Here is a 243,793-nt window from a genome sequence, read left to right as displayed (position 1 = left end):
TAAAATGGTTTCTCTTTAAAATAATTTTGTAAAAGCCCATAAATCACTTTCTGAATAAGTTTACAATCAAGATGGACTCTCGAGTAGCTTGATTTGGTCAGGAATGAAAATCAGAACATGACGAAGTGAGAACTTCTTGAGGAGGCCTCAATAATGAATTACTTTGAAAAATGCCCTACGTCCCAATTTATTTATAATGGAAATACCAAGCCTACTCAGAGCTGTTTGTATCTGCAAGACTATTTACATATCCATAAATAATTCAAACACAAAATCACTCACCTTGATATCTAAAGGCAATGAGGGGCAAAGGTCAGGCTTCTGTCTTATTCTTCACACGGCTATGGATTTTTGTCTTCCAGAAATGCATATTGCTGATGTCCTATGCCTCACCAGAAGGCCCTGTGTGAAGTGACTCAGGGTGTGATTCTCTCTTTATCATACTCTTCCCATTTTAAACACTTGATGTTTGATTTGAAGGGGAAAGAATTTCAAAGCCACTTCTTATTTACTTGTATTTTTCAGGTAAGTATGGCTCTTTTCGCTATTATTATCATATTATTTCTATGTGCATCCTAGACTTTTTAGTATTTCTTGATGGTTTGCATCATTGCAGACTTTAAGGAAGCCAGGAGCACTTTCCAGACAGTGGTGCACGAAATGGAGGAGGATGTACAAGCAGAGCATCCATGAGGCCCGCTTGGCTGGATGGGAAGACTGGTACAGCAACATTCACAGATGTAAGGTTTGTTCCTTCCCTTTAAGAGATTCCAAAGAACTTTCTGTTTCCTGTGGTTTGAATGTCTCCTCCAAAACACATGTTGAAACTTGGTTGCCATTGTGAGGTGTTAAGAGGTGGGGCCTTTGGGAGGTGATTGGGACATGAGAACTCTGTCCTCATGAATATATTATGTTTTTATCACGGGAGTGAGTTAGTTATTTTGGGAGTTTGGCCCCCTTTTCCTCTCTGTCTTGTGCCCTCTGACCCTCTCTTGCCCTTCTTCCTTCTGCCCTTCCACTGTGAGAAGACCCTCGCCAGATGTGGTACCATGCTCTTGAACTTCTCACCCTCCAGCACTGTAAGAAATAAAAATCTCTCCCTTATAAGTTACTGTCTTTGGTATTCTGTTATAGCAGCAGAAAACAGACTAAGATGCTGTCCTTTACTTAGAACCTTTCTGTAAGTGTTACATGCTGTGATAGTTAATTTTGTCAATTTGAGTGGGCCACGGTGTGCCTAGATATTTGGTCAAGTTTTTATTCTGGGTGTATCTGTGAGGGGTGTTTCTAGATGAGATTAACATACAAATGGGCGGACTGATGAAAGCAGATTGTCCTCCCTAATGTGGTATGCTTCATCAAATTAATTAAAGACCTGAATAGAACAAAAAAGCAGAGTAAGAGGAAACTTTGTCTGCCTGGCTTCTTGAGCTGAGACTTTGGTTTTCCCCTGCCTTCAGACTGGCACTTACACCATCAGCTCTCCTGGTTCTCAGGTGTTTGGACTTGTACTGGAATTGTACCACCTGCTCTCCTGAGTCTCCAGCTTGCCAACTGAAGGTCATGTAATTTTCAGTTTCCATAATTGCATGAGCCAATTTCTTATAATATGTGTGTATGTATCTATATCCCATCCTATTCATTCTGTTTCTCTGGATAACCCTGACTACGAATACACTTGCATTGTGGGAAGGATTTGCAGCTTCTTTTTTGGCCTTTATAGCAGCAAAGATTTGTTTATTATGGAATATAGTTCTCATAGTAGCAAAGATTAATATGAAACTAATCACGTCAGTGAGAGTCAGAAAATAAAGATTCTAACCACGATCTTTTACTAACCAGTTGAGTGAGACTGTAGGCATCTCACATCCTACGTACATCTAGACACTGTATGTATAAGTTAACTTTTACTGCATTTCAAACCATCTCAAATATTAGTGGCTTAAAATAGCCATTGATTTAGCTTATGATTCTTTGGGTTGACTGAGCAGTTCTTCTGGTCTGAGTCATCTTAACTGATTTTTACTGTGCTCCCTCATAAATCAGTTAGCAAGGCAGCTGGCACCGAATAATCTGAGCTGGCTTCATTCTCATGTCTGGCAATGGGATGTGGTTGGCCAGGCCCACAAGGGAAACTGGTCCCAGCATCTCTCGTTATCCAGCAGGCTAGCCTGAGTTTCTTCACTGGGCAGTCACAGCCTTCCCAAGAGCAGCCAGCGCCCAAGCATTTGTGCCACGGTTGCTGCTGTTCTGTTGGCCAAAGCAAGTTTCATGGTCAAGCTCAGATTCAAGGGGTAGAGAAATAGACTCCACCTCTTAATTGGAGGAGCTACAAAGTCACCTTGCAAGGGTTGTGTGTGCAAGGATGGGAAGAATTGGTAGCTGTGTTCGCAATCTAGCACACTGAATCTGCCAGTTTTGCACTCACGTCCTTTAACTTTTTCTGTAACCTTGGAAAGTAGGCATTAGGGCTGGTTTGGATTAGATCCCAGGACTGACTCTAAAGGAGTCTTGTTAGCCCCTCTGAATGCTGGTTTGTGTCTTTTTAATTCTTTGGAGGCTTCAGAGTCTAGGCACTCTCTGAGACAAGCATCCTGATCATTTAATTCCAAGCACTCATCTGCACAGATGTCCTTTCACTCAGGAGGAATGAAGTGGCAGGTTTATTTGGCATAATCACCATAAAGATAAGTTTGTGAGCAGTCATACGTGTTTGTAAAGCACACTGCTATGTGCAGGAGACTTTCTGCAAGAAAGAGAGGCACTCTTGTGGGAGAAAAGTAACTGAGGAAGTCTGGATACAGGGTATGAATAGAAGTTCTGTAAGGTGCCTAAAAGGTACAGTAGGGCAGAGACAACAGAGCCTCCTATTAGCCTCATGGGAGAGCATCATCTGTGTATAATAGACATCACGTAAGAGCGGGAGTTGCAAGGCTCCTGCCTTCCCTCACAGCTGTCGGGACCTCTAATTGTGTCCATCTCTTCTTCCTTTGTTTTAACTCTCATCTCTAGATTCTGCTTAGACATTTTGACACATGAGGCAATTTCTTCCTTTTCCTCACTCATGTCCCTTTTCTCACAGGAAGGCAGCACCTCCTCCTTCTTCCCGACTTGCTATGAGCAGAATTTATTTCTATATTATTACTAATTACTTCTCAGAGACTTCCTGCAGCACATCCCAGCCAGCCTCCTCCCCTTTATCTCTGCCACTTCCCATCCCAGAATGCCCTCTTCTTTCTCCTCTTTCAGGGTCTCATTCAATTCTTACCTCTTCCCTAAAGTTCCTGAGAGCAACTCTGTCTTGGGACATGTTTGACTCCAACTGAGATTTTTCTCTTAACTCCCCTGGACTGGCTCAGCCATTGCTTTATCTGAGTCCAGGAGTGAGCCCTGTCTGCCAGGAGTGGTGAGAGGGAAGTGATGGCCACTGCTGCCTCCAATTCAGTCCCTCCCTGAAGGCCTGTGATGTAACACCAGATCAATCAGGTGGAACTTATCTCCCCTTGTATACTTTTAACTTATATGTTTGATGTATGTGTCCTGCTGCTCCAACCATAATGCAAATCCCTTGAATAAAGAGACCAAGACTTTAACTTTTTCTGTATCCCCAGTGCCCGAAATAGCCCTCTCTGTGGAGCAGGGTCTTACAGGTTGTATAACCAGTCAGTGATAATGGTGACTTGGGTGTTACCTGTGCTTTATATCAGAGCCTACATGATTTGCTTTTTCGTAAAGCAGCACTGTTCCACATTTGTTCTTAACCAGATGAAGTGTATTGCTATTTTTGAAGTGTATATGCTCTAGTAGGATTTCTTGCACCTTTCATGTATCTTCCTTCTATTTGCTCTTCTTTCTTTTTTTATTATTCAGCGCCATTGGGACGCTTTAGTTATTAAAACTTCTGTCTCTCAGGCACATCTTCCTTTTACCACCTCCTGTGATAATTTCTTCCTGAATTACTCCTGGTCTTCTTTGATCTGACTGTCCTACTGTAACATTCTCAAGTCCTCATATCTTCACCCAAAAGATTTCAAACAGTCCCTTCGGGTCATCATTTTAATCATTTTGATCTTAAGTCTTTGTGACTTCTCTGATGATAGCCAGTTTTCTGTCCGCTAAGATAATCTGAGCTAGAAATTCTCAGTAATCCTTATCCAGTCCTGTGTTCAGATTTTATTCACAACATGATGCTTGCAATTCCTTTGCAACAATTCTTCATTGACTTGACTTTTTTGCTTTAGTCTCCGAGCTTTTAAGATGATCTTTTCCTGGACTGAAATTTTTATCTTTGATCTCAACATCAGTATCTGATCTGGGTAATCTATTAGTGCAGCAACCTCCAAAGCACCTTTGATATCTGCTAGGATGGATGTTATTTGGCTCAGTCAACTTCTGCCTAGACTTTATCGGCTCTTATTAGCTCAATTACTTATGACAATTATAATCTGACTGTAGCTGATTTCTGCAAAGGTAGCACATGAATTCCTCATGTGTTGTTGGCTTTTCCCAACTTTATAATCATGAGGCTCAAAGTGTTTGTCTAACATTTTAAAGGGCCCCTCTCTGCCATACTGGGTCAAGGCTCCAGGTAAAATTCTCATGGCTTTTATGTTTTCCTTCCTTAGTCCTTATGACAAATAAAACGACATGATTATTAGTGTAATTGTTCACTTACTGTCTATATACCCACTAGGCTTTTATTAGATAACAAGCATTCTTTCCTTCTTCCTAGACAGGGATAAGAAGCCATCAAAGGATAATAAGTTAATTCATCAAATTATCTCAAATGTAAGGTTCTCCTCTATAAAGTTTTACTGAAGCGGTTGAGCAGAAGCACAGTGTTTTAAGGATGTAGGCTGGGAGACCAGACTTTGTATCTGAGTCCTAGCTTTGTCACTGTTTGACACAGTGGAATGAAGGGTTACATGACCTCTCTATGACTATCCTTCCTCATCTATAATATGGGAGTAATAATATTAATCTCTAACTTGTAGGGTCCCTATTGGGATTAAATGAGTTTATATATGTAAAGCACTTAGTTGTCTGGCACTTAGCGATTACTCATAAATACTAATGTGGTTGTGTTTTAATTGTTATCATTACGTTAATACTAATGGTGCCTTCTATTGTCTGTCTTCTCTCTTCATTGCAAGGCGCTCTGTAAACACTACAGTGTTCCATAAAAAATCACCATGAGTTTGAAGTGCTGCCATCTCAACTTGTCTGAGAAGCACTGTTTGTCCTGGCACAAAAGGGGTGTAAGTATGTACGGGGAAGGGGCACACATTCTTTGCCTCGCCCAAGGTCTACACTCCTAGAAAGGCATTCTTGCCAAATATAGGTGGTAGAAGGCTCATCTGGCCTCTTCTTTCCATTCTGAATGAGGGGAACACCAGACTGAGGGAATACTTCAGTTGCACACAGAAGAGTTCGAGGTAAGTAGAGATTAATAATAACACTAACGCAAAGATACCATGAAGCTGAAGCTGGAGTCAGCCCCCTCTTTCTGACTTAAGCTCTTTACCCCTTTGGTTCTCCCTCCAGGAAGGCTATCCTGGACACCCTCTCAAAAAAGGCACTCTTGAGTATCATCATGTCACTCCTCTACTTTCTCCTTCCTCTCACCCAAGGTGGCAAGGATCCAAGCCTACCACAGAAGACCCTGCTCTCTGGAACGATCATATCCCACCGTTTTTGCCCAACTCACTCATTCACTGGTCCCAGAACTTGAGGTCTTCATTCCTGCTCCAACACGTACGTACACACACACACACACACACACACACACTCACTCACTCTATCTCTCCCATTTTTAGTATTTCACCAGGGCCAGGTTCTCTATGTCTTGTGATACGTTCCTGAGAAATCAATTCATATTTTTGGAGAAAGAAGAGTATTAATAGTTATTTCAGGGGCTTTAGATCTAGGAAGACCTGAGTTGGAATGCCACTTTAGACACAAATTCTGTAACTGGGCAATTGCTTACCGTCTTTGGGCCTCTTTCTTCTCCTTTGAAAATAGGGATGTCAATCCTATTTCAGAGGGCCATTGTAATAATTAAATGAGATATGTGTGTAGCACTTAGCACAGGCCTGGTTTACAGTAAGCAGTGAATAAATGGAAGCGATTATTGATGTTTTTGTACTAATGAGAAGAGTTTAGAATAAATATTTCCTCCCCTCACCTCCTCTCCTTCTGTCTTCTCTGATAAAATAACTTGTTTTATGGATACAACGCCTTGTATTTTGATGCCCAGAATCCCAGAGTAGGGATTCTATTAGTAAAATTCTAACCTAGTGAGCAGTTTGGTGAACTGGCGAGAGCAAAAACTGAGCAACAAGAGGTCTAGACTCTAATTCCTGATCTGCTGCTAACAAGTCAGGCAATTTGGGCCAAGCCATTATCCCCTGAAGGCTGTATTTCTTCTGTAAAAAGAACTGGGATAAGATGGACTTGTAGGTTCCTTCTGATTTTTATATTTTATGGTTCTATATGAAAAGGTTTTTCTCTGAATGAATTCTTTTATTGATACTAAAAAAACCTTGGCTGGTGTATTTTTTCTTCTGAGACCTCTTGTTGCATAGGTTTATCTTGCCTCACATTTTTTTCACACGCAAAAGTGGTAGTTGAAGGTAGACCGTGGAGTTGGTCCTTCTAGATTTGGATTTCAGCACCACCAACTGATTTGGCCAGTTATTTAACTTCTCTGAGGCTCAGTGGTCTTATCTGTCTAATAAGGATAGACAGAGGGTAGATGAGATGAAAGGAGACAAAATGCGTAGACTATATAACCTCGGAGGCTATAGTTTGATTGCCCTGTAGGACATTAACCAGTTTTGTCTATAACTTGGCAAACTTATTTCAGAATGTCTTTTCTCATGGACTCTGAATACCTGATTACTATCTTCCTGATTTCTTCATTAATTTGTGAGTCGAACAGAATCTTTCACATGTGCTTCATTCTGCTTTTTTTATATAAGAATCCTGTTTTTAAATTTTTGAAAATTATTATTTGACTGCCTTCAGACACTCTTCTTGATAGACTGACATTGGCGAAACTCACTAGAAATACTGATTAAATTATTGAAAAAAGAAAAACAATTGAGATTTGCATTTTTATACTTTCTGCCGGATTCTTCCTTGTGTCACTTAGCTGAAACCAGGCCCTACAAGGCTAAGGGTGGGGAAAATTCCCTTGCAGGAATCTCTACTTACTGGAAAAAGAAATAAGCAAGAAGCAAGATGAGCCTGGCAGAAAGAGATACTTTCGCTGTGGCCTTTACATTTATGACTAGCAAGATAATGAAGGAAGGTAATTCTGGAAGCTTGATGTCAGTTTTAACTGTCCCTCAAGCACTGAGAAAGATAATAGTCAATGGATGGTGTCCATAAGGATTTTTTCTCCTTCTCCCTTGACAGCAATTGACAGGATTATTTTATATTTGCAACTGCTGTCATTGAAGCGTGCAGGAAAGGCCCTGTAAGGCCAAGAGGATGAGGGCTACTTCCCTGCAAGGATCTCTATTGTCATCACTATGGCAATAATAGTTACTATAATTTTCATTTTGCTTTTCTATAGAGTGTCGACTTTGTGGAGCTTAAGGCTGTGGGATTTGGGTCACATAAAATCACACTAGCATAAAATCATGTTTTGTTATCTTGCAAGAGTATTTTTTTTTTTTTAACTGCAAAGAGAGCCTATGCAACAAGATTAAAATAATTGCCAATGCAGGTCACTTGACTAATATAATTATTTATGGGATGCTAATAGCTTTTCAGATGCTTTCAGATACAATGTCAATTTGACAGCAATTTTTTCTCTTTCTGTTTGGATGGTTAGACCACTGCCAGTTTTTCTCCCCAAGGACAAGGCTTATCATTGGGGGGTGGGGGTGGGGAATGTAAATTAATTGCAAATCAGCTCTCAGGCGTTGTCTGGTAGTTTCTCTTTATTATCTGCAATTAAATCATAAGGACAGAAACCATGCCTTCCATTTCACTTATATGCACCCTCGTCTACCAGCGTCGCGCTCTGCATAAATTTCAATGGTACTAGCTTTCCTACAGACAGCTTTAGAGACATTAGATACTTCCAAAGTGCGACTCTTCGGAAAGAGCCCTTTGCGAATGAAGCGGGAACGGAGGCGCACCTGCGATCCTAGCGTGGGATGATAAAGCTCTAAGAGGCGTCTCAGGGTAGGGAGGAAACAGCTGGAAACCAAGAAAGGGGGTGTAGCGAAAAGATGTGAAAACAAGAAAGACAAGCTAACAGAACGGACCAAAGAGAGAAGAACAACAGAAGAGGCTGAGAAAAAGGAAAGTCGAGCGGAGCACCCCCTGCCCCCGACTGCAGAAGGCGAGCAAGCGCGGAAGAACTACAGGCCCCAGAATCCCCTGCGGCTCCTCTTGCCGAGCTTAAGTCTCCTAGGCAACCCCACCAAACAAGATGGCGGCCTCCGAGAGCGCTCTCCTGAGGACCAGAGCTGCCTCTCTCCCGAGAGGCTTGGGCAGATCCCCAACTGGAGCCCAATCGTTACAGTTTCTCGTAGAAGAGGAGCGTCAGCCTTGCCGGTCTTCTTTTCCCATGGGGCACAAGACGAAAGGCACGTTCAACACAGCCTCCTCCTACCTGCTCCAGCAGCTCATGCACCGCTATCAGGAGCTGGACGCGGACGGAGACGAGGACCTGGGCGAGGGCGAAGGCGAGGCAGGATCCGAGGAGTCCTCAGAGTCCGAAATGCTCAATTTGGAGGTGTGCCTTCCCCCTCTACCCCTCACTCCCTGGCTCTCTTGTCCAGCCGTCAGGCCGTGCTACTTCAGCTGCAGCTCCCGATGCACCCCCACCAGCCCGAAGCTTCCCACACTTTCTCAGGCTCTCTCGCCTCCAGGAACGCCTATTCCCTCTCTTTTCTTCCCCTGTCTGTTACCCCGTTTTCTCACCCACTGCCTGAAATATCTCTAAATATCTCCTTTCTTTTTCATTAACACATTTGATTTCTTATGCGTCAAGTTAACACAGCGTCACTTTGAAAGAGTGTCTAGATAATTGTCTGGGAATTATGGCTTTAGCTTTTTCAAAATTATACTTTGACAGTATTGTGAATAGGCAGAGTTCATCTCTGGCATTCCAGCACCTGTTGCCCATGGCTATAAAATACTTCCACATTCTCCCCCAGATCTAGTCCCGTCAGCCTCCTTCCACAGGGGAAAAAAAAAATCCTCTTTTGAAAGTGCTTCCTCAAAGACTAAGTGACTCAAAAGTTGAATACATTACTTCTGTCAGGGGCATATGTCTTATACAAGCAACATGCGCATACACCAGAAAGGAGCCCTAAAATGTTCAAACAGCCAGCTCACTGTGGGAGTATTTTCGGATGTGGCTTCACCTTTCACAGGACTGCCGATTCCCTCTTTCCTGCAATACCTCTTCTGACCACCACACAATTCCACCTCTTTCTTACACGTATTATCGTCCTTTTCCTTTCTTAGTCCATTGCAGTCTTCCTGTCTTTTCTGCTTCTCATCACATCAGTTTTTTCTCTTGGCTTCTAATAAATTACTTTCTTTCAAAAGCGTAATTTAATTTGCTTTCTTTCGATACGCTTAGGTTTTTCTCTTTGTCTTCGCTGCCAGGAAACTCAGATTCAATATTTTTTCTTAATTTCAAAGTTTCCTTCAGGTTTTCTCTCCCCTTTCTTTTTCCTTGGCAGTATAAATTGCAACAAATTATTTTAAAAAGTAAATGTAATATAAAAGTGTAAAATTTCTTTTTTCTTTCTTCTTTCTTTCCTTTCCCTTCTGTTCCCTTCTCTTTCATTTCTTTCTTTTACTTCCTTTCTTTTTTCTTTTTTCCCTCCCTCCTTTTCCCTCCCCTTCCTTCCATCCTTCCCCTCCCCTCCCCTTCCCTCCCCTCCCCTCCCCTTTTTCCTTTCACAGGGTCTTACCCCCTCCCCTTCTTCCTTTCACAGGGTCTTACTCTGTTACCCAGACTGGAATACAGTGGTACAGTCACGGCTCACTGCAGTCTTGACCTCCCAGGCTCAAGCAATCTTTCTGCCTCAGCCTCCTGAGTAGCTGGGACTACAGGCGTACACCACAGCGCCTGGCTAATTCTTGTGTTTTTTGTAGAGACGGGGGGCTCGCCATGCTGCCTAGACTGGTCTTGATCTTCTGGGGTCAAGCCATCTGCCCATCTCAGCCTCCAAAAGTGCTGGTGTTACAGGTATGAGCCACTGTGCCCAGCCTAGGATATTTTTATTACCCTCATTCTGTAATATTCTTCTGGTTTCCCCTCTTTGCATCTTTGCATCTATTCATAGTCACCTTTTCTCCTTGAGGCCAGACATATTTCTCTGTTATGTCTGTTCCCTTTCACAAACTCCTTTCCTCATTTGTCTTGTTTCTTCTTATTCTCCCCTCTCCGACCTGCAGCATCTTCTGTTACTCTGATTCTTCTATTAACCACTTGGGTTCCCCTTCCTTTGTAATGTCCTGTTCACTTTCAACATTTGGCCTGTTTTTTTTTTCTGTCCATCCTCATCCTCCTTTTTGTCTTTCCTCTTTTTCTACTTGCTTATTTATACATAAGATAGTTACCGTTAGTTTTGCTAAAAGTTGACCATAGAAAGCAATTAGTTACTCTGTTATTACTTCTTTTGTCTTTTGTTGATTTACTTTGCTATCTTTAACAGTGACTGTAATAAAACCCTAGCAGTGTTTTTGCAACATTGAGATGTTTGTATGGTTTCCACCAGCTTCCTCCCAGAGGAATTCACAAATGAACCGCCAGTATACTTTGTTATTCTAATTAACACATAGCTCTTTGGCTATGGGGTTCATTAGCACCATTGTTAATCGGTCTTCAGTATGCCATTAACAAACCATAGAAGGGGTTGACAGGAACTAGTTATCCCTTTTTGGCTTGTAAGACATGTGTAGAACAGGTTCATTATTTCTTCCATTTACATTCTAAATATTAATTTCGTGTTTTTATTCTATTTTGGCTTTTCAGAGTATTGCACACATATTAATATGCTAAATAAACTGAAACCAAGTTTTAAAAATTTGGAAATTCATGTTCAGTGATTTATTATTCCCATCTTAGCCTGGTGAATATTTGCAGTGCTATCATGGTCACAATGATTATTGAGTGCCTTTAATGCAACTTGCCTTAAACCTCAGAAGCCCTTATGAATTAAGGGAGGCAGTATGGACCACCTGTTCAAACACAAGATTTGTGTTTGAGGCTTGATTTAGCCTTTTGTTGTTAATTGTGAGATCTTGAGCAAGTTACTTAACCTCTATCATTCTTCTTTTTTTTTTTTTAGACAGAGGTTTGCTCTTGTTGCCCAGGCTGGAGTGCAATGGCATGATCTCAGCTCACCACAACCTCCACCTTTCAGGTTTAAGCGATTCTCCTGCCTCAGCCTCCCACGTAGCTGGGATTTTAGGCATGCGCCACTACACCTGGCTAATTTTGTATTTTTAGTAGAGGTGAGGTTTCTCCTTGTTGGTCAGGCCAGTCTCAAACTCCTAACCTCAGGTGATCTGCCCACCTCAGCCTCCCAAAGTGCTGGGATTACAGGCATGAGCCACCGTGCCTGGCAACCTCTCTCATTCTTAAAGTGGGAATTATAACAAAATTATAACAATACCTATAGAATTGTGAGAATTAAATGAGATCCTGTATGATAAATGCTTATCATAATATAGTTTTGATACAATTAATACAAATAGTAACTTACATGTTTTTATCTGCTAACTGCAGCCCATTAAGTGAGTTGATTAATTTAACCTTCATTGAACAAGCATTTACTGCATGATTGCTATGACCGTACGGAGCTGCATGATTGTACAGACTGTACTGCATGATTGCTTTGACTGTACAGAACAGAAGTTTCTGGGCCCAAAAATTGATGCATGAAAAACACTTCTTTTCAGTCCCTTAATATGGGTAATAATACCTACTCCTGGGATAGTTATGAACATCAAATTTAATAAGAAACTCTATATTTAAAGTTCTTATTGTAGTGTCTGATACAGAGTAGACTCTCAAAAAATTATGGCTGCAATAAATAATAACAGTAATGGTAGAAAAAGATGAGAACATGATTGAAGACATACACAGTTCCTGCTTTCAAAGTGAGATAAGAATGTGAATAAATCATAGCAATTCAGCATACTTGTAGTATGCCATAAAGAGGTGACTACAGTTGACAGCTGGATTGCAGAGACATGGCAGGCTTCAGGGGAAGGAGACTCTTGCCTGAGTAGAGAGGTGCCGTGTGGACAGGCAGGTGGCAGCTTTTCGTACCGATGAGTTACAGGTGAGAACAGATGAAGCAGCCTAGCAGGCCAGGCGTGGTAACTCATGCCTGTAATCCCAGCACTTTGGGAGGCCGAGGCAGGCAGATCACGAGGTCAGGAGATGGAGCCCATCCTGGCTAACATGGTGAAAGCCTGTAAAATACAAAAAAAAAAAAAAATCAGCTGGGCGTGGTGGCGCACGCCTGTAGTCCCAGCTACACGGGAGGCTGAGCCAGGGGCATTGCTTGAACCTGGGAGGCAGAGGTTGCAGCGAGCCAAGATCTTGCCACTGCCCTCCAGCCTGGCAACAGAGCAAGACTCCATCTCAAAAAAAAAAAAGAAAAAAGAAGCAGCAGCAGCCTAGGGAGGAGTGAGATTGTCAAGGGCACTGGGATGTTGTGGGGACTTGGACTGGGGTCTCTACACAGTGGGGAACTGCTCTGTTGGCCAGGTGGGATTAGATTAGAGGATTGTTAAGACTGGAGGCAAGGAGATCAGTGAGAAAATTCTAGCAAAAGCCAGGGGAGTGAGAAGAGCTTGGATTAAGGCAGTGGCAGTGGGAATGGAAAGGAAGCTAAAGATAAAAACATATTTAAAGTATTTAAGATGGTTCATTTACAAATTAAATATTAGAAGTCTAGGATGGCTGTTAGGCCTATGGCATGGTCTGGGGTAATATTAAGGCCATTATCTGTCATAGGAATCAGGGACAGATGGAGCTATGTGTTAAGGAGTTGGATATAGGAACCACGTGACCAGAAATCGGGGAGGGATCTCAGAGTAGGAGACATGGGAATCATCACCACTAGATTCTGGAAAATCATCCAGGAAGGGATGGGAGGGAAAAAGCCACGAATAGAACCATAAAGGTACAGATACGAAGGGTGTTTAAGTGGTAGGCAGATGAAGAAGCAGGGAGGAAAATTGGGAAGGACTGGTAAGAGAAGCAGGAGGAGAAAGAAGACCTATATGATAGGGAAGCCAGGTGTCTCAAGAACATGATGACTGGGTTCAGTGGCTCATGCCTGAAATCCTGACACTTTGGGAGCCAAGGGCAGGAGGATGGCTTGAGGCCAGAGTTTGAGACCAGACTGGGTAACATAGTGAGACCCCATCTCTACAAAAGAATTAAAGAAAAATTAGCCGACTGGTTCTAGTGAGGTATGCACCTATAGTACCAGCTACTTGGGAGGCTGAGGCAGAAGGATCACTTGAGCCCAGGAGTTCGACGCTACAGTGAGCTATGATCATGCCACTGCATTCCAGCCTGGGTGACAGAGCAAGACCTTGTCTCAAAAGAAAAAAGAAAGAACATGGGAATGGGTTATGCTACACACAGGTTAAGTGGGAAGAGGCCTAAAAAGTGCTCATTCATTTTGCCTATGTGAGGGTCACTGGAGACAGTGGCCCACCTGATTTTTAGGAGGTGGCAAAGTCAGGAAGCTAAGTGAAGTTGAAGAATAGGTGATAGGCGAGGAAAGGAGAGCTAAGGCATAAAAAACAACTCTAGAGAAGATTGGTTATTAAAGGAAACTCCACTTTATAGCTCAAGGAACCTACCGGACTGAAGGAAGCCTTTGTAGGACAGTAGAGTCTACCATACTTTTATAGCTGGAGTGGGAACAGTAGAGAGTGGTGGGTTCAAAACACAGACAGAAGGGGGCAAAAGTCATCCCTGAGGAAAGAGAAGCGGGTGGGACCCTGAGTAGAGAGAACACAGTCTTCCTCTAGACCTAAGTGAGAAACATTAGGGCAGGTGCTCCTAGGAAGCCGAGAGGGTTAACATCTGAGAGCTTCCGTTTTGCCTTGGAAGCAGAAGAGAAGGGCATTAGTTGAGAAGAGGGCAATGGAGCTGAGGCTCTGCACAGCTTGCGAATGATGGAGAGCTGGGCTAGTCAAGAAGGGGAGTTGAAAAGGGGCCGATGAAGAACAGGAGACTGTTTAATAGCAAAGAGGTGCAGTTAAAATTCAGCTTTACAGGGACTCCAGGATGCATGGTTGTGGGATCTTCTTCAGCCCACTCAGCAGCTAGGGGGTAGAGAGGAGGTGCTTTCATTCATTCAACCCACGTTTGAGCACTCACCATGTGTGAGGCACTGTTTGCCTCCTTCCCCCTTAGGCTTCAGCCATCCTGAACCTTCATCATTCTCTCAATGGGCCATGCTTGCCTTTGCCTGTGGGATTTTGTACGTGCTGCCCCCTTTGCCTGTAATACTATTTCTTGGCTCACTTTTCAGTCTTATCTTCCCTTTTGCCAGAGTAACTCACAATTTGAGTCTCAACTGAATGGCTCTCTCTTTTTGGAAGACTTTGCTAACTGTTACTCCATCCTGGCACTGACATACAATGGGGGCCCTGCTCATAGTCAGCAGACACTGCTTATCTCTATTCTAATATTTATCAAAGCCTAAAATTGCTCGAGTACTTGTCTGTCTCCCAGACTGAACTGTAAATCCCTTATGGACAGGCACCATAGCTGTTCACTTATTCACCATGTCTTATCCACTGAGCCAAGCTGCATGTGCTAGGAACTCTATACAGACTTTTTTCCCCTGATGAATGATAAACATGACACAGTCCTGCCTCAATAAAGCAGTTGATTGTGAACTTGATTCAGATTTGTATGTGGATGGGTAGCTGCAACCAGCGGGGACCAGGATCAGAGACTTGAAGATAGAGAGAAATTGAAATTGCCCATGGGGCCAGGTGCGGTGGCTCATGCCTGTAGTCTCAGCACTTTGGGAGGCGGAAGTAGTCTGATTGCTTGAGTCCAGGAGTTTGAGACCAGCCTGGGCAACATGGTGAAACTCCGCCTCTATAAAAAAATATAAAAACCAGCCAGGCATGGTAGCACATGCCTATAGTCCCAGCTATTTTGGAGGCTGAGATGGGAGGATGGCTTAAGCCTGGGAGGTCAAGGCTACAGTGAGCTGAGATCAAACCACTACATCTTAGCCCAGGAGACAGAGCAAGACCATGTCTAAAAAAGAAAAAAAAAAAAGAAAAAAAGAATTGCCCATGGGCTGCCCAATAGGGAAGGGAATATAGTCAAAAGGGAACAGATAGACTCTGAGAAAGATGTCTATCTGTGAACAGACTGGAGATTTTGCTGTGGTCAGAGAACAAGTTCAACAGGTGCCAGACAGGTTGAAGGATAAGCCATTGTAGGATTAGAGCGGAATACTGGAGTCTGAGGTTTCCAGGATGGAGCAGTTTAGCATGATGGCTAGGTCCAGGGCATGGCCGTGAGAGTAAGCTGTCTGGAATTGATACAGTAAAGAAATGTGCATGTGTGCACGTGTTAGGAAGGGAGTGTTGGTTGGCCATCCACAGGGATTCTGAAGCCACTCAAGATAGCGACAGGAGTTTGAAAATGATCGAATAGTGGAAGGGGAAGACATAATACTGCCACATGTCAGGAACCTCAGGAGGTGTGAGGAGGTTATTGTGCAGAGAGCTGTGTTGGGGACATGGAAAAATGCTGACAGCATGGGCTCCTCTGCATGTCAATGGCTAAGTTGAAAACAAGCATCCACCTGCTATAAGTAAGGATGCACTGTCTTTATATTTCCAGGAAATGGAGGAGGCCAGATGAACGTCAGAGGGCTAGGTGGAAAGTTTGGAGGGAAGGTGACATTCCTTCCCAGGCCTTATATAATAAACTAGAACTTTGTTTAGAAAAGTAAATGTGTTTTGCCCATTTTGTGAACAGGCTGATTGGCGTGGGTGAGTGAAACATTAAGATGTGGAATTTCTGACTTCATCAATTAATAAAAACAAAATTGTCATCTATTGGGAACACTGTGTTGTGCATACTGTGCTGTGAGTTGTATATCCATTTTTTTTCTTTCTCCAAAAATATTAAAAGAAGGTGTAGGGAAGGAAAGACTTTCCCTCTACACTCTTAGCTTTTATAGCTGGGTCTATAAAATAAACTGAAAACAGATGGATTAACAGGAGGAAAGGTATATATATATATACTAATTTTAATAAATTTTTAATGTTTGTGGGGAACGTTGCAGGAAAAATAAAAGTGAATAATCAAAAAAGCAGTGAGATTTGAGAAGTTATGTACCATCTCAATAGAGGAAGGGGAGAAAAAATGCTTTTTAGGGAATGGATAGTCCCTTAGAAAAGCAGATGTGAGGTATGAGAGTTTGTGACAAAGTCTGTCTGAGTGTGACATTGACTTCTGGTCTCCTCTCCTGGGGTGGGTAAGAGTCAATCTTCTGTGTTTGATGAAACCGCCAAGGTGGGAATTTAGGACAACTGTTTCTTTTGGCGGATCTGCCTTTAGGCAGATAAAGGGAGTTCAGAAAGAGTCTTTCCCTGCATTTGCTGTTTTTCAAGTGCCTTCAGCTCAAAATAATCAATATACCAACGTGGCATATTTTAGGGCAACCTGTCCTGTACTTCTTCAAAGGTAATTAAGTTTCCTATTTATAGCTGAAAACTACAAGGCTCAGTGAAAACTTTACCTCCCCAAAGTCACACATCCAAAATGGCAAGGCTGGGGTTCAAACCATGCCTGCCCAATTCTGAAGCCATGTGCTGTCCATGTTGGTGATATTTACTTCCCTGGATCAGTGGAAACTTGTGGGGAAAGAAACTATAACAGCACAAGCCTACGCGAGTATGTCGTCAGTACGTACGGCTGGAGCAGCTTTGTTGGTTCCTGAATTCATAGAGAGGACGTAGAAAAGGGATATTTTGCCATCATAGTCTATATGCTAGTCATGGTTAGTTATGTCGGTGTGACTGATGTGATTACTGTGTTTCGTGTCCTCGTGTTGATGTCAGTGTTAATGTGTCGGTCATTATGGAGTTGAAGGCAGCACAAACCTAGTACTGACCCACCTGTTATCTCTTTTGTCTGTCACTGTTGGAGGAAGGGCATGTCAGGCTGACATTGGTCTGTGTGATGTCTATAGACCAAGGGGCAACCTCCTTATGGAAATGATCTTCACCATTTTTTTTTTTTGAGACAGAATGTCGCTCTGTTGCCCAGGCTAGAGGGCAGCAATGTGATCTTGGCTCACTGCAACCTCTTCCTCCCAGGTTCAAGCGATTCTCCTGCCTCAGCCTCCCGAGTAGCTGGGATTACAGGTGCCCTCTACCACATCCATCTAATTTTTGTATTTTTAGCAGAGACAGGGTTTCACCATCTTGACCAGGCTGGTCTTGAACTCCTCACCTAGTAATACACCCATCTCGTCCTCCCAAAGTGCTGGGATTACAGGTGTGAGCCACTGTGCCCGGCCATTCATCACCTTTTTAATAATCTTGTAAATTTTATAAATCTAGCAACATTGACTAACTGAACTGAAGGACCTGTTTTCTCCAGCAAGAATACCAGATTTAGAGAAATAATTGGCTTAATTTGATGTAACCATCCTGTGGGGTGTGGGCAAGCAGTTAAACACAGTGGCTAGGGCAGTTTTGGAGAGGGATTGGACAGACTGGGATTTTCATTCCAGCTGTCACATACGATCTGTTTGGTTTCAGGTGAGAACTTCCAAACTTAGTTTTTCAGTCTGTAAGGTGGAGATAAGAGTATCTATCTCAGTGTTGTCCAAAGGATTCAATGAGTTAATCTATTGAGAGCTCTTAGCACAGAATTTAGATTAGAGAAGCACTCAATCAATACCACCACTGACACTGCTGCTTCTACTGCTACAATATTCACTCAACTTTGAATGTCTAACACAAATGACCACCTGAAAAAAACAGTGGCAATGAAAACATTGATTTGACAGATAGTTCTTTTATTTTATTTTTTGAGATGGAATTTCACTCTTGTTACCCAGGCTGGAGTGCAGTGGCACAATCTCAGCTCACTGCAACCTCCGCCTCCCGGGTTCAAGCGATTCTACTGCCTCAGCCTCTGAGTAGATGGGACTACAGGCATATGCCACTAAACCCAGCTAATTTTTATATTTTTAGTAGAGATGGGGTTTCACCATATTGGCCACAATGCTCTTGACCTCTTGACCTTGTGATCTGCCCACCTTGGTCTCCCAAAGTGCTGGATTACAGGCGTGAGGCACTGTGCCCAACCAGCAGATAATTATTTAGTTATATGTAATACATATATGTTATCAACACTGAATTTTTGGGGGGATATTGGTAAATTTTGGAGGGCTCAGCTCCTGGGTATAAAATATACTAAGTAAGTGTTGCATATGACGAGGTAGATTGTTTCTTTTCTAATGAGAGTCTTTTCTTTGTCTACCTTTCTGGCTTTTTTTACAGGAGGAATTTGATGGGGTCCTGAGAGAGGAGGCCGTGGCTGAAGCACTCCATCAGTTGGGGCGCTCAGGGTCTGGGACTGAGCAAGTCTACCTCAATCTAACTTTATCAGTGAGTATGCCAAAATCTCCATTGGCTGCCTGCAGTTTGACATTGGCTGGACCATATTTATTTTCTTCAGTACTCGTAGCTTTTGTGGTGGAGCCTTGCATTTGATAGAGACCGGTGACAAGAGATATTTATGTAAATATTAGACTTCAAAGAGCCCTGACCAATCCAGTAATCAACCCCCCCAATTTCTTAGTTTTCATTCTGTTCACACTCTATTTCTTTCATTTTAAGTAGTCTATATTATAGTAATCAATGCTTTCTTTCCAGGACGTTGAATTTGATTCTGTAAAACCAATCAAAGACTCTTTAAGAATTTTCTCTCTGATCAGTGGAAGCAGCACTAAACTTTACATCTGAATCCAAGGGTACAAAGTATTTTGATATTGACTTTCCCCACTAAGTATGTCAAGAAATAAGAGGCTTTGAGCTATATCTTACTTTCCACAAGATACCTATCATTAAAGAAAAGAATCTATTATTATTCATCAGTTTTTAAGATTTCAGTACGCGTCATAGAGTAGCACGAAATCTTGGCTTCAATTTTATCAGAAGAGAGGCTGTAAGAGCAAACTACTGGGAATGCTTGCTTCTTTCCTCATTTTGTTTCTCTATGGTCTTAGGAAAACAATTTAAGTCGTTTTGCCGCCTTACATTATAAAGCATTAAATATTCATTGGAGATCCACAAAGTAAATTTAGGTACATATGAGAAAAAAAAGCGCATTGAAATTTTACCATGGCACCATGATTTGGCAAAAGGGTATATATAATTCACTGTAAGCCTGCTCTGTCTTGGATTTGAATGAGAAGTCTACACAAGAAATGTTAAGCTCTTTTCACCTTTGCTAGCTCCGTGGCATGTCCTTCAAGGCCAGCATATTAAAACTGTAATCTTTTTCTATTTTCACTTTATAACATTTTATGGATTACTCAGCCAGTCAAGCAATAACATACAGGGAGCACCGCGTATGCATTGCGCCATGTTCGACACTGGAATATGGGATATAATTTCAGCAGCCAATGCATCCACACACAAGTCCCTTTCAATCAATATTCTACTTATGTAGGTAGTGCTATGCCTTAAATTGATCTACCCCAAACAGCAATCCTTTAAGTCTTATTTCAGCTGGATGGACTGAAGCTTAATTTATTTTGCCACTGACCTCCTTACATTTGAGATATTACACGTTGAATTACTTTGCCTTAATAACCTGTCTTACTGAATACACTTTCTTAGGGTTGCCCAGTTTGGTGATTTTTTTTCCATTATGTCTTACTTATGTTACATGTTATTTTTTTTTCACTTTCTCTTATTACTTGTGTACATATCTTCTCTCCTGCCAAAGTCATAAGTTTCTTAAGGGCATAATATAGCTCTTTTCCATCATTGTATTTCTCATCATTCCAAGCACAATGCTTTGTACACAGTATTCAGTAAGTATTTATTTATTATTACTGTTCTAGCTTCATTAATCACCTTTATTCTATATGAGAATGTGCTTATAATGACTCATTGGTTCGCTTTATTCTGACTCTGACATCATGATATAAAACAGTCAAAGACATCTTTGTTCCACGAAAACCAAACTCCCCTCAATCTCACCTGAAGTTCACTAGAATCAAGATTTCCTGGAAAGAATTTTGGACAAGGATTCAAAAGACTTAGACACTGCTTCTCTATCACTAACTTGCTGTGTGATTTCAGGCTATTAACATACCTCTCTGTATCTCACATCCATCGTCTCTCAGTTGGGAATAAGCTGTCCTGCAGATTTCACAGGTGTGTTTGATCAGATGAGACTCTTGCAAAAGAGCTTTGAAAATGAACCCCGTGAAGGCGTAGGTAGTATTATTATTAATGATCTCCTGATGAGGTGTGAACGCTCTTTAAAACTTCATTTAAATTCTAGGCATTTTTTTCTTTTTTTCTACTAGATAAAGGACTTGTCTTTATTGCTATTGTGTGATTTAAAAAAAAAACAACAACTCTGTTCTAACGGTCTCCATGAACACTGCTTTAAATTGGCCTTTGATGTTTTATTCGTTTTTGCTAGCAACACTAATTTCCTAAGCTATTATTTTCTTCAAAGGAAGGCCTTTTATTTTTTTTTAATGGCATCTGTTTTGAGATCCTATTAGTAGCAGGCTTCAGATTTTGTTCTCTCACTTCTATATTTGTGAAAGAAATTCTGGATTTCTTTCCATCAACAGTTACTGCAAGAAGGCTGAGTACCTGTCAAAGCAACATTAAAGTCTTTTACCTTTTGTTTTCTCAGGGCTGTGATTTAATTGATGTTAGCATTCTCTGTGGATATGTTCACCTACAGAAGTTGGATCTTTCAGCAAATAAAATTGAAGGTATGTAATTGTCATTCTAGATTGATCACTGAATTATCTGAAAATTTAAATGTTGACGTATGTAATATGGTTTGATAATACCAAACTTGATATAAGTAATTTGTATATCAATTTACATAGTATTCCTTTGTTTTCCATGCAAAAAAGGCACCGATAACTGATGAGAGAGAAAAAGGCACAGATCTGCAGTATTATAATGTCGCTGAGATGCAGTCAATGATGTTTAAGAGCATGAGAGTGATGTTGCCTTTATTTTTTCCTTTTAAGAGATCGATTATTCCTTCTTCAATACTCCCTGAATATTTAATGATTTCTTTTCCTCTGTTAGTTACTCAGTGTAGATGAATTAGTCTGTTTTTTTCTTTAATGGATTTTCTTTATTTTGCTTTTGCATTTTATTACATTCTTTATTTTGCATTTTAAAAATCTTATTTAAACTTTTAATTTAAAAAAAAATTTTTTTTGAGACAGAGGCTCAGTCTGTCACCCAGGCTGGAGTGCAGTGGCACAATCACAGCTCACTGCAACCTCCACCTCCCAGGTTCAGGTGATTCTCTTGCCTCAGCCTCTGGAGTAGCTGGGATTTCAAGTGCACACCACCACACCTGGCTAATTTTTTATATTTTTAGTAGAGACAGGGTTTTGCCATGTTTGCCAGGCTGGTTTTGAACTCCTGACCTCAAGTGATCTGCCTGCTCCAGCCTCCCAAAGTACTGGGATTACAGGCATGAGCCACATCGCCCAGCCATGTTATTTTGTTTTTGAGACAGGGTCTTGCTCCGTCACTGAGGCTGGAGTGCAGTGGTCTTTCATGGCTCACCGCGGCCTTGACATCTTGGGCTCAATAGATTCTCCCACCTCAGCCTCCTGAGTAGCTAGGACTACAGACATGCCACCATGCCTAATTTTTTATATTTATTGTAGACATGGAGTTTCGCCATGTTGCCCAGGCTGGTCTCGAACTCCTGGGCTCAAGCAATCTGCCTGCCTTGGCCTCCCAAAGTGCTGAGATTACAGGTGTGAGCCACTGTGCCCGGGCCTACATTTTGTATTTTAAATCTTTTAGCTCTTTTATCCTTGTTATTGAGCACCAGGGATTCACAAATACACATTTTTCATTCTTTTTTTTGCTGTCTTCATTTAGTTGATCCTTTCACCTCTAACTCCACCATTTGTATTTCGATGTAATATATTTGTTATGACAGCTTGTTCACATTTAACGAAATTAGTCCTACCATTGTCAAATTTTCTTCAAAGCTTAATCCTTGTTCCTAATTTTCTGATCTTATTTGAAGTTGACAGTGTACAGTTTTTTCTTTAAATTTCTAAGGAAGTAAGCAAATCATTACTTCTGACCTGCTTTCTTCACCGATAATCTTTCTGCTTGCTTCTTTTGCCTGCCTTTTTAATGACATATAAATGTTGCTGATATGTCTTCTCTGTTTAATTTTGTTTTTTCCCCTCTTCTAAGACTCTAATAATTAAAGTCCACTTTCTAATGATTAAGAAATATTCTAGCCTGTTTTCATTCTTAAAATGCTACTGTTTTTGAAATTATTTTCTAGTTTTCTAAAGCTTTATTATGGAAATTACAAATATGTACACAAATAGAATATTGGAATGACTATTTGGGTTCAACAATGATCACCCCATCTATACCTCCCTGCCCCCCTTCCCCAGGGTTATTTTAAAGCAAATCTCAGATGATTATCATCGGAAGGCCTTTTCTAGCGTTTCTGGCAGGAGCACTTGGCCTACTCCACACCTCTGAGGTTGTTTTCATGGGTTGGGTGGGAAATTGCTGAGAGGTGGGAGGCCTTGCCAATGCTCAGTGCTGACAACAAACAGGAGCAGGGAGCCCACAGTTATGCTCCAATCGCTCCTTTTCAGCCGGATCAGTCCTCATTAACCTTGGACAGCGCATTTCATTAGTTCATCAACTATTGAAAGCCTCCTGTGTGTAAGGTACAGCATATTTTTCTTTTTGTGATGACAGCCTCACTGGTATCCTGCTATAGGCCAAACTTCAGACTGCATCCGAATCACCTGGGGTTCCTGATAACACAGATTTCTGGGCCCCACTCTTGGGGTTTCTGATTTGGTAGGTTTGGGGAGGGGCCTAGGAATTTGCATTTCAAATAAGCCCCTGGATGAGGCTGATGGCGCTGGTCCCGGACCACACGCCGAGAACCAGAGTTGGAGACACGAGGAGCTCCTGCCCTCTGGTGGGCAAGGTGGTCACTGCACTGATGGGGACAACAGGCCAGCTCAAGTTAAAGGTCCCAGGAACTTTTTCGTGTCTTGATATGAAAACACTGGTTATCTACAGTATATGAAATCACCGTCTCTTTGTCTCTAGCCAAGCACTAGCTGCTGCTTCTGCTTCAAGAAGGATCTCCATTTACCTGCCCACAGAAAGATCATCTTTCAGGAGGGTCTGGGATCCCATGGAAATTAGTAGAGTTAAGACCGCTACTGACAGACATGTAGCTGAGCTCAGCGTCGACATATAGATACCAGTTGGAAAGCAATTACAATTTCTCCTTAGGTTTCCTCGAAGAGTTCTTCCTGGATTTTCTGATTCATTTCCACCAAAGTGTTAATGTCTCAAAGTATTGTCTCTCCTAGAACTATTTACGTTTAGTAAGGAAGGGCATGGTTTTGTCCAGAGAATAACATAGAAATTGGAGGGAAATTTCTGGCTTCAGTGACTCTTGAGAAGGGAAGATACCAGGAGACCCCTTACACAGCGTGTCCCACCCACCTCAGGGCAGGGCTCCAGCTGCTGCAACCTGGCTTCCTTCTCCAGGTCTGCATATGTCTGTGCCACCTGGAGAACGGTAGATGCACTTTGCTTGGCTTTGGATGAGGAGGCTCCATTCTCCCTCTAGAGGCCATCCCCCAGGGGGCTGTAATAGCACATACTGTGATTAGAATGAAGAGAGAGAGGGAAATGCTAGTATTGTTGCCATTTTCAGGTGGAGAAAGGACTTACTGGTAGAGATTAGGGCTGTAACCCTTCCCGATTCCTTCCCTAATTCATTCTTATACCTCTATGTCTGCTATAAATTCACAAAGAAAGGTAAAACAATAGTTCATATTTTTTTTATCTTTTATATGTAATTTCATTAGCGGTATCCTTTATTAGCACAGTAGTCCCTTACTTAGTATTCAAGATTCAAAGTCTGTGCTTGGGATAAATGCAAAACTCAGACGTATGTTTGATCCAATCCGGAGTCAAAAGCAAATAACAGCAATGAGTTACATCACTTCAGATACTTAATGCGATCTAGTGCTAAGTCCAACTGAAACAAAATTTAATTTGCAACAAAGAGGCCGTGGACAGTGGTTACTTGGCTGCCCCCCAAATAGGGGAGATGGGTTGGCCACCCCCCTGGGGAAGAGGATTAAATCATTGACTCATCGAGAGTTTTCCACATTTTTTTGTATGTTTCACATACTCCTGATTTTATTTCCTTCACTCATATGATTAATTAAGATGTCCTTGCAACTACTATAATTTTAAAGTATTCTGAGGTCATGTATGCTGTTTTTAGTACCTTTGTCTTGTTATTTTCCTGGTTCATCTTATTCTTTATCTGTTTTCCCCCCAGATTTATCTTGTGTGAGTTGTATGCCTTATCTCCTAGAACTTAATGCTTCTCAAAATAATTTGACGACATTCTTCAATTTCAAGCCACCCAAAAACCTCAAGGTAGACTTTATGAATATATTAATTATACATGTTAAGGGATTTGCAAAAGTGCATTAAATGAGCAAAATAGTACTCAAATAGAGAATTCAGAGAGAATAAGATACAGAGGTAAGTAATGTAAGTGTCAGAAATGAAATAAAAAAGAAGGTTTGCGTATCATTTATTTTGGAAAAGGGAGATGGTCTGTCAATGGATTGGCTTTTAGGAAGCTTTGTTCAAACCTAGTGTTCAAACCAAAGAACTTTGCTCTGGTCTTCTCTTTCCTTCATTTGAACAGTAGTTATTATTGCATTTTTTTTTTTAGTTATAGCAGAATACTTTTTTTTTTTTTTTTTTTGGAGATGGAGTTTCATTCTTGTCGCCCAGGTTAGAGTGCAATAGCTTGATCCCCACTCACTGCAACCTCCACCTCCTGGGTTCAAGCAATTCTCTTGCCTTAGCCTCCCGAGTAGCTGGGATTACAGGCACCCACCACCATGCCCGGCAATTTTTTTTTTTTTTTTGAATTTTTAAAAGAGATGGGGTTTTGCCATGTTGGCCAGGCTGGTCTCGAGCTCCTAGCCTCAAGTGATCCTCCTGCCTTGGTCTCCCAAAGTGCTGAGATTACAAGCATGAGCCACTACGCCTGGCAACAGAACAATTTTTAAAAAATATTACTTGGTACATTTTATTTATTTAAAGAAATGCATTGTATTGTGTATATTTGAAATGTACAGCATGATGTTATGGGACATAGAGCAGAAACACTTTATCTGAAAAATTTTGTATCTGAATAATCTGTAAAAATGTCCTAGGCTCAAAGTTTGCCCTTTAATTTATCCAACTTTATTTTTTAAGAAAATAATGTTTTCAGATCTCCATTCCTTCTCTGCACTTGCTTTTGCATTTCTGAAGCAGAAATAAACTACCTGTGAACAGTGGTGGATGGCATAGTTCGCTATGTGCTAGAGCAGTCTCTTGCTTAAATACATGCCCAGATCACCTGTGGTTCTTGAGAAAAGGGAATTCTGACCTGTTGGGTCTGGGGTAGGGCTTGAGCCTGTGATTGCTAAACACCTTCCAGATGACGTCATGCCACCGATCCACGGGTCATACTTAAGTAGCAAGGTCATAGAGAAGTGATTCCCACACTTTTCTGCATGTTGGTATCACCTGGGAGAGTTTTCCTACTGATGCCCAAATCCTACTGCAAGAGATTCTGATTTAAATAGTCCAAGGTAAGGAGGTAAGGCTTGGGTGTTGGACCTTTTTTTTTCTTTTTTTGGAGACAGGCTGGAGGGCTGGAGTGCAGTGGCGCAATCTTGTCTCACCACAACCTCAGCTTCTTGGGCTCAAGTGATCCTCTCACCTCAGCCTGAGTAGCTGGGACTACAGGCACGTGCCAAAACACTTGGCTAATTTTTTGGTATTTTTTTTGTAGAGATGGGATTTCACCATGTAGCCCAGGCTGATCTTGAACTCCTGGACTCAAATGATCCCCCTGCCTCAGCCTCCCAAAGTGCTAGGACTACAGGTGTGAGCCTCCGCACCTGTCCCAGACTTTTTAACAGACCATCAGGTGGATCTAATATGCTGACAAATTTAGAAACGATCACCCTGGGTTTTGTGATTAGTGTTGTTGTATTGGACTCAAAAATTAAAAGTTATTTTAAGAAATGGACATCAGCTATTACTAAAGTCTTATTTTATTTAAAAACCAAATGAACTTAAATTCAAAATATTCTATGGAGATTTGCACAAATATGAAAATCTGTTTGAAGTCAAGAAACAGACATTTCCTTATACTGATGAGAGACCTTAATTTTCAGTTTTTCTTCTATTTTATATCATTCTGTTTTTATCAATAGTGCATTTTTTTTTCACTTTGAAATTATAGTTTTTGCCAGGGTGACATTCCTTTGTGCAAATAAGTGCAAATAAGTACCAGGTGCCTATTGTACTCAGTGTGGGGCTGCATGGCCTTGAGGTTATCAGGAATTGAATTTGCAGAGCTGTTTTCATTCTCCTTTTTCTGTTTCATTCGCCTTGCCTGAAGCCACAGGCCAGTCATTCACGGTAACAGCAAGACCCCTACCCCAGGAAAAACTTTTTTGGAGTTTCTCCCTTTCACTTCCCTTCCTTGCACTCTTGCAGAAAGACCCCACAAACGAACAAAAACAAATCATAGACCCCATCTGTAAAGTTCTGAGCTCCTGGAGAATTACAAACAAATATATTGGTCATTTTAGAGAAGTGTGAACCAAGTGCCAGACTGCACCCCTGGGTGCTGGAAGCCACTGTGAGCTCTGTGTAGACCAGGGAAGGAATGATGACGGCCTCCCGGTGTTTGTTTTCTTCTTCTTTTTTTTAATGCAGTCTCACTCTTGTTGCCCAGGCAGAAGTGAAATGGCGAGATCTCAGCTCACTGCAACCTCCGCCTCCCAGGTTCAAGCAATTCTGCCTCAGCCTCTCGAGTAGCTGGGATTATAGGCGTGAGCCCACTACACCTGGCTAATTTTGTATTTTTAGTAGAGACAGGGTTTCAGCATGCTGCCCAGGCTGGTCTCGAACTCCTGACCTCAAGTGATCCACCACCCTTGGCCTGCCAAAGTGGTGGGATTACAGGTGTGAGCCGCCGCACCTAGCCTCAGGTGTTTTCAATGTATTATTTAATCCTCCCAATAAAGCTGTGGGGTAGGCGGTACTGTCCTGATACTGAAGCATGAAAGGTTAAGTAACTAACTTCACCTTTGCTGGGAAGTAGCAGAAGTGCGATTGAACCCACTGTCTGAGACCCCATAGACCACATCTTTCCAGTAAGTCAAGCTCGTGTACTATGCCCCACCCTCTTGAGAAGCTCCATTTCCTTTTCATTTAATATCTGCGAGTCTTGTACCACCAACCAGAGAGAACATGCATTTCCTAAAGCAGGGACTTATACATATACTCTTCTTTGTATTTATTAGAAGGCTTTTGCTCTTACTAGGTCAAAAATGTTAATTTGATTTGATGGCTACTTTTTCAAGCTCTACGTTCCAATGGGAGTCTGAACAAGGGCACAAACCCCTTTAAGGTGTCTTATGAAACCTGGTTGGGTGCAGTGGCTCAGGCCCATAATCCCAGCACTTTGGGAGGCTGATGTGGGTGGATCACTTGAGGTCAGGGGTTTGAGACCAGCCATGGTCAACATGGTGAAACCCTGTCTCTACTAAAAATACAAACTTTAGCCTGGCGTGGTGATAGGAGCCTATAGTCCCAGCTACTTGGGAGGCTGAGGCGAGAGAATTGCTTGAACTGGAAGGTGGAGGTTGCAGTGGGCCAAGAGTGAGCCACTGTACTCCAACCTGGGCAACAGAGCGAGACTCCATCCAAAAAAAAAAAAAGAAACTTAATAATATAGCTACATAGAGAGCATAGTTATTGGCATTTGCCCTGACTGAGATATAATTATACAGATGTCATGCTATGACACCAGAATGAAAGGTGTTGATGAAAAGTGTCAATGATAAGTAAGCCCATATCATAAGTTTATTTGTAGTTCATTACTATTCTGTAGAAGAAAAAGATGAATGTTAAACTCCATTTACATCATGCCAAACTGACCTATTCCATAGTATGAATTTTACATAGCTGCCATTTATATATGTATACATTTGGTGTTATGATTTTTTAAATAACACTTTTATTTGCACATTTCTATTTCTTCATGTGGTTTACTAATATTTTACTAAGTAGTTCTGTTGCTTGCTATATTGTAATTGACTTCATCACTTTTCTACTCTTGCCACTTGATTTTCTAAATTAGTTTTTAGCATTTACTATATAAAGTTTTTAGTACTTAAAGGGTTTAGTATTTAATATGTTGCTAGAATAATCTCAATAAATTTGGGGGAATGAAATTACTATTTTAAAGGTCATAGAAAAATAAGAATAGTGCTTATTATATAATTGCTTGATGGTTTTCCAGAAAATGGTTATTATGTACTCAGCAAATTATGAATGCAGTGGTTCCAAAACATGAGTTTTTCTTTCCTTAAAAATTTTTTTTAAATCTTTTGCCAGTAGGTGAATAATTAAAGTTATTGTCTTTTAGTCTTATATATTTGGCTGGGAACAACAGATGTAGCTGAAAATGCTTTCCTACAGTAGTCAATTTTGAGAAAGAAGGTAAAGTTGAAGAGGCCTTGCCTGGAGATGAATAAGAGAGACTATTCTGGCATTTAGAGAGTAGCATGGAACGATATATCGAAATAGAAATAGAAAAGGTGAAGGAATGAGAAACAAGCTATGCACGGAAAAGTGAATAGTTTACTGGGCAGTAGAGAAAATGAAATGGTTGTAGGTGAGGGTGAAATTCAGGTAAATCCTGAAGGAAGACCAAGAACATTTAAAATAGATGCTAAAAGTGGAGAGCGTGGCTGCAGGAATTGAAAGTGTTTAGGTTATTGGGAGGTTTCTGTGCACCGTGAAGAAGAGGACTTCTAGTATCCCTCAAAGTGGACAGAGAAAGATCCCAGTCAGAAGATGATTAAAGACAGATGACTCTTTTAGCCTTAGCGTACTTTCAGTAATGAATTCTACCTCTGCATTCAGAAATACCTTCTTCTTATGCAGTTAATTATTGTAGTAAATATGAAAAATGAGCTATTAATACAACATCTTCTTCTCTTTTTCTTGCCAGAAGGTGGATTTTTCCCACAACCAAATTTCTGAAATTTGTGATTTGTCGGCGTATCATGCTCTCACTAAACTAATTTTGGATGGTATCCTTTGAAAAGTGAAGGGGAAAAATTTAAAAATAGTATAAGAATTAAAGGCTATATATTCAAGAATTGTATTAGATTACATGGACTAGTACCAGATAAGCAATTTAATAGAGATGTGACTCATTTAAATGACTACGAATTGATGTTCACAAAATGAGGATAGATATTTTATTTAACAAGAAATGAAACTGTGAGTCAAAGCTTGCCAAGAGTATCTTACCCCTGAAAAGCTAAGTAAGATAGTAATTCTTCTGATAAATGTAGGCTTATTCTTATTCTAGAACCAGAGAAGAAGTTCTGTTTTAATTAACTCCTTTCTCAGTCAGGTGCATTGGCTCACACCTAGCACTTGGGGATGCTAAGGCAGGTGGATCACCTGTGGTCAGGAGTCCAAGACCAGCCTGGCCAACATGGCAAAAACCCTGCCTCTACTAAAAATACAAACATTAGCCAGGTGTGGTGGGGCATGCCTGTAATCCCAGTTACTTGGGAGGCTGAGACACAAGAACCACTTGAACCTGGGAGGCAGAGGTTGTAGTGAACCAAGATTGTACCACTGCACGTCAGCCTGGGTAATAGAGTGAGACTCTGTCTCAAGAAAAATTAAAAAATTAACTTCTTTCTTCAAATTTACTGTAACTTGTGTCCTATCTTATATAAATTCAGTATTTGAAAATCTAGATATGGTCATAAGGAAAATTAGTGATTATTTCTTTTACAAAAGAGTTCATGCTAAATTCCCTTTAAATAGTAAACCTTTCTAGTGTATTTTAAATATGGTTTCATTTAAAAAAACAAACAACTTTTAATTTGATTTGCAACATACCTATTTCATGAGCCAGGCTCCCATGCAAGCAAAGCATCTACTTTAAGTCAGTGAGCTCCAGCTTCTAGAGCTTAAGGGGCTAATTGGAGATCTGTGAGTTTAATGAGCTTGAATCTTCTTCACATCAGAGACTGATGATTTCTGGGTGGCAGGGAGCCAGTACCTTCTCTTTCTCAGTAAGTATCTTTCTATTCACCTGAGGATTTAAGGGGACATAATGGAGAATGAACTGATTGTTTTGGGTGCCTCATTCAGGGATGTGATAGCAGCTAGTACACACTACATTTGTGATAAGGCTGAGACGAGGGACCGCAGAGGATACATTTTCTTGAAGATATATTTTGTAAAAGGAAAATCCTTTATTCGTATATGATGGAAAGCTTAGAACATAGCACCACTCCCTTTAGAACCTGTGTGTGAAAACAAGCAATTAGTGGACATTTAGATGGTGCTTAAATGAGCAAGTTTTCCTGATTATAGCCTAACAGAGAAATCAGAAAGTGACCAAAATAACATGTTTTGATGGCAAACTAAAAGCATACCCATTAGCAGCATCTCTCTGTAGAACCTTCACTTCATGCTTAACTATCATGTATTTTGAGTTTGCAAAGAGATAGCCTGACAGTCCAGAAGCTATCTGGCTCAGACATCCATTTATCTCAGGCTGTGTAGAGTGCTACACAGGAAGACCACAGCAGTAGCATTGTCTGGAACTTCATAGAAATGCAGATTCTCGGGTTTCATTGCAGACCTAAGAAATCAGAATCTGCATTTTAATAAGACCCCCCAAAGCAATTTGAGTGCACATTAAAGCTTAAGAAACGCTGGTTGGTCTAGAAGCAAGCAGCCCCTAAACTCCTGCAAGCCAGAAAGCAGCAGTTAGGGTACCTTGAATGAGGATGGTGACATGACAGTCTGGAGTTTGTTATGGAGATCTCTTGTCTCCCAGAAAAACGTTCTATGTTTTGACATGGAATTGCCAAAGAAAACAACCCCACAGTATTTTGGACTCAAGATAGAGTTGAAAACATTTCTATCATGGGAGTCTTAATTTCTATATACATTTAGCTTTCCATGTAAAAACTAAAGTATTACGATTTTGTAAATATCAGGTATCACGAAGAAAGGAATAGGATTGCTTTTCTTGACATTAGATGTAGCAATTGAGTCTTATCACTAAAATATAAAAAGCTGTAATTATTACATCAAAACCGATTGAAGTTCACAACATGGGCATATACTTAGAGTGTAACATGGCACCATTTCTCACCTGTGTTTTAAAAAAATGCAAAAACAAACTGTCCTTCATCAACTATTAATGAAATAAACTACTTAGATCTCTTACAGTTTTGAAAAGATAGTAGGCGAGTTTTGAAACAGCATGAGATATACTTCTTTCTCTTTTGTTTAAGTATATCATATTGTGCATGATACAGGTAGTGAAGTTTTACAAGTTTTTCTGGACAGAACGCAAAAATATATCTGAGATGATTATAAATCAATCCCTTGGGGAGAAGAAAAATCACTAGATTATACTGATTTTTGAAAATATTAAAACAGTTTGATTTAAAAGAGAATTTTAAAACAACTTTTATGCAGCACAGTTGAAAACTTGGATGAAATGCAAAAATTCCTAGAAAAATATGATGCATGAGTTTGGAAATAGAAACCCTGAGTAGTCCTATAACTATAAAAGTAATTTACTATACATTAAAATAAGCTAAATTAAAATATTAAAAATATTCCTACCCAAAAAAAGCCTAGACCCAAAATTTTCAAGAAGAGACCTTCCAATAGTGAACAAATTCTTTCAAACACTAAAAACAGAAGACATGTTCTCAATTCATTTTAATGAGATTTCTTTGATATCTAAACTAGCCAAGGAGCAATAAGAGAAAGGAAAATGACAGGCTTGTCTCACTCATGATGTAGCTGTAAAAGTCCTAAACAAAATATTAGTAACTGAATCTGATAGTGTATTAAAAAGACCATGTATTAGCACCAAATTGAGTTTTTCTCAGGAATGTAAGGATAGTTTAATATTAGAAAATCTATAAACATCATTAACTTCATTAATAGATTAAGGGAAATCTTATGATCTAGAGATATAGAAACTCAACAGATACAGACAATTTAATATAATTCAGCTCTCATTCACAATAAAAATTCTCAGTAGTAGAGAATTTTCACAACTTCATAGAGAATGTCTACAAAAATATTTGAAACACACTTTATCCTAATTGGGGCCATGTTCTAAGCTTTCTCCTTTAAAATGAAGAACAAGTTAGGATGTCTGCCATTGCCTCTTCAACGCATCATTATTTTGGAGGTCTTAGCCAACACCATAAAGCAAGATAAAGAAATTAAAGGTGTAAAAGTCGGTAAGGAGAACATAAAAGTCATTCTTTGCAGATGACATGTTTATCTATAGAGAATATTAAAAACTTGCAATCAACTACTAGAAATAATAGAATTTTGAGAGTTCAACAATATGACTGGATCTGACTTCAATAAACAGAAATCCGTTGCATTTCTCTACACCAGAAACAAGCAATTAGGAAAGAAGTTTAAAGGGAAACCCATTTATAAGAACAACAAAAGCAAATCTTAGTAAAGATGAGTAAGACCTGTGGTTGTGGTGCGGGGGAAGCAAAAAGCTTTATTTAAGGATGTTGAAGACCTAACTAAAGAGAAATATATCCCATGTCCCTGGAGAAGATGGACAAAAAAAGGTGTGAAAAAGAATTTTCTGGAAAATAAATCAGAGAAGGCAAATAAACATATGAAGAGATATCAACCTCATTTGTATTCAGAGAAATGCAACTTAAGACCACATGAGATACTGTATTATATCCATTCAACTGACAAAATTTAAGAAATCTAAACATACCAAGTATTGGAGAACTTGTAGATCCAGAAGATCTTTTTATCTTGTTTGTGGGTATGAAATTAGTTCAACCACCATGGAAAACAATTTTATAGTGTCTTGTAAAGTTGAACATCCAAGTTCATTATGACCTAGTACTTTTATTCCTACACATGGAAAGTCTATCATACGTGTACCTGGAGCCTTATATTGAATGTTCATAGCAGTATTGCTTGTAATAGTAAAAAATTAAAACAGCCCAAACACACATTAATAAGAGAAAGTGTAAGTTATGGTGTAGTCACACAATAGCATATCAGACAGTATAGAAAATGAATGAAATATATCTACATGTGTGTAAGAATGAATCTTAACAAGTATAATTTAGACATAAAACTAAAGGAAGAAGGGAAGAGGAAAGAGACAACTGAGTATAGTTACTATCTCTGGGAAGGAGACACAGGGATTTGACAGGAGAGCTATGCACAGGTAGATTTAAGTCATTAATTTTCTACTGATTGGGCTTGGGGATGGGACGCTAGTTTCAAGCATGCTCATTATATTCTTAAAAGTCAATAAAATTAGGCAAACATAGGTCAATGGTGAATCAAGTATTAAACTTAACCCGGTTCTATGTAAAAATTTAAAAACCTGAAAATTCTAAATTAATTTCTTTGAAAATAATTATTTAAAATAAAAACAAATCAGTTGAGCTAGTAATACTGACGGTGTAATTGTAGTAGATTATATTAGTATCTCAGAATGAATTGTTAACTATAAGGTATCAATTTTTTATCTTACGTTATTATATCTTTCCATATGTGGATAATTGATGATTAATTGACCATCATCCTAAATTGTAATACAATAAATTTTGCTGAAGTTAAGTAAATATATTTATTCTCAAGAAAGAGTACAGCTTATTCTTTACCTATAAATATTGACTAGTTGTTGATTAGAATTCATTTTATGATGATAGAATAAATAGAATTTAAAAATTCATAGAAATTTAATTCCAGACAGGATTTTAGGGGTCATCTCATGCTAATCACTATTTTATTTTATGGAAGAAGAACCTGCGACTCCAGAAGGGTCAATAACTTGCCCCAGATTATTTGGTAAATGGTTAAACTGAGACTTCTGAATTCCACTGTTTTTCACATGTTGCAATTCATTGAGTAATTACAACTTTTGTCACAGAGGCATTTAAACTGTATGCGTGTTTCATTTCTTGGAGAGATTCACTCCTATAGTGAAGAGCATTTTTCACTGGTAAGGTGATATAGATCTTTCAGGATTGGTTTTGATTAAAGCCATCATTGCAGCTCTCTCCACTAAGAGAACTGTGATGGATTTCCTACTATTTCTCAGTAACTGTTTTCTATACACCCGAACCATATTTTATGATTGTAGACAAATGAATAAGAGCGAATACTGAACTAGTGAATAATTCATGTCAAGCATTCTGAACTGCTGACGGCATTGTCAAAATGTAAAAATAGATTGTTGGGCTTTTCCCCAGTTGTAAAGTTATGCTTCAGTGCCACAGGGTCCCTTCATTCAGTTTCTCCAAGGATCTACGATTTCACTTTAAAAGATTTATTCACAGAATCATAAAAGTTTAGAGCTGGAATTCAGTATGATGATTTTGAGTTCTTTTGAGTTTCTGTCTACCGATAGCGGTCTTTTAAAATTAAAATATGCCTAAGAGGATTAACCCAGTAAGCGAATTCATTGTAATGATTAGTGATTTATCAGATTATGATTCTTCTTATCAGGAAGTCCTAAGACCTATGAAAGAACACGAATAACATTAGGAGGAAGGGCAAGTAACATTTTGTGAAGGTTCTTAAGAGAACGAGAGATTGGGGAGATAAAGATACTGAAGACCATCTATGAACTCAAAGCTCTCTATGGCCCAGGCCTGCATGTGGACTGTTGGCAGAGCCTCCTGGCACACATGAGGTGACTGTGGGAGGAAGTAGGGAAAAAAACTGTTGTGTTGCTGTAGTAAGTTCTCTTTACTCAGGAGCCTGATTAATTTAGAGTGCCTGAAATTCCTTGAAATTTAAAGGAGAGTGAAAAGCTAAGATATAGGAGGACACAATTTTTCTGGAATGAGCATATTTCTCAACAGAGATGTTCAGGCAACTCCTGCTCCTTAGCCCCAGTGCTGTTAGTGATGACAACAGTACCTGCAGAAACCATGGCTGTGATTGCAGTGAGGCATCTGAATTCCTCCTCTTTTCTGTCCTTGCAGTGCTAATTTCAGAAAACGTGAATAGCTGTGGGAGTCCAAGCTGGAGAGTAAGCAGGAGGTACCAAGGGAACTGTGGTTAGCCTCTAATGTCTTAGAAAATTACTGCAGACACAATAAACAAGCTTTCCTTGTTTATTTCTGACATCTCTTGATGATTTCAGGATTCCTGTTTTCTAGTTTTATGATCCTTGCCTGCTTCCCATGAGAATACTTCCTGAGCCAGATACCCACAAGCCCTGATTTTATTCTGCCATGATTCAGAGTATCTTCATCTTGGTTGAGGGACAGCTACCAGGATACTCTAGTACTCCTAAAATAGGACTTAAATGTGATTTCTGTCTCTGCTAAACTGAGACAGATGCCCATTCAAAGTTTTCCTTGTATAGTTTTTGTTGCCAAAGATTGCCTGCTCCAAGGGTATTTTATTTCATCCATAACTATGTGAGATAGTTTAATCTCCTGTTTCCTATATTTCACATTCATCTTTTGTTACAAACTTTATCTACAAAGATCTGGTCTTTGTTCTAGTTCTAGAATAATTATTTAAACAGCCCAAAGAAAATGGAACCAGAAAAGATAGTATTTGTAAATGCAAACATCTATTTGTAGGGCTATTCTGGCAGGAAGCTTTATGGAAACAGATTTGAAAATGCATATTGACCACAAACAGAGCTATACTTCAGTCCAAGGACTGAAACTGAAACCGTTGAGGAAAACCTGAGAATTTCTGGTACATTTTATATTTTTGTTTAGTTTCCTTATTTACCTCTTTCTCTGGCCTAGGTATTTTCAGGCTGAATCCCAGCCTTGAACTTTCCATTTCTATGCTATTGGGCAAGAGGTAGAAGTCTAGAGGTAGAGGACATGCTTCTTTGGCCTCATGTGATATAATTTGGTAATGCTATCAGTGCCTTATAATTGTGAGGTGATTTATGGTTTGTCGCTCATTCACACCCATTTTCTAATTTTTTTTCCCATGACCTAACTTTCGGCCTTAATGGCCACCTGATATTATCCCCACTTTAAATGAAAAATCTGCCGAGTAGTAGAGTTGGGATAATTGCAAATAATTATGGAGGCAAAATGTTTTTGTGATATTTGTGACTTCTTCCTTCTTTTTTTAAAAAATTATTTGTTTCTCTGATTAACGAAAGGAGATAGCTGGAGATTAGAAGTTGGCTAGGAGAGGCTTTGAGGAAGAAATGGTTTTATCTAGAATATATACTAAGAAGTGGAATGGCTGTAACATATTTACAGTTATGCTAGATATTACAATTTTGTAATTGCCTCTAAAGTGACTATATCATAATGAACTCTCTCAGTAGCATAAAAGTATCTGTTATTTAAAACCTTTTACTTTAAAATGTTTGCCAAGCTGATGGGTAAAGAATGGCATCTTATCTTAATTTGCATTCTCCTGACTACAGGTGAGACAGAATGTCTTTTCATATGTTTATTAGCCACTTAGATTCACTCTTTTGGAAATTGCCTGGGCATATTAGTTGTCCATTTTTTACTGGGTCATCTTTTTTCTATTGATTTATTGTCATTTTTAATGTATTCTAGGTAGTAATCTTTTATCTGTTAATATATATCGTTAACATGTTCTCCTAGCCTATCATTTTCACTTCTTTGTGTATTTAAAAAGTAAGAGTCAGAAAATAAATAGTAAGAAAATGAGTGTCAAATATGTCAAAAAAATACTTAAGATATCGATTTAATGTGAAGGTTAAAAAAAAATAAGAAAAAAAGTGGGATTTAGAGTTAAGTCCTGAAGAATGGGTATGGTTTAGAAAGGAGTAGGAGAAAGAACGTTCTTGGTGCATTCCAGAGCTATTGAGAGGACTGACCTGGTAGAAATAGGGAATTCTCATTGGATGATAATGTGGATGAAACTGGATAAATAAGTTTTGCTTATAGGGAAGGCTCTTAAATGGCAGAGTGAGGAATTTGGAATTCTTCCTATGAGGATTTTTTAATTGAAACATGATAATCAATATTTAAAAAAATTAATCTGCGTACAGTGTGTAGAGTGACTTTAGGGCAGGAAGTAATGGGTATTAGTGTAATTTCTGATGTTAAAGGTGAGTTAAGTTGGCAGAGGAGTGAATAAAAAGGAAAGAAATAATTGAAGAGATATTTTAAGGCAAAACAATGCCAGGTCTTGGTGATTGATTGGATGCCCTGCAGATCATGAGTGGCTGAGAAATGGAGATGTCATGGGTTACTCGAGAGAGAAAACTGAGCTTTGATGGGGAAATGACATTAAATCCCGGAAACTGGTCAAAGAGATTGAGAACAGAGAGAGCTGAACAGAATTGATGACTTTGAGATTGTAGTGTTAGGTGACTACAAGATGGAACACAGAAGATAAGCTAAAATTTTTACAATAAATGGAAACTTAACAGATGGAGAAAGTAAGGCAGAGTTCAAGCCTCTTTTATTTTAAAGGGAGAATAGAGGTCCGTGTAGACAGAAAGAAAGGGCTGCTGTTCCTTTTTATAACAGGGCATTGGTCTTTGGACCACCCATTTGTTACAGATGACATCTCCAAGGCTCTCACCCTAGTTATGAAGATGATGATGCCTGGTACATATTGCCTCTGCAGGGCGATCGGGTAGTCAGAAGTTCTGCCTGTGGAAACGCACATGAGTTTCTCATGGAGACTTAACTGATCAAGGGAAAACACTCCCAACAAGGCAGCTATGGGCCACTGTGATTTTTCTTTCCATACCTATTATATGCATCCAATGCAACCCAGCACACTCAAAAGCTATGCCTTTTTGGCCGGGCGCGGTGGCTCAAGCCTGTAATCCCAGCACTTTGGGAGGCCGAGGCGGGTGGATCACGAGGTCGAGAGATCGAGACCATCCTGGTCAACATTGTGAAACCCCGTCTCTATTAATACAAAAAAATTAGCTGGGCATGGTGGCGCGTGCCTGTAATCCCAGCTACTCAGGAGGCTGAGGCAGGAGAATTGCCTGAACCCAGGAGGCGGAGGTTGCGGTGAGCCGAGATCGCGCCATTGCACTCCAGCCTGGGTAACAAGAGCGAGACTCCGTCTCAAAAAAAAAAAAAAAAAAAAAAAAAAAAAGAAAAAAAAAAAGAAAAAAAAAAAAGAAAAGCTATGCCTTTTTAACATAAAAATTGTATAAAACATGGCATGTTCTGTATGAAAAACTGTATTTCAGGATTAATATTCATCCTATATTGGGCATATAATCGTTCTTTAAGCTGTGGTCTGCTTTGTCTAGTGATGTTTAAACACTGATTCTTTTTTTCTTTCAAATGCTTTTAATAACATTTTCCTTAAATGTAGTCATGGTGTGTAGGCAATAAGATAGAAGAAATCAGTGGACTAGAAATGTGCAACAATCTAACTCACCTTAGTTTGGCCAACAACAAGATCACGAAAATCAATGGCTTAAATACATTACCAATCAAGATACTTTGTCTGGTGAGTCTAACAAAATGCCTTTCTGTATAGAAGTAGTAGTTAATGCTTTTAGTAACTATATGAATTATGACTACTTAGGATTCAAATATCTAAAGAGCTAATTCCTTCATGAAATGTTATTGTCTTCAGTTTTGTTTGCTCCTTTCTTTACCATTTGCATGTGTGTGTGTGTGTGTGTGTGTGTGTGTGTGAGAGAGAGAGAGAGAGAGAGAGAGAGAATGAGAGAGAAGGCAGTATTTCATGCTCAGGTAAAATGATTTTCTAATTTGTTACCAAATTCAATATTTTAAATGATTGGCTTTTTTATACTGGGAAAGAAAGGTATACTTTTAGCATGTATTTAAAAATATTTTTTATAATATCTTATTGGTTAAAATAACATTTAAGCAGACTTAAGCATAATATTTATGGCTGTTAACACTTAAAACTACTTTCAAATGAACCACAAGATGTTTTCTGGGCACTGAATTTTGACAGTCCTTTCATTTTAACATGTTAGTTAGTTAGTCTTCCACTCTAGAAAATAAAAAATACGCTAAAAATAAATAAACAATTCCAATCAGAAAGTTTAAATTTGATTACTTTTTCCCACAGAGAGCACTCTTTTGAAGCTATGTGACCTGCTGTGTGGCTACAACTCAGCTTACAGAAATTCAGCAGGATTCTAACAGTCCCAAAGATATACACAATATTTTTGAAATAACTGTATGGCTTCGTAACTTGGGGGTCTACAGTACTGGCTGTGGAATATCCAGGATTCTTTCTTTTCCTTCCTCCTACTTCTTACCCTCTTGGATGGCTTTGCTGTTCTTCATTACATCTATCATGGGGGTTGGCGGGTAGGATTTCAAGCCATGAGGCTTGTAGCTTGTAAATATCTTACATGGACTATCCCACAGGGGGTTGTTGAAACTGTTGCCTGAAATGACATCTTGGGCCAGGCACTGCAACTCATGCCTGTAATCTCAGCACTTTGGGAGGCTGAGGTGGGAGGATCACTTGACTCCAGGAGTTTGAGACCAGCCTGGGCCACATAGCCAGACCCTGTCTCTACAAAAAATAAAAAATAAGCTGGGTATGGTAGTGCAAGCCTGTAGTCCCAGCTACTTAGGAGGCTGAGGTGGGAGAATCACTTGGGCCTAAGAGGTCAAGGCTGCAGTGAGTCATGATCACGTCACTGCACTGCAGCTTGGGCAACAGAGTGAGAGCCTGCCTCAAAAAAAAATGAAATGACATCTTGGATTGTCTGCTGATTTTTGACATATACAATATATTATTCCCGTCTTGTTTAACCATAGATCACCAAAGACTGGCTATGTGTTAATTTTTCTTTCCCTTAGGTTAGAGCTCGAAGTGCTTTCTTAAAAGTCTTCCATTACTGCAGTGAGTTAGGCCCAGGACTGAGGATGAACCTGAGGGTTTAATAATTTTCCTGACCTTTCATGTTTTCCGCCTATGAAGGCACATGAGCAAAACATAAATGAAAATGAATTTGATAAATTAGATTGAAAATGTTTAAGTTAGAAAAGAAGTCACATTTAAAAATTATGACAGTCTGAAGGCTTTTTAGCAGCATGTGTGATTATTTTGTGGTTTGTTAGAATCTTATTCTTTTCTTTACCTATCGTCTCTGTATTGGTGTTCCCATTCATTTAAAATGGAGCATGATAAACAGAAAAAGATATAGGGGTGTGCTTAAGGAAATGAGAATAAACTCATTCTTAAGAATAATAATACATAGCATTTTCATCCTAAGAGTGTATTTCAATTACAAAATAAGTAATCCATATTGACAGTTCTGTCTCAAGTAGCTTTTAGAAAAAGGATAGAATAGGCTGGGCGCGGTGGCTCATGCCTGTAATCCCAGCACTTTGGGAGGACAAGGAGGGTGGATCATGAGGTCAGGAGACAGAGACCATCCTGGCCAACATGGTAAAACCCCGTCTCTACTAAAATACAAAAAAATTAGCTGAGTATGGTGGCACGCACCTTTAGTCCCAGCTACTCAGGAGGTTGAGGCAGGGGAATCACTTGAACCCAGGTAGTGGAGGATGCCGTGAGCTGAGATCATGCCACTGCATTACAGCCTGGGTGACAGAATAGGACTGTCTCAAAAAAAAAAAAAAAAAAAAAGTAAAAGGATAGAATACTTTTATTTTCTTAGATTTGATGGATTGTTCCCAATCTCTGTCCTCATCACCCAAGATAAACTAGAATACACAGAATATACTATCATTCATTTTTCTTAATTTTTTGAGAATAGAAAGGTTTTCTCTTCCAAAATTTAATAAAATCTATAAAATTTGTTTCAACAGTTTTTAATGCTTTTATTTTTAATTCATAGAATCAGGAAACCAGTAGCTTTAGTTACAATTGAAAATAATTTACATTACAATTTAGAGAAAGAAGAACAAGTCACCATACAAATCAACTGTTAATTCTCGATCATCAACTTTTATGATAAATATAAGGGGAAAATGTGGTTCACTCATGGGCTGTACTGTCGCCCAGCTTCTTAGCAAGTAGTGACAATGCATTCCAAACTTTAAAATTTATTTTGTCACAGTATATGCCACTTGCTTTTATCTTTCAAAATTGGTAGGTTAAGAATGTCTCTAATTTCATTTTTTTAAGAAAATGGCTTTATTCTAAAAGTCTTTTCCCCATTCATCATAAACAAGCAGAAAGAACTGTTTGTGCGGAAGCTGGATGTCCACTTTTAGGAGTGATGCATTGGTTTTTCAGCATTGGAGAAAGGGTTTAACTAGATAGCTTTCAATTCAGAAATTCTGTGCTTCTGATTTTTTTTCAATTCTGGTTTCTTTTATGACCATAGGCTATCTAATTAAACTTTTCTATGCCTCCCTCTTCTCACGTCATCTACCACTTTGAAAACCATTAGAGACACTGTAAGAAGAATTACAACCTAACTACCGCACCTAAAGTACTTCCAAGTTCTTTGGGAAGAAGTGTATTAAGAAGAATTACAGTCTGTCTGCCACATCTGAAGCATTTCAGAGTTCTTTAGGAAGAGATGTATTATATATAAATTTGATATGTGGGGATATTTTGAATAGGCTATTGGGGTCTTGTTGCAATATGTTAAATTAATATGGATATGATATTTAGTGTAGTTTTTTCTCTCCCATTTCCATTGTACTTTATATAACTTTTTTGAACTCTGGACAGAAGGAAATTTGACTTTACTTTGGCAAATGGATTATGGGTATTTTTTTAGGATATTTTTCAAGTGTATGTAAAAATAAAAGGAATAGTATGATAAACCCTTTTGTGCTATCGCACAGCTTTGTAGATTATCAACCTTTATTAACATGTTTTTAAAAGCCATAGAATTATACTACTGAACATAAATCTTGCTCATTATTGAAATGAAATTTTATTTTAAAAATAGGATGAAAATCAGCTGTTGCTATCAAATGTACCAGGAAACATGCACCAGGGAAAATATAGAGGGAAGAGAATTATTTTCAGTCTTATTTGTTGTCATGGGTATATGGAGATTGAGGAAGAAGACAACATTTCAGTATTAAATCTTTGTTTTATTCTCATTGTCGAGGAAGATGCTTCTGTGTGAATTATTGAATAACTTGGTTTGGTTATCTACTGTTGCATAACAAGCCACCCTAGTTGTAGTGACTTGGAGAAATAACTATTGAATTAACTAAGAATTCTACAATCTGAGCCAGGCTTAGCTGGGACGTTCTTCCACTGGGCTTGCTGCATTTAGCTGGCATATTGGTTAGGGGGTTGGCTCAGTTGAGAGGCTGGGATGGCTGGGTTTTTCTCTCAATTTAGTGTCAGGGTGTCTCCCTTTGTGACATTTCCTTTCCCCTATAGCCTCTCCACAGGTTCTCTCCAACAGATTATCTACAGTTCTTATGTGGTAGCTCAGTACTTCTGAGACACAAAAGCAGAAGCTGCCAGGCCTTCTTAAGTCTTAGGCTTAGAACTGGCACACTTCTGCCATATTCTTTGGTGAAGCTAAGTCATAGGTCCAGCCTAGGTTTAAGAGGAGGGGACTGTGGCCAGGCGCGGTGGCTCACATCTGTAATCCCAGCACTTTGGGAGGTCAAGGTCGGTGGATCACTTGAGGTCAGGAGTTTAAGACCACCCTTGCCAACGTGGTGAGACCCCATCTCTACTAAAAATACAAAAATTAGCCAGACATGGTGGCACGCGCCTGTAGTCCAAGCTACTTGGGAGGCTGAGGCAGGAGAATCACTTGGACCTGGGAGACAGAGGTTGCAGTGAGCTGAGATTGTGCCACTGTACTCCAGCCTGGGCGACAGAGCCAGACTCCTTCTCAAAAAAAAAAAAAAAAAAATTGGAGGAAACTGCACAAGGGCAGGAATAACTGGAGGCACAGCTCAGTGGAGAAAACTAAGGTAACAGACTACTACCACCCTCACCACATGAGTGATTATATTTAGATGTTTCTGAAAACAAAATGTATGTGGGGATTATAATAGTCAAGTGGCTTCTTGTGATCATGATGAAAGAATTCTATTAAATTTATTAAATTTATATTTCTAATGATATGTCTGGCATTATGCTGTCATTACGCTTCAGGTGTGCAATGTTAAAATCTTATATTACCTGCCTTTTTCTTTCTTACTGATTTGAATAGTCATCTTGCTTTAACTTTAATGAAGATATTATATACTGAATTTTCCAGCTTCTTTCTGGGATATGTGTATGTGTTTAGAGAGGTGAATGATAGAAATGAGATGAGGGGAAGGACAAGAACGCCTTCGTGATTTTTTTAAAAAGAGAATTGGGTCAGCATCCAAAATGGAAACTTGTCATTACAACTTTTCCTGTGAGAGGTCTTTGAGACATTAAATATATTTTGTCTATTTTAGAGCAATAACCAGATTGAGATGATCACAGGTTTGGAGAATCTGAAAGTCCTACAGAACGTGGATCTGTCCCACAATCAGATAAGTAGCCTCCGAGGCTTAGAGAATCACAACCTCCTGGAAGTAATCAACCTCGAGGATAATAAGGTAGTGCTGAACTCACATGTCTTGGTTTCAGTGTCGACATAAGAGAACGTTATTTAGCACAGACACTCCATTTTTGGTTTCTCAAGGGCGGTCACATTCAATGCCAGCTTGTATTGTTCTAGCAAAATTCCTAGAGTAGTTGCAGGATTGTTTTTAAAAAAAATACTTAAAATCTCAATTTTTGAAAATATGATGCTTCCTAATTACATGTCTAAGGTTTAAACTGCAACCATGTGTGGACGATTTTCTAAAGTATATATGTTCATGCAAAATTTTGTATAGAAAGATGGTATTAGGAATGTCTGGCATATCAGAGCAACGAGGTTGGACATACAAGAATAGCCATAGGCTGGTGTTGCCCCATGTCTGCCATTTAAAGAAAAGTCGATAGAGGAAGTACTGGGGAGATGTTGGTCAAAGGGTACAACATTCCGGTTAGAGAAGGAATTTGTTCCAGAGATCTATTGTATAACATGGCAAGTATAGTTAATAAAAATATATTTTATTTTTGAAAAATGTTGAGAGAGTAGATTTTAAACATTTTCACCATAAAAATGATTATTTTGTCAGGTAACTCATGTGTTAAAGAGCTAGATTTAGCCATCCCACAATGTAACATGATGATTTGATGAGTTTCAAATCATTGTGTTGTATAAAACAAATAACATATAATTTTATCTGTCAATTTAAAAAAATTTTTTTAAAAATGCAAATACCCTAGGAAAGGCTGAAAGGCTTAAACCCTCACAAATAAAGAGAAAAGGCATGGGAAGGGGGTTGTTATATACCAATCTGCATGATGGATTGGGGACTGAGTTTATTCAAATTTTCATGTCTGGCTTAATAATTCACCTTATTTCAAAAATCACAGACACTGACTTTCACTCTTAATTATATTTTATTTTTAATAAAGCATTTGTGCTTCTAATCATGGGGTATTACTTTGGTAACTTTAGCTGACTTCTTACACCGTAAGGTCTACAAAGTTATTTTATTTATATCAAATACTGTGTCACATTTTTGGGAGAAAGCTTTTATAAGGAAGTTGAATGTTTATTTCTTCTTGAAAATGAAAAGTTGGGATGACCCTGAGAGGGACAGTTGGTGCCAGCTCAAGTGAGCTGGGTGCTGTGGGAACCTTGCAGGGTTCTACTGTGATGGTGCTTGTAGGTTTTGTGTGACGAACCTTTTTCCAACAAATTTCCCTCATCTGTTAGGTTGCTAAGAATCAAGAAAAGTCACCTCAAAACCTAAAATGCAATAAAAAAAGAAAGAAAAAAAAATAGATCTATCATATCTATTCATATGATATCATATGAATAGATTTATTAATACTAAATCATCATTGCACTTTAAAAAATAAATTATCTATGGGTAGTGTCATATAGTTTTGGGTTTAATTTTCTAATATTTTATTTAAAAGTTATTCCAAATTTGTTGATGGATTATCTGTAGTTTTATTTTTTTAGCTTTTATTTTATTTTTGTGGGTACATAGAAGGTGTATGTATTTATGGGGTACATGAGATGTTTTGATACAGGCATGCAATGTGAAGTAAGCACATAGTAAAGAATGGGGTATCCATTCCCTCAAGCATGTATCCATTGAGTTGAAAACAATTCAATTGCACTCTTTATTTTAAAATGCAGTTATTATTGACAATAGTCACCCTGTTGTGCTATCAAATAGTAGGCCTTATTCATGCTTTCTAAGTATTTTTTGTACCCATTAACCATTCCCACCTACCCCCCACCCACCTATCCTTCCCAGCCTCTGCTAACCATCCTTCTACTCTCTATACCCATAGTTCAATTGCTTTGATTTTTAGATCCCACAAATAAATGAGAACATGAGAAAAAAAGAAGAATCAAGAAAAGTCAGTCATTGATCCTGGGAACAGATGAGTTTTCAATCACAGGCAAAACTGTTCATCTTCATTCTCCTTGACTTGTATATTACATTGTTTTGGCAACTTCTCCAATTGATTTTAGTGGACAACCTTTGTTCTCTGTGCCGCATGTCTTAGGAAGTCTGCACAAGCTCCGTTTCATGTGGTTTTAGTGTCCTTTACATGCATTTGTCATTGAAGACTGATGTTTAGAAAATTTCTCACTTAAAATGGTTCTCACATATATACAGGGGCTGATGAAAAGGTGGAAAGCACTCATTAAATCTCAACTCAATGCGTCTCAGGATTTAGGAAAAAAATTAACAGTAATGATAATAATAACAATTCAGGTCATAAAATAATCTAGAGATATTTGTTGAGTACTTATGCACCAGGCAGTTTCGTAAGCCCTTTATCTCATTTAATCCTCATTATATTATTATTATTGTCATTTTACAGATGAAGAAACTGGGACAGAGAGAGGTTAAGTAACTTGCCCAAAGTCACGTATCCAGCAAATAGCAGAGCCAAGATGCAAATAGAAAATGGTTTATCTCTGATTTCAATGTTCTTAACCTCTGCGGGGTGATACAGTACATGCAATGCTAATGGGCCTCCCTTCTGAAAGGGCCTGTTATAATGCCCCAATACAGTGCTTTCTCAGCAAAGTATCACATGAGCCACATCTGTGAGCCACAGATGTAATGTAAAATTCTCCAGTAACCACAGTAAAAAGGTGCAAAGAAATAGACAAAATTGGCCCGGCACAGTGTCTCACGCCTGTAATCCCGGCACTTTGGGAGGCTGAGGCAGGTGGATCATGAGGTCAAGAGATGAGACCATCCTGGCCAATGTGTTGAATCCCTGTCTCTACTAAAAATACAAAAATTAGGCAGGCATGGTGGCACGCGCCTGTAATCCCAGTTATTTGAGAGGCTGAGGTGGAAGAATTGCTTGAACCTGGGAGGTGGAGGTTGCAGTGAGCCAAGATTGCACCACTGCACTCCCCGCTAGTGACAAAGCGAGACTCCATCTCAAAAAAAAAGAAACAGGTGAAATTAATTTTAATAATACATTTTACTTAACCCAGTAGATCCAAAATGTTGTCATTTCAACATGTAATCTATGTACAAATATATTGATGAGATATTTAACCTTGTATTGTTTCTTACTAAGTTTCTGACATCTGGTGTGTATTTTACACTTAAAGTATGTCTCAATTCACCCTGGCCATGTTTTAAGTGCTTGGCAGCTGCATGTGGCTGGTAATTACTATATGGGACAGCACAGGTCTAGAAACGCCTCACAAATAGTATGTCGTTCTCTTCCATTTCAAGAGACTTTTCAAATTATATTTGCCAAAGTTTAAAGAAAATAGAGGAATATCATCACATGAAGAAAGGAGTTTATAATTTTCAAAGGTTAAAGAGGCTCCATTAAAAAAAAGTGGCCACATATCCCAAAGGGGGATCCTTTAGCAACCATGAGGTGTGTAACAATCACCTAATTCCCCGGCTCCACACTGGGCAGGGTGAGGAGCAGCCGGCAGTACTTTGAAATATTCTTTAAGCCGTCAGAAGAGTCCCTCTGAGAACTCTTCAGGACTACTGAGAATGCTCTGTATCAGGGAATGAAAATTTATCATTTAGCAGAAACACAACGTAGCTTCTTCTCATATGATTAATTTGACATTAAGAATATTATTTTATTGGTAGGACTTCATCAGTATTATGTACTTGGTTTTAGCTGTTGAAACATTGTAGCACCTACATGTGATCATTCGAACATCTTTTTTTTTTTTTTTTTTTTTTTTGAGACAAGTCTTGCTCTTTCTCCCAGGCTGGAGTGCAGTGGCACGATCTCAGCTCACTGCAATCTCTGCCTCCCAAGTAGGTTCAAGCAATTCCCTGTTTCAGCCTTCCAAGTAGTTGGGCTTACAGGTGCCCACCACTACACCCAGCTAATTTTTGTAATTTTAGTAAAATGGGGTTTCAGCATCTTGACCAGGCTGGTCTTGAAATCCCTACCTCTTGATCCACCTGCCTCAGCCTCCCAAAGTGCTGGAATTACAGGCATGAGCCACTGTGCCTGGCCTGAACATCTTTTAAATGCCGCTTAAAAATGTTTACCATCAGCTGGTGATTTTGGGACCTTAGGCACACTCTACTCTGTAGTCTTGTTAGATTTTACATCATTTCCAGTGTTTAAAACATGTCCCAAACTGTTAGCTTTATTATAACCTCAGTCGTTTCTTCTAGAAGCAAGATACCGGTCTGGGAGTGTCTTAGTAAAACACTGTCTTGCTTCTCCAAGTCTTAGTGTCGTTATTTCACAGTGTTTGTTCCCAACTACTTTTCTGAATTTTTGTGAGGATTCACAAGGTAATACTCATAAAGCGATGGAAGCACGGAGAGAACTTACATCCTGAGTAATAGTTGTGTTCCTCCCAGCGCTCCCCATCTCTTCATTCTTTGCAGTGCTCTGGCTCTCCTTCTAAATCATTCTCCCTGAATGCTGACGGGCACAATGGCAGCTGAAGACCATTATTCTGCTCTATTTTTTTGATGCTTTGTATAGGTAGGACATTCTTTGCACAGGACTCCTTGCTTCTTCTTGTTCAAAGACAGATGCCATTTAATGCCTCCCACAAGCAATGTACGTTCCCCCCGTTTCCATTGAACCCTGGCTCACACTTCTCTTCACGTATATGAGCAAAAGGAACTTTGGGGACATTAAACCCAATCAGGCTTCTAAGTGAACTTTATTTCTCTCTGGATTTATCTTTGTTAGGTTAGGCCTGTAACAAGAAGAGTTGGACTGGGTGATCCTTGGAGCCTCCAGGGGCTGACAACATTGATGCAGAGGCATGCCATTGATGCTAGCGTGATCAGATCTCCTGCTAAAGTCAATCTCCATTCCACCTAGCCAACGTATCCCTGCAGGGATGCAGACAGGAAGGAGGCCCCCTGGGAGGTCTTTGGCCTCTTTACACCCAAAGGTGATGCCCAAGGCAGGATAGCCTGATCTGCTCAGCAGCTGCTCTCTGGATAGTCTTGGCTGTCTGCAGAGAGTTCTGATGCGTGCAGGCTTTGAGTCCAGGTTTTGCTGCTGCTTCATCACTTTTACAAGCAATTTTCGAACTCTCAGACCAAGGTGGACGTGACTTTCCCCTTTGCCTCGACCCCTTTGTTAATGCCTGCATTGCAGTGATGGACTTGGCCTGCTTCCTGGTGTCCTGGTGACATGATGACGGGGTCAGCAGGGATAGCTGCCCTTTGACTGCTTTAGCACTGGCTCACTGAGTAGAGTGCAGGGCGTTGACCAGGAGACCGCATGTGCCAGGCCATCTGACTTGGTGAGGCCAGCTGCGCAGGACTGGCTGTCACTGACCAGTTTATGTGACTGGGGATGGAGACCAGCACTCTGAGGGGCAGCCAGTGGGGTGCAGTGCTCCCTTGCAGAAGGGGTGGGAATGTTAAGGCAGCCATTTTCTTCCAATCCTCATGCAGATCCAGCGTATTTCCACCTCTGGAGCTTCATAACATCTGGTGTGTCTGCTAGAAGCTTTTCCTCACATCTTCAAAAAAATTCATTTCATTTCATTTCATTTCATTTAAGCTTCTGGAAAACTCTCACAAAAAAAGGCCTCTGACCCCCTCTGGCCTCCCCAGCATCCCTTCCCTGTTTTCTTTATCCCTTTACACTTTTTAATTTATCATTAGTACTTACTATTGCCTGAGGTTATGTCATATTGCATATTCTAGTTTCACATCTGTGAGAGTTCACTGGCTTTCCAACTAGAATGTTAGCTTCATGAGCACAGGGACTTTATCTTGTTCACTTGAGCAATATCTGGCTCAGAGCTGGAACTGAAGAATATTTGTTGTCTTGGCTAAGCATGGTGACTCACATCCGTCATCCCGGAGCTTTGAGAGGCCAAGGCAGGCTGATCGCTTGAGGCCAGGAGTTTGAGACCAGCTTGGGCAACATAGCAAAATCTATCTCTTCCAAAAATTAAAAAAAAATTAGCTGGGCATGGTGGCGTGTGCCTGTAGTCCCAGCTACTTGGGAGGTTGAAGCAGTAGGATGGCCTGAGTCTAGGAGTTTGAGGCTGCAGTAAGCTATTATCACACCACTGCACTACAGCCTGGGCAACAGAAGGAGACCCCATCGTTTAAAAAAAAAAAAACCAAAAAAATATTTGTTGACTGAATGCATGACCCTCAGGAGCTCTCAGGAATACCCAGATTTTCCTTCCTTCTATCAAGTGCTTGGCTGATGTTTGAGTTGCATGGGATGAGATTCTGGAATAATTGTGTATAAGAAGTGAGGCTCAAGTGTCTTCCTCCAGGACAGAGAAAGGAGATGGTGACTGAAGATCAGAGGCTGGTTTGAGCTGAGAGGATGAGGGCCTTCAATCAGGTAGCTGTAGTGAGGAAGGGGAAGGAAGGCTGGGGTCTAGAGGTGTGGCTGAGGTAGAATTACTAGGACAGATTGCAGGTGGTGGATTAGGAAGAAGATGCTGAGGAAAACATCCAGGTTTCCAGCTCAGGCAACTCAGGTGACTGGGCGACAGGGGTACCATCCAGCCTCCTTATTCTCATCCAGAACCCCGGGTGCTTGGCTTTTTATCTTGTCCTAAACCTTAGAGGCAGACATGGGGTTGGGGGCCAGCTCTCTGTGACAGAAGGCAAGCCCTGGCCATGGAGCCATTTCTCTTGGAGGCAAATCCTTACTAAGTATAGTGGGTGGAATTGTGTGCCCCTCTTTTCCAGAAAGCCTACCCCCAGGAAACTGTGAATGTGCCCCCTTGTGGAAAAGGGGTCTTTGCAGATGTCATCAAGTTCAGGATCTAAAGAGAAGAACATCCTGGATGTAGGGTGGCCCTAAACCCAATGTCCTCATAAGAGGCTGAAGGGACTAAGTCACAGACACAGAGAGAAGGCCATGAGAAGGCCCATGTGACGATGCGGCAGAGATGAGATTTATGTTGCTGCAAGCCAAGGAAGGTCTGGAGTTACCAGAAGCTGGAGAAGGCAGGGAAGGGTTCTCCTCTAGAACCTTCTATGAGAGCGTAGGGCTGCTGATACCTTGATTTCAGACTGCTGGTCTCCAGACTTGTGGAAGAAATTTCTGTTGTTTTCAGCCTCCAGGTTTGTGGTAGTTTGCTGTGGAAACCCTAGAAAACTTAGGCATCGAGTAAAACTCTATGTCTAGGGAATAGAGTATGAGCTCTGAAAGTTATACTTAACTATGGTCTTTTGTAATTTCTGCTTTTTATGTTTTATTGAAGAAATTTCTCTATGTCCTAAGCTTTTAAATATTCTTGTATATTTTCTTGTAATTTCAAGTTTTGTTGTTCCATATATAGTTTTAATTCAATTGGGATTTACTTTTGTGGCTAGTGTGAGGTGGGCATCTAATTCCCAGGTAGGAAACAGATTGTCCCAACATTTCAGAATTCTGATTAACACTTGTGAAATATTATATTGGATGGATATGTCAGGATTTATTGAGCCATTTAGTTATTGAAATTTGTGTTTAAAATTTGTTGTAGTATATATTCTTATATATAAATCTTTAAGTATATTTTAAATTATTTACTTAGGATAGATTTTTGGAAATACCATTACTGAATATGGGCATTTTTAAGACTCTTACTATATTTCATAAAGGTCCATATTAATTAATATCCCACCAGCAGTATATAAAGTTAGAATACTATAGACTGCGCCCGGTGGCTTATGCCTGTAATCCCAGCACTTTGGGAGGCCAAGGCAGGTGGATCACTAGGTCAGGAGATGTGGATCACTAGGTCAGGAGATCTAGACCATCCTGGACAACATGGTGAAACCCCGTCTCTACTAAAATATAAAAAATTAGCTGGGCATGGTGGCATGTGCCTGTAGTCCCAGTCACTCTGGAGGCTGAGACAGGGGAATCGCTTGAGCCCGGGAGGTGGAGATTGCAGTGAACCGAGATGGCGCCACTGCACTCCAGTCTGGTTACAGAGCAAGACTCCATCTCAAAAATAAAAAAAAGTTAGAATACTATATTATAAGCACATCTTATGACACCTTTGTGAGCAAATATCTTTTAAAAATCATGTCACTCAGGTAGAAAAAAGCAGTTTGTTGTATTATTTTATATAAAAATTTTTGGTTATCCACGACGTTAAACATTTTTTGACCTGTTTTTTAGCCACTTAGTTTTCTTTTTAGAAATTGTCTATTCATGCCCTTCGCTATCATTTATTTTATTATAATGATTCTGCCTTTCGTTGTCCTCACTGTACTTTTGATACACATTTTAAAGTCATTTATGAAGTCTATCAATATTTTTCTTTGTGTCTTCCTTTATTATTTTTTAAATTTGTATGAAGTCTTTCTCTGTTCTGAAATCTGTAAGGTGTTCGCCTAAACTTTTTTGCCCTGGTTTCTTTTATTCCCTTTCAACTCTTAATCCATAAATTATTTTATAGTATAATTAAAACAAAAATTTTAATTTATAGGAGTAAGACATAGTGTTCAATAGCACAGTGGGGTGACTATAGTTAATAATAATTTACTATATATTATGAAATAACTAAAAGATTAGAATTATAATGTTTCTAACAGAATGAAAAAATAAATGCTTGAGGTGATGGATACCCTAGTTACCCTGATTTGATCATTACACATTGTATGCTTGTATCAAAATATCACATTTACTCCATAATTATGTACAACTTTTATGTATCCACAATAACTAAATATGTAAAGAATTTATTTACTTTTTAAAATAATAACAGCTATCATTTATTGAGAACTCATTATATGTCCAGTCTTGTGCTAACCAATCACATTCATTAACTCATTTAACAAATAGTTTTATTGGATAATACTAATTTTCTCACTGACATAGAAATAAATACTTTATAAAGTATTTATTCTGTTCCGTTGATTCATCGGTTGATTCTTATTCCAGTAATCATCATCATCATCAATTACTTGATAGATCCCCACAGTTTGAAAAACATTTGTGGTTCATCTTTTAAATATACACCATTCTTATTTCTCTTAAGATTCTACTAAGATATGGAAAACTTAAATAAAACTGTTTGTCTTTAGTTTAGTGGAGAATTCAGGCCTGCTGCAACCCAAGCTGTAGTCCTGGCCAAATTCAGGAAGTTGCGGAATCTTTTTTTTTTTTTCCTTTTCTCCCTTCTTAAAATTGTGAAACATAACCAATACAGAAAAGATCTGTCTTCTGAAGTATTTATTCTGTTCCTTTGATCCGTCTGTTGATTCTTATTCCGGTAATGCACTTACCATCATCATCAACTGGTTGATGTGTCCCCATGGTTTGAAAAATATTTTTCTGCACAGATTTATGTTTAAATGTGCCAGTGAAAAAAATTTTAATGGTTGTACCCAATTGTTTTCTAAGAAGACAAATATATATGTGTATATATATATATGTATGTGTGTGTGTGTGTATATATATATATTTATTTATATATATTCACATGTAGAAATTAGATATTCTTTTTTTCTTTTTTTTTTCTTTTGAGACAGAGTCTCACTATGTCACCCAGGTTGGAGTGCAATGGCATGATCTCAGCTCACTGCAATCTCCGCCTCCTGGGTTCAAGTGATTCTCCTGCCTCAGCCTCCCAAGTAGCTGAGATTACAGGCACCTGCCACTGTCCTGGCTAATTTTTTTTTTTTTTTTTTTTGTATTTTTAGTAGAGACAGGGTTTCACCATCTTGGCCAGGCTGGTCTCAAACTCCTGACCTTGTGATCCACCCACCTCAGCCTCCCAAAGTGCTGGGATTACAAGCGTGAGCCACTGCGCCTGACTGAAATTATATATTCACATATAGGAATTATATATGTATATATACATTTTTTTTGAAGAAAAGAGTTTAGTAGTTCCTTTTAGATCTGGATGGTGATGCTTAGAGACTATGGCCTTGAGGAAAATGGTAAAAGGAAAAAAAGAAGAAGTCAACATGCTTTGGGGGTGGGAGGTGGTGTGGGCTATCGAGAGTAGAAGCAAAGGAGGTGAGAGAATGGGCTGGACTGGAGCCGGGGGATCAATCGTGCTGGGATGACATTCTTGGCAGCTGATGGCTGAAGTTCCCATAAGAACATAACCTTTCTGGCAGTATTTCACTGAAAGTGGTTTGAGGTGCTGTTACCTCTACTCCTGCTATAAAATCTGTTACGCACATAGCCTTGAGTCCGGCTTTTGCAGAGGAAAGATGTGAGGATGGGATCCACCTCCAGGTAGGTTGTGCAGGAAAGGGAGGGCACATGCAAGACAAGCAGTATCTGTGGCACTTTGCTAATTCAGTAGAAGTGGGGAAGTGAAGCCATATCTCCTCCCCGCTTATATCATTCTACCTTTGGAAGGCAAGGAAGGGAAGATGGGTTCCTTTCATTTGACTCTCAAAAAACCAACTGATCCCAGCTGACGTCTTTATGGTAATATAATTTTGCATATTCCATGATCACTGTGCTCATGATATTTGCAACATACCAAGGAGATCCTTCCATGTCAATCATTGTAAATATCACCATCTTCTAAGATAAGCATGTAGTATTCCTACTATAGGACTGTACTATTACCCATTGAATTACATAATCATGGTGTTCTTAGAAATTTATGATTTTTTTACTTTTACTGATGTTAGACTGAATGTTCTTGTATCTAATTTTTTTTTCTCCAAAAAATAGATACAAGATGTTCTCTTTAGTATAAGCTTCTTAAAGTGGGAGAGCTGGTTCATAGCTTATGAAACACATGAAACACATCACGTTGCCCTATAGAAAGAAAGCACCAGTTTCCACTCTCACCAGCAACGTGTGCAAGTGCATGTGGCCATGACTTGTTGGTGAGACATGATGAGTGCAGGAACACATCTCCTCTTAACATTAGTGTTAGGTCTAAAAGCAAGGGCAGGCCAAGTGTGGTGGCTCATGCCTGTAATCCTAGCACTTGGGAGTGGGAAGTCGAAGTGGGTGGACTGCTTGAGCCCAGGAGTTCAAGAACAGCCTGAGCAACATGGCAAAACCCTGTCTCCAAAAAGTGCAGAATTAGTTGGGCTTGGCAGTGCACACTTGTGGTCCCAGCTACCCGGGGGTAGGGGGCTGAAGTAGGAAGATTCCTTGAGCTAATGCGGTCGAGGCTTCAGTAAGCCGTGATTGTACCACCGCACTCCAGCATGGGTGACAGAGGGAGACCCCATCTCAAAAGAAAAAAAAAGAAAGAAAGAACAACATGAGCGAGTGGTATGCTAGAGGGAAATTAATACATTGGTCACAAGTTTACTTTTCCATTTTCCTGAATAATACAATAGAAAACAGTTGATCCCTTTTTAAAAAAAATAATCCAAATGGCAGGCTGATGGACAGTTTAGTCATCTTATAGAAAAAGATGTGTATAATAGTATAATGTTACTCTAACAAGATTAATGTGTGCAGGTTGTAGATTGCAACTCTGGCATTCACCTTTCGTGTTATATCTTTGAAAATGTCATCCTTTGAACAAGGTGCATATGTTTGTCTTCTGACTTGGCTTTGGTTCTAGTTTGCAGTTTAGCTGTGTATCATGGTTGAATAACTCAGGAGTGAATGGTGACCCTGCTGTTGGAGTGCTTTCCAGTGCATGCAGAAATGATTGGGAGAAAAATAGAAATGAAAAAGTGATTATTAACTTTTTGCTAAAGTTCAGTATCTACACTTGAGATAAAATTGTAATTATGCTAATTACAGAACATTTAGACAAACCTATCAGTCTTTAATTTAGTGGAGAATTCAGGCCTGCTGCAACCCAAGTTCTATTCCTGGTCAAATTAAGAAACTTTTAAGCCATCTTTTTTGTGTTTTTCCTTTTTGTTTCCCTACTTTTTAAAATTGTGAAACACAACCTATACAGAAAAGTATATAAAACATATGTGTACAAGTTAGCCAAGGAGTTCAAGGTGAATAGTACCCACCCATCAAGAAATATGTCATAGAATTTTCAGTTTTTTACCTTTCCTTGAAATAATTCTCACAGAAAACGTGATAAAGCCATATGTGTACATGCAGGAAGAAGCCTTTAACCAGTCACAAATGACTGTGGTGGCGGAAGAAGGATTGGGAAAGGAAGTTGGGGGGCTGGAGGGCTAGGAACGAGGGTGGGACAGATAACCAGGTCATCCTTGGGTGCATTTTTGTATTGTTTTTCTGACTTTGAATGCTATTTTATTTCTGCCTTAAAGTGTGCATGGATAAGAGGAGGAAACTTACTATTCCCTAGCTAGAGAAGAAAAAACGTGGTTGTGTTCACGCACATTTATTGAAGGGACATGCAACAATTCTCTTGTTCTGTGGAATTCTCATTAAAAGGCTAGACAGAGCAATTTTTAAAATAAGTTGAATTGATAGGACCCAAACCGGCTCCTATTGTATTATGTTTTCTATTGCCTTTGCGCATTCAGTCTGTTGAAAATTTTTTTCTTTGAACAGATTGCTGAGCTGAAAGAAATAGAATACATTGAAAATCTACCTATCCTTCGAGTTCTCAATCTTCTAAAAAATCCAATTCAGGTGAGACTTTATTTATATCAGAGGTGGGAGAGAGAGAAGAAAATGGGGAGAGTCGAAGGTAACTATCTAGGAATTCTTCAAGAAGTACTTTTGATAAAAGAATATCAGGAATGTGAATGAAGTTTGTCTATCATCCTTCTCTCTAAGGAAGGGTTTAGTAGTACCTAAAGTGACTTTTTTTTTTTGAGATGGAGTTTGGCTCTTTTGCCCCTGCTGGAGTGCAATGGCACCATCTTGGCTCACCTCAACCTCCACCTCCCAGGTTCAAGTGACTCTCCTGCCTCAGCCTCCCGAATAGCTGGGATTACAGGCAAGCGCCACCATGCCCTGCTAATTTTTTGTATTTTTAGTAGAGATGGGGTGTCTCCATGTTAGTCATGCTGGTCTCAAACTCCCAACCTCAGGTGGTCCACTCACCTCGGCTTCCCAAAGTGCTGGGATTGCAGCGTGAGCCACTGTGCCTGGCCATGACTTTTTTTTTTTTTTTTTTGTGAAGACATAAGATCTTCTTTCATGATTAATAACGTCTCACATGACTGTCGGTGAAGGAAAGCCTGCAACTGAATATCACTTACTTACTCTGCTGGTCATTTGTGACTCATTCCTGGTGGTACTGAAGGTTATGGGAAGGAGATAATGAAATTGCAGAACAATGTTCTTTCACATTAGGCAATGCAAGACACCAGAGGTGGAGACAGAATGTGGTTCCTGTTTTATAACAGGGGAAAGAAAATCTAAGATTACATACCGAATTTACCTGGATATAGCCATGAAATTGGTGTAATTGTAAAATAATTATAGAACAAATGACTACATTTCCTAGGAGTTCTTTACCTCTGGGATTTAAGGATCAGGGACTGTTTCAAGTCCCTCTCTTCATGGATAGATGCTTTCTCCTGGCCTCCTTCCCTCCCTCCTTGTCCATTTGTCCTTCATTCCATTCTCCTACCTGTATCGTTCACTTAGTTTCCACCGGCTCTTGACTTGGCATGTAGCTCTTAGTAACTTTCTTTTTGTGTGTATCTTGATGAACATGTCTAGATAGATGAAAAACAAAAAATAGAAGAAAGATTTATAGATTAAAAACTGCCTTTGGTACAGGAATAGTGGGGGGCAATTTAGAAGCATTTTATTTCTAGAAAAATAAGAGGCAGGGCTTAAAGTGGCCAGCACACCTCAGTTTCAGATCTGAAGAGTATTTGTGCATATGCATGAATAAGCATCACAAGCCTTTGACACGTTAGCTGATTTATATACGAAACCTCCCCCCCACACAAAATCAAACACCACATGTTCTCACTCATAGGCGGGTGTTGAACAAGGAGAACACATGGACAAGGGGAGCACTATACACGGGGGTCTGTTAGGGGGGAGGGGGGATAGCGGGGGGATGGGGAGTTGGGGAGGGATAGCATGGGGAGAAATGCCAGATATAGGTGAAGGGGAGGGAGGCAGCAAATCATACTGCCACGTATGCATCTATGCAACAACCTTGCATGTTTTTCACATGTACCCCAAAACCTAAAATGCAATTAAAAAAAAAAAGAAAAAAGAAACCTCCCCCCCAACATTTATGCGTAGAAGTAAATCACCTAAGCTTTGTACATTCACCTCATACACAGGCTTATCTATTGGGTTGGTGCAAAAGTAATTGTGGTTTTTGTTTACTTTTAGTGGCAAAAATTGCAATTACTTTTGCACCAACCTGATAGATAATGGATCATCCACTAGTATCTAGTGTGTTTCCTCTCAAAGAGACATAGTTTCTACTACAAAAACTCTAATTCTATTTCTAAAAGGCAGATAATCCTGATGGTAGGGAGTAATAAGCAGTTTGTTTTATAAATGAATATTATTTTATTACTACAAACAAATTCATAATAAATGATACAAATTAATACAAAATATTGCATATAAATAATAACAAAATAATATAAAATACTGAAGTTTTATTATTTGCAGAACTGAAACTTGTTGGAGTTAGAAGACAGGGTTTGAGTCACTGGCCACGATTCTTAGATGAGATGCTTTACCTCTCTGAGGCTTAGTAGCTTTCCCCTTTAGAAATGAGGATAATCTGGAAGCCACTATCCTCAGCAACCTAACACCAGAACAGAAAACCAAGAACCGCATGTTCTCACTTATAAGTGGGAGCTGAACAATGAGAACACGTGGACACAGGGAGGGGAACATCACTCACTGGGGCCTGTCCGGGGAGTGGAGGGAGGAGGTAGAGCATCAGGTAAAGTAGCTAATGCACCTGGGGCTTAATACCTAGGTGATGGGTTGATAGGTGCAGCAAACCACGGTGGCACACCTTTACCTATGTAAGAAGCCTGCACGTCCTGCACATGTATCCCAGAACTTAAAATTAAATTTTTAAAAAAGAAATGAGGATAATCCACCTGTCCTGCTAATCTCTAATCTCACAGGGAGATTAACAAGAGTGTACACTGGAAGACTTTATACTTTACAAGGCACAGTCGGCATTGAGTTAATGTAAGGGGGCTGGTAAGTGTGAAATGCATAGCTCTGTGAGGGTATACGTGGGAATGATAAGGTAGCAGGTGAGAGGCCCAAGCTCATGAAAAACCCAATGCTGGTGCTTGTTGATTTGGGAACAGGAAGGCAACTGAACAGTCCTCTTGATATTTTAAATAGGAAAAGTCTGAATATTGGTTCTTCGTAATTTTTGTGCTTCTGCGATTAACAGAATTAGATCAGAAGAAGATCAAAGTGGAAGAAAAGGTATGTAATCATGTCATTTCTCGTGTTTATGGGTTAATGTGCTCAAAAGCTCGTGCCATGGAAGCAATGTAATCAATAAATAAGACACATAACAATATGTACATTAATTCATTTAGGGACTGTTTCCTTGCCTTAGAATCTGTTTGTTTAACCCTTTGCAAAGGTGAGTATCAACACAAATGCAGTGAAAGGCCTGGTGGCTTGCTGTTAGTACAGTGAAAACGTTGGCTGTGGGAAACAGAAGCAACATATATATCCACTTATATAGGTCACAGCTTTATGGCAGGCTATCTCTTTGAAAAACTGTCGTATTTGGACGGTGTATGGTTCTATCTGTGTTACCTGAAAAATTCATTTAACAATAAAATGTATTATAATGTCACTCTACCATATAATTGAAAGGTACTCAAATAAATCATTGCTCTGATATTTTAAATCCTTAATTCTGCTCTTTAAAATAATGATTCATCTCGTCACAAAATTCCAGAATAACCAGACTTTGAATGCTAGCACCTGCCTCCCTGCTTTTCATACTCACGGTCACTGCTTTGTGTCACTTTAGTAGCTGGTGACAGCCAAAATCTCTACTAATGAGGGATTTCTTACACTGGATGCAAATTTGAGATGGGAATGAAAACAGGTATAAATATATAGAGAGCACGTATTCCATCTCATAAATGCCTTTCTGAAATCTTGGTTAAAAATAGTTACAGATGCCAGTCTGTCATTATTCTCACGCTCAAAGGTACTTATTAGATTTCTCTTTTCCTTTAACATTTTGCAAAAGGGATAAAATGTAAAACCATGTATTAAGTAAATATATGGCATATGGTAGTTGAGGATAATGTATATAGAAGGATGGAAAAGACAAGGGGATGGAAAACTGTACATTATGAAGAAAAGGCTCATATCCTTGAATGAAGAAAGTTACGCTAAATGAGGAGGAAGGTTTGGTAGAATTTGAGATTATGGGAATTGTTCTTGGTGAGATGGTATGAGGAAAACATTCCCCACACATAAAAACCTGTAATCTACAGCTAGATGTTTTATTCCTTTTTCACATACTAGAAGTTGGAATGTTTACTATATTAAAAGTAATCATGTGTTAAATTATTTTGTGTACCTGGTTGCATGTATAGAACATTTCAGCAAGGAAGAATCCAGGCTTTGTCTTCTTTTTAGAAACAAACTTTTTTTTTTTCCCTTTTACATCTCTAATTCTGGGAAAGGTTTCAGCAGTGAATAAATATGATCCTCCCCCTGAAGTGGTTGCAGCCCAAGACCACCTGACCCATGTTGTCAACAGCGTGATGCAGCCGCAGAGGATCTTTGACAGGTATTTATTAGGAATCCACAGGCCAGAATTCAGGGTGAGCAAGCAAAAGACAGCCTCATCATTTTCCCTAGCCCTCTATTTTGTGACTCCTTCATTTCCGATAAATGCCGCTTTTCCCCCTTTCTGAGGGAAGGGGCCAAGTCTTTATCTGATAGATGATATTGTCTCTGTTATGGCGTATTATTAATGTCATGTGCTTGAATGTGTTGCTTGCTTGTTGGTTTTTTCCCAAGCATGGTGATGAGTTGATTCATCCTCACTGGTTTGTCTGGCCCCTTGTGTGGTGGCCAGCCTGTGCCATACAACAGTGAAATCTTAAAAAAAAAAAAAGTCAATTTTTCAGTCTTAGAATAGAAACACAGACCTTAACTTTAACAGAAAATTGTGATAATTTATATTCATTGTAAATTTCCCCTCAGCTGTGAGTGAATGCTAAATACCCTTGCCAGAGACTGTTCCATGAATTCCCATTATTAGGGAGTCCCTTAGAAGAAGCCCAGCTAGCCTAAGGGAAATGTGAAACAGTCTTTGCACTAAGCTATGATAAACTCAGCAGGGAGGAGTTGCCCAGCTTGATCAAACGCATGAACAGAGTCTCTCACCTCTGAATTTGAAGACAGATTTACCATGCTTTCTCCATTTCTTTTTAAAACAATCTGTTGGAGCAGATGGCCATTTATGCTATAAGTATAATGCAGAAATTCTATCAATACCCAAAGGTATTTAAAAAATACTTGTAAAATCTCTTGGATATATAAATGGCTTCCCTTCCTCATGTGGTATTTATTCTTTCCTGTACTTCACATGACTGGTTTCCCACAGAGAGCAAAATGTTTTATTTTGCAAGCCAGGACATGATTTTTACATATAATTTAATAATGTAGACATTGACAGTTTTACATGTTTATGGTGGCCCTCTAGGTAAAATGAATTATCATTTATTTACATATATCTGGAAAAGCACATTTGCTTCAAAAGAGGGGCATTTATGTCCTCATCGTATTTCTTTTCTAGTTTATGGTATTGCTAGTTGTTTCATGCTTTAGGATACATTTAAATAAAAACATATATCAAAGAAATTTGCAGCAGTGTTTGATAAACACATATATCTTGATCATTTCTGGCTGTTGGCAAACAAGAACAAAGGCCAAGTAGGCCCAGATATTCCAGGGCGGAGTAGCATTCATTGTGGGAACTCATGGATACAGTACCAGTAGCCAGTGTGCAGGCCTGCAGTGCCCTTCCTACTCTGTCTAGGCCAGTACACGGCTCTCTGTCAGCACCAGAAGTCAGGATCTAGGAGAGGAACCTTGACTTTTGGCTTTGGGACTTGCATGCTGCATTACTGGGGAATCACTATCCCCTCTCCTGGTATAATTGGGGTGAGGATACAGTATTAAAATGACATGGCCAAACCTTGACTCTGGTAGTCATTGATCGCTTCCTTGCTTTCTGACACGACAGAGTTCTCCAGATGCATCTTGTACATGTCCTGTCCCAAGTCTGGAATCAGCCATTTCTGTAAGAAGCCCTAGTTCTAGTGAAAAATAGTATTTCCAAATCCCAAACTGGGGGTTAAGATACTCATTGCTACCAGGTTCGTCATTATTTCTAGGCCTTTTAGTGGAAAGAGCTAAGAATACCAGTCTTTCCATCAATTCATCTGTCCATCCATCCATCCATCCCATTTGTACCTACCTATATCTGTTCTATCTATATCTATCTCTATTTGGATAGACCTATCTGTGTCTATCTGTAGATAGATGGATTAAATACCTCCTGAATTCTTGATATTTACAATATGATTCCAAAACTACAGTTAAGCTTTTACTCAACCTCCTTGCTTCTGTATGTGTATTTCCTTTTTTCCCCACACCAAGAATCCTGGTTCTAAGGGACACAGAGGAAGATGAAATTACCAAATCCCATAGTTACTCATTTAAAAAAACCCTAAATTGTACCACAATGGTATCAGAATACTAATACTAATACTACCACCAAAATGATTCCTGAAAACATTAAAAATATTTTTTGCATACAGTTTACCCATTTTCTCCCATGTTTTTATTGTGCTAAAATATATGTTACAAAGTTTGCCACTTCAACAATTTTTAAGTGGGCAGGTCAGTGGCATTAAGTACATTCATAATGTTATCTAACCATCACCACCATCTATTTCCAAAACATTTCCATTACCTCAAACGGAAACTCTGTCCCTATTAAGCAATAACTCCTGGTTCTGCTCTGCTCCAGCCTCTGATAAGTTCTAATCTACTTTTGTCTCTATGAATTTGCCTATTCTATGTATTTCATATAAGTGTCAACCACCCCATTCAGAAAATAGTGTTGTACTAAATATAATTGACTATAGTTTTGACTATTGTCAAAACATGTAGCCATCACACAGTGTATTTCTCCTTCTGGCTCTGGCTCTCATTTAGTCTTAAGTCTAAGGATAACTACATAGTTATTGCTCACTACCAGTCATTATATTGATGTCTCTTGAGTCACTTTGGTTGTATGAAGTTTGTTTTCTAGTAGATTCCTTAGGAAGGAATATGGGATCAGTATCCTCAGAAATCTTGCATGTTATGATAATGTGTGCCCTTTATACTTGAAAGTCGTTTTTGCTAAATATAAAATTCATGACTCACACCTTTTCCCTTGAATATATTAAAAATGTTACTCCATTGTGTTTTGGAATAAAACGTCAAAATCTGATGATAATTTAATTTTCTTTTCCTTATAAGTAATATGCTTTTCTTTTCTAATTGGAATTTTTTTCTTTTTCTTTAAAGCCCAGTTAATTTTATTAGACTATGTCCTGGTATTAGTTCTGGGCTGATAGTTCAGGTATAATGTGGGCCCTTTCAATGTGTAGTTTTTTTTGTTTGTTTTTCTTTTTTTTTTTAATTTCAGGGAAGGTTTTTTTCCTGTTCCTTGGCTTTGGTTTTCTTCTTCAGGAAGAAACTCTCTTTTGCTTATTTTCAATATTTGTCACTTTCTTTTTCTTAGTTATTTAAATATATATATATATATATATGTAATTGTAGATTCACGTGAAGTTGTAAGAAATAATACAGAGAAATTCCATATACCAGTCACCCAGTTTTCCTCAATGGTGATATCTTACCTAACTATGGCAGAACATTAAAACCAGGAAATTGACCAGGAAATTCACCAATCTTACTGGATTTCACCAGTTTTACATGTACTCTTTTGTCTTTAGCTCTATTGACTTCTTTGCAATTTTATCACATGTGTAGATTCATCTTAGCACCTCTATAATCAAGACGTAGAGCAGTTTCATCAAAAGGATCCCTTGTAACACCCTTCAATAGCCACGGCACCTCCCTCCCTCTCATCTTCCCTAACCCCTGGAAACCACTAATCTGTCCCGGTCTCTATCTATAATGCTGTCATTTCAAGCATGTAATATAAATAGAATCATACAGTATATAGCCTTTTGGGATTGGCTTTCGGTTTTCCACTCACACGCATTCCCTGGAAATCCATTCAAGTTGTTGCATGAATCAATAGTTCATTCTTTCTTATTGCCCTGTAGTATCCCATGGCATGGATGCATCACAATTACTTGAACTATTCACCTGTTGAAAGACATCTGGATTGATTCCAGTTTTGGGTGATTACAAATAGAGCTGTCGTGAACATTCATGTTTAGGCTTTTGTGTATGCATGGCGTCAGCCTGCCTGCTCTCGGCAGGTACCCGGTGGCTGCTTTGGGGTTCACTTGCTCGCCGGTGTGTCAGATGCTGCCCCATTGCTTCCCTCTTCTTCCTCCTGCATTGACTCCAGTACCACATAGGTTTTGTCAGTTTGTGGCTCTTAGATTGAAAAACCATGCTGTTTCATTGTTGCCACAGACTCTTCTCAGAATGTATACCTTCGTCTTCACAGAATCCACACCTCAGCCATGTGTTTTTTTTTTAAATTTTCTATTTTATTTTAGATTACTACAATTTGTGCCATGAGTAGAGTCTAAACACATCTATTCAGTGTGTTGTGAGAGATTTTATTAATAATCAATTTATTCTTTAGTCCAGGCTTCAGGCTTGACAGCCAAGTCTACATTTGTATATCAGCTCTCCCTTATTAGCTATCACTTTGAGCAAGTTAATTAAACTCCTTATCTCCTTGTATGTCAGTTTCTTCATGTGTTAAAAGGGGAAATGACAGAAACATCTTCATTAGCTTCTTGTGCTAATTAAATGAGATAATACATGTATGACTCCTGGAATACTTCCTGGCACTTAGTAATTGCTCAGGTAAATTTTAGCTATTACTGTTAAGTTGGCTTTACATACCTGCATTCTAATTCAGTAATTATGAACATTTATCTTAACTTTACAGTCTTATTTAGCTTTTACAGTCTTATTTCTTTCATTGATCAGTTTTGGGGAGGAATATTTCACTCTAGCAATCAAGAACCAATATATATTATATTTTTCCTTTAAAAGTCAAGTTAAAGTAAATTACATAAGTTCATATTTTACCTTATGTGATATCTATGCTTTGAATATTATTTGTGGCATATAATCAATCTGTTTCTGGAAAGTACAACTATTCTTTTATGCAGTGTCTTATATAGCAAGTGCTCATTTAGCCGGGTTTATGATGGATGTACTCATGGATATAGTTAATGTGCTATCTCTTTGACTGCAGTAGGGCCATTGACCCTGGTCCTGTGTTGCAGCACTCTTCCCAGCCTGGATGCCCCTTATCCCATGCTCATATTAGCTGGTCCTGAAGCTTGTGGGAAACGAGAACTTGCCCATCGCCTCTGCAGACAGTTTAGCACTTACTTCCGATACGGGTAAGTTTGAAAATCATATGAATTATTGCAGATATCAATAGTTCATTTCTTTCTTTCTTTCTTTCTTTCTTTTTTTTTTTTTTTGAGATGGAGTCTTCCTCTGTTGCCCAGGCTTGTGTGCAGTGGCGCAATCTCGGCTCACTGCAACCCCCGCTTCCTGGGTTCAAGAGATTCTCCTGCCTCAGCCTCCCAAGTAGCTGGGACTACAGGCATGTACCACCATGCCCAGTAATTTTTGTATTTTTAGTAGAGATGGGGTTTCACTATGTTGGCCAGGCCGGTCTTGAACTCCTGACCTTGTGATCTTCCTGCCTTGGCCACCCAAAGTGCTGGGATTACAGGCATGAGCCACTGCACCCAGCCTTCAATAGTTCATTTCTAGTAAAATCTCAGATGTTGCTAATGTTGGCTATTAATTTTAAGCAAGTTCAGAAATATACAAAACAACTTAATATTTAAGTTACACTTAAATATTGTAGCAAATATTACACTTAAATATTTTAGCAAAGTCAAAAGTAGTAAGTAAATTGAAAATTCAACAGATATTAACTCTTGGTAAGGACAAAGCACCATGTGAGTGTTAATCCTTGAAGGTAAAATATGGATAAAATTGGATCAATGTGATTAACTGGTCCTGGAATGATGGAATCTCGATTCTTGTGCCATTCTACGATATGGTAAAGATGATCGCTAAAGTATAATTCTAGCAATAGAAGAACTTACCATATAGAGGAAGAAACAAAATAGTTTTTCTTTTGTGAAGCAGGCAGTAAACACACAGCAGTGACTCCCCTACTCCCCGATAAATAAGCAAGCGAAGCAGCATGGCTCATTCACGCTGTTACCCATCATTTCCATAAAAGGCTTATCAGCTTCTTTGCCTTTTATCATACTGTGATATACACTGTATTTTTTTTTAACTTTAATTTTCTAAATGCTTAACTTAATTCAGTCTCAGTCCAAATCACCCTCCAGGGTTTGAAAATAAACATCTTTTTAATTAAGCATGATGGCATTTAAAGGCAGGCTTCTCCCATTGCCTTGCAGTGTGACAGCATGAATCACCATGTTGTGATGTGTGATGGGCAGATCTGTGTTCAGTGACAGCCTCTCCTGTCTGAGCTAGGAACACATGCCAACAGCACTTGAGCTTCTTTGCCTCCAACAGGTCTTCCTATTTTGAGGCATAATTTAGGAGGAAGGAAGGAGAAGGAGCAGCATGTTTTTTCTTTATCTTTCCTTCAGGTTAGCATTCAATACAATTCAAGATTTCTGGAGTAAACAGTTTGCTTAGTGATGTCTTAGTGACACAGTTAAAATAGAGGAACATGTCTGAAAAACTAGAACCATCAAAAAACCCACAAAACTCCAACTGAGTTTAAAGATTTTTCAGAGGCCAAGTGCAGTGGCTCATGCCTCTAATCCCAGCACTTTGGGAGGCTGAGGCAGGTGGATCACTTAAAGCCAGGAGTTTGAGACTATTCTGGCCAACATGGCAAAACCCCATCTCTACTAAAAATATAAAAATTAGCTGGGTGTGTTGACACATACTTGTAATCCCAGCTGCTCAGGAGGCTGAGATGTGAGGATCCAAGGTTTTGCCACTGCACTTCAGCCTGGGCAACAGAGCAAGACTCTGTCTCAAAAAAAAAGGATATTTTTTAGAGGTTTTGGTGAATCAAATTTAGAATTGTCTGTCATCTCTTAAACTGGTTTCCTCTTGTATTTTTTATGTATGGTGAAGAAATTACTTTTAGATTAGTGGTGCCTGTCACTGAGCTGAGGATGTGACTACAAAGATATATAGGACAGCAAGAAAAATAAGTGCAAATTTTTCCCTAATGCTGTACAAAAAAAGTTCCTTCCCTGAAGCTATACATGTTTAAACAATGTAAACACTATTTCAAGCAGGCCCCATTTATTTAGATATTTAAAATTGCATCCTTTATTTGAACAACTCTAGGCCACAAATACTATGGAATAATTTATTGATTAATATATTTTAAACACCCTGAAGTAACAAAAGTAAATTAAAAGTTAATGTTAGAATGAAAATATAGAGTACATTATGTTTCTGTGGGTGTATTGAACCTGTTTTTAAAGATAAGCTGAACACAATGATAAGATATTTTATCACAATTTTAAAGATAAGCTGAACACAAGGTCAAACTAAGGCAAAAGGGTATGTGCTATTTTGCTAATGCGTAAATTTGGAACTTTTTAGCAAACCAAAATAACGTTTGAGGAGCCAAGGTTTTCTCCAGTTCCTTTCACATCTCTGATAACCAGTTATGTTGTAAATGGTTGGTAGCCCAATCTTGTTTATTTATCTGTGTTATGCTGTTGCCAAGGCATGCTTTGTTGGATATGTTTTTAGAGGTGGTGATTGACTCATCATCAAGATTCTGAGCCAATCTGCCCTTACATTCTTACCTGGTGCAGCCTCCTGATTACTCATTTTAATTAAATCTTTTGTAATTAAAATGCTTATGCATCATGCTTGTGATTAATTGATGTAATATCTACTTTCCCTGATTGTCTGTAGCCCATTGAGGGTAGGGCTCCTGTCAGCCTTGTTCACCATTGAGTTCTCAATGCCCAGTATATGTCCAGGCACTTAATATGTGTGTGATAAATGTTTGTTAAGTAACTGACTGACTAATTGAGTAAATGGTTGGCTGAATTAATGGTATGGTGTACAACGGATCATGACAATGATTGTAATAAGAAGCATGGGTGATTTTCCCCAACCTCCACTTATGGAGCTATGCAGAGATGAATGGATTCATCCGTTTGTTCATTCTTTTAATAAATATTTATTGAATTCCTCTCTTGTGCTAGTCCCTGAGGGTACAGCAGGAACAAGACTGGTGAGGTCTTTGCCTTAATGAAATTTGGAATCTAATGGGGGACTCAGACCTTAGATAATTAGTGCTATGTGAAATTTAGGTGGAGGTACAAGATGGCAAAACAGGAATCCTGAAATTAGCTTCATGCTCCTGTACTGTTACTGCCACCACTGCTATTTTTCTCTTCTGGCTGGAATTAGTGGTGAATAGAAAGACTCTCCTAACTGCCTCCCTCCCAACTACAAACTCATTCATCCACCTCCCTCACAGGTTCAGAAGCACCATCCAGCCGTTTACTGTCATCCTCATGAAGGCAGAGGTCAAGGTTTGTTCAATGGTAAATTATTCTAAGAATTCTATCAAGGCCTGGATAAAAGACTATGCATTGGATGAAAAAGGATATGAGATAGCTAGTTATTTTATCCATTGAGAAAGTAAGATAATGCTGCCATTATATGCAGCAACTTTCTGGTTAAAACTAAAAAGTCAAAGCACATTATCAAGGGCAAGTCATTGCTCTTGTTTAGATTTTCTTTTCTGTTATTCTTTATCCAACATACGTTTTATTGATTTTTAATTATGTGAAAAGAAAAAAGGCATGAACACAGTCTTGTTGTGAAACATAAAAGTATTTACAAGGCACTTTCTCCACCATTTCCTTGAATCATTTCTTTCCCTTCTCCTCATTTAATTTTCTCCTGGTATTTTACTTCCTTTCTAAAGTGCATTGATCCAAGATCAAGACATTTAATGAAATTTCCACATGCTAAGTTGCATATCCAGATATATAAATATTGAAAACATAACTCAGTCACATAAATATTGGTGTGGCTGACAGATTTTGCTGTAGTTAGGTTTTGATTTTACTATTTGTTCTTGGTTTTAGAAATATGTTGAATATTCTTTCTTTACCTGTATTAGTTATGGGTGACCTAGAGATACACATTTACTTTCTTCAAAGTCTCTCTATTGATTTCCAGCTGTAATACCCCACAAATCAGTGACTTCCTGGAAAAGTGCCGGATAATGAGGGCAACACAAAACAATGCCATCATGCCTATTTATCTTCTGGATTTAAGGCCATGAAAGTGATCTGAATGGTCCTGAAAGGAAAACTTTATTCTTTCTTAGATATTGATTTTGTAGCCATCTCGATTTTCAGAAGCTTCTCATGATGTTGACTACTAAATATATTTTATTTTTAGCATTATAATACAGTAAAACACAAGACCACAGCTATTTAGCTACATGAGATGGTATTAGCTACAGCCACCTAAATGCAGTCTCAGCTAATGGGTCTGTTTATACACTTGACAAATTTGTAGAATGGTTCATTTATTCATTAAGTATTTATTGAGCACTGTGCATATGCTATATGCTGGTGATGAAACTGTGAATGAACAGACATGGTTCTCCTCTTGACAGCTTACAAAGTAGTATGGGATTTAAACAGGTAAATGCTAATAAGATAGTTGGATGGATGCTATGATGAGGGAGGTAAACAGCCTCTGAGATAGAAATCAAAGAGAACTGGGATGTGAGGCTTGAGTTGGGGGTGTATTCTAGGCAGAGAGGACAGCATATGGCTGAGCTTGAAATATCAAGGGAGATGGCAGAAGATCAGACTGGGAGGATAGACAGGGGTCTGGTCATAAAGGATTTCTAAACAGGGGAGTGGCGTGATTGCATTTGCATTTTAGAAAGTGTACCCTGTTGGCAGTTTGGGAAGGAAGTCTGGAGACAAGGAGACCAGTTAGAATGTAGTGACGGGTGATGATCGCATGAGTCAGAAACTATTGTGTAGTTACTGAAAAACGGGCAGTGTAGTGGCTTCATGGAGTTTGATACTTAGATACAGTATGTGCTGGAATCTTTTGTGTTGAAGATCACTTAAATTGCATCCAGCAAGCTATTGACATATATCTGCATTGGGTGTTCAGACAAATTTCATTTACCTACCGAATTCCTCTAGGAATACCTGGGTTTTTGTGGCTATCCATTGATAGAGCTCACTTACTAACAGTGTGATGTGCTGTCATGTGCTTGAATCCGGATGTGCTGAGAGCCAAGCCTCTGCTTAAATATTTTCAGTAACAAGTTCATTATTTCCTGAGGCAATCTGGTTCAGAATTAAGATTCTAAGTCTGGATGCTTCTGAATGACACTGAAAAAAATTCTACTTCCTTATCCACCTGCTAGCTCTTCTTAGATACCTTTTCTTCCTGTTACATTTCCCTGGAAGTTTTGGGATTCCATTATTTGGCCTGGCCTTCCAATTCCTTTTACTCTTGATCATCTCCTTTCTGTGAACTTGGTTTGGTAGTAGCCTCAGTGACATCTGGCCATGAATTGGCACCCTTAGACTTTTAGGACCAGAGTTGGAGTCGGGGGTTCATCTCCAACTCAATCCTTTTCTCTGTTAAGTGAAACTCCCTGGGATTATGGCTCCCATTACAAACCGTAAATTAGCTAGCAAATTAATTAGTAAATAATAAACCTGTGGAAAGATTTAGACAAGGGAAAAGAAGGATTTTGAAAGTCCTGGCTCAAGCAAATTTCTTTGTCTAGACTTTAGTATCATTTTTCCTAAGTAAGTTTAATGAAATGTTGTCTTCACCATGAAGCGTTTTCTTTTTGAGATGTTCATATTTCGGCAGCATATAACATGGCAAACATTTGTATATGTGAAAATTGGATGACAAGTTCAAAAAACTGCAGGTCATCTCAAGTCCTTCTTACATAGAAAGTCTGCAGGTCCTGTCATCAGCATTCTGCACATCAGTGGAGCCATCTCTTTATTTACCTGCCTAGAAGCTTCAGATTGCTTCTTTGTTTTGTCTTTCTTTGAGAAATTCTGAAGAAATTCTTGCCACTCAATTCCTTTGTTGAGAAATGAAAGTTCAGCATAGTGTGTAAAGGCTGTGCTAAGGGTTTGCTGCAAGGGTGCCAAGCTATTGATTTATCTTCCCTGACTGTCAAGGACTCCAGTAGACAGAGGGTGTCAGGTCTCTGCTGAGGCACATGAAGAAATGCCAGTGTATTCAAACAACAAAACAAATGCCACGGTGTTTTGACAGTCTTCTCTTAGAATGTACTCTCTTTCCTGAGTATTTAATTTAAATATGATGTTAAGACCGTAAAATTTATTAGTACAGTTAATTCTTGAGTATAATGGAAAGGGAGCAGTGGTATGAATTGTACACACTTATTTGTCTTTGCAATGAAGAGCCTTTTGAGGTTGCAACTTTACTCCCTGAATTAGTATGATATTAACAAGAATTGACCTTTGAGTCATCTTGGCATTGCTACTTAGTAACATTCCTTAATCGCCGTGCCTCAGTTTCATTATCTGTAAAATAAAAAGTAGAAATACTACCTAGCGCATGGTTTTTGCAAGGAATAAATGAAATAGCATGTCAAGTGTCTAACTATCCTCATCTCTTATTTTATTATTTACTTATTGAAACAGCATCTTGTTCTGTTGCCTTGGCTGGAACGCAGTGGGGCAGTTATAGCTTGCTGCAGCCTCAAACTCCTGGGCTTAAGTGAGCCTCACACCTCAACCTCCTGAGTAGCCAAGACCACAGGCACACGCCACCACACCTGGCTAATTTTTAAATTTTTTTGTAGAGACAGGATCTCACTATGTTGCCCAGGCTGGTCTTGAACTCCAGGGCTCAAGCAATCCTCCTACCTTGGCCTCCCAAAGTGCAGGGATTGCAGGAATAAGCTATTGTGCCTGGCTCTCATCTTCTGTTTTAAAACTACAGGATAATCTAAAAATCAGTTTGCATTTCCTGAACTTAACATTGGAAGGCAGAATGATATGAATTCAAGAATCTTGGTGGTTGAGACCACCATATTCTTGTTGTAGGACCAGTACTGGCCTGTTGTGTGACCTTAAAGGAGTAACTTTTGTAATCATCTATGAAATGGAGTTCTTAGCACCTGTTATCCACTTCTCATGTTTCATTTTTTCATTCATTTTACAAAAATTTATCAAATGCCTGCTATGTGGCAGACATTGGGAAGGCAATGGTGAATAAAATGAGTAAGACATGGTCTTCCCCTTTATGATTCATATGTTCTTCTGGGGAAGATAGGAAAAAAACCCAGGTAAATATATAAAAGAAAACAGTTCTGGTGATACAGAGTAGTTGAGGGGTATGGTGGGATGGGGAGGCTATTTCAGACAGTGGTGAGAAAAGGCCTCTTTGGTTGAGTTGAGAATTCCATTCAGCATTGGCACCATGGATTACCACAGGAGGTTTATATACAATATTGATGTGGTACCAAGCACAGGGTATATGAGTTAGATCTGGCTTCAAGTGGTAGAGGGCATGGGCCTGAACATATAATTGGAATGCAATTGGCACGGACACTGAGGCTGCGGAAATATAAAAAGATGAATAATCCAGCCGTAAAAGATCAGGAAAGGATTTTTGGAGGTTTGACACTTAAACTGAGTCCTGAAAACCAAGTAGGCCAGCCAGATGGCAGGAGAGAAAGACAGCCTGTGGAAAATCTCACAGATAAAACATGAAAGCAGGTGGCTATAAAATAGTCGAATGGTAAGTATTGTTATACTTCCTGAAGTATTACTACATGATGGCAGAGGAAGTGGTTCAGAAGGTGATAAATAATAATGAGTAAAAATTTGGTACGGATAATCCAAATTTTCTATAATCCTTATAGATGATAGCAACTGAATATAGCCTAGAACTTCAACACCACCATGTTCTCACAATTATGTTACTTTATGATTTATTATTTGTGGATTAACATCATTTTTTAAAACATACATTATACTGAAAGCTTTTCCATTTTGAATTTCAAGTTAGAAAGAGACTAGGTGATCTGTTTTATGATTTCAGGGCCTGTCACACCACAAGACCACCATACTTTGGAGAAGGGGATCGAGTTGATTATCATTTTATCTCTCAAGAAGTTTTTGATGAAATGGTAAACATGGTAAGAATTTTTACCTTTGTTTTTATTGCACAAGAAATACATGTCCTCTGGCAAAAATATTAGGAAATAGTTATAAATAAAAAAAGGAAGAATTAAATTTTTTGCTTGTTACGAGAGGTGAGTTCTTATTGGGTTATTCTTTTCTTAAAATGCTTAATACATCATTCTTCACAAGCTTCTTTATTTTATGGTCTTGGAGAAAATATTGTAAATTTCCAATAAAAATGAATGAGTAGGCATTTGAAGGAACTAGAACTAAAGCAGTATGAAAAATTCTTGTGATCTGTGCTTATCAGCTGCTGCTACTGTTATTAATCAGATTTACTCAAGATAAACAGTTCTTACAGAACTGATGGTACACAAAGCTTGTAAATTAAGTATGTCTGGAGATGTGGGTATTCTGTCCAGAGAGTGCTCTTTCTGTGTGTTATCTGTGGTGCTTTCTAACTGTTACAACCTGAAGCACCATTTCAATATGCTGTGTCCCATGTAGTTGGTTTGTTCTGGACATGTTACCTTCCATGGTCATGTTCCTGTTCGAGAAGTTCTCAGTCCTGGAGGCCAAGCAGTTCACTAATGCAGATGGCAACTCTTGCTAGAAGACGGGAGAAGATCCCTAACTTCTCTGGGGACTATGTTTTTACAAGGTCAAAGTTATTAACCCTGCATTAGTCCATTTCACAGGCACTCAGAGCAATCTTGTTCAATTTAAATTTTGGGGTTTTTTGTTTGTTTTTTACTGAAACCCTCATAATCTAGTTATTGATAGTAACTCACAACATTCTTGTCTTTGAATTCATTTTTTTCAAAACAACTTATTTGTTCCTTCTTGGCCTTCACATACAAAAGGAACCCTCATAATCCTCCCATGTTTTATCCGTTGAAAGTATATGCTAATGTAAATACATATCTGCCCATGACTTCAGTTAAACTGAAAGAGTGTCTCATATTTTCATCATGACCAATGAAATCTGTAAACCTTTTGTTTTTACTTCACCATGGCCCTTATTCTTGTTTATATCTTCTTTGTTTCTATCACCAATAAATCCTACACGACTTTCTTTCTTTTCTGAAGCCCACAAACTATCAGATGAGGGACTAATCTATGTTTCTGTTTTTGAAAGATTGCCATCCAACTGGTGATGCCCTTATAGTTACATATCCCCTTCCCTCTTTCCCCTTCTTTTTCCTTCTTCCTTCCTCTGTTCCCACCCCAAAATAATGGACCTGGCTTATACCTCATTGTAGATAATCATGGAACTTTTCAGCATAGGCTTTGCAGTTTCTATGAGTTTAATTTGAATGGCCAACTCTATACACGGTGCATGTTTTGTGGACTTCTCTTGTGTTCATGGAGACATACAAGTGAGAAAATCCTATAATCCCTGGGCAATTTTTCCTCTAACCTTGTCAAAAGAACGTCTTGGAACTTCTTCCTAATTTTCTCTCTTAGAGCTGTATTTTGGCAGTTCAGTTTAATTGATTAGGAGTCCTCTGGGACTTTATGTTTCTAAAAGCCTCAATAGAGATTTGAGAAGTTATCTTGATATTAGTAAGAAGTATTCTCTTAGGACTCTGTAGGATGAAAGACAACTAGTTCCCAAAATTAATGTTAATTTCTCTTGTTAGAATATGAGGCATTTTTTTTTTCTCACTTCAGTTCATCTGTTCTCAGTACCCCATCTGCTCTCTGATGTTTCATAACTTATCAGATGTGTAATCAAGTTAGTCTGGTTCAATTCCTAGTCTAAAAAGTCACTACACTTCTATACTATATTTAGTCTTAGAGGTTTTACTACCACTCCAAAAATTCTCCTGTGTTTGAGAAGTACTTATTTTTACTGCTTCTGATAACACATGCATATACTTCAGGATAGTGTAATTTTCTTGAACTTGAATTTTGCCTCTGATCTCTTTTCCTTTAATGTAAGCTTGAGACTGTTTCATGAAGAGAGACAAAACCTAGAAATGACAAACTCATGACACATTTTCAGTTTTGCCAATCACCCACAGGCACTCAGCCTTCTGTACACAGAACCCTCCTCCACACAGCAGTCACCCAGATAGCCTGCCCACCACCCCGCATCACAGCAGCCCCATTGATGGACAACCTTGGCACATCTTTACTGTGGACAGTCACATCTTCCTACCCTCACAGGTACACCACATAGATCTGCATACCCTCCCACACACAGGTGTCCGTCTCCTCCTTACCATCAAACACTTCTCCTGCAATGCGCAATCACCGCCCTAACATGCCCACAGATATGAGAACCCTTTTTATGGACACATACACAGTCCCCACAGAAGCTCTCCCTCTCCTGTAGAAATAAAACCACAGACCATGAGGTTTTTGGAGTATGACTATTGCTATTTATTAGGAAAGCTACATGCAATAAGAAATGAAAGTAGCCTGAATGGGGTGGAGGGAAACCACTTAATCCCAAATCTTAACAAACCCATAATGAGGTCTCTTTTATACCTATGTGCTATGCAAGATTCCTCCCAACTCTGCGTCTCTACATCTTTCTAGAAAATGCACTTTTTTTTTTTGGATCCACAGTGGAAGGTCCTTGTACATATAAATAAACAAACTTACAGTTTATATCTGAAAAGGAATTCAAGTATACATTTTGAAAACAGAGTGAGTCAAAGAATGTTAGTCAGGGTTCTCCAGAAAAACAGGATCAATAGGATGTGTGTATATATATATATATATTATAGAAAGAGACTTAGGGTTGGGCTCACACCTGTAATCCCAGCACTTTGAGAGGCTGAGGTGGGGGGATCACTTGAACCTAGGAGTTTGAGACCAGCCTGGGTAACATAATGAGAACCTATCTCTTCAAAAAACAAAAAATTAGCCTGGTATAGGGGTGCATGCCTGTAGTCCCAGCAACTTATGAGGCCGAGGCAGGAGGATTGCTTGAGCCCAGGAGGTCAAGGCTGCGGTGAGTTATGATTGCCCAACTGCACTCCAGTCTGTGTAACACAGCAAGACCCATCTCTTAAAAGAAAGAGATTTAGTAGAAGGAATTGGCATACATGGGTTATGGGGACTGGCAAATCCAAATCTACAGTGTGAGCCAGGCAGCCAGGAGATCCCAGTGGGTTCACCTTGCCTGCTGCCTAGACAGAGCTGATTTATCAAGACAGAGAATTGCAATGGAGAAAGAATGATTCATACAGAGCCAGCTGGGCAGGATACTGGAGTTTTATTATTACTCAAATCAATCTCCCTCAGCATTTGGGGATCAGAGTTTTTAAGGACAACTTGGTAGGGGGAAGGAAATGAGCTGGGAGTGCTGATTGGTCATGTCAGAGGTGAAATCATAAGGGGTCACAGTTGTCTTCTTGTGCTGAGTCAATTCCTGAGTAGGGACCACAAGATCAGATGAGCCAGTTTATTGATCTGGGTGATGCCAGCTGATCCATCAAGTGCAGGGTCTGCAAAATATCTCAAGCACTGATCTTAGGAGCAGTTTAGGGAGAGTCAGAATCTTGGTAGCCTCCAGCTACACGACTCCTAAACCGTAATTTCTAATCTTCTGGCTAATTTTTTAGTCCTACAAAGGCAGTCTAGTCCCCCGGCAAGAAGGAAGTTTGTTTTGGGAAAGGGCTGTTACTGTCTTTGTTTTAAACTGTATAAACTCAGTTCCTCCTACAGTTAGTTCAACTTGTGCTCAAGAATGAACAAGGACAGTTTGGAGGTTAGAAGCAAGATGGAGTCCATTAGGTTAGATCTCTTTCATTGTCTCAGTCATAATTTTGCAATGAAGGTTTCAATGGTGCAGATGAAATCCAAAGACTGATCTTTTTGTTATATTGAGGCCTTCAACTGATTGGATAAAGCCCACCCACATTATGGGTGGCCATCTGCTTCCTCAAAGTTCACCAATTTAAATGTTAATCTCACCCCAAACATCTTCCATGTTACGTTGACACATAACACCAACCAGCACATGCAAAAAAACAAGATAAAGTGTCTATCCGAAAGGAGAACCAGATTTGTATCTATATAGGTTTTACACACACAAACACACACACACACACACACACACACACACAGAGACACACACACAGGCATATATATAAAGAAAAGGAGTCACAGTATTTGTTCCAAAAAACAAAGAAAGTATAACATTGAAGGAGTAAAATGGTAAGAATATTTATTTTTGAGTTTTTAACGTTTGGAATACATAACACAAACTTCTTTTGATTATGGGGGATGTGGATTTTTTCTCATCACCTGCAGCAGACACATTGCCCCCCAACCTCAAAAGACACCCTATGCCTCTGGCCTCTGACCTCTTTCCCTGACAGACAGCCCATCCCTCTACCCTCACATCTCCAGAACATCTGGGGCCAAGATGCCGGCTAGCAAGAGACCCAACTGCTGCTGTTCTTAATGCTGACACTGTCATTTGGTGGGATTCACTGCAGCCCTGGAAGTTTTCACTTCATTGTTCATTTCAAAATCACGTATATGAGAAGTCATACATGCCAAGATCATACACATTTTTATTCCTTCTACTGTCATCAGTTAACCAGTTTAGATTTGACATAGTGGTTTAATCAATATAGTATTGCCAAAGAAAAAGCCATAGACAATTTTGAGAGACGTGTTTTTACTTGCGTTTTTTTTTTTTGCGAGGGAATACAGTTTTTGAAAGAACTGAGCTTCCAGAATACAGACAGAGGCGTCATTTATAGTTCAAATGGCTATAGGGCAGACACTAGATCTGTTGAATAACATTTGGGGCAGTTTCAATAGCAAGCTATCTTTATGAGGAAAACAGGATGGGTCTGCTTTCTCAAAACTTTTAGGATGTCCCTGTAATTCATGGCCTCCAGGAATTATCCGTAATTCATGGCTTATCTTGGAATGCAAGGCTTTTAGAAATGGAAGGCTTTTCTGGGCTGCCTGGTGTGCTGGCATAGCTGAAATGGCAGTGGCAAAGGGCAGGTCATTAGTTTTGCTCTCTCAGTAATGAAGGTTTTGGTGCGGGTTTGGCAGGAAGTGGATAAGTAAACAAAATAGTCTATTGTACCATATGCTGCAGCGCCTTAATGCTTCTCAATATTTTGTCAGCAGGTTATTTCTAAAAAACCTATTTTTTTTTGTTAGCTGAGAATTCTGAATACATTTTTTTGTCACGGTTTGAAATTAAGTTTCATTTACCCCATTGTCATCCTTATATAGTTGCTAAAATTTGTAAGGTTTTTGAAATTATTTAAAATATGACATCAAATGATTTTAGTTGTAGTTAGATTCCATGATGGCTGCTGTTATATGAAAATCTTTGTTCTTCTCGAATTCCAGGGAAAATTCATTCTAACGTTTAGTTATGGTAATCACAAGTATGGATTAAATAGGGACACGGTGGAAGGCATTGCAAGAGATGGTTTAGCAAGCTGTATTCATATGGAAATAGAAGTAAGTGTTTTTCATTCAACCAATCAATGTGTGTATAGTTTGTGTGAGTGTGGTGTGTATATGTGTGTGTGTGTGTGTGTATATATATCAATTTTTTACTGATACATAATTGAGGTACATATTTGGGGTGCATGCGATAATTTATATACATATTTGAAGTTGGGGAAGGGCTATGATGCACAGGCGGCACATTGCCAGGCACACGATAAATGGAAGATATTCCATTTATAATTAGTATGGGGACGAGACACATGAACCACTAAGTAACAGGGATTAGGTTACAATACAAGAAATTGCACAGATATTGTGAGTGAAACTGCCACTCAAGCTTTACTTTCTGTTATTTCCTCACTAAATGCTCCTTTTTCTTTTTAAAGCATGGCCTCTGTTTATAGAAAAGGGTGTAGATAAAGCCGGATTCTTAGAGTGTCGAACTGGTTCCTGGTGCCCTTAGGACAATGGCAGCCCGATGCAGTCAATTTTGCTCTTTCCTTCTGCATGAGATGCGTGGGCTGTGCTGCCATTTAGCTGCAGGGGCTCGCTGGGTGTAACATTTTCATACATCTGGAAATTTAGACCTGTAGATGTCAGGAGATTTTTCTCTCTACTCTGATACTCTTTCTTCCCCTAACAATGAGCTATAATTAGAGTATATAGAAGCTTCTCCAAAATTAAGATCCAGAGTAAAACGATGAATTTCCCACTCATTCATTTAAAAAAATATATATATCTTTATTACATACTTGGAACCTTCAAAGATGATTGATTGTTTTTTCAAGATCCTTTAACTGAGCAGTACGACACTTTTGGAATTAAAAAAGCGATTATAAAACTGATTCAAAGCCTGGCGCGGTGGCTTACGCCTGTAATCCCAGCACTTTGGGAGGCTGAGGCGGGCGGATCACGAGGTCAAGAGATCAAGACCATCCTGACCAACATGGTGAAAACCCGTCTCTACTAAAATACAGAAATTAGCTGGGTGTGGTAGCACATGTCTGTAGTCCCAGCTACTCGGGAGGCTGAGGCAGGAGAATTGCTTGAACCCAGGAGGCGGAGGTTGCAGTGAGCCAAGATTGCACCACTGCACTCCAGCCTGGTGCCTGGCAACAGAGCAAGACTCTGTCTCAAAACAAACAAACAAACAAACAAAAACCAGATTCAATTAGACCAAATGTACTGAAAACAAAACCGAGGCAAATCGGGTACATAATCCTTCGCTGTCAACTCTGAATCTTTCTTACTTTTTCCCTTTGTGACTTCACACCATAGGAGACTGTAATTCCCTTTTAGCTCTTTGTGTTGGTATAAGTGTTCCCTAGCTTACACATTTCTTCCAGCTCTTTAACTGTCCTGACTTCAGAATATTGCCAGTCTTATTTCTCTGTGATTAATTGGTTTTGTATCTTTAAGGAAGAGTTTCTTTATTTCTATAATACGTAGCAAAAAGAAAAGGTCTTTTCTAAAAAATGTCTTCCTTTGACAAGACAGAGACAAAAATCAATGCATTTGTGAGTATAGAAACTCTCCATCTGTGTGTCTACCTTTCTCCAGTTCAACAGTTAACTGAGCAGTGGCTCCTGTTTCACTGTTTTTCCCCCTGGGAGCTCACTCCTACTCATTTCCAGGAGATTGAGTCTATAATCCATGCTTTATTCCTCTGATTCTCCCCAGCTGAAGTATTTTTCCAGACTGCCTTGGTCATTGACTTTTTCAGAAATTGTTTTGGAAACAGCCTGTATTTCTTCCAACTGAATTTTTAAAATGAAGATTTTGAACATTGAGTGAAACTGATTGAGATGGAAGGGACTTTAGAGTCCATTTGGGATGGCTTTCATTTCACCTGTGAGGAAACTGATAGCCACAGAACTTGAAGGATGTGTGGAATCTACAGGAGCCAGAGACCTGCAGTCATGACCAAGCCCTCCAAACTCACCGACCAGTCAGTACTTTACACAGTTTCACGCTGTGGTCTGGTCTGCAGGTTACGAGGAGCTTGGCCTTCCCAACCAGGGTGCTGATTTAGGTCCAGAAAGGGCCCCAAGATAATGACAAAGGGGTCACAGAAGAGCTTTTTCTCCTTGGTAAGATCGCTACCTCCTGGTGCTCCACAGAAGCCTTTTGAAATATAGAATTGAAATTACCTTTCTGTAATAAAGTTGCAATATTGCTATGAATGTACCTATTTTATATCTAGCAATTTTCTAACAGTCATATTCATTAGAATGATTAATTAAAGGAAAAACCAGGTGGAGTGAATTCTAATATTTCCAATGACAATTTAAAACTTGATGAAGAGAGAAAAGTAATCCAATATTGAGATATTTATAGAAAAATAGCAGCTAACTATACAGATGAAATAAATTCTTCAATATGTTAATAATACTACTTATACCTCTGTGGTCAGATGGCTCCAAAATGATTTCTAAATCATGTATCTGTTTCCAATTTATTATCTTCCTTTTAATGCACAGGGTGTAAGAAGTTTGAAATATTCCTATTTTGAGCCTCGTTATATCCTGGTGGTGCCCATGAACAAGGAAAAATACGAGGGATATTTACGGAGAAAGGGATTATTCAGTCGTGCAGAAATTGAATTTGCTGTCTCCAGAGTGGACCTTTATATTAAAATTAATCAGAAATTTCCAGGATATTTTGATGCAGTAATCAATGCAGGTTGGTAATTTTCAGCAAAATTTTATTTTTGAAATGTAAGGCTACTGAGTTAAAAGTTTGTTTTGTGGGAATAAAAGTCTTGGGTTAAAGATATTTTCCTTATAACAGTGCATCACAAAGAGCTGCAAAAAGCGGTAAGAATCAAAGAGGTCTAACCTTCCACTGTTTTAATGAGAGCATTGTCTCAATTATTCCTTAAGATTGTAGCTAATAAGGTTTGGTGTAAAATGAGCCTAAACTAAGTTCATTTTTTAGGGGACATTGTGAGAACAAAGTTAAATTATATATAATGTGAAATACACATTTAAATTTCTAGAAAGGCATATGAAACTCAGGTAATTTTATTATAATCTACATATAGTTTAAAAACCCAACTACTCAAAATATTATAACCATAAAAACGTACGTGTAAAGCAAACATTTTCAGAAATTAGCTTAGAAATGACCATTTAATTTGAAGCAGTAGTTAATGAGAGAATTTCGTATTTCAATAAATATTTATTTAAATATTCAGTTTACTGTCCTGCTACATGGACCTAATGCTCTTTATCTACTGCATGGATGGTGAACAGCACATGATTATGATTATGATTTTTTTTTTTTTTTTGAGAGAGAGGGTCTCACTCTATTGTCCAGGCTGGAGTGCAGCTATGTGATCTCAGCTTACTGCAACCTCCTCCTCCACCTCCAAGGTTCAAGCAATTCATCTGCCTCAGCCTCCCGAATAGCTGAGATTACAGGTGCCTGCCATCATGCCCAGCTAATTTTTGTATTTTTAATAGAGACAGTGTTTTGCCATGTTGGCCAGGCTGGTCTCAAACTCCTGATCTCAAGCAATCTGCCTGCCTCAGGCTCCCAAAGTGCTGAGATTACAGGCGTGAGCCACCGCACCTGGCAAATTTCTTTATATTTTTAGTGTACTATATTACACAGTCATAAAGAGAATGAGAAAACTCTCTGTGAACAGATAAGGAAATGTCTTCAAATCAAACAGTTACTAAAAAAGACAGGTTTACAATATAGTATGCCATCATTTATATAAAAAAATTATGTAATTGTATTTTCTTGTACTACATAAAAAAATCTTTGGCAGAATCCTCAAAAAACTAATAACACTGATTACCTCTTAGGGGAAAGGGAAACCAGATGAACTAGGTGGACATGGGACATTAGTTGAACCATATGAAATTGTCGATACTCAACTATTTTCATCTATGAAAACAGCAATTACATATGGCTCACCTTATTAATAATAGTTTTTTGTTTCTGAAACGTGTTAATGTATTACACAATTGAATTTGTTTTCTATTCCTGCATAGAAATTATCACACTTAGTGTCTTAAAACAACACCCATTTATTTAATTCACAGTTTTATAGATTAGAAGTCTGGTATATGATAGCTGGATTCTCTGCTGAGGGTATCAGGAGGCTGAGGGCTCATCTGAAGGCTCTGTGGATAAACCTCCAAAGCTCATTCTTGTTGGCAGGATGGCATTTCTTTTGGTTGTAGAACTGAGGTCCCAATTTCCCTGTTGACTGTCTGCTGAGAATTATCCTCAGTTTCTGGACGTTGCTTGTGGGTCTCATCCACGTGGCCCCACCATCCTCAAGTCAGCACCAGCACATTGAACCCTCCTTGTGCTCTGAGTCTCTGACTTCTTTTTCTGCCAGCAGCTGGAGAAAACTCTCCTTTCGTAGGGCTCATGTGATTAGGGTGGGCCTGCCTGGATAATCTCCCTTTTGATTATCCCAAAGTCAATCCATTAATAACCTTAACTACATCTGCAAAAAATGCCTTTTGCTGTATGTCACACAGTCGTGGGAGTGGTATCACATTCCCTCCACAGGTTCTGCCCGCACTTAAAGGGAGGAGATTGATTATACAAGGATGATGTGTCCTTTGGGTCATCTTAGAATTCTGCCTACCATAATATTTATAAAATTAAATGTAGTAAACAAATCGTTTCCACCAATAAACATCAACTGTATTGGATCCGGTCCTGTTGTTTTAAAGTGTACTCTCTTTGCTGCAGATGATCTGGATGTTGCTTACCAAAAACTGAGTCAGCTCATTAGAGAATACCTGGGGTTGACTGAGGAACCTGCCAAGGGTTTGGCTGCAACTGCAGGTACTGTCCTCTCCCTTTTATGCCAGGATTTTTTTTTTCATGGAAAAGAAAACAAATCTGAGTTGCTATTTGGGTACTCATCACTTGGGCTGAAGCTGCTTCTCTTTTATTCCTGTACTTCTTCTGGGGCAATTGTCCCCAAAACAAGCAGCGTGAGTCAGCCTTCTGGACCTGTAACTCTGCTTATCTCCATGACCATAATGGACCTCCGGGGACTGCCCTTCAGCAACAGGCTGGGCAGTGCCTTGGAGGAGGTAATAGATAAGGGTTAGCTTCATGGTTCAGAACTCAGGAATCTGGGAATTCTAAAGCCTTAAGTTAGAATTTTGGTACATGAATTTTGAGATGTATTTAAAAGGCTCCTTTGAATCCACCTCAAAACTGTTAGGGTAGCTACTATAAAAACAAGACAAAAACCAGAAAATAACAGGTGTTGGCAAGGATTTGGAGAAATTGGAACCCTTGTGCACTGTTCGTGGGAATGTAAAATGGCATTACTCCTATGGAAAAAAGTATGGAGATTCCTTGAAAAATTAACAATAGAACTGGCCTCTCATCTAGCAATCCCACTTCTGATAAACCTCCAAAAGAATTGAAGCCAGGGTAACAAAAGGAGCGCTTCACACCCATGTTTTTAGCAGCACTATTCACAGTAGCCAAAATGTGGAAGCAACCCATAACACAGAATTCCATTTGACCTTAAAAAAGGAAGGAAATTCTGGCACATGCTACACATAGATGAACCTTGAAGACACTGTGCTAAATGAGCCAGTCACAAAAGGACAGCTACTGTATAATTCCACTTACACGAGGTATCTAGAGTGGTCAGGTTCATAGAGACAGAAAGTAGAATGGTAGTTGCCAGAGGCTAGGGAGTGGGAGTGGTTTAATGGGTACAGAGTTGAGAACTGTACCCATTAAACTTTCAGTCTGAGAAGATGAAAAGAGTTCTGGAGGCCGGGCACGGTGGCTCACGCCTGTAATCCCAGCACTTTGGGAGACCAAGGCGGATGGATCATGAGGTCAAGAGATCGAGACCATCCTGGCCAACATGGTGAAACTCCGTCTCTACTAAAAAATAAAAAAATTAGCTGGGCATGGTGGCGCGTGCCTGTAGTCCCAGCTACTCTGGAGGCTGAGACAGGAGAATTGCTTGAACCCAGGAGGCTGAGACAGGAGAATTGCTTGAACCCAGGAGGCAGAGATTGCAGTGAGCCAAGATTGTGTCACTGCACTCCAGCCTGTTGCCTGGTGACAGAGCAAGAATAGGTCTCAAAAAAAAAAAAGAGAGAAAAGAGTTCTGGAGATGGATGTTAATGATGGTGCCACAGTGTGAATATACTTCATGCCACTGAACTGTGTACTTAACAATGGTTAAGGTAGTCAATTTTTTGTTATGTGTATTTTACCACTATAGTCCGTTTTAAAAGTTTCCCTTGATGGACTGAACCCTGATCACACACTGTGTATTGTGAAATGTTAACTCGAGACCCTGGCTGCTTTGCAGGTATGTTCAGCTTTGTGTTTTAGTGGTTGTGACTCTTTGCCCAAATAGGATTTTGTTTACTTGGCTGCATCCTGGCAGACTGAGACAGGGCAGGTCATGATTTTGCCAGAGTTCAAACCAGTGCTGTTTTTAAATTTTGCACACTTCTCCCAGGTTGAAGGCTCCTGGTATTTTGGAATGAGGTCAGTGTGAAACTGGTAAAAATCAACAGATAATGCCTGAGAATTTCCTTCTACATATTTGACCTGCTGACTGGAATGTTCCTGGAAAAAGTTGACCTGTCTGAAAATAGAAAGGAATGGAGGATTGGGGAGGACTGTGCTCAGTCTACAAAGTGTGATCTGGGGGACATTAGATTAGGAGCATGTCAGGTGTATTTATCCAGCCCTGCTTGGAATCTCTGCACTGGGCTCCAGTTCTTTAGAAAGCCATCTCTATGGAGAAGGGTTGTGTAGTATACCTAACAAGGCTTCTGCAGCTCAGTAGAAGTTTCTCTTGAGGGAACCTGGCTCTCTTTGCCTTAATTCTTTGCTAATCAAGCAACCTTCTGATCTTTAATTTGGTAGGCCTGCCCCTGTTGGGGCTGTACCCTACATTACCCCTTGGGTGGACCTGCCCCTGTTGGGGCTGTACCCTACATTACCACCACCCCCCGCCCTGATCCCCAAGTCAGGCTCGTCTCCATTGTAAATTAATTAATTGGTGTACTGGCTTTTAAATCAGCCTCTTGTGAGTTTGGATAAACAGGAATCAGTCCCCTGAGCCTGACCAGCTCTGAGTAACTGAGAAACGTGTGTTTCTCAATCTGAGGTTGTCTCTGAACAAGACTTTGCCTCAGCAGCCTGTGAGATTCCATCTCTGTATCTTTTCTTATTCTACAACTATCAGGACCACTGGCTATTGGGTGCAGTTGCCATCTGGCAAATTACTAGACCAGATAATGTGTGTGTAGAAAAATAGACTTTCATTTTAACTGGTATAATAAAATTTTATTTATTTGGACTAATGAGGTTAGGCCTGGCTGATTTAATGAAAAGTGTGAATTACTGAATTTGTAAGAATGTGATCACATTCCGATATATTTCATAACTGAAACTGAGCCATCTAGTTATTGACTAATGGAATTCCAACTTTAAAAAGTAGATAGGCAGATATGTAATTAATGAATCAAATCACTAGCCTCAATGGCCCTTTGTTTTTCTGACGTGTTTAATATTTTGGAAAACAATGTGTTTTCTGAAGCCAACCACTTTATCTTATCTAGACAATTAATTTGCTGAGGAAGTTACTTTTTTCATTTGTGGGTTTAAGAATAAACTTGCACATAAAGTAACATTGTAGAGGCCAGACATTATTCCAGTGAGTATCTAAAAAGTTCTAATGAACATGGTCCTCACTAATACACTTTTAATGGTGTCTCTAATGGGACAAGAAGTAGAGCGGACGTTCTTTCTGAGTCTCAGGGCTGTGAAGTAGGTGCCAAGGAATAAGGGCCAGATGTTTGCAGGTTCAGTACAAGAGAGTGGGGCCAACCATAATTACCTTAAAACGAGTGTCAGCACTCCCCAGGAAGGGTCCCAGAGCCCCAGCAGAGTCACTGTCATGGACCCAGCTGGTGCTTCACCTCGTTGCTCCTGCTCTGAGCTGAGTCACTCTGATTTTAAGTTCTATAATTTAGGTATATGTGTATAAACACATTACTTACACACATGGGACCTCTAGAAATAAAAAAAAACCAATAGTTTTAGTATAATGAATTTTTTAAAAAAGAATTGAGCTGTCAAAAGGAAGAAATTGAAATAAAAAATATTTATGATTCTATGAAAGACAACTTTGAGCAATTAGAAAACTGCACTGGAAATATGAAGCCTTGGTTTTCTATTCTAAATCTAACCAACAACCATTAACTTGAGAAATAATTTTGCACTCCCACTTCTTAAAATAAAAACCTATATATAATATCATGGTGCACTATTAGAATCCGGCTGTCCAGATTGAGGTTTTTCCCAATTGGATTAGGCGTCAGTACATTGCTTATGTCCAACAGCATTGTTTCTCTTAAAGTGGTAATCCTATATCAATGCAAACTGAAAATTATTCCCAGATAGCTGAAGTAGTAAGGCATAGCTTTATCTTTTGTAATTTTACATTGCTAATTTGTAACTAAGAATACAAACTGAATTTCTACTCTGAACAATGAGAGTGGAACAGAGTGATAAAAGTGAACCCAAGGTTTATCAGTTCTAAGTACAGCATCTATAATCCTAGGCCCAGAAATGTAAACCCTCACCAATAGATGGATTAATTGAATTTTTCACTTAATGCATGTATAAAATAGTAACTTAAGGTATACAGTGATTATAAACCCTTGAAATATTCAGATATACCCCTAATTTAAAATATGTATCAATTTAGGTATACAATTGTCTTATTTTCCCTATTGTAATGTGGATAACATTGATTTCTAATACATGAAGACTTAAAAAGCACCAGTCAACCAAATGGTTTCTGTAAAATAAGGAAAAAAAGCTATATTCACAACTCAGTATTAAGGGATGTACTTCCTTCCATTTATCTCTATACAACTACTTCTGGGATAGTCAATGCTTCCAGTAAAGCTTTTAGAAAGCTGGACCAACTATCACCCTGAATTCTTGCTATGTAGATCATAAAATGAAATTATATTTGCAAATCATTATTCTGACTAGTGATAGAAAGAAATGATGATGGTTATGAGGAGTCAAACAGAGGAGAACTGAGCAGTTTACTAGTCCATAAAGTTTCCCTTTATCTTTAATAAAAGGCTTGGTACTTGCCAAGTTATGTCAATTGCTAAATTGTGAAAGTGGGAAACAAATCCTTATATGTCTGGTTACAGAAAACCAGGAGGGATTAAAGAGCAGAAGAATCTTTAGCACAGGATTTCACTGTTCTTATAATTTTACATCTTTTAAAATTACTTTTATATTGTGGCAAAAATGCATACCATAACATAAAATTTGGCATTTTAACCATTTTAAGTGTATAATTCAATGGCACCAATGACATCCACAATGTTGTATAACCATTACCACTACTTATTTCCAAAATTTGTCATTACCCCAAACAGAAACTCTATACCTATTAAACAATAACTCCCCTCAACTCCTGGTAACCTCTAATCTACTTTATTTTCTCTATGAATTTGCCTGTTCTCAATATTTTTCATAGTTTTATTTTCCAATGTAACCTTGTTTCTTGTCCTAGCTAGTGTTTCAGTTTGTAACTCTTATAAACTAGGGAGATCTGAATGATGAACAGGACATCCCCTCAGAAACTGCACCAAGAGGGAAGGCTTTCTTTGCCTCAACCTGTCCCTCTGTCTCCCTAGAGAACACCTGGTTTGGTAGGATGCAAAGGGTGCATGTCCGCACTAGGGGCTCAGTGAGAATCCAGCAGTGCGAGCTCATCCTGCGTCAGTGGAGGGGAGCGGGGGCCGGGAGCCTGGTTTGCCTCTAGGGATGGATCACTCCAGGGTCACCTCAGAGGTCTGATTTGGGTTGGAGTCTTCCCCAAAATATCAGATCTTCCCCAAAGTGAGCTGAGACTAGCTTCTTCAAGGCTGTTCCAGACTCGTGTGCTGCCTCTGACCGCTCCACATTTCAGAGCTGTGTCCTTAGGACTGGGGTAAGATGGTATTTGGGCCCCCGGAATCCATCAAGTGAACAAGTGTTCACTGAACAAGTGCCTGCTGGATGATGGCATCTGCGAGACTGTCCCTGAGAACAGTCACTCTGAGAACTTGCTGTCATGGTGAATGGAGGAAGCAGCTCCTCTCTGCAATACCAGCATTGCTAGTGGCCTCTGAGAGCCATTTTGAAGGCAGGGTAGACGTGGAAGTCCAAGGGGAGTCCTAAGGATGTGAGTGGGGAGATAGAAGCCTGGATGAGGGTCCTCAGGAGCACCTGCTCTGAGCCATGGTGCCTTATGATTCTGTCAAGCCGATTCTTTCCTTCCTTCTTGCATTCATCACTCATTTCCTCAGTTCTTGCCCCTTGCCAGGTATTGGTGAACAGACATAACTCTTCAAAGACCTCACAGCTTATATAAGGGGCTGCCGTTAAACAGGGAAACAAATAAATGGGACTTCATCTGGCTTGTATGTCTGTCCTCTAGTTTCTACCATCAAAAGCAGCATTGATCTCTAAGGTGGTAACAATGTAAAATCTCATTCACTTGGAAAATATCTCACCACCCACAAACCTGGATGTAAATGTTGGCTCTATGAATAAGAACCAAACATAAACCTTTTATGTTTATTCATTGAAGGTTATGTTTTCAGTTGACTAAAATTGTTTGAAGTTCCACTAAATAAGAGAATTATAGACACTTAGTATCTCCAAGGAGAAGGGAAGGTTATGTTCTCCTATAAGTGTAATTTTATTTTTTTCAAGGGCCTATGTACATCTAACAGGGGAAAGATGTTTTTCTCCTTAATTTCTAAGCAGTTAGGAACTGCTTAGAAATTAAAAGAAGTTAAAACTTCTGTTTCTGGTTAACTTCTTTTTATATTAAAGCAGGAGCTCCCTCTAGCAAGAAGACTCTCTCTGGGATACCAGCACACCTGGTTCCATCTCCCAGGCGCTTGGCGAAACTGCAAGCAGATGGCCAGATGACAGAGCATCTCTCTGGAATGCAAATTCATGCCAAGGACCTAGAAAATCAGAGCCTGACTCCTGCCCAGAACCAACAGCTGGCTCAGGATGGAGAAACCCATCAAAAAGAGCTTTCTCCTGACAGCCATCTCAATCCTGAGCTTCCTCAACACCTGAGCTCATCTGCCCTGGGGCTTTCTCACCAGGCCCAGAACCTAGCCCTAAACCCAATGGAAGAGGATGTCCGACAATCAGATCTTCCTCCAAAACGAATAGCCACTGAGACCGATGTCCCTGATGTGAAAGTCAGTGAAGTGGGGCAGTCTCTGGTCACCCCTGCCCCGTCGCCTCCTGCACACCCTTCCCCTCCCGCCTCTCACGGCCCTCAGCCGGGCCAGGACGAGGAGTCAGGGGAGGCCCAGGTAACCCCCACTGGCCCTCCCCTGTCTGAACCTCCACAGCGACCTGGCCCTACTCCCCTCAGCCCTCAGAGAATTCAGGATGAAGAAACTGAATCAGCAAAACTTCCACCCAGCAATTCCCACTGTGATCCTCCAAAAGATTCTTCCTACCCTGACTCGGTGCAGAAACCTGCTGGAGATTCTCAGCAAGCTCTGAAGGAGGAAACCTCCAAACCAGAAGCCATCCGGGTCAGTACCCCTTACCCAGCATTGCCACATCCCCAAGACTTAGCAACAGATACCAAGCAGGCCCAGGCCAGGGAAGCCCCAGGGACCTTGCTTCCTAGAAGCCGGCTGGCTCCCACACGGCTGCCGCAGCCTCAGATGCTGGCTCCCCTCCAGAGCAGGAGGCCCACCCCCAAACTCCTATCACTCTGCAGGGAAGAGGCTTTAGGAGCAACCTCCAATCAAACCATAACTCCCTCTCCCAGGCCTCCACCAACCCGGGAAGCGGACATGAGTAAACTGCCTCCCATCAGCCCTCCCCACTCAAAACCACCAGCAAATCTGAGCCCCCAGGAAGCCCACAGTCCTCAGCAAGTCCGGGAAGAGAAGGTTAGTGAGGTGAAACTCCCTCTGATCAGTCCCCCCAGCCGTGAGCAAGCAGCATCCCCAGTCCCTCCCAGGAGGAGGCAGCTCAGAAAGTGAGGCTTCCTCGCGTTCCTGCTCCTCTCCCAGAGCCACAGCTGCCCCAGAACTTGGGGATTCAGCCTGATCCAAGCCTGCAAAGGAAAGGAAAGCTCCCCAAGCAGGTGACTCTCCAGGAGGAGGATTCCAGACATGCAGGCCTCACCCATAACCAGGGGCCCCTGCAGCAGACAGGGGCTAGGGAAAAAAACTCCCCATCCAGAAAGGGATGGCTAGAAGACTGGCACCCCTGGAAGAGGCACCGCCTAAAAGCCACCAATCAGCCTCACAGCGAGAACCCCACCGTCAGCCAGGGTCCACCATGGTGCCTGACCATCCCAACCCCAGCCCTCCTTTGAACTCTGAGAGCAACCAGAGAAGCAAAGTCCATACACCAGAAATTCCTGAGCCACCCCATGCTGAGCCATCACCTAAAGGCCCCCAATTACAAGAAGAGAAAAAAAACAACCAATTCCAGAAAAAGGGCCCATACCAACCTCCTCACAAATGACCTGGCGCAGAAGGTAGATGTGTCCAGACAAGGGCCATCTTGGAAGAGAGATTTTTGGAGGATTATCTAAAGAAAATAAGACTCCTGTTAGCAGCGATCAGCCAGCTCAGGAGGGCCAACCCCCAACGGGAGACCCCTCCAGGGAGAAAAGGCCCCTGCGGAGTCGCTGCAGGGCAATTCAGCTCCTAGGGAGCATTCAGGGAGAAAGGGACAGGTTCATTGAAAGGGCAGGTCTCAGAGGAGGGAGATTGCTTCACAACCCCCAGAGCAGTACAGCAAGCCCCGCACCCAGCAGCCTGTCAAGACACACCAGCTATCAGGGGAGAGGTCAGGCCAGAGACAGCTCTGTTCAAAGGGACAATGTACTTGCTTCCAAACAGCAAGCCAGAGAGAAGTGAACCTGAAAACATGGGGCAGTGCCACAGAACAAAAGCCCCCCTACTCCCCAGAACCAGGTGTCTGCTGAGGAGCAGGGCAGCCGGGAGGGAAGACTGCACACCAGGGGAAGTCAGAGCCCCAAGGTTTAAGCCACCCCCGGAACCACCAGCTCATTAAGGTCTGGGAACCCTGAGGCAGCACCATTACAGAACAACCAGCGATGGCTGGGTGCTATGAGTCTCCACACTGGCTTCACCCTGAACCCATGGTCAGCATAGGTGGAGGGGCCGTTCAGCGCTGTCCAAACCTTGGATTCCTAGAAGGCAAGCAATCTGCACTGCTGTGCCTCTTCTATGGTTGCCATTGCAGCCTGGAAGAGCAGCTGTCACAGAGGGATGCAGCTCTATCAACTGCTGCCACCAAATTAAGCCATTCTGGAAGGCTGGTGTCAGCAAGTAGCCTTTGTGTCTAGACACAAATCCAACCTGACTTCCAACTCTGGGTGCAGCCAGGCCATATTGCCATTACATTTTGTTCTCTTCATAAGGAAAATTTGCTTCTAGACTTCTAAAAAGTCCTCTCACCCCTCTTGCATTTTGGAGGAGTTCCAAAGCAAAAAGAACTCTTGAGAAAGAAAGACTTCGCTGTTCCTAGAGGTTCTAAACCTACAGTTAATTTGTGAGAATCTTCTGTAGGGAAGAGAACCTATTTTGCATGCATGATGCTGTGATCAAATGCCTCAGATTTGTCTTCGCAATATGTTGCCTGAAACTTACTTTTGTTTGAAATGTATTTCAAAATGAATACCTTTCTTCTTTTTCTGAATAGAAATCTCATGTAAATCAGCCCATGCCTTTATTATGTCAAACCATCTGGTTGAATCGATTAAAAGAATTAGTGGGGAGTGAATCAGTTGTTCATTTATCTATTCATACCATCAGGATTCTTTTGCTGGCAAATGATAGGAGTCCACTCTAAGCCAGATTGTGTGACTCTATGAGAAGGGAGTAGAATATTTCATATGACCAAACTATGGGAAGAGCAGGGCTACAGCAGGTCTCAGAGAGATTGGGGGCCAGTTGTGGAACATAACCAAGACTCTAGTCATCTCCTGGACTCTGGTCTAGGACTCTTACACCACTTCTCGTCCCTGTTTCTTTCTCCATGTTGGCCTCGTTCTTTGGACTGCTAATGACTCATCAGTTTCTGCACATGGCGGGGAACCTGGCCACCAGCAGTTCTCAAGCTCACATCTCATTTTACCTCTGGAAGCTCCCACTACTGTAAAGGGATTAATTTGAATGAATGTTCATTAATCCTAATCCAGGGAAAGTCTTATTGGCCTAGCTTGGTTTAGGCACTAGTTCTTAAACCAATCTACTCTGACAGGGACCAGGGTTACCTTTAGACATACCTATTGAATCTACTCCTATGTATGGAGACTATACTCCCCCCAAAAAGAGGATAATTGTGACTAAAACAGACAACCTAAGTTGTGACTCTTAAAAAACTACAAGATGTCTATTGAGCACTTACTGTGTTTGGTATCTCATATTTAAAAATGTAACTGATGACTAAATGCTTGTGTAAATGTATTTTATCTTACACAAAAGAGATGTGTCCCTGAGACTATGAATTTCAAATGTTATTTCAAGGGCAGTAGAGGAAATTGATATTTTAGAAATCCAGGATATAGAAATCCTCTTGCAAAATGAAGAGCTTATGTAATGCCAGTAATTACCTTCTGATTTATCTGAGTTGTCCATAATGAAAATAATACAGTAACTTTAGAAAACATATCTAATAATGTTTTACATACAGTAACTTTAGAAATATTTAGAAAATAATACAGCAGCTTTAGAAAACATATCATTTATTTATTTTATTTATTTATTTTTATTAAAAGTTCATTCATCCAACAAGCATTTATTGAGTACACCCTATGTGCCAGATAGTGATAGTTGCTAGATAAGGTGAGATGATGAGGACGCTTCAAGAAGCTTTGTCTTTTATCAAGGGAGACAGATTAGAGGGTTCATTATACTAATAACGCCATGTGATTAGGGCAACTGAAGGCCCCACAGCATGCTAGGCTGTATTTTGCATCCTACAGACAGGAAAATACATTTGTTAACTTTTCCAGGCTGTCATAAGAATACCAAGGAAAGACACTGAATTCAGCCTGGGACACAAAAATTGGATCACGAAACACTTCTAAGAGAAGGTCAGCCTTCAGCTTAGTCTTCACGGTTGCAGAATTAGTCAGCAGACTGATGGCAAGAGGAAGTTTTCTTAGAAGAAGGAACCACATTTGCCTATGCAGAGGCATAGCATTTTCTAAGGACCCGATTGCCAGGAGAGATGTAGGTCTATGTAGATCCAAAGTGCCTTTTGTGCTACTACAATGAGCTTGGAAACTTGATCTTCAACAATGGGGAGCCGCTGAATTTGTATCTAGAGGCATCTGTCTGGAGGAGGTATAGAGGATGAATCTGAGGAGAGCAATTCAGGAAACAAAAGGAGCGGCTGGAAAGTTATTGCTGTAGTCCAGGAAATAAGGTAAGGCCTGAAATGAGGCTCTGGGGGCAGGAATTGTCAAATTAGATAAATATTTAGATTGGATGTGGAGGAGGGCAGATTGTGCAAGAGAGGAAGAAAATTAAAATAATTACTCATTTTCTATGAGCTGGGTGTGGGGCACTTTAGCGTTAACCATGTCTCTCACTTAGGTGAAGAATTTTAGAAATTTAAGATTACATTTAGAAATGTATAATTTTCCTCTTTGAGCACCTGTTTCTGAGGTTCCTGAAGGCACTTGGAGTTCCATTTCCATTAGGGTACAAACGGGAAGTGATAAGCCAAGTTTTTGTATCACTTCTTTGTGTCTGCGTTACTGTTTTAGCAGTGTACGTCCCTAATGTCAGATTCAGTGGAACCGGACCACATTTTGTTTGTGGTCAGAGGAAAGGAGTGAAAAGAATATCAACGAAAGGTTTTTAGTGCTATTATTGATTTTCTTGGTACAAGGGAAACTTCTGATTTTTACATATAGAATAACAAGGTTTAAAAATTGCCATTTTCCGTCTGTATTTACAAAGTTTCTATCATTCCCATGTGATATGTTGCTTAGCAAGGCGAGCTTTATAGAAACAAAAAAACATGGTGGCTTATAGTTACTACATTAGTAATACCATCTTTATCTCCTTTAAGGAAGACTGGCACCTAATATTCAAATCAATGGAGATAATAGTGCCACTTGGCGTGAAAGACTTCCTCTAATATTTAAAGAGCTAAACCGGTTATTTCCAAAATGTCAAAAGAGAATTGAATGAAGGGCATGAGTGGGAAATTCACAGAAGAGGAAATAAAAATGGCCAATAGATATGTCAGAAACATTTAACCTCATTATTAGTTAAAACAGCATAGACTTTTTTTTTTGTACTGAATTGGCAGATGAAAAACAGCTTAATGCCTATTCTTGGCGAGGATGTGGGTAAATGCACTTTCTATGTCTCAGTAGAGAAAGTGAATTGACACAGTTTTTCTGGGGCAGTTTTACAATTTTCTGTCACATTTACAAGATGTACTTTTTTTGTATATCTTCAGTCTAGTAATTTGAATCTGAGGATTATCATAAGGTAATCACTTATGTGCAGTGATGCTCATATCAGTGTATTTATGATAAAATCTGGAAATAATCTAGCTATCTAATGGGGTTTTAGAAATAAGTTATGGCATAGCTGTATGCTGGAATGTTATGTTGTCATTATAATCATGTCGTAGAAGAATAATTAGAGGAAACTATTGATTTCATAGTAAGTAGAAAGCAGGTTAAGAAGGTAGAATCAGTGTGGCTCCAGTTCTTAGCTCTGGATTATGGATTATGCATAATTTCTATTTTCCTATTTATGCTTTTTAGTATTTTCTAAATTTTCTACAATGACCTATGGGTTTATTCAGAAAACATTATATAAAATTCAAACACATACACACACACACACACACACACACACACACACACACACACTTTGAAGAGCTGTCATGCAAAAGCAATAGCCTTACATTCTATTTTGATTTGACATCATGAACTTTCTAAGAGTTAGAGGTGACTGGCAGAGGGACAGACTAGCTTGCTCCAGAAGTTAGATGCTCTGTTATGGGAATCTTACAGAAGGTCTTCTTATGTTGAGGGATTAGTTGGACTGGCTAAAATGTAAGATTCATTTTATGATCTAGGATCCACTTAGTGCAACTGACTCCACTTGCTGGTTACGAGGAATCCTGTTTTATTAAATGTAGTGCTTAGTACTAAAATTGTATGTACTTAGTACTCCTTAGATATATGGCTTTCAAAGTTTTATTGACCAAGATCCATAATTAGAAGTATACATTTTACAATATCATGACCCAGTAAACACATACACAGCGAAAAAAAAAATCTCAAAAAACACCCTTACTATGGTGATAGATGACTTTGATATTTTCTGTGGTGCTGGATTTTAATTTTTAAATTCTGTTTGTGGCCTCCTAAATTGATTTCACAATTTTGTTTGCAACCTGCAGTTTGGAAAACCCTGCACTGAGCGCCCTAGAGCTTTGCTTTGATGCTGTCCTTACTTGGAGGCTGTTACCAGACTGCCCCCCAGTTCTGGTTGCCTTCAAGTGAGGTTGGATGGGTGACATCATTTATGCTGAATTCTTCTCTGGGACAAGGATCTGGTGTATTGGCAGTTACGTTCTTTGTCAATGTTGGGGCTTGGGATAAGATATTTCCAAAATTCATATGTTTTATGTAAAGCATTTTTTAAAAAGGCACTTCAGAACAATCTTGATCAGCTTACTTCCTTGCCTTTTGCTCCATGACAAGCCTGATAATCATCTTATTACCATAAAAGATCCACCAAGTTCCACTTAAGATAATTGCACTATTTATATAGTACGTAGCACAGTATGTCTGTAAATGAATTTAATTGCATAGTCCAATTTGAAAGACATAATTCTAGAAATCACTTTTCTGTATTGACCAGCCATTCAGAGAAGAAGATAAGAAGAGCCTAACCATTTCTTTGTGTTGATGACAGATAAATGGTGTTAGAAGATCAAACCTCTAATCTTAAAACTGATTATGAGAGTGCAATCATGATTTGCGAAAGCTGAAGACCTTTTATTACAGATTATAACCTTAGAAATTCATGATTGCAAATAACACTAAAATTCAAACTAATCCTTAAAAATTCCAGTCGCATCCTTGGGCAAGTTACAGAATTCTCATGTATAAAATGTAGGTAGTAATAGTACCTGCCTCAGTATTTTTATGGGGATTAAATGAGTTAATATACTGAAAACCACCCAGAACAATATCTAGTGGAATAAGTGCTTTTATGAGTGTTTGTTCATATTAATATGAAAGCAGCAAAAAATGTTTGCATTTTCCCATTCATTGAAAGAGGGTGACACTTCAAACTGGGTGGTAATAGTTGGTAAATGCGATAGTCTTTGTGAAAATCCTTTTTTAAAATTTGACAACCTTGATTTAATTAAGGAACTTAGAATAATATTGGAAAGAAATTGTAGTTTAGCAAAATGTTACAGAGATCAAGAGATTCTTCAATGGGCATTCACAGGGAGCAGGGCAATTTGGAGAAGTGAGTAGGGAAATGTCAATTCTGATATTATTATGAATTTCCATGTGATACACACATAAAAGACCTGTCGTAACACCTGGCACATAGTACATGCTCATTAAATGCTCTCTATTATTTTTACTGTTATTTCATTATTGATAAATCAAGATTCTTTATATCCTGGATTTCAGATTGGTTAGATATTAAATGCTGTCAAGTGACTTGTCCAGATAGTGGGTATTTTATTTTCTCTTTGTGGATCAGTTGAGACAAAGACCAGCTTCTACAATTACCAGATCTATATACCCTCCGTGTCCTAAGATAGAAAAGCAAAGTGAAGAAAGACAGAGAATGTTTTTGCTGGAGAAAATGACCAATGAGGCAACATCTTTGAAAAAGTTATTCTTGAAGGATAAGCCCTTAGCAAGCAAAGATCATGCTTAGGGTGTGGGATTGGGTGGAAATCCCAGTGGAAATACAGTTATTTGAACACGTTAGTCGAAGGAAAGGAAACTTTTAATGTGTATTGAAGCTTCCTGATGATGTATATCCTGTTTCTTGCCAATCATTGCCACCCTTTTCCTTTTTTCTTTCCCAAATTCTTCTATATAATACAGATCATATATAGCAAATTTCCACTCTCAAAATTTACCTGTTCTATGTATTTTTTCTTCTTTAAAGTGTCAACTAACTACTTCGTTATATACTCATCCACTTTTGGGGGGGATTCTGGGCATCATTGCTCTATGTTTTAATTGGAACATTCTTGATGTAAGGCCCAAAGTTCACACCTCCACTGAAGACATTACAACGTATGAAGTTTACTGGAAAGGGAAATTTTTGTACTTTATTTGTTCTTATGAATGTACATGTACATGTTTTCCTTTTCCCTGATGTAGAAATTGTTTTTGTTTAAATAACTAATTATTCCTTTGATTAGACACTCAAGAATATAGCACTTTATCATTAGTATATTTTAGTAAATGTATTCACTTTACCATATATATAACATGACTATTTATAACATCATTACTGTATCTCCTTGGACTGATGTGATAGCTTTCTACTCTAAAAGCATATTTTGCTATGGAAAACTATCACGGATACTATGTGAAATTATTATTTTTCTAGTTGATATTATTCTTTTCTTAGAAGCACAGATAGACAAGACTTTTAAGATGTAATTCTGTCCTGGAAAAATAGCTTCTTTTAACATCTTTAGTTTTGTGGTAGCACTTCCTAATGAACTAAACTTTTTTCTTAATTTTCCACTGTAAATTATCAATCATATTAAAAATATTTAAAATTTGATAGCAGATTGTTGTGTTTTCTTTTCAGCTCTTTTTGTGATTACATATTTCCATATAATGACTTTTATACAGATTTTACAGGTATTTACATTATACGTATATATGCATTTAATCATTGTAAGTATGAATTATTCTTGTTAGTTTTTCTTTTTTAAAAAAACCTTCACTATATCATTTTTTTTTTGTTTGTATGTGTGTGGTTTTTTTTTTTTTTTTTTTTTTTTTGAGACGGAGTTTCGCTCTTGTTACCCAGACTGGAGTGCAATGGCGCAATCTTGGCTCACCGCAACCTCCGCCTCCTGGGTTCAGGCAATTCTCCTGCCTCAGCCTCCTGAGTAGCTGGGATTACAGGCACGCGCCACCGTGCCCAGCTAATTTTTTGTATTTTTAGTAGAGGCGGGGTTTCACCATGTTGACCAGGATGGTCTCGATCTCTTGACCTCGCGATCCACCCGCCTCGGCCTCCCAAAGTGCTGGGATTACAGGCGTGAGCTACCGCGCCCGGCCTTGTGTGGTTTTTTTAGACTGAGTCTATACATTTAATCATTGTAGATATGTATGAATTATTCTTGTTACTTTTTCCTTTAAAAAAAACTCCTCACTATATGGTGTGTGTGTGTGTGTGTGTGCGTGTGTGTGTTTTAGATGGAGTCTTTTTTTTTTTTTTGAGACGAAGTCTCACTCTGTTGCCCAGGCTGGAGTGCGGTGGCACAATCTCGGCTCACTGCAACCTCCACCTCCCGGTCTAAGCAATTCTCCTGCTTCAGCCTCCCGAGTAACTGCGAATACAGGTGCCCACCACCATGCCTGGCTAGTTTTCTGTGTTTTTAGTAGAGACGGGGTTTCACCATGTTAGCCAGGATGGTCTCGATCTGCTGACCTCGTGATCCACCTGCTTTGGCCTCCTAAAGTGCTGGGATTACAGGCGTGAGCCACTGTACCTGGCCCTAGATGGAGTCTTACTCTGTTGCCCAGTGGAGTCTGGAGTGCAGTGGTGGGATCTCAGCTCACTGCAACCTCCACCTCTAGGATTCATGTGATTCTCCTGCCTCATCCTCCCCAGTAGCTAGGATTACAGGTGCATGCTACCACACTTGGCTAATTTTTTTATTTTTAGTAGAGATAGGGTTTCATCAATGTTGGCCACACTGGTCTTGAACTCTTGACCTCAGGTGATTTGCCTGCCTCGGCCTCCCAAAGTGCTGTGATTACAAAGCTCCATTTGAGTGGGGGGAAAAAAATAAGTAATTTTGAAGTCATTTGTGCATCTGAGGACTTTGATTTTAAAATTAAAGCCTGTTTCCAAGTCATCCATTTCTAAATGCTTTCAAAGAGAGATCAACTCTAGTGTTAATACATTTTTTTGCAAGGTTTTATTTAAATGTTAAAAGCTCATATTGAAAAGTAATCAGTCATATTTTTGGACAGGAGAATGACTAAATTGCTTTGCTATATAAGAAATCTTACAAATGTAGAAACACTTGTCATTAAAATAGAGACTGTTTTTCAAAATATTTACAATCTGACCCCCCAAATGGTAAGTTCATCACTAGTTATTGACCTGGCTACGTGCCTGTGATACCAGATCATCAACTTCTTTTATTTTTTCCTTTCCTTTATGCAGTAAATGGCCCTGTTTAGTCTGTGTGATGATATAATGTTAAATATACATATAAATCTTTTATTCTTAGGTACATGGCCTCTACTGCTTTTGTTATTTAGGTTGGATTTTATGCTTATTCTTTTAAAATGTTTTATACAAATATTATTTTAATTTGACTTCAAATGAGTATGTCTAATATAAAAGATCTAAGCCATTTAGAATTAATTTGAAATGTAGTTCCAGTTGTTCCAGATACTTCATTTATGTTTTCCTGCATTTGTAATGATACTAATCCATAAAAGAACTTTAAAAATCTGCCTTGGATCATTAAATTCATTTATGCTTCATTGCAGGTATTTAAATAAATTTAACTAGCCTATATACTGAAGAACTTTCTTCTTTTTGTGGACTGTAAAGTAGTTTATATATATTTAAAGTGCTGCCTCAAGGTTGGCTTTAATTTAGATAGTTTGAATAAAATCACATTAAGAAAATTTGTTACATGGCGTTATAACATTGGTAATTATGGCTTTTTTCTTAAATTGGGAAATAAGCCCATTGATGTATTAAGACATTAGACAATATATTAAGAACTGTATGAAACTCTTTATTATAGGAGTTCAAGTCATTAAGGTGGTAGTATTACAATGTAGTTTAATAGTAATCTAAACACATTATCTTTACCCAGAATGTTTTGTTGCTGAGAAATCATTAAGACATTACATTATTGGAATTATAGCTGCATTGTGTCATCAGATTGAAATTGACTTGTTTATACCATAGTACAGACAGCTTATATCTTAGAAAACTGGAAAAAGGAACCCATACACAAAAATTAAATTGTATTTTTGAATAAACTTTTATATACTATATAGGATCTTCTTTATAGAAATTATTTCAGTGAATATAGCTTTTATTTCTTTAAATTTTATCTTATTTATGTGGTTCCAGTTCATCCGTTCTTTTTCCTAATGCTCTGTGCTTAGAGTGACATCAACAGGACAAGGTTTTTTTTTTTTTTTTTCCAAAAGATAATTTAGCACAGGATGCACCTCCTCCTTCTCTCTCTCTCTCTCTCTCTCTCTCTCTCTCTCTCTGTTTCTGCCTCAGCCACGCTGAATTCTTTACTGTGATGCAGTTATATTAAGGATACATCTATGTTCTTAACACCAGCCAATTTTTCTGTCTGATATAGTTTTCCCCCAGATGTTTGAATACTGTTCTTCTTTATGCCTTTTCATATTTGTTTAGATGTCACCACCTTAGAGAGGACTTCCTCGGACCACGATGCCATCTCTCATGCTGTCCCCTCATCCGGCTTCCTCTTTCTTCATCACTCTTGTCCATTACCTGACATTATTTAATGTGTTATTTTTCTGCCTCCAATATTGGAATGTAATCCCCACAGGTCAAGAACTTTTTATTTACTGCTATATCCCCAACATCCAGAGCACCAGCTGGCACATAGCAGATACTCAATAAATATGGGTCAAGTGCCTTTTTTTTTTTAATCACAGAGATTTAACAGAGGATGTTTCTGCGTACAGTTGTCTTATTTTATCACTCTGTGGTTCAACATAGTTTCTTTAATGTTCCTTTCTAGATTGTTCTATTACCTGGAATTCTTTGGATATAGTCCTTGCACATTTGTTGCATCTGTTCAATCTCTCTCTCTTAAGATGGGGGCTGGATGGAACTTTAGACTTCCTTACCATGATTAAATACTTTCTCTTGTCTGCAACAACTTTTACCTTGTTTTATTGGTTTGGGATTGCCACACAATTTGGGGGAGTACAAGTTGAGATTCCAAACCAAAGTAGAGTCTGATTTCCCACAGGTGTTTCTATCGTCTGGTTAGGTGAGAATCTGTGCCCAGGCAAAGTCCCTAGGTCTGTGGACTGACATTTCCAGATACCCCTTTTCCAACTTGTCACCTTATCAAACAGTCCAGGTCTTTTTTTTTTTCTTTTGTAGTTATTTTGAGACAGGGTCTCACTCTGTCACCCAGGCTGGAGTGCAGTGGCAGAATCATGACTCACTGCAGCCTCTACCTCCTGGGCTCAAGTGATCCTCCCACCTTAGCCTCCCAAGTAGCTGGGATTACAGGCACACACCACCACACCAGGCTAATTTTTGTATTTTTTGTAGAGATGGGGTTTCACCATATTGGCCAGGCTGGTCTGAAACTCCTGGGCTCAAGCGTTCCACCAGCCTCGGCCTCCCAAAGTGCTGAGATTACAGGTGCGAGCCATTGCACCTGGCCAAGTCCAGGTTTTATAGCCAAGCATGCAAGGACTGTGGCTTCCCTTCTCAAACCACATGTTCAAACCTCTGCCCCGATGCCCTCTGACCTCTTAGCATCAATTCCCACTCCTCTGAATCTCAGTCTTCGCTACACTTGTACCACCTAGAACATTTTCTTTCTTGGTTTCTGCCTTATTATGTATTAAAAACAAAACAAATTTCTGTTATACATTAGTATTTTCTTTCATTTTTGGGTGGGGATAGCTTTCCACTTCTGCTCAGTCCATCATATTGACTGAAGATACATGTGAATATCATTTATTGTAGCATTTTAAAAGCAATACTGAAAGTGTTGATGCTCCCATATGGCCAAAGCTATTTACTCCTAGGCCCTCTGTGAATGAGCAGTAATAAAAATTTATATGTAAATTTTTACATAAATAAGAATAAGAATTTATTCTTATATTCTAGGTCTCTGAACATTCTAACATCTAAAATAAAAATATTAGATATTATTTATGAATAAATTCTGTTAAACAGTGGCCTCATCATCCATTCCATTCTCTTTCAAATCCTCTTAGCATTGTGTAGTTTATTATCCTTTTAGCCTTTTGGAATTTCATCAAATGAAAATTCATAATAAGAGTAACTTTTCAATTAAGTATCTAGAAGCCACTGTTTTTGAAATGTTTTACTTCTTTTGATTATATTTTAAATAAACCTGAATTGATTGAGTATTGGGTATATTCATAGGATATGTCTATTAGGTATTATAAGCTGACTTTATTAGTATTAGTTATTTTATTCTAAGATATATTTTTATTTTATTTTCAAGTTGAAATGCACAGATTTTAAGCATCCAATTGTTATGTTTGGGGAAATAAAAATATAAATCATTTCTATCACTTCAGAAATTTCCCTTATATTATGCCTTTTATTTTAAACTTGATTTTGTTTTTTCTACCAGATATTAAGACATCCCACCTGAAATCTGAAGTGCATCCTACAAAGTATATTTCTTCGAATATGGCTGATTTCCTGCATTCTACAGACAGAAACTACCTTGTTAAATTATGGGCGAAACTTTCAGCCAAAAAAACACCAGTGGTAAGGGAGGGATAGAAGGGGTGAAGCAGCAACTGAGCTTTATACCATGTCAGACAAAGAGGAGATTTCATATTTTGAGACTCATAAGTTTTCTCCACATAATTCTCTCACTAGTGTCAGCTGAAGACAGGACTTTGCCTCTGTATACATCCCTAAGAATAGACACTGGTTCTAAAAGTAGAATATTCAATATCAGATTTTGTGAGTACCTTTCTCCCGGACTTCCAGTGGAAATTCTGACATTCAAATCTTCTATTTAGTAAGAACAGAAAAGCACTACAAGAAAATTAATGCAGTGAAAGATGTATTTCAAAGGAAAACTTGCTTTGTTGCTGGGATATAATTTTGAGTATTCTTGGGCTTAGCCTGAAAAACGAGTCCACTCAGAGTCCATGTTTTACAACTTAGCACTACTTAAACCAGTCGCATCACTTAGTCCCAACTTAAGTCTCTGAAAGCTTTGAGAAAGCAGCGTGCACAGGAGTACCGAATGCAAAATTGGCACTGCATTCAGATTAGCTTGTACTTGTTTTCCATCTGTAATCATTTTTACTTGATGATCTGGGAATATAAAGAGACTTAGTTGCAATTGCAATTTGCTGCAGAAGCAACAGAACTTTTTGTTTCGGTTTTCAATTCCTTGTTTGTGTTTCCTTGAGGGCTAGCCTGTTCTTTTTTTTTCTTTTTTCTTTCTTTTTGCCATGGAGTTTTGCTCTTGTTGCCCAGGCTGGAGTGCAATGGTATGATCTCAGCTCACCTAACCTCCACCTCCCGGGTTCAAGTGATTCTCCTGCCTCAGCCTCCCAAGTAGCTGAGATTACAGGCATGCGCCACCACACCCAGTTAATTTTGTATTTTAGTAGAGAGAGGGTTTCTCCATTTTGGTCAGGCTAGTCTTGAACTCCCAAATTCAGGTGATCCACCTGCTTTGGCCTTCCAAAGTGCTGGGATTACAGGTGTGAGCCACCATGGCCGGCCAAGGCTAGCCTGTTTGAAACAAATAGTTACATCAAGTCAGAACCATAGGCAGTGGTTAAAAGAATCACACTGATTACTGATTACTGCAGGCAAAAAGTCTCAGGCTATGGTGTATACAGATATAGTAGGAAAAGATAGTTTCATGAACTTTTACATGCTGGATCACTCCTTGCCTGCGGTGCCCCTCCCTGAGAAACTGAGCAACCCCCATAATCCGCAGCATCTGGTACCCAGTGTGGAACATGTATTGTGTCCAGTGTCAGTACTGGCATTTACCGAGCCATGATGGTAGTAATTTGCAGAGCCCTGAGGTTCTGATGCCTTTGCCTCTCAGTGCTAGCAGTTTAGGTGGAAATACAAATGTAACAAGGTAGTTTCATAGAAAAGCAAACCAAACTGCCACAGAACTAACAGATTCACTCTTAAGAAACTACGGCAAATGTAATACTGAATTGCTCTTGTCACATGTATGGGTGAATTCACCTAAGATGATGCTTCATGCCTCATTTTTCTTTTAAAGATTATGAATTCAGTGCTCTTGGGATCTGCAAGTATTTATCACATTTTAGGAGATCTCACAGGTTGTTAACCTTTTGCACAGCTGGTATAATGCTGCAAAACAAGCAACATACCTTTTCAAGATCATCACAACAGAAGATTCAGTGAGATATGATGATGTATGTTAGAGAACACACATTGCCTTCATGCAGCATTTGTAATTTAGAAAGAACTTTTGCATAGGTTATCTCACGTACCCCTCACTGCAACCCTAAGGAGAAGGTGTTTTTCTCATCTTACCTGCCTAAGGTAAATTGCCATGTCTTTTGAGAACTGTTTAGTGTATGGAAGAAAGTAATTGCAGCTGTCTCTGTCAAAAACCTTTATCTTAAATTGTCTAAAAGAAAAAAGGCATTTTTTTTTTGGTGCTTTTTGGTGTTTTAACTGTATATTTAATGTGTTAGTATTTTCTTTTGGAAACTATTAAGAGGGCTTTGACAGTGATGGACAAAGTAGAAATTCCCATCTCTAGTGTGTGTGTGTGTGTGTGTGTGTGTGTGTGTGTGTATTTTTCTGGCTGTTTCTCTGAAGTACCATTCCCACCTATGTCAAAGATTGCATTCTTTCTTTCCTGCTCAAACCCACCTCAAAACTCACTGTGTACATGAGGCGTTTTCCATACCACCTCTGTAATCTAATATTCTCTTCTTCCCTTGGCCATAGCGCACAATGACATGTGTGTGAGCTGTGATTACAAAATAATGAGGCTGGTGTTATGTGTGTCTTAAGGAAACCAATCTTATTTCTTGGTAGTCACATAGGGCACACGTCTTAACTAGTTGGGTAAGTACATGTTTATGTGTATATTTGGTCTATGTTAGTTTCTATTTCCATTTAATTATTGGCTTCTTGACCCAAGAGGAAAAATGCACTCACTTTGAATCATGTGATAGCCTTGCCACCTACTGGTTGATCTTACAAAAGCCACTTATCTGCTATGAGATGTCATTTCCTTTTCTGTAAAGTATATACAGAAAAATAATAATACCTACCTTATAATGTCACTGTATCAAATGCATAGGAAACTTCTTTGTTAATGATTGGCTGTAGAACAAATGTTGTTGCTAAGGTGGTGGTGGTAGGCAGGGAGTGAGGAAGGGCTCAGGCCCTCAGCTGTACTTCTTTATGTTCAAGAACAGCAGCTCTCCTTTGGGGATCATCAGCATCCTTGTATCACCAAGAACCTTCAGATATCTGAAAAGTGGTTTATTGGACCTCTGCTTCCACTAAAGGCAGACCTGGTAATTTGGATTAACCTTCCTGCTGAAAACAACTAGAAAACCTGGATTTAAAATTGTCTACTTGAAGGCATCAGAGAATTAACAGAAAAGAGAAAGTTTATCTGGCCAGGAATTAGGGGAGGATGACCCTGAGAGGTGAACCTCAGAGATCTTAGCCACTACAATAAAGAATAAACAAGAAATAAATGGTGTAAAGTTTGAAAATAGTTAATAAATGCATTTGACAAGATTATTAGAAACATAAAACATATAAAAATAAATTAAATTTCTATCTAATAGCGACAATTTTAAATATATTTAATTTTTTAAAAATATATTTTCAGGCCAAGTGTGATGGCTCAGGTCTGTAATCCCAGCACTTTTGGAGCTGAGGTGAGAGGATCACTTGATGTCAGGAGTTTGAGACCAGCCTGGCTAACATGGTGAAATCCCGTCTCTACTAAAAATACAAAAATTAGTTGGACATGGTGGTGCACATGTGTAGTCCCAGCCACATGGGAAGCTGAGGCACAAGAATCACTTGAACCTGGGAGACTGGAGGTTGCAGTGAGCTGAGATGGCATCACTGCACTCCAGCCTGGGTGACAGAGGGAGATGAAAAATATATATATATTTTTTTCATATATTTTATATATAATTTTAATATACATAAATATATATGTTCAGTAGCATCCAAAAAGTCAAATATTTAAAAACAAATTAATAAAAGATATGTAATGCCTCTACTTAGAAAAATATAAAACACATTTTCTAGAAAAAGACCTAAAAAGTGGAGAGATAGACCATGTTTATGGATTACATGGCTCCATATTATACAAATGTCTGCTTTCTCCAAATAGGTCTATACATTCAATTCAATCCAGTCAAAAACATTCTCACATTTTTTATGGAAATTAATAATCTGATTTTAATATGTATATGAAAATGCTGGTATCACCACTAAAACAGACAAATAAACTAAATAACAGCCCAGAAATAGATCCATGCACATATGCAAAGTTGATTTATGAATAAAGTGGCACTACTGAGCAGCAGAAAAATGATGCCTTTTGTATAGCATTAATTAGGTATAAATAGGAAGAGAATTAGATTTAACCCTGATCTCACACCATATACAAAAATTAAATCAAGGTAGATTATATCTATATAAATGTGAAAAGCAAAATAATAATAGTTCTAAAAAATGTAAGATAATATTTTTATGATCTTGAGGTAAATTTCTTAAATGTAACACAAAAAGCATTTATTATGAAGGAAAAATCTGAAATATTGCAGTACATTAAAACTAAGATCTTCTGTTAATCAAAATACATCATTAAGAGGAAAAAAAGGCACACGATAGAATGAGGGGGTATTTTCCATAACTATAACCAACAAAGTATATCCAAAATATATAAAGAACTCCTGCAAATTATTAAGAAAAAAACAGGTAACCCATAGGAAAACCCCTTCACAAAATAATATCCAGATAGCCCATATTCTTATGAAGAGATACTTAGCCTTATTACTAATCAGGGAAATGCAAAATATAATCACAATGAGATACCACTATGCATAAACTAAAAGTACCCACATTATAAAGACTGACTATCAGTATGTGGGGCAATGTAAATTCCTATAAGACAACTAATGGAAGATTAAATTGGTGTACTTTGAAAAATAATTGGGCATTACTTACTAAAGTTGAACCTCGGCCAGGCACGGTGGCTGACGCCTGTAATCCTAGCACTTTGGGAGGCCGAGGTGGGCAGATCAGAAGGTCAGGAGATCGAGACCATGGTGGAACCCCATCTCCACTAAAAAATACAAAAATTAGCTGGGCGTGGTGGCGCATACCTGTGGTCCAAGCTACTTGGGAGGCTGAGGCAGGAGAATTGCTTGAACCCGGGAGGCGGAGGTTGCAGTGAGCCGAGATTGCGCCACTGACCTCCAGCGTGGCGTCTGGCAACAGAACAAGACTCTGTCTCAAAAAAAAAAAAAAAAAAAAAAAAAAAACCAAAAAAAAAAGAACCTCAATCATGGTATTCTGGTGTATATAACCAATAGAAATGAGTGGCTATGTGCACCAAAAGATATGTGCACAAATGTTTATAGTAGCATTGTTGATAATGGTCCTAAACTAGAAATACTCATGTTCATCAGCAGTAGAATGGCTATGTAAATTTTTGAATAGTCATATAATAAAATATGTACAGTAATGTAAACCAACAAACTTAACTTCTTGGTTGTATTTCACAAATATACTGTTGAACCAAAGAATTCTGACTCAAAAGAATGCATGCTATACATGCTCTCTGATTCCACTAATATACAATTAAAAACAGGCAATATTAAACCACAGTATTTAGGGATGCACATTTAGGTGATAAAACTATAAAGAAGTGGTTACCATAAAAGTCGGGAGAGTGCTTATCTCCAGAGGGGGAAGATGAAAAGGGTCTTGAGGGATGTGGAGACACTGGCAATTGTTTGTGAGGTTTAGGAGGCCACCTGGTGAACTGGAATGATATTTGTTCTGTTCATTAGCTGGACAAGCCTCAGTGAGTTACATATCCCATTCTGGGATTGGATAGGATTTCCTGAGGGCTGCAGTTTGAAAAATTAAGAGCAATCTGTAAGATGAGAATCCAAGGGTGATGCTGAAGCCCAAACCAGCCAGAGTCCACTTGATCCATCTGAAGGATTTGAAGAGAGTGAGGATCCATGGCAGTAGCCCAGATTAGGGGGAGACCCAGCTTACTACCTCACTGGACATAAATCTCAGAAAAGTGAAATATTGAGTAAAGGGAAGTGTGGCCCTGTAAGAAAGTAGTGTCTGTGGTCTGTGATAGTTTACTGGCAGATGAGTTCATTATGTCACGCTAGTTGATCAAGCTTGGAAAGAGCCTTTGCTCTCATAGCCATCATCTCCATTCCCATATTCAAAAGGATCTTCCTTCTTTTTTCCCTTCCTCCCTTCCTTTCTTCTTTCTTTTCTGCCTTTTTTCTTTCCTTCCTTTCTTTACTCCCTTTTCCTTCTTTTCTTCCTTCCTTCCTTCCTCTCTCCCTTCCTTCCTCCCTTCTTTTCTTATCTTCCTTTCCCTTCCTTCATTTCATTTTTTCTCCCTTCCTTTCTCTCTTCTTCCTGCTTCCTTCCTTTCCTCCTTTCCCATCCCTTCTTCCCATCTTTTGCCTTATTCCCATTTCCTCACTCATTTATTTATCTATCTACCTATTCTATATTTGTTGAATTCCTATCATGTATGTAGGATGTTGATTTGCTTTTTCAATTTGATCAGACATTTCCTGATCAGACCCTGCTGTAGACACTAGAACAATATGGGCCTGGTCCCTGTCCTTATAGAATTAATAATCTAGCAATGAGATCCTTTGGTCTACTTGTACTGGTAGGATAAGGTCAGTGTATCTCTAGCCCTCTTTCTACTACCTTCTTTCTTTGAGTAGAAATGGACTAATGGAATGTGGAAATCCTCAGTATTACTGACTTCCAATATACTGACAGCTATTTTTTATTTTTTATTCCTAAGGTCACTGGAATAAAGGTCCTCTAGAACCCAAATGATTTGTCTTTTTAGGAAGAAATGCCCAAGAACATTATTTTTTATGCTTCATGTCTGAACAAAACCTGCTAATAGCACATTTCTTGATTGCTACCCCAATCATTTATAAATATAAAGTTCTTTCTATAAATGTGATCATAATTTAATATGAATTTAGATAATGTAATAAAATATCTGATTTACTCGTTTTCTCATTCCTTGCTTATACAATTCTTTGTTGTTTTATTTCTTCTCTCTTCCTATCTTAAATGGTATTTACTTTTCTGAATGACTCCCAAATCACATTAATTTGAACATCTCTAAGAGAATCTCAGAGAACTGTAAATATAATTTTCATCAGCCTTACTTCTTAAACACTTAAACATTTTTCTTTGCAGGTTTGAGTAAAAAACAGTGCACAGCTCTTTTCTTACTATTGCAAAAAATGTATAACCCATCTTATCAGTGAGAGGTTTTTATTTATGCAACACTCACATGTAGGTTGCAGAAGTCTAAGTTCTTGTGTCTCAGTTGTCAGATGTTGTTATACTTCAGTCTCCCTCTCTGATAGTAACCCAATCCTCTTTTGCATAGTTGGCTCCCTGGAAACATACATGAAGGCTGTGCTGACTTAGTTAAGGTTTCTTGCTTTGGATTTGCTATTGTGACTAGGTTTTTGCCTTCTAGAAGAAGCTTGACTTTATTTCCATCAGATCTGTTTCTTCAACCAGCTCCTCCAACACCTTTACCCCTGAAGCAGGCCAAGTCACTGAGAGCCAGTCCTCCAGAAATAAAAATTGCTGATTGATCAATTCATTGACAGACAATTTAGCAAATATATGTATACAGCGGACAAGGCCCGTACAATCCTATAAGTACCAACTGTACGAAAGGCAATGAGCAAGTGGACCTGTGGTGACACTTACCAGGCACCATTTCCTTTCAGTACTCTTAGCACCCAGGTCAGCTCAGGGAGGAGAGGCTGCTTGTCCAAGTATCACACAGTTTAAGATGACTATTTTGATTTCAGAAGAAAAATGCTGTCTTCTACTCAGGTTCACCTTTCAGTATTGGTACATCAATGTGAATCTTGAGAGAATTTGATTTCCAGTATCTTTGGCCTCTGTTCTGTGTGTCTGATTTGAACTCAGGATCCTCATGGCGCTAAACAAAGCCTGTCCAACCTACAGCCTGCCGGCCACATGTGGCCAAGGACAGCTTTGAATGCAGCCCAACACGAATTCATAAACTTTCTTACAATATTATAAGTTTTTTTGCAGTGTATTTTGTTTTTTAGCTCATCAGGTTTCGTTAGTGTTAGTGTAGTTTGATGTGTGGCCCAAGACAATTCTTCTTCCAGTGTGGCCCAGGGAAGCCAAAAGATTGGCCCCCCATGCTCTAAACTGTTTCATTTTCAATATTTCTTTTGTCATAAAAAAACTTCAGTTAGGTTCACAGCGGCACAGATCAGCCTCTCAAAGCTGTTCTTCAGCTCTTCATTGGCCAACTCCCAATGTCCTTTTTTCTAAGCATTACATGACCCTCAAATACCACAATCTACTGCAGTTTCCCAATCTCTTGGCGATCTCACACACTGGTCTTCCAGAGATGAGGTACTCTGCTTTGTTCATAGATGGTTTCCCAACAGTGTGGTTGTCTGACCCCCTGCATGGCTTCAATACATTTTGTTGAACCTATGAATGAGGTAAGTGAATGGACAAAGGAATGATTTGTGATGTACTAAAACCCTTTCTCCAAAGTTTTCCTTTGATTTCTTTCTTCATTGCTGTTTCCAACTGGAAACTATTGGGGAGGTACTGTTTTCTTTCAGTGACTGGAAGATTTTAACACTAAGCGGATTTGTAGGCAGACATTTAAAATAAGCTAGCAGAAGAAATTTCTTACACCTATTGTTATATTAGCTGTTGTTCAATACCTAGTTTAATTAATATGTTGGGAATTGAAAACTGATGATTTTGTAATTCTATCATTTCGTTTTCTTTTATTAGCTGGAATAACACTATAAAGAGATGCTTCTTTCATCTCTCATCAGTTCATATAGGATCAGCAGGCTAAATGCTTTTTTCAAAATAACAAATTGGCTTCCTTTTATTCTCTGAAGGTGACCAATTATTTTTAAGTTATCACTTATGGTCATTATGATCTTCATTTAAGCATATTTGAAGGACACCACCTACTGCATTTTTTATCCTTATTGAAATTCGTATTATCTTACCTTTGGCTAGTGGGAGCCTTTTCAAGCTGGTACCTGTGTCCTTTAACGTGACCTGCAGAGTCTTTCATGGCTGTCTTTCTGTTATGACAAGATAATCCATGCTTTCTTGTACTTTCTGTATCCCAGACTTGGAATCAGTCTTTTCTTCAAGAAATCTTGGTTTAAGTGAGAGATCATAGTGGAAGAACACATTGCTGTTACCAGGGATGTTCATTACTATTGGGGTGGTTGTCATTTCTAGGTCTTTTCTGTGGATAGATAAAATATTTCATGAATTCAGTTAATATTTCCAATTCATATTCAGGACTTTCAGGATTTTTACTTTAGTTTTTTTTTTTTTTCTATTATGTATTTCTCTTTCTTCCACACTGAGAACCCTGCTTCTGAAAGAGACAGGAGATGATACACTCTCACATTAAATTACTCCTTTGATTTATCCCACCTTATACACAGAATAGTCTCAGGATAATGATACTATTATCACCAGCACCCATTACGACAGCTGAAAAATAGTTAAAAACATTTTTTACAAATGTTCTCCCCCCATTATTTATGGATTCGTAGCTACACTATCAAAGCACAGTCGTTGCATACTCTCCCTTTCTTTCAACCCCTCTAGTTTTTTGTTGTCTAAACTTATTCTTCACTAGATACGAAAAGGATTATGGGAACAATATTTCCTGAGTTCTTGTATGTGGGTAACAGTGTGTGATAATTAATAAGATATGAAATAGGTAAGACGAACAGTGATCTCCTATACTTTATACTGGGGTTGTAGTTTTTATCATTATCCTGTTTCCTTACTCTGTTTATTTTGTCAAAGATGCCAGTGTTTGTATGTTGAGTGTTCTTTCTCTATCTTAAATATTCATCATTTTCTCTTGAATCCTTTTTTACTACTCTTCATTTCTTTTTTATTTAAAATTTTTTACTCTGCTCACATTCTAGTTTTCTTAAACCATTGTTTGTTGTATTTATTCACTCTTGTATTTCTTCTAGTTTAGTTTTTGTTTCTGAGGTTTTTTTTTTCTTTATTTCTAATTCTTTCCTGAGTTCTACCACCTCGTTCATGAGTTTTTAAAATTGTAATTTATCTGTTCCTTAATGCTTTGTGTCATTCTCTTAATGTCTTTTAGTTTATTCTGAAGTAGTAGATTACAGATGAATTTTTCTGGTTTTATATGAGAGCTTTTATTGTCTTAACAGACAATAAAATGATGCTCATTTTTATGTGAAATTAGTTTTCTCAGACTTTTAGAAGGGAAGACAATTCCTTCAAAGAGCATCGAAATACATGGATTTCCTGGCTGTGTTCTCCTCTGTCCCCACTCCTTTGGTCTAGACCTTCTCTTTCTTTTGTTTCTGTTGACTCCGTTCTAATACATTTTTATTCTACCCCAATCACCTTCTCTGAGTGCGGGCCTGTCTTAGCAAGGAGCCCCAGGGGGTCAATTTCAAGAATTCACAGTTTACCCAGCTCCTTTAGGAGTTCCTATGACTTCTTATACACTACTGGAGTGGGAAGAACCCCTCTTCTCTTTCAGCTTGTGGTTCCCAAATTGCCCTGCTTTTCAGTGAATATGTTTCAGCTGTCTTGGCATTCCCTTTCCAGGTCTTTCAGTCCCTACGAGGCTTCCTTCAGCTTCCCCCTGCATAGAACTAACACCATGCAGGTGTGTGGCTATCTATTGACTTCCTCCTGCGTAGATACTGATACCACGCAGGTGTTGTGGTTATGAAAGCCTCACCTGTATTTTTGGGTTTGAGGAGATACGCTGCCACCTGGTTTTGTTGCAAATTTTTTGACATGTTTTTGATTTTGCTATTTAGTTGCTTTGTTTATTTTTATGTGGAGAGTCTAGAAGATCCAAAAAGTATGCTGCCACTACCACTGTCATCTTCTCAGTTATAATACAATGTAAATTAAGCATCAATGGGGGAAAAAGTAAGGGTGGTATGAAGTGAAATTGCAGCAGTAAATGGGGTACTAGTATAAAATATTTCCTAGCAAAATAATAAATTCACAGGAGAGTGAATAATAACAAACACAAAAAATAAAGTGAATTCACTGCAGACCTGGTTAATAAATAGTTATTTTATAGCAATGTCAAGCCATTTAGATATATTTATGGGATTTTTTAGACCTGGTTAATAAATAGTTATTTTATAGCAATGTCAAGCCATTTAGATATATTTATGGGATTTTTTAAACCTATAGTTTTGAAATGGTGAAGTTTAAATAGGGCTTGTTCCTTTCTTGTCTCATTACATCCTCCCCTGACTTCCCCAACACAATTTTCTCCTCATCCTGTTTACATGGAAACACGGAGCTCAGGGAAAGAGTAAAATGACTTTGGTAATCAAATACCCACCTGAGAGTCTGTGTTCAATGAGTCCACGTGAGCTCTTATACGTCATGGTTTCCAAGGCACAATTTCAAAAGCTTGACCTTTTTCAAGCTGGGAACAGTTGACAGCAAATTCTAATCCAGATTATAAAATATAGTAAACATTATTCACTCTTTATATTATCCCCTCAAATTTATACTGTTGTACATTAAAGCAGTTTATTGAGGTCCTGCGTTGTGCTAAGGTGTGTGTGCTGTGTGCAGGGATACAGCCGTGACAAAAGGGATTCTGATCTCTCTGGAATGTGACTGATTTCCAGAGATGTTCAGTGTGCCAGTCTTGGCATCACTATGGGTAAGTTATTGTGATGCAAAAATGTTTTTACAATCACATCAACTTAATTCTTAAAAATTGATTTTTAAAAACTCCCCCTAAAGACTTGGGAACACTTGAAACTATGCTAGCCCCCAAGGCTAAGACAGGTGATTCATCTGGAGTTGTGGCTTCACCATCTTTAACTATCCCCTATTCTTTCCTTTGCATGCTTGTTTGTTGTTATTTCCTATGAAATTTTAAGTGAATGCCAATTTATAGTGGAGCCTGGTAATGACATAATCAAAACAGCAAGGCGTATTTCAGATTAAGTTACTGGGAGCAAAGATTAATGGTATTTTAAGAGTACTTGCTGTTTAAATAAATGCCATTATAAAGCCCCTTTGTAAGTAAGTCTTGTATGTAAAACAAATAATCACTTGTTAATATATCTTGTCTTTTCTTTTTTTTTTATGAGAGAAAGAAAGAAAGAGAAAGAAAAAGGGGGAGAGAGAACAGGATTCTTGCTCTATTGCCCGGGCTGGAATGCAATCTAAAACTAGGTATTAAAAACCTCTTTTATGCCAGGCGTGGTGGCTCAGGCCTGTAATCCCAGCACTTTGGGAGGCCGAGGCGGATGGATCACGAGGTCAAGAGATCGAGACCATCCTGGTCAACATGGTGAAACCCCATCTCTACTAAAAATACAAAAAATTAGCTGGGCATGGTGGCACGTGCCTGTGATCCCAGCTACTCAGGAGGCTGAGGCAGGAGAATTGCCTGAACCCAGGAGGCGGAGGTTGCGGTGAGCTGAGATCGTGCCATTGCACTCCAGCCTGGGTAACAAGAGCGAAACTCCATCTCAAAAAAAAAAAAAAAAAAAAATCTTTTATGCCAGTAATTGTGCTTAACAACGGAGACAGGAAGGAATAAGGGAAGAAAATAACAAACAGCCAACCAATATTTCATTTAAGTCTGTGAAACACTATGCAAATGCTGAAGAATGATTTACTTCCAATTTTCCAATTATGTGGTCACTTTCAAAATAGGTGTAATGTGATACTGAGAAAAATGTATGTTCTGTGGACCTGGGGTGGAAAATTCTATAAATATTCACTAAGTTTACTTATTCCAGGTCTAAGTTCAAATCATAGATGTCCCTATTAATTTCTATGTCGTTGATCCGTCGAATATTAACAATGTGGTGTCAAAATCTCCTGCTATTATTGTGCGGGAGTCCAGGTCTCTTTATAAGTCATTAAGAACTTATGTATCTGGGTGCTCCTGTATTGGGTTCATATATATTTATAATCATTAACTCCCATTGTTGCATTGATCCCTTTACCATTATGTAATGTTCTTCTTTGTTTCTTTTAGTCTGTTACTATTAAAGTCTATTTTGTGAGAGACGAAAGTTACAACTCCTGTTTTTTTTTTCTTTTTTTCTCTCCATTTAATTGGTGAATCTTCCTCCATCCCTTCGTTTTGAGTCTTTGTATGTCATTGCTTGTGAAATAGATATGGATACAGCGTACCGATGGATTTTGACTTTTTATTCAATTTACCTGTCTGTGTCTTTAGTTGGGGCATTTAATCCATTTAAATTTAGAATTAATATTAATATTTGTGAGTTCAGTATTGTCATTTAATACTAGCTGGCTATTTTGCCCATTAGTTGATGTAGATTCTTCATTATAGAGATACTCTTTACGTTTTGGTAAGTTTTTGGGATGACTGATACTGGTTGTTCCTTTCTGTTTGTAGTGCTTCTTTCAGAAGCTCTTGTAAAGCAGGCCTGGTGGTGATGAAATTGCTGAGTGCTTGCTTGTTCGTGAAAAATTTTCTTTTTCCTTCGCTTATAAAGCTTAGTTTGGCGGGATATGAGATTCTAGGTTGAAAATTCTTTTCTTTGAGGATATTGAATATTGACCCCCACTCTCTTCTAGTTTGTAGGGTTTCTGCTGAGAGATCTGCTGTGAGTCTGATAGGCTTCCCTTTATGGGTAACCTGACCTTTCTCTCTAGCTGCCCTTAGAATTTTCTCCTTTATTTCAACCCTAGTGAATCTAGCGATTATGTGTCTTGGAGTTGCTCTACTTGAGAAATATCTTTGTGGTGTTCTCTGGATTAGCTGGAGTTGAGTATTGTCCTGCCTTACTAGATTAGGAAAGTTTTCCTGAATAATATCCTGAAGAATATTTTCCAACTTGGATTCATTCTCTTCATGACATTCAGGTACACCTATCAATCGTAAATTAAGTCTTTCACATAGTCCCATATTTCTTGGAGACTTTACTCATTCCTTTTTACTCTTTCTTCTCTAATCTTTTCTTCTCGTTTCATTTCATTAAGTTGGTCTTCGACCTATCATATACTTTCTTCTGCTTGATCAATTCAACTGTTAAAACCTGTGAATACTTCACAGAGTTCTCGTATTGTATTCTTCAGTTCCATTAATTCACTTATATTCCTCTCTAAATTGTCTATTCTCGTTAGAATTTCATCAAACCTTTTTTCAAGGTTCTTAGTTTCTTTACATTGGGCTAGAACATGTTCTTTTAGTTCACTAAAGTTCCTTATTATCCACTTTCTGAAGCCTAAATCTGTTAATGGAATGCACTCGTTCTTCATCAGGCCTTGTTCTCTTGTTGATGAGGAACTGTGATCACCTGTAGAAGGAGAGGCATTCTGATCTTGGGTATTCTCAGCCTTTTTACGCTGGTTTCTTCCCATTGTGAGTTCATCCACCTGTCGTCTTTGTAATTGCCTACTTTCAAATTAGGTCTCTAAGTGAACGTCCAACTTGTTGATTCCCAGCGCCGAAATCTGAGCAAACCACTGCGCCGGCCAAAACAGCGGCATCAAGATTCCTGGTGCTTTTCTGCCCGGGAATCTCCAGTCTGGCTTCCCTCTTGAGTCCCTTCTTCAATCAGGTAAATGGGCGACTCTGCCTTCCCGGAGCTCCAAACATCGATCAGTCCCGTTTACTCTGCACCGAGAACCACCGCGCTGGGGGCGGGGCGGCGTCTCTTGTGGCCGGCGTCGCAGTTTTGCCGGCTCCCCCGCCCCCCAGAGTCGCCCTGGCGACCCGTGGGGCTCCTCCACTGGGAATCTTCCGGTTCATGGGTAACAAAAATTCGTCTGAAAGTGTGGTGTCCTCTCGTTCTGTGCGTTTTCTCTGGGAGCTATAATCCCGAGCTTCTAGTGATCAGCCATCTTGGATCTCTCTCTATCTTTTCTGTAAATTAAGAACTTTGTATATTAGGTTTGTTTAAGGGAGGAAATCCAGTACCTGGACAGTTGCTAAACAGATCACATCCATCAGGCGGTGTGTGTATCCATGCATCTTCTGTTATTTATAAAACAGCCTGGGCTGTCTGGGTTTTCTTTCCTCTCTTTTTGTTGCCTTTTGCCACCAGACCATAAACCTTTTGAATGCAGAAACTGTCTTTTATGTATCTGTATCCCCATCAAATGCTTACTAAATAGTGATAGTGATATTAGTGAAATAATGAGGGAAAACCCCCTCCCCATCAATTTTTCCTATTTCAGGGTCATATTTAAACTTTGGTGGGTATGTTCATTCAATCAGTTAGCTACTGTATGTGCTGAGATCTGGGAAAACTAAAAAGACCATAATAGTCTGACCCTTTGAGAAGTTTATAATCTCATTAGAAAGATAAAAATGCACACATAAAATGTTAATAAAAATGGTCATATTATTATTTAGATGTCAAGTGGAGTTTATATATTACGGACTTTATAAAAATATTTTGGTTTTATTTATAAAGTTTGTACTTTTCTTTTTCTTGAATGAACACTGTTTTTTATGCCTTTCTTCCCCCTTTTTCTTTCCACGTATTTGTCAATCCTAGTAAAAAAGTGAATTATTTTAGCTGTTTTAATCATCTGATATTTTTAACATCATTATAATTTTCTGATGGTATTTCTTGCCTAGGAAAGAGCTTCTATACACAGACAGCATGAGGCAGCTCGGCAAGCTCTAAGAGGAAGGATACACCCTGGTCACACACTCCTATTTCAAAGGTAGCAATTATCACATGTATTTATACCTGAGAAACTTTAGATTGATTTCCTAGTGTCCAAATATACCAAATGAATCCTAAATCATGAACATAAACAGAGACCTCTGTCCTAAAATGGACCCAGTGATTCAGCAGTAAACCCTGTTCTAGAAGTTGTGTTTCCTTTTCATTTATATACATTTTTAAAAGGCACAGTATGCTCATAGCTACTAGAAACTGATGATTTTTTGAAGATTGCAAAGAATATTTCTGATGGCGTTTGAATAGCAGTACTAGGTTTCACCAAGGCTGTTCATGACTGAAGGTTAATTATATCCCATGGTACGTGACCCTGTACTTGTCTGTCATGACTCACAGAACAATAGTCATTAATTATTTGTGGGATCAAATGTTTAGTGTCTGTTTTCCATATTAGACTGTAAATTCCATGGGGATGGGAAGAATTGTGTCTTTATTATAAATCCATGAATTCTTAATCCTTAGTATGAAATGTTTCACTTAGTGCCTGCCATATAGTAAGGCTTCATAGATGTTAGTAGCTATAATAATTTTTGTGTGACCTTTTAGAATATTTGAGTAATGAAATGGAGAAGTCCTTGTTTTCAGAAAGTTACTAAGATCACTGACAAAATCTTAATTAGAGCATTCTATGAAAATTTTTAGTAAAGTGAAGAATGCAGTGACTCAAGAAAGCAAGAATTTAAAAAGCCACTTAAAATTTCCATTTTGGTTCTTTTATTGTTTTTAATTTTAAGTTATCTATTGAGAATCTTTAATCAATATGAATTAAATTACATTTTTCTTCACTTGTTTCCTGCCATATCAAAATAGAGTGATTAATTTTCTTCATGTTGGTAGGCTATCTTTGGATAATCTGATTCAAAAGACAGGCTGTGTGATATATGCAAATTTGCATGGCAGGGGGTTGGGAGGGTGGTGGCCAAGAGTGAGAAACTGTCCCCCAGAGCAGCTGAAGCTGGGGCCTAGGTGATCACTGCCTAGCAGAATGCCAGGCCTGTTCAACGCCCTGGGCAGAGAAACTATGCAATTTTAAATATGAGTTCCAAATGGGTCACCACAAAGGCAGAAAGATGCTTTGAATTTGCCTGCATTTATATGCAATTGGACTGCTTTGCACATAGCAACTCTAGCAGGTCTGAGGCGAAGAGCAGCAGGGTTTATTCACGAAAAATGGCTAATGATTCTTTTTCTTTCAAGTCACTCTGAGAGAACAGACTTGGATGTAGCACATATGAATAGATGAAAAAGGATACTTTATACCAGAGTTTAGTTGAAAGCATAATGGTAGAATTTTTAGAAATATTTTACTTGGACACCATTTCAAGGCATTGGATTATAAATAAATTCGGAAAACATCTATTTTTAACTTTTATAGCAGTTGCTATGTTGCTAGCCCTTGCGTAACAAATGGACTAGGATTTATAATAGAGTACATACGAATCTCAAGGAAGGTAATTTGCCTGTATTAGTACTTTAATGTCTAAGGAATATTCACAGCAATGCATATTTACTTAACCTTCAAATTAGAATGTAATGATGCCAATGACTTAGACAAGCTCTGATGTGAATGTTTCTGAGTGGATACATTACATTATTTCACATAGTTCTCATTGGCATTTGGGTTTATTTGGGATATTTAGTTATACCTGTGTGTGCACTTGGTATCATTATAAAATCCTTTGGTTTCTTTTTTAAATTTCCGATTCTAGGGGTCCAGTACCAGTACCTCTCACCAGAGGTCTACACTATTATACAACTTTAGAAGAACCACAGAAAAGTTTTGATGTTTGTGAAGACTACTTTAAACCTCCATTTGGACCACATCCTGAAAAGAGGTGAGTTGAGGAATTTTGTTGGATGGAATTGGCTATTTTCTGCTGGTTAGTTAAAGTCATGGTACTCATCTCTAGGCTTCAGAGAAATCCTAAAACTGGGAAGCAGGGCCCCAACTCCCACTGTAGAATTCGAAGGGAGTAGACCCTGCCCCTCTAAGGAGGGCCCAGGCATATAACCTAGGTTTATAATATTGGAAGCTTTTATGTGGGACTTTGAATCTTGAGGGAGTGATACAAAGACACAGGGGCAGTTAGAGTTATTCAAATCACCAGTAGCAGAAGAACCAAGATTCCAGAGGAAGAGCACAGACATCCATTGTGGTAAGGCAAGTAATGTTCTACCAGTCTCTTCCTGTACTGTGATTCGGCTGTGTTCTTGGCTCCTAGCTTACCTTTGTTTCTGCCTAGTTTTAAAGCGTAGTTCTCTAGTTTCCATTAATTTTATAAAGTACCCCATAGCCTTCCAAGAATTCCCTTTTAAATATTCACATTAACCAAAGAGTGTATTTGCAACCAACCATTCTGATTAGTATGAAACTATATTTCAAAATGTTTACCAACTGAAAATATAGAAAAGGTCATTTCAGGGTCTCAGTGTTTAACATGTCGTAGTGTCGTTCAAAAGCTGAAAATGTTTAGGCTGAAGACCCCATATAGACTACAACAGAGCCTCCATCACTGATTGTAGTGCTGTGCTTTTGCCAACATTCTACTATACGTTGTTTCTCTGTCAGTTGCTCCTGCCACTGCAAAACAAATTTACATGAAGATTTGGCTAGTTGGGTCAATTGCCATCTACTATGGGGTGCCCCTCTTGGGTAGAGATCTCTACCCTTGTCGGTTGCTGGCTGGTCTATAGATTGGCTGTCCCTATGTCAGGCACCTGTTCTTTAGCCAGTCTTCTGTGTGGTTAGACCAGTGACAGTGAACCAAGCGGAAAACCCTTCAGAAGGAGTCTGTGGGTATGGCAGTCTCTCTGGAGCATCCAAACGCGTGGCCATGTAATGGACATACAATGTGACTAGAAGAAAGCTCACCAAAATGTTAATAGTGGCTATTTCTCTAGAATTACCAGTTATTTTATTTTTCTTCTTTATCCTTTTTTTTCTGTAACACCTAAATTATTTGCACAGGATATATATTTTATTTCTATATCCTAAAAACTCTTAAAAATCCATAAGAATTTAATAAAATATTCAATAAGTGAGAAAGTAAAAAAATTTATACCAAAATATTATGTTATTATCTTCTAGTGATAAGATTATTGCCAATTTTTGTGGGGTTTTTTTTGTTCATTCCCCATATTTTCAATGACCATTTTTATAAATTTTGAAGTATTAGTATAATTTTACAAAGTTATTTTAGAAGCCTGTCACGGCAAAGGGATATTTTATGAGGGTGATATAATGAGAATGAAAACTTTTAAAATGAGCAATGCTTTTCTTTATTTCTGAGTTTTATTGTTCTGACACTTGGGGTTTCCTCCCATAAATTTATGATGAAAAATAACTGTCCCCTCTAAATGGTCTCCTCTCAGTCTGCACATTTCACTAGAGATTAGAGACCCTGGCATTATAATTACTTTAATTAGCTTTCTGTAACCATATTGAAACTGTGATCTCTGAGGATTTGTTTGAGCTCTGAATTATTAGTACAGTGAGGTAAGCAGATGGGAATACAGCAAAAAAGAGAAAACAGAAATTCCTGATGGGCTGCAGTAGGTTTACACATCATCTCTTCCCTTGGTAAAAGGGGTCAGGCCTGTGGCTCAAGTCTGACACTTCACCTGTGGTCATGCGCACGTCTTTGAAATCTGCCGCTTTCTTTCTGCTGACTTTCAATGTGTATTCATTTAATACTTTGACACAAAAGAAAAATAATTGTTGAGAGTAAGAACTCGCTTTGTGATGCCTTTTTTGGTGTGTGTCTTAAATGCAGACATATTCTTTCCCTAAACATATGCGTTATGGTTTGATCTGTCCACCACACCCCAAATTCATATGTTGGAGTCCTGACCCCCAGGACCTCAGAATGTGACTTTATTTGGAAATAGGTTCGCTGCAGATGGAATTTGTTAAGACGAGGTCATACCGGAATAGGTTGGGCCCTAATCCAATAAGGCTGTCTTTGTAAAAAGGAGAAATTTGGACAGAGGCATACACCTAGGGAGAATACCTTGTGATGAAGCCTCAGATTGGGGTGATGGGGCAGAAGCCAAGGAGACCAAAGCTTGCCAGCAAACCCCAGAAGTGAGGAGAGGCCTGGAGCAATTCTCCCTCACAGACCCTGGGAGGAATCTACCTGGCTGGCTCCTTCATTTCGGACTCTAGGCCTCCACAACTGTGAGACGACAAATTTCTGTTGTTTAAGCCACTCAGTTCGTGATACCTTGTTATTGCAGCCAGAGCAAACTAATACAACTTGTATGAAAAATCCAGTGAAATCTTTTTTTGTCACATTCTTTCTGTGTTCCCTTTAACATGGTACATATTTATATGCTATGTATATATATAATGTATATGTTTTAAATATAACTACCATTGTATGCACTATATATCACTTTGGGTTATTGCATTTTTCACTAAAAGATGGAAGAACATCTTTATACATGTATCATTTGATAAAAGTCTCCATCCCATAAAACATAAATGTACCTACTGCTGCTGTATTTAGGGGAAAAGACTCAGTCTAGGAATACATCTAAAGAGAAGATCCCATGCATAGCTTAATAATGACAATTTCCCAATACAGGAGGTAGGGGAGAGATTTGTTCAGTGACTGGAAGATCCAGATGTTGGCAATATTGATCTCAGTTTACTTTTCTCTAGAAAGTGCTTCTTGCGCAAGCTCAGTTATCCTAGGTGGGAGCAAGAGATTGGGAAACAAGGTCTCCTAGGAGACTTTGCTCTGTCTAAAGGGGACCTAGGCTTGGTGCGGTGGCTCAAACTTCTAATCCCAGTATTTTGGGAAGCCCAGGTGGAAGGATTGGATCATTTGAGCCCAGGAGTTCAAGACCAACCTCGGCAACATAGTGAAATCCTATTTCTACAAAAATAAATAAATAAATAAGTAAATAAATAAATAAATAGCTGAGCATGGTGATGTGTGCCTGTAGTCTCAGCTACTCAGGAGGCTGAGGCAGGAGGATGGCTTGAGCACAAGAGATCAAAGCAGGATTGTACCACTGCATTCCAGCCTGGGTGACAGACCCTGTCTCAAATAGATAAATTAATTAAATTAAATAAAAGGGGCCTAGCATTCTGGCATAGAATTCCAAAAGCTGTTGTCCAAAAAGAGGAAGACAGTCCCAAGAACTCAGCCCACAATGGTAAGATGGACCTCCTCCTGTGAGCAAGCAATTAGACTTCTCTGCCATCTGATAACAAGTAACTGACACTTCTAAGCAGAGCCCCTAGGATGCAGAGTGCCCTATCCCAGAATACCTCTGTCTGGGAATGTTGGTGCCGTGTAGCCCTAGCTGTAGTTAACAGACATCTGAGGTCCAAGTAGTAGGCAGATACCTATGCCCAGCGGCATGTGGGCTTTCCAGGAGCGCTGGTTTGGGATTTCCAAGTGCACCAGTGCAGCAGCCTCTGCTTGCTATTCAAACATAACACAGACAATGTGAGGGACGCGCATTGGCCACGTCACCTTCAGTATGCCTATACCACCCACTACCTTACCTCCTGGGTCGAGGACAGTCCCAGATGATAGCTAATTGCACTATGTTTTTCAATACTAGAGCCCTGAACTCCTGGTGACATCTCATGAAGACTGGCTTCCACTCTTTTAATGTCTGCTACAGTCATAATATCATCCTAGTAAACATAGATGCCTTCATTTAAATGGCAGGCTTTACCTTGTATAGACCCAATTGCATCAGACTTTCCTATTGCCAAATACAAATCTAAGTTAAATGTGGAGTGCGAACAGTGGAAGTCAACTTGAACTGGATCCTAGAAATGTACTTCTTTGCTGGGATAGGGATCATAATATTGGATCTACAGAAAAAAAAGTATAATCACAGCTACCTACTAGCTTCTGCAGTGAAAAATTACCTATTAATTTTCAGTATTTTAATCAACTTTTGGCCAAATAATGAAAAGACAGAATGATGAATACAAAGCTTAATGTAATCAACCTTGACAGTGAAAAGCAAACCTGTCATGACAAAGTTTAGGAGGTAGAGGTCGAGGGTCAATATTATTATCTGTTGTTAATGAAAGAAGATATGGAGGTTTAAAATATGAAATATGAAGATGGCACTCTGACAGATGGAAGAACTGAGAATAGTGATAGAACTGTGTTGAGGGAGTGTTATAAAGTGAGTTAAGTTCTTCTGTATTATAGCAGAAATCCTATCTATTAAAAGATATGTTTAAAATTGATGTCAGGGCTGGTGGGGAGGGCGGTGGTGGCCCATGCCTGTAATACCAGCAGTTTGGGAGGCCAAGGTGGGCAGTCACCTGAGGTCAGGAGTTCAAGACCAGCTTGGCCAACATGGTGAAAACCCATTTCTACTAAAAATATAAAAAAATAGCCAGGCTTGGTGGCATGCACTTGTAGTCCCAGTTACTCAGCAGGCTGAGGCAGGAGAATCAGTAGACCCTGGGAGGCAGTTTGCAGTGAGCCAAGATGGTGTCACTGCGCTCCAGCCTGGGCGACAGAGAGACTCCATCTCATAAAAAAAAATTGATATGAATAACATTATTTAGAAATAGTTTGACTAATAAGTCTCTCTGCATAATTTGACTTAATTTTAACTATAGTTAAAGTAATTTGATTAAAATGTTAATGAGAAGTTTTTGGAGACATGAGAAAAACTTTGTCTAGGTCCAAATCAAATTTAAAAGAAAAACAGCAAGCTTTATAAAAAACAACAAAAGCATTAATATTCAATATGTAAAGAGTTCAGACAAATTGGTAAGAAAAACACTATGGTCCTCAACAGATCAGTAAGCAAAAGACATACACAGTTCACAAGAGGAATGTGGGGAGAAGCTAATGAATAAATATAAAAAATAATGTTTAATCTTGCTTGTGATTAGAGAGCAATTTTAAATAATATACCACTTTTTGCTTGTTGAATTAGCAAAACTGGTATTTTAAAATTAATTTTTAAATGGGGCAAAGAGAAAGATACTGCTAGAGGACCCAGATTTTGTTGGGGGATAAAATTTCACAATCTTTGGGGGAGCAATTAGGAAGTTTATAGCAAAATCTTAAATAATATATTTACTATTGACCTAGTTATCCCGCTTCTGGGAATTGCTACTGTCTTAGACCATTCAGGCTGCTGTAATAAAACACCACAGATCGTGTAGCTGATAAACAGCAGATATTTATTTCTCCTAGTTCTGGAGCCTGGGAGTTGAAGATTAAGGTGCTGGCAGATTCAGTGTCTGGACAGGACCCACTTCCTGGTTTCTAGATGCTGTCTTGTGGCATTATGTAGACGTGTCCTCTACACAAGGGAAGGGGTGAGAGAGTTCCCTGGAGTACTTTTGTATTTCTTTTTGAGACAGGGTCTCACTCTGTCACCCAGGCTGGAGTGCAATGGCGCAATCTCAGCTCACTGCAAACTCTGCCTCCCGGGTTCAAGTAATTCTCATGCCTCAGCCTCCCAAGTAGCTGGGATTACAGGCACTTGCCACCAGGCCCAGCTAATTTTTGTATTTTTAGTAGAGACGAGTTTTCACCATGTTGGTCAGGCTGGTCTCGAGCTCCTAACCTTTTGATCATCCCACCTCAGCCTCCCAAAGTGCTGGGATTACAGGCGTGAGCCACCATGCCTGGCCTCTCTGGAGTCTTAAATAAGGGCACTAATCCCATGAGGGCTCCACCCTCATGACCTAAGCACCTCCCGAAGGCCCCACCTCCTAATGTCATCATCTTGGGGATGAGAATTTCAACATAGGAATTTGTGGGGACACAAACATTCAGACCCTAGCAGATACTAATAAATTAACATGTGGAAAATCATCATATGCAAAGATACTCATTAAAACAGAAAAACTTAGAAAGAATCTGAATGTCCAAAAATAACAGAATGGTCCAGTAAAGCATGAAGCGTATACTTGATGGACTGTTATGCAGCTATTAAAGATCAGGGTTCAGAAAACTGTTGATAACTTAAAATCGTTCACTGAAAATGTGCACAATTACATAAAACCAAAAGAGCCAAACTGTAAGAGTGGCTTTCTGTGTGTGATTTTCCTTTTTCCTTCTAGGTTCTGTATTTTCTAAATGGTCTAAAATGCATATGATTTACTTTTATAATGAGAAGCAATTAGTGAACTTTATTTTCAGGAAATTAATACAGTGTATAAAGATAAGTCAATCCAAAACAATTGAACTGAAGTATGAATGTGTATGGGATATGAGAAGCAGAGTTACAAAGCTAGTGGGTCTTGTGTGACACTCAACTGCATGCCAGTTTCTGTTCTGGGAATGTGGCATATGTTATCTCAAGACACACACACACGCATGCACACACACTAATTTATAACTACAACCTGGTGAGAAAAAAATGCTGTCTTTTCCTTATTTTTAAAATGTGGCAACTGAAGTAAGTTATTTAGTGAGTTAAAGGACTTAAAGCTATCAAGTCTCAAGCTAAGGTCTGAACCAAGGCCAAAAGGCTCGAATCTTTGTGCTAAGCCACTTGGCTACACTGTCTACAAGGCTTAGAATGTAACTGAAGGAAGAAGGCATGTGTGAGAGGAACACCAATGACACAGGAAGGTCTGTGATGAATGAAAGACAATTTAGTTCAGACATCTTTTTTGTCTGATTTTCATTACCTTCTACCAGAAGTTTCTTTCTTCTTCCCAAGCTACCTCTTATTTGCTAAAGCCTCCCAAGATATGCCAGCATCTCCGACAGAGAATTTACATTCTCTGTGGCTTTCTAAAGGAACATTATTAAACTTTTAATAATGGGAAGTGCCCATATTTGCATTTCAACTCTATGTCTGAGGGGTTTGCCTACATTTATACCTTTTCTTTTTGACACTTGCTGTTAACTAGAAATCTTTCTGTGTGTGCATGGGGGAACTATTTTGCTTGGTCTCAGCATGATTCCTTGCTGAGGTCCTACCAGTGACTGAGAGCACCTGGTGATGAGACAGCTGGGGAGGTCAAGAGCACAGTCTATAAATACTTCAATCAACCACCATCTGGTCCTGGAGTCATTGGCTGGTGAGATCCAGAAACATGAGCCGGAACAAGTCCCCTGTGGCCTGTCAGAAGAGACGCACATCACTTGGGTTATGGTACCCTCTTCCCAAGACCGAATGGTATAAAACTCCAGGCCTCATGCTTTCCCCTTCCTGTCTTTCAGTAGTTGAATTATCCTATTCCCACCCCGGAACCTTCTCTTTAAAAAGTCTATTCCTGGCCAGATACGGTGACTCAACCCTGTAATCCCAACACTTTGGGAGGCTGAGGAGGGTGGATCACTTGAGGTTGGGAGTTCAAGACCAGCCTGACCAACATGGAGAAGCCCCGTCTCTACTAAACATACAAAATTAGCCAGGCGTGGTGGCGCGTGCCTGTAATCCCAGCTACTTGGGAGGCTGAAGCAGGAAAATCACTTGAACCCAGAAGATGGAGGTTGCAGTGAGCCAAGATCGAGCCATTGCACTCCAGCCTGAGCAACAAGAGCGAAACTCCATCTCAAAAAAAAAAAAGTCTACTCCTTGATTTTGTCTTTTTCCAGTTAGTTTTCCAAGCCAGCATCTTTCTATCATTCCTGAAGTTTACTTTGACTAAGAAGCATTCCAGAACCATTAAGTTGGAGAAGGGAAGCCTGCCTCCCAGTGAGGCCCTTCAGATGCCATGATGCTCCCTCTGCTGAGAGCATTCTCCTTCCTTCCCTCCAGTTTCAACCTCTACCCTTTTCTAGCTAATTCATCCCTCAGGTCTTAACTAAAATGGCACTTCCTCAAGGAGAGCTGTCCTGCTGTGCCTAATGTATCATCTTATAGCATCTGCGTTTCCTTTCATGTCTCAGTTTTTGTAAAGTATGTGTGTGATTAGATGTACCGCGCCCCCCCAACCCCGCCGTCTGTAAGCTGGATGGGGCAGGTCCATACCTCACGTTCACTGCTATATCCTTTGAACATATTCAGTCTTAGAATTGTGAATGCCTTGATAAATGAGTGACAGAAAAGGGTTAAAAGCATAAACAATCTTTGGGGTCCCAAGGTGGGAGATGGGGCCTGCATGGGTCAGGGAGAGGGGAGAGGTTCGTGTCCACCCTGTCAGATGGAATCAGAGCTGTCCCCCTTGCTGAGTCAGGGACTACTTGGGGCATGGCATAAACATTTAGTGAGGAAATTTCACTTAGTAAATCTCTCCTGCCCTCATCTGTAGGCCTCCAATCTGCCATGAGAGCTGTATTCTTTTAGGACATTGGCCCTCGTTTAAAGGCAGGATTTATCCAAAAAGTAATGGCTTAAGTATCAGCCATTTTCGTGTGATCAATTTCAGACTCTCCAATGAGAGCAGATTTGGTGGGGATGGGGCACAGTCCTAGAAGTGCCTGTAAACAAGGTTCAGCTGCTTGCCAGGGCTTTGCAGGACGAGCTCCCCTGGTAGAGCTGCCTCCCTGGAAGGGAGCCAAGAAACAAGTGAATCCCAAAGGAGAGGAACCTGGCAGTAGGAAGTGTTTTGGCTCAGAAGCAGGGATCTCATGCGCCCAATCATACCTGAACATTATCCTAAAAATGGAGTGAGTGTGGGGTGTGGTGGCTCACACTTGTTATCCCAGTCCTGTGGGAGACTGAGGCGGACAGGATCATCTAAGGTCAGGAGTTCGAGACCAGCCTGGCCAGCATGGTGAAGCCCCATCTCTACTGAAAATTAAAAAATTAGCCAGGCAATATGGCACATGCCTGTAATCCCAGCTACTCGGGAGGCTGAGGTGGGAGAATCACTTGAACCCAGGAGGTGGAGGTTGCAGTGAGCCCAGATTGCGCCACTACCCTCTAGCCTGGGCTTATGGAGCGAGACTCTGTCTCAAAAAAAAAAAGGCAATGAAATCACAGTCCCCAAAACCTATGCCCCAGATGAGGCCACCTAACATGATTTTGTTTCTCTATCCTTGAAATAGCACTGATTCTAAAATCCTGGAGACTAGGATCTGCACCTTTCTCTTATTTTATACTCCAGCACCTATCATGATTCCTTGCTTGGTAGATACTCAGCTATGTCTTGTGTAATGGATGAGACATTTATGCTAATGTGTACAGTAGCTAATATAATTTAAGATATGTCAGCTGCTAGGTAGCACCTGCTATAGACACTGTCGAAAACTAGCTTAACACAAGACATGCCCACCCACTACTGTGGACCTGATAAAGGTAACCCAGGGAAGTCATAGGCCTAGATCATGTGGCCATTAGTAATGCATACTTTGCATCTCAAAAAGATCTTTGATTTTTCATTTTTTCAGTGGCAAGGATTCCTTGGTTTCCATGAAATGTTCATTGTTTCGGTTCTGTCCGTGGTCAAAAGAATTGCCTTTCCAGGCTCCAGAGGGGAACATTTCTTCACACCTAGGATCAGGAGCCAGTGACAGTGAGACAGAAGAGACCCTGAAAGGTATGAGTTAGGTCAGGCATGGTTGCTCATGCCTGTAATCCCAGCACTTTGGGAGGCCAGGGCAGGTGGATTGTCTGACATCAGGAGTTCCAGCCCAGCCTGGCCAAAATGACGGAACCCTTATCTCTACTAAAAATACAAAAAATTAGCCAGGCATGGTGGCAGGCAGCTATAATCCCAGCTACTTGGGAGGCTGAGGCAGGAGAATTGCTTGAACCTGGGAGGCAGAGGCTGCAGTGAGCTGAGATCGTACCACTGGACTCCAGCCTGGACAACAAGAGCAAAATTCTGTCTCAAAAAAAAAAAAAAAAGATATGAGTTGTTTTACATCTGGTTCCATAACTGTAAGTCTGTATTATATTTATATGTTTCCCACTGTCGTTCTTATGGATCCTGATTTTTGAAAATTAAATGAGAGTATTGAGTCAGAATCTCCCTCTAAGGTAGAGTGTTAGTTATTTTGTTGCCCATTGTTATAGGTGAAAAACAAAGTTAAGAAAGGTGGAGAATTCACCCACGGTCACTTAGCTATTTTGAGAGGAAGCTGTTGCCCTGTCTACCTGACTACATTATCTGCAGGGGTCTGGGGCGAGGACCACGTGCTCTTCAGAGGAGGCTTTGGTGAGGTAGACTTCATTCAATGAAAGTGAAGAGAAGCATGGAGGCTTTGAATTGCAGTCCAGCCTTCACTGTGGCAGTGTGGCAGAATGCTGATGGCTTTAGGCTTGAAGGATCTGGCCCAGCCCCCCTTCTTTTTGCCCCTAGATCCCCAACACATGTGTGAACGTGCAAGTCCAGAGACAGAATGCCCATTGCATTTTTCTCTTTGGGCTCAGTGGCGGTGTTCACAAGTAAGACTGAATAAAGACCTTGAACATGGTGGGGAAAACAGAGGACTGGAGGTGAAAATGGGAATGGGAGAGAATAATCAGGGTGTCAGGAGGAAAGGTGGGGGGCTCTGTGAGTAGCCGACAGAGGAATGAGCGAATAGGGGGAGAACTCTGTAACACATGGAGGCTAGGAGGGATCCACCATTTGTAGTCTTGTGGGGATGTTTTGCCTGAACCCTGCTTGCTCAGGTGACTGGAGGAACTAGAAAGAGAATGAATATAGACCTCTTAATTTGCCTGGCATGAGAAGACACAATAGATGGTGTCTCCAAAAGGACGGGATTAGTGAAGCAGGCATCTTCTAAGCAATGTGAGGGTGGACTCCCTTTCACTGCAGTGGTATTCGGGATAGCTGGCTGGAATAAGGTATTTTCAAGGATTTGACTCATGCGGGACACAAGCAATAAGGGTGAGAGTTCTAACACCAAAGCTCTGGAAATAATTCCAAATTCTAATGGCCTTCATGTCAGCCCGCAGGAAGTGGGAAATGTTCTCGGAATTCTGGAAAGGCTGGGACCTGCCAGTCCAGGGCCCAAGGGGACCAGGAGTTCTGGACCAAGCGTAGCACCAAGGTTCATCACAGTTCTTGCTTCCCATAGGACAGTGTTCCTAGACCATCCCCATCTCATTTTCTCTCCTCTGCCTGTATCCTTCCTTAAATGGGATGCTTAGGGTCAAACACCGCATTCCAAACAGTCTGACCAGAGCAAAGTGGAGCTGTTATCAGTGGTGTGGTACAGTAGAAAGACATTAGATTAGGAATCAGAAGACCGGGGTTCTATTTCCATTTCTCTAATGTCTGGCTGCGTAATGTTGGGCAAGTCAGTTAACATTTGAGCCTTGGGAATAATATCTGTCCTATAATAATAAAGTATTATCATATATTACTATATATGGGTGTAGCATATATATGTGTATTATAATATATAATATCGAACCAGATAAGATGAGGTTATAGTACAAGTAAGAAGTAACTTGCTAGATACCTGCTAGATATTGTGCTTGTGAATTTTTATCCACATGGCAGAAGGTTGTGTTGGTTTTCTTTAGGGATGCTTTCTGCAGATTTATTTTGTTCCTTTGAATGGGCCACACTTTTCTGTTTCTTTGTATGCCTTTGATCTTTCGTTGAAAATTGGGCATTCGAAAAAACAGCTACCTCTCCAAGGCTGCAGACTGGCTCAGTGCTGGAGAAGACTAATTAGCAGCGTCTGTTCTAAGCCTAGGATCAGACTTGCATGCAGGCGTCACATCTTCTCAGGCCTTTTCTTGGTGTGCATTTTCCCTGGGCTCGCGTGTGTGTGCCTTTTTTCCAATTCCGCAGTAGACGCAGTCGCTTTTCAATGTTTTAATTTTCCTAGGAGTCTCACCCCTGCTGCTTGTTGGGACTTCAGCTGTTCTATCGTATCCCTCAATTAGCAGTCCCCGTGTGGTTTTCGTGAGCCATGCCCACTGCTCCTGAGGCTTCCCCGCGTTCTAGATCCCAGCTGTGCCTCTTTTGGCCATTTGAACTCTGAGTTAGATGACACAGAGACCAATCAGGCAGCCGCCAAACCGGTGCAGAACATTGCAAATTAGATCTGCTCTACTCTCTCTGGCTTACAGAAGGGGTCTGGGGATCTAATGCATTTCCCCCAAATCACACCGCAATGTGCTGGGGTGAGGTGGGGCAAGGGCGCGTGAAAACACCATATTTCCTACCATTTGAATGTGGCTTTTCCTTGACTGGGTTATTTGTTCGGTTGCTGTAGATATTTGACTGGTTCTAGAGTTTCTGTAAAGTTATTTTAGCTGGTCTCTAGTTGTTTACTGAATGTTCCTGTGGGAGAATAAGGGCCTGGAAGTTCTGAGTCTGCCATTTTGCTGATAGACTGTGGTGGTTTTCTTAGCAACTGTATCATACTGCTGGCTCTGAGTCAAACTTTCACGTCTTTTTTATGTGAACTGTCAAACCAGGTCTCTATCATCTCATGTATGTGAAGTTGATTTTATTTTTACATAAATGCAACTTTCGTTTTCATCTTTCTTTTTTTTTTGAGACTGAGTTTCACTCTTGTTGCCTAGGCTGGAGTACAATGGCAGGATCTTGGCTTATTGTAACCTCTGCCCCTTCAGGTTCAAACGATTCTCCTGCCTCAGCCTCCTGAGTAGCTGGGATTACAGGCATGTGCCACCACGTCTGGCTAATTTTGTATTTTTAGTAGAGATGGGGTTTCTCCATGTTGGTCAGGCTGGTCTCGAACTCCTGACCTCAGGTAATTTGCCCCCCTCGTCCTCCCAAAGTGCTGGGATTACAGGCATGAACCACCTTGCCTGGCCCATTTTCATCTTTTTATCACTTTGGTTTGGCCCTACATTCCAGCTTGATTAGATCACTTGGTATCTGATAAATCTCCTATATTCTCTATTTTATAGATTTTTGAAATCTATAAAACCAACAAGCATGTGACCTCTGCCTATGTCATAGTCACTGTCAACAGCAGAACTCAGGACTCAGCTGAGAGTAGTGTCACATGACAAGTCTCTGGAGACTTAATTTCAGGGTAAGTCCACTTTCCCTGAAAGTAATCACTTCTATGTGATTACTACTCACATTTCTCTAGTGTAACCCCATGAGAAACTTTGATAAGTGCCCTGTAGAAACCAAGATACATTATATCAGTGGTATTTTTCTAACTCAAAGGTCAGCAACCTTTCTGTAAAGGACCACACAGTAAATGCTTTTGGCTTTGTGAGCCATGTGGACTCTTGTGTAACCCTCAGCCCTACCATTGTAGTATGATAGCAGCCATAAACAATGTGCAAATGAATGGGTACAGGCTGGGTTCCAATAAAGTTTTATTTACAAATTAAATAAAAATTTACAAATCCTTTGCAAACCCCTTCAACACTCATCACTCACTACAGTATTTTATAAATGCACAACCATTTCTTTAATCAACTGAAATTTGCTAAGATTTAAAGTCAAATGTGACTAGGTGCAGTGGTTCATGTCTGTAATCTCAGCACTTTGAGAGGCTGAGGCAGGCAGATCACTTGAGGTTAGGAATTTGAGACCAGCCTGGCCAACATGGCAAAACCCTGTCTCTACTAAAAATACATAAAGTAGCCAGGCATGGTGGCGTGTGCCTGTAATCCCAGCTACTCGGATGGCTAAGGCAGGAGAATTGCTTAAACCCAATAGGCGATGGTTGCAGCAAGTCAAGATCATGCCACTGCACTCCAGGCTGGGTGCCAAAGTGAGACTCCGCCTCAAAAAATAAATAAAATAAATAAAAGTCAAATGTGTTGGTTTGTAAATATTTATTCCTGTTTTTTTAAATGGCAATATTATTTGTCCTTAAACACTGTTCTCACTGTGGATGAATTATCTAAGGCTGGATGCTCTAAAACGGCTTCCATAAGCAATTCCACCACTGCGAGATGTAATTTATCTGGTGGTAGAACTTGAACAGATTGAAAAAGGAGGCCTACTCCTCTACTGTCTTCTTTCCTCTCAACATGTTTGCTTTGCTCTTTCCTGTTAAAAAAAATATCCCCATGGAGAAAAACAAAAGGAAGGGCTGGGCACAGTGGCTCATGCCTGTAATCCCAGCACTTTGGGAGGCCTAAGTGGGAGGATCACCTGAGATCAGGAGTTCAAGACTAGCCTGGCCAACATGGTGAAACCCCAACTCTAGCAAAAATACAAAAATTAGCCGGGCATGGTGGTGGTGCCTGCCTGTAATCTCAGCTACTCAGGAAGCTGAGGCATGAGAAGTGCTTGAACCCAGGAGGTGGAGGTTGCAATAAGCTGAGATCGTACCACTGCATTCCAGCCTAGGTGACAGAGCGAGACTTGATCTCAAAAAAAAGAGGAGTTTTTTTTCCTTTTCTTTTGCTGATAACAGTATCCTCTCAAGCTGTGTCTTATTTTTTCTTTGAATATATCCTGAAAAGGTCAGTATTTCCTTTGACTTTTCATTGGTTTGGTTTGGCCAATAGATCCAGTCTTCGTAATCTTACCCATCATTTCTGTTTCTCTCACTCTCTGTGGAATCCTCTGCTTTACTTTCTCAATCCCTGCTACTCTGCTCTCTCACCAGTGAGAATTCTGCTTCTGCCATGGCCACCATGCCTCTACCTTTCCTCTCTGTCTTCTAAACTCCTCCTGCTTCCCACGGTCCCTGGAGAAACCTACATCCAGATGTCTTCCTGCTTGGTGAACGGACCAGTCTTTCAAGGGCATTGCATGAAGCTTCTATAGAAAGAACTTCACTGTGTGTGTGACTGTGTGCACGTGTATGATTGTGAAAGAGTACTGAGTGGAGCATTGTTACAGAGGGCGTGAGCAGGTGGAAGAATCACTAGTGACTGCTTGCTGTAGCATCCTCTGGTCATTGGGCAAGTCTACACAACCTAACACTTGTTCAACCATGTACATGCTATATTCCGACCTCATCCACTATTGTTCTTCCTTGAATGTCATTTCTTTCTTTCTTTCTTTCCTTCTTTCCTTCTTTCTTTCTTTCTTTCTTTCTTTCTTTCTTTCTCTTTCTTTCTTTCTTTCTCTTTCTTTCTTTCTTTCTTTTCTTTTCTTTTCTTTCTTCTTCAAGTGATCCACCCACCTTGGCCTCCCAAAGTACTGCAATTACTGGCGTGAGCCACCGTGCCTGGCCTCATTTACTTCTTATAGTTTTTCACGAATGAATTCTAAAAATTGTTCCTGTGCGTATATCGTGCAACACTTATTTTCTTTGTACCAAGAAACCAACGGATAACTACATATGTCTTTTTTTCTGAATGTTTCACAGCAATACCTATACAATCATTTGCACATGAAAAAGAGTCTCACCAACACCAGCGACACTCAGTGCCAGTCATCAGTCACCCAGGTTCCAACGTCAAACCCACCCTCCCTCCAATCCCTCAGGGCCGCAGGTAGGCCAGCACTTGATGTCTGATCCTAACATGGAAAACTTGCTCTGCTGATGTCGAATTCTTTGCCTTACCTGGCCATGGGTCCCAGCTGTTTCTCATTCAACCCATTACCCACAGAAGAATGTTCTACCTGCTTTAATTCTCTCAATCAATTTCTTTTGTGATGCTTTGGCTGGTGTCTAATTTTTTTATTAAAACATAAGTTTCTTAAATAATTTTTAAAGATGTGAGGTTCTTTTTTAAAAAATGTGAGTTATTCTTAGCTTTTAAAAATGTCATTTCAGTTTTTTCCATAGCTATAAATAATTTTTTCCAGCTGCTTCCTGCTCAGAAATATCAGATGGGAAACTCTCCCAAGATCTCTGCACTGTGATATGCAGAGTGGCTTTTTGATATATCCAACTGGGATTGCGCTCTTAAAATTTCAACATGTCCGTTTACGACATTCCTGTATGCGCTAGAGGATTGATTTATTCTGTACTGATTATGAAAGGATTGCAGAGTTCCATTTATCTTGTAGCCAACATGATATCGACTGCATCTCTTAGGGAATTAATGTAATTTGGGGGGTTCTTGACTTGCTTTAGCAACATGAAAGAATAAAACATAAGAGTTGATTCTTTTTTCACCCTTCTCTGACTCTGATTATGTACTGCTTGTCTTAGGTACGCTTTTAGACAACTTTCATCACCTTTATGGTTTCACTCTCTGTCTTATAAAGAAAAACTCCACTGAGTAGTTATAGACAAGGCTGGTATTTAGCTAGTATGTGCCAGTAAGGCTGCCTGATTGTTAAAACTTTGAGATACATTCCTTTGTATTGGTAAATGGACTGTTTTCTGAGTACTCTGTGCATGATGATTAGTGAAAAGAGAAGCCTGCACATAGTAGTGTACTCGTTGTTAAATATTTTGAACATCAGAATCTTCTAACAACTTTCCTTTTTAAAATATCAAAACCCCTTTTAATAATCCTCTTCCCTGTGACAGATGTGGTTGTAACACAATTTGCTATTGGCTCCTGTCTTCCTCCTAGTTCTGCTCTCAAATGGGAGCTGATTAAATTTCTTTTCTTGGGGTTGGTGAGGGTGGAGCAGGGGGACCACGGAGGAGATGACAAGGCTGGGCAGGGAAAATGGAAGCATCTTTTCTGGAGAAGTGGGGAGGAAGGGGGTGGGTCACTGTACTCCAAGAATCTTCGAGAATAGTTTAACTTTCACAAGCCTCATCTAATCTTTTAAAAAATTATGAAATATTTCAGGGATGATAGAAAATATAAAAATAATAGTTCTGATTTAAGACAACATGGAGGAGCTGCACATTTCCTGGTTTTTCTCACTGAATACAGCTAAAATCCTGAACATTATAGCTAAAACTCTGAGAGGTGACAAGAAGGCAGATAGCCTATGGATCTCAGAGCTCAAGTAACAACATGGTGGTTAATCCTCGAGTTTGTGTTTTCCTCATAGATCCTAAACTAGGTGCTAGAGAAACTGTAATTCAAAGACACTAATGGATCCATCAACAAGAACCCCAGCAAAAGCCCACTGTCTCTGGCCAAAGGACTAGGAAAGGGGCAGTCTCAAAAGATAGAAAACTTTTAGACGATAGCAGCACCACTCCAGCCAACACCATGGATTAAACTCTGCTCCCCACCCTGTCAGCAAAGGCTTCCAACCTCTGCTGGCTGTAACGAGGTTTTCCTCCTCCTCTCTGCTGGGATAGTATCAAAGAAGGTGTTGTGGAGAGCTGGGACTTTAACCACTGCCCAGTATTAATGAGAATGCCCTCCCATGATGTCATTGAAAGCCACTTGGGGGGCCTGGACTTCTGCTCCTCACCTAGTAATAATGAGGCACCTCTCCCCTCTTTCCACTGGAGAATATCAGAAAAGGTCTCATGGAGAGGACTTTCACCATCAACCCATGTCCCTGCAGTGTCAGTGGAGGCCATGTGAAGAGCAGTGACAAGATGCCTCTCCCACTCCCAGTGAGTGTGGTTCAGTGGAGGCCTAGTGGGGACCCTACACTTCCACCCCAAAGCATTAATGAGGCACCACTCCTCTCTTTCCCACCCTGAGTGTCAACAGAGGCCAAGTGGAGAACTTCGACTTCTCTATCTACCAGTCATGAGTCAGTGCCTTTCTGCCCCACTGGTATGGTATCAGAGACGACCTGCTAAGACAACAGATTGAAATAAGAACTGAAGTCTCATAACACACTATTCAAAATGTCTAAGATATAATTAAACCACTCACCATATCAGGAATTAGGAAAATATCAACTTGGATAAGAAAAGACAATCAATATATGCCAACACCAAATTGACACAGATGTTGGAATCATCTGGTAAGGATGTTAAAGCAGCAATCATAAAAATGCTTCAACAAGCAATTAGGAACTGAAACAAATGAAGTGATAGATAATTTCAGCAAAGAAAGAGAAAATCATAGCAAAGAAGCAGAAGACATAAAGAATAACCAAAAGGAAATTTTATGACGAAACAGTACAATCACTGAAATTTTAAAACTCATTGGATGGGCACAAGAGTGAAATAGAGAGGATAGAAGGAAAAAACCTAATAACCTTAAGACAGAGCAATTGAAATTACCCAATCTGAATGACAGAGAGAAAACAGACTGAAAAAACTATGAATCCCAGGGATGTGTAGGACTATGTGAAAAGATCTAATGTTTGTGTCATTGGAGTCTAGAAGGAGTACAAAAGAGTGAGACTGAAAAATATTTTTTAAAAAAATGATCCAAAATCTCTAAATTTGGCAAAAGCCAAAAACCTACAAATCCAAGAAACCGAGTGAATCATAAACAGAATAAAGCAAAGAAATTCACAAGACACATAATAATCACACTTCTGAAAACTAAAGACACAAAATCTTAAAGGAATGAGAGAAAAACGATATCTTCATTATAGGGGAAAAAACAAATGGTAGTGGACTCTCATCAACAACCATGGAAGTTGTATGTTTTGAAATGCTCAAAGAAAAGAACTATCAACTTCTATATTCAGTGGAAATGTCCTTCAGGTGTGAAGGAGAAACCAAGACATTCTCAGATGAAAGAAAATAAAAATAATTTGTTGCCAACAAACCTATCCTAAAAGAATAGTTGAAGGAAATTATTGAAACAGAATGGAAATGATAAAAGAAGGAAACCTGAAAGATCATGAAGGAAGAAAGAAAATTGGAAAGAGTGAAAATATGGGATAGTACATAGCCATAAAAAGAATGAAAACGTCTTTTGTAGCAACATGAATGCACCTGAAGGCCATTATCCTAAGTGAAATAACTCAGAAACAGAAAATCAAGTATCACATCTTCTCACTTAGAAGTGGGAGCTGAACAGTGGGTACACATGGACATAAAGATGGAAGCAATAGACTCTGGGTCTGCAAAATGGTGGCGGGGCGGGGTGATATGGTTTGGTTGTGTTTCCACTCTAATCTCATCTTGAATTGTAGCTCCCATAATTGCTACGTGTTGTGGGAGGGACCTGGTGGGAGATAATTGAATCATGGGGTGGTTTCCTCCATACTGTTCTCATGGGTAGTGAATAAGTCTCACAAGAACTGATGGTTTTATAAGGGGTTTCACCTTTTGCTTGGCTCTCATTCTCTCTTGCCTGCTGCCATGTAAGATGTGCCTTTCACCTTCCACCATGATCGTGAGGCCTCCCCAGCCATGTAGAGCTGTGAGTCCATTAAATCTCTTTTTCTTTGTAGATTACTCAGTCTCTGGTATGTCTTTATTAGTAGCATGAAAATGGACTAATACAGAGAGCAAGGTTTGAAAAACTTCCTATTGGGTACCATGTTCATGATTTGGGTGGTGGGTTCACTAGAAACCCAAACCTCAGCATCATGCAATATGCCCATGTAATGAACTTGCACGAGTATCCCCAGAATCTAAAAAATAAAATACATTGAACTGAATAAAAATGAAAATATACCCTATCAAAATTTGTAGTATGCATCTAAAAGAGTGCTGAAAGGGAAATTTATAGCAGTAAATGCCTATATTAGGCAAGAAAACTCTTAAATCAATAAACTCCTACCTCATAAACCAGAAAAAAGCAAAATAAACCCAAATCAAGCAGAACAAAAGAATAGAGAGCAGACATTAATGAAAATGAAAGTGGAAAAAACAATAGAGGAAAGTCAATAAAACAAAAGGTGATTCTTTGAAAAGAGAATAAAATGGACATCTCTTTAGTAAAAACAGATGAAGACAAAATATATTAATACAAATTACCAATAATACAAATGAAATAGGGGATGAAACTACAGTTTCCACAAATATAAAAAAGGTAATAAGGAAATACTACAAACAACTCTACATGTATAATTTTACAATTTAGATAAAACAAACTCATTTTTTAAAAAACATAAATCCCATAACTTGCACTGTATGGGATAATTTGAATAACCCTATAAATATACTAAGAAAATCAAAGAATTAGGTTGAATGAAAGAATTTATAATTGAACTTGGAGAAGAATCTCCAAGCCCAAATGCTTTCACTGAAGAACCAGTTGCTAACAGAAGCATTCACACCAATTCTATATAATCTCTTCTAGAAAACAGAAGAGGAAGGAAAACTTCCCAACTCATTTTATGAGGCCAAGATTACCCTGATAGCAAAATCAGACACACAATATAATAAAAGAAAACTACTAACCAATATCACTTATATATGCAAAAATTCTTAACAAAATATTAGCCAAAAAAGCCTAGGACTAGACAGATTCACAGCCAAATTCTACCAGTTGTACAAAGAGCTACTACCAATCTTACTGAAACTATTCCAAAAAATCAGGAGGAGGGATTCCTCCCTAACTCAGTTCAATGTATTTTTAATTCCCTTAAGACTTCCTTGTAGATCCATGAATTATTTAGAAGTGTGTTGTTTCATTTCCAGATACTTACAGATTTTCCTGTTACCTTTTTGTTGTTAATTTCTAGTTTGATTCCATCATGGTCGGAGAACATACCCTATATGATTTCAATTCTTTTTTTTTCTTTTTTTGAGACAGGGCCTCTCTCTGTTGCCCAGGCTAGTATACAGTGGTGCCACCATACCTTGCTGCAGACTTGACCTCCTTAGCTCAAGCAATCCTTCTGCCTCAGCTTCCCAGTTAGCTGGGAATACAGGTGTGTGCCAGTATACCTGGCTAATTTTCTTTTTTGTAGAGATGAGATCTCACCATGTTGTCCAGGTTTGTCTTAAACTCCTGGCCTCAAGTGATCCTTCTGCTTCAGCCTTCCAAAATGCTAGGATTACAGGTGCAAGCTACTGTGCCCAGCCTCGATTTTTTAAAAATTTATTGAAGTTCTTCTATGGCTCTGGGTATATTCCATCTTGGCAAATATTTCATGAGCAAATAAAATTCAGCAATACATAAAAAATGTATGTACTGTGACCAAGTGAGATTTAATCCAGAGATGCAAGGCAAGCTCAACAGTTGAAACCAACCAATGAAGTCTATCATAATAACAGGCTAAAGAGGGAAAATCAGAATATACAAATTGATGCAGAAAAAGCACTTGACAAAGTCCAACACCCACTCATAATAAAAGTCTAGGAATAGAGGGGACCTTCCTCAATTTGATAAAGAACAACTACAAAATATCTACAGTTAAAAGTCATACTTAGTGGTCACAGGCTGAATGGTTTCTCTCTGAGAATAGCAAGGCAAAGATGACCACTCTCATCGCTCATTTTACATAGGACTAGAAGTTCAAGCCAGTGCAATAAAGTAGGAAAATGTAATAAAAAGAATACAGATTGAAAGAAATTCTTAAGCTGCAGATAACACTGATCTACATAGAAAATTCCAAGAAATCTAGAAAGGAAAAACTCTTAGAATGAATAAATGTGTACATTAAGGTCTCAGGTATCAAGATCAATTCAAAAAGTCAATTGTATTTTTACATACTGGCAACGAGCATTTGAAAACAGAAATTAAACTGCACTCACTCAACACAATGAAATATTTAGGTGTAAATCTTTTTAAAATGCACAAGACTTATATCTTACAAGTGAAAAAGAATAATATAATAAAACTCCATGTCCATAACACACACACTTTAAGAAACAAAATATTACTAATATATTTAAAGTCCATTTTTATCCTTTCTAATAATATTTTCCTTTTCTCACCCTGATGTAACTATTATTCTCAATTTGGTTTTTTATCCTTCCCATGAATTTTTTACACTTTTGATATATATGTGTCTATTCCTAAAATATATACTGTTGTTCTCCATGAGTCAAACCTTTAAGTTTTACTACATGTATTCAGCAATTAACTTTCTCAACATTATGTTTGGAAGATTAATCCATATAGTTTTTCTTATTATAGTTTTATAATTTTTACTGCTATATATTACACTATAAGAATATACTGAAATGTATGCACTTTTCTGTTGATGAACACTAAATTTGTTTCCACATGTTTATTATTATAAAGGATGCAGCTAAAAACATTCTTGTCTAGGTGCGGAATTGCTGTGTTATACGTATAAAAATCTTTAACTTTATCAGATATTACTATAGTGTTTGCTGTAATATACTCTCACCAACACGTAAGAGAGTGCTCATTTTTTTTTTTTACATTTTCAACAGTGGTATTAATAGTCTTTTTATTGCTAATCCAGTAAGTGTTAACATAATCTCACTGTGGTGTTTAGTTTGAATTTCTCTAATTGTCAAGTAAAGTTGAACCTTTTCAATAAGTTTATTGGCCACTTATGGTTCTCTTCTGTGAATTGCCTATTTATATGTTTTGCCCAATTTTAAATTGAGTTATCTTTTTAATTTATCTTTTTAAATTAATTTGACATATTTATATATTATGATTAATAATTGTTAATTATGCATATTACAAAGGTCTTTTTCCAGGTTGTGACTTATCTTTTCACTTTCTAAAATGTTATATTTTAAAGTTTTTTTATATGACCAATTTTGTCAATCTTTTTCTTTTTGATTTGTACTTTTTTACATCTTATGTGTTTCTTTTTTATCCTATTGTCAAAAACATAATCTCAGATATTTTTCTAAATTTTTGTTAAGTTTTGCTCTTCCAATTTAGCTCTATATTTTACTTGGAATGGATTTCTGTGTATGATGTGAGGTAAGATTGAATTTTTTTATTCCAATTGTCCCATTACTATCCCCTACTAGTTTGTAAGATTCTCTCTCATAGATTGTTTCCATAAATGCTTGGACTTATGTATCAAATTCTACAAATGCCTTGCTTGGAGTTGGTTAGGATTACATTCAATTCAAAAATTTGAGGAGGCTTCTCTTTTTTATGAGAATTGCTCTCCGTATTTATAAACATTCTCCATTTACGTAGGTTTTCATTAACTTCTTTAATGATATTGTATCATTTTCTCCATAAAGGACAAATGTATCTTTAGTGAGATTTATTCCTAGATGTGTTTTATCTTGGTTGTTGTAAATGGAATATTTTTAAAGGTTATAGTTTCTGTGTCTGGTGTGTAAAATACAATTCATCTCTACAGACAACCTGTGTATTAATTCTGACAATGTATTATAGATTATTTCAGGGTTTCTATGCAGATAGTAGAATAAGATAACAATGTTCCTTTTCTTTCCAGTCTTGTTATTATTTTCTGTTTTCCTTTCCTTTGTTCTTTTCTAAGCTGCACTGGAGAGAACCTTCAATATAATGCTGAATACTCACATCTGAATCTGTCTAATCTTATTCTCAGTCAATTCAGGACAATCGCAATTAATTCACAGTTTCTCCTCTCTTGCATTTTACTTTGGATTTTATCCAACTTCCAGGGGGGTTTGGGGTTTCAAAGCATCAGGGGAGACATTAAATTCCTCCCTGCATCTATGAGAAAGTCTTAGGTGTTGTCTATTTGCCAGAATGCATGCCTGTAGCTGTGGCTACATCCCTGTCATTCTGACCTCTCCAGGTGTGTCAACAATCTTTTTTTATGGAACTTTGGTTCCCTTCATGAAAGCACATAATAAACCAACTGCTCTCTGTGTCAGCCTTTCTCTGCTTTGACACACACCTGGTCTTCTCCTGACTAGGAGAAGACGTATTGGGACGTGGACATATTGGGAACTTGGTGAACCTGTTATCTGTTAGAGATCTCTATGGTAGAGCCAGGCAACGAGCATGAATGCCCCTCCTCTCAGAATCCCACACTCAAATAGGACTTCTAGTGTACCCTGGTCCCTGAAGTTATGCCTCTAAAGTCATTGTTCTCAACCTGGCCTGCATAACAGACTTTTTTTTTTTTTTTTTTTTTTTGAGATGCAGTTTTATTCTTGTTGCCCAGGCTGGAGTGCAGTGGCACAATCTCGTCTCACCGAAGCCTCCACCTCCTGGGTTCAAGTGATTCTCCTGCCTCACCCTCCCAAGTAGCTGGGATTATAGGCATGCACCACCATGCCCGGCTAATTTGTATTTTTATTAGAGATGGGGTTTCTCCATGTTGGTTAGGCTGGTCTCGAACTCCCAACCTCAGGCAATCTGCCCACCTCGGCCTCCCAAAGTGCTAGTATTACAGGCATGAGCCACTGTGCCTGGCCATATCACACTCTTTATAAGCTTCCAAAATACCAAAGCCTAGTATTTATCCCAAGCCAATTAAATAAGAACCTATGGGCAGGGAAGCTCAGCCATTGCAATTTTGTTTTTAAGTCCCCGGAGTGATTCCAGTGTACAAACAGATTTGAGAACTGCTGCTCCACAGGGTCGAATGGGGGCTTTCTAGGATGATTCTGTCAAATTTTTGAATTTTTGGCCTTCAGCAGTTTATGAGTGACCATCTGAACACACCTTCATTAGCATATGTATTATACTTTTTTAGAATTACTGATTTGATTGTTGAAAACTATGTTATTCTACTGATTAGGTTTACTGTTGTTCATATGCTTATTGTTTAATTAGTATTTTTTTCTTAATTGAACCACAAATTGTTGGTTCATGTCTTTGTTGCAATTTTATTCTGGGATTTTAGTGCTTTCTCTTATATTTTTGTGAAAGTGGTTCCCGATTAATAATACTGTATTCAATATTAACTATATGGTCCCCATTTGTTATAAATATTCATTTCAATTTGTTATTGGTCTGCATTTATTTTAAATAGAGGCATCTTTAGCTTTACATTTTCCTGTGTAGTGTTTGCTGGTGTATACGCACGATTCTGTCTTCCACAAGCACCTCTGTCCAATAGAGCTTCCTGTGATGATGGAAATGTGTAGAAATATCTACATTGTCCGTTATGGTGGCCACCAGCTCCATGTAGCTGTTGAGCACTTGCAATGTGGCTGGTGTGACTGGGGAACTGAATTTTTCATTTCACTTATTTTTAATTAATTGAAATGTAGATAATCACGTGTGACTAGTGACTACCACATTGGACAGTGCAATTATCAAGGGGTTATCATAGTTTTGTGCTTTTTGACCCAACAGTCATTTTGAGAGTTTTTTTCCTTATAAGTTCTAGTTGTAGTGAATTACAATAAAGAAATAAAAGTATGGCTTATGTAGTTTGTATTTCTAAATTTTATTAATGTTCTTTGTAATCCCTTATTATAATGTGCTCAATTTTAGAAAATCAGTGGAATTGAAAAGAAAATCTGTGATATAAAATTTTGCAACATCTGCTAATTCAATTTTACTGATTATGTTATTTAAATTACCTAGACACAACCTCTTATTTTAATCAACTTGTTCTATGATAGATGGTGTGGGATTTTAGCACCTAATTATAATTGTGTTTGAATCTCTTTCTTCTTATACATCAAATAGTTTTTTTCTGTACAAATTTTGATGTTATGTTAATCAGCTCATAAATGTACAGGATTATTACATAATAATTACAGATTTCATCTTGTTTCAACGGAAAAGGGTCCTTTTTGCTTCAATGTTGTATTAAATTGTTTTTGCTTTGAACTTTCCTTTGAAAATATCAGTGCCACCTGTGCTTATTTTTCTTTGCCTTCTATACCCATACTTTCCATCTTATTCTTTCAATGTAATTTAATTTTGGTCTCACTCTTGACCTTCTTTAACTCAATTCAAATCTGTCTTTCATTTCAGTTGTGCAGCAAAACTACTTTTATTTTTCATACTAAGTTAAGTCCTATTTCTGTCATTTCATTTTATATTTTTTACTGAGTTTGACACTGATATTTTGCTGTTTCAGTTATTGGTTTATGTTTTTGCTATACATTTTTTTCTCCTTTCATTTATAGTAATTTGGAAGGTATATTTTTCTCTAGTCTGGCAATATTATGGTATTTAATTTTTTTTCATTTATCCCTGTCTTTCCCATCCCCACAATTATAAGTTTAATTAGAAATTACAGACTCAGTTTATAGAATCCCATCTCCATTTTTTTTTCTTTTTTTCTTTTTTATTTTTTTTTTTTATTGCATTTTAGGTTTTGGGGTACATGTGAAAAACATGCAAAGTTGTTGCATAGGTGCATTCATGGCAGTGTGATTTGCTGCCTCCCTCCCCCTCACCCATATCTGGCATTTCTCCCCATGCTATCCCTCCCCAACTCCCCCCCCGCTGTCCCCCCCACTCCCCCGCAACAGACCCCCGTGTATAGTGCTCCCCTCCCTGTGTCCATGTGTTCTCCTTGTTCAACACCCTCCTATGAGTGAGAACATGTGGTGTTTGGTTTTGTGTTCTTGTGTCAGTTTGCTGAGAATGATGGTTTCCAGGTTCATCCATGTCCCTACAAAGGACGCGAACTCCTCGTTTTTAATGGCTGCATAATATTCCATGGTGTATATGTGCCACATTTTTCCTGTCCAGTCTATCATTGATGGGCATTTGGGTTGGTTCCAGGTCTTTGCTATTGTAAACTGTGCTGCAATGAACATTCGTGTGCATGTGTCCTTATAGTAGAACGATTTATAATCCTTTGGATATATGCCCAGTAATGGGATTGCTGGGTCAAATGGAATTTCTATTTCTAGGTCCTTGAAGAATCGCCACACTGTTTTCCACAGTGGTTGAACTAATTTACACTCCCACCAACAGTGTAAAAGTGTTCCTATTTCTCCACATCCTCTCCAGCATCTATTTTCTCCAGATTTTTTAATGATCGCCATTCTAACTGGCATGAGATGGTATCTCAATGTAGTTTTGATTTGCATTTCTCTAATGACCAGTGATGATGAGCATTTTTTCATATGTTTGTTGGCCTCTTGTATGTCTTCTTTTGTAAAGTATCTGTTCATATCCTTCGCCCATTTTTGAATGGGCTTGTTTTTTTTTTCTTGTAAATCTTTTTTAGCTCGTTGTAAATTCTGGCTATCAGCCCTTTGTCAGATGGGTAGACTGCAAAAATTTTTTCCCATTCTGTTGGTTGCCGATTCACTCTATTGACTGTTTCTTTTGCTGTGCAGAAGCTGTGGAGTTTGATTAGGTCCCATTTGTCTATTTTGGCTTTTGTTGCCAATGCTTTTGGTGTTTTGGTCATAAAGTCCTTGCCTACGCCTATGTCCTGAATGGTTTTGCCTAGGTTTCCTTCTAGTGATTTTATGGTGTTAGGCCTTATGTTTAAGTCTTTAATCCATCTGGAGTTAATTTTAGTGTAAGGTGTCAGGAAGGGGTCGAGTTTCTGCTTTCTGCATATGGTTAGCCAGTTTTCCCAACACCACTTATTGAACAGGGAATCCTTTCCCCATTGCTTGTTTTTATCAGGTTTGTCAAAGATCAGGTGGTTGTAGATATGTTGTGTTGCCTCCGACGCCTCTGTTCTGTTCCATTGGTCTATATCTCTGTTTTGGTACCAGTACCATGCTGTTTTGATTACCGTAGCCTTGTAGTAGAGTTTGAAGTCCGGTAGTGTGATGCCTCCTGCTTTGTTCTTTTTGCTTAGAATTGACTTGGCTATGCGGGCTCTCTTTTGGTTCCATATGAAGTTTAAGGTGGTTTTTTCCAGTTCTGTGAAGAAGGTCATTGGTAGCTTGATGGGGATAGCGTTGAATCTGTAAATTACTTTGGGCAGTATGGCCATTTTCACGATATTAATTCTTCCTAACCATGAACATGGAATGTTTCTCCATCTGTTTGTGTCCTCTCTTATTTCGTTGAGCAGTGGTTTGTAGTTCTCCTTGAAGAGGTCCTTTACATTCCTTGTTAGTTGTATTCCTAGGTATTTTATTCTCTTTGTAGCAATTGTGAATGGCAGTTCGTTCTTGATTTGGCTCTCTTTAAGTCTATTATTGGTGTATAGGAATGCTTGTGATTTTTGCACATTGATTTTGTATCCTGAGACTTTGCTGAAGTTGCTTATCAGTTTCAGGAGATTTTGGGCTGAGATGATAGGGTCTTCTAGATATACAATCATGTCGTCTGCAAATAGAGACAATTTGACTTCCTCCTTTCCTAATTGAATACCCTTTATTTCTTTTTCTTGTCTGATTGCTCTGGCTAGAACTTCCAGTACTATATTGAACAGGAGTGGTGAGAGAGGGCATCCTTGTCTAGTGCCCGATTTCAAAGGGAATGCTTCCAGTTTTTGCCCATTCAGTATGATATTGGCTGTTGGTTTGTTGTAAATAGCTTTTATTATTTTGAGGTACGTTCCGTCGATACCTAGTTTATTGAGAGTTTTTAGCATAAAGGGCTGTTGAATTTTGTTGAAGGCCTTCTCTGCATCAATTGAGATAATCATGTGGTTTTTGTCTTTGGTTCTGTTTATGTGGTGAATTACATTTATAGACTTGCGTATATTGAACCAGCCTTGCATCTCCGGGATGAATCCTACTTGATCATGGTGGATAAGCTTTTTGATGTGCTGTTGCAATCGGCTTGCCAGTATTTTATTGAAGATTTTTGCATCTATGTTCATCATGGATATTGGCCTGTAATTTTCTTTTCTTGTTGAGTCTCTGCCGGGTTTTGGTATTAGGATGATGTTGGTCTCATAAAATGATTTGGGAAGGATTCCTTCTTTTTGGATTATTTGAAATAGTTTCAGTAGGAATGGTACCAGTTCCTCTTTGTATGTCTGGTAGAATTCGGCTGTGAACCCATCTGGACCTGGGCTTTTTTTGGGTGGTAGGATCTTAATTGCTGCCTCGACTTCAGACCTTGTTATTGGTCTATTCAGGGTTTCGACTTCTTCCTGGTTTAGGCTTGGGAGGAGGCAACTGTCCAGGAATTTATCCATTTCTTCCAGGTTTTCTAGTTTATGTGCATAGAGTTGTTTGTAATAATCTCTGATGATGGTTTGAATTTCTCTGGCATCTGTGATGATATCCCCTTTATCATTTTTTACTGCATCTATTTGGTTATTCTCTCTTTTCTTTTTTATTAGTCTGGCTAGTGGTCTGTCTATTTTGTTGATCTTTTCAAAAAACCAGCTCCTGGATTTATTGATTATTTGAAGGGTTTTTCGTGTCTCTATCTCCTTCAATTCTGCTTTGATCTTAGTTATTTCTTGTCTTCTGCTAGGTTTTGAGTTTTTTTGATCTTGCTCCTCTAGCTCTTTCAATTTTGACGATAGAGTGTCAATTTTAGATCTCTTCTTTCTTCTCATGTGGGCACCTATTGCTATATATTTTCCTCTAGAGACTGCTTTAAATGTGTCCCAGAGATTCTGGTATGTGGTGTCTTCGTTCTCGTTGGTTTCGAAGAACATCTTTATTTCTGCCTTCATTTCAGTGTTTATCCAGTCAACATTCAGGAGAAAGTTGTTCAATTTCCATGAGGCTGTGCGGTTCTGGGTTGGCTTCTGAATTCTGAGTTCTAACTTGATTGCACTGTGGTCTGAGAGACTGTTTGTTATGGTTTCCGTTCTTTTGCATTTGCTGAGGAGTGATTTACTTCCAATTATGTGGTCAGTTTTAGAGTAGGTGTGATGTGGTGCTGAGAAGAATGTATATTCTGTGGATTTGGGGTAGAGAGTTCTGCAAATGTCTATTAGGTTTGCTTGGTCCAGGTCTGAGTTCAAGTCCTGGATATCCTTGTTAATTTTCTGTCTCATTGATCTGTCTAATATTGACAATGGGGTGTTGAAGTCTCCCACTATTATTGTGTGGGAGTCTAGGTCTCTTTGTAAGTCTTTAAGAACTTGCCTTATGTATCTAGGTGCTCCTGTATTAGGTGCATATATATTTAGGATCGTTAGCTCTTCTTGTTGCATTGATCCTTTTACCAGTATGTAATGTCCTTCTTTGTCTCTTTTGATCTTTGTTGCTTTAAAGTCTATTTTATCAGAGATGAGAATTGCAACTCCTGCTTTTTTTTGTTCTCCATTTGCTTGGTAAATCTTCCTCCATCCCTTTATTTTGAGCCTTTGTGTATCCTTGCTTGTGAGGTGGGTTTCCTGGATACAGCACACTGATGGGTTTTGGCTTTTTATCCAATTTGCCAATCTGTGTCTTTTGATTGGGGCATTTAGTCCGTTTACATTTAGGGTTAATATTGTTATGTGTGAATTTGATTCTGTCATTTTGATGCTAGCTGGCTGTTTTTCCCATTGGTTGATGCAGATTCTTCATTGTGTTGATGCTCTTTACCATTTCGTGCATTTTTGGAGTGGCTGGTACTGGTTGTTTTTTTCTATGTGTAGTGCCTCCTTCAGGAGCTCTCGTAAAGCTGGTCTGGTGGTGATGAAATCTCTGAGTGCTTGCTTGTTCTCAAAGGATTTTATTTTTCCTTCACTTATGAAGCTTAGTTTGGCTGGATATGAAATTCTGGGTTGAAAGTTCTTTTCTTTAAGGATGTTGAATATCGGCCCCCATTCCCTTCTGGCCTGTAGGGTTTCTGCTGAGAGATCTGCTGTAAGTCTGATGGGCTTCCCTTTGTGGGTAACCCGACCTTTCTCTCTGGCTGCCCTTAGTATTTTCTCCTTCATTTCAACCCTGGCGAATCTGATGATTATGTGCCTTGGGGTTGCTCTTCTAGAGGAATATCTTTGTGGTGTTCTCTGTATTTCCTGGACTTGAATATTGGCCTGCCTTGCTAGGTTGGGGAAGTTTTCCTGGATAATATCCTGAAGAGTATTTTCCAGCTTGGATGCATTCTCTTCGTCACATTCAGGTACACCTATCAAACGTAGATTAGGTCTTTTCACATAGTCCCATATTTCTTGTTGACTCTGTTCATTCCTTTTTACCCTGTTTTCTCTAATCTTGCCTTCTCGTTTTATTTCATTGAGTTGATCTTCGACCTCTGATATCCTTTCTTCTGCTTGGTCAATTCGGCTGTTGAAACTTGTGCATGCTTCGCGAAGTTCTCGTGTTGTGTTTTTCAGCTCCATCAATTCGCTCATATTCCTCTCTAAGTTGTCCATTCTCGTTAACATTTCGTCAAGTCTTTTTTCAAGGTTCTTAGTTTCTTTGTATTGGGTTAGAACATGTTCTTTTAGCTCACGGAAGTTTCTTATTATCCACTTTCTGAAAGCTGATTCTGTCATTTAATCATGCTCATTCTCCATCCAGTCTTGTTCCCTTGCTGGTGAGGAGTTGTGCTCCCTTGTAGGAGGAGAGGTGTTCTGGTTTTGGGTGTTTTCATCCTTTTTGCGCTGGTTTCTTCCCATCTTTGTGGATTTATCCACCTATCGACTTTGTAGTTGCTGTCTTTCTGATTTTGGTAATTTTAAGTCTGTAGTAGCTGAACTCATAAACCCCCTTTTCTTCCCCCTAGGTGGTCTGTCCCAGGGAATTAGGGCGTTATGATTTTCCGCTGTTGCAATGGTTTTCCCTGCCCACAAGGTGGCAGCCTAGTCACACTCAGCCTGCAGAGGCTTCGTTGAGCTGCTGTGGGCAAATTGTCCTGGGAACTGCAGGGTGTTTCCCGGTGGGTGACGCCCCTCCTCCACAGAGCTGGACCGTCCCGTGTTCAGCCGTGTTTCCGGAGGCGTCCTCTTTGCCCAGGAAACTCTTGGGTTGAGTCCCTGCCTCAGCTCCCCTTGCTGGCCCAGAGGGGATCCGGTCTCGCTCACTCTGCACAAGGGGCTGCTGCTCCCTGCCTCGGGTGCAGGCAGAGCAGCCACGCCAGTCCAACAGCGGCGCTGGCAACCCGTGGAGCTTCTACACCTGTGAATCTCCTGGTCTGTGGGCAGTAAAAATCCGCTGCCCTGTGAGCCGCTGCATCAGCCAAAGCAGCGGCTCTGAGATTCGTAGCGCGCCCTTGCCCGGGAGTGTCCTGGCTTGAATCCCTGCTTCAGCTCCCCTTGCTGGCTCAGAGGTGATTCAGTCTCTCTCGCTCTGTACGTGGATCCTCTGCCCCCCACCTCAGGGCGTAGGCCGAGCGGTGCGCCGCTCCACTCAAACCAGCGGCGCTGGTGACCCGTGCGGCTCCTCCTCCTGTTAATCCCCTGGTCTGTGGTCAGTAAAAATCTGTCTGGAAATGCGGCGTCCACTCACCCTCTGCGCCTTCTTTCGGAGCTGCGATCCCGACTTCCTCCTAATCGGCCATCTTCCCAGATTCCCGTTTTTTTTTTCAAATAAATCTTTAAGAGCTGTTTTGGCTTTATATTAAATATTTATTTTATTGTAATTCTCTCTGAACTTTTTAGTAATTTAAATGCTTACTACTAATTATTATTATTATTTTGTGTTGTTATTAAAGGCATTCAGTTTTATTTTTTATTTTATTTTATTTTATTTTTAAGAAAAAAAGGAAAGAGAGAAAGAAAAAAAAAATGAAGAAGAGGAAGAAAAAGGAAGAGAAAGAGGGAGAGAGAACGCGAGTATTGCTTTATTGCCTAGGCTAGAATGCAGTCTAAAAATAGGTATTGAAAACCTCTTTTATGCCAATAATTGTGCTTAACAATGGAGACAGGAAGGAATAAGGGAAGAAAATAACAAACAAGCAGCCAACCAATATTTCATTTAAACCTAGGAAATGCTATGCAGTTATTGAGGAGTGATTTACTTCCAATTATGTAGTCACTTTTGGAATAGGTGTGATATGGTACTGCTAAGAATGTATGTTTTGTGTGTTTGAAGTGGAGAGTTCTATAAATGTTTATTAAAGTTTACTTGTTCTGGGTCTGAGTTCAAGTCCTGGGTATCCTTGTTAATTTTCTATCTTGTTGATCAGTCTAATATTGACAATGTGATGTTACAGTCTCCCACTATTATTGTGTGGGAGGCTAAGTCTCCGTATAAGTCATTAAGAACTTGTCTTATGTATCTGGGTGCTGCTGTATTGGGAGTGTGTATATTTAGGATCATTAGCTCTTCTTGTTGCATTGATCCTTTTACCATTATGTAATGTCCTTCTTTGCCTCTTTTGATCTTTGTTGCTTTAAAGTCTATTTTATCAGAGGTGAGAATTGCAACTCCTGCTTTTTATTTATTTATTTATGTTTGCTCTCCGTTTGGTTGGTAAATCTTCCTCTGTCCCTTTGTTTTGAGTCTTTGTGTATCGTTGAATGTGAGATGGGTCTGGATACAGCATACTGATGGGTTTTGGGTTTTACTGAATTTGATGCTAGCTGGCTGTTTTGCCCATTAGTTGAAAGGCAGATACTGGTTGTTCCTTTATATGTGTAGTGCTTCTTTCAGAAGCTCTTGTAAAGCAGGCCTGGTGATGGTGAAATCTCTAAGTACTTGCTTGTTCTCAAAAGATTTTATTTTTCCTTTGCTTGTGAAGCTTAGTTTGGCTGTATATGAAATTCTGGGTTGAAAGTTCTTTTCTTTAAGGATGTTGAATATTGGCCCCCACTCTTTTCTGGCTTGTAGGGTTTCTGCTGAGAGATCTGCTGTAAGTCTGATAGGCTTCCCTTTGTGGGTAACCCGACCTTTCTCTCTGGCTGCTCTTAGTATTTTCTCCTTCATTTCAACCCTAATAAATCTGGCAATTATGTGCCTTGGGGTTGGTCTTCTTGAGGAATATCTTTGTGGTGTTCTCTGTATTACCTGGAGTTGAATATTGTCCTGCCTTACTAGGTTGGGAAAGTTTTCCTGAATAATATCCTGAAGAGTATTTTCCAACTTGGATTCATTCTCTTTGTCACATTCAGGTACACCTATCAAACGTAGATTAGGTCTTTTCACATAGTCCCATATTTCTTGAAGACTTTGCTCATTCCTTTTTATCCTTTTTTCTCTAATCTTGACTTCTCATTTTATTTCATTAAGTTGGTCTTCAACCTCTGATATCCTTTCTTCTGTTTGATCAGTTTGACTGTTAAAACTTGTGCTTACTTCGTGAAGTTCTCGTGTTGTGTTTTTCAGCTCCATTAATTCACCTATATTCCTCTCCAAATTGTCTATTCTCATTAGGATTTCTTCAAACCTTTTTTCAAAGTTCTTAGTTTCTTTGCATTGGGTTAAAACAAGTTCTTTTATAAAGAACTTTATGTGAACTTGTTTTATGAAACAACTTCACAGAAGTTTCTTATCATCCACCTTCTGAAGCCTACTTCTGTTAATGGAACGCACTTGTTCTCCATCAGGCCTTGTTCCATTGCTGATGAGGAACTGTGATCCCCTGTAGAGGGAGAGGCATTCTGATTTTGGGTATTCTCAGCCTTTTTACGCTGGTTTCTTCCCATCATTGTAAATTTATCCACCTGTCATCTTTGTGATTACCGACTTTCAAATTAGGTCTCTGAGTGGACGGCCAACTTGTTGATTCCCAGCGCCGAAATCTGAGCAATCCATTGCGCTGGCCAAAACAGCGGCGTTAAGATTGATGGTGCTTTTCTGCCCGGGACTCTGCACCAAGAACTGCCGTGCGGAGGCGCCAGCAAAACCACCGCGCCGGCCACAAGAGTCGCGCTGGCGACCCGTGGGGCTCCTCCGCTGGGAATCTCCTGGTCTGTGAGCAACAAAAATTTGTCTGAAAGTGTGGCATCCTCTCGTTCTCTGCACTTTTACTGGGAGCTACAATCCTGAGCTGCCAGTGATCAGCCATCTTGGATCTCTCCTCAATTACTACCAATTATTTTATATGGAAACTTTCTCATGGTCAAATTCTTGATCTAAAAGCCAGAAGAGAAAGTGAGGGGAAGGGAGTATTTCTGAAAATATACAGTATAGAAAAGTCTGCTTGATTTCTGTATTCCAGCAGGAGAGATGAGAGGTAAGAAACCACTGAATTTTTTTCTTTTCATTTATTTAGCTGTTCCCAGGATATATATTTTTTTCTGCTATATTCAGGTTACTGTGCTCAGTGGAAATACCAAGACTTTGGCATATGGACTTAACTTTAGATGTTGCTTCTAGTGCCAATTACTCTTGTTATTGTTGAAGTTTTTTCCTGTATTTTATCAAGCAGTTGTCTTTGACCCCCTTGATAAATTCATTTATGGGAAGTTTAGGATAGGTAGCTGCCAATATGCTACTATATTAACCAGGTTATCTGTACTCCAGTTTCTAGAGAGCACTAAGTTTTCAAAAGTTCACAAAAAATGTGTGTATTTATGTATTTCTATATCATCTCATTCCAAAAAGATTTGAGGACATTTAGTAGTAAATTCAATTCAATCAGATAAAGCACAAAAAGAGCAAGGTATTGTGGCAAAAAGAAAGAAAAATGTTTAATATATCAAATGCAAGCTCTAATTGTTAGAGTCACAAAATTAAGCTTCCTGGTAGCCAGAGCAAAGAAAAAAGTAAGCTCCATTCCACAGTTCAAGACTCATGGTAACCCTCAGACCTTAAGTCAAACAGTTGCTCAGAGGCAGCACAGCTTTTCTTGATAATGACTTCAGAGACTTACTTTCCCAATTCTCCCAAAGCGGGTACTATATGAATGAATGGACCACACTCTCAGTAGCCTACAAGCATTACAGTCTTGAATTTGACAAAGCCATTTCTATTTCTTGTAATGTCCTCTAACGTAGACTAGCGAATATGGAATCACAATTCTCCCCATCCCCACCAAAGGTGTGATTCGATTAGGCATGTCTAACTAGGTTGGAAGGCACTATTATGATTCACTGTGGGAGACTGCTGTAAAAATTCCTGAGTTCAAATCCTGGTTTAGCGCTTTGCTAGGAGTCTGACTTTAGGTAATTTACTCAGCTCTCTGTTTCTTCATCTGCTGGGCTCCATCACGGAAGGACCGATAGTGGTGTCATTCGCCAGAATAGTAGGGGATGGGGCGAGGGAGATGAATGGTGGCATACATGAATCAGATTGAACAATATCAGGCAGGCCTCTAGCCTCAAGTCCTCAATTCCCTGTGGCTGCATCTTAGAGGAGAATTAATAATCAAGTGGTGGAAAATAGAAGGGAAAAAAAGTATTCCATTGATTCTAAGAGGACATTTTTCACATTTTAATATCTCTAAACTCAGGGCACATTTAAAAATTGATGGCATGCCATAGTTGAACTGGCAGCATTGTTTTTCTTTCTTGGCGGAATAGAAAATGATGGTGTATATTACAATGTACCACATCCTAGATTCAGTAAATTATGGTAGCAATAATTATTGTAAGAGCTGGGCCACTCCTCAGGGGAGCCAAGGTCTGTCTGAGGAGGTGGCATGGATCCCGCTAAAGTTCTGGCAATCCAAGAGGACCACGTCTGTCCAGTTAGGGTGCTGTCAGCAGAAGCACAGCTCTCTCATTTTAAGAGGAATCCTTCATAGGGTGAATCATTGTTGCCATTTTCAAAGTGCTCATAATGATGGAAAGGAACAGAGGAGCTGCATATTGCAGGAAACTCCTTTCGTTTGTCAGGGAGAAGTGCCACAAATGCACATGAGAATATGCAGGTCAGAGGGAGGCAGGGAGTAAGTGGACAGCCTGCCAGGGGCCTCTCCAGTGCCACTTCCCTATGGTTCTGTTTTTCTCACCAGTCAGCCAGGACTGCAGAGAGATCATTGCCAGTGGATGCTTTCTCTGACCTTTCCCTCCCGCATGCTGTTGGCAAGACTGGCCCCAAATCCAGCGGGAAGGGTATCAGAGACCACCAGGATTTGGGTGCAGAGAAACTCATAGAAACGTGGGAGAAGCAGAACTAGCCACACCATACCAGTTCTGGAAGAGGCTACATCTACCTTCAGGGGAAGTTTATGCCCCATTCCCCTTGAACTGTCCCTGTAAAGTGCTTGTCAAATGATCGGTGCTTCATACACATGAGCTATTTTTCCTTTTATAAGTTTGTTTGCCCAGACAGGGTTGGAAGATATGGAAGATCTATTAGGAAATCCCAGAAATGCAGCTCTGCTTTTCATGGTGCCTGGGAATGCTGGGGAATGGAAGACCTAGAAGCGTCCTTGTGGGTTGAGAGATGCATGCACTTTGGTCTGCCCTTGGCTGCCCCAGTTTGTGTCTATCACCCCAGCAAGATTATTAACAGAGGTCCTTTTCACTCTCAAAGGTATTCTCATGCAGACAGTAATTTCATTATCACTCTACGTGCGGGTCATGTGAGTCCATCTTTCTGTTTCTATTCATATGCGTGAGAAATAATTTAAATATGAAGGGATAAAAAATGGAATAAGTAAGATATTCAAATGCTTAAGAACAAGAATTTCAAACACAAGAAATTAGAAATAGATAAAAACACAAAAAGAAAAAAATAAATAACATAGTATAGAACATTTCTACATTAGACTTTTTAAATAAAAACACTTGAGAAGTTAAAAGAACTATTCTAAACCAACAGTTTAAAATAGGTATTTTTAAGGTATAGCTTTAAAACATGTAATAATAAATCTTAAAAGACAGAATAGAGAACCTAAATAATTAAGTAGATAAATTATACAATGGGGTGGATATAAATAGGAAACAAAAGAATAAAAAGGGAGTGAGAAAAACTCATTAAAGTGGTACGTATCTGTATGTAATACATATATATATGTTTACATTTGTAATATTTTTATAGATACATAATATTTATCTCTTTAGCACAACAAATAAACCAAAATCTAAAAGAGAAATGGAAAAAAATCAAAATTAGGCCTTAGCTAGAAGTCCATGAATAGCAACAACTCTTAAATTCTGTGGTCAAATGATTTTCCCACAGTGCAGTCCCTAAGCAGTGTCTGTGGGGGGAGAAGAGGTGTGAGGGCACCCGGAAAATTTACCTTTATTCCTCTCCCAAATCACATCAAACCCCCTAAAACAAACATAGCAATATCTGTGAGACATTGCGTGCACATTCGTACATGTGCTGTTTAGATTTCCAAATGCATAAGCATTCTATGTTATCATTTTTTACTTTTCTGAAAAAATCTTCCCTAAAGAAGTTGATTAATGAAAATACCCTGATCCCAAACTCTATTAATAGCACAGGTGGTGTTTAGAAAGATGGTAAAATTAACACATGAAAAACAGTTAGTACAAAAAAAATCAGCCTAGCACCAGGCAGAATCTATGGCATTATTCTTTTTAAAAATATATGCAGGAAGTTTCATCGAATAAGAACTCTGAAAAATGAGAGCAATTTGATCAACTAATTAGAATGCTTCCATCAATCAAAGTGGCTCCACTAAGGTCACATACAACTTGGTTGCATTTAAGAAAGAGAAAGGTCTGCAGTTATATATTTTCTTTTATTTACTAACATGTAAAAAACTTCAGGTTTTTAAAATTAACCCAGGCAGTTTTTGGCATGAGAGATTAGTTTTGCAATTTGATGAGGTGCATTCCGCAGCATGTTAAATTAGAATCTCAGACACTAAAGCCCCAAATCTAATTTTCACCCTGGTTTATAAGGTTCTCTTGAAAATTTTATTATCCTAATGCATGCCTCTAATTCTTTAACTCCAACTAAAAAAAAAAAAAAAAAAATAGCATGTCAATTATAAAGTCAAAAATATTCTGAATTGCCACTATGAACTATTTAAATTTTATATGTACTGGATCATTGAACTTAGGTACAAAGATCCAAACTATTTTACCTAAAATTGCAGTTCTTGTAAATTGTAGCAAAATTCTGGATCTAACTATGAATCGTGCAAAATAAAGATTTGCCTGAGCCACTCAATTTGCCTAAATAATAACTACACTTGCTTGTTCTTGGGCAGGTCTTTAACAACCTAATCAGTATATGGTTCAGAAAGCCAGAGGATGGAGGGAAATGGAGAAACAGGGAAGGCAAGATAATGGAAAGTGAAAGAGGCTGGTTGATTTCACTGCACCAGTGTTGATAACATGACTTTCAGTTATGAAACTGAGCTACTGATGAGAGTGTGAGCACTTCCTGTAACTTTCCCCAGGACTTGCCCAGATCACTAAAGTGCTTGCTCCGTCATCTTCTCAAGTCTTCGCTCACACATCAACATCTCAGGTCTTCTCTGATCATCCTATTTAAACATCTCTCTGTCTAGAGCCCCCACCTGTACCCCACCTCTTTCTCCTCCCCTGCTTCATTTGTCTCCAGAGCACTTTTCAACATCTAACATTTATTTTAATTTTGTATCTTGTTTATGGTGTGTTTCCTCATATTAAAATGTAAGCCCAGAAACGTAGAGATAACCTCAATTCTAAATTTCTAGATTGCATTTACCTTGTTTTGTTAATAGGACATGTTGCTTGATGTTGCTAATTTTTGAGCTTTATGAAAATGCTCCAATTTTTGTCTTCTGAGCCTGGCTTTTTATGCTCAACATTATGTTTTTGAGATTCAGCTTTGTTGATGGCTGAAGCTATAGTACATTCATGACTTTTCCACTTTTCCATTCTCTTGTCAACAGCAATTTTGGTCTTTCCAGTTTTTTGCAAAGCAAGCAGTTCTATTATGAACAATCTTATGTGTATCTGCTGGTACACATGTGCAAGAGTTTCTCTATGGGTATAACCAGGAGTGGAATTTCTGGTTCCAGGATAAACAGGTCTTCAGCCTTAAAAGATAACTTCAAGGCCGGGCGCAGTAGCTCACGCCTGTAATCCCAGCACTTTGGGAGGCCGAGGCGGGTGGATCACAAGGTCAGGAGTTCAAGACCAGCCTGGCCAATATGGTGAAACCCTGTCTCTACTAAAAATACAAAAATTAGCCGGGCGTGCTGGCGGGCACCTGTACTCCCAGCTACTCAGGAGGCTGAGGCAGGAGAATCGCTTGAACCTGGGAGTTAGAGGTTGCAGTGAGCCAAGATCACGCCACTGCATTCCAGCCTGGGTGACAGAGGGAGACTCTATCTCAAAAAAAAAAAAAAAAAAAGATAACTTCAAGTTATTTCCCAAGTTGGCTCTACCAATACCAATTTGTGCTACATAGTAGTATATAGAAAGTTCCTGTGGATACACTCTTTATCCAAACTTAATGTTTTCTGGCTTTCCAATTTGGGCCAGTCCGATGAATGTAATGTGATAAATCACTCTGGATTTAAAATGCATTTCTCTAATTATTAATGCAATCAAGCATCCTTTCATGTTTAGTGACTATTGGATGTTTTCTATTCTGTGAAATTCTTATTTTTGTGAAATACTTTTCTTGCCTTTTTTGCCTGTTCTTCTATTTAGTTGTCTTTTCCTTACCTATTTTAGGAGTTCTTTCTAAATGCTGTTTATTAATCTTTTATCTGTTGTATTATACAAACATGTTCTCCTAGTTTGTGGCTTAATTATTATCCTTTCATCTTCCCCCACTTCCTTGTCATGCTTTCCCCCAGAATATCTATGGATTTGGAAGAGGAGGAGAACCCGTTCATGTCAACTTGATTCGTTACATTATGCAGAAATTCCCAATAGACTCTTCCTTCCTCTTAAATTTTCCCATTCCTAGCATTTTTGGTAGTCTTTCTTAGATAACTTTGAAGAAAAATAAATAGTTAACCCCTCTGGTGTGTGAATTATTCCTTTTCATTATTAAATTGGGAAGTAAAATAATTATTTTTATTTCTCCCTTTGAGAACCATTTGGAGTTAAACCAATTTCTAATATTCCTCCATAACCTTAACTAACTGAACACAATGCATAATTTATAGGTAATTTGACAGCTGCTACAATGCTTAGCACATTTTAATGCCATTTGTTTCTTGGAATTATTTGCATAAATGATATTCTAAGAGTCAAAGCTTTCTTTTTGTTCTTATTTGGAATCTAGGAGAATAATATGAGGAAGACAGAAAGCTCTAAATCAAGGAGGTGCCCCAAGCCGTCCTCCACCTCAAGGCTACACTTCCAGTGTTTCACTGAGTATGATCTGCCTCTGCCATTCATTTTTCTCCATTAAAATCCCTTTGCCAAGCTTTAATTCCCCCACTCCAAGCCCTTTGTGCTCTCTTGCCTGAGGCAAGCCGGGGGTTTGGACCCAGGGAAACGCTCAAATGCCAAGGGGTAGCCAAGGCATTGTTCTGGGGTCGGGCACTGGAGCCGCAGGGTCACCAGCCTTCAGGGACCTCAGTAACCAGGAATGCGCAGAAATGCAGAAGCCCTCATTCGTTTTCTAAACATCACATAAGCCTCCTGGGTTTTTCTTTGACCCCAGGGAAATGAGGCTTCCTTGGCAAAGGTGGAGCTTGGGAGCCCTACCAGTCTGGCAGAATGAGGGCTGAGAATGAGTTCTTGAAATCAAAGTCTTTGTAACAATTGTATGTGCCATTCCTTTCACAACTGTGTTTGTGGTGCAAAATTCATACCCATTGTACTCACACCCTCCGTGGTTGTGGGGAGTGTACCGATAACAAACTTGGGCTTCCCAAAGACTTTAGGGACAAATTCCAAATGACATCGATAAATATGGGAGTCAAAGACTCCCATAAAGCAAGAAGTTTTTTGTCTTCCAGCAGATAGGTAACAGTGAAGTGTTAATCTTAGCATTGGTGAAATACCTTCTGCCACTGTCAGCTGCCCTGGTTTTCTGTTGCCCCTAAATGCCATTCATGGTTTTATATTCTACCAAGTGTGCCTCTCTTTACATAATGAACAACTTCTGCAGTGGTTAATGGATGCAGAGAAAGCTCTCTAAGGAGGCAATCTTAATTCATCCCGCGTCTCCTACAGGAAGACACGTGGTTCTGTGCCAAGCGTAGACATGACATGATGGGGGATTTACATACGGCCTTTATAGAGTAATTTACTAGCAAACTTGGGTGTATATTATTGTAAACTGCTGTATACCATGTGATTACAAGATTAAGAAAGGAGGAGTGAATTGCTAATCTTGTCAGTCCAACTGTTTTCTTCCTTGATAACATTTGTGTTATTACACTTTGGGTGATGAAAGATTGTAATTGGCTGTTGACACTGATTGAAGGAAAGAGACGTGGCTTTTTCAAAAAAGAGAATTAATTAGCTCGGTGAGGCGGGGGTAACACAATTCAATCTACAGCTCTCACAGCTGCAAAACAGAAGTGAACTGTCAAGGAGTGTTTTCATCTTTTTCTTTCCCACCTGTTTTTCTCCTTTTGATGACATCTTTTCCTAGATTTAACACATTTAAAATGGGCCCACCAAAGAAAGAGGTGTGGGTGGGTGGGGGGAGCTGAGGAGCCTTCAAATGAAAAAGAAAGAATGTAGCTTTCAGGATTCACAGCAGAAATACTGCAAATGTGTGTGTGTTCCATTTGCATGTGTTTAAGCAACGTTTAAGGAAGACCCCATAGACAGATTAAGCTCAGCCAAATCTCTTTATGCCACTCAAGTTGTTTTAAACCAGTAACAAACACCTGAGACCTCATTGCTTGTCTGGCAGTCAGAGAAGGATGATTTAGGTAAGTTACACACCCTGGTTTACTTGGTCGAGTCTCCATGGAGGCCGATTGTATGATTAACGAAAACTTGCTGTCCCACAAGATACAGTGTATGCTTGAACTGCAACTGGTTTCAATATGGCACCTTTTGACCCACAAGAAAACCCAGGTCCAAGAGTTAGGAGGTAGATATGAGTGGCTTCTTATTGTTACCCATAATAACCCTTCGCAAAAGTTTTTTTTTTTTTTTTTTTTTTTGACTGGCTAATACTTTGTTGAGAATTTTTACAACTTTTTTCGTGAGGAATATCAGTCTGTAGTTTTCTTGTGATATCTTTTTTTAAAGAAAAAAAGGAAGAAAGAGAGAAAGAAAAAAAAGAATGAAGAAGAGGAAGAAAAAGGAAGAGAAAGAGGGAGAGAGAACGGGAGTATTGCTTTATTGCGCAGGCTAGAATGCAGTCTAAAAATGGGAATTGAAAACCTCTTTTATGCCAATAATTGTGCTTAACAATGGAGACAGGAAGGAATAAGGGAAGAAAATAACAAACAAGCAGCCAACCAATATTTCATTTAAACCTATGAAATGCTATGCAGTTATTGAGGAGTGATTTACTTCCAATTATGTAGTCACTTTTGGAATAGGTGTGATATGGTACTGCTAAGAATGTATGTTTTGTGTGTTTGAAGTGGAGAGTTCTATAACTCTCCACTTGTTCTGGGTCTGAGTTCAAGTCCTGGATATCCTTGTTAATTTTCTATCTCGTTGATCAGTCTAATATTGACAATGTGATGTTACAGTCTCCCACTATTATTGTGTGGGAGGCTAAGTCTCTTTATAAGTCATTAAGAACTTGTCTTATGTATCTGGGTGCTGCTGTATTGGGAGTGTGTATATTTAGGATCATTAGCTCTTCTTGTTGCATTGATCCTTTTACCATTATGTAATGTCCTTCTTTGCCTCTTTTGATCTTTGTTGCTTTAAAGTCTATTTTATCAGAGGTGAGAATTGCAACTCCTGCTTATTTATTTATTTATTTATGTTTGCTCTCCGTTTGGTTGGTAAATCTTCCTCTGTCCCTTTGTTTTGAGTCTTTGTGTATCGTTGAATGTGAGATGGGTCTGGATACAGCATACCGATGGGTTTTGGCTTTTTATCGAGTTAATAATATATATGAGTTTAATACTGCCATTTCATGCTAGCTGGATATATTTTTGGAAAGGCTGATACTGGTTGCTCCTTTATATGTATAGTGCTTCTTTCAGAAGCTTCTGCAAAGCAGGCCTGGTGATGGTAAAATCTCTAAGTACTTGCTTGTTTGCAAAAGATTTTATTTTTCCTTCACTTTTGAAGCTCAGTTTGGCTGTATATGAAATTCTGGGTTGAAAGTTCTTTTCTTTAAGGATGTTGAATATTGGCCCCCACTCTTTTCTGGCTTGTAGGGTTTCTGCTGAGAGATCTGCTGTAAGTCTGATAGGCTTCTCTTTGTGGGTAACCTGACCTTTCTCTCTAGCTGCTCTTAGTATTTTCTCCTTCATTTCAACCCTAACGAATCTGACGATTATGTGTCTTGGGGTTGGTCTTCTTGAGGAATATCTTTGTGGTGTTCTCTGTATTACCTGGAGTTGAATATTGTCCTGCCTTACTAGGTTGGGAAAGTTTTCCTGAATAATATCCTGAAGAGTATTTTAACAATGCTAAAGATTCTGGGAAATCCATACGGATTTATGGCCTTCTTGAAAGGAGTGTTTCATGCAGGAAACTTCATTCAAAGCTATTACAGGAAATAAAAAAACTCCAGTAATTATAATAATAAGCTCCCTTGACTTTAGAATGCATCTGTATATCAGAGTCACATGTAAAAATGGACCCATATGCTGATTCCTTGAAGTGCTGATTAAGAAGCAATCAATACTAAAATAATTTTAATGAAATTTTATTAATTTGAAGCTAAAGAACATTACTGAAAAGCTCTATTAACAAACACTTGTGTAGCCAGATGTGCTTTTTTTTCCTTTTAAAGAAAAATTTTGACATAAACACACATCCCATTCATTGATATGTATTCATTTCTTATAGCTGCTTGATATGGTTTGGCTGTGTCCCCACCCAAATCTCATCTTGAATTGTAATAATCCCCACCTGTCAAGTGCAGGACTGAAGTGGAGATAATTAAATCATGGGGTTGGTTCCCTCCTGCTGTTCTCATGATAGTTAGTTCTCACGAGATCTGATGGTTTTATAAGTGTCTGGCATTTCCCCTCCTTGTACTTCTTCTTCCTGCCACCATGTGAAAAAAAAATGTGTTTGCTTCCCCTTCCACCATGATTGTTAAGTTTCCTGAGGCCTCCTCAGCCATGTGGAACTGTCAGTTAAACCTCTTTTCTTTATAAGTTATCCAGGCTTGGGTATGTCTTTATTAGCAGCGTGAGAATGAACTAATGTACTGCTTGAATGCTAAACGTAAGACAAAGAAATTGGATCTTTGTTGACACCTGTGTGCTTGGAGCCTTTATTAATGAGGGACACTCAGCCCGAGATGCCGTTGCATAATCTACAACTGTGTTTTGCTGCTAGCATCAGAATCACAAGAGTTCTGTGTAGAAGGCTGCTCCACTAATGAGATGATACAATTTGCTAAACAGTTGACCTACACCATAATTTAGTCCCCCAGAAGGTTCTTTACCTTTTTGTAGGCTTGTGGTTCGTAATATCTTAGAGTTCAACACACTCTAAGGCTTAAATCACTTGAGAGTGAAAGGGCTTCAGAAGCAGTGACACCATTCCTGCAAGAAATGACAGGCCCAGGGCTGTTTAAGAACATCCAGCCCTGTCCTGATAGAAATGTACTGCCACTTTTAAAGACATGAATTTTAATTATTCTATACTTAGTGCAAAACTTCTCATTTTTCTTTTTGTGTTCTGTACCTGAGGGCTGCTGCATAACATGACTAAAAATAGGCTGGGTATGGTAAACTCCTTTGAGAGCTGCTTCCCAGTTGAGGTTTATTTAAAAGCAACATATCAAAGACAAAGAGAGCTGGTCACTGCAGCTTACAAAAGTGTATTTCTATTAAGGCAAAGAAGTTTTGAGAGATTTGCTATAGAATGTACATGCCACAAACCTCTAAAACTTCCAAAAGTAGGCTCATCCTCTTTAAACTAACTTCTGATGCAGAAATTGGCCTGAGAAGTGGTTTATTACTGATCCAGCTGCGAGGCATTAGGAAGACGGGTTGCTGACAATCGTTTGTAGTAAAATATGCCACCGCCACTCCACAAGGTAAAAATTGGAGAGCTTTTGAAATTGCACACAAGCACTTCAAAGTTAATGGTGATTGGAAACACCTGCAAGAAATTTATCACTTTTATTAAGAAACAATGATGGTACAATTCAAGATAAACCCCAGATGTCTGAAGAGTTATTTCAGAAGGTGAAAAAAATGGCTCTCTCTAAGAAATAATGGCAAAAAGACTCATTCCGTTTGGCAAAACATTTTATTCACAAAATCTCCCTTTCCTCCTTAACTCTCTGCTCAAACAACTCTTAAGGCTGGAAGCCGATGTTTGATATTTACACAGCTCAAAATCTGAATGCCCACTAACGTCTTGTAGCTGTTCCGCATGTACTCTGCTTTCTGCGCCCTCCTACCCCATGTTTGTTCCTAAAACCTAGTGGTAATACTGCATGAAGAGCTCGGACGGGATGATTAAAACCCCCGCCATCCCTCCCCGCCACATAATTTGTTAGGAAATCCTACTTGTAAAATCTTCCTCTGTTTTCAGAGAATGAGGCCATTCTCTGGAATGAAAGCAACTGGCACAGAAATGACTGGCAATCACAAGTGATACACAAAGGCATTTTTATTGCACTGGGGAAAAACCACTACTGCTCTCTTTGGTTCACAAGAGTTTACATTTCAAGATTCAGTAAGTCAATGTGTCAAAGGAATTATTACAACTTCTTTCTCAGAAAGTATTAGTATTTCTGCTTTTCTTTTTTCACCTCTCTCTGGCTCCCTTGCAACTTGCCTCACTTGATTAAAATTGACAAATTTTGGTAGGATGGTTAGCAGTGTAAGGCTCAAGGGAGGTGTCTCAGTATGACACTGAGAACGGACTGACAGATAGTGATCTCCAGGCATCGGTATCAGCCACCGCAAGCGCTAACTGTACCAGCTATGGAGATGTAAGGGCGCGATGGTCACCCCAGGCAGCCTACTTCAAACACTTTTAAGAATCTTTATGTTCTAATAGGGAGCTCCTTGTACTTTCTTCCTGAGCATCAACTACGTAAGGTGCTAACTACATAATGCTCTTCCCTCCTACCACCGGGCAATCCAGAGAGCCAGAAGTGAAGTAGCAGGCTGCACGCTGAACACCCGCTGGTGCGCATCCTCCTAAGAGTAGTTCTTCATTCTTTTGCTTGGAATGTTAGGAAGGTTTCCCCTTATTTGCTTTCTTGCCAGCCAGTTGATGAAGAGTGGGAACAGGTATCAGGAACCCTCAGGTTTCCCAGAAACTTGAGGGAAGAAGAGATCTTGGCAAGCATTCGTTTATTCACATAACATAAGCCAGACACTATCCCAGGTGCTGGCGATACAGAAATGAGTAAGACATGATCCCTGGCCCCTTCCATCCTTGGAATGTCTACTAGGAGGAAGTTGCTGGAAAAAGACAATGTGCTACAAAGCCCGGGGGGCCCAGTCTCCCACCCCAGCTTGGTACATATTGAACACATTCAAGGCTTATGACTAGTTCTTTTACCTACAAATATTGTTTAGACACATTTTCAAATGTCACACCAATCAGTAATAAGGAACGGATTTTATCTACATTGACAGTTCTTTCAACCTTAAGAGTAAACTGCCACAGGTAAGATTCAATCACATTTTTCAGGAGAAAGCTATTGAGACCAAAATGCTTTGGTTATCTAATAAGAGTGGAACGACTTATAGTGCTATTTACTCCAGGCAAAGAGAAACAAATACAACAAACATAGGATCTTGATTGCAAGGTGGTTCTCCTCCATGTGCATTTCCCTATCTGCTGAGGTCAATGCCAACGGGTCCACCAGTGAACATGTCCACCAGCCCAGAGCTTACTCATTGGTTTACAATTATTTCTGACCTAATGTTTTTTACTTCCTCTCTCTATAGGTATCTGGCACAGTTGAGTGAAGCCAGTTAATGGAAGGGTAAACATAGCAAAATAAAAAAAGTATTGTTTCCCAAATAGAGAGGGGAATGGTGGTAGAGATTCTCATATAGAGAAGGGAATGATGGGAGAGATTCTCAGCCCCACTTTGGGCTGTAAACGAATAAACAAACGTTTCTACCTTAACCCTCATCTACAGATATGACATTCACATACTCTGCCAGGTACTCTCACTATCATAAATGTACTCCCTCAATATCAATGCTTATAAGAATGTATAACAAAAATGCATGCTGTGCAGATATAAATACTCTGTAAAAATCCACAAAAACATCCAGAGGCCCCAAAGAATAGAGGCATAGACAGATATAAGATGATAGGTCTTTCTTAGCAGAAAACACTGCAAGTGAAGAAACTGCAGTGAGGAAACTGGAGTGAAGGAAGTGGGGGAAGGAGTTCGGAAGTGAAACAGAGGAAAGGTGCTCATGAGACGACTGCAGGATGTTTATTAGAATCCTTTAAAAACATCACGTCATCTTCCCAGTAGAACAGAAGAGGTTTATTCTGTGTGGCACAGATCAATTCAGCTTTCATGATCTTCCTCCATAGCACTGACCAAATTAAGATACTGCAGCGTTTCATTGTGGTTAACTGGATGGAAAGGAGGAAAAAACTAAAAACCAAGTATTTGGGTTTTGTCTAAATACTTTAGAACTTGATATAAACGTATCAAGTACATTAATGGTTGTTTTAGTTGGACAAAAAAGAAAAGAATCAAAAATAAATTAATAAACATGGAAAAGATAACATTTCTAATATGACAACAGAGTTTTGGCAAAAGATACGTAGACGTTAAGCTAAGACAATTCAAATATCTACCATCTTCTGCTCGCTTGTCTGTTACGCTGCCCAGCTGCTCAGCAGGCACACAGGTGCACATACACATACACTGTACTTTCTGGCTAGTGTCCTTTGCTATTTGATCTTTGCTCTAGCATAGAGTTTTGGATGTCTTGAAGACTAAACTCTTTGTAAACAAACTACATCCTCATCTCTGAAGTGCAAAATTACATGGTCTTGAATCAGAGAAAGAAGAGAGACATTTACTTGACATTTCTCTTCCAGTTAGGTATGAGTCTGATCTTCTACAAAATAGTTTATTTGCCCTTTTAATAAAGGTTGAAAAATGTCCACCCTGGATTGAAAAATCAGTTAACTAAGGGGAATATTGTTTTTTAAGAGCAGTTTTAAAAAGTATTAACTGCTGTCTGTTAGACATATTTCCTTATATCCGGCTACTAGAGAGAAAAACCAGTTCCCAGGGCATTTCGGGGTTTCTGCTTCTATATGTGGTCATCTTGTATGAGTGCTCTAATCTATTCTCTGCGCATATATAGCCTCTTATTCATAAAACTGGCTGAGGTATTCATGCTGAGATGAACACACATGCTCTAAAACCAGAAGCTAAAACCTAATTGACCCAAGTACCGTCTGCGTACATCAACACATACCCAATAATGAAAACTTGTAATGTTTTCATCAACATAAAATGGGTGATATTATGTTATGTAAGGCTGTATCCTATTAAGAGTTCAGAGACTCCAGATATGTAGCAATCAAATCGCCTCTAGGGACAGGTTCTTCTATTAAGTGATAAGAAAAGTAGCTTTTGTTGCTTTTAAGAGGTTATTTAACACTTGGATATTTCTAGCACCATCAATTCTGAGGAACTCCACATATTTCAAAGCAAGTGGCTTTTGATCCTATGAATGGGTTCACATCTAATTCAGCATCTTTCAAAAGAGCCCATTACTGGCTCTAGAAAGCTGTCAATGTCCAGAACAACAAATGACTCTATAAACTCAGTGATTTAGGTGGAGAAATAATATTCGTATTTTAAGTAACAAAAACCCGAGGCCGCTTAAGTGACTTCTTCTTCAAGCAACCTGGTGGCTCTTGGACATTTATCTTCACTGCTGTTGCTCGCATCCATCAAAGAATAGCTCTGGACAGTGGAATAAGCATAACACACCACGGAATGAGCCCAGAAGACCTGGAGAGCCACGTCTCAGTTTAAGAACACAATGTGCACACCACACACAAAAAAGTCTTTGTCTATAGGCAAAAAGAGAAGTGGCCAGTGAGCTCAGCTGCTTCCGGAGGAGCAGGTACTGGTATGTAAGGTCCCAGCTGAGTGAAGAAACGGGATAGAAAGTGCAGCCACTTCTGTGCCCTTCAATCACAGACTATACGAGAGCACACACAAGCTACGCATATTACAGCAACAGCCTTCCTCCTACTCAAGACTGTCCCATGAGAGGAAAACTGGACCTTTGAAATGATTAGCAAAGAGAGGCACGTTTCCACATAGAATAAAGCACATCCAACCATCCTCAATACCCATGGAGAACGGTAAGATACCTTACAGGACAAAAAGATCACTTTCAATTGTAGTTGAGGTTTGACCTGATTTACACATCACACTCACTATGTATCTTTGTCTGTGCATCCCCTGACTGGTGGTGACTCATCAGAGTGAGTCGTCAGGCAGAAGGGAATCTCCTGGTGGTGAAAACTTATCCTCCCACTCGGGACCCGCCCTTCTGCCCTGTGAGTGCCTGGCTGGGCCAGCAGGGAGAGCCATGGCTCTTGTGGTGCTGAATAGGGCCAGCTGCTGCTGGGCCATCCTGCTGTCACCACCGTGATGGGCTAGGTAAACGGCTTCATGGGTTCCCAGTCCGTAACAACCTTCCTTTCTTATTAGCACTGTGCCTGCTGTGAGATGTGCTACACAGCTGCCTTAATCACATAAAGCAACGTATACAAGAAGCATCTGACTTTTACATAGGAAAAAAAAAAGCAAAATGTGGGAAAGAGGAGTCCCACCAGTCTTGCTCCAGTGTTACTGGGACTTGGCTCATGGGAACATCTCCTTCCCAACCTGCTGGAGGAAGTCCAGCCCTGCTGTTACCGGTGCCTCAGTTTACTTGGCCACTCCTGGTACCTGCAGCGTCTGACTGACTGCGAGGTGCTGCTGAGGAAGGGAAAGGTGACGGGAGACAAAGGGATGAGGCCACAGGACGACAATGGCTGCTGTGGCAGAGATGCATGAGAACAGCAACAGAAGGGACAATCTTTTCCAAGACCATGGACAACAAGCCAGTAGTTCTGGGGACGCAGAATTCAATAAACAAGAATAATACTGATATTTTGGTAAACAAAACAGAAATAAATGTGTGGGCTGTTTAATAGTCCAGAACTGTTCCTTTTTCTACTTTAGAGCTGAGGGGTTTCTATTGACTCTACACGCGTTGGTCTGTATTGCCACGAGCAAGGTGAGAAGTCCCCTCCTCCCGAAGACTTCCTGTTGCACGGCCGGGTAGCTCGGCATTAACAAAAGCGAATCGGTGGTCAGACCTTCACCGGGTCCCTCCCTCACGACGACACTGTTCTAATACTGCAGGCAGGCCTCAGTTCTGCTTGTCGTCCTTCTGAGGCTCGCTTTTTGTGGTCCCTAGGTTGTTCCACACCTCTGTGTACATTAAGGTCCCAATGAAGACAAACGAGGTGCCCAGCCAGTGCCACAGGGTGAAGGGGTTCCGGAAGTACAAGATGGAAAAGATGAGGCTCACAAATTTGCGTAGGGTCACGACGAGCGTGACAGTGAGGGAGGCACACTCCGTTGTGAGGATGAACACACCCCGGATGCACACATACCTGGAGCACTGGAGTCAAGGTAGTTTTCTGTAGACCGTACTTGGGGCATCAGTGGGAGAACCTTCTGCCGTGGTCCCCAGCTTAACTTCTCAAGTTCTAAGAAAACATGAAGGTCTGCTATGGCAGCTCTGAGGCTCCTCCTGGGGAGAACCTGCAGAACTCCTGCCATTCCATTTGTGGATCCCAATTCGAAACTACCTAAAAACCCTCCTAATTCTTATGTTGGAGTCTTCCTATAGTTATAATGACAGGCACCTCCAAGGTAATGACAGAGGGTAACTGGGAGTGTTAGTAAGAGTGATCCCATTCACCTTTATCTATCTATCTTGCCTCCAGCCCTTCTAGCCCCTCCTCCAGTAAGGAACTCTATGGCAAACATAGGAGCAGGAGCTGACTTCAGAGGAATGAGGTCAATCTTGATTCGTTTCACTATTTCAAAGACAACAATATTTTTATAAGGAATGTAAGGTCATTCAAAATAACCATTTAAAAGAACAAAAGCTTGATTACTTTGAAATTTTTCTTTTTTTGAGACAGGGTCTTGTTCTGTTGCCCAGGCTGGAGTACAGCGGAGTGATCAAGCTCACTGCAGCCTTGATCTCCTGGGCCTGAACGATCCTCCCATCTCAGCCTCCTAAGTAGCTGGTAATTTGAAATTTCTTTCAGGACTTTGTGGCAGCTTGTTATAACTGGACATATCTCAGGACACCCAAAAAATCCCAGGTAGAAATCACAGATGATTCATGCTATACAGTAGCTTCTTGTTGGTTTGTTTTGAGACAGAGTCTCACTCTGTCGTCCAGGCTGGAGTGCAATGGGACGATTTCAGCTCACTGAAAGCTCCGCCTCCCGGGTTCAAGCAATTCTCCTGCCTCAGCCTCTGGAGTAACTGGGAGTCAGGCACTCATCATCATGCCTGGCTAATTTTTATATTTTTGTAGAGATGGGGTTTCACCAGGTTGGCCACGCTGGTCTCAAACTCCTGACCTCAGGTGATTCGCCCACCTCGGCCTCCCAAAGTGCTGGGAGTACAGGCCTGAGCCACTGTGCTGCCACTACCAGCCAACAGACTCCTCCACTTCCACTCAGAGTACTTCCTCCCGCTGCCCTATGCCTTACTGACCTACTGCACCACTAACGTCTCTTCTGCCCTCTACAAGGAGTTCCCTGAATGGGTTTCTTTGTCTCCCGCTTACTGCAGACTAAATCCAGCGAAAATCAGATTCATTTTAACACACCAACCTATGGTTGCCACTTCCATTCTACCTTGCCAGAGTAAGATATTATTTATAAATTTTGAATTGGTCGGGCACAGTGGCTCAAGCCTATAATCCCAGCACTTTTAGAAGAAAAGAATGACCATTCCTATGCCAAAAGAACCTGAAGATGACACAAAGGTGACGGCGGAGTCCAAAGGATACTGAGTGATGACGTTCATGAGGAGGTAGAACCACATGATGGGCAGGGTCGCTCCGACGACTGGAACTTCATATAACTCTGCAGAGATTACGAGAGGATATCCATATCACTTTTTCACAGCTGAATTTTTCATATTTTTAACAGGGTAACACAGACGGAACCTAATAAGAACAGCAACACTGTTTTCCTTGCAAACAGAATTGGACCACACATCACTTTACTTGCCTTGACTCCAGTCTACGTCAGCCACAAAAGTCATTACAATGGTTTCTTAAAACAAATAGTTGTTTTAGTTTTTAAGTAAATGCTTTACTATTTGCCTGAATAGTACCTCACTTTACAAAGAAAGACTGTGAAGCACAGAAAAGTTCAAAATGATACGGCCTTAACTGGCAACCGACACGAGCAAAGGCAGCTAGTAACTAATACTGTTTGGAAATATGCTCGATCATACTAGTAATTACAGAATTCTGAAAATAAGACTGTACCATTTTACAGCTACTAAATTAGCAAATTCAAAATTTATTTATTTATCTTTTTGAGACAGAGTCTCACTCTGTCATCCAGGCTGGAGTGCAGTGGCACGATCTCAGCTCACTGCAACCTCTACCTCACAGGTTCAAGTGATTCTTGTGCCTCAGCCTCCCAAGTAGCTGGGACTACAGGCATGTGCCACCACACCTGGCTAATTTTTGTACTTTTAGTACAGGCAGGGTTTTGCCATGTTGGCCAGGCTGGTCTTGAACTCCTGACTTCAAGTAATCTGCCTGCCTCAGCCTCCCAAAGTGCTGGGATTATAGGCTTGAGCCACTGTGCCCGACCAATTCAAAATTTATAAATAATATCTTACTCTGGCAAGGTAGAATGGAAGTGGCAACCATAGGTTGGTGGCAGTGTAACTTGGTGTCATTCTTTAAAAAATCAATTTCATAATCCTTATTGAGGGTATATAAAAAGTGTTCCTCCCCATCCTTCAGAATTAATCCTAGATAATTCAAAAGAAGAAAAAGGTTCTGCATTCATTAAAGTACTATACATAATAAAGAATAACGCTGAATCAAAATCAATCAAATGCCCAATGATGGTGCAATGGCTATATAAACAAAGGAACCTTCATTAGAGGAGACACTGTACATTTGATAAAAACAAAAATCATAAGAGATTATATTGTCATATTAAAAAACTCGGAAAAAAAGTAAAAAAAAGAAAATTATATCCACACAAGGATTATAACTATGTAAGAATCTCTATAAACAGACATGGTCTAGAAGAAAACCAATAAAAATAAAATTAGCAGATGTCTAGGCTGATGGAACTAGACATCTGTGAATAACTTTAGATATATTCTCATGTTAGTTTCAGGCCAGGAGTAGTGGCTCATGCCTGTAATCTTAGTACTTTGGGAGGCCAAGGCAGGTGGATCCCTTGGGCCCAGGAGTTTGAGACCAGCTTGGGCAATAGTCTTGTCTCTATTACAGTACATATGTCCGGGCGCGGTGGCTCATGCCTGTAATCCCAGCACTTTGGGAGGCTGAGGCAGGTAGATCACGAGGTCAAGATATCGAGATCATCCTGGCCAACATGGTGAAACCCTGTCTCTACTAAAAATACAAAAATTAGCTGGCCGTGGTGGTGTGCGCCTGTAGTCCCAGCTCCTCAGGAGGCTGAGGCAGAAGAATCACTTGAACACAGGAGGCAGAGGTTGCGGTGAGCCAGGATCATGCCACTGCACTCCAGCCTGGTGACAGACTCCATCTCAAAAAAAAAAAAACACAAAAAAACAAAAACAAACAGAAACCAAAAACCACAAACACACACACACACACACACACACACACACACACTCTCTCTCTCTCTCTCTCTCTCTCTCTCTCTCTCTGTTAGCTTTATATAATGACACCTGCACGTAAATTTGTGGGAGGAAATAAAATAAGATGAAAGACAATAAGGACACAGGAATCCTCAAAGGGTCAGTTTTTTTGTATTGCTAAATTATTTTCAGGTTTTGAGTTATACAGCATAATTTAAGAAGTTCTGATACAGTGATGCTGAGAACTGGTAAGAAAATAAACATTAGTTTTCTTTCGCCAAAAAATGTCATTCATACACACACACACACACACACACACATACACACACACACAGAAAGACTAATTTTTGAAACTTGGTTCCGGATCAGTGGGCAGTGCCAATAATCTGGTATTCTATTGTCTCTGATATACTTAGAGGCATACCAAAAAAATAACAAATGTGATTACTAACTTCAGGGAAACACTGTATCTCTGAAGGAAAGATACAATGACTATCACTTAAAATATTTTGATGAATATTTAGCTCTCTTGAAAAATTTACCAATCCCAGACAATCTCAAGAAAAGCAAGAGAAGGAAAATGTATCTTTAACTTGGAAATGATTCTGAAGAAGGCAGATTCTATAAAACATTTTATCACAAATACCTAGCTCTGTGACTTTTAGAAGCAGTATTCTAATAAATCAATTGCATGGAATTTGACATTTTTATTTCAACAGCCCTTTGCTATGTGGGGCTTCTCAGAGATCTTAAAAACTGTTGTGTTAATATGAAGAAATGATTATTTGAGTAATTCAGAGCCTTACAAACTTTCTTACACACTACCTTCATCACATTTTTGGAGGGTGGGGTGAATGGGAGAGGCAATACTATAAATGCAGAGAATAGTCATAACTGCACCACTCATGTTCACATGACAAACAAATGTTTACTGAGCACCCACCGCCATTCTAAAAAATGTACTTAAGCATTCGAGGTGTGTGCAACATAAAGCCTTGATTCTAAAAATGTTTACTCGTTCCTTGTGTGTTCAATTTGTCTATATAATACTCTTTTCGTAATCAGCTCATATAAGTGATCCCTTTCAGGTTAACCGACAATCTATAGCTAATTTATTAACTTGCCACTTTAAAAAGTAATAGCTAACTTACATTAGATGCTTGAAACCAATTTTGCTTATTCATCTGCTGCCTATCTCATCTGTAAGTAGGAGAAAACCCTTGTCATCACTGAGCGCCCCTCTTGCTCTGCTCCACAGCAGCTTGGGCTGGATCTGTGAGCAGCTCTGTCTTTCATGGCAGAGAAGGATAAACAGCAGTTGAGAGAGCTGGATGGCTGCCCAACTTCGCAGGGCTCCAGTCTCTGCGGTGTGCTATAAGTATTCATTTGCATTCTCAAAACATCAAACATTTCACATTCAAATGCCAACACACAAATTCCAAAGCAAAACAGAAAACTCAAAGATATTCTTTTACTTCATTTGTAAATAACTGAGAAACCCCTGTAAAAGCTTTTGCTGCTGCAATGACTGGAAAGTGGAATGGAGACATTTTCAAAAGGAACACATGATTTAAATAAAATCATGAAAAAGCCCGTGGTCAAGTCAAGAGTGAAACTGAGACTCTGCCTCAGAAACTGTCAGGTAATTCTACTGTCTAACCCCAAACTCACCAGATTTATTGAATAGAACTGCATGGTCATAAATATCAGAGGCCAAGAAGACGAAACCAGGAAGTGGAAGGGCGTGCTATGGAAAGAAACAGGTCACATAAATTTCAGTGCCAAAACATTACAGAATAACTAGAGTAGCTTTACAATGATTAAAAGTTGTACATGTTGTCTGACAAGCAATATAAATAAAAGCTAGTTAGACTTAAGTTAAACGTATACAGTGCTCCTTGACCACCTCACATCGTATGAAAGGACATCAACTCTCAAATCATGGTTCTTGTTCTTATAGGGTCTGAGGGCCATCACAGACAAAGCAAACAATGAACCCAGCATCCTTTCCTCAACAACGGGGAATGGAGACATTTAAGCACATAGTCATTCTGCACACAAGAATCTGCTAAACGTGCAGACACAATTTGATTGATAGTGATCATCTCATGTAGTGACTGTTGCTCAGAACCCACAAGAGCATCCCATCAAAACTGCTTCAGTCTGTGGGTCTGAAAGCCAACTACCAATAATACACCTTAACTACATCAGAAGAATGGTATAGTTCACTTGAAGTAGCATTTTACAACTTAGGAATTTTTATGTTCAAGAAGTTGCTTACATTATAAAACAAAGCCTCCTTGGAGTGTTTCCCAAATCGTTTGTAGAGAGTCTCTTGGAATATACCCATCCTTGCTGACATCAGAAGAGCAAAAGTCAGTGCCCCAATACCTAGAAAACAAACATCAGCTTACAAGACGCCTGCATTTGTTCATTTCCAGATGTTTTCTTGAAGAACATTGTTGTTTAATGTCTTGCAAATATTACAAACTAATTGTAGAACATGTACAAAACTGTAAAAAGAAATAAAAATACGTTAATGCCATCTAGTCCTTTACGGCTTTCTACATCTCCTTATGTATTCATTTATGTAAATTTTTTTACACTAAGACAGGATCGGATGGCATATGGAATTTTACATCTTGCTTTTTTCATGAGCTTTTGCCTGGACTTTTCCTTCAAATCAGTCATTAAATTTTTTTCAAAAGAATGCTTTTAATGACAATCATATGGATGTACCATACTTAAATGTCTTATGAGAATGGTTATTTCTAATTATTTCATTATTAAAATCAATGTACATCCTTGTATACAAATCTTTAAACAAATGTTGATATGTTTTAGGATAAACTCTCATAAGTGCAATTACTGACTCAAAGGCTGTGGACATTTAAAAAATATAATATACAATATTTTTCCATAAACGCTGTGTCCATTTATACCAAAACTATTTTTACATATAAAAATAGTTGTCTTACTGTACCCTCAGCAGCAATGAGATAACCATTTATCATCTTGCCAATATGATGGGCCAACATAAAAAGGTATTACATTTGGGTTTCAATTTGCATTTCTTTGATTGCTAGACTAGTGAGGGTGAACCTAAAATTGTTGGGCACTACTATTTCCCCCATGACTACATGTACATGTACTTTGCAAATTTTTCTTATTGGGTATTTTTCTAATAGCTCATAAGGATCTTTCTACGTTACAAACAGCAACCTAAAGAGATAAAGTTTCAAAGCCAAGAAGCGAGAATACAATTCTTTCATCGCTATTTCTCTTCCACTTGGTCAGTTTCAATCTGTTATTATTATCACTGAAAGCTCCTGGAACGAGTCTCACCTCCATATCAAACAACATGAGAACAAAGCTCTACAGGAGTTGCCTATTTAATTCCACAAAGAGATCCTTGTATTTTAAAAAATTCCCCAGGAGATTCTGATGATCAGTCAGGTTTGGGAACACCGCCAAATGGAACAGCTAACCTCTGAAGAAAATAAGGCTTTAGAAATGAGTCCCTTGGAAATTTAAGGAGTCAATTGCTCTAACATGGCCTGCAAAAGCTTCAACTCGGCAGACAGATCGTGAAGAGACGGATGACGTTCAAAGAGTGTGATGGGCAAGTAGACACACACTTGTCTTTCTACACCCTTGACAACCGAGAAAAACATGGATCCATGCTGTAGAACATACTGCCACGAATGCAGGCATTTTCTCTTTTTCATTTCTTGAATAAGGTTTGGAGATATATGATCCCAGGTGCCTCTCTTCCATGGCATAATTTGTTTAGCTGAAGCTTCGTGCCAAGAAACATGTCTCTTAGGAGAAAACTCAGCAAACACAACTACAGAGGCAATTAGCTTTATTACAATTATTGTACTTGCCTAGTAACCACCACACAAATGCCTGGAATCCATCATTCTCACTCAAGCTGGACTGGGAAGTCTAGGAAATAAGAAAATAAACTAGGTACAGAGAGCAGAACTACATGCAAGGCGCCGACATACAAGGGAAACATTTATGTTACCCATTTCCCTCCATTGTTCTCCTTCAGAATCTTTGTATTACATAAGAATTTGAATTTTATTAATTGCCTGGTAACTGGGCCCCAATAGCAAGTAGTGAACATAAAATGATTTGTGAGCTTCTTACCACCTGCTTTGCTGACATAAAAGTGCAAATAAATATCCCCACAGACACCAAGGCGATGGAGGTATATTTGAATATACTGTATCTGCAAAAAAATAAGAAAAACACCTTAGGAAAGCACAGATATGAGTTTCCAAGTGATATTTACAGTCAGATGGTGCATGAAAGTACAAATCACTAAAATATGACAGACAGGATTACTTTCCAGCAGAGTCCACAGAAATATGCATATGAATGAATCAGGATACTGACTGGTTTCTAACCAACACTTTTCCTTGGTACTGTTCAGTCTGTTTCTAACATTTTGTTGACCAATCAATTGCATCATCAGGAAACAAAAACAGAAAGAGACCAGGGGTGATAGTTGCATTCTGCTCTCAAGAGTCCAAAGGAAAGCCTGACCCAGTCCTTACTAGGATCTATTGCTTTTCCTGTCTTTAGGAGGCCCACATCTGTGTCCTAAGACACACTATGCAAGTGGAAGAACAGGCTATCAAGTGCAAGTAGCAGGATCGAACTCAGAAAATAATCCAGTCATCCATTCTCAGGGGGAGGCTTATTTTTTTTTAAATCTCTGAATGATTTAATGTTGTTTTAAAATGTTGGCATAGTCGGATAAGGGGAAGGACATTCAGTTTATAGAACTATGGGCAGTAATAACAGTAGCATTTCACAATAACTAGTATCATTAGCACCCTCTCAGATTCTTGGTGATCAAGCAAAAGGCCTCAGGCAAGGATTAAAAGAAATTAAACAAGAAGATGAACCATCTGAGGTATTTCTACTCAAATACATAGTATTGTTCTGGTCACAGTATCTCATAGAAGGCCTGTAGAACTAGGTAATAAGCAGAGAAAGGAACTAAAAGGGCCAAGAGGACCATGCTAGAGAGGGGTCGGGGAGGAAGCAGGTGCGAGCAAAGGTGAAAAATAATGAACCTCTTCAGTCTGGGAAGATCATGCTGAAGAGGTTTACAACTCAGGCCAAGAAAAAAAAATAACGAAAGGCATGGGTAAGTTGAATATAGATTTGAATTTCAAATCCTGGAATGAGGAGCACACTATGAACTTGAGGGGCTTCTACCCGAGATAAAAGGAGATACGGAGTTACTAATTCACTCTACTGGAAAGTTATGGAAATTCCTGCGTTATGGGAAAGAGATACGTACAGAAAAGAAAGTCAAAAGGCTTCGACAGATGCAAGATGACAGACTCCAAACAAGTTCTTAAGGGCAAAAGATGCTTGAAAAAGACCCCTAACATTTTGGGGCAGTATCCGGAGAATACAGTTCCTCGTACAACATTTTCTTTTGTATCCTTGTTATGAGACAGAATCAAAGGCTGGGAAAGACCACAGGCCTGTCTCAAGGTGAATTCTACACTACAAGAAGTACGGTGATCACTCCAAATGTAATAAACCTGACCATCACATGTGTATATGTTTAAATGCAGAGAACCAAGAAGAAAGAAATCAACTACTGTAGTACTTTTCGGGGAATTCAGAAGCCTCAGGAGATAAACGGTCCATGATACAGAGCCTAGTGGGACAGGACAATTGTTCCTTTTGTGACACAGCCCTTAATACTTAATAACTCTAGGTTCTCACATTCTGAATTGACAGTTACTTTCCAAGCTTGTATAGAGAGCTTGGGGCTGGATAATGAATACACTGAAAAGTTGCCATCAACTTGTATAATTTGGTCTTAAAAGTGAACTTTCCCTGAGAAATCTCCCAAACTCTATGTGTTGTCTCTCGCTAGCATCCTTCCTCCTTAGGAGTGAGGGGTGAGGCTCAGAATGAAGGTGAGAGACAAATACGTTGAAAACCCATCCCAGGTACTTCTGGTATTTCCTGCCCCTATCCCAAAGATAGCCATTGGTGACAGTCACAAAGAACAGCCCCGAACCTTTCATTCCATCTTCTTGGCTATTGAGCCTTTTGTTAGGAATTTCCTTTTTAATATGTACAACCATTCCTTAGTTTATTATGTTGTACTGAAAAGTGTCTTCTAGGGCAGCAGCATCCCATGGAATTTCTGGAATATTAGAAATGTTCCACCTCTGGGCTCTCCAACGTGGTCACCGCCAGCCACGTGTGTCCACTGAGCATTGAAAACATGACCAGGAATTTGAGACCAGCCTGGACAACATGGCAAAACCAATCACTACCAAAAATACCAAACACTACCAGGCATGGTGGCGCACACCTGAGGTCCCAGCTACTTGGGAGGCTGAGGTGGGAGGATCACTCGAACCTGGGAGGTGGAGGCTGCAGTGAGTCAAGATTGTGCCACTATACTCCAACCTGGATGACACAGTGAGACCTGGTCTCCAAAAAAATTAAAAAGAAGAAAAAAATGTGACTAATGAAATGGAGGCACTAAATATTTAATTTTCTTTAATTTTAACAATGTAAATGTAAATGTAAACAGTCGCATGTGGCCAGTGGTGATCACAGTGCACAGTGAAGTGCTCTATCATCTCTGTCAGCTGGTGTCACAGGTTAGTATGATACTAAAATTCAATGATGCCAGGAGCTACTCAGTTCTACACAGAGACACCACAGGTGGGGCCTCTTACCTGGTCAGCTGCTTCAGGACATGCATGATTAGGCCTTACTGGTACAGAGAGAACTAAGAAAAGAGGTAGATGGCCAGGAACAAACTTATCACTATTTTGGGACAAGGAATCCAGATGACTAGCTTACAGAAAGGGGCTCAGCGTATCATTTCCATACACAAAATATAGAAGTATATCGTTTACCTTTTCTTCAAAATGATAATTCCTAGAATCATGTTGGCAATTAGAGAACCCTGCAAAAGAAGACAACAGTAACAGAGAGGTTTAGCGCACTAGGGAAAAAACAACACAATTCGAGATGAACAGGAACACGGGCAAGGGGTAAAAACATGGAATGAAGGAGGCTAAGACGAATAATTAGTAGGATTTAGTTGTTCTTATGATGGCAAAAGTATAAACCATAAAAATCTATTATCATGGCCGGGCACAGTGGCTCACGCCCGTAATCCCAGCACTTTGGGAGGCTGAGGCCGGAGGATCACCTGAGGCCAGGAGTTTGAGACCAGCCTGGCCAACATGGTGAAACTCCATCTCTACTGAAAAATACAAAAATTAGCTGGATGTGGTGGTGGGCGCCTGTAATCCCAGCTACTCCAGAGGCTAAGACAGGAGAATTGCTTGAACCCAGGAGGCAGAGGTTGCAGTGAGCCGAGATGGCACCATTGTACTCCAGCCTGGGCAACAGAGCAAGACTCTCTCTAAAAAAAAACCCACAAAAACTATCATGTTAAAAAATAAAACCTTCTAAAAATGACAATGAGAATAAAAACGATCAATTCTCAATACAGTCCTTATCAGTCCTCCCTATAGGCATGTCTTTCATCCCATTAATACTGTATTTTTGTATTTGGTTGAAAAAAATTTGCATATTTGTGGACCCATTGGTTCAAATCCATGTTGTTCAAGGAACAACTGTAACTGGTCAGTCCTGACGCTAGGGCTAGCAGAAATAAATGTTATCATAGACTTATTTTTGTCAAAATTTCCATCTACTTAACTTATAAGAGCTTTTAAAAGCTTCTCCCCATTACCCACACCCCCCACCCCCAACCAGTTTTAATGGAAAAAGTCATGCAAGAATCTCTCTCTTCTCTAAAAAGGTGACAATCAATCAACAGGGGTTTATTGAAAGTCTACTATGTTTCCAACGCTTCGAAGGTCACCTCAATTATTATAATTAGCTTTGGAAAGTCCCTTCGGGAACAGTACAATCTCACAAAAATCTCAGGCCACATGGAAATGTTATCATCACAATTATCAGCCTTTTGTGCCTGGACTGCTTTGGGAGAAACCCTACCTTCATCAAGAATTTCCCCTTTATTATCTCAAGTCTCTGCTTAAAAAAAAAATCAGAAAAGACAAGTATTTCTTTCATGTTCTAGAAGTAAATGTAATTTTATGGAAGAAAGAAAAAAAGAGTAAGTGATAAGAAATAAATAACATTAATAGCATGTTTGAATATAAAATCAAAGAGATGGGGGAAAATGAAGGTAAAATCTGTTTCTTGGGAAAAAATGAATTTTCTTTTAATTAATCACTCATCAGACCTCAGATGAATAAAAGTATACTATCCACTTTGAGATTTCTTTTTGCTTTGCTTTTTTTTTTTTGAGACAGAGTTTCGCTCTTGTTACCCAATGGTGCAGTCTTGGCTCACCGCAACCTCCACCTCCACCTCCTGGGTTAAAGCAATTCTCCCACTTCAGCCTCCCAAGTAGCTGGGACTACAAGCATGCGCCACTATGCCCAGCTAATTTTTTTTTTGTATTTTTAGTAGGGACGGGCTTTCACCATGTTGACGAGGATGGTCTCGATCTCTTGACCTCGCAATCCACTCGCCTCAGTCTCTCAAAGTGCTGGGATTATAGGCGTGAGCCACTGCACCCGGCCTCTTTTTGCTTTTCTTCTCAGATGAAAGTCATCCTTGCTCACTCACTCACAAACCTATTCTTCTACCCAAGACCACTTACCACCTTTCTAGTTCTGCTATGTATTCAATCTACCAACTTTACACTTTTCAGAGGCGCATACACATGTGATCCAGCAGCACTTACGGATCTAAATATCATATGCAGGGGCATGGCAATGTTGAGATTCAGGGCATAGTTGTTCACCACGCTCACGGTGAAGAACATGGTTACCATTATGGCGTAGTACCTGAAATGCAGACAGAACCGCACATCAAACAGAATCTAGGATTTCAAGAAAATCAAGTATAGGAAATACATATTTTTGGCTACAAAGGCATTTTGCATATTTCCTCTGCATTATAGGACTGCATTACTATTATGTGAAGTCAACTACTTAGCCCATATCAAAATACTTCATAAAGCCAGACTCACATGGGAAAGCCTGAGTTATAAAATACATTTAAAGAAACATGATTTAACATTTTTCAAGTAGACATAGCAACTTAAAATGACTATATTGATTCTCTGTAGATAATTTTCATATACCTGTGAAGAACTTGAAAATGACTGATTCTCTCAAATTCTCTCCATACACTTGTTTGTACTGTTAATTTTTGCTGTTTCTAAAGAAAATATCTGCAAAGTTAAGAATTACTTTCAGCCTAGCAGCTGCTAAAATTTTCCCTCATTCTGAACTAGTGGCCTCCAAATTAATGAGGACATGATTTGACTTGTACAGATTTTTATTTAAAATTAGGGTCTCTGTTATTTGGAAGTTTATAGGTCTCAAGATAATAACAGAAACAAAAACTTAAAAAAAAAAATCCAGTAACACTAATAAAGGGATAAACACAAATGAGTATTTATGAACAGATGAATTAAATAATTTTACATTTGTATGTCATCACTGTGGTCCAAAAAATATATAAGATGCCTTCTACCTATATTGGGCCTCTACATATGAAATTGCCATTTTTTATAGATCAAAAAGATTTGAATGTCAGAAATTTCATGACTCAACTTACTATATTCAGTAAGAGAAAAAACGGTATTTAAAATAAATGGCTAAAAAATGCAGGGAAAAGGCAAATAAGTGACTCCATATTCTTCAGGAAATGTTGATCTTTGAGATTCCCAACCATTTTCCACCTTTGCACATCTGAGGATATGACAGCACTGAGTCCTGAGTGATCTTCCCTGAAAGAACCTATTCTGCGTTGCTGGTTAGGTATGGAGCCGTACGCCACAACAGGCAGTCAAGCCAAAGCTAAATTAATACGGTCTGGAAAGTTTGAGGAACTTGACAATGAACGCACAAGCAAAATTACCAGCAATAGCTTCTTCAGAGCTTCTAAGTAATACACTATCGGCGACTTTACAAGATTTCTTGCCAAATTGTCTTAGTTCTATCTTGAAGAGGTACCATTGAGAGTTTGTCAAGGTCTTTAAGGAGAATTAACTATTCCACATTGCTTGCCTAGAAATTGTTGATGGGGATGAATGACCTGAGCAAAATTTTGATTATGGCTTCACCTACAGAAAATAAAATGGCCACCACACATAGGACATGCATGGGAATATGGCTGTTAGGGCAAGTTCACAGAGAACCTCAAAGGGCAGGCTGGGGAGTTTGGACGTCATTCAGACGTGGTAACAGCAGAGTGGGGCGACGTGATAAAATGATATTAAGTGAAATGGACAGATGAAGAGGTGTGAGGCAGGGAGGTCAGCCAGCTACAATGCTATTATAAAAGATATGGTGACAGGGTATACCTCCTGGTCTATGCTAGTGGTAGAAAGGGAATGGGAAGAGATAGTGGGAAGAGGTGGGAAAGGGCCAGAGGAGTCAAGAAATGCCGGGGCTCTTACTGCGATGTAAATGCTGGCCTTTAGAGGCAGAAAGTTTTATGCAGATGCTAAAGCCAATGCAAAGCAAAAATTATCTAGGATATTTAGCATCACACTGGGAAATTTAAAAGTATAGTATTACTAAAATTCAGCCGGATTTTCTATAGCATGCCACGTGGGAATCTGCAAAAGAAAACCAACGAAGATGGGCCTTCGCCTTCATACTTGGATATATTCGTACCAGAATGTCGCTCTCAAAGGCAGTAAGTGACACTGTCCTACTAAATACGCACAATTGGATGAATTACACTTTTATCTCAAGTCATTCTCAGCAAGAAGGCTGAGTTTTCAATACATTGTTTATCACAAGAACTTCCCTGTTTTCCATTTGGCCCCATGAGTACAATTATGCAAATCTGGACTAATGGACTGCAGGTCTGGCATCCACAAATTCTGACTTTGTTTGCCATTCATTTTCTTTTAATTGAAGTGAAATTCACATAAAATAAAATTAACCAGTTTAAAGTGAACAACTCAGTGGCATTTAGTATATTCACAAAAGTTATATAACTAGTACCTCTATTTATTTCTAGAAGCCATTTGTTTTTAAAAAGGAACAAGGATACTTCTCTTTTAGAATGTTTGCTAACTTTACCAACACAGAAGGCAGCACAAAATGTGTGGTCACACTAGGCCTTCTGACTAATCCTATACTAAATAAGCGCACACATACACACGCACATACACACACGTCTCCATCACAGTTATTTTAAATCTTGTGGCAGAAATTTTATTTTGGAAGTAAGCACCTGGGAGTTCCACAACATCTTAAATTCAGAAAATGACATTATTCTACTGATATCTTTGAAATAAAAATCTATAAAAGAATGTCTCATACTCCTTTTATACCACCTCTTTACTTTCTTAAAAAATCCAAAAGCTAAAAGAGACTCTGATGTGCCATACCTTATAGGGATAGCAGGTGGCTTCCTTCCCAAATCAGCTTCAAAGAGGAAACCTTCCACAGCAATAAATAAAAACTGTGCAAATGTCACAATGTTCCCACATCCTGGATGCTTCCTGTACGGGGAATAACAAAAAGGGAGAGGGAGGCAAAAATGGAGATAACACTAAAATGCATTCTAATTACAGGGCCAGAATAATAGGGTGGATGGATTGCGATTACTCGCTGTCCTTCTTTATCTCAATGTTCATAGCCTTTGTATCATATACATTTAGCATTGATCTCACAGAGAAGGTCAAGCTTTCTTATTTCACTCCTCCCTGCGTGTACCAGGCCATGAGTGAGAATTACTGTGATATACTGGTGCCTAGAACTATGATACAGTTTTCCTAATAAACTGCAGGAAATTGGTCATGTGTTCTTATTGGGATCTTTGCTTCACCAAAAAGGTCTTTGAAGTCAAAGTCAGCTTAGGTAGCAAAGCCCAGGGACAGAAATACACTCAGGTCTCCCGGAATGTTTATATATCCCTCCTGACCAGGAATCACCAAGACTGCTGTCAAACGAAAAGGGGACCCACTGTTGATGATAGGGACGTTACTTTAAATGGTGCCCAGAACAGGACAAAAATTGGTTCTTGGGATGGGGGGAATCTTACTCTTTTTATAATAATAAAGTACAAACATCAATACAGTACCTGAACCAGTACGTACTGTATCTATGCGAGGGTGGCGGGGAACTAAGAAAACAATGTCTAAAAACTATTCTGGAGGAAGCCATAATGTACAAAAGGCTGAAAAGCACTGCTGTAGTCTGTTCTCTGCAACCCTTAACCCAGTGTTTTGAATATATTAGGCACTCAAAAAATGTCTGTGGAATTCAATAGATCCGCTTTAGTGATCTGTGAAACGGTTGGGGAAGATTCCCCACATTCCACAGTGATTGTTAAGAACAAATTTACAAAGTTAAAAACTTCCTCCTGACATTCATCTTGGGGCACTCTGAAAATCAGTCATTTAAAATGTTCAGGTTTTCTTGAGCTTGTCTTCCACTCAGCTCTGCTCAATCACCGGAAGAAAAACAGAGTGAGCAGTTATCTTTGCTTTCCTGAAGCTTCCAGATTTCCTATAATACCAATATTCACCAGCCTTCGTACTCTGTATTTTCATCTTGACCAAAGGCATTTACCTAAAGCTGGTGAAGAGATTAATATAATGCTACTTATGAGAAATGACTCCATCCTCCATTGGTGGTATTATTATTATACAGCAATGCCAAGATATACAAGTCCTTAAATATACCCATCAGGCACAAAAATAAGACAACTGAGGCAGGAGCCATTCTTCTACCGAGCTAGGCTTACTAACTGAAGCACAAGTCTTGCTACTCTTTAAGCTCTGCTGCCTATGAAGGTTTCCTTGAAAACTACTGCTTCCTATGCAATTCAACAAGTTCTCTTTTAGAACTTCTTATGTTCAAAGGACAAGGCAAATGTTGCAGGAATCCATAAATAATCAGGTAAGACACTTACCTCATTCAAGGAGCTAATTAAAACCATTAGCCTAAATATGCGCAACAGAAGGAACTTTAACTCTAGATGGTTCGGTGCTTTGCAACTCTGGCCAGCCTGCTCTGCTCTTTAAAAATGGCCATGGCTCACGCCCCTAATCCCCCAGCACTTTGGGAAGCCGAGGTGGGTGGATCACCTGAGGTCAGGAGTTCGAGACTAGCCTGGCCAACATGGTGAAACCCCATCTCTACTAAAAATACAAAAATTAGCCAGGTGTGGTGATGCATGCCTATAATCCCAGCTACTCGGAAGGCTGAGGCAGGAGAATCACTTGAACCTGGGATGTGGAGGTTGCAGTGAGCCAAGATTGTGCACTGCCCTCCAGCCTGGGTGACAAAGTGATTGAGACTCTGTCTCGAACAACAAACCAACCAACCAACCTATTTGCCCAAAGAGGCTCACTTTCCCACTTCTAGTTTGATTAGTCTGACCCTGGAATCTGACCCTGGAATTTAAATGTACTTTTAAAAGCTTTCCACTTGATTGTCACGTGCAGCCAGGTTGGAGAAATACCAGTCAAAGTGCAAGGAAAGGGCTGACAGTGTGTGTGTGAGTGCATGTACCACTGTGTATGTGATGCGCAGGTGGTTCTCAGGTGCTGACACAAGGTTGAGAACCACTATGCTCCATTGTGCTTAAAAGTATACACTGACATGCAAGATGCTGCTGTCACTTACTATGTGACAGCAGAAGTGAATTAATTTACCTACGTCAAGTGTTTTTATCTTTAAAATGGGAACCATATTAGTGCCCATCTGTTTGACTTATTGTAGAGTAAGTGAGCCATCCCTGGACAGCACTTAATGCATGCCTGCCAGAGTGAAAAAGGCAAATATGATGACCATGATTTAGGATCTTGCATATTAAAAGCTCTTCACCCTTTCATCAAGTTGACTAATTTTTCTCATCTCTAAAATGGAACTGACTTCATTGTTGTAGTGAGTATTCAATGAGAAAATATACATAAGTGCCAAGCACAAGACTTAATCAAAAAAAGGCTTAAAAGTTTCCTTCTATGTTCTCTTTAACAAACTTAGGCCAAGTAAATTAAAGAACAATTATCAAGACCCAATTATGTGTAGAGTTAGATGGCAGTTTCCAGGGAGCCCCCAACTTGAATGGGACCAGACCCCCGCCCAAGAAGATGGCAATACGAGGGAGCCAGACATGAAGAAGGAGGCAGTCAGAAGCCAGTGCCATAGCAGGGTGAGGGGACTGACCAGGTCCCATTATCTCTGTGCTCTCACTTTCAGGTCAGTGACCCACCTTCATTTAAGCAAGAGAATGAATGTGAGGGTTCCAATGTGATATAGAATCTTATAATTTCTAAGAAAGATAAAAAGAGATTTAAAAAATGATTCACTTTACATGTGCATTCGCTATAGGATTTAAAAGGACATCTTAATATTTTAAAATTTGATCTTTATGTTATGGAGGTGGGTATTGATATTTCATTCCATTTCATCCCGCTGCTAAAGACGCTGAGGGTCCCAAGGCACTGTGTTAGGTGAGACTCCCAGGGGTCAGCGGCAAATAAATGGCATTTGGAGTTACCCTTAGCATTGTTATTGTTACAATTGAGTGGGGTTTGGTATGGGTTTTTAGTTGTGCAATAATTACCACTATCTAATGTTAGGACACTCCCAAGAGATATCCTCTACCCATTTTGAGTCACTGCCCACTTCTTCCTTCTCCCAGGCCAGCAACAACCCTAATCTACTTTTTGTTTCTATTTTCATAGAATTAAAAAATCTCCCTACTGTACTTGAATAATTCAATTTTTGAAAACCCAACTTATGAAGCCTTTGTGAAACACACTGTTGCATAACTACCAATGGAATTATTTATTTTAACTTGAATAATTATTCTAAAACTTCAGAGTAAAAACTTGGATCCCTTAATCTCTCGTTTTCTTGAGCCCTATTCCTCAGGAATTGTAATCGCTAACTGCAAACAGTTTCTCTTACTTTGAATTCTCTTGGCAAAAATTCAAATTTTTATTTGAAAAAGAATGCAACTTTGAAGAGAATGAATTGGGCAGATAGTTTATGCCTTGTGCATTTCTTTTGCTGAATTTAGGAAACTTGAATGAAAAATAAAATGGGAAAAAAAATGTTTCAGATTGTTTTCCTGATTGTAAGACATGCAATATCTTGCCTGGTTAACCAGCTGATGTGTGTATATTTTGTTTCCAAGGTAGAATGTAAGCTCCCTAAGGACGAATATCAAGGCACTCATCCATTACCACCTATCTGCTCTGTCCACTGCATTGTGTTTTATTATTGGTCCCAATTATAGGTAAAAAAAATCACAAAGGAAAGACTAAATTTGTTTTCCAATTTGGGGAAAATGGTTAAAAATGTCCTCTTCTTCCTGCAAGTCACTTAGCATTCATATTTAGTGTTACACTTGCTACTTATCAGGGCACCTAATGGCTCCAAGGAGGCCAATATAGAAAGCACAGTTCCTGTTCTATAAAAGTTTATGGGCCTTCCACTGGGATGTCCCAAGATAAAGTCACAAATTCCAAGGCCATATCTACAAAGAACCTTAAGGCCATCTGGTTCAACTAGCTCTTATTTTATTGATCTGTAACACAAGGATTGGAGACTTGTCTAAGCAAGTTAGGAAAGGGCTCTATTCAGTCTGGGGTATCCCCGATTATTCGAATAAACGCACCTCCTCACCGCTTTATGAAAACCCATCGTTTTATGCAAAAAATGCAGATTTACAAAAAAAATAAAGATGAGTGATGATTTATTTACAAATTATTCAAAATATTTTAAATAGACTCTCCTATAATGCATGAAAATATTTTGTAAAATTAGATTTATCCACGACTTTGCAGGAACAGCTCATAAAAGAAATATGCCTGTATTAAAACCAAGTTGTTGGAGAGAATGGCAAGCCCTACAGGTGTGCTTTAGGCTTTACATGTGTATCTCACTTAATCCTTCAGAACTCTGTGAAGCTGCTAGAACCATCATCACCATCACTCTCTTTGACAGTTGAGTCAGACTCAGGGAGATCAAGTAATTCAGTCAAGAGCTCACAAAACAGTAAAGAAGGGATTCAGTTGCTTGCATATTCTCATGTCATATAGCCTTTGGCAAGATTTAATTTAATGGCATATTCAACAAAAATATTACACCATTATTCTCTTTCATTTCCATGGCTGGCCTGATATCACTTTTTTATATTTTCAAATCAATTGTTGCCAAAGTAGCCTTCCTTTAAAAGTGTATCAGCAGCTGGGCTCGGTGGCTCACGTTTGTAATCCCAACACTTTGGGTGGCTGAGGCGGGTGGATCACGAGGTCAGGAGTTCGAGACCAGCCTGACCAACATGGGTGAGCCAAGATCGTGCCACTGCACTCCAGCCTGGGCAACAAGAGCAAAACTCCATCTCCAAAAAAAAAAAAAAAAAGTCTATCAGTTGAATAAATTTTTTTTTCACTTTTATATCCCTCACTACCTATCCCCAAGTCAAATAACAGATCTTTATCAATACTTTCTGTATAATACAACCTCAAGCTGTGTAACAGCAAAGCTTAACCCCACACAGAGTTTACCTTAAGTAAACTGGTTGCTTCGGGATAATTTAATCAATGGTATCGAATAAAATAAACTTCTAGTAGGCACCACATGAAGAACTGGATGACCAAAATCTATGAGCTGCTCCAGTGCAAAACCGGCAGGGAGGTTGAAAAAGGTATTGGACTAGGAGTTGAGACGTCTCGGGTCCTATTTCTGACTCTGCCACTTACAAGTAATGAAAGGTCACCTAACTTCTTTGGACCGTTTCCACTTCGGTAAAACAGTTTACAATTCGTGACCTGTCTTCTGCACAGGATTGTTCGGATGATCAACAGAGACACAAGTTGAGTATCTCATCTGAAAACCTGAACTCTGAAATGCTCTAAAAACTCTGAAACTTTCTGAACACTGATATGATGCCACAAGTGAAAAATTTCACACCTGACGCCTTTGCTTTCTGATAGCTCAATGTATACAAACTTTAATTCATGTACAAATTATTAAAAATACTGTATAGAATTACCTTCAAGCTAGGGTTATGTGTATAAGGTGTATATGAAACACAAATGAATTTGTGTTTGGATTTGGGTACCATCCCCAAAATATCTCATTATGTATACGCAAATATTCCCAAATCCAAAAAAACTATAAAATACAAAACACTTCTGTTCTTAAGCATTTCAAATGAAGGATACTCAACTTGTAATGTATAGACCCAGAAACACGAGCTAGATAACACTGTAAGTATTGTTTTACTGAAAGGAAAAGGAGGCCCAGACAGCCTTAGTGACTTGAAAGGCTACACAGCCAGTGGATGACGGAATCAAGAGTGAAATTCACAACAGTGAGCTTTTTAGTCCTGAAGCCTTTTCCACACCACCTGTGGTCACTTCTGTAATAGCTTCTATCCACTGAACTTTGCACATTCAAAGCGACCTCAAAGAGCCCTCTCGGGTCACTTGGACTGATCTTCTACCTAATTTTTTTTTTTGCAAGCCACCTCAAAGAGCACTCTCGGGTCACTTGGACTGATGTTCTACATAAATATCTGTTCTACCGCATCATTTATGTATGTTTGGGCAAAGTACTCATAACAATCTCCAAGACCAATAAAGCAAATGCTTTGCAGGATGCCATAATAAAAATAAAACTTTCTTTGCAGCATGTACAAAGTCAGACTGCTTTATAAGTCAAAAAACTTTGCTCAAGTCCAGCCTGTGCCATTTAACAGGATCGAAAAAAGAGCTGGAGTTGGATGGGAAGGAAGAGAGTGGTTTGATAAAGGAATCTTGGTTCTGACACTAGCTCTCTGCCGACCTTGGACTGGTCATGTGAAAAACTCTCCAGATTTCAATCCCCCCGAATGTGGAAAAGGGGTGACGACAGCAACACCCTGAGCGTTCCCCTCGCAGGGATGCTTTGAAAGGGTCAGGCGGGACTGCGGCCGGTGAGCAATTTTGGGAAGCAGCGGACTCAGCGGGGTCTCAGGCTGCCCAGACAGCACGGATTGTTGAGGGGCTCAGGCCGTCCCTCCCCGAGCTCCGTGGGCGGCGGGGTGGGACGGGGCGTGGGCGCGTCCCGGCGGCACCCCTCCTCCGGCTTCCTCCTACCCGCCCCGGGAGACCGGGTGCGGCCCGAGCGGGTCACTCACCGGGCCAGGAGCTCTAGGAAGATGACGTTACTGCAGCAGCCTGCGAACACCAGGCCCACCGCCAAGGCCGGGCGCATGGCCGGTGCAGGGCTTGGGGAGAGAGCGCGCAGAGGAAGCGCCCGCCTATAACGCTACCCCAGGAAGCCGGCCTCTTGCCTCACCGCAGCGCAGCACATCGCACCGTCCCGAAGAGCCACTCTCACCGGGGGCCGCCGAGGTCTCCCCTTCCCCCGCGGCCAACACCGCCGTTGCCACCAAGGAGCTGTAGTTCGCAGTCAGCCTCGGTCCCATTCATCCGAGGGGGCGTCCGAGCACCGGCCAGACTACATGTCCCAGGATGCCGTGCGCCTTTACGTCTGGCTGTGTCGTTCCCGCTTCCGCCAGGCAGCTCCTCCAGAGAGGACAGAGGGGCGAGGTGCCCGGCATGCCTCGCGCGATAGGCGGCCGCGGGGCTTGCTGGGAAGTGAAGTCCCAACGCTGTCAGTGTTTCTTGCGAGACCGCCCAGAGCGCAGAAAGTAACTCGGCCGCCAGGGTCACAATAAACTTGCCAGCGGCGGCACTAGAACTACAAAGCTGTGACTGTTCGTTGGAAGTGTTCTAGCATCTGAACCAACTCTGCTTCCTGAACTAAGTGAAAGTAGAAACTCATCTGAACTTACCTGTCTACCTCTAGTAATAGTGGGACTCACAGGTTCTGAAGTTGAATCTTAGGCAACTTCTCTGAGCCTCAATCTCACCGTAGGTGAACAGGGGAACAAGAATGCCTATCTCACCTGGTAGTTGTGAGAATTAAAAGATATGGTCTCTGAAAAGCCTAACATACTAAGTGTATTGCTTTTATATTCTCATTCTTGATGAGGCACACTAATTGACCCTGTTAGCTACTCTAGGGTAAGGACTCTTTCTTTTCGTCTCTCTCTAAGAACAAACCTACCTCCTTCCTTCCTTCCTTTTTTTTTTTTTAATTGTAATTTTTCTCACCCAAGGCTCTCAAGAGATCCTGAGAACATGTGCCCCAGGACTTTCTTGAATTCATTGTTGTAATGTGCCAGCACTGTGCAGACTCAAGATGAACTCTCATTAAATACTGAATTTCACAGGTAGCAGGCATTCTATTCATGTTAGTTTTTTTTTCCTACTCGCCTTTTTAAGGTAGCAGTTCTCAAATTCTAGACTGCATTAGAGTTAGAACCTGGAGTGCTTGCTAAAAATACAGGTTTCTAGAACCCATACACAGGGATTTTGACTTGGTAGGTCTAAAGTGAGACCCAGTAATCGCACTTGATAACGAGTACCTCATGATTCCAATGTGGTCTCCCAGCCAAGGATTGGGAAAAAGCATTCCGAACTATGTTGCAGATCTCAAGAAAGACTTCAGAGTGTTCAAGTCTCACAGGACATAGCAAAAACAATATAGCATTCCAAAATCCTACTTAGCTTCGTACCATGTACTTTGCTGTTGCTGTGGGATTCAATTACAACTTAAATATTTGATGTGGTAAAATACTGAGCAGTAATGCTAACCTTTTATAGTAGACACCGGGAAGCAGAAAGGAAGTGTAAACACGTTTCCATCAAAAATGAGTCTTGCTGGGTGGACAAACCTATTTTACAAATAAAGAGCAGTGCAGCACTAGCTTATGTACATAATATGTGCTTAACAAACATTTGTTGATTGAGTAATTAAGGGTCACGTTGAATGACTCCGACTGTAACTGCTATGAGAATTCCACTGGAAGAAAAGGGAAATGTGCCTTTTTTTTCACCATTAAAGATCTGATTGCTGATACAGGCAGTTTTGCCAGTAGAAGTGCCTGGACATCGGCAGCTTTCAAAGCCCCCATGTGATTTGATTGTGCAGTTAAGTTTGAGAACCACTGAGGTAAAGGAAGGAAGTACCTTAAAGAGCTAGGATTAGAAATAATATCAATAGATCACCTTTAGGCTGCACCTCAGCCTAATTAAATCAGAACTGCTGGGGGTAGGACTTGGCAATCAGTCATCTTTAAAGTTCTTCAAGTGATTCCAATGTCCAGACATGGTTGAGAGCCACTGCTTTACTTGAATTCTCAGTGGTTCTCAATCCTGGCAGCATAATAGAGTCACACAGGAGAGAGAGATATATATATGTGTATATATACACACACACACACACGTATATATATCAGTTATATATATGCATGCATATGTACATATATGTTATATTTATATATACATATATACAGACATGTGTATATATGTATATATATAAAACTAGTATATATACATGCATATAGTAGCACCAGTTCTACCTAAGACCAAATAAAGTAGACTATCTGGGAGTGAGGCTGAAGCAATAATATCTCCACCATCACTGTAGACAATCCTGTCAAAAGGAAGGTTGATCTGGAGTTTCATCTGGATTTCATTAGAGGTGACTTCTCATCACACAGACCTTCATTTTCCATATACGCCAAGAATTTGGAAGCCCTTAAAGGATGTTCTAAACAGTTCTCATTACATCTCAGATAAAAACCAAAGCGTGCCTAGGTGATTGAACAAGAACAAAATGACCTGAGTACTGTAATACCTTCACGAGTTCTGTATCTTCCTTCCTTCCTCCACATTTCTGTCTTGACCTACTGCAGTGAGTATTAATTTAATGTGCATGTTAATCACCTGGGGATCTTGTTAAAATGCAGATTCTGATTTAGTAGGCCTGCAGCGTGGCCTGAGATTCTGCATTTCTAACAAGCTCCCAGATGATGGTGGTGCTACTGATCTGTTGACCACACTTGGAGAGCAGAACCCTGTAAAATTGTTAACTCCAAAGACCTCTCTATCCTCCCTTCTCATTCACTTAGAGAACTCTTGCTAGCAAACCTGCCCTCAGACCACAATCATGCTCAAAGAAACGAACTTATCTTTCTTCTTTCCTCATTTTACCATCAACTCTCTTTAAAGAGTAATCTATATTTGTAGTCTCTCTACTTCTTTTTTTTTGAGACGGAGTCTTGCTCTATCGCCAGGCTGGAGTGCAGTGGCCAATCTCGGCTCAGTGCAACCTCCGTCCCTGGGTTCAAGTGATTCTTCCGCCTCAACCTCCCGAGTAGCTGGGACCACAGGCGTGTGCCACCATGCCCGGCTAATTTTTGTATTTTTAGTAGAGACGGGGTTTCACCATGTTGGCCAGGATGGTCTCGATCTTTTGACCTCGTGATCCCCCCACCTCGGCCTCCCAAAGTGCTGGGATTACAGGCATGAGCCCCCACACCCTGCCCTTAGTCTCTACTTTTTAAACCTCCAATCAGCTTCTTACACTACTCTGATCAATGCCAGAGTATTAAAAGCAGTCTTGTTTAGAGCCCTAATGACTTCTTAATTGTCAAAACCATATACCACAGTCTCACCTTACTTGATCTGGCAGTGGCTTTTTACAGTGAAAACCGAATATTTCTTGACATTCTCTTGTTCCTCTGTTTCCCTGAGTTCTGAATTCTGACATTTTTGAATGAATAGCAACTTCTTAGCAGCTAGGCTCAACATATTTAAACCTCTTCACAGTCCTCTTACCTTAGAAGGATCTATCGCTTAGATCTATTGCTCAGATAGAAGGATCTATTGATTTTGGAATGTTCATCATCTTTGACCTAGTCTTGTCAGTGGGAAAAGCTGTCAAGCTTGTTCTAAGAGCCATTTTTGTTTCTAGTTCTAGACACTCAGACATATTTTGAATCATTTGTAAAATTCACATAAACAAGTTGTTGACAAAAAAATTAAATAATATAACTCTGGTGGACTACTGCCTGATAAGTCTCAAATTGCCAATCCTACGGAGACCTGTTTTCCATATCTACCCACATGAAGATGATTTTCTCATCTTTGCATTACATAAATCTTGAGATATTTAGAGCTGTATGCAGGAAAGGAACACTGTAAATATACTTAAGGTATTATTTATAGAGTCAAAATATTCTTGTTGTTTGTTTCATGAGTCAGATTCAAGCAATGCCCTGGTATATTTATAGACTTATGAACTCTAACATTTTCAAGGGCATTACTTGAAGACATATTTTTTCAGATTACTGTAATTTCAGAGCATGACAGTAGGAATGTAGGTTTGGCTAGGAAGAAAACCTTCTTGACCAGAATATTAGTAGCCCGAAGGCAAGGGCTTCGTCTTATCAGCCACAGTAACCTCCACAGCCAGATGACATCTGGCTTATAGTAGGTGCTCAGTAAGTAACAGTTGGAGGGAGGGAAGGAAGGAAGGAAAGAGAGAGAAGAAAGAAAAAGAAAGGAAGGAAGGAAGAAAAGAAGGAAGGAAGGAAGGAAAAAAGAAAGGAAGGAAGAAAGGGGGGGAAAGGAAGGAAGAGGACCTTTCCGAAAACCAGCTACTCTGTAAGGGACTCATAAACAAAACAGATAAGGGTTTGAATATGGTACCTGCTGTAAGAGAAACCAAGTATGAATAATTACCTAAAGAAAACTTACAAGGAACTCAAACAACTCATTGAGGAAAAAGAAAACATTAAAAAGTGGGCAAAAGACATAAACGTTTTTCAAAAGATGACACGCAAGCAGCCAATAAGTGTGTGAAAAAAACACTCAACATCACTAGTCACACCACGACACCGGTCAGAATGATTATTATTGAAAAGTCAACAAACAACAGATGTTGGTGAGGATACAGAGAAAAGGGAATGCTTATACACTGTCGGTGGGAATGCAAATTAGTACAACCCCTTTTGAAAATAGTATAGAGATTTCTCAAAGTAATTCCACTACTGGGTATCTACCCCAAAGAAAAGAAATAACTATTTCAAAAAGATACCTACGCTAGTGTGCTTACTGCAGCACTAACACAATAGTCAAGACATGGAATCAACCTAAGTATCCATCAACAGATGATTGGATAATGAAAACATGGCATAGTGGAATACTACCCAGCCATAAAAAAGAATATCTTTTGGAGTAACATGGATGGAACTGGAAGCCATTGCCTTAATGAAATAACTCAGAAGGAAAGTCAAATACTGAATGTTCTCACTTATCAGTGGGAACTAAATAATGTGTACTCATGGACACAGAGAGTGGAGTAATAGACACTGAGACTGTAAAGGGAGAGAGGGTAGGAGGAGGGTGAGGGATGGGAAGTTACCTGATGGGTACCATGTATACTCTTTATGTGACGGGTATACTAGAAGTCCAGACTTCAACACTATGCATTATATCCATATGACAAAACTGCAATCATAGCCCCTAAATCCATAAATAAAACAATTTCATTAAAAAAGAAAAAATAATAATTCCCCAAAAAAATAAACCTCAGTGCCCATGACTGTGGATGAGCTTTTGAACAGCAGGAACCAGGGCTCGTTTGCCTACGTGCCTTACCATTTTCCCCTTCATTTTTGCTGAAAAGATATTTGTTAAATTAGATTATTGAACAGAGGTAGCAAATCTAACTGAGGAAAAGAAACTGTTTATACCACCTTTAGAAAAAGAATCATGTCCAAGAATCAAGTTTTCTTGGTTCTTTACCCATGTCAAATGTGACAAGTCTCCAAGTTTTTTTTTTTTGAGGCGGAGTCTCGCTCTGTCACCCAGGCTGCAGTGCAGTGACTCCATCTCAGCTCCCTGCAACCTCCACCTCCCAGATTCCTGTGGTTCTCCCATCTCAGCCTCCTGAGTAGCTGGGACTACAGGCAGACACCACCATGCCCAGCTAATGTTTTCACTCTCATGCTGTATTTTTCCTTAAAAAATAGGTCTTGGAGAATATTCCTATTAGTACTGTGTTGTTCTTTTTCATGACTGTATAATATTCCATTTATGGATATACCATCTTTTATTGAACTGGTTCCCTGTTATTAGATCCTTAGGTTAGTTCCCATCTTTGGCTCTAACGGACAGCCCTGCACTGAATATCAATGGTACATATTTTTGAGTAAACTAAATAGATAGACCACTGGTCCTTGCTTAGCTATGAGACTTAGGTTAACGGACTTGCTTTAGATTCCTAACTAGCATTGATAGTACAAGCTTTCAAAGAACTCCTGTAGCCAAGGATTCTTCTTTCCAAATCTTCTCCCTAAAACCAGATGGTTTTAAAAAATTCAAACCCCAAATATAAATAACACCAAAGCAGATATTTTAATACTTAAGTATAATATAAAATGTTATTATAGTACACGTTATATATTGTCTGACAAGTGCTGCCTGCAGTAATTCCTCACCGATCCAGTATCACGAGGACACAACTCATTCCAACTAACCAAGAACTTGCAGGTAACATATTGATTTTAGAACTGAATATTTTTGTACTGAAATAATTTTGAATGGAAATCTTCATGCAATCCCCTGCTTTATCAAATATGATACATGAATGTTGGCTATCCTTGTCTGTGTACTCGACGCCATGGTTCTGAGCATCCCCTATTGCAATGTGCTGATTCTTGCTGAGCCATTGTGTGAACCATGGTCTAAGAGCCCTGATACTAAATGGCCCCATTTTCTCCAGGAAGTCTTCTGATGCCTCAGACTGATCAATGCTCCTCCAGTGCCCCCTAGTGTCCTGTACTCCCCCTCGGCCTCTAACACATTGTATTGAAATCATTTCTTGCCTGTCTGCCCCCTCCACACCCTTGTGCATGAGCCAGGGTGCCTCTATGTTCTTGTCACTTCTATGTACCCAGCTCCTAAGGACAGTGCCTAGTCTACAATACTTACCCATAAATACGTGTTGAGTGAATGAATGAATAATTAAAGAAACAAAGGAATGAATAGATTCCTATATTCTTTCTTTGAGTCCTTCTCTCTGCTTTTTAAAGCTTTTATTTTCGTCTTGTTTCACACTGTTGCTCTTGTTACATTCAGCATGTTGCCCTTGGCCACTGTCCCCTCTAACTCTCTGCAGCTTGAGAAACTCAACTGCACCTGTAAAATGAGTAGGGATTAAAAATGAGTAGGGATCGGAGGCCTCTCCATGATTCAAGTTTATAACTTTAGTGCATAATCTTTCTGACAGGTGTTTTGGGAATTCAAAGACATATTTTGTTTTCCTCCCAGCTCTGGTGTCTGAATTGAGCTGTCAGTCAGCTGATTGCTAGGTTAAAAAGTTACTGCTGTTTTGTAAGTCTTCAAAAAATTAGTGAAGAGTCTAGTTATGTGGCCAACACAACACTAGGAAGCATGAGATTATCCATCACAGGGCTTGCACATGGTAAGAGATTAATGTGTATGTATTAATAGGCAAAAGAAAAGCTCAGAGCATGTTCCCATCGCCCTCTGCAATATCTGACGTGTGGAGGAATTACACAATGCCAGGCATTTTATTCAAGTTATCTCATTTAGTCTTCATAAAAATCTAGTGAGGTGGGCACTATTACAATATTCATTTCATAGATGAGGAAATTGAGGCTTAGAGAGATTAAGAGCCTTTCCAAGGCGCTATAAAGTTGGGAGTTTGGCTAACACCCAGATCTGTCTGATTCTCAAAACTATAGTTGTAACTATAACTACTCTACTCCACTGATCGCAGAGGCTTTCAATTTCATCAGAGAGGCAAGATAAACACAGATGAAACTACTGAGACTTCTCAAAATACTCCAGCCTGCGACCTGGCCCCTGATAACCTTTCTCCTACTCATCTGCCCACTCTTGCCTGTGCAAATTGCCCCCCAGGAATGCTGGGCCCTTTGCAGCATGAATAGATTCCTATATTCTTGCTGAGCTCATTCCTGCCACAGCGCCTCTGCCCTGGCCATTCTTTCAGCCTGGAACGCTCTCCCTCCAGGTGTATCCATGGCTCCCTCCTTCCTTTCATTTAGTTTTTACTTACATGTGACTTTCTGACAGAGATCTCTGTTGACAACCTTATCTAAAATAGCATCCCCTGACACTCTATTTGAACTTACTCTGCTTTATTTTCTTTGTTTTACCATGGCTCAACAGGATATTCGTTCTCTTTCTCTATTTTGTTTTTTATTGCCTGTCTCTTCCACTCAGTCGTAAACTCTGGGAAGCCAGAGACTTTGTGTGAAGCTCCGGCAGCTAGAACAGTGCCTGGCACACAGTAGCACTCAATACATACTTGTCCAATGAACAAATGCCTTTACTATGTCAGTGTTCTTTAGGATAATTGACATATATTGAACAGCAATCCTATGCCTGATATTTTACCAGATGTTTTTCATTATAATGTCTCGTATATTACTTGGCCACAGCCCTATGGGAGAGGTGTATTATTTTATTTTCATTTTTCAGACACAGATAAGGAAATCGAGTTCAGACAGGTTAAAGAACAGGCTCCAGGCAGCTGGCAGCTGAGCAGGATCTGACGTGGAGTCCACAGAGTCTGACGTGGAGTCCATGCTCTTTGCCACTGTGAGTTATGTCCCGGAAGTTCATTCTTCCAGGCTTATTTTTCTTGCAGTGCTCAAGTCTACATCTGCAAAGCTTTTAGCGGCAAGTAGTTTCCCTTCCATTTTGCCCTCATGGTATTTCAACAAGTTCTAACAGTACAGAGAAGAAAACTGAATTACGGGCCTTTCAAGCTCCCGTCTAATGTCCACAAGCCATAACCTCACGAAGGTCAGGACACGGGAAGGCTGCTTGTCCAGGATCAGATTTCATCCTGGATTCTTCAGATCTCTTTACTTTTCAGCCATGACAGATGGCTCATGTGAGCGGTAATGAGGAGTGGTTGGAGGAACGCCTAAGTAAAGAAGGTTTTATGTTCCTGCCCACCCCACTGACATAAGGAAAACCTGTTTCCTAGGAAGAATGTCTTCCAAAGTTTCTGATGATGTGGCAACAGGTTTTGTTCAAGTGCAGTTTGTTTGTTATTTGTTTGTTTGTTTGTTTTAGAGGAGGCAGGGACAGGCAAAGGACACAAAACCTCAGTCTGTAGCAATTGTTAACCCTTCAAGTTTCTTATAGTCTAACCTGATCCCAAATGGCAGAAGTCTCACTCTATTGCCCACGTTGGAGTCAAGTGGTGCAATCTCAGCTCACTGCATTCTCTGCCTCCCAGTTTCAATCCATTCTGCGGCCTCTGCCTCCCAAGCATCTGGGATTACAGGTGCCCACCACCATGCTTGGCTAATTTTTGTATTTTTGTAGAGACGGGGGTTTCGCCATGTTGGCCAGGCTGGTCTCAAACTCCTGACCTCAAGTAATCCACTTGCCTCAGCCTCCCGAAGTGCTGGGATTGAGCCACTGCACCCGGCCCAAGTGCAGTGTTTGCAGCCTGCTTTCCTTATACGGCTGTGATTGTTGGAAGTTACATCATGTCCTCCGAAGGCAGAGAGTCAGTCCCCGATCCCCTTCGGTAGAATAATCCTACTCAGAACGTGGAAACTGGAAGGCACTTGGACAAACCCACCTCATTCGCTTTTGCTTGTTCTTGCAGGCGAGGGTGAAAGAAGGTGGTTCTTTCATGTAAAATGAAAACAACTCAGGATTAATATCAACTGTTTCTCATGAGGCACCAACATGGCAGTCTAGGTTTTGTTAGAAATAAAAGTTTTGGTGTTTCTTTATTAACAAACCATTTGTTGTTTTAGAGTCATGCCCTAAACACCCATAATTTTAGGATATTTATGAAACAGCATTAGGGGTGGGGCAGAGGAGGGTGGGAAGAGAAAGTTAAAAGGAGGAAGTTGGAGTCATCAAGCCTATAGTGGTGATGGCCAGAAGGGAAGCGTCGGCATGCCCACTCCAAAGTGCTAAGCTTTTAGGAGGCAGCCAGGAGAACTTCAGGGAACTAACTTTTATCCTGCAATTACTCTGCTGTAGGCAACATAGTGGCCCTTACACAGATCCCCAAAGCAGGTGTCATTATCCACAATTCAGTTTTCAAAAAAATGAAAGAGAAGCTCAGAGAGGTTGATAGTCAACCCAAGGTCTCACACGTAAGATACACTTTTCTGTTTAAAAGTCTTGATGAATCTCTTATATCTTTACAGAAAAGGGAAATCCAAACTTGTGTCCAAGGCCCTTCACTCCCTAACTTCCCATCCTCGTTCCACAACCCTCCACCTCTTGCACGTGGACAGCCCTGAGCGTGGCCACGTGGTCCTGCTCTGGTGCTTTGCACCTGTTCTTGTCTCTATTTCCAATGCCCTCCCTGTAGGGCCACCTGACAAATGTCAGCTCAGTTTTTCAAATTCTTCCCAGGTGTGGCCTCCTCCTCCAGGAAGTCTTCCAAGCTCATCTTGAGTTGGGGCTCCCTCTTCTGAGCTTTGGTAGTGCCTGTGCTCTGTGTATCCTCCATGATGCTGCAATTCGCTACAAATCCAAATCTGACTGTCACTTCTAGACCCACACTCTTCAGTGGTTTCCCACAGCGAATCCAAGGCCAAATTCTGAATGGAAGTGCAGCATCCAGTACTCAACCCTCTTGATGTGACGTCTCTTCCCCAACCTTTTCTTCCAAATTGCATCGTCCAGCTTGGTAGCCGCTAGCCCCATCTGGCTACTTACATTTAAAATATTTGAAGTTAAAGAAAAGGCAGTATTCAATTTTGTAGTCAAAGTAGCCACATGCTGTGAAGTCAGCATTTCACGGTGCATCAGATCGTAGGCAATGGTGCCAGCCAGACCTTGGTTCAAGCCTCAGTTCCAACATTTACTAGCAGACTTTGGGCAAGTTTTTAGAATTCTCTAAACCAAACTCAAGTTCTTAATCTGTAAAAGGAAATAATACTACCTCCCTCCCTCATAGACTCATTGTGTGATGTAAAATGCTTAGCCCAAGGCCTGGTGAATAATGAACGCTTTGAAACCATTAGCCCTCTATGCACCAAGCCCTGTGCTAAGAGGTGGAAATATAAATATATAATACATAGGACATAGTCTTCTGCCTCAAGGAGCTCATAGATATAATAAAAGAAAGAGATGGCTTCCCTATAGAGATTTTCTTGTGTCCAATTTGGGACTATAATAGAGCCTGAACGCTTCCACCCACCTCCCCCTGCCCATCCCCACTTCTTTTCAAACTTCTACGTCTGTCCTGTCTGGTCCCAGTTGGGCAAATTGCAGAAGCTTGTGTTTGGTGGAATGGCCTTTGATATGGTTTGGATGTTTGTCCTCTGCAGATCTCATGTGGAAATGTAACTCCCAGTGTTGGCGGTGGGGCCTGGTGGGAGGTGTTTGAGTCATGGAGCCTGATCCCTCATGAATAACTCGGTGGTGTCCTTAGGATAATGAGTGAGTTCTTGCTCTGAGTTCATGTGTGACCTTGTTGATTAAAAGAGTGTAGCGCCTCCCGTCTCTTGTTGCTGCTTTCATTATGTGTATGCCTGCTCTGCCTTCACCTTCCACCATGGGTAAAAGTTCCCTGAGGCCTCACCAGAATCCGGGCAGATACCAGCACCATGCTTCTTGTACAGCCCACAGAACCATGAGCCAATTAAACCTCTTTTCTTTCTTTCTTTTTTTTCTTAAGACAGAGTCTCGCTTTGTCACCCAGGCTAGAGTGCAGTGGCTTGATCTCAGCTCACTGCAACCTCTGCCTCCTGGGTTCAAGCAATTCTCATGCCTCAGCCTCCCCAGTAGCTGGACTTACAGAGATATGCCAACACGCCCAGCTAATGTTTTGTATTTTTAGTAGAGACGGGTTTTCAACATGTTGGCCAGGCTGGTCTCGAACTCCTGACCTCAAGTGATCTGCCCACCTCAGCCTCCCAAAGTGCTGGGATTACAGGCGTGAGCCACCATGCCCGGCCATAAAGCCCTCTTCTTTATAAATTACCCAGTCTCATGCATTCCTTTATAGCCACACAAGAATGGACTAACACAATCTTCATTATTGCCACTGTCCTGTTGTCATCCATCTCTGGATGGTAATATCTCTGCTCTGTTAAAGGTGATTTGTTCTCTACTTGGAGGTTATCACTTCAAGCCCACCCGATTCCATGGGTTCGAATAGAAAGATGCAGCTAGTGTGCAACGTCCTTTGCCTTTTATCTGCCTCATTGGCCTGAGATGCCATGATTCATCTGCAGTAGCGTCTTCCGTTCCACCAGATCATCGGAAAGATCTCCGCTTACTTATTGGCATTCAGTGGGAGCCTTAGTGACAATGCTGAGCTGATGGAAGGGTTGGTATGCATCATGAATATGAATATCATTATTCAAATTATCCTGGTAGATGCTGAAGATAAAAGGAGATGTTTTATTTTGTGTTCGTTAAGCACTAGAGGGTATTTCCCCCTGGCTGCTGACTCATTATGCCTGTTATGGTTAATAGGAGTTAAATTCCAGCATCACATCAAGGGGGATAAACGATCCCTCAAGTATTTGGAAACTCCTTCCTCCAAATTGCAGATCAAAGCTAGGTTAGTAACTTCTATGCTGTCTTGCTAATGGATTAGACAAACTGCATTATTTGAATTTTTCTCCCCAAACGCTAACTTTCCTTAAGTAGAAATGATTACAGAAATTTCCTAAGCATGAGTGATTGTGTGGTCTACTACAGCCAGCCACCATTATGGCTTTTGCCTCCAGGGGAGAAAAATTAACATCGCCTGTTATGTATCAGGAGCTCTGCTTATGCCCTCTCACTCACAGTGGACAAAAACCCCAGTGAGACATCCTGTATATGAGGAAACGGAGGCCCAGAATGGTTAAATTACCCACCCCAAATCATCCAGCAGATGGGAGAACCAGGCAACAACACAGGGCTTCTGGCTTGGAAACATGAGAATCTACTGTTTGGGGCCATCTCCCAAGTGGCTGTCAGATGCCTGCTCTAGACGAATGTTATGTTCAAGGCTGGAGCAGGCATATGAGAAAAGCTCATAACAAAGTTGCCGGAGAGGTGTGGCTGATTCATAAGAACCCATACGAGCTCTCTGCTGATGTGGACTTCTCCTCTTCCATACACCTGCTGATGAGAAAATGAATTAATTCTGGGTCACTGTGGGTGAGAGCTGGGAAAGTGCCCCCTTCTGTGACTTGGGAGGGAGAAGGGGCCTGTCGGAGGTGAGGGAATGTGGGCAGGAAAGGGCAAGTTGCTGGGTCGTGCCTTCAGCATCCTCCTGGAATCAGAGGCGCCACCTTGTCCGTCACCTTACGGTAGAGGAGGCTTCTAGTGACTTCTGGAAGGAAAGAAATCCTAGAAAGCTCAGCCTCATGCAGGTTTTCATAGCATTTAAGACAAAATATCTCTGCTGCCACATAACACCTGTTCTCTTGTTGTCACTGAAGATGCAGTAAAAAATGAATTCCTGTCCTCTTCATAGCATGTCTTCCTGTGACTGCTTCTGGGCCCTAAATAGAACATGGCCCAGCTTTGTATCTTCCTCCCAGGACCCATTTTCTGGGTCTGGGTAACGTTTGTGTTGTTCTCCTTTGTGCTGTCTTCAGCTCAGCTCTGTCTGGGTGAAATGTGGGGCCCGAGAGGAAACAGAAATGGATCCACTAAGCAACACTTGGAGAAACAGCTGACTCTGCTGAGCCCCCACCTGGAAGGCTGCACTCAGCTCTGAGCACCTAATTACCAGCCAGGTACAGACAAATGGGGTGAGCGTGAGGGGAAATGCAACAAGAATGATGGAGAAGGACAACTTGATTTATGAAGAAAGATTAAAAGAGCTGAATAGGTAGCGCTCAGTAAATGATGATCTGGAGGAACTCAGGGACCATTCACTTACAGGTTGTAAACAGTGAGCAGAGTAAGAATTATTTTGGTTAGAGCTAAGAAATATAACAAAGAGTAATGAAGAGAAATTTATAATAATAATGGACTGTAACGTTATACTTATTTCCAACCCAAGAAACCTTAAGACATTTTATGGCTAAGTATAATATACACACTACGACGAGGCATACTCAGACTGTAATGTGGCTTGTAATTTAGCGGAAGCGTTTAAAAGAAAAGAAAAAATTTAGTGGGGGGTAATGGGCACTTTGTGTGTAAAGCGCAGGGCCCCAGCTTTGTTTTTCCGCCTGCCCACTCACAGGCATACTGTAGGCGGAGAATGGTGTTGCTTTGCATAACTAAGACCACTTTCAAAGTTTCCTGCTGCCATTTTCAAAGATGCACAGAATCCAACCCCCGTTTTATAGAAAAAAGTAGAAGGATCTTCACAGTCAGGGAAATATGGGGCTGAGAAAACAGTAGAAGGCTGCTGCAGTTTAGTTCTTAATACTAGCTGACTGCCTTCGTCCATTCAGGCTGCTGTAACAATATACTATGGACTTGGTGGCTTATAAACAACAGAAACTTATTTCTTATGGTTCTGGAGGCTGGGAAGTCCAAGATCAAGGTGCCAGCAGATTGGGTTCATAGATGGATTCACGGATGGTGTCCTCCTACTGCATCCCACGTGGGGAAAGGGGCATAATAGCTCCCTGGGGCCTGTTTTATAGGGGTGCTAATCTCATTCATGAGGGCCTAGCCCTTGTGACCTACTCACCTCCCAAAGGCCTCACTTCCTAGTACCACTACCTTGGGAGTTAGAGGTCCAACATATGAATTTTGGAGACACACAAACATTCAGAATTAGAGCACTGATGGAGTAGGTGGGACTGAAGCTAGAACTACAACTTTTTTTTTTTTTTCCCTTGCTTCTGTCCAGACTCTGAAATGGTGTGGATTTGCCCACATCTTTCCTTTCTCTGGACCTCAGCATCCTCGGCCTCTGTTTGAAGAAGCAAACCTTTGTCCCTTTTCTGATTAGAATACTGAGGGATGGGTGAGGCTTTGCGTTTTGCTGTTCTGTTTGGATGGCTTCCTCCTCAAATATCCACGTCACCCACTTCCTCTCTTCATTCAGATTCTGCTCAAATGAACTCATTAGAGAGTCTGTAACAGGCCATCCTGCCTAAAATAGCAGGACTTTCCCCCCTTCATCACTCTCCAGCAACTTACTCTTCTTCATTTTCTTGAAGCATACTTATGTCAACCTAAATAACGGAGAGGTTTTCTAAAAGAAAAGGTATTTATTTGGAAATAGAATATTGCAGTGGTAAAATGAGTGCCATAGTAAACTATGTGTGTATTCATGGAGGTAAAGGAAGACAAAAGTTTTTAAAGGAAAAATGAGGAGGATTACATAATTGTTTTGAAATAATTCTCCTTGGTTACACAGATTAATAACAAGGCTGACACCAGCCCAAGGTTACACAAGCAGAAGCTGGGCAGATGTCCTTTCAAAAGTATTTTTTGTGTAAGGTTGTGATGACCTTTGGGCAAGGTTGTGGATTTTGCAGTTGTATTAGTCTATTTTCACGCTGGTAATAAAGACATACCTGAGACTAGGCAATTTATTAAGAAAAGAGATTGTTGTGGTGGTTTGAGAAGGAGTTTTGCTCTTGTTGCCCAGGCTAGAGTGCAATGGCGGGGTCTCGGCTCACTGCAACCTCTGTCTCCTGGGTTCAAGTGATTCTCCTGCCTCAGCCTTCCCAGTAGCTAGGATTACAGGTGCCCACCACCACTCCCAGCTAATTTTTTGTATTTTTAGTAGAGACAGGGTTGTACCATGTTGGTCAGGCTGGTCTTGAACTCCTGACCTCAGGTGATTCACCCACCTCAGCCTCCATGCCTGGCTGAAAAGAGGTTTAATGGACTCACAGTTCCACATGGCTGGATGGCCTCAAAATCATGGTAAAAGACAAAGGAGGGGCAAAGTCACGTCTTATATGCAGCAGGCAAGAGGGTTTGTGTAGGGGAGCTCCCCTTTATAAAACCACCTGATCTCATGAGACTTATTCTCTATCATGAGAACAACATGGGAAAGACCTGTCCACATGATTCAATTACCTCCCACCAGGTCCCTCCCATGACATGTGGGAATTATGGGAGCTACAATCAAGATGAGATTTAGGTGGGGACACAGCCAAACCGTGTCAGCAGCCTTTTGTAATAGTTTCTGTTTTCATGAATACAAGTGTGATGCCTCTCTTTATGGCCTTCCTCAGCTCTATTTGTCCCTTTTTTCTTCCATTTTTTTGAACATTAGTGACCCCATTTTGATTCTTTCATACTTATCAATACCGCAAATTATTATATTATCCATATCATATAACTATTTTTTTTCCATCTCCTCTGACTTGAATGTAAGCTCCTTAAGGACAGGGTCTTTGTCTGCTCTGCCCATTGCTGCAACCAGCAACTATACGACTTCCTGGCCACTTATAGTATATGCTGAGCAAATGTTAACAACACGAATGGACTTTTCTTTTCTTTCTTTCTTTTTTTTTTTTTGAGATGGAGTTTCGCTCGTTACCCAGGCTGGAGTGTGCAATGGCGAGATCTCGGCTCACCGCAACCTCTGCCTCCTGGGTTCAAGCAATTCTCCTGCCTCAGCCTCCCAAGTAGCTGGGACTACAGGCATGCACCACCATGCCCAGCTAATTTTTTGTATTTTCAGTAGAGACAGGGTTTCACCATGTTGACCAGGATAGTCTCAATCTCTTGACCTCGTGATCCACCCGCCTCGGCCTCCCAAAGTGTGAGGATTATAGGCGTGAGCCACCGTGCCTGGCACACGAATGGACTTGATGTACTTTGGGCTTCTCAGATAAAGAAACCTTATAAATTGCATGTGTAGTTTAGGTCTGCAGCATGTTTTTAACCTCTTAAAATTCTCATCCTTTCAGTAGTCCTATGGTATATGTTAGTGCTCTTCTCTCCAATTTACAGAGAGAAAAACTGAGGCACGTGGTTAAAACTTGAGACAAATTTACATGGCAGGAGCTAGAATTAAATCCAGAACTCCTATGTTCTCAGAGCTTTCTTTGATTCTTAGGCATCTCCTCCCAGAGTCCAAATTGTATGTCTCTATGCTCCTTGCCTCCCACATTGCATGAACTTGTAGAAAGTCATAAAGGGGCCAGATGTGGTGGCTCACGCCTGTAATCCCAGCATTTTGGGAATCCAAGGTGGGTGGATTGCTTGAGCCCAGGAGTTTGAGACCAGCCTGGGCAACGTGGTGAAACCCCATCTCTAAAAAAGAAAAATAGAAAAATTAGCTGGGCATGGTGGCACACGCTTGTAGTCCCAGCTACTCAGGAGGCTGAGGTAGGAAAATTGCTGCTTGAGCCCAGGAGGTCGAGGCTGCAGTGAGCCAAGGTTGTGTCACTGCACTCCAGCCTGGGTGCCAGAGTGAGATCCTGTCTCAAAACAAAAAGCAAACAAAAAAAACCCCACAAAGTCGTAAAGGGATTTTAAAGAAACTCTTCATGCAGAATTGGATAAGTGTATAAAGTAATGATCTCATTATAGGAAAATCTATAAAGCTGGGCCAACTCTCCTTGGTTGCTAATTATAGGCACCTGAAGTCTCTGGCACAGGTTGTTTGCACAATATATACTTCAGCTGGTTGTTCTATATGTACATACACAGTGCTTTGCTGTTCCAAATAGCTGAGAATGTGGAAGAGGTGCTTTTCTGCTGTGCTTTTTCTGCCCTCCATCTGGCTAAGATTCTTAATGGCCACATACAAGACTGATAATGTGTTTTCTGACCTAAGTTTCCGGTGATTGTCTTCAACTTAATATTTGCTGAGGCATCAGGAGGATTCAGAGGTTTCCCTCTTTAGTTCCTTTATTGGCTAGTGTCAGACTCACTTTAATTTTTGTCATTAATACAGAGTCAACAACATGCCAGGGAGCAATATGGGGACCTGGAGGAGGTACATAGTTCTTGGCTGGAGTCCTCAGGAGAGAGTTTTAGCTGGAGAATTGAGAAGCCAGATCATTCTCAACAACTACTGTTGTCTTAGGAAATGAGGTCATGATGTGCTAGTCACTGTGTGGGGAGCCTTTGAAACCAGTTTTTTTAGTAGCAGGGAGTTGAGGGGTGTTTCTGTGGCCAAGGGGAATCCAGGATGAACCAGCCATAAGGAAAAAACCTCTAGAGACGTTGTGAGGCCAGCATGACAGAGAACATTTGGGGCTGACTTTTTCTCACCCATTGTATTAGTCTATTTATAAGCTGCTAATAAAGACATGCCCGAGACTGGGTAATTTATAAAGGAAAGAGGTTTAATAGACTCACAGTTCTACATGGCTGAGGAGGCCTCACAATCATGGCAGAAAGCAAAGGAGAAGAAAGTCACGTCTTACAGGGTGGCAGGCAAGAGAGCCTGTGCAGGGCAACTCCCATTTGTAAAACCATCGGATCTCATGAGACTTATTCACTGCCATGAGAACAGTATGGGGAAAACCCCACCCATGATTCGATTATCTCCACCTGGCCCCACTCTTGACCTATGGGGATTATTACAATTGAAGGTGAGATTTGGGTGGGGACACAGCCAACCCGTATCACCCATAAAGAACACTGCCTTGCACATTAGAGAGTTGATGCTTTGCTTTGTTTTTACAAATGGCTTTACTCTGTGCAACAGCTCAGCAAGCAAGGCCAGCCCTCTTAGTCCTACTTCTACGAATTGCAGAAGAAATGATAAAAGAACAAAGATTCTGAAGGCCACTGGCTTCCCTCAATTTGCAGTAATTCTTTCTCTTTGAGACTGCCCCCCTCATCTCCTTATAGATCCAGATGCCATTTGGGAAGGTCAAATTAGAAATACAAGAAGAAAAACAGGCAGGTGCCAGTTAAGTTCCTTTCTTAAAAGAAAGCTCATCTCAAACACTCTGTGCAGACTTCCCAGTATAGGTGGGTAATGATTAAGTCACCTCTCTTCTTTCTTCTTAATCAAACATTTTTTTTTCTTTCTTTTTGGTCCTTCACCTGGCAGTGCGGAGAGTTCATTAACTTGGTGAACAAAGAGAACACATTTGAGCAACGTGCTTCAGAAGGGAGGGAGTAATGTTCCTTTGCTGTGATTCTACATTTTGTGAAAACAGTTGTACAGATAGCCATATTTTGACTTTTGAAATGGTGAATGACAGCATTTGAATGCACAATTGTTCAGTATAATTTTGGGGCATTATGGCTGCCTCAGTGAATGGTCTTACACTGCTCTGAGCCTGTGCAGAAGTGAGACCGGGGCCACCATAATCTCCAAAAGAGAGTTTCCTCCATTTGCAGCAAAATTATGTCAGTCATTTGGCCATTCTCAACATGCCTAGGACATAAATAAAGCCAGAGACTGAGAGTAGCAGAGTGTGGGCAGTTTTTGAGCAAAGGGTGGATTAATGATTTTAATTAAGTTGGGTTTGCGTGATTTCTTTTTTCTGTGAAAATGATTTTTTAAAATTTTATTATATTTTTAATTGACAAGTAATAATGATATATATCATGGCTACGATATGACGTTTTGGTATGTGTTTACATTGCAGAATGATTAAATCAAGCTAATTGATGTATCTACCACCTCACATATATGTCAATTGAAAATGATTTGGGGGGTCTCTCTATTAAACCTTAATTTAGGAATGTGTAAAGTTTGTATATAAGGCACATGAGGTTTTATTTTTAATGTAAAACCCAGAAGATGGGGAAGATTATGTAGAGTTATGGGGAAAGCAGATATTTTGGAATCAGATGGATCTGCCTTTAAATTCTGACTCTGCTTCTGCTTAGCTGTTGAGACCTATGCAAGTTGTTTTTTTTTTTTTTTTTTTTGAGTCGGAGTTTCACTCTTGTTACCCAGGCTGGAGTGCAATGGCGTGATCTCGGCTCACCGCAACCTCTGCCTCCTGGGTTCAGGCAATTCTCCTGCCTCAGCCTCCTGAGTAGCTGGGATTACAGGCACGCACCACCGTGCCCAGCTAATTTTTTGTATTTTTAGTAGAGACGGGGTTTCACCGTGTTGACCAGGATGGTCTCGATCTCTTGACCTCGTGATCCACCCGCCTCGGCCTCCCAAAGTGCTGGGATTACAGGCGTGAGCCACCGCGCCCGGCCCTATGCAAGTTGTTTTTAAAAACTTCAGCTTCAGTTTCTTCATCCACAAAAAGAGAATAATAACACCTACCTAATCCAGCATTAGAGAATTCAGTAAAACAACAGATGTAAGCCTCCTGGCATATGGAATGCACTCAATTGACTTCAATCTCCTTCCACCCACCCTCTGTCCACTTTAAACTGTATCTGATGAAACACACAGCCAAGGTTAATGCAGGAGACCCTGTCTGATGTACCTGAGGGCTGTTGCTGTCTGTACCTCCAGAAACCCCTTCTCACAAGGGCCAGACAAACCCATAGATATGTGAGCCTTTGTAGGCTCCACGGGGGGTTTTGGGCAGCTGCACATTGCATACCAGTTTCATTTTCTTTCTTTCTTTCTTTCTTTTTTGAGATGGAGTCTCACTCTGTCAACCAGGCTGGAGTGCAGTGGCGCGATCTCAGCTTACTGCAATCTCCACCTCCCGGGATCAAGTGATCCTCCTGCCTTAGCCACTTGAGCACTTGGGATTACAGGCCCCACCATCACGCCCAGCTAATTTTTGTATTTTTAGTAGAGACGGGGTTTCACCATGTTGGCCAGGCTGGTCTCAAACTCCTGACCTCAACTGATCACCTGACTTGGCCTCCCAAAGTGCTGGGGTTACAGGCGTGAGCCACCGCGCCCGGCCACCAGCTTCATTTTGAATCCAGGTCCTTTCATGCTTTGTTCTTCTTCAGAGATGTGGTGTGACTCCGGGAAAGTCAGCCTGGCCTAAGAGTGCATTTTTGCATTTTCTGCCTGGGCAGGGCATGTGTGCCTCCGTCTGTGTCTTCAGCTAGAGGAAGATGCAGGGTGCTTCACTACATTCTCAGAACTGCAGAACTACTGCAGAAAGCCCTGCTCTCACAGTGATGGTGAAAAGGAACCATAGACTTTATGGACCATTGAAATGTGTGCCATTAGTGTCCCAGCTTTCCTTCCAGGGCCGGCATACCAAGCAGTTATGCCCTCCCTGCTTTGGAAGGACAAGTGCTCATTATCTCTTACAAAGAAGGGGAAACCTTCCACTTCCACTTTCTCCTGCTTTCTCCTCCATCCTTTCAGACTCTCTCATAGATTTTCCTCTTAAACTCAAGGTTTTGTTTTTGTTTTTAATACAAGCGGAAAAAATCACTTCCCTCAAGTGAACAGCCTCCACAATCCTTAGACATACTGATAAATGCCCTACATGGTTTAAAAACAACTTGGGCTGGGCTTGGTGGCTCTCACCTGTAATCCCAGCACTTTGGGAGGTCAAGGCGGGCAGATCACAAGGTCACTAGATCAAGACCAACCTGGCCAACATGGTGAAACCCCGTTTCTACTAAAAATACAAGAATTAACTAGAGGTGGTGGCGGGTGCCTGTGGTCTCAGCTACTTGGGAGGCTGTGGCAGGAGAATCACTTTAACCTGGGAGGTGGAGTTTGCAGTGATCCGAGATGGTGCCACGGCACTTCAGACTGGTGAGAGAGCGAGACTCGGTCTCAAAAAAACAAAACAAAACAAAACAAAAAAACTCAGGACGCTGCTTCTGTAGGAGGCTTCTTGGTTTCGGGAAGGTGGGATAGGTGTGCTGGAGGTGGTTTGAGAGTCAGAAGAGTGTGAGAGTCAGGTGCAGTGAAAGGAGGACTTACTAAAAGTAGAGGGGTGGGCATTGCATGAGATGTGGGATCTGGGGGAGGGAGAGGAGTAAAGAGAATGGGTGGGGAGCCCTGCTTGCTCTTAATTGTAGAATGCAATCTTTTTGCCTCCTTATGGCACTTTTGGAAAAGACATTTTGTTCCAAAGCTTTCTGTGGGAGATGTTGTTTCTTCTGAATACAGCTATGCACTGAGACATACCTTAAATAAAATCGTCCAGCTAAATTCAGGTGCTGGGGGTAGTCATGATACATTTAATATACTCTGGACATTGATGGAACACTTTGCTTTCATTTGCTCACTTAAACTTTGCAAGAGTCTTACATTTCCCTCCATTTCAGAGAGGAAGAAAGCAAGGCTTAGTGGGAGCTTGGTAATGTGTAAAATCCCTTGGCTGTGCAGTGGCAAGGCTGATGGTGGGTAAAAGCCCGGGTCTGTCTGACTCTAGAGTCCAGGCTGTTCCTGAAACCCTCTTCCTCCTTTGTTAGGGAGCATGCTGTGTCTTTGGAAAGAAGCTGTACTCACTGCTATGCCACCAACTCTGTGCTCTGGCTTTGGGATCCTCCCTAGCATCTCCCAAGCACCAAACTTTGCACATAGTGGGTGCTCGGTAATGTTTGTAGAACAAGTGATTTGCCTGGGTAGGACACATCACGTTAAGCCACACAATGCACCTGAGCTAAGCACAGGCTTTTACATTCAGGAGGCTACATAAGAACATGCTTCTGGGTTCACAGTTACTCTCTCAAGTGAACAATTCATGGATTAATTATTTCTCAGGAGACTTTCAATGCCTCAGAGAAGTGCCCATTCACTCAGAACTTGGCAAGAAAGCATGAGCAAAGAAAATCAGCAAATCCGAGACATGGTCAAGTGCGGAAACAGATGCATAATTGTTATTCAGGGACAGCGGTAAAAGGACATCGGGTTCTTAGATTTAATATGTACCCTGAGGTGTGCTTCGGATATCTTTCTGATGGATTTACAAGAAGTCCACCTCACCCTATCAATAAAATCAGGACAAAGAGAACACGAAGTGGGGAGGATGGGTGCAGTCCATCACGACACAACTTCTCTCATGCTCCTGAAATCAGAGGGGAGAACTGGGGAGAGATGAATTGTGGAAACTGAGCACTGGAAGGAGTTTTGAAAAGTCATCTAATCTGCCCCCCCTTAATCATCTGAGGCAGGTTCATTTTTATTTTGAAAGGCCCCCAGGGAAAGACACTCAGCAGCCTCTTTTTTCGGTAGAGCTATTGCAGGGTTAACAACACTTACACGTCGGAAGGCGAATCTCCCTAATTCATCACCTGCCACAGCAAACACAAGCTGATGGAATCTATCTGTTTACTGAGGATTTATGTCCTCTGTCCACCTTAAAGTGTATCCAATGATGATACACTACCTGCTTCCAAAATGGTTGTGAGGCAATCCACCACCGGGGCGGGCTCAGAGTTTAGGAAAAAGAGGATGCAAAAAAAGAAAGAAAAAACTAACAACAACAGGAACAACAAAAAACTGAGTGGTATGGAATATGCTGCCCTAAAGAAAGATAAGGGATGGCCTCAGGTTGTGAAACTCTAAGCTGCCCTGGGTATAACTGGAATGAGGCAAGCAGCAGAGAGTAGAGAGACTGGGAGGTCATGGCTGCCGGAGAATGAATGAACCACTGTGAGGCTGCTTTGCAATAGTCTAGGCATAGAGGAAAAAACTGGTGATAGGTGAATTCTGACATAATAGAAGATTTGAAGAAGGACTGTGAGTGCCTTATTTTATTAATCTGTGCCACAGAGGGTCATTAAGGAATATGTGAATCTATGTGGGGAAGCTCTCGTGAAATCTACCATCATTACCAAGCACGACAAATAAACGATATAGATATGGCAGATGGTAGCGAGAGAAGAGACCTACACAGGAAAGGAGAACTTGTGATTCTAGTGGTAGCAGAGGTTAGGGAGGAAGTCAGGCACAAGCAGGGATGCTGGGGGAGCCAGGGTGGGGTTTGTGCCGCAAGAAAAAAAGGGCTCACTCTGAGGATAGCACAACAGATTTGTCTTTTGAGAAAATAGTCTCATCAGTTTTTGTGACGGTACTACACTGACCTTTAAGGCATCACGACATAAGAGTTTTTCATGCTGACAGGCTGCAAGAAAATGCAAATGTTGAAAGAAACTGAATTAACCGAGGGAAAGTCGTCTTAAATGGGCTAGAGGCAATCTAGACTGTGAAAACACAGTGCCGGTAATTTGGAAGGCTAGAAGTATTCCTTCTCTTCATTAAAAGGGAGATTGTTTCAATCATAGTGTTACTATTATTGCCATTATTACTACTACTAACTCAACATAATTAAACTGGAATGTGAGGTGCTTTACCAAAACCAAATACCAGAATGCATATTGTTATACATATGTGAAGCACATTTTGCACAATTTCTTCAGAGCTGGAAAACAAAAACCAGTAGGGAAGGGAAAGGAAATGATAAAGTGAAGAAGTGTGTCCTGAACCTTAGTGGGAAGCCTGGGACATGGATGGATGGGTGGATGGGTGGATGGGTGGATGGATGGAAGGATGGATGGATAGATGGATGAGTGAATAGGTAGATGGATGGATGAGTGGATGGGTGGATAGATGGATAGGTAAATGGATGGATGGGTGGATGGATTGTATGAATGGATGAATGGATGGATGGATGGATGGATGGGTGGATAGATGGATGGGTAAATGGATGGATGAGTGGATGGATGGATGAATAGGTAGATGGATGGATGAGTGGATGGGTGGATAGATGGATAGGTAAATGGATGGATGGGTGGGTGGATGGATGGATGGATGGATGGGTGGATAAATAGATAGGTGGATGTTTACAGTAAAACATCTACCTGAAATAGTTATAAAACATGAAGGAGTTGGAAGGAAAATAGAAACAGTGTCATCGTTAGCTATGTCTAATGGACACCTTCTGGGACAGTGCCCAACACCTACACGCAGGCCTTGGGTCAGTGTTGATTTAAGCAGCTAAATCTCTCAGTGACTATGTCCAGCTGCTCAGCTGCTTACTCCATCTCTGTCCTTGCTATGGGACAGTCTGCTTGCCCATTTTCCTTATTTCCCTCCAGCTAGTCCCTCTCAGACTTCTTGGTTGATTTTCCCTACCTCAGCAATCAATGTGGGAGTCTCCAGCTCAGTCCTAGTTTCTGTTTCCATTTCACTCTGCACTTTCTCCCATGATTTAAAAAAACTCTATCTTGATCGATCCCAACTTTATCATTCTCAGCCAGACCATGCTAGATTCTTTTTTAAAAAATTTTTAATTTATTTTATTTTTATTTTTAAGACAGAGTCTCTGTGCCATTCAGGCTGGAGCGTAGTGAAACAATCTCAGCTCACTGTAACCTCTACCTCCCAGGTTCAAGCGATTCTCATGCCCAGGTTCAAGCGATTCTCATGCCACAGCCTCCTGAGTAGCTGGGATTACAGACAACTGCCACCATGCCTGGCTAATTTTTGTATTTTCAGCAGAGATGGGTTTTGCCATGTTGGCCAGGTGGGTCTCAAACTCCTGACCTCAAGGGATTGGCCTGCCTTGGCCTCCCAAAGTGCTAGGATTATAGGCATGAGCCACCACTCCAAGCCCTAAGTGCTAGATTCATATATACAATTACCTGGTCTTCAATTGTACGTTGATGTCTCAGAGGCAGCTGAAGCCTAATGTGTCCTGCCCCATCTGCTCCTGCTCCAGGGCTTCTCATCTCATTGCTGGCACCTGCACCTACCCAGTTGCTCAGGGCCGAAACCTGGGGAGCTGTGATCCCCAGTTGACCATAGATTGGCCGTCGCCATGACCTGTAGCCCTGGACTAAGAAGCCAGCATAGTTTCTCCTCTGTACTCCCAAAGTGGGCTCTGAACTGGTCTCCCTGCCTCCATGGTTGTTTCCCAGTTATATTGGTTCACACTGTAGACAGAATGATCCTTTAAAACAAACAAAATAATGCACCTGCTTAAAATCCTTTCATGGCTTCCCGAGGCATTTCAACAACATCCCAAACCCTTAACCTGGCCTACAAGACACAGCATCTCTGGCCCTGGAGAACCTCTCCGGCTCATCACGGTTCACCTTCCGCTCCGTTCACCACACTCTGGCCACACAGGCATGTAATGTTACTAGGTAAGCTCAGCTCTTCCCCACCCCAGGGCTTTGGTCATGTGGTTCTCTGACCCAGAGTGTTCTTTTCTTTTTTGTTGAATGGCTAATTCCTATTTTTTTTAACGTTTGGCTTAAATGTCACTGTCTGAGGACTGCAATTCCTGGCACCCTCAATCTACATAATTGCACCCCCCGTGTCTGCCATCACACACCATCATTCTGTAATTCTGTCCTGTAGCAGTCTGTACTTTTACATACCACCTCCTCTCACTTTGTGCTTTATCTTTGTATGTGCCTATTTCTGGTGGTGTCTTTTTCTCTCTACTAAATTATTCCATGAAGGCGGAAGCTGTGTTCTTTTTGTTTATAAGCTTCTGTCTTCTAGGAATCTGGGATTGAGAATCAGAATCAATCAGCCTCAGCCGATTGCAGTGCCATTGAAGATAAGTCCACGTAGAGCTGTGGAATGAGTTTCCTGCACAAGAGGAAGACACGGAGAAAGCAAGCTGAAAAACCTACACGGAGAGAGACACAACCCAGTGATGAGAGACAGAGAGAGGCACACACCCAGATGGAGACTCAGAGAGAGGCAAACATTCTCCTGTCTGCTCTGGGATTCTTCCTTATGAGGTCTTAGGATGCTCACACAAATCCCCTGTCAGCTTGGGCTAGGCTGAGGGCATTTCCATTACCTGAAACAGAAACCCATCACTGGCCTGGTTGGAGATGGAGACAGACAATGGGAAGAAAGGCGCTCTAGCAATTAGTCAAAGAATATACACCTTGAATAAATGCTTGCAACTGACCCAGTGGCAAATTTCAGGGGCTGAGCCATGGAATCTTCCCCATGACTTCAATTGCCTGTTACCTGTCTTTGGCTTTGGAAGGCACTTCCCTGGTCTATGGTGTCTTGAACCGTCTTCACGCTGGATTGTGGCTATGGGTCAGAGCAAGGCCAAGGCTCTCACTGGCCCAGACACCTGTCATTTCACAGCAGAGTTAAATATAAGCCCTGGGACATGCTTTCTCTCTTTGCAGCTGCAGCATGTGCAGAAACTGTCCAGGGCAATGATTAATTTCAAGTTTCTTCTTTTGAAGGACAGGGCCCGGCTAATGTGACACATCCGTCCTGAAAATGATGCTTTTCTAGATTTCCATCTTAAGGCTATGAAGGGTAAACATGGCCTTAAAGCGGGGGGAAATTGTTCTGCTTAACTATGCAGAGAATTCCCAGTAGTTCCTTTAATTTGGTTTTCTGAATAGGGCACATTTGCATTCACTGACTTGTGGCTTTTTAGACTAGCAAATGCATTTCTCTCTTCTCTGTGTTTCATTAAATGATTAGGTGGTCTCCAAGCTACACTAACATCAGCCAGTACCTTTGAGATTTGGAGGCACGTCCATCTAGCTAGTTTCTTTTTCTTTATACCTTCCCTTCCCACATCTTTCTTCATTTAAAATCCTTTTTGTCAACTGGTGCTCACTGATGTGTGTGTGCATGTGTGTGTGCATACAACATGTGATGCAACAGGGTGGGAATAGAAGAGGAGGGGGGAAAAGTGTGTTAAATCTCGCTTAGGATAAAAAGATTACCTTGGTCTGTAGCTGAAATTAGGATAAGGGAAGGAAGTGGCTTTTTTGTTGTTTCACAACTTAATTTTTTATTCTTAGCACATCACATAACATCTGGCGTTAGTGACACATGTGACCAAATGGCTGCTCCCCCATCAATGAGGAGAGGCAGTTCTGAGTCGGGAGGCTGTCACTGCCTTGGTCATGTGGCCCATGGACCCCTGCTCCTGGATTAGTGAGGCTGAGACAGGTACTGCTGGGGAATTCCCATTCCAGACTGCTCAAGTGAGTGAACACAGGACAGGGAAATTCTCCATACTCCAGCAGAGAAGCCAGGATATTTAGGTTTACCCAACACACCCTCTATGGTTGGACATTTTGTTTGTTTCAATAATTTCCAACTATAAATATGGCAGGCCAGGAATCATTGGTTGGGAATGAATTATAAGTAAAGGGTTGAAGCTGCCTCCAAAGAACTCCGAAATTTGACAGAATTCCCTAAAAATGTAATAAAGATTACAAAATAACTCTACAATGGGCTAAAATTACTAATGGGCAAGACAGTAATTTTTAATCATATTGTCATTTTGATCCATTTAAGTCAGTTTCTTAAAGGTAGAAATCCTGGCTTTGAGACACAATTTCCCCACCGAGCTTGGGCAAGTTACAGCATTGCTAAGCCTCCTCCCTTTCCTGAAATATCTACTTCACCTGGTTGGTAGAAGGATTTGATGATACAATACATATTTAAGTGTTTCACAAACTGTGAACTATGAAGATATTCTTATTTCTCCTCTAAGCTACTAGCAACTGTCTTCAGCAATGGCTGACCAAAACAGTCAACAATTAGCTGGGCGCGGTGGCTCATGCCTGAAATCCCAGCACTTTGGGAGGCTGAGGTGGGTGGATCACCTGAGGTCAAGAGTTCGAGACCAGCCTGGCCAACATGGTGAAACCCCATCTCTACGAAAAAAGTACAGAATTAGCCGGGCATGGTGGCTCATGCCTGTAATCCCAGCTACTCGGGAGACTGAGGTAGGAGAACTGCTTGAACCTGGGAGGTGGAGGTTGCAATGAGCTAAAATCGTGCCACTGCATTCTAGTTTGGATGACAGAGTGAGACTCCCATCTCAAAAATAAAAATGAACAGTTGGAAATGGTCTAAATGCCAGCAATAATGTTTGCTAAGCAAATTATGCTATATCCATAGGATAGAATTATGCTACATCCATAGGGTGGAATTATCTGCAGGCATTAAAAAAGATAGCACTGTTTACCTACTGACATAGGCAGTTGATCTAAATACATTATAAAGTAAAAAAGTAAATCATAAATATATAATATATATTATCTAAATACATTAAGTTAAAACATTGATCTAAATACATTATTAAGTTAAAAGTATATTTTTCTCTAGTCTCAGCTACTCAGGAGGCTGAGGCAGGAGAATCACTTGAATCTGGGAGGCGGAGGTTGCAGTGAGCTGAGATAGCGCCACTGCACTCTAGCCTGGGCGACAGATCGAGACTCTGTCTCAAAAAAAAAAAAGTATATTTTTCTAAAATGAAACAATAATAATTAACATTAGTATTAAAAGATATCTGAAACAATTTATATAAAAATGTGCTCTTTTCTAGAATAGTATGTATCACTAATGAAATATATATATTATGCAAAATATATTTTACGTAATTAAGACACTATTATTTCTCCTCTAAGCTACTAGCAACTGTTTTCAGCAATGGCGGATCAAAACAGTGAACAATTAGCTGGATGCAGTGGCTTATATATTAATATATGTAGAATATGTTTTACATAACATATAATAAAATTATATATTATATAAATGGGGAAAGGGTGGCTTGGAATTTAGATGCAGCCACTGTTTAAAAAAAGAATGGAATTTCCTCTGCCCTGGAAAACTTGGCGGGCACAGGATAGGAGAACACTGGCAGCTTGGAAGGCTGAAGGAAGAGGCTTCATGGGGGAATGAGACCTGAGGAATCTCTAGTCCGTAGGTAGCTGGAAATCCATACATATGCCCCTGAGCAGCCGAAGTCACAGCTGGGAAAACGTGGATATTTGCTCACAATATGCACCCCCCAAGCCCCCTTCCCCAGCCGCTTCTCCCTCCGCCAGGACCACAGACCATTCCAGGTGTCCCAGGGCCACTTGGGACCATGTGAACTCAGAAAACAAGTGAGTAGCTTCTTCTTATGGATTTCAGATGTACGTATGGCAGGACCACCTCCAGACCTGTTGAAAACATCCTGCTAAGTTACGCTGCCAGAAAAGAGACTTGCCCAATTGGACGGCTGTGGCCCCTTCAGGAGAACTTTCTGTCACTTGTTCCGGGCTTGGCATGAAGCACACCTGCAATGCTTTGCCCCTTTTCCTTGCCCTTTGGTACCTTTTCCTTAATGATTGCCAATCTCATGGGCACTCCACTGTGCATGGAGTCAGGGATGGAGGAGTAGAGTGGGTACAAAAAATAAGTCAAAACATTTCCATCCTCAAGGACTTTATGGTCTAGCAGGGGAGATGAATATATACGCAACTAATTATGAGTCAAGGCAAGATGAAATAAATGCTAAATTGAGCTCTGAATCTGAAATGACACAGAGCAGGATCTTTGATCTCAATCTCCCGACTAAATCCAGAAATAGATCAGTCCCTTCATACTTAGAGAAAGAAGTTTAAAATATCAATGATGAACAGACTCTTAATGTTTAACTCCCTGCAAATATTTTTCTGGACAGCTATGATGACTCTTTTCAAGTATATGTAATCAATACTCTTTTTCAAATAGCTTTTGTGAAAGTTGCTAGAACGGTTCACCTAGAATGTTCCTAGTCCCTTCCTATCAGAGTCTGGGAAGCCCTTCTCCCTGCCCTCCATAGGATAGCCCTGGAGGGGATCTTAGGTTGAACTTCTTGCAAACTGGTCATTTTGATGTAAAGAATTGGTGTGAAGGGAGGCTGAGGCAGGAGAATCGCTTGAACCTGGGAGGCAGAGGTTGCAGTGAGATTGTACCACTGCATTCCAGCCTGGGCCACAGGACTCCATCTCAAAAAAAAAAAGAGTTGATGTGAGTGATCCCTTTCCTCAGGTAGTGAGCCTGCCACTTTCCCATCTGCACTGCAGTTCTTCTAAATGAAATAGTGTGATGATTTTAAAAATTCAGGCTTGGGAGGGCAAGGCAGGTGGATCGCTTAAGCACAAGAGTTTGAGACCGGCCTGGGCAACATGGCGAAACCCTGTCTCTATATAAAAAAAAAAAACAACAAAAATTTTTTTTGTAAGCCAGCTACTTGGGAGTCTGATGCCTGAGAATCACTTGAGCCCAAGAGGCAGAGGTTGCCGTGAGCAGAGATAGTGCCATTGTACCCAGCCTGGGTGACTGGAGTGAAACTGTCTCAGTAAATAAATGAATAAATAAAATAAATAAATTTCAGGTCTGTGGTCTTTTTTTTGTTTTTCATATCAGGGTCCAACCACAGAAAGTTGGGGACAGTGTCAAAATGGGACTACCCAAATGGGCTTCCGTGTGTGACTCAAGTCTGTATTCTCTTTACTTCTCAGCAGTGAAAACTTCATGCCCCCCAGAAGGCTGCCAAGGGGAGGTGCTGGTGGCAGGTAGTGTGACTGCCCAGGCTGGCTTCTCTGGAAGCAGAGGCTGAGATAAGTCTAGGGTTCAAATGACTAGACTTTTTAGGGATCAACCCCCGTAAAAAGAAGCAGGGGGCCTGGGCAGAGGAAGAAGCTGAACCTGGATGATGCTGGCCTCAGAAAACCCAGACCACTCAGGGGAGAGCCACGGAGCGAGGGCTGCACCACGCTAGTTGGCCTTGTATCCCGGCCTGGCTCAGCCACCAGGCACAGCTGTCCTGGGAAGTCGTGACCTCCAGCGAGGCAGCAGCTCTCTATAGCTGAGGTTGACCTTGAAGTTGCTGACAGCTAGAGGCTGTCTGCTGACCACACTTCTCACGGCTGGGCTGTAAGTCCTTCCTTGACCTGGGTGGCGCATCTTTGTGTCAACCACAGCAGTGAACATGGGGAGCCTCGGAAGTCTCTGCGCCTTGAGCTGCTGCCTCTTGCAGCGTACGGGTAGATGATATTCAAGGTTTACGCGGTCGATGCTATAGCTGCTCTGTGGTTTCTCTAGATGCACCCCGAAATTGTTCCAGGACATGCTAAGACCAGAACTTTCCAGGGCTGCACAGCCCATGTATGGGAGTGCTTTTCCAGAATTGCCATGTTGAATTTAAATGATTTCATTTCTTTCATCAACATGAATCTCTGCTGATCACTGTCAGACTCCCTCCCACAGGCTAAATGGAGGCTGTTAATTCAAGGACAATACATCAGGAAGATTTTGTTTCTATCCAAACTCTAATAACACAAGAAACATTCTCAGGGTGCCCATCCCACAGGGGATTGTATAATGAACTCGCATTCATTAATGTAGTATGTGCTGACTTAAAACCCAGTGGTAATTTAATGTAACTTATATTATGCGTCTGTTGTGTATTGGGTAAGGTACAGTGCTCAGCTCCCTGGAATGTGGAATGCACGTAATTACCCTCTTCCTAGTTAACAAACAACCCCAGGTAAAGGTCAGTAATCAACAAAGTGAACCAAGGATTATGTATTCCAGGAATTTTGGTGTTTTGCTGATCATATGCCCAGGGGCGTTTGGAAGGTGCACAATGGCACTGCGTAACATTCCAGTGCCACATCACCACAACACTGCAAAAGCCGCACGAGGTCCAGAAAGACTCCTCCGGTGGACATCGCTTCGTTATTTGCCAGGAAGCAGTTTGGCCTGAGCAGTTCTTTTATGACTGTAGGAAGTTGAGGACAAAGTAAACCTGGCAGACGAGGAGCGCTGGGTCCACTGCTCTCTTAGGACAAGACAGGCTGTGAAGAGGGCCCTGTGGCCAACTTCCTGATGAAGCTGTTGGCACAGAAGAGAAGGGGAGCAGGGATCCTGGCTGGCAGCTTTTGTGAGAGTGCCTGAGTATCTGTCTTTTTTTTTTGTTTGAGATGGAGTCTTGCTCTGTAGCCCGGCTGGAGTGCAGTGGCACGATCTCACCTCACTGCAACCTCATGGGGAGCCTCCCTCCCAGGTTCAAGCAATTCTCCCATCTTAGCCTCCCGAGTAACTGATACTACAGGTGTGCGCCACCACACTGGGCTAATTTTTGTATTTTTTATAGAGATGGGGTTCGCCACGTTGGCCAAGCTGGTCTCGAACTCCTGGCCTCAAGTGATTTGCCTGCCTCAGTCTCCCAAAATGCTGGGATTACAGGTGTAAGCCACCGTGGCCGGCCCTGAGCAGCTATCTTGATAACATCTGCCACCTAAGAGGACGTTCATTTTGCCAATTTTATTGTCACCAACAACATAGAATTTACTCTTAGAAGTGATAATACGAGGTGGATCTACTTTCTTCCTACATTAAACTCAAAGTTGATATCATCAGTGAAGCTGCTACAAGCTTCTTTGAACAGCAGAAGGTATAGACCTGGTGAGATGGACCAAGGCCTTCAGAGCTGAGCTTAACAGAGCCTGCTTGTGATGACCAGGGACAGCTGCCTGCACAGTTTTCCACGGGCCCATTTGGACTACACACACTCAACTGGTGCCAATTACATAATAATCATACCCAGCTAGGAATAGACCTGCTTGTACAAAATGGATCCAGTGCCAATTACATAATAATCATACCCAGCTAGGAATAGACCTGCTTGTACAAAATGGATCCAGTGCCAATTACATAATAATCATACCCAGCTAGGAATAGACCTGCTTGTACAAAATGGATCCAGTGCCAATTACATAATAATCATACCCAGCTAGGAACAGACCTGCTTGTACAAAATGGATCCAGTGCCAATTACATAATAATCATACCCAGCTAGGAACAGACGCGCTTGTACAAAATGGATCCAGTGGTGATGGTGTCTCCCTATGCTCACCTTCATAGCAATGCTTTCAGAGACTCATTAAAGTTTGTTTAGTTTTGATGGTTGAAACTTAAAAACTAAACAATGCATACAACACTTCATTCACAGTTTCAAGGTTTCCCAGAGTTTAAAAGAGTTTTGAATAACTTTAATTGCCAAAGTGTTACAACTCAAAAATAGACTGAGCAAGTTTGCTTGGCAGTAAGAATGCTGCTAATTTGACATATGCCCATGCATTTCTGAGAGACAAACGTATCTTTAATCCATTCAGGTGCCGGGGTACTCCAAGCCTGCACATGTTTGATGTCAGGACAATCCCTGTAGGTCAGTGACCTCATTCATCAGAGGACGGTGGTCCTACTCCAGCTGGTTTGACTGTGTTTTTTTCTCCCCCCAGAGGAAGTTTCACTCTCGTTGCCCAGGCTGGAGTGCCATGGCAGATCTTGGCTCACTGAAACCTCTGCTTCCTGGGTTCAAGAGATTCTCCTACCTCCCAGCTGGTTTGACTCTTCAGGCACATAGTTTGATGCTTAACTATAACATCAAATACTTGTTCTCCAACAGTTACCAGGGTGTGTAAACTGACTCTCTAGCTCTCAAAAACTTAGCTGAGAGAGAGACTGTACTTACGGAAGTTTGCCCCTATGGTGTACATCAGAGATAGTTCATTTAATACTCTAAATTTACCCCTGGCTTGAAGCAGATCAAAGGAGCCTCACATTTTGGCCACAATATTTTGGACTATGCTTGGTGTTAGGATTTTTCTGAACTCTGAGACATTGTGGAGAACGGGCAGCTCCAAGAGACTGTATTTTGCCATAGAGATGTGTATGATGAAGAATTAACTTTATCCCAACAGAGATCCAGACTCGGTCCCAGCTCCTGGAAGGGAGCTTCTAAACCTTTGGAATTCCCCGAGTGATCCGAGTGTCTTAGGATTTCATGGTAGACCCCTTGGGACCACACCAGATTGTTCATTTGACTTGGAGAGTTAGCCTTGCCACAAAGACCAACCATATGATTAGCCAGGAACAAGATAGGGTCTTGATTGGAGGGCAAACTGTGTGGCACACTCAATTAAAAGAAAAGGCGGCAGACTGTAAGGGGGTCCCTTCAGGAAACTCCCCCAACCGCAAAGTTCAATAAGAACGACGTGGGATTTTAAAGCCAGACCTGAGTTCACAACTCTAGTTATGCTTCTTATGAGGGGTGTCATCGTGGGCAGGGTCTCTAGAGTTTCCATCTTCTTATCTGTAAAATGGGGATGGTAATATTAAGGTCACTGTAGAATCATGAGATCAGGTGGGGATGGCTGCCAGTGCACGTGGTAGGATGTTAGTTCTCTTGGAAACCAGAATAACGTGCTACCACCACCTGGTGGCAGAATTTGAAATTGCAAACAAAAGTCTCCAGAAGAAAGCAGTTGTTTTGTTTTGTTTTTTTGAGACAGAGTCTTGCTCTGTCGCCCAGGCTGGAGTGCAGTGGCGTGATTTCAGCTCACTACAACCTCCGCCTCCGGGGTTCAAGCAAGTCTCCTGCCTCAGCCTTCTGAATGGCTGGGACTACAGGCATGTGCCACCACGCCAGGTTAATTTTTTGTCTTTTTAGTAGAGATGGGGTTTCACCGTGTTAGCCAGGAAGAAAGCAGTTTTAAGATAGCTTGCCTTCTACATTCAACTTGATTAAATAATAGCAAGTATAAAGATGGATAGAAACAGGGGAAATTGGATAAAGAGGCAAGGACGGGAGGGATTCTATTCAGGTAGAGTAGTGTAATCAAAAACACAGAGAGAGAGATCCAAGATGACTGATCACTAGCAGCTCGGGCACATAGCTCCCAGTGAAAGCGCAGAGAACGAGAGGACGCCACACTTTCAGACGAATATTTGTTGTTCAAGGACCAGGAGATTCCCAGTGGAGGAGCCCCACGGGTCGCCAGGGCGACTCTTGTGGCCGGCGTGGCGGTTTTGCTGGTGCCTTAGCGCAGCAGTTCTAGGTGCATAGTCCGGATATTCTCGGGCAGAAAAGCACCATCAATCTTAACACCGCTGTTTTGGCCGGTGCAGTGGACTGCTCAGATTTCGGCGCTGGGAATCAAAAGCTGGACGTCCGCTCAGAGACCTAGTTAGAAAGTCGGTAATTACAAAGACGACAGAGGGATAAATATATAATGAAGAGAAGAAACCAGCCTAAAAAGGCAGAGAATACTCAAAATCAGAATGCTTCTCCCTCTACAGGGGATCGCAATTCCTCATCAGTAACGGAACAAGGCTTAATGGAGAATGAGTGTGTTCCAATAACAGAAGCAGGTTTCAAAATGTGGGTGATAAGAAACTTCTGTGAATTAAAAGAACTTGTTCTAACCCAATGCAAAGAAACTAAGAACCTTGAAAAAAGGTTTGACGAAATGCTAACGAGAATGGACAATTTAGAGAGGAATGTAAGTGAATTGATGGAGCTGAAAAACACAACACGAGAACTTCGCGAAGCATGCCCAAGTTTAAACAGTCGAATTGATCAAGCAGAAGGAAGGATATCAGAAGTCGAGGACCAGCTCAGTGAAATGAAACGAGAAGACAAGATTGGAGAAAAAAGGATAAAAAGGAATGAGCAAAGTCTCCAGGAAATATGGGACTATGTGAAAAGACCTAATTTACGTTTGATAGGTGTACCTGAATGTGACGAAGAGAATGAATCCAAGTTGGAAAATACTCTTCAGGATATCATTCAGGAAAACTTTCCCAACCTAGCAAGGCAGGGTAATATTCAACTCCAGGTAATACAGAGAACACCACAAAGATATTCTTCAAGAAGACCAACCCCAAGGCACATAATCGCCAGATTTATTAGGGTTGAAATGAAGGAGAAAATACTAAGGGCAGCCAGAGAGAAAGGTCAGGTTACCCATAAAGGAAAACCTATCAGACTTACAGCAGATCTCTCAGCAGAAACCCTACAAGCCAGAAAAGAGTGGGGACCAATATTTAACATCCTTAAAGAAAAGAACTTTCAACCCAGAATTTCATATCCAGCCAAACTAAACTTTATGAGCGAAGGAAAAATTAAATCTTTTGTGAACAAACAAGTACTTAGAGACTTCACCACCACCAGGCCTGCTTTACAAGAGCTTCTGAAAGAAGCACTATACATATAAAGGAACAACCGATATCAGCCTTTCCAAAAATATATCAAAAAGCAAAGAGCATTAACACAATGAAAAATGTACACCAACTAATTGGCAAAACAGCCAGCTAGCATCAAATGGCAGTATTAAACTTATATATATTCTAATTGGATAAAAAGCCAAAACCCATCGGTACGCTGCATCCAGACCCATCTCACATGCAACGATACACAAAGACTCAAAACAAAGAGAAGGAGGAAGATTTACCATCCAAACAGAGAGTAAAAATAAACAAATAAACAAAAAGCAAGAGATGCAATTCTCGCCTCTGATAAAGTAGACTTTAAAGCAACAAAGAGCAAAAGAGGCAAAGAAGGACATTACATAATGGCAAAAGGATCAATGTAACAAGAAGAGCTAACGATTCTATAGATCAACCAGACAGAAAATTAACAAGGACATCCAGGACTTGAACTCAGACCCGGAACAAGTAAACTTAATAAACTTTATAGAACTCTCCACTTCAAATACACAAAAAATACATTACCACCTCACACCTAAACCAAAAGTGACTACATAATTGGAAGTAAATCACTCCTCAGTAATCGCATAGCATTTCATAGGTTTAAATGAAATATTGGTTGGCTGCTTGTTTGTTATTTTCTTCCCTTATTCCTTCCTGTCTACATCATTAAGTATAATTATTGGTATAAAAGTGGTTTTCAATACCCATTACTAAATTGCATTCTAGCCTGGGCAAGAAAGCAATACTCCCATTCTCTCTCTCTCTTTCTCTTCCTTTTTCTTCCCCTTCTTCTTTTCTTTTTCTTTCTTTCTTAAAAAAAACAGAGAAGGGAACTATTATGAATTTCAGGTTAGGGGTGTACAGTAAGGAGACGAGGAGATCTGGGGTTTCTCACATTGTCATAAACGGCACAAGTAGACAATGTACAGGGACACTGATTGACCCACAGGTGTGACCTCGTATGACATTACCCCTATATCTAGGCTTTAGAAAGCCATGGCTTTTCAGTCACATAGAAAGCTTTCTTTGTGGTTGGCCAAGGAGAATGCTGTGGTCATGCTAGCAAAGGTGGTCAAGGCCTCCACTAAGGGGGTGTGCTGATGGGCTGTGAATTCTGCAGGTCCTGCACTGGGAATATAGATATTTCCAGTCCCGATAACTCAGCAAGTATATTTGTCTACTCCTGTCTTCCCCGGCTACACGGTGGTCTCTGATCTCCCTCAGTGGAAACCCAAAGGGATCATTGGGAAAATCTTGGGGTATGCACCATGGACACCCCATAACTTCAAACAGAATCATGAATTCATGCTGTTGGAGGCTTTGGTTGATGGAAAGTGACTAATATCGCCTACAGGGTAGTTCTGGGCTCTGCAGTATTCTCTGAGTAAAAGACAGCGTGCACCATACACCATTCACTAAAGGTCCTTCTGCATTGCTCACAGCTTTGCAAAGACTTCTGCTTCCTCGAGGGCTTGGGCATGGCTGAGGGTGGATGGATTTCCCTTACCGACTCCCCTGTGTCAGCAGGTTAGCTGAGGCAATACTGCTCTGTGACCTAAACAGTGATTGCTGTGTGACGCTTGCTGTTCATAACTGGAACTAACCCCAACCTTGGAGCCATCACCCTGTATTCTAAAGACATGAGATTGCTCATTCAGACAGAAATGTTAAATAAATACACTCACGAATGTGTGCACCCACCTGGACACATGCACACCAACGGACCTCGGGATGCCACAGAGAAATGGACTAAGATAAGTAAAGTAGCTTTGGCTGGACGAGGTTGCTCACGCCTATGATCCCAGCACTTTGGGAGGCCGAGGGGGGCAGATCATGAGGTCAGGAGTTCAAGACCAGCCTGACCAACATGGCAAAACCCTGTCTATACTAAAAATAAAAAAATAAAAAATAAATTAGCCGGGCACAGTGACACGCACCTGTAATCCCAGCTACTTGGGAGGCTGAGGCAGGAGAATTGCTTGAACCTGGGAGGCAGAGGTTGCAGTGAGCCAAGATTGCACCACTGGACTCCAGCCTGGGTGACAGACCAAGAGCCCATCTCAAAAAAAAAAAAAAAAAAAGTAAAGTAGCTTTGTTTGAACTTGAGCAGAGCTGGCAGGTTCTAGGCACAGCAGACAAGCAGGGACAGCCAGAAGGACTTGGCAAGCTTCTTATCCCTCCTCCAAGGTCCAGCCCCTTTCTCTTATCTTTTTTTCCACAGAAAGCCAAGAGGGCTTCAGAGGAGCTCCCTCCTGCACAGAACATTTCAGACTTTTAAGTGATGCCTTCTTGGTGAGCTGAAGCCGTGGCCACATGTGCTGCCAGCTGTCTCTAGTCCTAGTAAATTCAATCTGAGCCTGGGGTGATCAAGGCCATGTGCAGCAAATCCTCAGCAAATATGCCATGACCTGGCATAGTCCTGGCAAACAGACCTTTGGGCCTGTGTGGGTCACTGGCAGAGGGTCTTGGTGAACAGGGGCCTCTGCTGACCTTGGCTGCTGTTTGGTCCAGGAGAGCTGAGAACCCAGGGATGTGGGGTTTTTTGTTTTTATTGTGGTAAAACATATATAACACAAAATTCACCATTTTAGCCATTTTCAGTGTACTATTTAGTAGCGTCAGGCACATTCACAATGCTGTGCAGCTATCATCACTATCCATTTCCAGAGCTATTTTCTTTTCTTTTCTTCTTTTTTTTTTTTTTTTTTTTTTGAGATGGGAGTTTCGATCTTGTTGCCCAGGCTGGAGTGCTATGGCGTGATCTGGGCTCACCGCAACCTCCGCCTCCCAAGTTCAAGCAATTCTCTGCCTCAGTCTCCAGAGTATCTGGGATTACAGGCATGCACCACCACACCCAGCTAATTTTGTCTTTTTAGTAGAGATGGGGTTTCTCCATGTTGGTCAAACTGGTCTCAAACTCCCTACTTCAGGTAATCCGCCTGCCTCAGCCTCCCAAAGTGCTGGGATTACAGGCAGGAGCCTCCGCGCCTGGCTCCAGAGCTATTTTCATCTTTTCAACCTGAAACTCTGTTCCCGTTAAGCAGAAATTTCTCCGTTCCTCCCTCCTCACAGCCCCTGTAAACTCCACCTACTTTCTGTCTCTGTGGATTTGCCTATTCTGAGGATGTTATATGAAATGGTATTATGCAATGTTTGCGTGTTTCCGACTGGCTTATTTCAATTAGCTTAACATCTTCAGGGTTCATCCATGTTGTAGCATGTGTCAGAATATCACTGCTAAGGCTGAATCCTGTTCCATTGTTTGTATATACCACATTTTGTTTATCCATTCTTCTATTAATGGACATTTTTTCCCACCATTTAGCTAATGTGAATAATGCTGCAAATATTGATGTACAAGTATCCATTTGATGCCCTGCTTTCAGCTCTTTGGGGTACACAGGATTGCTGGATCATATGGTAATTTTAGATGTAAATTTTGAGAAACTGACACAATGTTTTCCATCTGCAGAGGCTGCACCATTTCACATTCTCACAAGCAATATATGAGGATTTCCACTTCTCCACATCCTTGCCAACATTTATTTTCTGTTGTTTGTTTTTTCTAATAACTATCCTAAAAGTGTGAGGTTTGTGGGTTTTTCTTCTTTGCCCCAAGTCTCTTTCTATGTCTCAGGTTTGAGGAGAACTGTGACCCATACAAGGGGTTTGATCCCAGTGAAAGACGAGGTCCTGTCATTCTGAGAATAGTCCCTAGGGGGAAAACCATCCTTTTCTAAGGCAGAATTTCTCAACTGTGGAACTACCAATATTTTGGACCAGATACTTCTTTCTTGTCCTGTGCACTCTAGCAGCAGTCCCCAACCTTTTTAGCACCAGGGATCAGTGTTGGGGAAGACAATTTTTCCATGGACCAGCGGGGTGGGATGATTTGGGGATGATTCGAGTGCACTGCATTTATTGTGCACTTTCTTTCTACTATTACATTGTAATATATGATGAAATAATTATGCAGCTCTCCATAATGGAGAATCAGTGGGACCCTTGAGCTTCTTTTCCTGCAACTAGATGGTCCCGTCTGGGGGGTGATGGGAGACAGTGACAGGTCATCAGGCATTGGATTCTCACAAGGAGTGTGCAGCCTAGATCCCTCGCATGCGCAGTCACAATAGGGTTCATGCTCCAATGAGAATCTGAGAATCTAATGCTGTGGCTAATCTGACAGGAGATGGCGCTCAGGCAGTAATGTGAGTGATCAGGAGCGGTTGTAAATACAGATGGAGCTTTGCAGGCTCGCCTGCAGCTCACCTGCTATGTAGCTCAGTTCCGGTCCATGGCCTGTTAGGTACCATGGTACCTGAGGACCCTGCACTGTAAGATGTTTAGCAACATCATTGGCCTCTACATACTAGATGCACCCCGCCGAGTCATGATCATCAAAAATGTCTCCAGACGTTGCTAAATGTGCCATACCAGTCCCCAGTCTAGGATGCCTGTGCTAAGTCCTGACTAGCTAGAGTCAGCCCAGAACATCAAGAGGTAGAGGCTGCTGCAGTTCCCAGGAGCTAAGTGTTACGTGCTCCAGTTCCAACTTGCTCAGTGTGTCAGTTTAGTTTAGTGTCTTCCCTCCATCACCTAAAAGTTGAGTTCAGATAGAGCTGATTTGTTGCCAAGGCACAGAAAACTCAAGTAAATGTTTGTGCAGTACCAGTAGGGGGCACTGTTGTTCAAGAAAGGCTCAAGATGGAAGAAGGGGTGTGTGTGTGTGTGTGTGTGTGTGTGTGTGTGTGTGTGTGTGTGTGTGTGTGTGTGTGTGTGTGTTTGAGGGCTTGAGAGGGGGAGCTTTAAATGAGCAGTTGTGTGTGTGTGTGTGTGTGTGTGTGTGTGTGTGCGCTTGAGAGGGGGAGCTTCAAATGAGCAGTTGGTGCTTAAAAGACTCAGGTTCTTCTACTTTAAAAACTGATAATTCAACACCAGCCTCATCCCATCCATGGTCCTCATGCTGGTACCAAGGGAAGGTTGGTTGCCTTCCTCTCCACATGCTTTTCATGGTACAGATGGTCTTTTTGTGACATCTGCTTCCCTTCAAGGCTGATCTTGAAGCCCATAGTGAAATTACAGACCTCCTAGACATCCAGCCCCGACCACGCTGTCTGATTTCAAACAACAGCAGCACCACATGTTCCACATCTGCCCGCAGCCACATGCTTCACCGACAATCAGGATCCATTTCCACCCTCTGCTGACCCCCCTTCAACACGGCAAGAGAGGAGAGGCCCCAAACTGCCCTCCCATATTTCTTAGAGCTGGGGTCCTAGGTGCAGTCGAGACGGCGCCAGTGAGCTGAATTTGCTCGAGTGTTAGAGAAGCAGGCAGAAGCCATCTGTCTACACTGTGGCTGTTAGAAGCAAGGTCAGTCAGAGGTGAATGTTTGTGGTGGCTCAACTCCATGTCTGGGTGTCTGATCCTCACTTCAGAGGTGTGAGGCAACTGAGTGGTGCCGCATACGATTGTGTGATGCAATAACAGCTCCCTGAGCTATGGATCACAGCTAGAGTAATTTGATCTAAAACCCAATCGTCCAAAGGTGACCCCTTTACTTCTGCCTGCCCAGTGATTATAGGGGTGCCTGATTCCCTGTCTTCAATCCCTTTCAGCTAGAGTTTTTCTGTTTCTTGCATTAAACCCTGACTGATCCAATGCTGTTTGCTCACACACACATACACCCATCCTCACATGGTCCAATCTCCCCTCTCATGCTGCTTATTCAAATTTGGGAACTAGTTATTGATCTGAGGGGTAGAATGGGCTAAGTACTGTTGCGAGTTGACACCCAAAAGACTCTTCTATTGATCTTATCTCAGGAAAATAGCCTGTGACATTCAGGGACAACACCCACAGAACAATACGAAGTCAATAAGTGAATAAATAGTTGCCAACTTGTGCAGTGTTGAACACCACTAATAGCTCTAGGCAGTCCAAAGGCAAGGGATCGATGGAGTTACTTCATTCATAGAAGCTTGACCTAGTCTTGAAGGATAGGTCAACCCTGGGTAGGTGAGGAGAAAGGAAGTGGTAGGCAGGTATGAGAAGAGGCAGAGGCAGAGAATGATGTCTGTAAGGGTCAAAATCCTGGATTGATGTCCTCACTCTGCCACGGCTTCTAGTGGGGTCAATGATTTGACCTCTGAGAGCCCAATGTACTGCATTTGAAAAACATGAAAACCCTGCGGGGTCGTTATGAGGATCAAATGAGAGTAAAAAATCTATGTGAACCTATACATCTGCATCTATCTCTACCTGAAGGGGTAAATATCTATTCTCTGGATATCATAATATGCTGCACAGATAGAGACTAGATCTTCTCTGTTTGCCCGTGGAGACCCAGTGCCTCACTTCTGTGCTCTGCTCTGACCCTGGGAAGCTGGTGTGAGTGAACAGCCTCCAGGGGTTCTCTCACCTTCTCACTGCTGGGTGAGTTCAGCCAGTGGGAGGTTTCCACAGGAGACTGAAGGGTGAGAGGAAAGAGGTCAGGGCTATTTCCCTGGTTCCTCCCTTCCTGCCATACCATGTTCCTCTACCCAAGACTGCAGCTTCTGGCTGGAGCTGTCTGTCCCTTAGAGCTAGAGTTAGATCTCCATCTGAGTTGTGGGAACCACTTCAGGTGTCAGGAATTAATGGCTCCCACCGTTGCTAGCTCTGAGGTCCTGCTCCATCCCTTGCTAGCTTCCTATACTCTGCTCACACCACTGTACATAGTCCCTGTAATGAATTTTCTTTGAACATCCCTTTGGAATGTATCTGTTTCTTGCCATGATTCTGGTTGATAGGAAATACAAGCTGCTGTGTTCAAGCTGTCCTCTCTCCTAGGAATCTGTAATGGCCCCTTGTCATTTAATAAGGCCAAATCTAAATTCATTTTAATGGCATAAAAATGCAATTAAGAAAGTAAATCCATATTACACAATTTACGGATTATCCTGTAACTGCTCCAGGCAACCACGTACATAATGGAGATGTTAAAGCCTGAGATTGAGCATGGTAGTCAATGGGCGTGGTGCACAAACATGCCTTCACTGGTTTCATTTCAGCTGTTTCCTTCTGAATCAGGTAAACACTTCCAGAACACCTCTCCTTCCCTTTTCTTTCTTTTCCTCTTCTCCTTTCCTTCATTTCTGTCCTCCCCTTTTTCTTTTCCCCTCTGAAATCCAAAGGTAAACACAAGAGAAGAAGGCATGATCTTAGGTGAAAGACAGACATGGTAAATCATTGGAAAATTTCTTAGCCATTAAAGCCCAATTGTTCATTGGGCAGCTAACCTTCCAGAGGATGGCAGTAGCAGGTGACTCATGTGGAGAACAGGAAGCCAAGACAGGGAGAAGGGTGGGGGATGGACAAGTTCCAGGGAGCCTGTGGGACTGACTCAGTGTCCAACTGGCTTGACTGCAGTCTCTCTCTTACCCCGAGGCTAGGGTTCAGAGACTAAGACTCCATTTTCATGAACTAATGGCAACACCTTTTGCAAATATAGCTGTGCCACACCTATGGTGACTTGAAGTGATTTTTTTTTTTGGAGACGGAGTTTTGCTCTTGTTACCCAGGCTGGAGTGCAATGGCACGATCTCGGCTCACCGCAACCTCCGCCTCCTGGGTTCAGGCAATTCTCCTGCCTCAGCCTCCTGAGTAGCTGGGATTACAGGCACGTGCCACCATGCCTAGCTAATTTTTTGTATTTTTAGTAGAGACGGGGTTTCACCATGTTGACCAGGATGGTCTCGATCTCTTGACCTCTTGATCCACCCGCCTCGGCCTCCCAAAGTGCTGGGATTACAGGCGTGAGCCACAGTGCCCGGCCTTGAAGTGATTTTAATAAGTATTATTAATAGTGACATCACAGAGAAAAATGCTAATAGACTTTGAGTAAGGATTGACAGCCAAGTCTGGCAGTAAAGGGTAGATTGGACATCCGGTCCAATAAGATGGGTTATCTCAATGAGATGGGATATCCAGTCCCATTTTATTTCGTGTCACAAACTTGGCTGAGCCCTCACCCCTCTTGGGGAGCCTCTAGGACTCTGGTGGAGGTGTCAGCTTTACTACACAATGTCTGTACGTTGGCTATGGCTTGTTGCAGGCACTATTTCTTGCCAGGGGCTTTTGCTAGATCTTTTACTGCAAAGAACAGATGAAGTCTCAACTCTCCTATGAAGTTTTCCCCTTATCTCTGACTAGATGGGGTAGTAACCTTTTACATGGCATTCAGACATAGGAAGAATGAGAGAGTCACTCCAGGTTGTCTTTTTCTTCCCCACAAATTTGCTTTTGGACTGAAATCATGTTTTACATTTAAAGAATTCCCAATAATGCCAAGTGTAAGATGTTGTCATTCTACATACCAGTAGCATTAGAAAAATGTGAGAGCTGGAAGGGGTTTAATCAGCGGCCTGGCCCCAAACACCTCAGTTTCCAGGTGAGAACGCAGATCCAGAAAAAAATAGACACAACCAAGTTAATGACTGTAAGGCCGGTTGCCTCGCCGGGAGCTCAGACGCACACCACCCCCCTTCTTTTTTCCGAAAGCTTGGACATGCTCGGGCATGTTCCCTTCTCCCCTTCTCGCACAATCTGGCTTTCCCTTAAAGAACCCAGTATGCAAGCGGGGTCTTGTGATTCTAGCCAATAGCAGCCAAGTCTTTCTAGCCAATAGCAGCCGAGTAATTCTAACCAATAGCAGCCAAGTCCTGTATGCAAACAAAGGCTTGTAACCTTACCCAATAGTAGTCCTGCTCTCCCACAACCAATCGAGCTCCTTCACTCCCTATAAAACCCCACGTCTGAGAGGAGTCCGTGAGACTTCTCTGGCCCCTCCTGTTGGACCGCAGAACCTTGCCCAGGAGCCTGAATAAACGCTTCATATTGGATCTTCTTGTGCTGGCCTCAGTTTCTTCTTTTTAAACTCGGCAAGAACCCAAGAACAAACCTTACAATGACGCAACTTGCACTAAAACCTAGGTCCTTTGAGGTCCAATTTTGTAATCTTCCATGGTACTATAAAGCCTTCTCACGGCTTGGAAGCTGGCTGACCCTGAGATATTTGTCCCCACACGTAAACTCAAAGGGTAAGAAGAGAGATGTGTGGGTCATGGAGGGATGAGTCACTGTGAGCCAGTCTCCTTGTAAGATTCCAGAATGTGCTGGGATCTGGTAGTTCGACCTTAGGAAAGATCACAAGGCAAGGCAGAGATCTGATTCCCGTGCGCTAGACAAACACGTGAAGACATTTCCCTTTTCTATCTGGAAAGCAGGCATGGCAGGTCTGAGATGTCCGCTCCCTGAACTCGGTTCCTTTTGCTCCCCAAGCTATGATGGGATTCTGATCTCTATATTGTGGCTGGGCCCTTAAAAGCAGAAAGAATTCACTTCTTCCTGCAATGCTGATCCCTGAGAATGGAAATTTCCTACCTGAAGTTAGCATTTAGATCTACTGTTTGAACTGAACTGCTTGATGAGGGATGCATTTCTTTTCTCTCTCCACATTTTCCCGCTGCTAACCAGAGCCTTATGCATTTGGCTTTGGATCTCTTGCCATTTTTGCTGAGATCTAATGTTTTCTAATTAGGAAAAAATTTTCACGAAAATGACAGTTCTTCGTAGACCCACAACCCCCAAGCTCTTGGATACTTTCTCTGGTTCGTTCAGACCTGAGCAGCAAACCACATACTGTAAACATAGACTGTGTTTCGTTCATTCAACAAATATGTATTCCCTGTGTGCCATATGCCAGACCTGCGAAAGGCACAGAGGATACAGTAGGGGTGACACAGTTCCTGTCCTCAAGGAGCTTAGTGTCTAGTGGGGAAGACTGCCAATTACACTACAACGTGATGAATGATAAGGTGGGCATTCCAGAATGCAATGGGGGCATTAGGAGGGGAAGGTGGCCCACTCTTGGGATGGGTGCAGTGCAGTCGTCATCCTCCCCAAAAGAAATCAGTCCAGGCAGGGGAAACTGCATATACAAAGTCCCGGAGACCATTCTGAATACTCATTACACAAGGCCAGCAAAGTTGTGTGATGTTGCTAGGGCACGAAGTTCAAGGGCAGAATAGCAAACTATGAGGCAGAGTCAGTAAGAGGAGGCGAGCTCACACATAGCCTTGCAAACCACATGAAGGAGATTTAACTTTATCTCAATGACAGTGGGCGAAATCAGTGGAGGTGTTGGTATGGGTGTGATGTGATGTCACCATGGTCCCAGGTGAGACGTCACATGAAGGTAATAAACATAATGATTATGATAATTATTACTATTGGTGGTAACCGTGTAATGTGTGGAAGGAAATTTCCCTGATTGAGGAGGTAAATTGAGACAAAAAGTCCAGCTTCCAGATTTACAATGGTATGGAGGGTCTGTGAACATCTTCACTAGAAACTGTTCTAGGAATTGTCCTAAAGAGAAAAGGCAAACAGGACTTCAGGCACAAAGATATTTATGAAAGCATTATTTATATAAACAAAAATGTAGGAATATTCAAAATTTGCAATAAGAAAAGGAAGATTAAATCAATGATAATTACATTCCTAAAATGGAATACTAAGCAGCCATTGACAGAGTCATTGGTGACTTTTTTTAAAGACAAGGCAAGGTATTCACGATATAAATAAAAAAGGCAAGATCTTACCTATGGAGGAAGGGGGTGTGTGTGTGTTCTAGTTTTTATTTTACATTTTAAAATATTTTGTAATTTTATACCATGAAGATACATTTCTTTAATCATAAAAATACTAGATGGGTATGGTGGCCTATGTCTGTAGTCCCGGCTACTTGAGAGGCTGAGGTGGGAGCATCGCTTGAGGCCAAGAGTCCGAGGCTGCAGTGAGCTGTGATTGAGCCACTGTACTCCAGCCTGGGTGACAGAGCAAGACCTCATCTCTAAAATAAAATAAAAACACATATTCATTGAAGTAAAAAAAATTTCATAAAATATTTTGGTCATGAGATAGAAAATAGATATTGTCTCTTTTTCATTGAGATAGAAAATAAGAAGGCACCCCGGCTTCATCAAAGAGCATCATGCATCCTCCCCGCCCCGTGGTCCCTCGTTTCAATCATGCTACATCTGTGCAGGTGTTTCTGTTTCTAACATTTGTCATTTGAGGTATATGAGAAGCCATTGGTTATGAGAGGTGGTGATTCTCTACAATCACTCAGTTCCAAATCCCATTGATGGGCTGGAGAGGAGGAGCAAATATTCGGTAGAAAAAGGCTGGTATAGTTGTCCGCACTGTTTATTGCTTCTTCCCTTCTGATTGGTCGATGCCCTGTCATATTGTGGCTAAATATTTTGAATATCACCCCTGGAGAAGAATTTGTATTAACAGAAGCTTCATTTCCAAAGCAGTATCTTCCTAAGAATGTGCATAGAGTTTCAGCAAGAATGTCATGGATTCTAATGCTGGTCCTGCTTCTTACCTGCTGGGTGACCTTAGGCAGATGGTTTTAATCCTTCTGAGACTTATCTATAAAATGACAATAACCCCAGAACCAGTGCAGAATGGTTGTGAGAATAAATGCATGTAGGTAAAAGCGGCCCTAATGAGCACTCGATAACCTCATCTTTTTACACAGTATATCAGAGGTACCACATTCTGCACTGGAGGTTAGTCCTGTAGTCATGGGATCTCTAAGAAGACCATGCCTAGCACTGAATTCACCACGTATCTATTATGTCTGCCTACTCTTTCTTTCTTTGCTTTCTCTTCCTTCCTTCCTTTTTTTTTTTTTTTTTTTTTTGAGATGGAGTTTCGCTCTTATTGCCTAGGCTGTAGTGCAATGGTGCGATCTCAGCTTACTGCAACCTCCACCTCCTGGTTTCAAGTGATTCTCCTGCCTCAGCCTCCCGAGTAGCTGGGATTACAGGTATGTGCTACTATGCCCTGCTAATTTTGTATTTTTAGTAGAGATGGGGTTTCTCCATGTTGGTTAGGCTGGTCTCGAACTCTCAACTTCAAGTGATCCACCCGCCTCGGTCTCCCAAAGTGCTGAGATTACAGGCGTAAGCCACTGAGCCCGGCCACATCTGCCTACTCTTTCACGCTACCAAAAAGCTATTGAGTATTTCTCTAAGAATTGCTGGTTTCATTGTTGCTTTCCATGGTTCTCCCAGGCTGGGCCATTGTTGACGTGGAGCATTGGTTGGTTGACTCCACTCAGGTACAAATCTTTCCATCGATACTCACTATCAGCACACTCACAGCATGAACTTCTCGGATGGTTTCTGATTGGGCGTGTGAAACACGTAAATATCCATGAAAGCAGAACTTTCCTGAGATTTTCCATCAAAGTAAAACCAAAGCTACTTCTTAGTTTTCTTTCAGCCAGAGCAAGATTTTCCGGTGGGCTTGTGGTACCGCAGGAGGGGATGTGTGCATGAAGTGTTCTGATGACTGAACCCATTAAAACGGAGAATTCCAGTGCTCACTGACGATCTAGCTCCAATTCTCCAAGATCTCGTATTACAAACAAGATCGGTTGTTCAGTTAGAGCTCTTCTGTGTGTGTAATGGGAAGATGACTGTTATTAACCTATATAATTAATTTGCAGACAAGAAAAAGACAGCAAGCATTTTAAAACATGCATTTTAAGTTCACTTTTTTTGAAAAAAATTGGAATTTGATCTTCAGTGCTACCAAATCACCTCTAGTAGGACACAGGTTTGCAGTTAGTTTTTGTAGTGGATCCAGAATGTTGGTGTGAGGTTGTCTGTAAAGAACGAGGGTTTTCTGGCCATGGGGCAAAGGAAAGTCAACTACTAGAAGGGAGGAAAGTTGTCCTGTGTGGGCTAAGCTGTTGTTACTCAACAGGTATTTTCTGAATTCTGAGGAAAAGAGTTGCCTTATTTTTTCCACTTCTGGAATCATGGAAAACCAGGCCTGGGATTGAAGTTGTATGAGTCATAGCAGTGCATACAGTTTTCATGTTGGCTTTCAGATGTCAGCAATTCCTTTCTCTGCATCATTTAACATTAACCAGGCAGTGCTCAGACCTGCCCAAAGCTTGTGTATGTAAGGATGTTGGCTTTTTGCACCTGACAGCTTCCAACTCAGAGAGCTGAGGGAAAGGGATCTCTGAGTCCTGGCTATGTCCCTCACAACGCACGGAACAAAAGGTAGACACCTGGTGCCTTTTGCACTTAGAGCCAAATCACTTCTGGGATGTTGGATTCCTAGCCTGCAGCAGACTCTAATCTAGGAACTGGAAAGAGTCTTGTGGTATGGAAGGGGCAGGCATTCGAGGCAGGTGTCATGGGAGCGGCAGAGCTGGCTAGCAGCCTGACAACTAAGGAGGAAGGCAGAAAAATCGAAACTCAGTACAATCTGTAATCCTGCATGGTATAATCACTGATATACAGTCCTGCTGTCTCCTCTCTGGAAGAAAGCAGAGAATTTTACAATGTGTTTCAGAAAGGTGTCAACATTCTCATCAATATCAAGGAAAAATTATTTTTCTATTTTTAGATGACTGGCAATTATCAGATCCTGGGAGAAGGACAAGGCACAAGGCAAGATGCCTGCCTGGGGAAGCCGGGCTTTTGTCAGAAGAAAAAGGAATTAAAAATGCAAGTTGGCTTCTGATAAGTGGCCAATAAATGATTTAGGGGGTAATTGCCTTGGAACTGAAAGAAATGAAAATAATTAGGGCTCCCCCAACTACCCACTCCCAACATTGTATGACCAACTTTCTAGGGAGGGAAAAGATATTTATTGGAAACATGATAGAACTGTCAAAAACCTGAGAAATCAATTTCATAAATTGTGAAGCATCAGTCACAATGCTATTTGTTCTACAAGAGGGTACAATTTGCAATTTTTCATTGAGATAGAAAATAAAAGTGAGTGCATCGCTGCTTCATCCAGAGAATCATGAATCCTCCTCGTCCCATGGTCCCCAGTGTTTCAATCATGCTATATCTGTGCAGGCATTTTTGTTGCTAACGTTTGTCATTTGAGGTATATGAGAAGCCATTGGTCATCAGGTTAACTCAAGGGTGGATTTTATTTTTGCATCTTCTGATAAGCACATTGGCTCTCATTTGTATTTAATGAGGCAATTAAACAGAGAAAATGGCCATGAGGAAAAGTTGATGACGTGCCTCTGTCAGGAGTCTACAATGTTGGCAGATGACTTTGTCAGAAATGACAAGGACTGGTGCCATGGGTCTTGAAGAACTTAGTCAGGAATGAAGACTAGGAAATTTTCCAGGGACTGTGATGAAAGATGTGGAGGAGCACGTCAGGGAACAGCTAGGGAAATAGTGTGACTCAAGCAGAGGTTTCTCTGTAGGGATTTGAGGGGAAATTGATTTAGGGTGGTGGGTGGCATGGTGGGATACCAATGAACTATCATTGTTTTGAGAAAACATGCAGTCTTGGATTGAGCTCCCTCAAAAGCAAACCTTGAGTGAGGAATTAGGTCCAAGTAGTTTACTGGGGCTGGGGAATGGGTAGGAGGGGGAGAGGTGATTCCAGAAAGGATGGGGAGCAAGTGGGAAACTGAGATGGGAGGTGGGAAAGCTAAGGAAGGGTGAGTGGATACGGAGATTATTACCATGGGTGACTAGGACAAAGTCCCACAGGGTCCTCGGAGAGACTTGAGGAATGCCTCTCAGGATTGTCCCACTGAGGTATGAGAAAGCTGAGGTTTTCATCCCAACTCCATCTCTTATTGGTTTGAAGGTCACTCTTGGGGCT

The 243,793-nt window shown here is 40.4% G+C and overlaps 2 protein-coding genes across 5 annotated transcripts; one reads left to right on the top strand and one right to left on the bottom strand.

The window, feature by feature from the left end:
- The first annotated feature begins 8,423 nt into the window (after positions 1-8,423).
- On the top strand, positions 8,424-136,521 carry LRGUK (leucine rich repeats and guanylate kinase domain containing). Its single transcript, XM_021673856.2, has 20 exons — positions 8,424-8,752; positions 18,559-18,666; positions 20,942-21,023; positions 24,638-24,738; positions 29,399-29,480; positions 38,768-38,892; positions 43,776-43,919; positions 56,305-56,385; positions 59,047-59,133; positions 60,363-60,469; positions 65,184-65,303; positions 73,027-73,123; positions 78,447-78,560; positions 81,032-81,233; positions 83,268-83,363; positions 103,230-103,369; positions 118,539-118,627; positions 120,357-120,482; positions 129,939-130,087; positions 135,771-136,521. The coding sequence occupies exons 1-20, from the start codon at positions 8,447-8,449 to the stop codon at positions 135,899-135,901; spliced, it is 2,487 nt and encodes an 828-aa protein (XP_021529531.2). The 5' UTR covers positions 8,424-8,446; the 3' UTR covers positions 135,902-136,521.
- A 29,424-nt stretch (positions 136,522-165,945) lies between these two features.
- On the bottom strand, positions 165,946-193,054 carry SLC35B4 (solute carrier family 35 member B4). Of its 4 annotated transcripts, XM_064373408.1 has the most exons (11): positions 192,780-193,054; positions 186,025-186,138; positions 183,355-183,457; positions 181,484-181,533; positions 178,725-178,806; positions 178,457-178,517; positions 176,851-176,960; positions 176,241-176,316; positions 172,721-172,837; positions 171,341-171,436; positions 165,946-168,274 (listed from the first exon to the last, which is right to left on the bottom strand). In XM_064373408.1, the coding sequence occupies exons 1-11, from the start codon at positions 192,854-192,856 to the stop codon at positions 168,207-168,209; spliced, it is 954 nt and encodes a 317-aa protein (XP_064229478.1). In that variant the 5' UTR covers positions 192,857-193,054; the 3' UTR covers positions 165,946-168,206. The 4 variants fall into 4 exon arrangements, with proteins under 4 accessions (XP_064229478.1, XP_012321191.2, XP_012321192.2 ...); XM_012465768.3 differs by lacking the exon at positions 171,341-171,436 and having other exon boundaries at positions 165,946-171,340; positions 172,762-172,837; positions 192,780-193,052; XM_012465769.3 differs by lacking the exon at positions 165,946-168,274 and having other exon boundaries at positions 171,176-171,436.
- Between the last annotated feature and the right edge of the window lie 50,739 nt (positions 193,055-243,793).

Source organism: Aotus nancymaae, unplaced genomic scaffold, assembly GCF_030222135.1.
Source record: "Aotus nancymaae isolate 86718 unplaced genomic scaffold, 86718_ANA_hifiasm-v0.15.2.pri h1tg000002l, whole genome shotgun sequence".
NCBI lineage: Eukaryota > Metazoa > Chordata > Mammalia > Primates > Aotidae > Aotus > Aotus nancymaae.
This window is presented reverse-complemented; position numbering and strand designations above follow the sequence as displayed.

Bases quoted from the DNA above. Each gene is read 5' to 3' on its own strand.
- LRGUK (XM_021673856.2), top strand. From the start codon at position 8,447: ATGGCGGCCTCCGAGAGCGCTCTCCTGAGGACCAGAGCTGCCTCTCTC. The intron at 56,386-59,046 runs GTGAGACTTTAT...TATTTTAAATAG, and splicing joins TTCTAAAAAATCCAATTCAG to GAAAAGTCTGAATATTGGTT. The intron at 65,304-73,026 runs GTAAGTTTGAAA...TTATGATTTCAG, and splicing joins AGCACTTACTTCCGATACGG to GGCCTGTCACACCACAAGAC.
- SLC35B4 (XM_012465768.3), bottom strand. From the start codon at position 192,856: ATGCGCCCGGCCTTGGCGGTGGGCCTGGTGTTCGCAGGCTGCTGCAGT. The intron at 183,458-186,024 runs GTATGGCACATC...TCTGCATTTCAG, and splicing joins CCACCTGCTATCCCTATAAG to GTACTACGCCATAATGGTAA. The intron at 176,961-178,456 runs GCAAGTACAATA...TTTGTTTTCTAG, and splicing joins ATTTGTGTGGTGGTTACTAG to GTATTGGGGCACTGACTTTT.